We start from the raw sequence: 203,277 nt of genomic DNA on the forward strand, positions 1-203,277 counted from the left end.
TCAAAATCTTTTGTTATTGCTAACATCCACTGTCAAGTCTAATGTATTTTCATGTCGTTTGTCAATGGAGTTAGGGCTTTTAATGTTTATATGGTTTAGCGATAGCACTCTCACTACATACATACGTGTATGTTGTCATCGATTAGCCTAGCAATGATCTTAATTGTGGTTGTCAGCCCAAAACCCTCTAAATATATATTAAATGCATCTTACCAGATATAAAATGACTACTACATAATCTGTGGTAATCGTTTGGAGCCCAGTTTTCTCGTCGAATTGCAGCAGCCCATCTCGCTCTCCTCTCTCCGGGTCTCTCGGAATCCGGTAGAACTTCAAGTCTCTCCGTCTTCTCCGTCTATCTTCTCTGTTATTGCAACCGACCGCCACACACGCCTTCACCATTTTGATTATTAATGTTAACGAGCAGAAAAACACGTCGTAAATAGGAGGAATGTACGTAGCCGTAACAGGTAAACATGATGTGTTGACGGACAATTGGGCGGCACCAGTCAGGAGGAAGGAGTTGTGACGTCACGTGGGTAGGGTCTATAGTTACCGCTAATAGCATGTCTGGTTGGGTATGAGTGCAGAGTTGAGCTCAGAGTGTAATCCTTAAACAAACTGCCTGGTTTGCTCAATGTCATGGTGTTTTTCAGAAAAACAAGAAGAGATACTCGCAGCCTTGAATCAACTTTAAGCCAAGACAGTTTGTCATGCATATTGTCTGTGTTGGCTCTTTGGCTGCTTTTAAGCGCAAGCCTGGCTGCTCTGTTTTGTACTCGTTGGAGCCTCTGTAGGTTCGTCTTTGTTGTACCTGACCAGACCACCGAACAGTAGTCCAGGTGTGACAATACAAGGGTCTGCAAGACCTGTTTTGTCAAATGAGGTGTTAAAAAGGGTGAACATTTTTTTACTAGTGATATATTCCTACCCATATTTTGCACTAACAAATCAATGTGTGTTGACCATGATAAATTGCTGTCTAAAGTTATCCCTAGGAGCTTGGTTTTCTTGTACCTGCTCTACAACCACATTGTTTAGTACAAGGTTTAACTGAGGTTTGGATCTTAATGAATGTTTCGTTCCAAAAATAATACTCTTAGTTTTTGATATGTTCAGAACCATTTTGTTGTCCGTGATCCAAGTGAACACCAACTGTAGCTCTTGGTTAAGGGCTGAGGTGATTTCCTCCACTGTTTTGGCAGATTTATAGAGTGTTGAGTCATCAGCAAACATACACACCCTTGCATTTTTACAAACAAGTGGGAGGTCGTTTGTAAAAATAGAGAAGAGCAGCGGCCCCAGTGAAGAACCTTGCGGAATTCCGTAATGTATTTGTTGTGCATTTGAAAAGCACCCGTTGAACATAACTTTCTGAGTTCTACTGGTCAGATAACTTTCCATCCAAGCTACAGCAGATGGCGTAAAGCCATAGCACCTAAGTTTATTAAGTAATTATAAAATCGGAATTAAATATTTGCTTTAACCAATGAAGGCTCATAATAAAGTATTGATTGCTATAATAGGATGTTCTATGATCGATTGCAGTAAGAGACATTTTTGTGATTGATCACTAGAGACATGTTTAGCTCTTGATAGAACTGCCTCGTCATTCTGACCGGTTTAAACCGGCCCAGGTCCCACAGACCAACTTCAAGGACAAGCCACAGACATTGAGGAACTAAACTGTCTGGGACATTTAAGAAATCATATTGTTGCATTTTATTACTTGCCAAATGATATTCCTTCATGAAATGTATTTGATGAGATAGTTATTAAAGTGATCCTCTAACTTAAATACATGTAGGCTCTAATAAACCACAATTGTTCTCTTGTACTAAAATATGTTGTTAGAAACACATAAAATGTTAAATCAATGGCAATATTTTATAATATTTAGTCCATATTTTGACCGTTAGTTGGCGCCATGGTTTGCGGGCTCACAGTGATGACGTCATTGGTATCTTTCCGAATGTGTAGCGTGTTCAACATTTGCTTATTGCTGCCTAAACTCGTGAAGTAAAATGCCACAATGTGCTGCTGTTGGATGCAATTTCCAGTCAAATAGAAACAAGGGGAGTGGAGTGAGTGGTCAAGGTGGAATTATTATTTTTACTGAATAAATGTGCATAAGTGGAAGCTTCTCCCCCTTTTTGGTCCCTGTATGCACGTATCCTGCCCACCACGCGTTACAACTGGCGCCCGAACATTTTTCCTGGATCCTCAGTCAAGTAAGGGATCCGTCTATTTTCTGGATCCGACGGTCCGACCGCGTCTGCAATATTGTTTTCAGATCTGTCCATTTTTTTGATTCGTCGATCTCACAGCGGCTTTTCAGATCAATCTATTTTGTGGAATCGACGGCCTGACGCGGCTGCGACATTGCCGTGGAATCGGTCTAATTCCTGGATCTTCGAGTGATTAAAAAACGCGGATTTGGATTACTATTGCTACCTTTTATGTTGACTATTCTTCGTGGGAGTTTTCCCCAAATCATACTAAACAATTAAACCACTATGGCACGCTACAGTGACGACAGTGACTCTGACGTGGACCTCACAACAATGTTGGAGTTCGTCAGGGAACGCGTGTTTACGTACTGCTGAGCTCCCGAGTGAAGAGTGGTCAAGGTGGAAATATTATTTTTTTGTGAATAAATGTGCATAGTGGAAGCTTCTCCCCTTTTTGGTACTATTATACACATATCCTAGCTACCATGCGTTACAATGTACAAGACATGGATTACACAAGGTGTGCTCTTTGGCCTGTACCTTATGTAAAGCACACGACAGCTCTGGATGCTAACAATCTACATAATTATATTGGGATAAGTTTGAAAACGCAATATGCTTAACTTGAATGTCTGCTATAAAAACGGAGTTTCAAACTGCATACACTCTCGCTCCCAACCGGAGTTCCAAACAGCATACACTCTCGCATCAGCAGTTTTGCCCAACTTTTGTCTTATCAGGTATTTTTTCCCTACAGCTCGTCTTGTGAACGACCGACAGTGCTGTCCTGCTCTTCACTTTTCAGATCTGGTTCAAATAGGAGGGTAGAAGTGACGAAATGTTGGGAAAGCTAAGAGTGACACACTGAAAGTTTGGCAACGGGCCAAGTGACGTCATGCACTGTGACGTAACAAGAATGGCGACCTATCACTTCAAATAATTTTACAAACTTTATCAAAACAAAAACATTAAGAGGGGTTTTAATATCAAATTATTATAACTCATACTAACATTTATCTTTTAAGAATCACTTGTCTTAAAGATCGAGGCTCACTTTAAGAAAATACTTGAACATAGTCATATCCAATAAGGGTGGTTTATACACGCTACATGACTTATGTGGTCAACAGATCAACAATCTGCTTCAAAGCTACCACAAGAAAACAATGCTTAAAATTATGAGAGGGAACACACATGCAAAAAGTATTTGGAGGCAATGAAAAGGTAATAAAAGACTCAATAAAAACACAAATAGTAAGTACTCACCGCTTTTAACCTCTGTGCACATGTGTTAGACGTCTCGCGGCGTAAAAAAACAAGGCAAGGTAATATCTCGGCAACCTGCCCAGGATCAGTTTAAAGACACTGCTGATGAGCTGGAATTGGTTGCAGGTAGGACGTTGAGAACTCATCGCACAGCTCTGTAACAAAACAATCTGGCCAGCAGCAGAATGTGAAAAAAATCATGCCAGTTGTCATACTAGCTACGCTTACTAGCTAGCGCAGCTATTCTCCCAGGCCAACCCAACCGCGTCATCACCCCCAGCGTGCATTGCCCGCATAAAACATGGCGCCCTCCGTAGGTCAAAATATGTACTAAATATTATAGATTTTTAAATCATTGGCAATATGTTATGTGTTTCTAATAACATATTTAAAAGAACAATTATGGCTTATTAGGGCCTACAAGTCTTTAGGTCTGAGGTTCCCTTTAAACAAAATACAATACTTTTGGACTTTTTTAACAGTTATTTTGTAGGGGTACTCAATGGGTTAATTCCTGGGTTAACTCGTTCGTAACCTGGGTACTACCTGTACTCATCTGAAATTACAACCAGTGACATCAGCAACGAACAAATGCTACGCTAGGACGCGACGGCAAAAAGAACTTAAACGTTATGTCAATGTCAATATTAAGGTCGTTTTCACAGGCTTAAACCAGAATTACATTCATTTACCTGAAATACCTTTCTGTGGATTTTTCTCCTGATTTCCAACAAGCTTGCAACAGGAGAACCAATGTGATTTTCAAAATAAAGCGTGTAAAGGAGCTATTTGTATTTGATGTGCTAATTCAGACGACTTCTGGCAAATAGTGCATAAATGATAAGCTACAGACATTCATTCAACCATACTGTTAAACCCAACATATTATAAATTAGAATGTATCTTTAAAAAAAACAAACAAAAAAAAAAAAAAGTTATTTTGGTGTGGCGATGCGCCACAATCTTTTATATGGACAGGAAATTGACATTTTTCAACCAAGTTAGTTTCACGGTGCAATGTTAAAAAATTGGGGACAAAAATTTCATTTAGAAAAGCTTAGTCTTAACTATGAAAAAATTAATAACTCACAAGGTTACTTGAATCTTTAAAGTTCTAAAAAAGGTTCATGTATTCTTTGGTGTTCAAACGTCCATTTAGTCTGATCAATATGTAAATTTAGTAGATTAAATTATCAAAATTTGCCTAACAAAGGTCAACATATTTACAATTCTCATAGCAAATCGCTCACACGTGAGTCCACAAACTCTAAACTAAATTACAAAGGCAAACACGAACATTTATTAGCTGAAACAACTTACAACCTTATGTGGGCTAAACCAGAGTGCAGCTGTCCTTTATCCATGTCAGATATCCGAGTTTGCTCGTCAGTCACACAGTCCAGCCAGACCCAACGCTGCCACCAGAGGGCAGTGTATCCATCATTAAACAAAATACAATACTTTTGGACTGGGGTACTTAAAGGGTTAATTCCGACTTACGTGGAAATTTGGGTTGCGTCGCCAGCGTAGGAACGGAACGTAACCCGGGGACAACCTTTAATCATCAGCATGTAACCATAGTTCATGAGTAGTGAAGTTGCCCAAGCCGCACATTGCATTGGTCGTGGTCCTTATTTTCAGCACTAGGTGTTTAGTTTGGATCAGAAGTACAGCTCGGTGGTTAGGGGCTGCTTGATTTGTTACCTTACTTGTCCCACATGTATGGTCAGACGGCTGCTTTCCTCCCAACTTCTCCCTGTCTGCATGGGCACTGATGACTCTGCCAGACTGACACTAAATATACATGCTGTGGTGGTGCTGAATGAACATAATTAAACTACATTACCTAAATGAATGTTTCTTTTAAATGGTGAGGGCAAGCACTCTAATGGGCCACAAAATTAGGTAGAGCTGTACAAGGTAATTTAAAAGGGAATAATTGGTACCTAAAAATAACTAACATGGTTCGGTAATCGATTATTCTATTGATACAGTGCCTTGCAAAAGTATTCGGCCCCCTTGAATCTTGCAACCTTTCGCCACATTTCAGGCTTCAAACATAATGATATGAAATTTAATTTTTTGTCAAGAATCAACAACAAGTGGGACACAATCGTGAAGTGGAACAACATTTATTGAATAATTTCAACTTTTTTAACAAAAAACTGAAAAGTGGGGCGTGCAATATTATTCGGCCCCTTTACTTTCAGTGCAGCAAACTCACTCCAGAAGTTCAGTGAGGATCTCTGAATGATCCAATGTTGTCCTAAATGACCGATGATGATAAGTAGAATCCACCTGTGTGTAATCAAGTCTCCGTATAAATGCACCTGCTCTGTGATAGTCTCAGGGTTCTGTTTAAAATGCAGAGAGCATTATGAAAACCAAGGAACACACCTGGCAGGTCCGAGATACTGTTGTGGAGAAGTTTAAAGCCGGATTTGGATACAAAAAGATTTCCCAAGCTTTAAACATCTCAAGGAGCACTGTGCAAGCCATCATATTGAAATGGAAGGAGCATCAGACCACTGCAAATCTACCAAGACCCGGCCGTCCTTCCAAACTTTCTTCTCAAACAAGGAGAAAACTGATCAGAGATGCAGCCAAGAGGCCCATGATCACTCTGGATGAACTGCAGAGATCTACAGCTGAGGTGGGAGAGTCTGTCCATAGGACAACAATCAGTCCTACACTGCACAAATCTGGCCTTTATGGAAGAGTGGCAAGAAGAAAGCCATTTCTCAAAGATATCCATAAAAAGTCTCGTTTAAAGTTTGCCACAAGCCACCTGGGAGACACACCAAACATGTGGAAGAAGGTGCTCTGGTCAGATGAAACCAAAATTGAACTTTTTGGCCACAATGCAAAACGATATGTTTGGCGTAAAAGCAACACAGCTCATCACCCTGAACACACCATCCCCACTGTCAAACATGGTGGTGGCAGCATCGTGGTTTGGGCCTGCTTTTCTTCAGCAGGGACAGGGAAGATGGTTAAAATTGACGGGAAGATGGATGCAGCCAAATACAGGAACATTCTGGAAGAAAACCTGTTGGTATCTGCACAAGACCTGAGACTGGGACGGAGATTTATCTTCCAACAGGACAATGATCCAAAACATAAAGCCAAATCTACAATGGAATGGTTCAAAAATAAACGTATCCAGGTGTTAGAATGGCCAAGTCAAAGTCCAGACCTGAATCCAATCGAGAATCTGTGGAAAGAGCTGAAGACTGCTGTTCAAAAACACTCTCCATCCAACCTCACTGAGCTCGAGCTGTTTTGCAAGGAAGAATGGGCAAGAATGTCAGTCTCTCGATGTGCAAAACTGATAGAAACATACCCCAAGCGACTTGCAGCTGTAATTGGAGCAAAAGGTGGAGCTACAAAGTATTAACGCAAGGGGGCCGAATAATATTGCACGCCCCACTTTTCAGTTTTTTATTTGTTAAAAAAGTTTAAATTATCCAATAAATGTTGTTCCACTTCACGATTGTGTCCCACTTGTTGATGATTCTTGACAAAAAATTAAAATTTTATATCTTTATGTTTGAAGCCTGAAATGTGGCGAAAGGTTGCAAGTTCAAGGGGGCCAAATACTTTTGCAAGGCACTGTAAATCAATTGGTGCCACTACTCACAGTAATGGTTGCACTTCCCATCATCCATTTGGGCAGAACAGTTGAATGGCTACAGTATCATTTACTGAAAGCTCAACAAATACACTAGATGGCAATATTTAGTCACAATATACAAAGTCACATTTATCCTTTAAGAATTACAAGTCTTTCTATCCGTGGATCCCTCTCACTGAAAGAATGTTAATAATGTAAATGCCATCTTGAGGATTTATTGTCATAATAAACAAATACATTACTTATGTACTGTATGTTGAATGTATAAATTTATCTGAGTTTTATTCATTTTTTTGTTGTTGCATTGCCAAAATGCATATGATCGGGAAAAATTATCGGGAATGATTGGAATTGAATCGGGAGCAAAAAAAAAAAAAAAAAAAAAAACAATCGTATCGGGAAATATCGGGATCGGCAGATACTCAAACTCAAACGATCGGATTGGGAGCAAAAAAACATGATCGGAACAACCCTACTAATAAGTATTTTAGTCCAAAAGACTAAGACTAAAACGAAAAATTAAAATAGCGGCCAAAAAATAACACTGGTACCTTATTCTACAATTTAAGGGCCATATTGCACAATTTGTTATTTATCAAAATCGTATTGATTTCTAAATGTTTTTATTTACTTAATGTTGACCCTTTTGGGGCCATTGCCAACTAATGGAATTTAGAATCCAGCTCTTGTCGTGGATCTCATAAAGTGTACCTACATGAAGTGGCCACTGCTCTTGCCTTGAGCATGCATTGTCCTCTGAAAGAGAGACATAGAAACGGGGCAGGGTAAAAGGAGCAAGTAGGCTGTGCTTTAAAGAGAGCAGAGGAACCTATAAAAAGTGCTTTCATCCCCGCTGTTGTTCCAGCTCCATGTGCGCAGTCCCACCGAGGAGAACAATTAACGCACGCACGTTTACGTCAACATGTCCGCGCTGAGTGATTAAATCACCATGCCACAACGCTTTTAAGGCTTCTCAGCACACCAAAATAATCATTTATGCTCCTTATCTAGGATGCGCGCGTCTTCTTGAACCGCCTATTTTTGATACATTTCTCCTTTAATTTTTCCGAGCTGGCTTTCTCTGGCTCATTTAAGCGTTCGTGGCTTCTCTAGTGCGTTTGATGCCACGGCAATGGGACTTTGCCAAGGAGAGAACGTGTCCGCGCGTTGCCAAAAAAGTTTGCCGTGGATCGTGCTGGTGCTCTGGCTGTGCGCGCCCGCTGACGGGACCTGGAAGACTGGACTTTACAAAACCAGAGAGCAAGCTGCAGCCTCTCATACCTCCATCTATCAAAAGAGGTAGGTGGAAACATCTTTTATGAACTGTTCTCTTTCTGAGCGTTGGGAGATTCCCATTAGGCTATTTAAAGAACATTCTTTGTGTGTCGATGCTCCTTTGCCCTCCATCCATCTACGAGATTCATTGTGATCTTGACACTTGGTTTCCCTTTTCCTGCGCATGGGTGCGCTCATCCTAAAGTTGTCCCACCCTCGTGGGAGAAACCCCTAGTAGTTTTTAAGTCTTTATTTTAGGGCTGTCAAACGATAAAAAAATTTAATCGGGTTAATTACAGCTTAAAAATTAATTAATCGTAATAAATCGCAGTTCAAACCATCTATAAAATATGTCATATTTTTCTGTAAATTATTGTTGGAATGGAAAGATAAGACACACGATGGAAAATACGGTACATAAGTACTGTATTTGTTGATTATAACAATAAATCAACAAGATGGCATTAACATTATTAATATTCTGTTAAAGCGATCCATGGATAGAAAGACTTGTAGTTAGGGTTGTTCCGATCATGTTTTTTTGCTCCCGATCCGATCCTGATCGTTTTTCCGATCCCGATATTTCCCGATCCGATTGCTTTTTTTTTTGTTTTTTTTGCTCCCGATTCAATTCCAATCATTCCCGATAATTTTTCCCGATCATATACATTTTGGCAACGCATTAAGAAAAAAATGAATAAAACTTGGACGAATATATACATTCAACATACAGTACATATGTACTGTATTTGTTTATTATGACAATAAATCCTCAATATGGCATTTACATTATTAACATTCTTTCTGTGAGAGGGATCCACGGATAGAAAGACTTGTAATTCTTAAAGGATAAATGTGACTTTGTATATTGTGACTAAATATTGCCATCTAGTGTATTTGTTGAGCTTTCAGTAAATGATACTGTAGCCATTTAACTGTTCTGCCCAAATGGATGATGGGAAGTGCAACCATGACTGTGCGTAGGGCTACCAATTGATATATCTTCTCTGCGTTGGGAAAGAACATAGGGTGTTAAGGAAAAGATCAATCATTACACATTTCCCCACATTGCTTCCCACAATATTGCTAATTGTTAAGGGAGGGATTTGAAGGCTTTAGCCAATTAAAAAGAGGCTCCAAAGGTCTATCAAAATTCTCTCTACTCATTAGACGCTGCCTTTTAGCGCTAGCTATAGGTAAAACGGCGTCTTTATAGATTGAACGCTACAATATGGGTCGTGCAGCGCATGCGTTAATTACTTAACGTGATTAATTGAAAAAAAATTCATGACGGCCGTTAACGCAATAAATTTGATGGCCCTACTTTAAGCCAAAACTACTCTGGATGTGTGTAAGACATTTCGTCTGTAATGTTAAATACAATTAGAAAACGATTTAAATTTAAAAAAAAAAAAGTATTAAAAAAAGGCATGTCCAATATTTTTTGCCGATTCCGATACTTTGAAAATGACGTGATCGGCCGATCGATTGGGACATCTTTATTATATACTGTATAGGAAAGTAAATTACATGCAATGACACTTTGCGGCCACCGGGGGGGCCAGGCCCCCTCTGAAAATCCGCTTATGATTCAGAGTCAGTGGTCGCAACAATGGACCGTTAATAAAAAGTTGGCACTTCAGACTTTTAACCCTTAATGTATCATACAGGGGCGTCGCTAGAACTGCAATACTCGGGCACTGACGAGCAATTTTTTAAACAAGAAAACCGTAGAAAAATGCTTGTCTTTATTAAATGCTTCATTGAGTGAGTCCACTCAAATCCGCTCAAGCTGCTCATTGACAATGAGTTGCCACAGCATATGTTTAACAAGCTAAACGATGATTGACGCATGCGGCGCTTTGAAGTTTGGGCTTCCAAGCATCTCTGGCTAGATCAAATCTTAACGTCTGTCAATCATCGTTATTTATAATAAGCAACTCCATTGCACTGTCTGACCAAGAAAAGCCGCTTGAGTGAGAGTGAGACTACGTTATCGGATCGGGACAGCTCATCTGTATTTATTTATTTACTTTTTTAATTGAAAAAAATCCCCGATGGACTGAGGGCGCGAAGTTTGAAGCGCAAAGTCTCCTTCACCTCTTCCTGCACTTTGCTGTTTCTCTGTCTTGACAGAAATGGGGCTATGTCACTACATCATGATGTGATTATTGTTGTGACATCCTATTGGTCCAAAATATGGACTGGATATCTGCATCTGTCCCTGGCAGGCAATGAGTTCATGACAATTCCATTTTGAAAGGTTGGCTCCCCTGCCACTATGCTTTAGATTCAAAATCCTGATTGTTAATTCATTTCAGTACTCACTCATTATGTATTTATAAAACCTGGGGTTTGTTGGGAAGAGACTGGTTGCCTAAGGCTTCACATTGGTTTTTGCAAAGTCGTGCTCATTCATTCATTCATCTTCTGAACCGCATATCCTCACAAGGGTTGCTGGGGCGGTGCTTATTGTTTGTTCATTCAAAAAAAAACCTCCACACAAAGGTCAACTTTTACAACTGAATTCTCCTTCATACTTGAGTTCAGAACGGTCCCACATCAATTTTTATTTTATTGGTCTATTTAAGGAGAAACAGTCCTTTTTTCATTGTGATGCTTACGTTTGTTGTAATAAGCGTGAGTATTCATTTTCTTTTCCTTGTAGGGAGGTCATACAGGCACACGGAGGGCACACACACACTACTGAGGCTCATTTTGACTTGTTTAAAGGACATTACATCAAATTTGGATCAGCCTGTAGTGTGTTTTTCCACTTTCATTTTGAGTATAACTCAGAATCCAGAGCTACAGCGGGGCAAATAAGTATTTAGTCAACCACTAATTGTGCAAGTTCTCCCACTTGAAAATATTAGAGAGGCCTGTAATTGTCAACATGGGTAAACCTCAACCATGAGAGACAGAATGTGAAAAAAAAACAGAAAATCACATTGTTTGGTTTTTAAAGAATTTATTTGCAAATCATGGTGGAAAATAAGTATTTGGTCAATACCAAAAGTTCATCTCAATACTTTGTTATGTAACCTTATTGGCAACAACGGAGCCCAAACGTTTTCTCGAACTCTTCACAAGCTTTTCACACACTGTTGCTGGTATTTTGGCCCATTCCTCCGTGCAGATCTCCTCTAGAGCGGTGATGTTTTGGGGCTGTTGTTAGGCAACACTGACTTTCAACTTAAAGGGGAAAAGATATCGTCATCGCACACACCATATAATTGTCTGCATTAGTCTAACACATATATAGTCTAACACATACAAATGGTACAGGTTGGCACCGTCTAACTGTTTGCATTACTCTAACACACGTAATATAATTAATCAGGAAATAGTATCAGTTTCATATTTACGGTAGGACTACACTACTAATATAAAATAAATAGCACACCATAGTTTAATGAGAAGAAATAGAAGAGATACACAATGCTGTCTTATCACAAGATTGACGCACCAACTCGTGCAACCAGCTCTCCCAGCAAACTCCAAGGACAAAGCGCTTTTTCCTAAAACAAGTACAACCAGCCCGGACAGCAAAGTTGATAGCGGGCATCCCAATCCGCGCATGAACCTTAGCTGCCCAAAACCGGCCACAGAGGGGATGACCCAAAAGCAACGCCCAGAAACGCCTTCGACAAGGCCCGCCTCAGCAAAGACTTTAAAAAGACTGGACACTGAGATAAGACAGATTTTTTCTGCTCGGAAACATGTAGCGTTGTTTTGGATCCAGAATGGTCCCTCCGTCGTCTGTTTTTGCCTTGTTTTTACCATTGTTGACGAATAAATTGTCAACCTGTTTTCGGTGAGTGTTCTTCAAGCTTTTGAAACATGGAGTCAGTACAAAGGGTTAAAATAAGAGGACGCGCGAGATTCGGCCTTCCCGGCGGGCGCACGCAGGGCAGCGTCGGCCGAGCGGCACTTGTTTTGGTTGGTGCTGTCCGCGGGTGCGTCTGGGCCGGGGGGGACGAATTTCAACAAGCTCCCTCCACAGATTTTCTATGGGGTTAAGATCTGGAGACTGGCTAGGCCACTCCAGGACCTTGAAATGCTTCTTACGAAGCCACTCCTTTGTTGCCCTGGCTGTGTGTTTGGGATCATTGTCATGCTGAAAGACCCAGCCACGTCTCATCTTCAATGCCCTTGCTGATGGAAGGAGATTTTCACTCAAAATCTCTCGATACATGGCCCCATTCATTCTTTCCTTTACACCAGACATGTCCAAAGTCCGGTCCGGGGGCCAAATGCGGCCCGTGGTCAAATTTCATCCGGCCCCCAGCCTCTGTCCTAAAATCAATAACGTCTGGCCCGCGTACAGACTTAATAAATTGGTCAGCAGTACTGCTACCAGCATATGAAGTAGCTTACACATGAAATGCTGCTCCTCATTTACCCACTAAAAGGCAGCAGCACTTTAACCCTTTATTGCCAAATGTATCACATTTGATACACCTAAAATTTCATGATTTTCAGACTAATTTAGAATTTTGATATTTCTTTTTGGAAAAAAAATGATGGATGCAAGTCAACACATGCATCTGCAGGTTCCATAAGAAAAAAACATGATTTAGCATGGGTTATAGATATTAGAGCATTTATTACACATATTCATTTGGACTTTTCTATTCACAAATTTGAAAAAAAGGTTTCATTAGGACCTTATTTTTCAAATTTTGGAATTCTCTGATAATTGCTTCATGTTGCAGGTATTTAAGGGCTAAGCAACATTACTCCGTGTGACCCTCTACTTCCAATTTTCTAAAATAGCGACAATCAACAAAAATTAGTTGACTGTGACGGCCGACGCTTCAAGGATAGGTGGAAATTGGAATATTTCTTCACTAAAATACACAACAAATGTGTCTTGCCTCATTTGCAAGGAGACAGTCGCTGTTTTTAAAGAGTTCAATGTGAAATATTACCAAACAAGACACGCTGACATGTACGACAAGATTACAGGGAAGATACGCAGCGATAAATTTAAGCAACTTGAAGCTAGTTTAATTTCACAGCAGTAGTATTTCGCAAGAGCCCGAGAGTCGAAAGAGAACGCCGCAAAGGCTAGTTGCGAGATTGTTGAAATTATTCATTAAAAAATTAAGCAAATGTGACACACTGAATGGCTTGCTAAATTTTGCTTAAATATATTGTTCTACGTAACGGACGTCAGCCAAGGTCGGCCCCCCACATTTTTACCACGCCAAATCTGGCCCCCTTTGCAAAATGTTTGGACACCCCTGGTTTAGATACTTTTTCAGACTACTGTGATTAAAATATTTCATTTATTTCATATCTACAATGTGTTACTTAAGTGTTCCCTTTATTTTTTTTTTTTTGAACAGTATATATCAACAAGTTTTATTTCTCTTCTTGGACATTCACATAAGGTGGTCCAAATGCACCTGAACATGTGTGTGTTTAGTCAGATAAGGTTTGTAAACCCTGGGGGGCTTCAACGTTGTAGTATAACACTGAGGCCCACTCTTCTGGGCATGTCCAGGTGGCTTTCATGGTTCCCAGCCCCTGTTGAAATGGCCTTCTTCCCTACTTGGCTTCCTTGTCATTCATGGCCTCAGGTTTGTGGACATATTTACTAAACACAAGCATCTGGGACTTGCTTGCATCTGGGCTCACTTTCTTTCCCTGGAAGTTGAGAAGTTTACAGTTGCTCTATAAGTGGTAGATAGCTTTTGCTGGACGGGAGCCGCTGCAGCGTCTACAGAGGTCGGGGGGATTTAAGGCGTCATGGGATCAAGCTGAGAGTTGGAGCTTGGAAGGTTTATCATGTGTAAACAGTCACACACAATGACATTTTCAGGGGCTAATTCCTCTGTTGCATTTTTAGGGGAACAGGTAGTCATCGGGTTACGACGGAATTGTCTGCAGTCATTTTTTTGTTTGTTTTTAAGCTGTGTAAACAGTGCCTTATTGTATCACACACAGTGTTGTCAGTAACGCGTTAGTTAGTAACAGTGTATACAGTGGGGAGAACAAGTATTTGATACACTGCCAATGGGTTTTCCCATTGGCAGTGTATCAAATACCCACTGTATGCGTGTTGCACATTTATGCCGTGAGGTGATGTGTTCGTTTAGCATCTGTGGGATGTGTTGTAAATCCGATTGAGTGTAAAGTGCTTGGTTGCCGCCACGTTTTGTGGCCAAATTGACCGCGTGTGTGCAGGGCAATTTGGGGGCCCTATGCAAAATAATGCCAAGGGGCCCATATTTTTGGCACACCATTTCGTCACAGTGGACTGTGAAACCCATACATGCAATCCAACCCATACGTCCATATTTTGTATATTAATTAGATTTTGTTGCACTGCATACTTCAAACTTCTCACCCCAAATGATTGTCAGTACTTACAGTAGATAGCGCCAAACCTTTTTCTAAAAGAGGAAAAGAAAAAAGTTAAGGAAGAACTTTTATTTTTTTAAGCTTGAAATTAAGTATCAAAACTCACAAAAGTCAACTAAAGCAAACTGTAGTAAACAAAATAAAATATAAATTAAACAATTAACAGATTGGGGGCCCCCTAGTGGTCAGGGGTCCTAAGCAGCTGCATAGTCTGCGTATAGGCTGGGCCGGCCTTGCGTGTGTGTTGAGAGGAGTACATCCGGGTTGTGGACGCGCATCCGCGCCCGCCACCACCTTTGCAATTTTGTGCAGTCAGTTTGCATTGTTTTACATTGGCACTGATATGCTGTTAACCATAACCCGAAATTCAGAAGTTTTGACATTAGGCTTAATCTTAGAGTTAGCGGGGTTTAATTGGTCGGTGGAGTTGATTTCAACAAATTCCAAGCAGTTTGTCAGAAATTTGTTAGTTTCAGGACTCCGGAGTGGCTAAGCAAGCGCGAAATTCTGATATTCCCCTTTAAATTCAATCATCGGAAAGTCAATTACATGTGATGACATTTTTCTGTTGTCATTCTTATGTTGAGGCGGCAAAGGGAGAAAAATGGGTAAAAAGTAACTAATAGATTACTTTTAAAGTAACTTAGTTACTTTGATAATGAAGTAATCAGTAAAGTCACTAGATTACTTTTTTGAGGCGTAATCAGTTATTAAATTACTTTTTCAAGTAATCTGTGACAACACTGATCACACAGTATCTTATTTTTAACTTTATTATCATGACATGTTCTGTACTCACTAAATGTGAAGTTGTTCATCTTGACAGACAGCAAACAAGGCAATTGTGGTTTTCGAAGCTTTTTCCTTCCTTCACTTTTGACAATGTGTAAAGCTGTAGCACTTATGTTCAAAACGACACACATTTTAACAATAAAACACCTAACACTAAACAACTGGTGCTGAAACGTCCATCTCGTCTGATCGAAATGTAAATTTAGTAGACAGTGGCGGATTTGGCAATTTTGGGGCCTAAGGCGAACATATCCAGGGGCCCTCTTCATGGGTCAGGGATTAAAAAGGTGAGAAGAGTGTGGAGGAAATATGTTCCGGTACACTAGGGCTGTCCTAAACGACAAATTTTCTCCTGATTAGTCAGCCGACTAGTTTTACGATTAGTCGACTAATCTAATAATTTTCTTTCTTTTTTTTTTTTTTACTAATTTAGCAATGAAATTTTTGTTGACGCTTATTAATTCACAAAAGGCAGAAAACACAGACAAGACTGAAAAAGCAGTTTCTGCTCTTGCACTCCTCTTTAAAAGAAACTGCTGTATTTTAAGCCAAAACAACTGTTGCGTTTGATAGAACAATATGTCTATATGCTGCCATAGCAGATTCATGGCGAATGAAGCCCCCGAACTATTTATAATATGTCTGTTTTACCCTGAAAACCCCCGTTTACAGACGTTGCGCAACCGCTTTTGTTTCAACCCAGCCATAAAACGATGGTAGTTATTATATTTATTATTCAAAATGTCTGTCGTTTTTATCTTAGAATCATTAATTGATGTCTCATATTTCGTTTAAAACAAAAAATGACTTTAAAAAATTATTCACTCACATGTTTTAAACTTTTAAACAAATGATGTCATAATGAAAAAAAATGGCGTCTGTAAAAAAGTCACGGGTATCTACCCCATAACTATCGCTTAATTGTATTTTTTTTTGTTACTGTCGCATTTTGTCCGATATGTTAGATGATAAATAATCAATCGAAATAAAGAAAAATTGAAAAAAATGTTTAAAAGGGTAAATATATGAAAAAGAACATCTCAACCACTCCTTGATGTCTGCGATTTCTGCATCGCGACTCTTGTTGTATTACCATGCTCCACCCATAAAATTCCCCAAAAATCTAGCTGTGGCCATTCACAGCTGTATCTTGACACTCAGTGATACATGCTACATGGAATTTTTGGATCGAAACAATGTAAGTACGCGATAATATCTCGTTAAAGTCATGGCGTCTGTAATTCGGTTCTCGCGTGCTCTCACCTCCAGATAGGGTTTTGCTGTTTAAAAAACATATTAAAAAAAAAAAAATGCCCTGCTGTTCAAAAATTTTCTTCCCCCAGAAAATTGAGATTTTAAGCCTTCCATTGATGTATCACACATGCATATCGGACAATTTTGAAAGTTGGCCAAATTGGGGGTCTCAGAGCGGAACTTCAAGTTAGTCACCTGCGTGTTTTCTGCCAAAACTATTTTGGAACACTTAAATTCTTTATTAAAATACAAATAATCATGTAAATAACAATAATTAATCACAAATAAAAAATGAGGTTAAATGCTGATACCATTTACTAGTGCAAAAGAATGGAAAGTAAACATTCAGGACACTGACTTTGCCTTTCCAAAATTATTCAAAACAATTCTTAAAAAAAATATATATATAGCATTATCATTATAGTATACCACTATATATAATAGTAGTATAATAATTATAATAATTATTCATTACCAATCAGATTTGTCATAAAGAGTATCATTTGAAAGCTATTCTTAGTGTAGAATCTGTATTCTGTAGTATTTACTCTACATCTTATAATATTAATTCTGAAGTATGTGGGATTAACTCCGGAAATCGTTATTTATATGACGAACATGACGTGCTTTTATTATGAAATGTTCACCGGAGGTACGTTCGTTAAACCGCTAACCGAAAGCTTTACACGCCGTAAAAAACATTCGTCGTCATTGCTTGTGGTGTCACTAATAGATTGAAAGTTTTTTTTCGTTAGCAAATGCCGTTTACCAGCTGTTGAGTGTTATTGTATGACTGATTGGAACTGTACTGCATTGTTTCGCCACAGGGTGTGCTGTCGTGTATTTTATGTTCGGTGTGAAGAAGAAAGTTAAAAGAGGCATTAGCGGCCTGTTCTCAATGTCTCCCTCACTGAACTTTGGATCTCATGGAGAGCACGTTCGCTCATGTGTTTGAAATAAACGATAGCAAACGTGCAAAGTAGCGTGAAAAAGGCGGGAAAGCTAAGTGAAGCTAACGAACAGCTAAGCGGAGCTAAGCGATGCTAAACGGAGCTAAGCGAAGCTAAACGGCGCTAAATGAAGCTAAGTGACTGATACTCAGTTCGTCGTCATGGAACAGTCCATTGTACACAGTGTGTGTGTGGGGGAGAGATAATATAAATGCAGCATCCAAATGGCTTTCTTTTTTGTTTTGTGATTTGTTTGTTTGGTATGCTGACATAATTATACATGACGAATAGTTGGGGGTGCTGCTGGCTCTGGTGGCCCAAGCCCTTGCTCGTTGGGGCAAGGGCAGCTGGTTGTGGGCCCACTACTGGTTGAGGGCCTAAGGCGATTGCCTACTTCGCCTGAATAGTAGATCCGCCTATGGTTATACATGTATAGGTTTATTAATATCTATCCCCGCGTACACCGACCCCCCCTGTAGCCCTGACCCCCATTCACCCAATCCGTTTGGTTTTATTAATGTCCCATCCCCAGCAAAAACTGTACATGCAGGTTATGCTGTTATCGCATCCCAACCAATGCTGAGACCAAACCTACGCTGTTGCTTATACGGGTAAAACATTTGTCATTCAAAACTGAGGTTTTTTTCTTTTTTTACATGGAGCTCCTTTAAATTATATTATGTTATGTTTTGGTCTGGTTAGTCCATTGTCTGGACAATGAAATTCAAACATTCTCATTTTAGCCGAGGAATGCATTCCCACCCCAGCATTACTCAAATGAAAGAGGATTAACGCTACTTGAGTAATTTCTCAACTGGTGCGGTCGCTCTGTAGCTGAGCCGGTATAGCATTCATACACCCAACTACCAAGCTCAGTCCTCTGAAGGGGGGTGTAGAGGCTTTATTTGCTGCCTTGCCATTTCTTTATCTTCCCCTTGAGCAGTTGTCATGGTCTGACAGGCCGTCTGAGCCCTATGGCCGCCTCATCCATCTTAACCACGTCCACATCGCTTCAAGTATGGGAATACAGATGACTGGGATTCCAGTGGCTCAGATCCATGTGGGTTAAAAAAGGAGTTCACTCAATCAATTTCAGAGAGCATTCTCAGAAGAGTGTTGTTAATAATCCTGCCAAATTGGAATGATTAAAGTGAACTTCGGACTTAAAGACTTGTAGGCTCTAATAAGCCACAATTTTTCCCTTTTACTAAAATATATGATTAGAAACACATATATTATTGCCATTGATTTAAACATTTTAATATTTATTACATGTTTTGACCTACGGAGGGCGCCGTGTTTTACGCACGCAATGCACGCTGGAGGTGATGATGCGGTTGGGCTGGACTGGGAGAATAGCTGTGCTAGCTAGCAAGCTATGACCACTGCAATGTTTTTTGCACGTTCTGCTACTGGTCAAATTTTTTTGTTGCGGAGCTGTGGGATGACTTCCCAACGTTGTACCCGCATCCAATTCCAACTCATCAGCAGTGTCTTTAAACCAATCCTAGGCGGCTTGCCGACAATTGACTCGCTGCCATTTGACTGTTTGTATATCCTTTCGTTGCTCGTTGCATCATTGCCTTGTTTTTTTTTGTTTGTCTGCCTCTCACCGCGGTTTTCCTTTGATTTTTTAATTTTTTTATTTTATTGATCCCGACCTACAATGGGGCAAATAAGTATTTAGTCAACCACTTGGTGGTCGCTTGATGTAAAGAAATCAACTGTGGGAGCAATTATTGGAAAATGGAAGACATACAAGACCACTCATAATCTCCCTTGATCTGGGGCCCTATGCAAGATCTTACCCTGTAGCGTCAATATGTTAACAAGAACGGTGAGCAAAAATCCCAGAACCACACGGGGGGACCTAATGAATGACCTACAGAGAGCTGGGACCACAGTAACAAAGGCTACTATCAGTAACACAATGCGCCGCCAAGGACTCAAATCCTGCACTGCCAGACGTGTCCCCCTGCTGAAGCCATAACACGTCCAGGCCCGTCTGTGGTTCGCTAGAGAGCATTTGGATGATCCAGAAGAGGACTGGGAGAATGTGTTATGGTCAGATGAAACCAAAACAGAACTTTTTGGTAGAAACACAGGTTCTCGTGTTTGGAGGAGAAAGAATACTGAATTGGATCCGAAGAACACCATACACACTGTGAAACATGGGGGTGGAAACATCATGCTTTGGGGCTGTTTTTCTGCAAAGGAACCAGGACGACTGATCTGTGTAATGGAAAGTATGAATGGGGCCATGTATTGAGATATTTTGAGTGAAAATCTCCTTCCATCAGCAAGGGCATTGAAGATGAGACGTGGCTGGGTCTTCCAGCATGACAATGATCCCAAACACACAGCCAGGGCAACAAAGGAGTGGCTTTGTAAGAAGCATTTCAAGGTCTTGGAGTGGCCTAGCCAGTCTCCAGATCTCAACCCCATAGAAAATCTGTGGAGGGAGTTGAAAGTCCGTGTTGCCCAACGACAGCCCCAAAACATCACTGCTCTAGAGGAGATCTGCATGGAGGAATGGGCCAAAATACCAGCAACAGTGTGTGAAAAGCTTGTGAAGAGCACAAACGAGAAAAACGTTTGGCCTCTGTTATTGCCAACAAACGGTAAATAACAAAGTATTGAGATGAACTTTTGGTATTGACCAAATACTTATTTTCAACCAAAATACTTATTTTCCACCATGATTTGCAAATAAATTCTTTAAAAACCAAACAATGTGATTTTCAGTCCCCCCCCCCCCACACACACACACATTCCGTCTCTCATGGTTGAGGTTTATTCATTTTGACAATTACAGGCCTCTCTAATATTTTCAAGTGGGAGAACTTGCACAATTAGTGGTTGACTAAATACTTATTTGCCCCTCTGTATGTGCTTGATATGCTTCAAAACAGTTGCTCTGATAAAAAGTGAAAATGAAACGCCATTATGTTAAAGAGCACAGCTCTTTTGAAGATAAGTTTCCTCCTAAATCAGAATTGAAAGGGCAAGAAATTAACAGGTTGAAGCAGTCATATCAAGAGTCAAGCAAGATTATTGTTAATCTATGACACAACAACAAATTGCAACGGAGTACTCACTCAGAGTGTCGTGGGTGTTGGCCAAACATAAGAAGCCATTCTCTGATGGAGAAATAATAAAAGAGTGTATGACTGAAGGGATGGCAGCAACGTTAGAAGGAAAAGAAAAAGAGGAAATGACAACAAAAATCAAACAAATTTCACTCTCAGATTCATCAACCACAAGCCGGACTGAAGTAATGGCTGATGATGTGAGTAAAAAACTTTGTGACCCCCAAATGCCATTTCTCTCATTGAGCAGTGTTTGACAGCTAAAGTTACTGTCAATAATTATTATGTTTGCACCTTAATGACAGAGCTTGTCATTTATGGTCTGTACATTTGAACATGTACCGTACTACTATTTGAAAGATTTTCTTTTTGTCCAGCCGTTTGTTTTACAGTTACAAAATGTACTGTCAATAGTTATTGTTTGCACCTTAATGGCAGATCTTCAATTATTTAGTGTACATGTGTAAACATTGTACCTGCATGTTTTTTGTTTGTTTTATATTTTTTAAGTCAAGAAAATGTTTTGTTAATTCATTTTTATTTAAGTGTTAATTAAAGATCGGGATGCCGATCGATCGGGTCCGATCACGTCATTTTCAAAGTATCGGAATCGGCAAAAAAATATCGGACATGGCTTTTTTAAATATATATATATATATATATATATATATTTATGTATATTTTTTAATTAAATCGTTTTCTAATTGTATTTCACGTTACAGACAAAATGTCTTACACTCATCCAGAGTCTTTAGTTTTGGCTTAAAGTAGGACTGTCAAATTTATCACGTTAACGGCGGTAATTATTTTTTTTTAATTAATCACGTTAAAATATTTAATGCAATTAACGCATGCGCTGCACGACCCACTCACGCATTGTCGCGTTCAATCTATAAAGGCGCCGTTTTACCTATATATAGAGCTAAAAGGCAGTGTAAAATGAGTAGAGTGAATTTAGGCAGTCTTTGGAGCCTTTATTTAATTGGCTAACGCCTTAAAATCCCCCTCTCAACAATTAAAAATATCGTGGGAAGCAATGTGGGTAAGAAAGGTAGTAGTTGATCTTTTTCCTAACACCATATGTTGTTTCTCACCGCAGAGAAGATATATCAATTGGTGTCACTACGCACAGTCATGGTTGCACTTCCCATCATGCATTTGGGCAGAACAGTTGAATGGCTACAGTATCATTTACTGAAAGTTCAACAAATACACTAGATGGCAATATTTAGTCACAATCAGAGGTTGCGCTAGACATTTTCGTTGTCTGTCATTTTGACTGACAGGGTCATAAAAATCCGGTCATAATCTATTTTTACCCGTCACTTAAATTTTTAAAATGATAATGATGACATATTCAATAGTATTTAGTTTTCATTCATTTTTAATTAATATTGTAACGCTTGCTTGGCGGCGAAAAATTAGACACGGAAGTCGTGGTATTTTTCTCCCTCTTTTTACTCTGCTTACCGCCAACAACACCAACAAAACAACAACTCCGCCCCCAAAGAAAAAGAGGCAACTATATAGACCCCAATCACCAACGTCACACAATGATCTTAATTGTGGTTGTCAGCCCAAAATCTTCTAAATATATATTAAATGCATCTTACCAGATATAAAATGACTACTACATAGTCTGTGGTGATTGTTTGGTGCCCAGATTTCTTGTCGAATTACAGCAGTCCATCTCGCTCTCCTCTTCGGGTCTCTCAGAATACGGTAGAACAAGTCTCTCCGTCTATCTTCTCTGTTACTGCAACCAACCGCCACACACGCCTTCACCATTTTGATTATTAATGTTAACGAGCAGAAAAACACGCCGTAATAGGAGGCATGTACGTAGCGGTAATGTGGAAACACGACGAGCTGACACACAATATGGCGGCTCCAGTCAGGGGGGCGGAATTGTGACGTCATGTGATTAGGGGTCTATACACAGGCGGCAATCTAGTCCACCAATTGGATGACGCGCTGGCACACCGGGTGCACCAATAAGAACCTCGCGTTGATGTGTCAATCACGGTGCCGCCGCCAGACCACAGTGACGCTACAATATTCTGACAGAATAGCCAACGGCGTCATGCATTCAGAGAGACAATAGCTAATTAATATGCTCACTCGCCACCCTGTGGTCTAGGGTGTGAATTGCAACCTGTCAAAATAACGGACGGACTTCAGTTTTTTACGTCACCGTTTTAAAAAACCAGTCAACGACGGAAAATATTCGGTTAACGCGACCCCTGGTCACAATATACAAAGTCACATTTATCCTTTAAGAATTACAAGTCTTTCTATCCGTTGATCCCTTTCACAGAAAGAATGTTAATAATGTAAATGCTATCTTGAGGATTTATTGTCATAATAAACAAATACAGTACTTATGTACTGTATGTTGAATGTATATATTCGTCCGAGTTTTATTCATTTTTTTCTTAATGCATTGCCAAAATGTATATGACCGGGAAAAATTATTGGGAATGATTGGAATTGAATCGGGAGCAAAAAAAAAAAGCAATCATGAAATATTGGGATCGGCAGATACTCAAACTAAAACGATCGGGATCGGATCGGGTGCAAAAAAAGATGATCGGAACAACCCTAGTGTTAATTAAGGGTTGAGCCATTTTGACTTTATGAAAGTGGTCACCCTACCTACAACTATTAATTTGAGCCATCTACTGTAAAGCAAGTGTAAGTGTTTTTTCCAAACCACATGTGGCACTCCAGGTGAATCAGCTTTCTCACTTGGAAGTACTTTAAGGTGTAACAGCCGTGACGCTCTCAAAGGCTGCAGGTGTCCACACCTGAAAGGCCCGGACAGACGAAGACAAATGAGGGTTTTCCTTGTTTTTTACCGACTGCTGCGAGGAGACACTTCAACGTGACCTTTTGTGTTTTGACTTTTCTGCGTTTCATCTGCACAACCTTAACACACATGCTCACTTTGAACTTGGAAGCATTGAGAGCCCCCATCCCTCATGTGTGTTATCATCTATTGCTCGCTTCGTTTCTCCAATTTCTACAAGCCAATTTGTCTTTTCAAGCTACTGCAGATTCGAGTGACTTCATAAATGGCTTTGCAATGTGTCGTCAGCAAATTTTTCTCTTGTGCTTCTTCTATCCTTTAGGATTAGGTCTTTCTCATAATTGCCTTTCGCCTCTAACCAAGTTCCCATGGGAAGGGCCTTATGTGACCCCTGTGACAAAACTCTCCTATTTCTGCCGTGTTTGATTTGCTTTTCCCATCAATCAAAATTCCCTTAGGTTTTTTTGTTGCAGCCCATAAACATATCCTTAAAGTGCGTATGACAGGATAAAAAGTTTTAAATAGCATTATTATGTGAATTACAATCATATTTTGAGACGATTTGACTATATACAACAATTTAGCAAACGTCAGATGACGAGAAATTACTCTTTTAATCTGCCAGTTAGCCACGCCTACCATTATAGGGCTCTAGCGTCCCCAATAGACCCTACCCACCGACGTCACCAAATCACGTGCTCGCTGTATGGTTCCGCCCCCTTGTCCGTCATTTTGTGTCTGTATTATCAATGGTCTCAATTGATCGAGCAATTTATAATGCATTTCATGGAAGACCCGGTGCTTTCGGATGCCGTAAACTCACTTGATGCGTTGCATAAAAGGCGTTATGTGGAAAAGCTTCAGTTTATCCATTCGCCAGATCCATATTTGATGCCTAAAACGATGTTTTTCGACCCGCTGTCTCCGCCGTATTTGCCTGACATCTGCTAGCTACCCTGATATGTACAACTATCTTGTCCACACAAAATCAGCCTATTCTCACAAAAGTTTGAAAAACTTTAAGAGCTTGGAGGCTTATAAATACTTCGTTGCTGGTTGGGTGAAACAGGTCCTCGTCCACGAAAATTCGGCAGGAATCTATCTTGTGCTTGGAAAGGTGAGTTACGAAATTTTCAATTCAAAATCTTTTGTTATTGCTAACATCCACTGTCAAGTCTAATGTATTTCATGTCGTTTGTCAATGGAGTTAGGGCTTTTAATGTTTATATGGTTTAGCGATAGCACTCTCACTACATACATACGTGTATGTTGTCGGCGATTAGCCTAGCAATGATCTTAATTGTGGTTGTCAGCCCAAAACCCTCTAAATATATATTAAAATGCATCTTACCAGTTATAAAATGACTACTACATAATCTGTGGTAATCGTTTGGAGCCCAGTTTTCTTGTCGAATTGCAGCAGCCCATCTCGCTCTCTTCTCTCCGGGTCTCTCGGAATCCGGTAGAACTTCAAGTCTCTCCGTCTTCTCCGTCTATCTTCTCTGTTATTGCAACCGACCGCCACACACGCCTTCACCATTTTGATTATTAATGTTAACGAGCAGAAAAACACGTCGTAAATAGGAGGAATGTACGTAGCCGTAACAGGTAAACATGATGTGTTGACGGACAAATGGGCGGCACCAGTCAGGAGGAAGGAGTTGTGACGTCACGTGGGTAGGGTCTATAGGTGGATGACGTCAACGGGAGACTGGGCTCATCGGTTTTACTATTCAGCCCATTGAGGGGGAATTATTCAGAACGAGGAAAACACGACGAAGAGAGCCGCAAAATGTCATTGTTTCAGTCTCTCTACTCCAATATTTTTACAGGATATTCTTTTTATCCAAGTATTTTTCCCCAATAGCTAAATAAATGGCTTGAAAAGGACCAGTCAGCCCGTCGAGGGGGAACTATTCACAACGAGGAAAACGCGACGAAGAGAGCTGCAAAATGTCATTGTTTTTGTCTCTTTACTTCAATATTTTTACAGGATATTCTTTTTATCCAAGTATTTTCCCCAATTGCTAAATAAATGGCATGGTCATGACAAATAACAGTCTTGTGCTAAATGGAATATGAAATAATAAAAATGCACTATTCAGGACGACATGGCAAAATTAGTCCATAATGGTCAAAATGGTCGACTTCACCTTTATTATTGTACCTCCCGAACGATATTTTATGACACCTAAATCGGACATATGTCATTTCCCTTCCCCGGCTTCGGAGAAAGTAAACAAACCAAGAGGCGTGGCAGCTAGCCGACATGCTAACCCGAACCGAGTGATGTTTCAGAGTCTTCGAAGCGGAAAATAACGCATAACTAGCCCGGATTGTGTGACATGACGACTGGATTGTCGATTGTCTTCACGGATTGGCAAACCACCCGGCGGAGAGCAATTTACAGCTCGTTCCCCAGAGGAGGGCGGCTGCAGTTGTTGTGCAGCTAACGTGCAGCTAATGTGCATGAGGAGAGCTTTTTACATGCCTATCAATAATCAAATGTAAGTAGTCCTTTATTTAAAGAAAGTTTGTCGTGTTTACTTTGTAATCGCTGTATTCGTATTTGACATAATACAAAACAAGATGTTTACTCACTTCCTCGTAAGTCCAATGGTCCCACAGTAGTCGGGCTTGTTTTGGCCAATATCCACGGTGAATGGGAACCTTTTGAAACTCCAAAAAGGCGCACATGCCTCTGCCTCATACAGCAACATTTTTCTACAGCCGTTTAGCTGGTGTGATGCGAAAAATTAACGTATTAATCCGCAAAATCAGCTGAATCCTTAGTCCTCATACACAACAGTACAGCTGTATAGTGAAGAGGACGCCTTCACCCGTACACGTCACAACGCCCTCCTCCTCAATGCAAGACCGAAGCCGGAAGTCACTCATTTTCAAGGCGCGGGATTAAAAAAAAAAAAAAACTAAATAAATATAGCGATCGCTTCCACACACATCCAAGCGGTCCATATCATTCAGGAGCATAAAATACAGTGTGTATTATGAAATAAACATGCTTTTTCGTGTCACATGCACTTTAAAGTACGTATGACAGGATAAAAACTCTTAAATAGCATTATTATGTTAATTAGAAGCATACTTTGAGAGGATTTGACTATATACAACAATTTGGCAAAACGCAGATGACGAGATATTATTTTATTAATCTGCCGTTTAGCCACGCCTGCCATTATAGCGCTCTAGCGTCCCCAAATGGAGGATGACTTCAGCAGGGTCGTGAGTTCATCTGATTTAGAATTTGGCCCATTGAGGAGAAATTATTCAGAACGAGGGAAATGCGACGAATAGAGCAGCAAAATGTTATTGTTTCAATCTATCTACTACAATATTTTTACAGGATATTCTTTTTATCCAAGTATTTGCTAAATAAATGGTATGGTCATGAAAAATAACAGTTTTGTGCTAAATGGAATATGAAATATAAAAAATGCATTTATTCAGTAGGACATGGCAAAATGACTCCATAATGGTCAAAACTGTCGACGTCTTGGCACCTCCCCAAGATATTTTATGCCACCGGAGTTAGTCCGGCTTTTGTCATTTCTCTGCCCCGGCTTCGGAAAGAGTAAACAAACCAGGAGGCTTGACAGCTAGCCGACATGGTAACCCGAACCGAGTGATGTCTCAAAGTCTTATTTTCGCTTTTCAAAAAAATCACATAAAACTACCCCTGATCAATTCACACGGCAGCGGGGTTGTCGATTGTCTACGCTGATCGGCAACCTGCCCGGCGGTGAGCAAGTTACAGCTCGTCGTTCCCTGCTGCGGGCAGGAAAGCTCGTTTGCCGGGGAAGCAGATGGAGAATGACTGCCGGACAAACCGGCCGACAACGGAGGAGTGCGTAGCTGCCACATGGGCAACACGAATATGGCGTAAATTAATGCTTAAAAACACGGAGATGACGTAAACAGTGAGAGAGCAGCATGCAGTTGTTGTGTGCAGCTAACAAGGCAGGAAGTGTCTGAGGAGAACTTTTCTACATGTCCGTCAATGATCAAACTTAAATAAATATTCCTTTATTTAAATAAAGTTTGTAGTGTTTACTTTGTAATTGCTGTATTCGCTGCCATTTTGACCACAAAATTGCCATTTCTGATGGGGTGGAAAATTTGACAGAACACCAGCCACACAAAGAGGGCAATAAGCCGAGTATAGCGCTCTCCCTGGGGGGGGGGGGGGGGGGGGGGGGTTAACAAGCTGCCGGTCTTCGGCTGAGTGGCATTCTCAGTGGACAAGAAGCATTGTCAGCCACAAAATGCAAGCCACCTCCATATTAAAACGTGTTCCATGATCCCAGTATTTGACATAATACAAAACACAATGTTTACTCACTTCCTCGTAAGTCCAATGGTCCCACAATTGTCGCACACTTGTTTTGGCCGGTCTCGGGGTGAACGGGAACTTTCTGAAACCCAAAAAGGCTCACGCGCCTCTCCCTTGTGCAGCAACAAAACCCTGCAGCACATGTGGCTGGCGTGATGTGAAAAATAAATGGATTGATCCGCAAAATCAGCTGAACCCACAGTCCATCTGCATGCTATGAAGCAATGCTGTTTTGTGAGACGCCGACCCGGGTGACGTCACATTCGCATTCGTCCTAAACCCGAGACTGGGGTCGGAAGTCACTCATTTTCATGGCGCAGGATTCAAAAATTGAATATATGAAATGATGGCTTCCATACACATCCAAGCGGTCCATTTCATTCAGTAGCATAAAACACAGCGTGAAATATGAAATAAACATGCTTTTTGGTGTATACGCACTTTAAGCCTGTTTTAATCATGTATTTTCATACATAAACCCATTTTATCACATTAACATTGGGAAAAATGTATCTAATGGTGGTCCAAGGCCTTTTTACAGTAGTCAAGCATCTTGCCTTCCTTCTAAAAGTTGAGTTATAAGCAGGGGTGCACATAAGTGGTCCGCATGCGTACTGGACGTAGACAAATGCGCTGGCCCTCAACGGCTTCCATACGCTTTTGCGTACCGATGGCTGACCACTGTATTTGCGGCGGACACGAGAAAATAACTTCTCAAAATGTCGAAGAGGCAGGCCACACTGAGTAATTACTTCCGTGTTCCCCCACCCCCGTCAAAAGACAGACGACAGATACGTCACTGGAGCTACCGAAAAAAAGGACTTTTGCTGAAAAGTGGGTACAGGAGGTAGTACTATTGGTGTGCAAAATTTCCGATTCTTAGATTATTCGCGATTCGGCCGTGGAAGATTCGAGAACGATTCACAAACATCCAAATTCCGATTATTGAAATATACGAAGTAAAGCGGAAGTACACAACACTCAGCGCGCCGCGCGGTCTTCGGGAGGGAACGGAGCGAGAGTAGCTAAACATCATGCTTCCCATTACCCGGCCCCCCGGGTAATGCCAATGCTCAACTCACGGCTCTAGCTCAACTCTTGCAACGAGATAAAAAAAAACACAACAACATACCTGACTGCTGCCGAAAAGCTGCTCCAAAGTACATCCATATGTTACGGTGGATATCATTTATATAGGACTAGATGCAATATAGATTTGGTAGTGTTAGCAGCACATCTACAAAAAGCTAGATGCGGGCGTTATAAACGGCCGCCATCTTAGAGCAGTACACTTCGCTGCAAGGCTGTTGTAGCGAACCTTCCAAGCAAACCTAATTAACTTTTTATCTAAAATACTCCTAAATCGGTAAAATATTGACTTGAATCTATCTTTAAAATAGTTTTAAAACTTTCACATGTCGAAAGTAGACAAAAGAGAAATTCTGGAATAACGGGAGCAATTTTAACAAATTTAATGGTTGATTCACAACATTAAATTAATTGAATGTAGTTTAAAGCTGCTGATACAGAATGGGGACTGGAGTTTTATTATTATTATTATTTATTATTTAATTATTATTTTTGTATATTTTGTATATGATACTGAAATAGTAGTGTGGTTTAGCCTGACAGTATTTTTGAACAATTTTGGAACTAATGTACAAAACATAAAAAAAAAAAAAAGGAGGGGGTTGCATCAATAATCGTTTTATAATCGAATCGGGGCCTCTGAATCGTAATCGTAATCGAATCGTTAGGTGCCCAAAGATTCCCAGCTCTAGGAGGTACCATGGCTAGAAGCAAATGATGCTCGCACGGAAATGCGGTACAAAATGTGCCGTGAGAATCCCAATGTCGCCGATAAGAGCAGCGCATTTTATGTAGGGTCAAAGAATTTCAGCCATCCAAACTTTGAAAAGCACGAAAAAAACAGAGAGCATGTGGCAATTAAGCAAACTATCGATGTCAGACATGACCCCACTCGCCCTATGGACAAGTCGCGGAATAAAGGTAATGAACAGCGACATGCACTGACAAACGTGTTTTTGCTCGCATTTTACAAAGCTAAACATGCACGTTCAATGAGGTCTTATGAGGAGGACATCCCACTTTTAAAAAGGCTTGGCGTTAATGTGAGAGCCGCATAATGCCCTTTATTTTGAATTGGTGCTTTTATGTTTATTTCTTTACATTTCACTTCAAAGTAATGACAATTTTGTTGTGCCAGTTAATGTTAATCAAGCATTAATTGTTAATATAATTAATTAAAGTTAATTGGCTCTAAGTAAAGCTTGTCATAAATTTATCGCATCAGGCGGGTCGGCTCTCAAGCTCAATGAGGACCAAGTCACATCTCCAGGTCCTCCTCTGAGAACCTGGGCGAAAAAATTATGTGCACCCATGGTTATAAGTCACATTTTCCACTAGCATTTGTCATGTTACATTTTCTGCCTTTGCCACTCATTTAGCTTTGTCTGCCAGCTTGTTCATTTTCCAGTCTTCCATCCAAAGTGTACCAAGCAGTCTCATAAAGATGAAGGCTGTGTGAGCTGTAAGGCGACCAGATGGGCCAATGCTAAGGATTCACGAGAATGCCATTTTCAAATCGTTGGCTGCAAGAAATGACTGGTGATTTATATATTTTGTAGCAATGTCAGTGCGGGACAAACAATATTAAAGTGCCTATGACATCAAAAAGCATGTTTATTTCATATTTCACGCGGTGTTATATGCTCCTGCATGTGCGTTAATTGCGTCAAATATTTTAACGTGATTAATTTAAATAATTAATAATTTTGACAGGCCTATTCAAAATATGATTTTAATTCCAATAATAATGCTATTTAACTTTTTCAGTCATGTCATATGCACTTAAACTTTGGGGATTAAATATATACTGTATGTTGAAATATATATATATTTTTTGTTAATAACATGGTCACCACCTGACACCTTGCTTGCTACCACGTCATATTGGATAAACACGTGACAATTATTATCCAGGAAGACACCACAAAAAATATCAAAGAATCTTTGTATAATACTTACCGGATATTAATTAAGGGACTTGACTGCCTGTACGGTATTTTATAACCTCATTTATTTAAATCCCATGAGAGATAATCATCAGCACAATTACTTTTAAGCTTACAGGTACAAAGACGGAATGTATCCTCATATGATCCCATGCATGGAGAAATTATTTTTCTCTGTCTGGTCATACGTTATTGCTCTTTAAGGTAAGCTTGCTCGGAAATTGTAAAATACCAAGCGCTCTTGTTATTACAGTCACTAAAGTTGTTGTTTCCTCTGTGCTAATTAGTGAAAAGCAAAGGGCGCAGGAGGCCATAAAAGTCACCCCCGCTTGTGGCAATCTTTAGCTGTTCCCAGGTGTACCTCCATCTGCCCCCCTCAGAGCCTGGGAAATAGATCTTTATCTGTTGGTTGTGGTTGATAAATGAATGAGAAAAAACCCACCCCTCTATTTTACTGCTTGACTTGACTGGGTCACCTTTACAATCTTAACATTTTCCACTAATGATTAGAAGCTTTTTCCTCCAGCGAAGACAATGATGTCATACATCTTGCTGTAATCTTAAAGATACAGTATTTCATTATTTGATGCCTGTACAACAATCTAACACGCTGTACTTTGGACATCTTTTTTAAATTAGGTTTTTGATTGCTTTGTTCCTAATATTTTTTTGGCCTGACTTTTAGTACGTCTTGCTCAAATCTTTTCCACAACGTTTTATGATTGGACAATAGAGCCCTGATTGAAGTAGCAGTAACAATGTTATATTTGACAGATAAATAACGATGACTTCATTGTTTATGTTGTTTTATTTTGATTGCAGCTAAGGTGATACAATAAAAAATGTGGGTGCGCCTACATTTTGTGCTAAGAAAAAAGTTAGCGCACCAGTGCAACCAATTCAAAAAGTAAGTGTGGAGCCTTGGCAAGTTATATTAAAGTGCGTATGACACAGAAAAGCATGTTTATTTCATATTTCACACAGTGTTTTATGCTCCTGAATGTAATGGACCGCTTGAATGTGGGTGGAAGCGATCGTTTTAAATATTCAATTTTTGAAACCCGCACCATGAAAATGTGAATATGACGTCACCCGGGTCAGCATCTCACAATTAGGCATGTGCCGGTGACCGGTTTCAAGGTTTACCGTGGTATGAAAACGTCATGGTTTCCAGTGTTGTCAGTAACGCGTTACTGTAATCTGATTACTTTTTTCAATAACGAGTAATCTAACGCGTTCATTTTTCTACACCAGTAATCTGATTTAAGTTAGTTTCCTTAGTGTCTCTGCGTTACTATTTTTTCATTGCCTCATAACGTATGTAGAATGAAGAATATTGTAGTCATGTACGAAGAGCATTTTGAATAGAAAATGCGAAAATAAAAGGTTCCCGGTATGTGTTTCCATGACAACCTCTTAGCTATTTCCTGTTTTGGTCTCGCGTCACGTGTTGTGGGACTGAGGCGGGTGGACATTCGCGCCAACTCGCCAAGTGTTGAGACATTGCGAGAGAATGTTGATCTGTGGATATCCATGAATGAAGGTGAGTATTTTTCCTTCATTCTGGAGGGTATCAGCAAAAGGTTGGACCCCCCTACATGCGCGGCCGTTTCGTAGTTTTGCCGTAGCAACGACGGGCAGTCATCGCTCCAAGTTGGCAAGCTTTGTTTACATTATATGCGTGTTGCACATTTATGCCGTGAGGTGATGTGTTCGTTTAGCATCTGTGGGATGTGTTGTAAGTCCGATTGAGTGTAAAGTGCTTAGTTGCTGCCACGTTTTGTGGCCAAATTGACCGCGTGTGTGTTGAGAGGAGTACTTCCGGGTTGTTAATGTGCACGGCTGCACGCGCATCCGCGCTTGCCACCACCTTTGTGTTTATTGCATTGTACAATCCACTTGTGTGTTGTTGATTATTGTGCCGTCAGTTTGCATTGTTTTACATTGGCATTAGGCTTAATCTTAGAGTTAGCAGGGTTTAATTGGTCGGTGGAGTTGATTTCAACAAATTCCTGGCAGTTTGTCAGATATTTGTTAGTTTCAGGGCTCCGGAGTGGCTAAGCTAGCGCGAAATTCTGATATTCCCCTTTAAATTCAATCATTGGAAAGTCAATTAAATGTGATGACATTTTTCTGTTGTCATTCTTATGTTTTGGCGGCAAAGGGAGAAAAATGGGTAAAAAGTAACTGATGGATTACTTTTAAAGTAACTTAGTTACTTTGATAATGAAGTAATCAGTAAAGTAACTAGATTACTTTTTTGAGGCGTAATCAGTCATCAGTAATGAAATTACTTTTTCAAGTAATCTGTGACAACACCGACGGTTTCAAAACCACTAAAATTTTCCATCATACCGTTGTACGGTATTCGCTCTCCTGTGTGTGTCAGTGAAGCTATTCTGCTAGCAGCTAGACACTACAGCCCTACAGGTGTAGGTTCACTATCCTTTTCCCCTCACTATCCACTCGCTCTCGCTATATGATTGGCCGACGAGTCGAAATGCTCTCCCGTGAAATGCCTGTTTAAAAATGTTCCCGTTGTTACTTCTTGCGTTTGCTTAAAATAGGGTGACCATATTTTGATTTCTAAAAAAGAGGACACTCAGCCCAGCCTCAAGATACTTGAATTTTACTCGAAGTTCACTCAAAGATGCCTATATCACTTTAATATATTTAAAGTGTGCCCCCACACTCTGGATGGAAAAATGCAGTTTGAAAAAAAATAATGACTTAAACATTTTTATAAATTATTATCACGACAATTGTCCTTGACAAATTGTTATTCCCATTGAATTGATGTTCTCATTCAATGTTCTAGATTGCACACAAACAGAAACCGAAATAAACTGACAAACTATTCAATCAGCATGTTTCCAAACGTAGCAGTTCAAAACTACGTTTCCCATAATGCCTAGCGAGGTTTAGCTTACTGATTGCTAGCTGAGGCAAAAATCAAACTTTGCTATAAAAGTTTACAATCATCGGCAGCGCGCCGATGCGACACCAAATGGGATTTTACGGTCAAAGCTCCGACAGAAGTCAACAGTTGCCATTATATACGTATTTATCATTAAAAAAAAACAAAAAACTTCAGGCATTGTGGCCAAATCGTCAACCCAGTAGATGGCGGTAATACCTCATGATAGGGGTAAACTGCCAACAAAAACAAGAAGAACTACTACTTCCCTCCATTCTCGTAGGAGCCATGTCAACTGCTGCCACCCAGCTGTCGGAGGGATTCTCTTCAAATTGGTCCCGTGAATAAAACTAAAAAAATTCATAAAAAACAGACATTTTTATAAATTTATAAAATCCGCCCGGACCACGAGGACACTACGTGAAAGTAGGACTTGTCCGGGCAAAAGAGGACGTTTGGTCACCCTAGCTTAAAAGTGCACATTTAAAAAGGAAAAGCGATGGATGATACTACACACAGAGCGTATTATTAACAAATGTTAAAGTTGTATAATCATATAGCGAGAATAAGGAACGTCACTGACAAGTGCAGGCCCCTGCGAGTGGATAGTGAGGGGAATAGGATAGGAGGGGAATAGGATAGTGCGCCTACACCTGTGTATAAAACCGGCGAACCAAAAAGAAGCACTCAATACAAAAGGTGTACTTTTCTTGAATTTATGGATGTCTCAAATCATGGTAACTGAAATATACAAAAAGAATACATTTAAAACATTGTACAATAGTATTTTACACGTATTTTACAGCTTCATTAGCACAAACACAACAGAATGTGAACACCATGAAAAGGTTAGCCCAAAACAAAACACACATTTTCCTTTCAAATTTAAAATACAAACTAAAAACTTACAAAGACGAATATTAGCCTAGTCTTAGCTGGGAGAGCAACTTCACCGAGGTCATAAATCTCACGGCCACTAGGATCGAAGCTTGAATGAAGGAAAAAAAAAAAGGGGAGCGTCAAAGATTGCTAATTGCGACATATGATCTTACCCTAAGCACAAATGCACATTCGCAGGACAAGGACAGGTATCACTCCCAGTGTTTTTTAGATGAAACCATAACAATATTTACATTTTAACTAACTTATCAATTTTTAACTTATTAACTTATGATTTTTTTGTCTTTTTAACACAAAGGCATGACATGTAGACTAGAGTTGACACAGTGGCTGAAAATGGCGAAACTTCACTTGAGCTTTTGCCCCCTCAAAAAAAAAAAAAAAAAGTCATACAGTAAATATTTTTCAATTTTATTTACAAGTGTTTTTACTTTTTTATAGCAATTAATTTTGTTCTTGCTTTAATCTTGCTGTGGCTGGGGGTAGTCTGTAAGTTCTATTTATTTTTATTTTATTTAAAATATTTTTTATTTTATTTTAATATTATACTCATGTTCCAATTTGCAAAGATTTTCTGAACAATAAAAAAATCCCGGAAAAAAGTTTTTTTTTTTTTTTTAAAACCCATACCTCTCAACACATTTTGGAGCTATAAATGCAATACCGTGATACCGTGAAACCGCGGTATTTTTGCTCACGGTTATCGTACCGTCAAAATCTCATACCGGCACATGCCTACTCACAATACAGCATTGTTTTATAGCATGCAGATGGACTGCGGATTTAGCTGATTTTGCGGATTAATTTGTTTATTTTTCGCATCACGCCAGCCAAACAACTGCAGAAAATTGTTGCTGCACCAGGGAGAGGCGTGTGAGCCTTTTTGGGTTTCTAAAGGTTCCCGCTCATGGCGGATATTGGCCAAAACAATCCCTACTACTATGGGACCATTGGACTTACGAGGAAGTGAGTAAACATCGTATTTTGTATTATGTCAAATACTGGGATCATGCCACACGTTTTAATACGGAGGTGGCTTGCATTTTGTGGCCGATTGTACACCTAAAATGCCACTTGGCCGACAACCGGCGGCTTGCGGCACCCGCCCAACACCGGGAGAGTGCTGTACTCGACTTGGTGCCCTCTTCGTGTGTCCGGCGTTCTGTCAAATTTTTAACCCCATCAGAAATTGCAACTTTGTGTTAAAAATGGCCGCGAATACAGTAATTAGAAAGTAAACACTACAAACTTTCTTTAAATAAAGGACTATTTACTTACGTTTGATCATGGACGAACATGTAGAAAGGTTCTCAGACACATCCTGCCATGTTAGCTGCACAACAACTGCAGCCGCTCTCGTATGACTCTCTCACTGCTTATGTCCTCGCCATGTAGAAAAGCATTATTTTACTCCATATTCGTGTTGACCATGTAGCAGCTACGCGCTCCTCCGACGTCGGCCGGTTTGTCCGACGGTACTCTCCAGCTGCTTCCCCGGCGAGCTCTCCTGTCCGTAGCAGGGGAACGAGCTGTAACTTGCTCGCTGCCGGGCGGGTTGCCGATCGGCGAAGACAATTGACAACCCTGCCGCCGTGTGACATTATCTGGGCTAGTTTTGTGTGATTTTTCGATTTGAAAAGCAAAAATAAGACTTTGAGACGTCGCTCAGTTCGGGTTAGCATGTCGGCTAGCTGTCACGGCTCTTGGTTTGTTTACATTCTCCGAAGCTGGGGCCGGGAAATGACAAAAGCCCGACTAACTACGGTGGCATAAAATATCGTTCGGGAGGTGCAACAGTAAAGGTGACAGTTTTGACCATTATGGAGAATTTTGCCATGTCGTACTGAATAAATGCATTTTTATTATTTCATATTCCATTTAGCACAAGACTGTTATTTGTCATGACCATACCATTTACTTAGCAATTGGGGAAAAATACTTCGATAGAAGGAATATCCTGTAAAAATATTGGAGTAGAGAGACTGAAACAATGACATTTTGCGGCTCTCTTCGTTGCATTTTCCTCGTTCTGAATAATTCCCTCCTCAATGGGCTGAATTCTAAATCAGATGAAACTATGACCCTGCCGACGTCATCCTCCTGTTGGGGACACTAGAGCCCTATCATGGTAGGCGTGGCTAAACGGCAGATTAAAAGACTCATTTCTTGTCATCTGCGCTTTGCCAAATTGTTGTCTATAGTCAAATCGTCTCATAATATGATTCTAATTCACATAATAATTCTATTTAAGACTTTTTTTATCCTGTCGTACGCACTTTAAGTAAGTACATTTAAAAAAATATTTTTTTTCGGGGAGTGGGGGGGGGGGTGCCACAAGCTACCCACACTAGCGTTGCGATCGACTTGTCAATTGTGATTGATGTCATGAGCACCCCAGATTTAGCATGTCAATAATTAGGTTCGTATTTGCAAGAAATGTAGCCCTGCCCTCCGTTCACCTAATGTGTCTGGTCTTGTTAACGTCCCATCCCGAGCAAAAAGTGTACATGCAAGTTATGCTGTTGTATCGTCCCTACCAATGTTGAGACCGACGCCCTTGGTTCCTCATGCCATTCTTTAACAATAATGTTAAATGATTACGATGCCAAAATGTTAGGTGTTTTCATCATTTTGTCCAACCCATGTATAATAACTGAAACAACTTACAGGCGTATGTGGGCCAAACCAGAACGCAGCTACCCTTTATCCAAGAGTCTGCTCATCAGTTATACAAGGCAACAGTCCAGCCAGACCCAAAGCTGACACCAGGCGGCAGTGTATCCTCCATCATTAAAGAAAATGCAATATGTTTGGACTTTTTGCATAGTTATTTTGAGATGTAGGAGTTCTTAAAGGGTTAATTCCGACTTACGCGGATATTCGGGTTACGTCGCTAGCGTACGAACAGAACTCATTCGTAACCCGGGGACTACTTGTACAATAAAAAATGTGGGTGTACATTTTGTGCTGGCGCACCTTAGGAGAAAAGCGCAGCAGTGCACACAATGCAAAAAGTGTGGAGCATTGGCAATTTATACTGCAATGTACATTTTTTTCAACATTGATCAGGCCTAATTTATATATGGCGGAAAACACTGACAAGGCTGAAAAAGCAGTTTCTGCTCTTACACCCCTCTTTAAAATAAACTGCTGTATTTTAAGCCAAAAGAACTGTTGTGCATGATAGAACAATATGTCTATATGGTGCCATCGCATATTCATGGCGCATTAAACCCCCGAGCTATTTTTGTCCATTTTACCCTGAAAACCCCCATTTACAGACGTCGCGCAACCGCTTTTGTTTCAACCCAGCCATAAAAAGAAGGTAAAAAACTATATTTATCAATCAAAATGTCTGTCATTTTTAGCTTATAATCATTAATTGATGTCTAATATTTCATTTGAATAAAAATAAATAAATAAATAAATAAAACTTTAAAAAAATTATTCACTTGCATATTTTCAACTTTTAAACAAATTATGTCACAATGAAAAAATTGTTGTCTGTAAAAAAGTCACGGATACGTACCTCATAACTATCGATAAATTGTATTTTTTTGTTACTGTTGTATTTTCCCCAATATGTTAGATGATAAATAATCGATCCAAACAAAGAAAAATTGAAAAAAAAAAATCGTTTAAAAGGGTAAATATGCAAAAAAAGGACATCTCGACCACTCCTTGATGTCTGCGATTTCTGCATCACGACCCTTGTGATATTACCATGTTTCACCCATAAAATCCCCCAAAAATCCGGCTGTGGCCACTCACATCTGTGTCTTGACAGCCGATGATACATGCTACATGGAGTTTTTGAATTGAAACAAGGTAAGTACGCGATAATATGTCGTTAAAATCAGGGCGTCTTTAATTCTGCTCTCGCATGCTCTCGCCTCCTGTGAGAGTTTTGCTGTTTAAATGTTTTTTTAATTTTTATTTTTTTAAATGCCCTCCTGTTCAAAATTTTTCTTCCCCCAGAAAATTGACATTTTAAGCTTTTCACTGACGTATCACACATGCATATAGGACAATTTAGAAATTTGGCCAAATTGGGGGTCTCAGAGAAGAACTTCAAGTCACCTGAGTGTTTTCTGCCATATATATTTTTTTACTTTTAAAGGGCTAAAATGTAACAAAATGATCAAGAACACCCAATGGCCATATGACACAAAAATATATACGTTTTATACTACGCAGCACTCCCGAAAAAAAGTGGAAGAGGAAGCACTGTAAACAGTACAGTACTGTAACATTTCTGCAACTTTTATTCAAATTATTATTTATTATTTTTTGGGGGGTATTGGATCGGGACACTGTATTGGCAGATTCTCAAAATCAGGACACTCGGACTCGCGTGCAAAAATATGCGATCGGGACATCACTAATGAAGATAGTGTAGTGTAAAATTTTTTGAATCAGAGATTTTAAACAAGCTGCAGATGGTTCAACTATTAAGAAAAAAATGTTAGTGACAATGATTGACAGAAGAAACTAAGGTCAGCAGTTACCAAAATGATTGGAAAGAGGAAAATAGAAAAGGAACGGAACATACCTCATCATGTGTCAAACAAATCGCAGGCAGTGTTATGACAGGCACATACAATCTTGCTGATGCTGTGACAGAAGTAACAAAGTGTATATGGTTGTACTCAATCTTAACTCGATGTATACAAGCCCTAAAAAAGTTTTTCAAAGGAGTTGACTTCAGGTTACTGTCTAACCCTTTCTGCCATCACCGGTCATCTAATTACAGAGCGATAACATGTCACAACGCTCAAATCATAACCAAAATTCTCTGGGTTTGAGTTGCGGTCAAATTGCCTTCATAGGCATCACAGATCCACGCGATAGAAGAAGAGGGGATTTTCAGTGTACAGGTGCAGTCCTAAAAGCTACATCAACATCGCGATGTGATTCTGTGCATATCTATGTGGGATGTTTCCAATTCTAGGTCAAAAGGAAAAATGGGTCCAACCTAGTAATGACAAGCTCACCTCATGGGCGTCGCCAGACATATCTCAATGGGGCATATGCCCCAGTAATAGGCATGTGCCGGTATGTATGAGATATCTCGATTAAAATTTTTTTTTGAAGATTATTTCCATCGAACAGGATTTTTATTTTTCAAAACATATTAGCAAATTGGAACATAAGTATAATGTTAAGTTAAAATTAAAAAAAAAAAAAAAATGCATGGTAGGTGCTCGGGCGGCGGGGTGAGGGGTGGGCGGTTGATAGGGGCCCTGGCGCTTCTCCCGCCCTGCAGCCGGTGGTTCTGGTGGACGGGGCGACGCCCGCAGGAGCCTGCCTCTTAGCTCACGCACTCCTCACTTCGGCACTGGTGGTGGTGGTGGATTGGTGGTGCGTCCCCTCTTGCCATCCCTGAAGGCCGGTAGATTGGTGCACGGGTGGCCCATGGGACCACCCTGGATCCCGGGGGAGGGGACGATGGCTCCTTTGCTGGGCTGCGGGAGGAGGGATGGGCTGCGCTGCCCATACCCCCCTCCGCCCCGGGCTGGCTGGGTGGGGGCCGTGGTCCTGGGTTGCCGCCCGTGTGGTTCTCCGCTCGTCTGCAAGGCTGTCGCGTGCTTGGTGGGGCTCGCGTGCAGCTGGATGTGATTGGGCGCACTCGGGTGGGGGGTCCCGGTGCCGGAATTGGTGATGGGGCGGCGTAGGGTCAGTCGCCAACGGGCTTACACTCCCAAGGGATTCACACGATTACTGGGTTCTAGATCACAGAGCTGATTTGTGTACACTCTACCCCTTTCAATCACTTAGCTTATAGACTCCCCGACCCCCGTCCCCTTCTTTCCCTTGTCAACAGGCCCCCCACATGGTGTCAACAGGAAATACATCTAGCTGACAATAGACCCTACTCACCTACGTCACAAAATGACGTGTCGCTGTATCCGGCCGCCATATTGTACCTATTTTTTAGACCTATTCTCATTGTTTTCAATTAGTCATGCAAGTTATAGAGCAATTCATGGAAGCCCCGGTGTTATCTGACGCCGTAAACTCATTGGATGCATTGCATAAAAGGCGTTACGTGGAAAAGCTTCAGTTTATCCATTCGCCAGATCCATATTTGATGCCTAAATCGATGTTTTTCGACCCGCTGTCTTCGCCGTCTTTGCCTGACCCTGATATTTACAACTACAGTGATACCTCCGCTCACGAACATAATTGGTTCCCAGAAAGTGTGTGTAAGGCGAAAAGTTAGTCTTCCGAACATTTATTTCCCATAAGAAACCATTAAAATGAGAATAATCCGTTCCCAGGTCCCCATAAAACATAATTTTCTACTAAATAAGCCTTAAAACTACACAAAAATATACCTTATTTGATGTATAATAAATGTGCTATTGTATTATAATTAAAGAAATAAACTGTACTGTATAATAAAGTCGTTTTATTTACCTTTGTGATGGTAGTTGATGGCTTGATGGAATGGAGTTGGAGGAGGAGGGAGGGAGGGAGTTACTGTTTGGAAGGAGAGTGTTACCGGCAAAGTGCGCAGTTAGCGTAGACTCCAGTGCTGTGCCCCCCACATGCTTTTGGTTGTTAATAAAAGTGCCCAAAAAAAGCCATCCGACGCCTCTGGGTGTTTGTATGCACGCCGCCACCTTTCTGGAGAGGAAATCGGGCGAACCGAAGACAACCGACGACAACGAGCCAACGCGACTCGCCGGTCCACTTCTCACTACGGTGGGAAGCTGGAAGCACCGCCAATTACCAGTCGAGGGCGAATTGGTAACACGAGTCACCTTCCATAAGGACTGTAGGTAACTCTTTTTCGGTCCCATAATAGCAAAAGTACACTCAATATGGTCCAAAATGTCTATCAAACACAAACCACGTCCGCACTCAACGAAAGTGAGGGGACGAACTGGGACGCCGTGATCGTGCGTCAGCTTCTCGTGGCGCTTTTCGACCGCGTGAATTGGTTCGTCCGCCGAAAACTAGTTCGTCAGCAGAGACTATATGCTCGCGAATTTAATGTTCTTGAGGCGAAAAGTTCGTGAGCTTAAGCGTTCGTGAGCTTAGGTATCACTGTATCTTGTCCACACAAAATCAGCCTATTCTCACGAAAGTTTGAAAAACTTTAAGAGCTTGGAGGCTTATAAATGCTACGTTGCTGTTTGGGTGAAACAGGTCCTCATACACGAAAATTCAGCAGGAATCTTATGCTCGGGAAGGTGAGTTACGAAATTTTCAATTCAAAATCTTTTGTTCTTGCTAACATCCACTGTCAAGTCTAATGTATTTCATGTCATTTGTCAATGGAGCTAGGGCTTTTAATGTTTATATGGTTTAGCGATAGCACTCTCACTACATACATGTATAATATGTAATAAATATGAAGTGCGATAGCACTACTCCAGATTGTCCCTAGTTGAATTTATTTTTTGGCTTTTGACCTCAATAGTGAAATTGTAAATTAATTGTATGACAACGGTCTTATTATCCCCTTATAATTATATATTTTCAGGTAGTTCATTCACAACGTCTGAATGTATGTTGTCGGCGATTAGCCTAGCAATGATCTTAATTGTGGTTGTCAGCCCAAAACCCTCTAAATATATATTAAATGCCTCTTACCAGATATAAAATGACTACTACATAATATGTGGTAGTCGTTTGGAGCCCAGATTTCTCGTCGAATTGCAGCAGTCAATCTCGCTCTCCTCTCCGGGTCTCTCGGAATACGGTAAAACTTCAAGTCTCTCCGTCTATCTTCTCTGTTTTTGCAACCGACCGCCACACACGACTTCACCATTTTGATTATTAATGTTAACGAGCAGAAAAACACGCCATAATAGGAGGAATTTACGAAGCGCTAATGCATTAACATGACGAGTATACGGGCAACATGGCGCGGGGGCGTGGCTGTGACGTCGCGTGAGTAGGGTCTATAGCACCAGCATAATAATAGTTAGTGTAGGCGTTCAATGTATTTCTTGTTGTTGTGTTTCTTTTCTTTCTTTTCTTGTGCGTCTTCTCTTTTCTTCTGTTCCCCCATAACCCCTTTCTGTTCGCTGCTTTGTCATAATAAATGAGGTATGTTGAGTGATCACAATGGGAGTATGTCATACTCTCATGTGAAACATTAAAACTGTTTAGACCAACCGGACACTTAGACTTCCATTCTCTGTGTCAAACAGCGGAACAGGACAGGTTTATAATAAATAAAGAAAGAAAGAAAAGAAAAAAAAATATAATAACAAAAATTAAACTGAAATATTCTAAATAAAATTAAAATAAATGCAGTTCTTTAGATGAGCCTAAACCAACAGCTGGGCAGTGCAGGTTCAACCTTATTACCATCAGAACAAAAATAATTGAATTATTTTCCCCCCAAAAAAGCACGTGTGTATGACTCGTATCGTGTTTACATTATACACACATTCTCTTGCTCAACACAGACAGATGCCAGAGAGAAAAAAAAAAACTGTTTTACCATCGCTAGACACACTAAACACACTGGAGTTAACTCTCGTAGCTGGTGGGAAGCGTTCATGACAGTGTTTACTAACCTTTACCTTTGTATAAATGTGAAATATTGAATCTTAAACATATTGATCGTCATCTGACCAGAGAACAGTCTTCCAAAACGTTTTTGGCTTTCTCAGGTAAGTTTTGGCAAACTCCAGCCTGGCTTTTTTATGTCTCTGGGTCAGAAGTGGGGTCTTCCTAGGTATCCTACCATAGAGTACCTTTTCATTCAGACGTCGACGGATAGTACAGGTTGACACTGTTGTACCCTCGGACTACAGGACAGCTAAACTTGTTAGGATGTTAGTTGAGGTTCTTTATCCACCTTTCGTTGAAATTTCCCATCAATTTGTATTTACCGTCCACATCTAGGGAGGTTAGCCACAGTGCCATGGGCTTTACACTTATTGATGACATAGCGCACGGTAGACACAGTAACATTCAGGTCTTTGGAGATGGACTTGTAGCCTTTAGATTGCCCATGTTTCCTCACAACGTTGCTTCTCAAGTCCTCAGACAGTCCTTTGGTCTTCTTTCTTTTCTCCATGCTCAATGTGGTACACACATGGACAGAGGACAGAGGTTGAGTCAACTTTAATCCATTTTAACTGGCTGCACGTGTGATTTAGTTATTGCCACCACCTGTTATGTGCCAGAGGTAAGTAACAGGTGCTGTTAATTACACAAATTAGAGAAGAATCACATGACGGTTCAGTGAATGCACCTGTGAAACTCGTTGGGCTCGTTACCTTTAGCAAGGTTAAGAGTTGAGTGCATCATCTCTTCAAACTGTACAGTGTATCACAAAAGTGAGGACACCCCTCGCATTTCTTCAGATATTTAAGTATATCTTTTCATGTGACAACACTGACAAAATGACACTTTGACACAATGAAAAGTAGTCTGGTGAATCTTATAAAATTTTCCCCTCAAAATAACTCAAAATATAGCCATTAATAATCTAAACCCCTGGCAACAAAAATGAGTACACCACATGGAACTACGTACATCCCTAAATTGAGTACTGCTTGTCATTTTCCCTCCAAAATGTCATGTGACTCGTTACAGGAGTGTCAGCATTGCTGCAGAGATTGATGTGGTGGGGGGGGGGGGGGGTCAGCCTGTTAGTGCTCAGACCATACGCCACACTCTACATCAAATTGGTGTGCATGGCTGTCACCTCTTCTGAAGACTGTACACAAGAAAGCCCGCAAACAGTTTGCTGAAGATGTCAACAAAGCAGATGGATTACTGGAACCATGTCCTATGGTCTGATGAGACGAAAATTAATTAGTTTGCTTCCGATGGTCTTAAGCATGTGTGGCGGCGTCCATGTGAGGAATACAAAGAGAAGTGTGTCATGCCTACAGTCAAGCATGGTGGTGGGAAGGATACCCCCACCACCACCACCACCACCTCTTCAATCTCTGCAGCAATGCTGACAGCACTCCTGTAACGAGCCACATGAAATTATGGAGGGAAAATGACAAGCAGTACTCAATATGGCAATTGGGGATGTAGTTTCTAAGGGGTGTACTCACTTTTGTTGCCAGGGGTTTGGATACTAATGGCTATATTTTGAGTTATTTTGAGGGGAAAATAAATTAACTCTATAATATAAGCTGCACACAGACTACTTTTCATTGTTTTAAAGTTTCATTTTACCAGTGTTGTCCCATGAAAAGATTCTTAAATATCTGCAGAAATGAGCGGGGTGTACTCACTTTTGTGATACACTGTAGATCTTTGTGTGCGGCCACCACCACATGTGGAGATTGTTAATGGGAGCTGCTCAGCATCCTCTGCCTTTGGCGCTTTCTTTTACTCCCTCACCCACTAACATATGGTCGTGCGTATTGACAAACAGACGGTGGTGCCCCCCTCCCGCACTTGCCAACACATTGGCAGCAGAACACACAAAGTTCTGCGCTAAGTGGCCTGCAGTTTCCTTTGTGGGATTCTAAATGGAGCTGGCAGTTACAGAGCTGCAGTTATTGATTGTGTAAACACGCAGCATGGTAATAGTTTGCTGTCCTCCAGCTATCACCATGTGAATCTAATCGGAGGGATTTATACATGTCATTGTTCATAACTCATTGTGTTTTTAATGTTGTGATGTATAATTTTTTTTTGGGTGGGGGGGGGGGTCAAGATCAAGCCTACTAGCACATGTAGGGTGACCACTTTCATCAGGTCGAAGGAAGGATTTTTTTTTTTTTAATAATACATCTAACTTGCTGTGTATTTTCATCAATAAAGCTTTGCATGGTACAGTGGGGCAAATAAGTATTTAGTCAACCACTAATTGTGCAAGTTCTCCCACTTGAAAATATTAGAGAGGCCTGTAATTGTCAACATGGGTAAACCTCAACCATGAAAGACAGAAAAAAACCCAGAAAATCACATTGTTTGATTTTTAACGAATTTATTTGCAAATCATGGTGGAAAATAAGTATTTAGTCAATACCAAAAGTTCATCTCAGTACTTTGTTATGTACCCTTTGTTGGCAATAACGGTGGCCAAACGTTTTCTGTAACTCTTCACAAGTTTTTCACACACTGTTGCTGGTATTTTGGCCCATTCCTCCATGTAGATCTCCTCTAGAGCAGTGATGTTTCGGGGCTGTCGTTGGGCAACACGGACTTTCAACTCCCTCCACAGATTTTCTATGGGGTTGAGATCTGGAGACTGGCTAGGCCACTCCAGGACCTTGAAATGCTTCTTACGAAGCCACTCCTTTGTTGCCCTGGCTGTGTGTTTGGGATCATTGTCATGCTGAAAGACCCAGCCATGTCTCATCTTCAATGCCCTTGCTGATGGAAGATTTTCACTCAAAATCTCTCGATACATGGCTCCATTCATTCTTTCCTTTACACAGATCAGTCGTCCTGGTCCCTTTGCAGAAAAACAGCCCCAAAGCATGATGTTTCCGCCCCCCTGCTTCACAGTGGGTATGGTGTTCTTCGGATGCAATTCAGTATTCTTTCTCCTCCAAACACGAGAATCTGTGTTTCTACCAGAAAGTTTGGTTTGGTTTCATCTGATCATAACACATTCTCCCAGTCCTCTTCTGGATCATCCAAATGCTCTCTAGCGAACCGCAGATGGGCCTGGCCGTGTACTGGCTTCAGCAGTGGAACACGTCTGGCCACGCATTGTGTTACTGATAGTAGCCTTTGTTACTCTGGTCCCAGCTCTCTGTAGGTCATTCACTTAGGTCTGTGTGGTTCTGAGATTTTTGCTCACCGTTCTTGTTATCATTTTGACGCCACGGGGTGAGATCTTGCATGGAGCCCCAGATCGAGGGAGATTATCAGTGGTCTTGTATGTCTTCCATTTTCTAATAATTGCTCCCATAGTTGACTTCTTTACACCAAGCGTTTTACCTATTGCAGATTGAGTCTTCCCAGCCTGGTGCAGGTCTACAATTTTGTCTCTGGTGTCCTTCGACAGCTCTTTGGTCTTGGCCATAGTGGAGTTTGGAGTGTGACTGACTGAGGTTATGGACAGGTGTCTTTCATACCGAAAATGAGTTAAAACAGGTGCCATTAATACAGGTAACGAGTGGAGTGTCATTACACCTCGTTAGAAGAAGTTAGACACTTTTGACAGCCAGAAATCTTGCTTGTTTGTAGGTATATAAATACTTAATTTTTACTCTAATTTGGAAATAAATTCTGTAAAAATCAAACAATGTGATTTTCAGTTTTTTTTCCACATTCTGTCTCTCATGGTTGAGGTTTACCCATGTTGACAATTACAGGCCTCTTTAATCTTTTCAAGTAGGAGAACTTGCACAATTGGTGGTTGACTAAATACTTATGTGCCCCACTGTATATAGATCATATTAGTGTAAATAAATAGTAAAAAAAAAAAAAATAATAATAATAATAATTGTCAGTTTTTTTTGACAATTTATTTAGTTTAAAGTGCCTTCAAATTGCAACATGCACAAGAACAAGGGGTGGGTCGAGCGGTGTATGGGGCACAAGAACAGCACGTGTTAAATAAAGAGCCAATCTCCTGTCATTCTTCCCCACATCGCTCACCACAAAACTTTTGCAACATGAAAACGGCAAAAATAAATGCTTAACAGCACGGGGAAAACACGGTGAGAGAGAACTTTTCTTCGTGTGCGTCCACGACCAACACAAGCCCGTCAATGGGGGGGGGACTGTGTTTTTTTTTTGTCTCTTATACCCCTTTCCCACTGGCCAAAAAACCTGTGTCAACCCACTAACAATCGGCTTTTGCATACCTGTTAAGTTGTAGAAATTGCAAATTGGGAGATTTCTGTTTGCCAACCCTGATGACGCGCGCGCGCGACGATCACTAAGACAAAATGCAACCATTTTTTTCCAAGTTCATTTTGGTCACAACACTTGTGTAAAAATTAACTACACTGTCAAAGAACCTCTTTTTGGTGGCATCAGAGATAGTCTTCAACTTGCTCCATGTATTGTCTGGCATCATTTGATACTGCTATGTTGCCTGTGTCATGCCATTTCTCCTTGTTCCTGTAATCAACATCTAGGATATCCTCAGCTTTCCTGATCACATCCATTTGCACAAATATGGACATCAGCTTCCTCAGCAGCCTCTTCATCTCATCAACCATCACTCCAATTAGGGTTTCGTCAGACTAAATGAGCAAGTATCTTTGTCATGGCAGTTTTTTAATTGAATTGTAACCTAGAATTGAAACTTTATATTTTTTGTTTCAGCACAGTAATAATGATATAATGTAATAAAGTGTATAGTATACACTTTAGCTTTAGCATAATAGCGAATCTAAATGATTAAACTTCAAGTAAGTAACGATACGCTTTCTCACTTAAATTCATATATTGTGGGGGTAGGACCGCAGTGGTTTAATATTCCATGATGTTTGATCCACGAAAACACAGAGTAAAGCAGCGACTTCTTCCTCGTCATCGTTCTCCCATCATTAGCTCTAATGCTATTAGCATTAGGCTAGTTAGCTATCGCTGGCAGGTAAGACTTATGGCAATTACGTTGACGAACGTCGTTTTTCCCGAATACTGGAGGCCGACCAGGGTAAGCTCCATCTCTTCCTTCCAAAATAAAGACTTGAACCAGTCTAAAAGCCGGTTTATTAGTGCCAGCATCTTGGGAAGTCGGTGGTGCTTCGTCTCTTCCCTCCCTGTCAGATGTTTGGTTGGGCTTTTCCAGCTCTGAAGGAGAGGGAGGGCAGGGAAGTCGGAGACGGCCAGGCTATTCGTTGTTGGTCACTTTCCGAATCGGGCCGAATGGTATCGTTACAAAACGGTGACAAACAAAAACGTAAAAAAAAAAAAAAAAAAAAATTGACATTTTTGGAAAATCGGGAGATTTGGCTTTCTAATCGTGAGGCGTGAGCATTGGGGTCAAAATCGGGAGTCTCCCGACCAAATCGTGAAACTTAACAGGTCTGCTTTTGGTGGCAGTGGGAAAGGTGCAGCGACCCGCCTCGACTCGTGTCAATCAACCCGCCAAGCGACCCGCATTAAAATCACCTCGGCTCTGATCGTCTTGCAGTGTGAAAGCAAAACCCCGGGTCAACAGTCAACACCCTAATCTACGTGGTGACGTAGGCTCTTACGTGATGCATCATTACAACGTGCCAGTCGCCTCCCATTTAACACGCCCCACAACCGTAGTTTCGTCGATGCTAACAACAAAGCTAGTAGAAGAAGAAGAATTCACGTCGCCTACGTTGCCTCAGCACAAGCAGAGTGTTGATCCTTTGCTGCATTTCGATCATTTTGAGGGCAGTAAAAAGCATGCAAACGGAGAACACAAACGGGAAGGAAGCTTACATGTTGCTCTGCATTGTTTACTTCCTTGATCTGAATGAATTGTCGACGCGCATTTTAGCGTGATGTCACGTAACCTTACGCACAGCTGAGGAGGGGTGGGGGAAAAAAAAGACACGGCTTTTTTTTGTCAATGGGAAAGGTGCCAAATGTAGGGTGACCATATTTTGATTTCCAAAAAAGAGGACACTCGGCCCGGCCTCCAGATACTTGAATTTTACTCGAAGATCACTCAAAGATGCGTATATCTCCCACTTTTTTTTTACTCAACAGGCTTAATTCTTCCTAAAATTAATAATCAAACAATAAAAAATAAAAAAGAATAATTATTAAAAAAGTAATATAATGCAGACTCATGGAAATGTAGTCCAGTTAATACACACACACACAGTTGGCTATGTGCCAACTCAACATTTTTTAAAATTACGATCACGACAATTGTCGTTGACAAAATGTTATTCCCACTCAATTTTTATTCTCATACAATGTTCTAAATTGTACGCAAACAATAACTGAAATAAACTGACAAGCGATTCAACCAGCATGTTTCCAAACGCAGAAGTTCAAATTCAAAACTACATTGCCCATAATGCCTAGCGCAGCTGAGCTCACTGATTGCTACCCTATTAGCGAATACGGGAGCTGAGGCAAAATCAGACTTTTGCTACAAAAGTTTACTACCATCAGCAGCGCAAAGACGCGTCAACAAACGGGATTTTACAGATTACACCAGTACAAATCTCCGACAGAAGTCAACAGTTGCCATTATATACGTATTTATCGTAAAAAAAAAACTCATAAGCAACACAGCTATTTAGCTATACTAGCATTCAACCACTAACTAACGCAGAAAAATTACAAGACTCATACAATATACTGCATCTCTGTGTACACATATAACCCTATGTACAACAGAAAACACGTGATCAACATTAACAGGAGAAACTTACAGAAAGGTGTATGGAGCCACGTCTTATAGAACTTCTTATTGAACTCCTTACTGTAGTCTGAGCTCTCGCCAAACCGTCAGTAGATGGTGGTAATTCCCCATGAAACAAAGGGTGAACTGCCAACAAAAAAGAAGAAGAAGATCTACTCCTTCTCCCGCCCCTAGTAGTAGGAGCAACGTCAATGCAGGCAAGCGCTGCCCACTAGCGGCCGGAGGAATTCTCTTCAAGTTGGTCCCATAAAAAAAATCATAAAAACCGGACATTTTTGTGAATTTATAAAACCCGCCCAGACAACGAGGATACTGCGTGAAAGTAGGACTTGTCCAGGCAAAAGAGGACGTTTGGTCACCCTAGCCAAATGCCAATTGCTAGTAGGTTGCATCGGCTTGGAAAAAACGCGCGTTGACCCACTAGTTTCAGTGGGAAAGGGGCATAACACTTGAAATAATGCCTTCCAAAGCTTCTGTGGACACAGTGTGGACTTGTGACCTTGCGCTGGCATGTGCTGAAGCACTGTCGTCACAGAATGGGATCTTGTCTGCTCTCCAGGGTGACATTATCTGAAAGTAGTATGCAAATGAATAGACACGAGTGTAAATAGGGTTAACAATGCACCTCTGGATATCTCATGACTGATTAAAAATGAGTAAATGCCACAAAGGGGTTCTTTGACAAAGAAGCTGGGGGATGTGGTTGGGAGTGGGGGGGTTAAATCCAGTGGAGACCACAGAAAAGAAAATGTGACTGTGAGGCTAATTTCTTGCAAGCATGATGTTTTTTTTTCAAGTGATGTACTTGAATTATTTACATCCTTAAATGCTGTTTTTGTGTAACCAAAGGACGCGTATTCTGCACGATAGTCTTCAGCTTTCCTTTTTTTGTGTGTCCCTTTAGAAACTGGTGTCCTCATACAGTCACAAGGACAGTGACTTGCCAGGTGCAGAATGGAACAGTGGTGCAAAGAGTCTACCAGACGTGCCGCTGGCCACAGGGATGTACTGGCGGCAGGTGAGAAGAATAGTGAGAATACCTACCTTAAAGGGATCCTCTGTTTTTAAGACAAGTAATTCTTAAAAGATAAATGTTAGTATCAATTATAATAATTTGATATTACAACCCCTCTTAATGTTTTTGTTTTAATAAAGTTTGTAAAATTATTTTAAGTGATAGGTCGCCATTCTTGTTACGTCGCAGTGCGTGACGTCACTGGTCCCGTTGCCGAAATTCCAGCGTGTCACTCGTTAGCTTTCCCAGCATGTCGTCAGTTCCACCCTTCCTATTCGAACCAGATCTGAAAAGTGAAGAGCAGGACAGCACTGTTGGTCGTTCACAAGACGAGCTTCAGGGAAAAATGCGTGCAGCAAAATACCTGATAAGACAAAAGTTGGGCAAAACTGGTGATGCGAGAGAGTACTGTTGGGAAGTCCTGTTGGGAGCGAGGGGTGTATGCTGTCCGGTTTTATTAGCAGATATTCAAGGTAAGCATATTGCGTTTTCAAACTTATCTCAATATAATTATGTAGATTGTTAGCATCCAGAGCTGTCGTGTACTTTACATACAGTACAGGCCAAAGAACACACCTTGTGTAATCCATGTCTTGTACATTGTAACGCGTGGTAGCTAGGATACGTGTATAAAAGTACCAAAAAGGGGAGAAGCTTCCACTTATGCACATTTATTCACAAAAAGTAATATTTCCACCTTGACCACTCTTCACTCGGGAGCTCAGCAGTACGCACACACGCGTTCCCTGACGAACTCCCAACATTGTTGTAAGGTTCACATCAGAGTCACTGTCGTCACTGTAATGTGCCATAGTGCTTTAATTATTTAGTATGATTTGGGGAAAACTCCCACACAGAATAGTCAACAAAAAAGATGGCAATAGTAATCCAAATCCGCGTTTTTTACTCACTCGAAGATCCAGGAATTAGACCGATACCATGGCAATGTCGCAGCCGCGATTAGGCTGTCGATTCCACAAAATAGACTGATCCAAAAAGCCGCTGTGGGACCGACGAATCAAAAAAATGGACAGATCCGAAACCAATATTGCAGACGCGGTGGGACCGTCGGATCCAGAAAATAGACGGATCCCTTACTTGACTGAGGATCCAGGAAAAATGTTCGGACGCTAGTTGTAACGCGTGGTGGGTAGGATACGTGCATACAGGGACCAAAAAGGGGGAGATGCTTCCACTTATGCACATTTATTCACTAAAAATAATAATTCCAACTTGACCACTCACTTCACTCCCTTTGTTTCCATTTGACTGGAAATTGCATCCAAAAGCAGCACATCGTGGCTTTTTACTTCGCGAGTTTAGGCAGCAATAAGCAATTGTTGAACATGAAGGATACCAATGACGTCATCACTGCGAGCCCGCAAACCATGGCGCCAACTAATGGTCAAAATATGGACTAATTATTATAAAATATTGCCATTGATTTAACATTTTATGTGTTTCTAACAACATATTTTAGTACAAGAGAACAATTGTGATTTATTAGAGCCTACATGTATTTAAGTTAGAGGATCACTTTAACATTCATTTCACTGTTTTTTTTTTTGTTTTTGTTTTTTATTTGTCCTGCTCAGCTTCTTGACATGGAGAATGGGAATCTGAGTGTCCTATTGGTCTGAACAGTTTTAATGTATCACATGGGAGTATGATATACAGGTAGTCCCCAGGTTATGACCAGTGTTGTTAATAACGGCGTTACTAACAGCGTTATTTTCTTCAGTAGTGATTAATCTAATTAATTACTTTTCTCATCTTGGCAACGCCGTTACCGTTACTGAGGCGGGAAAGGCGTGCGTTACTATGTTGGTTGACTGACACGAGAAAAGTCTGAGAAAGACGGACTCACGGAGACGAGAGAGCAGAGCAGGTGTGTGGAGGAGGCAAGGGAGGGTGACGCCGTTGCAAACGTGATGCTACTATGCTAGGTGGCTCCAATAATACCTGACTGTAGCCGATAGCTTACAAACTACGCCCACATGATGCTTCGGTAGATATCACATATATACAGAACTAGATGCAAATGACAGACACGGCTGCATTAGCAACATGTATAATAAAGAACGAGATGCGTTAGTAAACAGCCACCATCTTAAAGCGGTAGACTTCTCAGGAAGGCTCTGTTGTAGAGAACCTTTCTAGCGAACCTATGTAACTTTTTACCTAAAATGCTCCTAAATCGGCAAAACCTTGACTTAAATCTATCTTTAAATGATGAAATAGTTTTAAAACGTACACATAGTCAAAAGTAGACAGAAGGGAACTAATGCAATAACGGGAGCAATTTTAACAACTTTAACGGTGGATTCACAACATTAAATGACTTCCACACATAGCAAAGGTTACTATCTAGTTATCGCAATGTCCGCAATACCTCTGTGTCTAGTTAAGTTTAGGGTAAAGAATTGGGCTAGGGCCAATTATTGTCCCAATAAACCCTTTACCCTTCACATTGTGTGACCATTTTTTTTTTTTTTTTTTTTTTTTTTTTTAAGAAAAAAAAAAAAAAAGATTAACAACACTGGTTACGACGTACCCGGCTTACGTGATTGCAACATTGTGACGCCAGAGTTTCGTCTGCCTTTTTGTCGCTAGTCGTTTAAAAAAAAAAAAAATATATATATATATATATATATATATACATATATATGTATATATATATATATATATATATATATATACACATATATATACATATATATGTATGTATATATATATATATATATATATACACATATGTATATAGATATATACACACATATATACATATATATGTATATATATATATATATATATTAGGGCTGTCAAAATTATCGCGTTAACGGGTGGTAATTAATTTTTTAAAATTAATCACGTTAAAATATTTGACGCAATTAACGCACAATCCCCGCTCAAACAGACTAAAATGACAGTACAGTGTAATGTCTGCTTGAGTAGGTGGATGGCGAAAAGCGCTATATAAGTATAACACCATTTACCATTACTTATTTTTGGTGTTTGGCGCCCTCTGCTGGCGTTTGGGTCCAACTGATTTTATGGGTTAGTACCATGAGTGAGCATTGTGTAATTATTGACATCAACAATGGCGAAATACTAGTTTATTTTTTGATTGAAAATTTTACACATTTTAATAAAACGAAAACATTAAGTGGGGTTTTAATATAAAATTTCTATAACTTGTACTAACATTTATCTTTTAAGAACTACAAGTCTTTCTATCCATGGATCGCTTTAAGAGGATGTTAATAATGTTAATGCCATCTTGTTGATTTGTTATAATAAACAAATACAGTACTTATGTACTGTATGTTGAATGTATATATCCGTCTTGTGTCTTATCTTTCCAACAATAATTTACAGAAAAATATGGCATATTTTATAGATGTTTGAATTGCGATTAATTACGATTAATTAATTTTTAACCTGTAATTAACTCGATTATATATATTACGATTAATTACGATTAATTAATTTTTAACCTGTAATTAACTCAATTATATATATTTCTGCCTGACTGTAAGCTGCCACCCACCAAATGTGACACAAAAACGGCATTTGTTCATAGATAAGCCGCACTGGACTATGAGCCGCAGCTGCCTCCGTTATTGCCAACAAAGGGTACATAACAAAGTATTGAGATGAACTTTTGGTATTGACCTAATACTTATTTTCCACCATGGTTTGCAAATAAATTCTTTAAAAATCAAACAATGTGATTTTCTGTTTTTTTTTCTCCACATTCTGTCTCTCATGGTTGAGGTTTACCCATGTTGACAATTACAGGCCTCTGTAATATTTTCAAGTGGGAGAAATTGCACAATTAGTGGTTGACTAAATACTTATTTGCCCCACTGTATTCTTTATCCATGTGAGACGTCTATGTGCTCCTGTATGGACTGAACCTAGCCTAATTGCATTTTTTTTATTCACTCATTACAACACATTGTAAATAAATCTTTTGAAAAAACAATATGTAGGATGGTTATAAAGCTTGAATAGTCAATCAAACTATCCCCACTACAATACAAAAAAAGCAGAATTGCAATAACAAAAAAGTGCATTTCTCAAACAAAGCATGTCTTCTTTTAGGAAACAGCCACGTTCCAAAAAGAAATGGGATAAATGTGTGGATATCCACTTTTTTTCCCTATGTTTACTTGGTCTCATTGCTCTTCCTCTTCCTTTTGTTAAATCTAGAGGCATTAAAGTGTCTAGTTAGTTGACCAAACCAATCCAAAAGCCTATAGAGATTGTATTATTCAAACTTGTGAAGTAATGTATTGATAACACATTGTTATTTCAATTTTTTTGTTTTGTTTTTCAGCTATAGGACAGTTGTTAGACCTTCCTACAAAACAGTGTACCGCACTGTGACCTCACTGGAGTGGAAATGCTGTCCAGGGTTTAGTGGGACTGCCTGTGAAGAAGGTAAGCCCAAACAGGAAGTCAGAGCTTCTTGACCCAGGAAATGGTTTTGAGAAGGAAGTTAGCGTGATTTATTACATGCTTCAATTCTTGTTTTTAGGCATAGGACTAATAAATCTGAACTGGTGCACTCGTTTTAACAATTATACACTTCAGCCTTGTTTCAAGTGGTAATTCATCAGGTTTTATTTTTGGGATTACAGTAGCTACTTAAAATGAAATGCATGCACGCACATGGCTTTTCCTGGCATAAGCATCTCTGCGCCGACTGTTTAGGTTTGTTTGGGCCAGCACTCGATTGGGCGTAACAAAAATGTTCATGCTTTGTGACGCACAGCATGATAAATATTTACAGTGGTTAAATAGGTCACTTTTTTGTGGTACTGAAAGCGGGGCCTGTTTTTCCAACAAGCGGCAGGTGAGCTCCAAGTGAAAGTCGCAATACAATCGCACCAGCAGACTAGACTTTACTTAACAAAAGCAGAGGAGAGAGGAAATCATCCAATTAAGTTTTAGCCAAAGGAGATTCCCTCAGGTTGTCATAGCAGCAGGGGGCTGTCGAGCCAGCAGGGATGCTAGGATTAGCCACTTAACTGAGCGCCATTTCGGGTGGCTCAGATCACAGACTGCTCTGAGTGGAAGTGACAGTTTCCATTCAAGCTGGCCTTACTCTCTGGCACCGCGGACGCCATCCAGGGCCACCGGCGCTTTGTTCTGTTCCCGTCATGTGAGCAGAACCACCGAGAGGCCCTCCGAACCTGAGAGCGCGCTGCCACCCGCCTCATTCATAGCTTGAAGCCAAAATAAAAGCTGGCCACACGGGCAAAGGCGGACCCCGGTGTGGGCTTAAATCTATTGCCGCTGAGTGAAATGAAAGCTACACACGCAGTTCAATGAGTGCAACTTTGAAAGGCAAGCTCTTAATATCTATGTGGGACTCTAACCAGTGTTGTTTTTGGCAGCCCTTTTAAATTTTGTCTTAGTCTTTTGGACGAAAATACTTATTAGTCTTAGTCATATTTTAAGTCATTTCAATATGTGTTTGTCTTCATTTAGTTTTAGTAGGGTCAGGGCTGTCAACAGACTTGCAGGGGCCCGGGGACAAGAGACCATTATAGGGCCCCCCAGAACCCACCCCACCCCTGTCACCGGCTTGTCACGACAACATACGCAATACTTTTAACGCTTTGCAAGCAATGACAGTGTAGATTTTCAAATTATTTAATTTGAGATGGACAGTTAAATTTAACAGACTGTAATGTGATGTGACACAATATAAACAAACAATTTCCATCTATTGTCCCATGTAGGCTACAATCCAATACAACTGAGAGTGCTATGCCTGCCTGCTAAGCAACAAAACAGTATAACCAAACACCCTGTGCCTGCCCCCTTTACATCCCTGGGGTTATCAAGCCCTCAAACAGTGATGCGCCTAGATTTTTTGACAGTTATTTATAACATCAGTGAAATCCAGTTTTTGAGCAAGCTCATGCTCAATGGAGAGCATGGCTATGTTGTAAAGCCTGCCCTCTGATATGGTGGAGCTTAGGTAGTTTTTTATGATTTTCATTTTACTGAAGGCTCGCTCTCCTCAGAGCTCGAATCGGGCGTTGGTCACGATGATCGAGAATGTAAACATTTAGTCTATGGTTCAGTGTTAGCGGCTGTTGTTCACTTACCAACATCGCCGTCCACAGCCGACTCTAGCCCTGATTCTCTAGCTTCTTGTCCCCCTTTTAAAACTCAATTTTTCCCCTTATTTTCTGCGTACCCGATTTATGTGTAAAAAAAAAGAAAAATATATATTTGAAATATTTCATATTTAATAAAAGTTTTTAAGTATACGTATATCGAGTCGAACATAACATTTAATCAGACAATGATTTAAATAGTTAGATTCTGCAGCTGGGGGTCGGACCGCCAAGGCCCCTGCCTTTGTCTGCTTCCCAACTCCCTACGCACCCGACCCCTTTGGCCTATTCCACAGGTGGTGACCCCATGGGAAAGGGAACCCACTTTGCTTTTTCGGGCTGTGCCCGGCCGGGCCCCCATGGGGACAGGCCTGGCCACCAGACGCTTGCCTTCACGCCCCACCTCCAGGCCTGGCTCCAGAGGGGGGCCCTGTTAACCCACGTCCGGGCAAGGGAAACTTTTTGTATTATTCATCATAAGGAGTCTTTTTGAGCCATGCTTTGTCTGGCCCCTCACCTAGGACCTTTTCGCCATGGGTGACCCTACCAGGGGCTTAAAGCCCCAGACAACGTAGATCCTAGGATCATTGGGACACGCAAACTCCTCCACCACAAATTTAAGGGCCTTTCGGTCCCTGTATGATCGGTGTCAGAGTTTGTTCCGTATTGCCAGCAGTAAGTCGAATTTGTTCCCAGTGAGGGTTGGACTCCGCCAAGGCTGCCCTTTGTCACCGATTCTGTTCATAATTTCTATGGACAGAATTCCTATGCGCAGCCGACGCATTGAGGGGATCCGGTTTGGTGACCTCAGCATTGAATCTCTGATTTCTGCAGATGATGTGGTGCTGTTGGCTTCATCAAGCCGTGACCTCCAACTCTCACTGGAGCGGTTCGCGGCCAAGTGTGAAGCGGTTGGGATGAAGATCAGCACCTCCAAATCCGAGACCATGGTCCTCAGTCAGAAAAGGGTGGAGTGCCCTCTCCGGGTCGGGGATGAGATCCTACCCCAAGTGGAGGAGTTCAAGTATCTTGGGGTCTTGTTCACGAGTGAGGGAGCGAGAGATCGACAGGCGGATCGGTGCAGCGTCTGCAGTAATGCGGACGCTGCACCGGTCCGTAGTGGCGAAGAAGGAGCTGAGCCGAAAGGCAAAGCTCTCGATTTATTAGTCGATCTACGTTCCGACCCTAACCTATGGTCACGAGCTGTGGGTCGTGACCGAAAGAACAAGATCCCGGATACAGGCGGCCGAAATGAGTTACCTCCACAGGGTGTCCGAAGCTCGGTCATCCGGGAGGCCCTCGACATTGAGCCGCTACTCCTCCGCGTTGAGAGGAGCCAGCTGAGGTGGCTCGGGCATCTGGTTCGGATGCCTCCTGGACACCTCCCCGGAGAGCATGTCCCACCGGCGGGAGGCCCCAGGGACGACCCAGACATGTTGGAGAGACTATGTCTCTCGGCTGGCCCGGGAACGCCTTGGGATCCCGTGGCTAGGGAGAGGGAAATCTGGGCTTAAAGCTGCTGCCCCCGCGACCCGACCCCGGAGCAAGCGGTGGGTGGGTGGGTGGATGGACGGACAGACGGATGGTCCTGAGGCTCGGGACTACATTACCAGTTGGATGGTTGATCGTTCGTGGACAAAATTATAACAACCTGCCAGCCTGTGTTGACGTGAGGTATAGACTGATAAGTTGGCCACTTGAGTGACCAAAATGAGGTGAAATTACAAATTATATTACATTTGCTGAATGCTGAAGGGCCGACACAGATTTTTTTGTTCCAAGGAGATACTACGAGGTATGTACATAAAAACAGTTGTCATTCATTATTGCAGACATTGATCGCAATAAAACAGTTAGACAACATGATTCCAGTTCTTGCTTTATTTAAGGTGCAAAGTGAGGCTTGACTGTGCATATGCTGACTGTACACTCAGTGATGTGGTTAAATGGAGATGAGAGTTTTCTTTTGTGTCCGACCATTCTCACCACCCTCTGCCTCCCATCAGTCGACAAACATAAATCAGCCGGTCCAGTGGAGGCGAAGTCAAGATAACATGTCTCTGTTTTAGTTTTGCATTTCCCAAAACCACGCTGAGATAAATGAGGGTGGATAATATGGAATGATGGTGCCATACTGTCATCCAGGATTTCAGGCCTATCACATTCATACTACGAAAGCAAAACATTACATCACATCAGGGTTCATAATCAAGCATGCACTCCTTCAGAGTCAATGCAGGGTAAGATAACACTACATCCGACAGGCACCGGTCACATGTGCTCTTTTTCTGACTGTCTTTACTCTGGCTTTGGCTGAAATTCCAGGCCAGTGCTGTAATTACTGAGTTCTAATTGTTTTCTATGAGGTTTGGGAGATATTGTCTTACCTCTGGACCGGGAACATAATGGTCTTTATCGCTGATTGAGTCCAATAGGAAAAAAAAGTTTGTAGTAAGTAAGTTAAGTATTTGCAGATGGAGGAAATTTCATAGCCTGCCAGGAACAAGGATTTAATGTATGCTCGGTTAGCTTTGGCATTCCACGGAAATAAATGTGTCTTTTCAGATGGCGTATCAGCCAACATACAGTTGGGCAAATAAGTATTTAGTCAACCACTAATTGTGCAAGTTCTCCCACTTGAAAGTATTAGAGAGGCCTGTAATTGTCAACATGGTTAAACCTCAACCATGAGAGACAGAATGTGGAAAAAAAAAAATAGAAAATCCCATTGTTTGATTTTTAAAGAATTTATTGGCAAATCATGGTGGAAAATAAGTATTTGGTCAATACCAAACGTTCATCTCGATACTTTGTTATGTACCCTTTGTTGGCAATAACGGAGGCCAAACGTTTTCTGTAACTCTTCACAAGCTTTTCACACACTGTTGCTGGTATTTTGGCCCATTCCTCCACGCAAATCTCCTCTAGAGCAGTGATGTTTTGGGGCTGTCGTTGGGCGACACGGACTTTCAACTCCCTCTGCAGATTTTCTATTGCCTGGCACGGCCAGACTGTTCTCCCTGTGTTTTTCAAACACTGAGAGTATAGTCTGGGACCCAGCCCATTAACGGCCTCTCGAGCAAGTACAAAATCAATCGACAGATCAGATTCGTTTATTTGCGTGACGTGTTCTTAACGAGCAATGTCACTCTTCCGCGTCGGAAGTCGTCTCCACAACAACACAGATGGCGAACAGAAGAGCCGAGAATATGTTCCAATCCACGGTAAAATCAGTTTTAAATTACCAAAAAAGCATCGACACAAGTCACTGACAACAGTCTGTCTCGCGCTAGCCATGTTGAATAAACTCCGCTCTCCTCGTATGTTTACTTCCGCGCGCAAGTCCCTCGTCCCGCCCGTCGCTGATTGGTCCACTGCGCTGTCTGTTTGCTGTGGCTTGCTCCACCCTGGAAATTTTATCCGCTTAATGGTGGCCAGACTAAATAGCTGGAACAGCGGTGAGTCTGGAGTACCAGGCTAGATTTTCGATGGGGTTAAGACCTGGAGACTGGCTAGGCCACTCCAGGACCTTGAAATGCTTCTTACTAAGCCACTCCTTTGTTGCCCTGGCTGTGTGTTTGGGATCATTGGCATGCTGAAAGACCTAGCCACGTCTCATCTTCAATGCCCTTGCTGATGGAAGGAGATTTTCACTCAAAATCTCTTGATACATGGCCCCATTCATTGTTTCCTTTACGCAGATCAGTCGTCCTGGTCCCTATGGAGAAAAACAGCCCCAAAGCATGATGTTTCCACCCCCATGCTTCACAGTGGGTATGGTGCAATTCAGTATTCTTTTTCCTCCAAAAAAGAGAACCTGTGTTTCTACCAAAAAGTTCTATTTTGGTTTTATCTGACCATAACACATTCTCCCAGTCCTCTTCTGGATCATCCAAATGCGCTATAGCAAACCGCAGACAGGCCTGGACGTGTACTTTCTTCAGCAGGGGGACACGTCTGGCAGTGCATGATTTGAGTCCTTGGCGGCGCATTGTGTTACTGATAGTAGCCTTTGTTACTGTGATCCCAGCTCTCTGTAGGTCATTCACTAGGTCCCCCCGTGTGGTTTTGGGATTTTTGCTCCCCGGTCTTGTTATCATTTTGACGCTACGGGGTGCGGAGGGAGTTGAAAGTCCGTGTTGCCCAACGACAGCCCCAAAACATCACTGCTCTAGAGGAGATCTGTGTGGAGGAATGGGCCAAAATACCAGCAACAGTGTGTGAAAAGCTTGTGAAGAGAAAACGTTTGGCCTCCGTTATTGCCAACAAAGGGTACATAACAAAGTATCGAGATGAACGTTTGGTATTGACCAAATACTTATTTTCCACCATGATTTGCAAATAAATTCTTTAAAAATCAAACAATGTGATTTTCTGGGTTTTTTACCACATTCTGTCTCTCATGGTTGAGGTTTACCAATGTTGACAATTACAGGCCTCTCTAATATTTTTAAGTGGGAGAACTTGCACAATTATTTGCCCCACTGTAAATACCAAAATTAGTCCTCATTAGCAGAGAAAATTGTGTTGGTAAATAAAATGAACTTTTGAAGTTTTTAAGTGTAGACACCATTAGCAATAGCCATGCTGCTTGCCAATATTCAAATTTATCTGAACATTTATTTTCTCTTGAGACCATGACTATCAGTGACACTTGATATCTTGGTCGTGATTTGTCATATTGACGGGAGCAGTGTTGTTTTTGTTAGCCCTTTTAATTTTTGTCTTAGTCTTTTGGACAATAATACCTATTAGTCGTATTTTAGCCATCTCAAAATGTTTATGTCTTTATCTATGTTGCTGTTCGTTGACGAAGTATTTTCGTTTTCGTCATCTTTGACGAAAACAACACTGGACGGGAGCCATCAGAGAAACCAATGAACCTTATATCACAGGAGGGGGGCTACCATGATGCACAAGGCATATGGGGAAATGTAGGCTTGAATTAACACGGCTGTCAAAGCTCAACCGCGGGGGGTGGGGTGGTGGGGGTACCCATCAAGACATATCTCGCAGCCAATGCGGAGGCGGCGGTTTTTGAGATGCAATTTGCGGTGTGGCCGGGAGGCTGAGGCGCGTTGTCTTTAATAAGCCGCGGAAACTTAATCTCTATTTTCACAGCTCAGCCCGGCCTTATCGCGCTCCTACACGCTAAACCAAGTGCTTTAAACATAATTCAGCCACACTTAGCGAGGGAATAGTGGGAGTGAGCAAGGATGTTATTATATGCGAGTGTCTTGTCTGCCAAAGTGGGCATGCGGGTTTGGATACTGGAAGTTTTGCCTATGAGGATTTGTTCAGTGAAAGATGCAGCTGTTCAGAAGGATTAGCTTCGGCGAGGTGTCAGACAGGAGATGCAGCCTGAGGTAAACAAGAGCGGGTGATCTCCTTTCTAACTCCTCGTGCAAACATTTTAAATTTGTAGCAAACTACTGACAGATGTGGCTGCCAGAATTTTACTATTGCTGAGCTTTGCTGTGGTTAATACAGACCGAAGACCCGCACAGTGGATTTTGGGAGAAGGCCCTGACTGACACTGGAGCCTGTTCGTATGGTGCCGCAAAGAATTCGTCTACTGTACGATGTGAATTTCAAAGTGTTTTTGGTACAATAAACTAGTCCGATCATGTCTTTTTGCTCCCGATCCGATCCCAATCGTTTTAGCTTGAGTATCTGCCGATCCCGATATTTCCCGATCCGATTGCTTTTTTTTTTGCTCCCGATTCAATTCTAATTATTCCCGATAATTTTTCCCGATCATATACATTTTGGCAATGCATTAAGAAAAAAATGAATAAAACTCGGACGAATATATGCATTCAACATACAGTACATAAGTACTGTATTTGTTTATTATGACAATAAATCCTCAAGATGGCATTTACATTATTAACATTCTTTCTGTGAGAGGGATCCACGGATAGAAAGACTTGTAACTTTAAATATTGTGACTAAATATTGCCATCTAGTGTATTTGTTGAGCTTTCAGTAAATGATACTGAAGGCCATGCCCAAATGCATGATGGGAAGTGGAACCATGACTGTGCGTTATGCTACCAATTGATATATCTTCTCTGCGTTGGGAAATAATGTTAAGAAAAAGATTAATTGCTACCTTGCTTCCCCACATTGCTTCCCATGATATTTCTAATCATAGGGAGAGGGATTGTAAGGCCTTAGCCAATTAAAATAAGGCTCCAAAGTCTGCCAAAATTCACTCTACTCATTTTACGCTGCCTTTTAGCTCTCTATATAGGCAAAACGGCGCCATTACAGATGGAGCGCGACAATGCGTGATTGGGTTGTGCAGCGCATGCATTAATTGCGTTAAATATTTTAACGTGATACATTAAAAAAAAAAAAATTAATTACCGCCGTTATTGGGATAAATTTGATAACCCTACCCTAAGCCTAAACTATAGACTCTGGATAAGTGTAACATATTATGTCTGTAACGTTAAATACAATTAGAAAACGATTCAATTAAAAAAAAATATATATATATATATATATATATATATATATATATTAAAAAAAGGCATGGCCGATATTTTTTTGCCGATTCCGATACTTTGAAAATGACGTGATCGGGACATCTCTACAATAAACCCTTTATTAATTATTCGAAGTTGGTCGCAGCGACACATGCAGCCATCCAACACCGGATTTAGGTTGAATTGAAATTAGCCACTACAGCATTGGCGCCATAGTTCACAATATTTACGTAAAATAAATGCTAACTGCACGTTTTTTTTTGCTTCTAACCAAGAATCAAGACGGTTTTACGTCCATATCTATTGAGAGATTGGGGATTTAAGCATTTATTCACAAGATTTTTGAACTGAAAAAGCTCTTTGTTTAATAAGGCCGCCACTACATTTGTTTACTGACTAGCATCATAGTAGTTCGCAATGTTTACGTAAAATGAATGCACGTTTATTTTACTTTTAACCAAGAATTGAGACTGTTTTACGTCTATATCTAAAGAGAATTCGGGGTTTTAAGCATTTATTCACAAGAACTTTCAACGGAAAGAGCTCTTTGTTTACATAAGGCCGCCGCTACATTTGCACGTGCATGGCCGTCAATGGCATCGAATTAGAAATTAATGGGCAACTTTTTCGCCCCTTGTCGTCATGAAATTTTTGATGTGTAAATGTGATTTGGTCAAAATCGTAGGACTAGATACATTTAAAAAAAAAAAAAAAAAAAATCCAAAGTCAGCGTTTTGACGGGAAAGGTAATTTGTTGAGGGACATTCGAAAGATTCACTGTGTCACGAGAGAATTCCGGACATTTCGGCATTTGGACGGTGTCGCTAGGCCAAACGGTTTGTGCTGTACGGCATGCCCAAAAAACGGGGAGAATATGATTAATATACAAATAAATCATAAAGCTGAGGAATTGTATATGATAGAAATTGGGTTGATCGCTCCGTTTTTCAGAGGATTGGAATCAAGTGAAAAGGATTGGGTTTTTAATGTAAAAAATATACTTGTTTTTCTGCTTCTTGCTCATACAGCCTCTCACCCTCCTGAAAAGCAGTGTGACTAAAGTTTTTTTGTTGGTCACCAGTGCAGCTGGCGTTTGTGCCGTAAAGTTTGTTAAATAATGGAGAATACAGTGCCCTCTGGTGGCAGTTTTGGGTCTGTCTGGACTGTTGCCTTGTATGATGCCTTGTATGATTGAGAAGCAAACTCAAACGTCTGACATGGATAAAGGATAGCTGCGCTCTGGTTTGTCTTACATAAGGCTGTAAGTTGTTTCAGCTAATATGTTTGTGTATGCATTTGTAATTAAGTTTACAGCTACAGTTGGTGGAGTTACGTGTGAGCGATTTGCTATGAGAATAGTAAATACCTTAGCATTCGTAGCATTTAAACCAGCAGACTTTTGTTAGGCTAATTAGGCTAAATTAATCTACTAAAACGATCTATAATAAAGTAAAAAAAAAATAAGATACTGTGAGGTACAACTGTGCGACAAAAAAAAAAAAAATGACTGGACACAAAATAGCGGACGAGACTTGGGCGTCATGAAGTCAAAATCGCGAATATGTTGTAACCCGGGGACTAACTGTATTAAGAAGCAAATCATCAAAATGCTAGACAGTCACTTAAAATGGCTGTGACAGCATAAAAAAATCTTAAATTGCATTATTATATGAATTAGAATCATATTTTGAGACGATTCGACTATATACAACAATTTGGCAAAGCGCAGATGACGAGAAATTTGTCTTTTAATCTGCCGGTTTGCCCCGCCTGTCATCATAGCGCTCTAGCGTCCTCAGCTGGATGATGACGTCGGTAGTGTAATGATTTCAGCTGATTTAGAATCCAGCCCATTGAGGGGGAAGATTCAGAATGGGGAAAATGCGCCAGAGAGCAGCAAAATGTCATCATTGTTTCAATCTCTCTACTCCAGTCTCTACGTCTATTTTTACAGGATATTGTTTTTATCTAAGTATTTTTCCCCAATGGCTGAATAAATAGTATTGTCATGACAAATAACAGTCTTGTGCTAAATGGACTATCAAATATAAAAATGCATTTATATTCAGTACAACAGAACAAAATTACTGCATAATGGTCAAAACTGCCCACTTCATAATCCTCCCAAACGGTATTTTATGCCACCGGAGTTAGTCCGGTTTTGTCATTTCCCTGCCCCAGGTTCGTAGAGCATAGACAAACCAGGAGGCGTGACAGCTAGCTGAAATGCTAACCCGAACCGAGTGATGTTTCAAAGTCTATTCTCAGCTTTTGAAAACGAAAAATCACACAAAACCACCCTGGATCATGTCACATGGCAGCGTAAGCCGAGTATAGCGCTCTCTCAGTGGGCACGCGAAGAGGACCAAGCGGGTTTGCGACAAGCCGCCGGTCGAGTGGCCTTCTCGGTGGACATGCAGCATTGTCAGCCACAAAATGCAAGCCACCTCCTTATTAAAACGTGTGCCATGATCCCAGTATTTGACATAATACAAAACACGTAGTTTACTCACAATGGTCCCACAGTTGCCGGACTTTTTTTGGCCAATCTCAGTGGTGAACGGGAACTTTTTGAAGCCCTCAAAGGCACACACGCCTCTCCCTGGTGCAGCAACAAAAACCTGCAGCACATTTGGCTGGTGTGATGTGAAAAATAAACTAATTAATCCGCAAAATCAGCTGTATCTGCAGTCCATCTGTATGCTATAAAGCAATGCTGTAATGTGAGATGCTGACCCGGGTGACGTCACATTCGCATTCTTGCTCAATCCAGGAAGTCACTCATTTTCATGGCACGGAATTAAAAAAATTGAGTATATAAATCGCTCGCTTCCACACACATCCATTTCATTCAGGAGCATAAAATACCGCGTGAAATATAAAATAAACATGCTTTTTGCTGTCATAGGCATTTGGATTTGAACATTTTGCCCTGCATTTTATGATAAAGCTCATATGATAGAATGGTTGTACAATACAAGCATTCCAGGTCAGTTCTTCTTGAATCTGAGTTATGTTTTATGTATCTGGCTCCTGGGCTGGAAACGGCAATTCCGCTCACTGATTTATTCATTATTTCCCTACCTTTCTCTCGGGAGCTCATTCAAATTTGTTCTTTCCGACAATTAGAAAAAAAGCAGGCCTTGTCAGCAGTGCTTGAAACGCAAAACACTTTCCGGCTTGAACCATAGACTTCAAAACCTATTGACATGACACGGGAAACGGGGCCGATTCATAGGGGACCTATTTTTAAGATCAGTATAACACAACTTAAAATGGCTTTAAAAGTCTCAGATTTTACGCTAGATGCACAAAAATCACCAAATGCAGAGATAATCACCTATATTTTGAGGATCAATAGCAATATTTAACATATCATTTAAGTTTTTGACCAAAGTAGCAATTTTTAGCAAGTTTTCAACAGCTTATAAATCACTCAATTTAACATCAAAAACTTAATACTTGAGGAAAACATGCAGAATCAATTATAAATAATATGTAAACAGATTATTAATAAATTATATATGCAATCACAACTTATTATAGGATAGAATAGCCCTTTATGATCATTATACACTATATACTGTTAGCGACTGAGGCTAGCGGTCCCCTGACGTAAACAGAGCTTTTCTGGCAAAAATTCTTGTGAATAAATGCTTAAATCCCCCAATTCTTCATAGATATGGATGTAAAACAGTCTCGATTCTTGGTTAAAAGCAAAGAAACCGCACAGTTAGCGTTTATTTTACATATATTGTTGAAGTACAATGCTACTCTGTAAGCGAAAAAGGCTAGCGGCCGCCTGGCGTAAACAGAGCTTTTCTGGGGAAAATTCTTGTGAATGAATGCTTAAATGGACATAAAACAGTCTCGATTCTTGGTTAAAACTAGGGCTGTTCCGATCATGTTTTTTTGCTCCCGATCCGATCCCGATCGTTTTAGTTTGAGTATCTGCCGATCCCGATATTTCCCGGTCCGATTGCTTTTTTTTTTGCTCCCGATTCAATTCCAATCATTCCTGATAATTTGTCCCGATCATATACATTTTGGCAATGCATTAAGAAAAAAATGAATAAAACTTGGACAAATATATACATTCAACATAAAGTACATAAGTACTGTATTTGTTTATTATGACAATAAATCGTCAAGATGGCATTTACATTATTGACATTCTTTCTGTGAGAGGAATCCACGGATAGAAAGACTTGTAATTCTTAAAGGATAAATGTGACTTTGTATATTGTGACTAAATATTGCCATCAAGTGTATTTGTTGAGCTTTTCAGTAAATGATACTGTTTAAAAAAAATTAATTACCGCCGTTAACGCGATAAATTTGATAGCCCTACTTTAAGCCAAAACAAAAGACTCTGGATGAGTTTAAGACATTTTGTATGTAACGTTAAACACAATTAAAAAACGATTCAATTAAAAAATATATTATGTATATATCAAAAAGGGCATGTCTGATATTTTTTTGCCGATTCCGAAACTTTGAAAATGACGTATGACGTAACTACCGTAATTTTCGGACTATAAGCTGCTACTTTTTTCCTTCATTTTGATACCTGTGGCTTATAGTCGAGTGCGGCTTTTCTGTTGATTTTTTTAGGTGACACTTTATTTGACAGCGGTGTCATAAGACTGTCTTAAGATCATCAAATTATGACATGACACTATCATGGACATTACTGAATGCGTCATTTGGCAAATTATGTCACTAACTCAATTTTTGTCCATCTTGGATCTTTTGCATCCATTCAAAAGTGAGATCATTTGCCAGATAACACTTAATGACATCTGTTATAAGCATTCATGAATGCTCAGGACAGAGACATGTCATAATTATGATTGTGTAATGACAGTCTTATGGCACCACTGTCAAATAAAGTGTTAGCAAATACCATAACTAACAATTGATGAAACAACTGGAACAGCAACTGAAGAAATATTTAGCACAGAACATGATTTTTGATTGTTATTTACATCTGTAGCGCTGCAATGCATGCTAAGAGGCATGTTGGATGACAACAGTGTTGACAGCAGATGGCAGCAGAGGTTGACTGTCTCCTCCAAGGGAGCAGTGATGGCCAAATGAAGCTTCTTGAAGCAATAAAGCTTTGCAGCAAATTGGTTTAAAGCTTCATGGTGCTTCATTGGGTCTTTTGACAGTCGTATGATGCCGCTGTCAAATAAAGTTTTACCGGTTAATATCTTTTGGTGTAAATATCCCATGATACAGTGAGGACAGCTGCGGCCTATATACCCTACCCACCAACGTCAGAAAACCACGTGCTCGCTGTATGGTTCCGCCCACTTGTCCGTCATTTTGTCTCTGGATTAGCATTGGTTTCAATTGATCGAGGAATTTAAAATGCATTTCATGGAAGACCCGGTGCTTTCTGATGCCGTAAACTCACTGGATGTGTTGCATAAAAGGCGTTATGTGGAAAAGCTTCGTTCTATACAGTCGCCAGATCCATATTAGATGCCTAAATCGATGATTTTTGACCGGCTGCTTTCGCCGTCTCTGCCTGACACTGATATTTACAACTATCTTGTCCACACAAAATCAGCCTATTCTCACGAAAGTTTGAAAAACTTTTAAGAGCTTGGAGGCTTATAAATGCTACGTTGCTGGTTGGGTGAAACAGGTCCTCGTACACGAAAATTCGGCAGGAATCTTGTGCTCGGAAGGTGAGTTACGAAATTTTCAATTCAAAATCTTTTGTTCTTGCTAACATCCACTGTCAAGTCTAATGTATTTCATGTCATTTGTCAATGGAGCTAGGCTTTTAATGTTTATATGGATTAGCGATAGCACTCTCACTACATACATACGTGTATGTTGTCGGCGATTAGCCTAGCAATGATCTTAATTGTGGTTGTCAGCCCAAAACCCTCTAAGTATATATTAAATGCATCTTACCAGATATAAAATGACTACTACATAATCTGTGGTAATCGTTTGGAGCCCAGTTTTCTCGTCGAATTGCAGCAGCCCATCTCGCTCTCTCCTCTCCGTGTCTCTCGGAATCCGGTAGAACTTCAAGTCTCTCCGTCTATCTTCTCTGTTATTGCAACCGACCGCCACACACACCTTCACCATTTTGATTATTAATGTTAACGAGCAGAAAAACACGCCGTAAATAGGAGGAATGTACGTAGCCGTAACAGGTCAACACGATGTGTTGACGGACAAGTGGGCGGCACCAGTCAGGAGAGCGGAGTTGTGACGTCACGTGGGTAGGGTCTATAGTCCAGTGCAGCTTATCTATGAACAAATGCCGTTTTCGTGCCAAATTTGGTGGGCTGCGGCTTACAGTCAGGTGCGCCTTATAGTGCGAAAATTAGGGTATGAGGCTAGTCAGGTACGAAAATTAGCCGCCTCCATGTGTACACGAAGAAGAAAATTCCTGCGAATAAATGCTTCAATCACGCATACATGGTACGAAAAATATAATATTTACCTTGAATCCTCGAACAAATCACTCCTGATACAATCCTTCCTGTTTGTATGCAGTACAGCTTTCGTAGTTCTTCAAAAATCCAAACTTAAATCCGACATGAACGTGAGCTGTCTTCGGCTTTTACTAAATGAAGCTCGGCCCCCTCTGATAAGGCGTTACGCAAAGAATGACGAAGTGTCACGTCAAAAGGTAATGAAGTCTATGCTTGAACATACAGTAGACACAAACACACGTTCTGGTATTAGCAGTAAAGCTGCAACTAATACACTGCATGAAGCATGTTCAAAATTGAGGTCAGTTTTACAACCACTCATTATTTGCCAGAATATCACACTACTTCGGGCTCTAATGATTTGTTAAAATTATTCTTTTTCCTGAACAGATGGACAATGTACATCATGAATGTTATTTATCTATTTATTTATATATGGTATTACATAGACTAAAATATACACCACCAATGGAAATGCATTTAAATGTCCCTTGGAAAGTATTGTTGGCGCTACAGTAGCTGGATATTTAAACGGTCTTTTGGCAGACTTGCTTGAGTCCAATTTAAATGGGTTGGTTTCCTGGAACCGACCCGGCTTTTAAGCGTACTTCACGACTTTTCAACAGGGTTGCGGTCTTTAAGGCAATTCCAGAAGCTTAATGTTAGCCTGGTTTATCCATTTGAGAACAAGTTTTAATGTGCGTTTGAAATCAAAGTCCTACCCTGTCTACAAGTTTCAGCCGTCTGTTTATTTGAGGTTATTAAGTAGTCCGGCTCCTTCTTTATTGTTGTATCCCCTTTGCGCGTTCATCAGTACCACTGTCAGCCCCAGCATGACATAATACTTGACAGCTGGCACAATGTTGCTGGGTTTGAAAGCCTCTAACATGATATTTTTAAAGGCTATTACTCCACTGTTTACTTGAGGCTTTGAATACCCAGCTGTTATATTATATATAAAAGTAAAACCGTGTTGCCCACAATAGGCATGACGTAACTGTGTGACGTGCGAAGAGCTTATTGCATAAGTTGATCTACAGAAGACATTTGACCAAATTGAGCTCTTTCACTAATATGACACTTTTGGACATTCTTACTAAACTTATTTTCCTAAACATCATTAACCACAACACGAGGGAAGGTATAGTATTATATCTACTTCCATTCTCAATCTGCTAGCATCAGAAATGAGTGGAGTAGCCAAAAATTTTACTCAAGTAAGAGTAGAATCACTTCAAAATAATATTACTTACGTGATGGGCCGCTGGGGGTCCCGCGGCATGCTGTGCCGGTTGGGGGGCTGTGGCTCGTGGGCCGGGTGGGTGGACTAGGGTGGGGGCGGGTGTGGGGTGGGAGGTACGTCCCCTCTTCCCATCCCTGAGGGCCGGTTGATGGGAGCGCGGGTGGCCCGGGGGACCACCCTGGATCCCGGTGGGGGTTACAATGTGCAGCGTAGGGTCGGTTTCCAACGGGCTTACACTCACAAGGGATTCACACGATTACTGGGTTCTAGATCACAGAGCTGATTTGTGCACACTCTACCCCTCCCAATCACTTAGCTTATAAACTTCCCCAACCCCCTCCCCTTCTTTCCCTGGTCAACAGGCCCCTCACATGTTGTCAACCGGAAATACATTTAGCTAACGATAGCACCAACATATAGTGTAGGTGTTCAATGTATTTCTTGTTGTTGTTTGTGTTTCTTTTCTTCCTTTTATTGTGTTTCTTTTCTTCTGTCCCCCCATAACCCCGTCCTGTTTGCTGCTTTGTCATTATAAATGAGATATGTTGAATGATCACAATGGGAGTAAGTCATACTCTAAATTAGGCCTGCACCTATCGATTATTTTAGTAGTAGATTAATCGATGAACTAGTTAGTTTGAATAATCGAGTAATCGGATAAAGAACATGAAAAAAAAAAAAAAACCTGACCTGAGCCTCAAACAGTATGAAAATAAATAAATGAGGATATATGTACAACAAAAGAACAATTGGCTAACTTACATAGGAAAAGTTCGCTAGTTTAAATGCTATAAAATGCCAACGTTGTGTTATAATGCTCTTAACAAATACTAGTAGTTCAAACACATATTTCCACAAAAAATGGCTAGATATACCTTTAAATTAAATTACGAATGCATTAAAAAAAAACATTAGCTCAAACAAAAACTTAGCTTATGTTGGTCTTAACAGGGAGCAGCTGGATTCAGCCATGTGAAATGAGGCGGACTAGAGGGCAGTGTATCCACCCAAATCAATAAAACTAAATGCAAACACTTCCAAAACAAACCATTACAACGCCACTTTAATTAAACGAATACTCGAGGCAGCAAACTTTAATTCGAATATTTTTTTTGTAATCGAATACTTGAGTTAATCGATTAATCGTTGCAGAACTACTCTCATTGTGAAATATTAAAACTGTTCAGTATTATTACTCAAGTAAAAGTAGTCATGCAATACATTGCACTACACCACCCACACAATCCCATCACTGTGCTGTGACAGTAATAGTGTGGTAGGTGGGTCCCACACTTTTTCTCTATGGCTTGGCTCCTGGGGCTCTGCCTGGGCTGCCGGCTGCGGGAGTGGGGGGAGGTCAGGGCTCCGATCTCGCGTCGCCGTTCGGCGGCTCTTCGGTGTTCTCCTGCTTCCGCGTTTCCCTCTTCCCCTTCTCTGCCTGGGTATCCGCCCTGCGCTCTGTCGCGGGTTGCTGGCTGGACGCCGGTGTGTCGGTTAGGTGTCACCTGCTCTGGCAGGGGACCCTGTCCTGGCCTTGGTGGGCTGTTGGGGGTCCCGTGGTGTGCCGTGCCGGTTGGGGGCTGCTGCTGTGGCTCGTGTGCTGGGTGGGCAGACGGGGGTGGGTGTGGGGTTGGTGGTGCATGCCCTCTTCCCATCCCTGAAGGACAGTTGATGGGGGCGCGGGTGGCCCAGGGGACCACCCTGGATCCCTGGGGGGTGACGATGGCCCCTTTTGGGCTGCGGGAGGAGGGATGGGCTGCACTGGCACACACCCCTGCCCTCTCTCCCTACCCGGGCTGACTGGGTGGGGTCCTTCGCCCTGGGGTGGCGCCTGCGCGGCGTCTCCGCTCATCTATGTGGCTGTCGCGTGTTTCATGGGGCTCGCACGCGGCTGGATGTGATTGGGCGTGCTCGGGCGGGGGACCTCGGTGCCGGGATTGGCGATGTGGCAGCGTAGGGTCGGGTACTAACGGGCTTACACTCACAAGGGACTCACATGATAACTGATTTCTTAGATCACAGAGCAGATTTGTGCACACACCACCACTCCCAATCACTTATCTTATAGACCCCCCCTTCTTTCCCTGGTCAACGGGCCCCCTACATGGTGTCAACCGGAAATACATCTAGCTGATGATAGCACCAACATATTCATAGTTAGTGTAGGCATTCATTGTATTGTATTGTAAAAACAGACTCCTAATATTGCAAGCAATCCCACAGTAATTACACTGAATGAGCCATTTGTTTTCGTGTGAAATATTTACTTACTAGAATTAAGTTCAGCTATTTAACACTTCTTTGTATTAGTGGTTTTATACACGCCACTGGTTTTCATGATGTTGCTGCTTATTTGAATGTGTTCATAGCTTTTAAACACACATTGTACGACAAGGCTTGACTTTTGCTTCTAAGTGGGTGGGATATAATGAAGGCAACCTTGAAGCCTCCACTCCCATGTACTCTCAACCGCAAACAAGCCACATCACACAGATTATGCTGCAGTTTGGAGGGGTGACATCATTTATGAGCGCTCAATCGCTGACCTCCCAAACAAACGCGGCCCCCCTTTGGGTTTAGACACCTCTTCACAGCCAAGTTTTGGATATTGGATTTGCCTCTGCTGGTGTGCGTGTTTAAATTGCTGCTTCGCTCCAAGTTTTGTTTCCATCTGTTCACGTGGCGCTGAGCAGGGGGCAGGGATGAGATGAGCAGTGCTGATGGTTGCGATTAGTTCTGGACAAATTTGAATGAAGATGATCTGCGGCCACGTTCTTGCCAGCTTGGATTTGAATAGTCTTCAGTAAAGATAAATGAACTTGGAGGGCCAAAAGCGAGAAGAGTGATGTGCAAATAGGACATTTATCTTAAGCTCAAATGACTGATAGACTGTATGAAGCTAAAGGGGATTTACAAAGAAGTGTGAGAAACAAATGACTACAGGGATTTGAGATTTTTCATCGTTTGCGTGGTGCCAAAGTATCAAATCATTCAACAAATTTATCAATGAATCTTTGCCCAAGGTCTGTTGCGTAATTCTGGCTCCATAGACAGCAATGCGCGCAGCTTTTCTTACCAATGAAACTGAGGATCTATCAATGTAATGAAACTAGGGTTGTTCCGATCATGTTTTTTTGCTCCCGATCCGATCCCGATCGTTTTAGTTTGAGTATCTGCCGATCCCGATATTTCCCGATCCGATTGCTATTTTTTGCTCTCGATTCAATTCCAATCATTCCCGATAATTTTTCCCGATCATATACATTTTGGCAATGTATGAATATATACAGTGCCTTGCAAAAGTATTCGGCCCCCTTGAATCTTGCAACCTTTCGCCACATTTCAGGCTTCAAACATAAAGATATGAAATTTAATTTTTTTGTCAAGAATCAACAACAAGTGGGACACAATCGTGAAGTGGAACAACATTTATTGGATAATTTAAACGTTTTTAACAAATAAAAAACTGAAAAGTGGGGCGTGCAATATTATTCGGCCCCTTTACTTTCAGTGCAGCAAACTCCAGAAGTTCAGTGAGGATCTCTGAATGATCCAATGTTGTCCTAAATGACCGATGACGATAAATAGAATCCAAATGTGTGTAATCAAGTCTCTGTATAAATGCACCTGCTCTGTGATAGTCTCAGGGTTCTGTTTAAAGTGCAGAGAGCATTATGAAAACCAAGGAAAACACCAGGCAGGTCCGAGATACTGTTGTGGAGAAGTTTAAAGCCGGATTTGGATACAAAAAGATTTCCCAAGCTTTAAACATCTCAAGGAGCACTGTGCAAGCCATCATATTGAAATGGAAGGAGCATCAGACCACTGCAAATCTACCAAGACCCGGCCGTCCTTCCAAACTTTCTTCTCAAACAAGGAGAAAACTGATCAGAGATGCAGCCAAGAGGCCCATGATCACTCTGGATGAACTGCATAGATCTACAGCTGAGGTGGGAGGGTCTGGCCATAGGACAACAATCAGTCATACACTGCACAAATCTGGCCTTTATGGAAGAGTGGCAAGAAGAAAGCCATTTCTCAAAAATATCCATAAAAAGTCTCATTTAAAGTTTGCCACAAGCCACCTGGGAAACACACCAAACATGTGGAAGAAGGTGCTCTGGTCAGATGAAACCAAAATTGAAGTTTTTGGCCACAATGCAAAACGATATGTTTGGCGTAAAAGCAACACAGCTCATCACCCTGAACACACCATCCCCACTGTCAAACATGGTGGTGGCAGCATCATGGTTTGGGCCTGCTTTTCTTCAGCAGGGACAGGGAAGATGGTTAAAATTGACGGGAAGATGGATGCAGCCAAATACAGGAACATTCTGGAAGAAAACCTGTTGGTATCTGCACAAGACCTGAGACTGGGACGGAGATTTATCTTCCAACAGGACAATGATCCAAAACATAAAGCCAAATCTACAATGGAATGGTTCAAAAATAAACGTATCCAGGTGTTAGAATGGCCAAGTCAAAGTCCAGACCTGAATCCAATCAAGAATCTGTGGAAAGAGCCGAAGACTGCTGTTCACAAACACTCTCCATCCAACCTCACTGAGCTCGAGCTGTTTTGCAAGGAAGAATAGACAAGAATGTCAGTCTCTCGATGTGCAAAACTGATAGAAACATACCCCAAGCGACTTGCAGCTGTAATTGGAGCAAAAGGTGGCGCTACAAAGTATTAACGCAAGGGGGCCGAATAATATTGCACGCCCCACTTTTCAGATTTTTATTTGTTAAAAAAGTTTAAATTATCCAATAAATTTTGTTCCACTTCACGATTGTGTCCCACTTGTTGATTCTTGATAAAAAATTAAAATTTTATATCTTTATGTTTGAAGCCTGAAATGTGGCGAAAGGTTGCAAGGTTCAAAGGGGCCGAATACTTTTGCAAGTCACTGTACATGCAACATACAGTACATAAGTACTGTATTTGTTTATTATGACAATAAAACCTCAAGATGGCATTTACATTATTAACATTCTTTCTGTGAGAGGGATCCACGGATAGAAAGACTTGTAATTCTTAAAGGACAAATGTGACTTTGTATATTGTGACTAAATATTGCCATCTAGTGTATTTGTTGAGCTTTCAGTAAATGATACTATAGCCATGCCCAAATGCATGATGGAAATGCAACCATGACTGTGCGTAGTGCTACCAATTGATATATCTTCTCTGCGTTGGGAAATAACATAGGGTGTTAAGAAAAAGATCAATTACTACCTTGCTTCCCCACATTGCTTCCCACGATATTTCTAATCGTAGGGAGAGGGATTGTAAGGCGTTAGCCAATTAAAAAAAGGCTCCAAAGGCTTCCAAAATTCACTCTACTCATTTTACGCTGCCTTTTAGCTCTTTATATAGGTAAAACGGCGCCATTACAGATTGAGCGCGACAATGCGTGAGTGGGTCGTGCAGCGCATGCATTAATTGCGTTAAATATTTCAACGTGATATATTTTTTTAAAAAATTAATTACCGCCATTATCGGGATAAATTTGATAACCCTACCTTAAGCCAAAACTAAAGACTCTGGATGAGTGTAACATATTTTGTCTGTAACGTTAAATACAATTAGAAAACGATTTAATTAAAAAAGATATTCCGATTCTGATACTTTGAAAATGACGTGATCGGGACATCTCTAAATGAAACTGATAATTTTTTAGGGATTAAAACGTTTCATCATACACCGCTGGCCAAAAGTATTGGCACCCATGCAATTATATCAGATAATGCTCAATTTCTCCCAGAAAATGATTTCAATTACAGATGCTGTGGTAGTAATATCTTCATTTATTTTGCATGCAATGAAAAAACACAAAAGAGATGGGGGCGGGGCGCGGGGGGGTGAAGTCATTATAATTTTACGCAAAATTCCAAAAATGGGCCGGACAAAAGTATTGGCACCCTTTGAAAAATCATGTAATGCTTCTCTAATTTGTTAAATTAACAGCACTTGTTACTTACCTGTGGCACATTGTTAGGGCTATGTACATACAGGTGGTGGCAAAAACTAAATCACACTTGCAGCCAGTTAAAATTGATTAAAATTGACTCAACCTCTGTCCTGTGTCCTTGTGTGTACCACATTGAGCTTGGAGAAAAGTAAGAAGACCAAAGGACTTGAGAAACAAAATTGTGAGGAATCATGGGCAATCTCAAGGCTAGTCCATTTCTAAAGACCTGAACGTTCCTGTGTCTACCGTGCGCAGTGTCATCACAAGACTCCAAAAATGTGCCGGACAAAAGTATTGGCACCCTCATCCTAATAATTGGTAGCACAACCTTTAGACAAAATAACAGTGAACAACCCTTCCGATATCCATCAGTGAGTTTCCTACAATACTCAGCTGGAATCTTAGACCATTCTTCTTTGGCCAACTGCTACAGGTCTCTGAGATTTGAAGGGACAAAGGTAGAACTTTTTGGAAAAAAGGCATCAACATAGAGTTTACAGGAAAAAAATGAGGCCTTCAAAGAAAAGAACACGGTCCCCACAGTCAAACATAGCGGAAGTTCCCTGATGTTTTGTGGTTGCTTTGCTGCCTCTGGCACTGGACCTGTTCGCTGTGTGCATGGCATTATGAATTCTGAAGACTACCAACAAATTTTGCAGCATAATGTAGGGCCCAGTGTGAGAAAGCTGGGTCTCCCTCAGAGGTCATGGGTCTTCCAGCAGGACAATGACCCAAAACACACTTCAAAAAAGTGGCCAGCAATGAGTCCAGACCTGAATCCCATAGAACACCTGTGGAGAAATCTGAAAATGGCACCCATCTGACCAGAGAACATTTTTGGCTTTCTCGGGTAAGTTCTGGCAAACTCCAGCCTGGCTTTTTTATGTCTCTGGGTCAGAAGCGGGGTCTTTCTGGGTATCCTGCCATAGAGTCCCTTTTCATTCAGACGCCGATGGATACTACGGGTTGACACGGTTGTACCCTCAGACTGCAGGACAGCTTGAAATTGTTTGGATGTTAGTCGAGGTTCTGTATCCACCACCCGCACAATCTTTCGTTGAAATCTCTCGTGAATTTCTCTTTTCCATCCACATCTAGGGAGGTTAGCCATAGTGCCAGGGGCTTTACACTTATTGATGACACAGCGTACGGTAGACACAGGAACATTCAGGTCTTTGTTGATGGACTTGTAGCCTTGATATTGCCCATGCTTCCTCATAATTTTGTTTCTCAAGTCCTCAGACAGTTCTTTGGTCTTCTTTCTTTTCTCCATGCTCAATGTGGTACACACAAGGACACAGGACAGAGGTTGAGTCAACTTTAATCCATTTTAACTGGCTGCACATGTGATTTAGTTATTGCCACCACCTGTTATGTGCCAGAGGTAAGTAACAGGTGCTGTTAATTATACAAATTAGAGAAGCATCACATGATTTTTCAAAGGGTGCCAATAGTTTTGTCCGGCTTAATTTTGGAGTTTTGTGTAAAACGATGATGATTTGTTTTTCCCATTCTCTTATGTGTTTTTTCATTGCAAGCAAAATAAATGAAGCTATTACTACCAAAGCATTTGTAATTGCAAACATTTTCTGGAAGAAATTGAGCATTATCTGACAGAATTACGGGTGTGACAATACTTTTGGCCAGCAGTGTATATTTTAAAGTGCTACTTCTGACTTTTTATGATAGATACAGTGGGGCAAATAAGTATTTAGTCAACCACCAATTGTGCAAGTTCTCCTACTTGAAAAGATTAGAGAGGCCTGTAATTGTCAAGAAGGGTAAACCTCAACCATGAGAGACAGAATGTGGGGAAAAAAACAGAAAATTACATTGTTTGATTTTTAAAGAATTTATTTCCAAATTAGAGTGGAAAATAAGTATTTGGTCACCTACAAACAAGCAAGATTTCTGGCTGTCAAAAAGGTCTAACTTCTTCTAACGAGGTCTAATGAGGCTCCACTCGTTACCTGTATTAATGGCACCTGTTTTAACTCATTATCGGTATAAAAGACACCTGTCCAACGTCTCAGTCAGTCACACTCCAAACTCCACTGTGGCCAAGACCAAAGAGCTGTCAAAGGACACCAGAGACAAAATTGTAGACCTGCACCAGACTGAGAAGACTGAATCTGCAATAGGTAAAACGCTTGGTGTAAAGAAATCAACTGTGGGAGCAATTATTAGAAAATGGAAGACATACAAGACCACTGATAATCTCCCTCGATCTGGGGCTCCATGTAAGATCTCACCCCGTGGCGTCAAAATGATAACAAGAACGGTGAGCAAAAATCCCAGAACCACACGGGGGGACCTAGTGAAAGACCTACAGAGAGCTGGGACTACAGTAACAAAGGCTACTATCAGTAACGCAATGCGCCGCCAGGGACTCAAATTCTGCACTGCCAGACGTGTCCCCCTGCTGAAGAAAGTACACATCCAGGCCCGTCCGCGGTTCGCTAGAGAGCCTTGGGATGATCCAGAAGAGGACTGGGAGAATATGTTATGGTCAGATGAAACCAAAATAGAACTTTTTGGTAGAAACACAGGTTCTTGTGTTTGAAGGAGAAAGAATATTGAATTGCATCGGAAGAACACCATACCCACTGTGAAGCATGGGGGTGGAAACATCATGCTTTGGGGTTTTTTTTCTGCAAAGGCACCAGGACGACTGATCTATGTAAAGGAAAGAATGAATGGGGCCATGTATCGAGAGATTTTGAGTGAAAATCTCCTTCCATCAGCAAGGGCTTTGAAGATGAGATGTGGCTGGGTCTTTCAGCATGACAATGATCCCAAACACACAGCCAAGGCAACAAAGGAGTGGCTTCATGAGAAGCATTTCAAGGTCCTGAAGTGGCCTAGCAAGTCTCCAGATCTCAACCCCATAGAAAATCTGTGCAGGGAGTTGAAAGTCCGTGTTGCCCAACAACAGCCCTAAAACATCACTGCTCTAGAGGAGATCTGCATGGAGGAATGGGCCAAAATACCAACGACAGTGTGTGAAAAGCTTGTGAAGAGTTGCAGAAAATGTTTGGCCTCCGTTATTGCCAACAAAGGGTACATAACAAAGTATTGAGATGAACTTTTGGTATTGACCAAATACTTATTTTCCACCATGATTTACAAATAAATTCTTTGAAAAGTCAAACAATGTGATTTTCATGTTTTTTTCCCCACATTCTGTCTCTCATGGTTGAGGTTTACCCATGTTGACAATTAGAGGCCTCTCTCATATTTTCAAGTAGGAGAACTTGTACAATTGTGGTTGACTAAATACCTATTTGCCCCACTGTAAGTGCTAAAAAAAATTGCTCGCTCACTAGTTCCCCACACTGCCCCAGTATTGTATTAGGTCTAGTGACACCCTTGCTTTCCTGTAATGCTCAATGACTTCATGAATTATTTTAACAATGCAGTCCATTGGACTATCATACCCGAAATCTCAGCACTGTGTTACGTTTCATAACAAGTGAAGTACCATTTGAATTAATAGACCATGTAAGTCATGCCCCATTAGGAATAGTGTTTGTTTCTGCTTTGCCCCTCGGCATTTCCTTGGGTCAAGTCCTAATAATTTGTCGGAATTACTTCGTACCAGGCTTGCATGTGCGAGTTGGTAGAGCAGCATCTACATTGACATTGCAGATTATGGCACTTTCTGCCACCTTCCTCCTTCGATCGACATATTGTTCCGATTACCTCAGGGGAGCCTTGTGCGTTTTGCGCTTTAGTGGTCTACGTTGTTGAAGTGCCGCTAAGACAATGTTGGGGGGCCCAGCAGGGTGATCTCATTAACTGCAGGACGTACCCTTGAACCTCTAAACCCAGGCCTGCATTCCATCTTTTCCACTGCCCCCATGGGACTCATACAGGGAGGCTGCAACAGGACTATTGTTTTGGTTGAACTCATGCCACGTCCACAACGTGCAGCCAGTATTGTGCATGATGACCTCCCCCCACCGCTATCAGCACCATAAATAAAGTCCAGTCTGTCATTCCTCGGGTGTTCCTCACAATACAAAACCTGGCAGAAAACACAGTCCAAAATTATACCTGTTCTTCCTAGCACATAACATACAAAAACACAAAGAAATGATGATTTGGTTACTAAGTCACAGTTTAAAAAACATTATAATACAAGACACAAGCACATATTTTGCTGTCTTTTGTCACAAACACCAGCTGCAATTGGTCTCAGTGACAGATTGGCAGTAAATCGCAGTTTATGTCCCAGATTTGGAGGGCTGTGCTGTGGATGAAACTGTGATGGACAATAATTATGTCATGCACTATTATTTCTTTTGGCTTCACACACTCTTCGGAGACACCGCGTAGCACGCACATCACCTCACTTGATCCCGATCTATGGCTGGGATGTTCTGTCGCGGTGCGTCATTGGAGGTAAATGCGGATAAAAACTTTACGTCAAATTTGGCCGGCCTCAGTTAGGGTTTTTTTTTTCCAGTTATTACAGTGCCTTGCAAAAGTATTCGGCCCCCTTGAATCTTGCAACCTTTCGCCACATTTCAGGCTTCAAACATAAAGATATGAAATTTAATTTTTTTGTCAAGAATCAACAACAAGTGGGAGACAATCGTGAAGTGGAACAACATTTATTGGATAATTTAAACTTTTTTAACAAATAAAAAACTGAAAAGTGGGGCGTGCAATATTATTCGGCCCCTTTACTTTCAGTGCAGCAAACTCACTCCAGAAGTTCAGTGAGGATCTCTGAATGATCCAATGTTGTCCTAAATGACCGATGATGATAAATAGAATCCACCTGTGTGTAATCAAGTCTCCGTATAAATGCACCTGCTCTGTGATAGTCTCAGGGTTCTGTTTAAAGTGCAGAGAGCATTATGAAAACCAAGGAACACACCAGGCAGGTCCGAGATACTGTTGTGGAGAAGTTTAAAGCCGGATTTGGATACAAAAAGATTTCCCAAGCTTTAAAGATCTCAAGGAGCACTGTGCAAGCCATCATATTGAAATGGAAGGAGCATCAGACCACTGCAAATCTACCAAGACCCGGCCGTCCTTCCAAACTTTCTTGTCAAACAAGGAGAAAACTGATCAGAGATGCAGCCAAGAGGCCCATGATCACTCTGGATCAACTGCAGAGATCTACACTGAGGTGGGAGAGTCTGTCCATAGCACAACAATCAGTCGTACACTGCACAAATCTGGCCTTTATGGAAGAGTGGCAAGAAGAAAGCCATTTCTCAAAGATATCCCTAAAAAGTCTCGTTTAAAGTTTGCCACAAGCCACCTGGGAGACACACCAAACATGTGGAAGAAGGTGCTCTGGTCAGATGAAACCAAAATTGAACTTTTTGGCCACAGTGCAAAACGATATGTTTGGCGTAAAAGCAACACAGCTCATCACCCTGAACACACCATCCCCACTGTCAAACATGGTGGTGGCAGCATCATGGTTTGGGCCTGCTTTTCTTCAGCAGAGACAGGGAAGATGGTTAAAATTGACGGGAAGATGGATGCAGCCAAATACAGGAACATTCTGGAAGAAAACCTGTTGGTATCTGCACAAGACCTGAGACTGGGACGGAGATTTATGTTCCAACAGGACAATGATCCAAAACATAAAGCCAAATCTACAGTGGAATGGTTCAAAAATAAACGTATCCAGGTGTTAGAATGGCCAAGTCAAAGTCCAGACCTGAATCCAATCGAGAATCTGTGGAAAGAGCTGAAGACTGCTGTTCACAAACACTCTCCATCCAACCTCACTGAGCTCGAGCTGTTTTGCAAGGAAGAATGGGCAAGAATGTCAGTCTCTCGATGTGCAAAACTGATAGAAACATACCACAAGCGACTTGCAGCTGTAATTGGAGCAAAAGGTGGCGCTACAAAGTATTAATGCAAAGGGGCCGAATAATATTGCACGCCCCACTTTTCAGTTTTTTATTTGTTAAAAAAGTTTAAATTATCCAATAAATTTTGTTCCACTTCACGATTGTGTCCCACTTGTTGTTGATTCTTGACAAAAAATTAAAATTTTATATCTTTATGTTTGAAGCCTGAAATGTGGCGAAAGGTTGCAAGGTTCAAGGGGGCCGAATACTTTTGCAAGGCACTGTATTTCAGCAAGATACTCAAAACTGCTGTATATCCTGCTGCTGTGACTTGGGTCAAAATTAAAAAAAAAAAAAAAAAAAAAGGCTCAATTGTTACATGCCTGAGTCCACCGAGAATGCCACTCTGCCAAAGACCGGCGGCACCAAATATTAAATGTGATGGTTCACCTACTTATTTTTCACCCTTCTGTCATTGTTTGCATGCTATCCTCATTAAAATATGAAAACCTTTAAATGTTTGGGTGGTTTTATTTAAAGCAGACGCTGTTTTTACATCGGTGTGATTTTGACAAAAATCAGATCACAATTGCTGGTGATTTTATCCAGAAGTGTGAGAAATTTTCAAAAGGTTTTTCATACCACTGTATCTAAGCTATAAAACTAATAATTAAGCAAATTCTTCTTCAGAGTTTGTCACATTTTGAAAGCATGTTTAAAAGTGATCCTCTAACTTAAATATATGTAGGCTGTAATAAACCACAATTGTTCTCTTGTACTAAAATATATTGTTAGAAACACATAAAATGTTAAATCAATGGCAATATTTTATAATATTTAGTCCATATTTTGACCGTTAGTTGGCGCCATGGTTTGCGGGCTCGCAGTGATGACGTCATTGGGATCTTTCCAAATGTGTGGCGTGTTCAACAATTGCTTATTGCTGCCTAAACTCGCAAAGTAAAATGCCACGATGTGCTGCTTTTTGATGCAATTTCCAATCAAATGGAAACAAGGGGAGTGAAAAGAGTGGTCAAGGTGGAATTATGATTTTTAGTGAATAAATGTGCATAAGTTGAAGCTTCTCCGCCTTTTTGGTCCCTGTATGCACATATCCTACCCACCAGCGTTACAACTGGCGCCCGAACATTTTTCCTGGATCCTCAATCAAGTAAGGGATCCGTCTATTTTCTGGATCCGACGGTCCCACCACAGCTGCGATATTGGTTTGGTATCTGTCCATTTTTTTGATTCGTCGGTCCCACAGCGTCTTTTCGGATCAGTCTATTTTGCGGAATTGACGGCCTGATTGCGGCTGTGACATTGCCATGGGATCGAACTAATTCCTGGATCTTCGAGTGAGTAAAAAACGCGGATTTGGATTACTATTGCTATCTTTTATGTTGCTATTCTTCATGGGAGTTTTCCCCAAATCATACTAAATAATTAAAGCTAGGGTGACCAAACGTCCTCTTTTTTCCGGACAATTCCTACTTTCACGTAGTATCCTCATCGTCCGGGCGGGTTTTATAAATTCATAAAAATGCCCGGTTTTTATGATTTTTCACGGGACCAATTTGAAGAGAATCCCTCCGGCCGCTGGGTGGCAGCAGTTGACATGGCTCCTACTAGAAGGAAGGGAAGGAGTAGTTCTTCTTCTTTTTGTTGGCAGTTTACCCCTATCATGAGGCATTACCGCCATCTACTGGGTTGACAATTTGGCCACAACGCCTGCCCAGTTGTTACGTTTTTAACGATAAATACGTAAATAATGGCAACTGTTGACTTCTGTCGGAGCTTTGACTGTAAAATTTGGTGTCACATCGTTGCGCTGCCGATGATTGTAAACTTTTCTAGCAAAGTTTGATTTTTGCCTCAGCTAGCTATCAGTAAGCTAAACTGCGCTAGGCATTATGGGAAACGTAGTTTTGAACTGCTACGTTTGGAAACATGCTGGTTGAATAGTTTGTCAGTTTACTTCGGTTATTGTTTGTGTTCAATCTAGAACATTGAGGATATCAATTGAATGGGAATAACAATTTGTCAAGGACAATTGTCGTGATAGTCATTTATAAAAAATGTTTAATTGGCACATAGCCTACTGTGTGTATGTGTATTGACTGGATTACATTTCCAGGGGTCTGCATTATATGTATATACTAAGGGTGTCAAACGATTAAAATTTTTAATCGAGTTAATTACAGCTTAAAAATTAATTAATCGTAATTAATCGCAATTCAAACCATCTATAAAATATGCTATATTTTTCTGTAAATTATTGTTGGAATGGAAAGATAAGACACAAGATGGATATATACATTCAACATACGGTACATAAGTACTGTATTTCTTTATTATAACAATAAATCAACAAGATATCATTACTATTATTAACATTCTGTTAAAGCGATCCATGGATAGAAAGACTTCTTAAAAGACAAGTTATAGAAATTTTATATCAAAACCCCTCTTCATGTTTTCGTTTTAATAAAATTTGTAAAATTTTCAATCAAAAAATAAACTAGTAGCCCGCCATTGTTGATGTCAATAATTACTTACACAATGCTCATGGGTGCTGAAGCCTATAAATTAAGTTGCACCCAAGCGCCAGCAGAGGGTGGCAAAACTCTGAAAAACACAACAAGTACACCTTTCACTGTGCCCTCATTTTAATCTGTTTGAGCGGGGCATTTGTGCGTTAATTGCGTCAAATATTTTAACGGGATTAATTTTTAAAAATTAATTACCGCTCGTTAACGTGATAATTTTGACAGCCCTAGTATATATAGTATATATAATACTTTCCTGCCTTTTATTTACTATGTGCCATGTTTGTCTTTGTTGTAAAGCACTTTGGGGACCTTTCGGGTTTTGTAAAGGGCTATATAAATAAATTTGATTTGATTTGATTTTGATTTATATATTATATTTTAGTCATTATTATTTATTTTTTTATTTTCAAACTGCATTTTCCCATCCAGAGTGAGGGGGCACGCTTTGAATTTATTAAAGTGATATAGACATCTTTGAGTGAGTAAAATTCAAGTATCTTGAGGCCGGGCTGAGTGTCCTCTTTTTTGGAAATCAAAATATGGTCACCCTATTAAAGCACTATGGCACGCTACAGTGACGTCAGTGACTCTGATGTGGACCTTACAACAATGTTGGAGTTCGTCAGGGAACGCGTGTTTGCGTACTGCTGAGCTACCGAGTGAAGAGTGGTCAAGGTGGAAATATTATATTTTGTGAATAAATGTACATAAGTGGAAACTTCTCCCCTTTTTGGTACTTTTATACACGTATCCTAGCTACCCTGTGTTACAATGTACAACACATGGATTACACAAGGTGTGCTCTTTGGCCTGTACTGTATGTAAAGCACACGACAGCTCTGGATGCTAACAATCTACATAATTATATGGGGATAAGTTTGAAAACGCAATATGCTTACCTTGAATATCTGCTAATAAAACCGGAGTTCCAAACAGCATACAGTCTCGCTCCCAACCGGAGTTCCCAACGGGATTCTTTCGCGCCATCAGTTTTGCCCAACTTTTGTCTTATCAGGTTTTTGCTGCACACATTTTTCCCTGAGGCTCGTCTTGTGAACGACAGACAGTGCTGTCCTGCTCTTTACTTTTCAGATCTGGTTCAAATAGGAAGGGTAGAGCTGACGACATGTTGGGAAAGCTAACGAGTGACACGCCGGATTTTCGTCAACGGGACCGGTGACGTCACGCACTGCGACGGAACAAGAATGGCGACCTATCACTTAAAATAATTATACAAGCTTTATTAAAACAAAAACATTAAGAGGCATTTTAATATCAAATTATTATAACTCAAACTAACATTTATCTTTTAAGAATTACTTGTCTTAAAAACAGAGGATCCCCTTCAAATAGGTTAAAATTTGAGTCCACATTGACCGTAGGTGTGCTGTACTTCCTCATACACAGTGCGAGTCAACCTTCCACTGAGCAAACCAGTTTCTCATCTCATTAGCGCTAATAGTTGAAAGAAATGGAATACAGCTTGTAAATTGGAGGCACCAAGGCTGTTGAGTTAATTATCGAGGGTTGATTGAATATTTGCTTGATTGACTGAATATTTGCTTGTGCTCATATATACCTAATACATACATAATACATATTGCCATATTTTTTCATATTTGATATAACCAGTAAATGATTATTGCTTGCTATACTAGGCTGAGTATAATGTTTAAGTGTTACAAAGTGTTAAAAAGGGTCGGGGTGACAACTGCCTTGCTTCATGGCCGCAACATTGCGTAACTAGACCTTCTAGGACATCTTCAGCATCTTACGTCTGGACTTTCGTCTAGACTTTCGACAATCTTCCATTCGAGGACATCTTCCATGGCCGCAGCATTGCATAACTGAAGTGTCTGGGTCATTCTGACCACTTTACCTAAGTGCCCTTGCTTACACACGTGTATTTAGTTAGTTCCACCTACATGCTCACACATAGACAACCAAAATCACATGGGTCTCTCCAGCTTGCATTCCCCCTCCCTTTAGGGCGGCACCCTTCTGTGTTAGGACAAACCCCTAATAAAAGAAAGAGCAAGGGAGGTTTTTTTAGATCAATTTTGGTGACTGTACAGCGTAATCTAGCATTTCTCTGTCTAGTCCCTCCTTGCTCTCCTTGGCCAAGAAAACTGAGCGTCTTCTCTCCTTATTTTTGGGTAATTTTACAAATGTCTACCTAAGGGTCTATTTTTGAACTTGACAAAGGCCAAAACTTGTTCTAAAACACCACTTTTCATCGCATTATTCAGTGTACAGAAATATGGCCCTTCGCCAAACCCCTTAAACTTAGTCACAGAAGTGTCTGATGCTGGCGGTTGTGTGAGAAGACTCAAAAATGAAAACATAAAAAGCAAAGAAAAGAACTCTTCTGATGCGCACGCATCATGCTTGGATGTGGCATTTATGACGCTGGTACGAAACCAACAAAGGGACTAACAAACCGCATTATCGGATAATCAGATTTAGTTGGTTTTAAATTAATCACACTTGTCAAATGGGAACACACCCCTCGTCCCAGGCCTAAGGTTTTAACAACATGATGTAAGTGAAGTAAGTAAGAAACTAAAATTACAGAGGAGGATCTGGAACTGAGGGCAAAAGTGGTCCTCAGTTGATTTGAGCATTAACTATCATTATATTCAATTTAGACTGAGATTTAGATTCCATTTAGTCTTTCAATATGAACCCTTCTCTTTACTGTATAAAGAACTTGAGTCACTTGAATAAACAATGACCTGTTAAAGTGGAGTCACTAGATATCTGGCCAGATGGTTTCTGGCTCCAGGACAAAGTAAAGGATTAGAGTCTGGTCTAAAGGTTTGATCTCTGTCTTTATCCTTTCCCTGCCTGTGTTTGGGATCTAGTTCTTCTTTATTCTGGATGGACAATATCATCCCACTAATGGCACCAATTTCCTCAAAAAAATAAAACAAATGGCATTGTTACCCTGTGACTACGAAGGAAAAGGAACACAGGGAGGGAGGTTTTAAAGTGCCTATGACAGCATGTGGTATTTTATGCATCTGAATGAAATGAACAGCTTGGATGTGTGTGGAAGCGATCGATATATTTATTCTATTTTTTGAATCCCGCGCCATGAAAATGAGTGACATCCAGGATTGACGAAGAATGCGAATGTGATGTCAGCGCAGAGGTTGCGCTAGACTTTTCCGTTGTCTGTCATTTTGACTGACAGGGTCATAAAAATCCGGTCGTAATCTATTTTTACCCGTCACTTAAATTTTTAAAATGATGATAATGACGTTGTGGTGACCCTTTGTTTACCATAATTCATCTTCCGTACTTGTGTGTCCATTTGGCCGAGCGCGTTAGCGGCTACGACACAGTCACGTGACAGAGACACTTCAGAGCCGCGCGCGTTCCGGCTTGAATAGACAGTTCACAGAGAGCAGCAGAGCTACAGCGGCCGGACACAGCAATTCGAGCTAACAAGACTCTTAACATTGCATACCGCTTCAACATATTCAATAGTATTTAGTTTTCATTCGTTTTAAATTAATTAGGGCTGCAGCTATCGAATATTTTAGTAATCGAGTAATCGACTGAAAATTCTATCGATTAATCGAGTAATCAGATAAAACAAATATATTTTCAGGTGAAGAGCAATTATAGATATACATGAGAAAACAAGACATTTTATCATTTTCAGTCAATCAATGTCTTTATTTTTGATGTATATTGTTGAAAACAGCCAACAATTGCATCTCAGATGTAACTAGAATTTTAAAAAATGACTAATTCACTGCTTTCACTCAAAAAACCTTTAGATCTTATTTTTAAAAAGTATATACATATATATATATTATATATATATATATATATATATATATAAACACACCTAAAAAATGCATTTACGCTTGATAACACACATCACTTAAAAGTTAGGATTTTTTCCCCACGTTTTTCAATTGAATTTCTATTTGTGTCAAGCCATTTTTAAGTTCTAGTTAAGTTTTAAGTTAGTCTAAACTGTAAGTCCTGATAGGATTTTGAGTTTTTCACTGTTCAAAATAAATGTATGATACAGGCTGTATTGGAGCACATTAGGGACTAGTGCTACTTGGTGTTTTATCCAGCAATGACTACTGAGCTAAAATTGATAGTTAGCATTATTGAGTTTTTATTTGACACCCTCATCACTCCACAACGCTATGTTATGTTAAAGCTTGTATGTAAGACACGTTAGCCATGCATCGAAAGTGGTCTTAATTAATTGAAACCTAGCCCTTCGCAGGGCTAACGTAAGGTGAGCTAGTAGTGACAGTAACATTAATCTTATATATTAGCGCTTAGCGCTCTACTGCTTTAAGATGGCGGCTGTTTGCTAACGCAGCCCAGACGCGGCCTAGTCTGTCAATGTGCATCTAGTTCAACATACATGTCATCTCTATGAGACTCATTGGACACTACCTGCAACTAACGTAGCATGTGCGGGCTAGTATTTAGCAACGTCGGCGTCGTTTGTAGCGGTTGTCGGCTGCAGTAAGTTTTTTTTTTTTTGCTTCTTCCTCTACGCACGTGACATCAGCGCGTTGTTAAAAGTAGTCCGAGCAAAACGTGATGCTTAGAGCTGTCAAAATAAACGATTACTCGAGGTGAATAAAATTACTCGGATCAGTTTTTAAACTCGAGTTACTCGAGTTGCTCGAGTATTCGTTTCAGCTCTAAAATTAATATTCTGTCCGAACAAGCTTAACAGAGAATCCACACCGTGCCATCACACATCAAGCAGATGAATATGTAACTTTTTCTTCGCAGTGACAAAAACAGCTGACTGTGGCCCCAGTAGGTAGGCTAAATTAACAGTTCACCTGCTGTGGCCTGAACGCAGTCTGACACCTTCCTCCTGGTGTGCATGGACTTGAATTGCGTGCCCGCTTTTGCAGTCCCTGTTTTTTCACCTCTTTTATCAACACCATCGTCGTTTTGGGGCTTTTTGAAGAAACTTCGGACACTCAGTTGTCTTGAAATTTTTCCAAGTAAGGCCAACGATGTCATGCATCAAGATAGACAATAGCTAATTAACATGCTCACTGGCCACCCTGTGGTCTGGGGTGTGAATTGCAACCTGTCAAAATGACAGATAGACTTCAGTTTTTTCCGTCACCGTTTTAAAAAATCGGTCAACGACGGAAAATATTCGGTTAACGCGACCCCTGCGTCAGCGGGATAATCATCTTCAGTATGCAGCTAATACTACAGTATGCAGCACGCCTGCGGATTCAGCTGATTTTGCACATTATTATCTGGGTCTTTGAATAAAGACCCAAATAGTGTTATTCTGTTTTTTTTGTTTTTTTGTTTTTTTTTTAACGGGATTTTTCAGCACGCTGCACAGCCTAAACCACTTGACCGATCGGCACCATTCAAGTATCGACACGTCCGTAATTTTTGTGCAACGCAGGGAATTTTTCATACAGCTCCAAAAAAATTTCCGTTGCGCCACAAACGCCAATTTTCCCCCCCCAAAAAAATTTTTTTAAAAATCAATTTTCAAAATGTAGGCCTATCTAGTCTTACAATTACATAATTTAGGTATCAAAAATTCCGGGATGGTGAGGGGCATAAACATTGTATACAGAATTTGGAAAAAAATTAAGGTTCCCCGGAAATTTGACAAAAAGCTGCCATTCATTTTTAATGACAAAAAAAAAGTTTAAAAGTGTATCATGTCCGACAATTTTTGACCAGATCACACAATTTGGGCATCAAAAATTCCAGGACGGTGAGGGGCATAAAAGTTATACACAGAATTTGGAAAAAATTTACGTTTCAACAGAAATTTGCCAAAAACTTGCCCATTCATTTTTAAAGGGAAAAAAAGAAAAGTTTTAAAATGTATCTAGTTTTGTTTATTTTTCGCATTACGCCAGCCCAATGTGCTGCAGGCTTTTGTTGCTGCACCAGGGAGAGGCGTGTGAGCCTTTTTGGGTTAGAATGGCCAAAACAAGTCCAACAACTGTGGGACCATTGGACCGACAAGGAAGTGAATAAGCTACGTGTTTTATATCATGTCAAATACTGGGATCATGGCAGACTATTTTGTGGGTTACAATGCTCCTTGTCCATCAAGAAGGCCACTCGGCCGATGACCGGCGGCTCGTCACACACACCATTGTGACTTCCACCTCATTGGTCCTATTCACGTGCCCGCCGAGACTGCGCCGTCCTCGGCTTGGCCACGAGCAGCCTCCCGTCCCGACGTCAGCCGGTTTGTTCACAGAGAATGGACTATTTTTGGTGTTCATTCCAGGCAACGAGCACTGCCAGCCCGCCGTGGCCGCAGCAGAACGACGAGGTTTTACGCTCTCCCCACAGGGGGCTGGCTGATCGGTGAAGACAATCATCCCCGCCGCCGTGTGTGACATGAGTTGGGGTAGTTTTGTGTGTTTTTTCGTTTTCGAAGGCGAGAATAAGACTTAGTAAAGCTGCTCGGTTCGGGTTAGCATGTCACGCCTCCTGTTTTGTTTACGCTCTTTCCTCCTTCTCTGAAGCCGGGGCAGGGAAATGACAAAAGCCTGACTAACTCCGGTGGCATAAAAACCCTTTCGGGAGAGGAAGAAGTCGGCAGTTTTGACCGTTATGCAGTAATTTTGCCCTGTCGTACTGGATAAATGCATTTTTAATATTTCATATTCCATTTAGCACAAGCACAATATCCTGTAAAAATATTGGAGCAAAGAGATTGAAACAATCATGACATTTTGCTGCTCTCTGTCGTATTTTCTTCGTTCTGAATCTTCCCCTTCAATGGGCTGAATTCTAAATCAGATGAAATTGTGACTCTGCCAACGTTATCCTCCAGCTGGGGACGCTAGAGCGCTATAATGACAGGCGGGTGTAAACGGCAGATTAAAAGACTAATTTCTCGCCATCTGCGCTTTGCCAAATAGTTGTATATAGACGAATCGTCTCAAAATATTGATTCCAATTCACATAATAATGCTATTTAAGATTTTTTTTATGCTGCCGTAGACACTTTAAACATGTTATACATTACAAGGAACAAATGAAACTAATATTAATAACCAGCATCATTCATAGTGTGCTGACTTTATGAGCCAGAACTTCAGTGATCTGTTGAAATCATCATTCGTTACTAATTAAAATGCAAGACCATTGCAGTCTTTACAGTCCTAAACACAATTGGCTCACTCCAAGTAAGAAACAGTTGAGTGTGAGCATTTGTCTTGAGTTATAGAAAGTACAGATTACAGAACTGTACTGTGAGTACAATTCTGACCTTAATTAGTTACGGAGTATCTGCAAATCAAAGGGTCAACGTCTCAGAAAATGTCAAAAAATAACAGGAAACAAGAGTACTTGTGTATTGAATAAAATGTTTACCGTTAACATGACTTCCCAGACTTTGTTTTCAGTGTCCCTCCTATTTTGGCTCCTAAAATAATCTCAGAGGCCAGAGTGGATCCTGTTGAGATTTAGATACTCCAGTGGTTGCTGAAAGATAGACTGATGAGTCCAACCAATGTTGTGATTTCAGATTTGCTCTCAGGATAGGGCAAAGTTTGTCATTGTACTCCCTTGGCCACACCTGACACAATTATCCCGATCTGTTGTAGCACTAGTTCTGATTTTAATTCCGAAAATGTGGACCTGTATTTATACCCTTTGTTCTTACGACACAATGAGTGATTTGCATGTTTTAATCAGGCAACCAGTGAGTTGCATATACAGTGGGGCAAATAAGTATTTAGTCAACCACTAATTGTGCAAGTTCTCCCACTTGAAAATATTAGAGAGGCCTGTAATTGTCAAACATGGGTAAACCTCAACCATGAGAGACAGAATGTGGAGAAAAAACCCCAGAAAATCACATTGTTTGATTTTTAAAGAATGTATTTGCAAATCATGGTGGAAAATAAGTATTTGGTCAATACCAAAAGTTCATCTTAATACTTTGTTATGTACCCTTTGTTGGCAATAACGGAGGCCAAACGTTTCCTGTAACTCTTCACAAGCTTTTCACACATTGTTGCTGGTATTTTGGCCCATTCCTCTATGTAGATTTCCTCTAGAGCAGTGATGTTTTGGGGCTGTCGTTGGGCAACACGGACTTTCAATTCCCTCCACAGATTTTCTATGGGGTTGAGATCTGGAGACTGCTAGGCCACTCCACGACCTTGAAATGCTAGAGCTGTCGGGTCCGATCACGTCATTTTCAAAGTATCGGAATCTGCAAAAAAATATCGGCCATGCCTTTTTTTAATATATATATATTTTTTAATTAAATCGTTTTCTAATTGTATGTAACGTTACAGACATAATATGTTACACTCATCCAGAGTCTTTAGTTTAGGCTTAAGGTAAGGTTATCAAATTTATCCCGATAACGGCAGTAATTAATTTCTTTAAAAATGTATCACGTTAATATATTTAACGCAATTAATGCATGCGCTGCAAGACCCACTCACGCATTGTCGCGCTCAATCTGTAATGGTGCTGTTTTGCCTGTATAGAGAGATAAAAGGCAGCGTAAAAAGAGTGGAGTGATTTTGACAGCCTTTGGAGCCTTTTTTTAATTGGCTAGAGCCTTACAATCCCTTTCCCTATGATTAGAAATATCATGGGAGGCAATGTGGGGAAGCAAGGTAGCAATTAATCTTTTTCTTAACACCTTATGTTGTTTCCCAAACGGAGGCCAAACGTGTTCTGTAACTCTTCACAAGCTTTTCACACATTGTTGCTGGTATTTTGGCCCATTCCTCCATGCAGATCTCCTCTAGAGCAGTGATGTTTTTCAGGCTGTCGTTGGGCAACACGGACTTTCAACTCTCTCCACAGATTTTCTATGGGCTGGAGACCTGGAGACTGGCTAGGCCACTCCAGGACCTGGAAATGCTTCTTACGAAGCCACTCCTTTATTGCCCTGGCTGTGCGTTTGGGATCAGTTGCCACGTTTACATGGAGCCAAATATTCCAATTACAATCGGAATATTTGTTCAAACCGAATAAATGTGTTCCATATAAACACCTCATTCGGAATGAACAGGCCCAAACCGAATGGAATTTCATTCCGATTCACAGGGGTGGAATATTCCTTTTCCCAAACCGATTAGAAGTAAAATTATATCATGTAAACAGGGAAGCGGAATGGTGTCTGGTTGCGTTCTTTCTGCGCATGCTCCGTACTGACGTGGTGACGTCACTCGGTGACGTAAGTAACGTCACTTGCAACATGGCTTCCAAGCACACGCACAGCGCACCCACACAACTTTTTAAATGAACGGCGTGTCATTCTGAAATTTTGTTTCCACTCGAAAAGTTAAAACAGCAGCTGATCTGACGATCGATCTCCATGTTTTGCAACGTGACGCTTTGTTTTGATTAATCTGCGCATGTCAGACGGCAGTTGTCAAACGTCCTTTCGGAATAAAGGCAGACACATACATGTAAACGCTGGATCGGAAGAGATGAAGTGACATGTAAACAGCTGATGTGAAATTTCCATTCGGAATGATTTGAATCGGTATGAATAAAAGTCCGCATGTAAACGTGGCTATTGTCATGCTGAAAGACCCAGCCACGTCTCATCTTCAATGCCCTTGCTGATGGAAGGAGATTTTCACTCAAAATCTCTCGGTACATGGCCCCATTCATTCTTTCCTTTACACAGATCAGTCGTCCTGGTCCCTTTGCAGAAAAACAGCCCCAAAGCATGATGTTTCCACCACATGCTTCACAGTGGGTTTGGTGTTCTTCGGATGCAACTCAGTATTCCTTCTCCTCCAAACACGAGAACCTGTGTTTCTACCAAAAAGTTTGGTTTGGTTTCATCTGACCATAACACATTCTCCCAGTCCTCTTCTGGATCATCCAAATGCTCTCTAGCGAACCGCAGACGGGCCTGGCCGTGTACTGGCTTCAGCAGTGGGACACGTCTGGCGGCGCATTGTGTTACTGATAGTAGCCTTCCGAAAATGTGGAACTGTATTTTCACCCTTTGTTCTTACGATACAATGAGTGATTTGCATGTTTTAATCAGGAAACCAGTGAGTTGCATATACAGTGGGGCAAATAAGTATTTAGTCAACCACTAATTGTGCAAGTTCTCCCACTTGAAAATATTAGAGAGGCCTGTAATTGTCAAACATGGGTAAACCTTGTTTCAAATGGAAGAATGGACATTTTCTGCAGTGTTCACAATATGATATTGTTACTTATGTATTGAAAAACATAATTCAAGTGGTTTTGTATTGTCGAATTTGACCCGAATTGCTGGGATTTTAAATCCACTGGTTGGATCTGAGTAAAACATCTTGTACACATGCAAGTTTTCAACGTTACACAAGTGTCTCCTGTGGAGTTTTTCTTGGATTTTCTGTCTGCCTCTATCAGCATTTTCTCACACTTTGGGTGTGAAGGAGTGTAGGGAAGACTTCATTCTTGTGAAACATTGTGGATACCAGTATGGGGGGTGTTTGAAGAATTTCATCTTTTGGAAGCAACCCACACCATACCCAAATGAAGACCCGCGAAGTCAGCGGACCCTAATAGACCTGCACCCATCACATGCTGGCTTTTTTTTAAGCTGATGCGAGCAGCATGATTGATTGTGTAGTTGTTAGCTTGTCATCTGGCCTGTTGTTTGTCTACGGTGAGGAGGCGCTGACGGCTCGGCTAAATTTTCATCTGTTTCCTCGCTCCGCTGCTCTTCTTGTAATCCGTTTCCAGTCCTCGAAATGGCACCCTCCCCCCTACCCTTTGTATGTGTGTGTTCTTTCATCATGTGCATGTCTTCACACCGTCAAATGTGGGCATGTTGTACTGATAAAAAACCAACATTCTGGTTTGATGGCCAAAGGGAAAAGAGGATGAAGGGAGTAAGAACGCTTCCTTCCTCTATCTCTACTCGTGTTTGTAATCGTAACGCCTCGCCCGGTGATAAAAAGGACAAGGATTTGTTGCGCTCTTAAAGTGGAAGAATTTTTTACCTTAGGCTTAATCTTCAAGTTAGCGGGGCTTTAAAAAGTTGATTTCAACAAATTCTGTGCAGTTTGTTAGTTATTTATTCATTTCAGGGCTCCGGAGTGGCTAAGCTAGCGCGAGTCAATGGTCCCTTCCTAGCATGCCAATATATAAACGATATTAAGAGATCTAACATAGTCAAATAAATTGTACCTGAAGATCGTTGTTCAAAATTCACATGCGGCCAAAACAATGTCCCACCAAACTGCAACACAAATGCAAATGGATCGCAACACATTTGCAAATAGCCACAACACGAACCCCACTTGCCACGACACGAACCCCAATTGTCCCCAACACAAATGCAAACGGCTTGCAATGCGAATGCAAGTAGCCACAACTATGAAGCCCAATTGTCCCCAACACGAATGCAAATAGATATCAACAAGGGCTGTCAAAAAAATTTTTAATCGAGTTAATCACAGCTTAAAATGTAATTGATCGTAATTGATCGCAATTCAAACCATCTCTAAAATATGCCATATTTTTCTGTAAATTATTGTTGGAATGGAAAGGTAAGACAAGACGGATGTATACATTCAACATACTTTACATGAGTACTGTATTTGTTTATCATAACAATAAATCCACAAGATGGCATTAACATTATTAACATTCTTTCTGTTAAAGGGATCCACGGATAAAACGACATGTACTTCTTAAAAGATACATGTTAGTACAAGTTATACTAATTTTATATTAAAACCCATCTTAATGTTTTCGTTTTAATAAAATTTGCAAAATTTTCCATCAAAAAAGTAAACTAGTAGCTCGCCATTGTTGACGTCGCAGAGTGGGACGTCACATGGGCTCCCTGCCGTTCTTCCACATTGTCTTTAACTACGTAAGGTAGTGATTGAAATACACCTCAAGGTGTCAATGGCGAGTTTGAAATTAACTTAGAAATCAAGCCAAATAGTGTGTTTTGTCCCTTGACTGACGCCGTAGTTCCCTGTTTACTGGTCCATCCATTGTAATTCATGTCATTTGAGTGCTGGCTTCACAACGTACGAGACCTCTGATAGTTTGTATATTGTGACTAAATATTGCCATCCAGTGTATTTGTTGAACTAAACGAAATGTTTGAATAGAGTTTGACCAAAGTCTGAGTAAGTTCTACAGTGCCCTCCATAATTATTGGCACCCCTGAAAAAGATGTGTTTTTTAGCTTCTAATATTTTTTTTTAATTCAAATAATATGGGACCTTAATGGAAAAAAAGAGAAAAATCCAACCTTCAATACAAGTGCATTCATTCAGTGGGGAAAAAAATCCCCCATAAAGAAAAAATTATTTGACATCAAATAATGTGTGTCACAATTATTAGCACCCTTGGTGTTAATACTTTGTACAACCCCCTTTTGCCAACAAAACAAGGTCTGGGGACTGAGATGGCCATGGGAGGAGCTTGATTTTGTGTCTGGTGAACCATTTCTGTGTAGATTTGGCCATATGTTTAGGGTCACTGTCTTGCTGAAAGACCCAATGAGGACCCATCTTCAGCTTTCGGGCAGAGGGCAACAGATTTTGATTTAAAATGTCAAAAATGTCAAAGGATTCATGATGCCATGCACCTTAACAAGGTTCCATGGGGCCTTTGGAAGCGAAACAGCCCCACAGCATCACTGACCCACCCCCATACTTCACAGTGGGTATGAGGTGCTTTTCAGCATGCGCATCTTTCATGGCACGCCAGACCCACTTAGAGTGTTCACACAAGAAGAGTTTCACACAAAAATACACACGGTCCCAGGCTTCAACTGGGACCGTGTACTTTGGTCAGATGAGACCAAGATTGAGCTTTTTGGCAACAAACACCCTAAGTGGGTCTGGCGTGCCACGAAAGATGCGCATGCTGAAAAGCACCTCATATCCTACCTTGCGGTTTTTCACTTATCGCGGCAGGTTCTGGTCCCTATTTACCGCGAAAAACAATGGAATACTGTACACTGTGGTCATGATGAGTCATCCAAAGTCTTTCCAAACAGCTATTCAAGTCATCTACTGTAGTAAAAATGTCTTGAAAAAATATATATATATATTTTTTTAATATCGGAATATAATATCGCAATATATCGCAAACCCCAAAAAATCGCAGCAATAGTTTTTTCCAATATCGTTCAGGCCTACTCTGATCCAACATTCTGCCATATTTGCTGTTTTTAATGTTTAGTAGTACTGCTGCTGTGACGTGTACGAGCGCTGACGTTATCGGCGCGGTCTCGCGCCGCGGGAGCTTTTGATATGCATGCGGAGCAAGCCCCCCTCAAGCACCCGTAATTGAATTCTTCCACTTTGGAGGCAGTATTCCAAGGTTTGCGTCTTTGCCTTCCTTCTTCGCCGACACCATACGAACGCGAGGCCACTCCGCAACACAGTCATTGCATCTTCATGTCGCAGAGTTGCCATGTAAACTGCCCCTCATTCACTGCCAGCCCAGGTAAATGTATAGTATTTCCAGAGGATGAGTTGCGCCAGTCAATAAAATAAGAATATATTAAAAACACCCATTCGCGGCAAGAGATGTCCAATCTATTTTGACAGGAGGGGCTGACACCGATCGACCACCTGCTGCCAGGTCTCCCGGTAAGAATGAATTGAATTAAACATAAAGAGGCCCACCAGTTTGTTGTCCGTTGCATTTGTGATTCACCCTTGTCTTTTCATTGCGTTGAGACACTGCCACATAATTGCCAGTACAATGACGCTCATCTAGTGCTGTAAAGGAAAGCTTTTATACTTTATCATCCCTTTGTTGAGCTCAGAGAGCATGCGTACTTATCTCCACTGGTGCAAAACACAAACACACCAAGCCCCTGCATGCATGAAGGCCCACTTTCTTCTCAGAGGATGTGGACACGAGACAGAACTTCATACTGGAGAAACATTTGCCAGACTTGCAGTGTCGTCATTTTGGGTTCGGAGGGCTTACTTGTTTGTGTGTGCGCGTGTCCAGAAACGGCAGACATAGACCATGTGGATTTAAAAGGACATGTGCGCAAAGGGTATATGAGGCACACAATTGCTTGTCAAGGATAATAGCCTTCCACATGTTCACAAAATAGGACGAGGAAGATAATCCAGACCCAAAAGCAAGCCCAAGCCTGTTATCATGATGTTTATCTACAGGTTGCTGTGGTTAAATCCCCTGGACATCATTGTGCTTATTTCCTGAGGGAAAATGTGAAGTTACACCAGTTAGGTTAAGTACTAGTCATCAACACAAAGATGTCTCAGATAGCGTCCCAAATTCCTCTATTTGAGTAGATAGTGTCATCCCTTCCTCGCACGCACTCCTTTCAGCTGGATTAAAGAAGGCTAAAGGTCAGATGTTATACTAGAGCTGAAACGATTAAATCGAGTAACTCGATTTAAAAAAATTGATCGAGGAATTTTCTCCGCCTCAAGGAACCGTTTAATTTTGCCAGCTCTCAGCATAATGTTTTGCCTGGACTACCGTAATTTCCAGAATATAACGTGCACTTTTTTCCCCCAAAATCAACTTTTAAAATCATGGTGAGCATTATAAACGGGTGCATGGATGGAGACAGAAATATATATATATTATATATATATAAAAACCGATTTTTTTTTTTTATTGACACAGCCACGTTGTGTTGAAGAAACGTATGCGGCGATCCGTTGTCGACCATTACGGTACGTGACGTCACTATTTTGTTTCGGTAATACTTCACTCTGATCGGCCGAATGATTTAGTCTGTGTTAAATTCTGCTTTTTTCACTCTTTATAAAGCACAGAATTTAGTTTCTTGAACTCATTTGAGTCAACGTTTATTGCAGCTGTGCAACTCGGACCATAACAAACATAACAACACAGACTTCCTGTGTCCGTCAACTATATCTGTCCCTCGGGAAACCCAAACCCAAATAATAATAGTTCCTATTGTTACTGTCGTGTCGACAGTGTTTTTTCGGGCTGTTTAGGTCCGTGCGTGGATGGGATGTGGTTACCACAGCGACCGATGCTGGTCTTGACGTCACAAGCGCCTGCTATCAACTTTGTTATCCGGGCTGGCGCTACTTGTTTTAGGACAAAGCGCGCTGGTCTTTGTCCTTGTTCGTTTGTCGGGAGAACTGATTGACAGAGTTGGTGCGTCAATCTTGCTCGTTGGGCTTCTGTGATAAGATGGCGTTGTGTATCTATTCTGTTTCTTTAAACGATGGTGTGCTATTTATTTTACATTAGGTGTTTTAGAGTAGTGCAGTCCTACAGTGAATATGAGAAATGATACTATTCTCTGATTGATTATATTACGTGTGTTCGAGTAATGCAAACAGTTAGACGGTGCCTACGAGAAACGGTACCATTTTTCCTTTTCCCCCTCATGAGCGCCGATAAGGGGATTCACTTTACTGTGTTCAAGGCCACTGAGTGAAGTCTGCCTAAACTATAGTTAAATGAATGTGTTATACTAATGCAAACAATTATATGGTGTGTGCGAGAACGGTACCTTTTCCCTTCAGTCCTCAGTCAGTTGTGCACATCAAGGCAAAGGGCAGACCTCAATTCCAGCAAGTCTCTCCCAACATTCACAGTCAGCCTCGACAGTTCCGCCAGTTGGAACGCGATGTTGTCCATATGTCTAACGGACTAACGTTCCAATTCGGGCTTCCAGCCTGCCCTCCGAAACCTTGAATAAATCATCAAGGCATAGTCCGGATTGCAGGTCTCCCAGGTCCCTACCAACATTGGAGGTCCAATGAGATAGCTCCGTCAGCTGGTTCGGGATGGAATCCTCCTCTCTCCTGCCATCCATGGGCCGGACCGTGCAAGGACGGAATAAGGTCCTGATTCGGGCTTCCAACCGGTCCTCCGAAGCCTTGAATAGCGTCGTTAGATCAGTGGTCAATTTGCCAATATCCTTGAAAGCTGCCGTCTTGGAACCTTTGTGGTACAGTAGGACACATCCAAGTCAAGCAGGAGAACCTCCGCGACCATCATGCCAATCAGCCAAATTTCCTCGACGTCTTCCACGGATAGGACTGTGAGACAGGCGGGCTTCCAGTGGTCCCATGAATCCCGCACGTAGCCCACTGCAAAGGTCCCCACCTTGAAAAAAATCTTGTCAATAGTGTTGAGGTACCAACTAATAAAATCCATATTTCAAGTTGAAAGTCATCAGCAGCTGGTCCACAGAGGAAAAAAATACAAAAAAAGCTGACAGACTAGACTGACAAAGATAGCAGATAACAGAGCACAGGAGAAGAGGTGAAACACGTCCGCTCCCGTTGAAAGCAGGAAGAAGGTTTACTCCAAGAGCGGAGGAGCGATACTCGGGATAAGGTAAAATTAAGTTAAAATAGGGCTAATAAATAAGATTAACATTACTGTTCCTTGCGAACGTAACGTTAGCCCTGCGTAGGGCTAGGTGTTAAGGGGCAAAGTTGGCAAAGTTGATGTGGACCAAAATGCGAACCGGAAACAGATGAAGTATGAAGTGATATTTATTGTACAAGGGCAAGGTGTTGAGCGGCTGGTGGGTTGAATGGTCAATGGCTGTGGCTGTGGTGGTGGCTGCGAGGACTTTGATGGGTGGGTGTCCTGATGGCAAAAGACAGAATTAGTTAAGAGTTCAAAGACAAGAGTCACAAACTACAGGCTTAGTTGGCCAATGTACCAATGGTGACTGGCAGAATCATTTGGCACCTGCTTGCTGCCCAGGTCGATCCTTATGAGCAGTGTTGATTGTTGATTAGCTGCAGGTGCGCTCCCAGGTGAGCCAAGATTGAATTGATTCCATACATCAAAAACAGGAAGTGTTATACCAATAAAAGCCAGCAGAGTGGAGTGTGGGAAAGGACCACCACACTAGGTTTCTATTAATTATGACTACTGTCGATGTGTGGCTAATGTGTCTTTCATACAGCAAACTTCCTTATTCAGGAACATTATGCGTACGTAATAATACAACTTTATTCTCGTACTGACAGTAATCCTTTCACCTCGTACTAATAGTCTCACTTTAATTCTCGTAGTCCCATTTTTGTCCTTTTTTCTTTGGCCCTGATACGCCGTCGTACTCTGTCGTGCGTTCGAACAGATATTCCTCAGGAAATGAAAGTCTGTCTAATCTGTGTCAGAAGGTTCTGATTTTGAATTATTTGCATTTCGATGACAGAGGGAGAGATTGTTGCAATGGTGGATTAGTTGGTCAACGTACATACAGGGTTCCCTTCATCTCACAGGTAATTCACCCAGTTTTCCACATTACCCGCTGTATGGAATACCCACCAGAGGTGATTTGTTAGTACCGTAATTTTCAGACTATAAGGCGCACCTGATTATAAGCCGCCCCCCCCCCAACAAATTTGATACGAAAAAGGCATTTGTTCATAGATAAGCCACACTGGACTGTAAAACGCAGCTGTCCTCACTGTGTTATGGGATATTTACACCAAAAGATATTGAACAATAGCACTTTATTTGACAGCGGCATCATAAGACCAAATTAACTACCATCTACTACTTCAAGAAGCTTGATTTGGCCATTACTGCTCCCTTTGCCATAAGCGGATTTTAAGGGCCCCCCCTGGTGTCCGAAAAGTGTCATTGCATGTAATTGACTTTCCCATATATATAAAAGTTGTAAAGCAATAAAACTGCAAGAAAAATGAATGAAATGAACAAAATAAAATGGGTCAAAATTATTTTTGGAGCACCTTGGACGGTCATCTGCTGAGCATATAATTTTCCAAAAAGACAAAAAAAATATTGAAAAAAAATATTTTAAAAAATTATTTTTTTCTCTGATCGAAAATATATTTTTTGATTGAAGCACCTTTTTTGGGGGGATTGATTTAGACACAAATGACTTTATCATCATATGGCCCAAACACAAAAAGGATGGCTTCAATCAAACAAAACTTTTCAATGAAAAATTAAGTGTTCAAATGCAAATATTTTTTCGCACTCAAAAACTTTTTCTATGATTGAAATTTTTCTCTTTTTTTTTTTTTGATTGAAGTCATTTTCTTTTAGAAAATCTCTATTTTTTTAAGCAACTTATTTTTTGATTGAATAATAATAATAAAAAATAAATGTCCTTGCCAAAATGTTGCCCAAAAACAAATCAAAATTACTTCAATCAAAAAAGTTGCTTCAATCAAAAAAAAAAAAAAAAAAAAATCAATTAATGGAAAAAAACCTTCACATGTATTTTTTTGTTTTTTGAGTTTTTTGAGTTTCAAATTCATTTTTTTCATTCACACACATTTTTTTAAAAAATTGAAGCAACATTTTTTCGGTTGAATAATAAAGACACAAATCTACCTCTATATGGCTCCGCCCAGGGGATACAATTTTTGGCTGGGGTAACTACATTGGCACGACACCAACGGGTGTACCATACTCAATGGATGAGCATCTTGGCAAAAAGTATTGCCGAAGCAGCCTGATTTAGAATTCCCCTCAAGAATGATGGGAAAAAACCCGTTCATTGTCAACTTATTATTATAAATATTTTTGTAAGTTAATTTTATTGCTGACACTGCGTTTCGGGGTCATCAACATGTTGTGCCCCCCCCGCCCCAAAAGTCAAACTCCGCCTATGATTTGGGGAGACAGTCAACCTCTGCTGCCACCTGCTGTCAACACTGTTGTCGTCCAACATGCCTCCTAGCATGCATTGCAGCGTTACAGATGTAAATAACAATCGAAATTCATGTTCTTTGCTAATTATTTCTTCACTTACTGTCCCAGTTGTTTCATTTATTGCTAATTATAGTATTTGGTAACACTTTATTTGACAGTGGCGCCATAACTCTGTCATAAGATCATCATAATTATGATATGATACCTCGATGAACATTAATGAATGCTCTTGACAGATGTCATTTAGTGTCATCCGGCAAATTATCTCACTTTTGAATGGATGTAAAAGATCTGAGATGGACATAAATGGAGTTAGTGACATAATTTGCCGGAAGACACTTAATGACATCTGCCCGTGATAGTTCATGTCATAATTATGACGGTCTTATGGCAGTGTTTTGATGCCGCTGTCAAATAAAGTGTTGGCTATTAACTCAAATTAATCAACAAATAAGCCACACTGGACTATAAGCCACACGATTCAAAATGAGGGGAAAATAGTTGCGTCTTGTAGTCTGAAAATTACGGTAGTTTGTTTTCCTGGGAGTAAATTTAGCCCCTCTTTAGATCCATCATACCTGTGTTATTGCCACGACAGGTAGTTCTGTGCCGGGTTACAGCAAGCTTGACCCACACCAGGTGCGTACGACCTCTGTCAGCATCTGGCATTTTGGCTACGGTGTTCTTTTCCACATTGCCACCTGATTGTTCCACAAACTGAGCCTGAAAAAGTCAAGTCAGCTTTGATCCCCCCCTGCGGTCCTGGAAGTAAGTGGGGTCTAATCCTCAAAAAAGCCTTAAAAAGACACAGTGGAATGCTTGGCACACAGCACACCATTCACCCAGGGATTAGACTAAGCTCAGCATCACACTCGCATTTACTTCCCTCCCTCTTGCTACATATATGTACTTACTCGTGGGGCTTTGTGGAGTCTGCAATTGTACATATATACTTGTGTGTTTTCCCTGTATGTTGAAATTTGACTTGAATGTGTAAAAGGCCATATTGTAAACTGTACAGGGAAGAAAATAAGTACCGTAATTTCTAGGGTTGTTCCGATCATGTTTTTATGCTCCCGATCCGATCCCGATCGTTTTAGTTTGAGTATCTGCCGATCCCGATATTTCACGATCCGATTGCTTTTTTTTTAGCTCCCGATTCAATTCCAATCATTCCCGATAATTTTACCCGATCATATACATTTTGGCAATGCATTAAGAAAAAAATGGGTAAAACTCGGACGAATATATACATTCAACATACAGTACATAAGTACCGTATTTGTTTATTATGACAATAAATCCCCAAGATGGCATTTACATTATTAACATTCTTTCTGTGAGAGGGATCCACGTATAGAAAGACTTATGACTTTGTATATCGTGACTAAATATTGCCATCTAGTGTATTTGTTGAGCTTTCAGTAAATGATACTGGAGCCATGCCCAAAGGCGTGATGGGAAGTGGAACCATGACTCTGCGTAGTGCTAACAATTGATATATCTTCTCTGCATTGGGAAATAACATAAGGTGTTAAGAAAAAGATCAATTGCTACCTGGCCTTCCCACATTGCTTCCCATGATATTTCTAATCGAAGGGAGAGGGATTGTAAGGCTTTAGCCAATTAAAAAAAGGCTCCAAAGGCTGCCAAAATTCACTCTACTCATTTTACACTGCCTTTTATCTTTCTATATAGGTATAACAGCGCCATTACTGATTGAGCTCGACAATGCGTGAGTGGGTCGTGCAGCGCATGCATTAATTGCGTTAAATATTGTAACGTGATACATTTTTTAAAAAATTAATTACCGCCGTTATCGGGATAAATTTGATTACCCTACCTTAAGCCTAAACTAAAGACTCTGGATGAGTGTAACATATTATGTCTGTAACGTCAAATACAAATAGAAAACAATTTAATTAAAAAATATATATATATTTAAAAAAGGCATGGCCGATTTTTTTTTTTGCCGCTTCCGATACTTTGAAAATGACGTGATCGGACCCGATCGATCGGCATCCCGGCATCTCTAGTTTTACCTATTGCAGATTCAGTCTTCCCAGCCTGGTGCAGGTCTACAATTTTGTCTCTGGTGTCGTTCGACAGCTCTTTGGTCTTGGCCATAGTGGAGTTTGGAGTGTGACTGACTGAGTTGTGGACAGGTGTCTTTTATACCGATAATGAGTTAAAACAGGTGCCATTAATACAGGTAACGAGTGGAGCCTCGTTAGACCTCGTCAGAAGAAGTTAGACCTCTTTGACAGCCAGAAATCTTGCTTGTTTGTAGGTGACCAAATACTTATTTTCCACTCTAATTTGGAAATAAATTCTTTAAAAATCAAACAATGTGATTTTCAGTTTTTTTCCCACATTATGTCTCTCATGTTTGAGGTTTACCCATGTTAATTACAGGTCTCTCTAATCTTTTCAAGTAGGAGAACTTGCATAATTGGTGGTTGACTAAATACTTATTTGCCCCACTGTATGTGTGTATTATCACCAAGTTGGCGTTGTCCTTGTAAATAGATGCTACAATATGTGTTTGTCTGTCAATGTTCATTCGAAATAGTTGGAAAACTTATTTATTTTTGGAGTAATTTTTGAAAAATGTTTACAGACAAAAACATTTTAAGCAAATGTTGACCAAAACTAGATAAAATTAGTCTTAGTCTTAGTTTTCGTCAACTAAAACTAGACGAAGACATTTTGAGATGACTAAAATATGACTAATACTAAATAAGTATTATCGTCCAAACGACTAAGACTAAGAAGAAAATTCAAACAGCTGCGAAAAACAACAGTGGTTTCAGTATAATCAAAATGTTGCAAGTAATCCCTGATTTTTCATACCGTAGCAGTGCTTACTATTTATACAACTGGTCTTTCAAAGTCTCACATTATCATTCTTTCTGCTACTTTTATAACAAGCACGTATTATTTTTAGCCCATTTTATACCAGGTCTCAGAGGGAGATATCGTGTGTTTTACAGCACCACATTTATTTGACAGCTGTAGTGTAGTTGGAGATTGCTTGAAATGCCAACATATAGCAAACCACAACCACTTATTTACTCCTGGGGTTTCAGATCATATTTTACCATCTGTACAAGAAACTCCTAAAGCACAACATGTGAAAACCAAAGCGTAAAATAACGAAATAAAAAGAAATCATTTTGGTGGTTTGCATTAGGTGTAGTTTCAGCCAAAACCATGGAACTTAGGTCATTGATTTTATTTCATGGGTCATAAATGACCCCTTTATCATGCCTTAAAGTGCCTATGACAGCAAAAAGCATGTTTATTTCAGATTTCACACAGTATTTTATGCTCCTGAATGAAATGGACGGCTTGGATGTGTATGGAAGCGATCGATTAATTTTTTTCAATTTTTTGAGTCAGGTTCATGAAAATGAGTAACTTCCTGGATTGAGGAAGAATGCGAATGTGACGTCACCCGGGTCACCATCTCACATTACAGCCATTGCTTTATAGCATGCAGATAGACTGCGGATTCAGCTGATTTTGCGGATTAATTTGATTATTTTTCGCATCACGCCAACCCAATGTGCTGCAGGCTTTTGTTGCTGCACCAGGGAGAGGCGTGTGAGCCTTTTTGGGTTTCAGAACGTTCCCGTTCACCGGGGAGAATTGCCAAAACAAGTCCGACACTAGTGGGACTATTGGATCGACGAGGAAGTGAGTAAACTATGTGTTTCGTATTATGTCAACTACTGGGATCATGGCACACGTTTTAATAAGGAGGTGGCTTGCATTTTGTGGGTGACAATGGTCCTTGTCCGAGAAGGCCATTCATCTGACAATCGGCGGCTTGTCACACACCATGGTCACTTCCACCCCGTCGGTCTTCTTCGTGTGGCCGCCAATAGACCACTATCCTCGGCTTGGGCTCGGGCAGCCCCCCCGCTCTAACGTCGGCCGGTTTGTCCACTGAGCGTGTGTTATTTTTGACGTTCATTCCCCTCTTTCCCCTCTGATTGCCCGCCGGAGCCGCAACAGGACGACGAGCTGTAACTTGCTCGCCGCAGGGGCTGGCCGATCGGGGAAGCAATTAACGGCATCGGTGTGCATGACATGATTCAGAGTAGTTTTGTGTGATTTTTCGTTTTTGAAAGGCGCGAATAAGGAAAAGCTGCTCGGTTCGGGTTAGCATGTGGGCTAGCTGTTACTCCTCCTGTTTTGTTCATGCTCTTTCCTCGGTCTCCGAAGCGGGGGGCAGGGAAATGACAAAAGCCGGACTAACTCCGGTGGCATAAAATACTGTTCGTGAGAGGAAGAAGCCGTCAGTTTTGACTATTATGCAGTAATTTTGCCCTGTCGTACTGAATAAATGCAGTTTTAATATTGCATATTCCATTTAGCGCAAGACTGTTATTTGTCATGACCATACCATTTATTTAACAATTGGGGAAAAATAAAAAGGCGAGAATAAGGAAAAGCTGCTCGGTTCGGGTTAGCATGTCGGCTAGCTGTTACGCCTCCTGTTTTGTTTACGCTCTTTCCTAGGTCTCCGAAGCGGGGGCAGGGAAATGACAAAAGCCGGACTAACTCCGGTGGCATAAAATACTGTTCGTGAGAGGAAGAAGCCGTCAGTTTTGACTATTATGCAGTAATTTTGCCCTGTCGTACTGAATAAATGCAGTTTTAATATTGCATATTCCATTTAGCACAAGACTGTTATTTGTCATGACCATACCATTTATTTAGCAATTGGGGGGAAAAAAATACTTGGATAAACAGAATATCCTGTAAAAAATTGAAGTAGAGAGACTGAAACAATCATGACATTTTGCTGCTCGTCGTATTTTCCTCATTCTGAATCTTCCCCCTCAATGGGCTGACTACTAAATCAGATGATACCGTGACCCTGCTGAAGTCATCATCAAGCTGGAGAAGCTAGAGCCCTATAATGACAGGGGGTGCTAAATGGCAGATTAAAAGACTAATTTCTTATCCTCTGCGCTTTGCCAAATTGTTGTATTCTAATTCACATAATAAATCAAATCAAATCAAATCAAATCAAATTTATTTATATAGCCCTTTACAAAACCCGAAAGGTCCCCAAAGTGCTTTACAACAAAGACAAACATGGCACATAGTAAATAAAAGGCAGGAAAGTATTATACAATGACATTAGGAAGAAAAGAAAAGAAAAAAAGAAACGAAACATCGCATCACGATTAGTCAGACAGCAAACAAAACAATAAAACAGATAAAATCCGAAAACATTAAAAACCCTAAGGAAATAAAACCAGGCTAAACTAATCTTGGGGAAAGGCGAGTCTAAAAAGGTGTGTCTTTAAACGAGATTTAAAAATATATAATAAATAATGCTATTTAATATTTTTTAATGCTGTCACAGGCACTTTAAAACGATCTAGAAAATGGTCATGACATTGCAACCGGCCAAAAAAGCTAGTATGTCAAGTAGATGTGACCGAAAATTAGGGCGACCACTTCCAAAGGTCCAAATGGAGGACAATTTACAAAATAAATAAATAAATAAAACAAACATTGTTTTTTCAACAACAATAAGGTTTTACGCGGTTTATATATCATATTTGTGTATCGTCACTTCCAGACCTCACAGTTCATATTGACTGGATGTCCATTATTGGCAACAAATGAGTTAAATGCCTGTCCACTAGATGCGCATAAGTTACATAATCAACCCATCTATCCACTTTTTGTAACATTTTTGTTTGGAGGTTTGCCATGAAATTGCCTGGCTAGCAAACCTCCTCCTCTGACCCTAATTACTTGGCAGGTGCTCAAGTTCTGTCCTCCACCGAATCCACAAAGCCTCGGCTGAGCACGGCTCATGTCCTCTGCTGTAAGTGGCCGAGGGAATCCTTGGCCTTCTGTGCTTGAAGGAGACTTCCACTGGAACCTGGTTTATTTTCTCTGAACACTTACAGTGGTATGAAAAAGTATCTGAACCTTTTGGAATTTCTAACATTTCTGCATGAAATCACCATCAAATGTGATCTGATCTTTGTCAAAATCATACAGATGAAAAAACACTGTCTGCTTTAACTAAAACCATCCAAACATTTATAGGTTTTCATATTTTAATGACAATAGTATGCAAACAATGACAGAGGGGGGAAAAATAAGAACCATCAACATTTAATATTTTGTGCCCCCCCTTTGGCAGCAATATCTTTAATCAGACGCTTCCTGTCGCTGCAGATCAGTCTGGCACATTGACCAGGACTAATCTTGGCCCCTTCTTCTCTACAAAACTGCTGTAGTTCAGTCAGATTCCTGGGATGTCTGGCATGAATTGCTGTCTTTAGGTCATGCCACAGCATCACAATGGGGTTCAAGTCTGGGCTTTGAATTGGCCACTCAAGAACATGTGTTTTGTTCTTCTGAAACCATTCTGAAGTTGATTTACTTCTGTGTTTTGGATCATTGTATTGTTGCAGCATCCATCCTCTTTTTAGCTTTAACTGTCTGACAGAAGTCCTCAGGTTTTCCTGCAGCACATCTTGATAAACCTTTGAATTCATCCTTCCCTTACTGATTGCAAGTTGTCCAGGCCCTGAGTCAGCAAAACAGCCCCAAATCATGTTGCTCCCTCCACCATGCTTCGCGGTGAGGATGAGGTGTTGATGTTGGTGAGCTGGTCCATTTTTCCTCCACACATGACATTGTTTGTTACTCCCAAACAATTCAACTTTGGTTTCATCAGTCCACAAAATATTTTGCCAAAACTTCTGTGGAGTGTCCAAGTGCCTTTTTGCAAACATTAAACGAGCAACAATATTTTTTTAGACGGCAGTGGCTTCCTCCGTGGAGTCCTGCCATGAACATCATTCTTTGCCATTGTTTTATAAATAGTTGATGTGTGCACAGAAATATTGGACTGAGACACTGATTTCTGTAAGTCTTTAGCAGACACTCTAGGGTTCTTTTTTACCTCTCTTAGTATGCTGCGCTGAACTTTTGGCATCATCTTTGGTGGACGGCAACTCCTTAGGAGAGTAGCAACAGTGCCAAACTCTCTCCATTGTAGACAACTTTTCTTACTGTCGATTAATGAACATCCAGGCTTTTTAGAGATGGTTTTGTATCCTTTCCCAGCTTTATACAAATAAACAACCCTTGATCGCAGGTCTTCAGACAGCTCTTTTGACCAAACCATGATGCACATCAGACAATGCTTCTCATCAAGACATTTCTTACCAGGTGTGTGTTTTATAGTGGGCAGGGCAGCTTTAAACCACTCATCAGTGATTGTGCACAACCTGACTTAAAATGTTTGGTAAAAATTGGTTTCAATTACTCTTTAAGTCTCCATAAGCAAAGGGTTCACTTACTTACTTTTGCCCTTCTGTCTTTGCATGCTATCCTCATGAAAAATATGAAAGCCTATAAATGTTTGGGTGGTTTTAGTTCAAGCAGACACTGTATTTTCATCTGTGTGATTTTGACAAGGATCAGCTCACATTTGATAGTGATTTTATGCAAAATGTTAGAAATTCCAAAAAGTTCAGATACTTTTTCATACCACTGTATATGACTGTCTCCTTTTGGCAAAAGAAGCCATATGCAATTTATTCCAGGTAATGCAATATAAGTGCTTGTCCACATTAGAGTGGGGTTTCAATAAACTGCATTTTGCCATACACCCCAATATAAAAAGTTGAGGTCTCTGTCTGACAAATTGGCAGACACATCCATGGCAACCGGTCACAAAACTGCTTGTTGAGCACATCCACTATGTGATAGTGACTGCAAGCGCCCTTTTCAGAGCCAAGACACGATTGCCAAAGTGCAGTCATTTGGACCGTGTAATGAATGATTAATTATGCTTTCATAGCAAATCCAAAAAACCGATTCCCTCACATGGCTCCAAATGAACTCAGAGGAGCACATTTGTCATGTTTTTGTTTTTCTCATGGTTTAACTTGTCTTGGACAGCATTGACCAATTCCACCACAATTGGATCTGTCATACAACTGCAGAACATCTCATATAACACCCAAATTCTTGATTTTTTTTCTCCCCTTGGATCTTGAAAGGGGCATTATTGGGGCCTGCTGTGGGAAATATTAATGACACCATCTGACACTGCTGTCAAAATGCAGATGTGTGTTTATGAAGGGTAGATTTCATAGGCATTAATGAATGCTAATGACAGATGTCATTAAATGTCATCCGTCAAATTATGCCACTACCTCCATTTATGTCCAGCTCAGATCTTTTACATCCATTCAAAAGTAAGATAATTTGACGGATAACACTCAATGACATCTGTTATATGCATTCATTAATGCTCATGGCAGTCATATGATGCCACTGTCAAATTCAGTGTTACCAAAAAACCATAACTAGCAATTAATGAAACACCTGGAACAGTAACTGAAGAAATAATTAGCACGGAACATGAATTTTGATTGTTATTTCTATCTGTTGTGCTGCAATGCATGCTAGGAGGCATGTTGGTCGGCAACACTGTTTACAGCGTGTGACAGCAGAAGACTGTCTCCTCCAATGGAACAGTGGTGGCCAAATGAAGCTTCTTGAAGCACTGAAGCTTTGTAGGTCATTGGTTCAAAGCTTCATGGTGGTTCATTTGGTCTTATGACAGTTTTATGCCGGTTAATATCTTTTGGTGTAAATATCCCATAATTCAGTGAGGACAGCTGCGGTTTATAGTCCAGTGTGGCTTATCTATGAACATATGCCGTTTTCATGTCAAATTTGCTCTTATAGTCAGGCGCACCTTATTATTGGGGAAAACTCCCACGAAGAATAGTCAACAAAAAAGATAGCAATAGTAATCCAAATCCGCGTTTTTTCACTCACTCGAAGATCCAGGAATTAGACCGATCTCATGGCAATGTTGCAACCGCGATCAGCCTGTCGAATCCACAAAATAGACTGATCCCAAAAGCCGCTGTGGGACCGACGAATCCAGAAACTAGACGGATCCGAAACCAATATTGCAGCCGCGGTGGGACCGTCGGATCCAGAAATTAGACGGATCCTTTACTTGACTGAGGATCCAGGAAAAATGTTCGGGCGCCAGTTGTAACCCGTGGTAGGTAGGATACGAGCATAAAGGGACCATAAAGGGGAGAAGCTTCCACTTATGCACATTTATTCACAAAAAATAATAATTCCACCTTGACCACTCACGTCACTCCACTTGTTACCATTTGACTGGAAATTGCATCCAAAAGCAGCACATCGTGGCATTTTACTAATTGAGTTTAGGCAGCAATACGCAATTGTTGTACACGCTACACATTTGGAAACATCCCATTTACGTCATCAATGCGAGCCCGCAAAACATGGCGCCAACTATCGGTCAAAATATGTCCTAAATGTGATAAAATGCTGACATTGAGTCAACATTTTATGTGTTTCTAACAACATATTTTAGTACAAGAGAACAATTGTGGTTTATTAGAGCCTACATGAATTTAAGGTAGATGATCACTTTAAATACTTTGAGCTATCATCTTTCATATTTAAATCATTTTATATTAGGTGTTGTCTGTCCCTTCAAACTTTAAATGAAGTGTATGTGCATGCATCTCCTGGATGGTTTAAAGTGAGAAGCTAATTTGTAAATCTGTGTGTGGATAGTGTAGAAAAGATTTGCATTCAACACTTTTATAAGACTAGATCATGCATAAACATCGACGCATTCATTAAGCGGAATGGAAATCCTGCTGATCAAAGAACAGGTCCGTCATTCTGCGAGTGAGTGTGGAGAATCGTTTGTGGTGGGCTCGTTTAAACCACCAAACAGCTATTGTTGCACATTGAAGCTTGGCACACTCACAGGGTCTTTGATTTCAACGGCGCCTCTTCTTTCCCCAAAATAGAGAGCTCACTTTAAGAGTGTCAAACAACATGTAAGACCACCACAACGAAGAGCATTTGCTAAGAATAGTTGTGGTTTACGAGATTACACGAAACGCAGTAGAGATGCGTTCTTTTAACCGAATAACATTAAATCAACTGAATGCCTCTTTTACATATGAATGCAATGTCAGTATTAATATTTCTCAATGCTATCCTACTGTTTGTGGTACTGCAATTTATCTTGATGAGTGGACCGCATCTTTATTTTACATTAATTTATTTTACAATACGTATTTGAACACCACCTTCTCCCACTTAGAAATGATGGGCGCGTTTGAAATTTTCATGGTAGCTGAAAGACAATCTAAAAAAAATGCAGAAATCACAGTGTATGATTTTTTTTAAACAATTTATTTGGATTATACTGGTGCAAATAAGTATTTGCAAACCTGAGAAAATCATTGTTAATATTTGGTACTGAAGGAATCTGATCATTTAGCCAGATTGCCGGAATCACGGCAGCCGAACCGCAGGACCCGCGCTGGTGAGACCCTGACAACCCGGCCAAAAGACTAAACTCCGTGCGTTCACCTTAGTCTTAACCAGTGTTGTTAATCTTACTGAAAAAAAGTAATTAATTATAGTTACAAATTACTTCTCCCAAAAAGTAATTGCGTTAGTAACTCAATTACCTGAATGTAAGAGTAATTAGTTACTTGGCAAAGTAATTGATGATAATTACTTTTTTTTTTCCCCTCAAAAAAAACAAAGAAAACAACAACAAAAAAAACCATTGGCCACACTATGTGAAGTTTTTTGTGAAGGTTTTTCGTACAATTGGCCTGAGCCCAATTCTTTACCCTAATTTACCTTTTACCCTGAATCAACTGTTAAAAGTTGTTAAAATTGCTCCCATTATTGCATTAGTTCCCTTCTCTCTACTTTCGACATATGAAAGTTTTAAAACTGTTTCATCATTTAAAGATAGATTCAATTCAAGATTTTGCCGATTTAGAAGTATTTTATACAAAAAGTTACTTAGGTTCGCTAGGAAGGTTCTCTACAACAGAGCCGTCCTAAAAAGTCTACTGCTTGAAGATAGCGGCTGTTTACTAACGCATCTAGTGTCGTGCCTGTCATTTTGCATCTAGTTATATCTATATACAGTATATGTGATATCTACCATGTCTACCATATCTACCATAACATGCGGGCGTAGTTTGTAGGCTATCGGCTACAACATGTATTATTGGAGCTACCTAGCATCGCGTTTGCTCGGCGTCACAACTTTCTTGCCTGCTCTGCTCTGTCGTCTCGGTGAGTCCGTCTCCCTCAGACATTTCGACCAATATAATAACGCATAGTAACGCATGCCTTTCCGTCCTAAGTAACGGTAACGGCGTTGCCAAGATGAGAAAAGTAATTAATTAGATTACCCACTACTAAAAAAAATAACGCTGTTAGTAACGCCGTTATATTGTAACGCCGTTATTAACAACACTGGTCTTAACCCCTTGTACTGACTCCAATTTCAAAGCTGGAAAAAGCTTTGAAACATACAGTGCCCTCCATAATTATTGGCACCCTGGAAAAAGATGTGTTTTTTAGCTTCTAATATATATATATTTTTTATTCAAATAATATGGAACCTTAATGGGAAAAAAAAGAGAAAAATCCAACCTTCAATACAAGTGCATTCATTCAGTGGGGAAAAAATCCCACATAAAGAAAAAAAATATTTGACATCAAATAATGTGTGTCACAATTATTAGCACCCCAGGTGTTAATACTTTGTACAACCCCCTTTTGCCGACAAAACAAGGTCTGGGGACTGAGATGGCCATTGGAGGAGCTTGATTTTGTGTCTGGTGAACCATTTCTGTTTAGATTTGGCTATACGTTTAGTGTCATTGTCTCGCTGAAAGACCCAATGACCTTCAGCTTTCGGGCAGAGGGCAACAGATTTTGATTTATTTCAAAGCATTCATGATGCCATGCACCCTAACAAGGTTCCCAGGGCATTTGGAAGCGAAACAGCCCCACAGCATCACTGACCCACCCCCATACTTCACAGTGGGTATGAGGTGCTTTTCAGCATGCACATCTTTCGTGGCACGCCAGACCCACTTAGAGTGTTTGTTGCCAAAAAGCTTGTTAGCATTAGGCTATTGCTAACGGCGAGCATCCCCCTAAACTCTTGGACAATTTGTTTAAATACAGTTTGTGGCGTCCAGGCGTGTATAACTAATTGAAAATAATGTCGCCTGCTGTTTTCCTGCTGAGTGTGTATTATCTGATAGATTTGTAGATGCTACTATACGTGCTCGTCTGTCAATGTTCATTGGAAATCTTAATTATTTTAGAGTGAAAGTTCTGAATTTTACAGACGAAAATATTGAGTTAACGTCGACTAAAACTAGATGAAATCAGTCTGAGTTTTTGTCAACAAAAACTAGACAAAGACACATTTTGAAATGACTAAAATATGATTAAGACTAATACGTATTATCGTCCTAAAGACGAAAACTGACACGGAAATTAAAATGGATGCCAAAACAACACTGCTACCAGGTAGATCTTGCATGGAGCCCCAGTCCGAGGGAGATTGACAGTCATGTTTAGCTTCTTCCATTTTCTAATAATTGCTCCAACAGTGGATCTTATAACACCAAGCTGCTTGGCAATTGCCCCGTAACCCTGTCCAGCCTTGTTTAAATGTCTATAATTCTGTCTCTAGTTTGGACAGCTCTTTGGTCTTGAACATGTTAGGAATTGGAGTCTTCCTCGTTGTATGGGGTGGACAGGTGTTTATCTGCAGCTAACTGCCTTAAACAGGTCAAAAAGTCAGACTCAAAAAGTCCACCTTCAGTCCACTTATTCGTTGGACCTTTTAAAAGCGAATAACAGAACGTTGAGGCTCACAATTCTAGCTAATAGACAGGTGTTCAAATACAGTACTTATTTGCAGCAGTGTAATGCAAATAAAATGTCAAAAAATCGTTCCCAGTGATTTCTGGATTTTTCTTTCTTTAGATTGTTTCTCGCAGTGGACAAGCATCTCTAGTGGGGCAAATAAGTATTTAGTCAACCACCAATTGTGCAAATTCTACTTGAAAAGATTAGAGAGGCCTGTTATGGTCAACATGGGTAAACCTCAACCATGAGAGACAGAATGAGGGAAAAAAACTGAAAATCACATTGTTTGATTTTTAAAGAATTTATTTCCAAATTAGAGTGGAAAATAAGTATTTGGTCACCTACAAACAAGCAAGATTTCTGGCTGTCAAAAAGGTCTAACTTCTTCTAACGAGGTCTAACGAGGCTCTACTCGTTACCTGTATTAATGGTACCTGTTTTAACTCATTATCGGTATAAAAGACACCTGTCCACAACTCAGTCAGTCACACTCCAAACTCCACTATGGCCAAGACCAAAGAGCTGTCGAACGACACCAGAGACAAAATTGTAGACCTGCACCAGGCTGGGAAGACTGAATCTGCAATAGGTAAAACTAGAGAGGTCCCGATCGATCGGCATCCAAATCGGCATCCCGATCGATCAGGTCCGATCACGTCATTTTCAAAGTATCGGAAGCGGAAAAAAAAAAAAAATCGGCCATGCCTTTTTTTAATACATATATATTTTTTAATTAAATCGTTTTCTATTTGTATTTAACGTTACAGACATAATATGTTACACTCATCTAGAGTCTTTAGTTTAGGTTTAAGGTAGGGTAATCAAATTTATCCCGATAACGGCGGTAATTAATTTTTTTTAAAATGTATCACGTTACAATATTTAACGCAGTTAATGCATGCGCTGCATGTCCCACTCACGCATTGTCGCGCTCCATCTGTAATGGCGCTGTTTTACCGATATAGAGAGATAAAAGGCAGCATAAAATGAGTAGAGTGAATTTTGGCAGCCTTTGGAGCCTTTTTTTAATTGGCTAAAGCCTTACAATCCCTCTCCCTTCGATTAGAAATATCATGGGAAGCAATGTGGGAAGGCCAGGTAGCAATTGATCTTTTTCTTAACACCTTATATTATTTCGCAACGCAGCGAAGATATATCAATTATTAGCACTACGCAGAGTCATGGTTCCACTTCCCATCATGCGTTTGGCCATGGCTCCTGTATCATTTACTGAAAGCTCAACAAATACACTAGATGGCAATATTTAGTCACAATATACAAAGTCACAAGTCTTTCTATCCGTGGATCCCTCTCACAGAAAAAATGTTATTAATGTAAATGCCATCTTGAGGATTTATTGTCATAATAAACAAATACAGTACTTATGTACTGTATGTTGAATGTATATATTCGTCCGAGTTTTATCCATTTTTTTCTTAATGCATTGCCAAAATGTATATGATCGAGAAAAATTATCGGGAATGATTGGAATTGAATCGGGAATTGAATTTTTTTAAAATTAAATCGTTTCCTAATTGTATTTAACGTTACAGACAAAATGTCTTACACTCATCCAGAGTCTTTAGTTTTGGCCTAAACTAGGGCTATCAAATTTATCGCGTTAACGGCGGTAATAACTTTTAAATATTTAGCGCAATTAATGCATGCGCTGCACTACCCACTCATGCATTGTCGCGTTCAATCTATAATGGTTCCGTTTTACATATACATAGAGTTAAAGGCAATGTTAAATGAGTAGAGAGAATTTTGGCAGCCTTTGAAGCGTTTTTTTAATTGGCTAACGCCTTACAATCCCTCTCTCAACAATTAGAAATATCATGGGAATGTGGGGAAGGAAGGTAGTAGTTGATCTTTTTCTTAACCCTATTTTATTTCCCAACGCAGAGAAGATATATCAATTGGTACCACTACGCACAGTCATGGTTGCACTTCCCATCATGCATTAGGGCAGAAGTTAAATGGCTACAGTATCATTTACTGACAGCTCAACAAATACACTAGATGGCAATATTTAGTCACAATATACAAGGTCACATTTGTCCTCTAAGAATTACAAGTCTTTCCATCCGTGGATCCCTCTCACAGAAAGAATGTTGATAATGTAAATGCCATCTTGAGGATTTATTGTCATAATAAACAAATACAGTACTTATGTACTGTATGTTGAATGTATATATTTGTCCGAGTTTTATTCATTTTTTTCTTAATGCATTGCCAAAATGTATATGATCGGGAAAAATTATCGGGAATGATTGGAATTGAATCGGGAGCAAAAAAAAAAAAAAAAGCAATCGGATCCGGAAATATCGGGATCGGCAGATACTCAGACTAAAATGATCGGGATAGGATCGGGAGCAAAAAAACATGATCGGAACAACCCTAATTTTTGTTGTTGTCTTCGTTGACGAAAACAACACTGACTAAAACTTTTTTTTTTTTTCAACTTTTCGCCTGGTTATTCCCTGCCAGATTTCCAGACTGTTTGCGTTCCTTTCACCACTGAATTTCACAGCCAAATTTATGTCTGTGGTTCCATATGGCAGGACTAACGATGAATGATGAAATTATGGACCACTGTGAAAACAAGAACAGTTACAGTAAAACACAACCAGCTACAGAAACATTAATTTATATAGTTCATTATTTTAGTCCCATAGTGCAGCCCCTCTAATATTTCAACAGCAAGGATATATTGTTTTTATACGTTTATGTTGGATGTCTTTTTCTGGCCGGTGTTGTTTTTCGAGCTCTTGCGTGTTGGCCAGCTGTGGCGGCGTGTTGAGGACGAACAATTCAAGGCTGCGGTGTGTCGGGAGTGTTTTTTATAGAGGTCACCCACACTTACAGCTCCACCCTGCCACACCAAAACAGCGGCTGAGTGTGTGGTTTCTTGTTTTTGCTAGTGGGGAATGGTGTCTCGCATCATTAAACAAGACACGAAGCTATGGAGGAAGATTTGTGTCTTTATTATTCAATTAAAAAAAAAGTTGCTTCAATCTAAATATGTATTTTCAATCGCAGAAAAAGTCACTTCAATCAAAAAAAAATGTGTTTGAATACAAAAATAAATTTAAAACTCCAAAAAATATATTTGAAAACTATTTTTCTTTGATTTATTTTTTTATTTTTTTTAATTTAAGTCAGTTTTTTTTTTTTTTTTTTTTTATTGAAACAACATTTTTGATTGAAGTCATGTAATTTTGCGTTTGGACCACATTTTGGCTGAACATTGGTGTCTTTATTATTCAATCAAAAAAAAAGTTGCTTCAAACAAAAAAAAAATATATTTTCAAAAGAAAAATCACTTCAATCAAAAATTTTAAAAATTCAATCATAGAAAAAAAGGTTTGAATGTGAAAAAATATTTGAGACTCAGAAATTCGCATTCGAACACTTTATTTTTCATTCAAACTGTTTTCTTTGATTGAAGCGATCCTGTTTGTGTTTGAGCCATATTAGGGGTATGACATTTGTGTCTAATCATTCAATCACAATAAAAGTTGCTTTAATAAAAAAAAAAAAAAAAAAAAAAACTATTTTTAATCAAAGAAAAAAATCATTTGCAAAAATATAATTTAAAAATATATATATATATATATTTTAAAAAAAAATTATTGAAGTGTCACTTTTTTGAAAAGCAAAAAGTTTTAAACTTTTTTTTTTTTTTTTTTTTTTAGTGGAAAAAGTTTTGAACGCACTTTGTTTTTTTGAAGTGGAAAAAGTTTTGAAGGCACTTTTTTTCGATTGAATCATATTGACACAAAGATTCAACTTCAACGCTAGTTCCGGTGTGTTTGAGTGGCAGGTGACTACGCCAATGGCATAAAAGTATGAAGCAAGAATAATGGCCACCAGGGCTCCATCGAGCCGCTGGAGTCCAAGCCGAATATAGGGCTACCGGTACGGGGGTGTGACATTGGCATTTTGTTGAATCTTTGTGTCAAAATGATTCAATCGAAAAAAGTGCCTTTAAAAGTTTTTCCACTTCAAAAAAAATAAGTGTGTTCAAAACTTTTTCCACTTTAAAAAAGAAAAGTTTAAAACTTTTTGCTTTTCAAAAAAAGTGACACTTCAATAAAAAATATATATATTTCAAATAAAAAAAAATGTTTTCAAAAAATATATATATTTGCAAATGATTTTTTTTCTTTGATTAAAAATAGTTTTTGATTAAAGCAACTTTTTTTGCGATTGAATGATTTAGACACAAATGTCCTACCCTTAATATGGCTCAAACACAAAAAGGATTGCTTGAATCAAAGAAAACAGTTTGAATGAAAAATAAAGTAGTCAAATGCGACTTTCTGAGTCTCAAATATTTTTTCACATCCAAACCCTTTTTTCTACGATTTAATTTTTTAAAAATTTTGATTGAAGTGATTTTTCTTTTGAAAATATATTTTTTTGTTATTTGAAGCAACTTATTTTTTGATTGAATAATAAAGACACATGTCCTAGCCAAAATGTGGTCCAAACGCAAAATTACATGACTTCAATCAAAAATGTTGTCTTAATAAAAAAAAAAAAAAAAAAAAAAAAAAAAATTCAATCAAAGAAAAATAGTTTTCAAATTATATTATATATTACAAATTAATTATATATTTTTCTGAGTTTCAAATTTATTTTTGCATTCACATTTTTTTTTTTGATTGAAGTGACTTTTTCTTCATTTGAAAATATATATTTGGATTGAAGCAACTTTTTATTTGATTGTAGCAACTTTTTTTTTTGATTGAATAATAAAGACACAAATCTACCTCCATACGAAGCATGCTTCTTGAAAAAGTGACTGAAGTAATAGGGAACTTGTAAAGTCCGTCAGGTTTACCAGGGAGGGATACATCAAGTGTTTGTTTCTTCTTAACTGTGTATGCCGTGTCGTCGGCTCGTCACAAGTTTTTATTGGACATCTGCTGCTTTCAAGTGCATGAAATATTTAAAGACTACTGGATGGGTTGGTGAAGCCACTCTACCACATTTGAAACTAACTGCACTTGTACAGATGTGCCCACTGCTAACCTTAGGCACTTTACCGAAACCACATTTTTGTTTTCTTGAATCGCATTAAGAAAATGTTTTCTGTTCCAATGTTGTAAAAAGGGATGTGACAGCAGCAAGTGCAAGTAAAAATAGAAAATCCAATTGAGATTCTTGGGTTTGATGTAAACACCAGAGTCACTGCTGTGGCTATTTAGTGCTTTGATTTGCATTCAGTCATTAACGTGTTACCATAGACTTCATAACCGATTGACATGACACGGGAAACGGGGCCGGGCCAACTGATGAGTTCGGTTGGGGGTGAAGAATTCTGACCTTTTAGCCAGGAATCATGCCAGCCGAACCGCCCTAGTGTAATTCCACAGACCCGGGCTGGCGGAGCTCCAACAACCCGGCCAAACTGCCAAACTCTGCGCGTTCACCTTAATCTTAACCCCCTTGTACTGACTCCATTTTAAAAGCAACAAAAGAGTGGCTTCGTAAGAAGCATTTCAAGGTCCTGGAGTGGCCTAGCCAGTCTCCAGATCTCAACCCCATAGAAAATCTGTGGAGGGAGTTGAAAGTCCGTGTTGCCCAACGACAGCCCCAAAACATCACTGCTGTAGAGGAGATCTGCATGGAGGAATGGGCCAAAATACCAGCAACAGTGTGTGAAAAGCTTGTGAAGAGTTACAGAAAACGTTTGGTCTCCGTTATTGTCAAAAAAGGGTACATAACAAAGTATTGAGATGAACTTTTGGTATTGACCAAATACTTATTTTCCACCATGACTTGCATATAAATTCTTTAAAAATCAAACAATGTGATTTTCTGGGTTTTTTTCCCACATTTTGTCTCTCATGGTTGAGGTTTACCTATGTTGACAATTACATGCCTCTCTAATATTTTCAAGTGGGAGAACTTGCACAATTAGTGGTTGACTAAATACTTATTTGTCCCACTGTATTAAAAAGTCCTATGAGTGCAAAATATTATGGTGAAAATATAATGGGGAGTTGTCACAAATAAGTTAATACACAGTGGATACGTTTTTATAAAGGACCTCATAAGATTGTAGTGTGCCATTTATTAAAATATCGAAGTATTACAAGCAAATAATAGCCCGCACTCTTTCGGATGACTTTCAGCAAGATGTCAGCGTAAGTCTCTGGACATTTTAGTTACCTCATCTTGTGAGGTCAATGGTGTTGGATCTGACAGACTCATGAAAGGGTTGAGGTTGAGTCTTCACCACCAAATGCCTCCTAGCATGCATTTATGGACCTTGCACTGAGGCACAATTGTGCTAGAAGAGAAAATGATTCCCAAACCTTGGCTGTCAAATGTCTAGCTTAGACAATGACTAAAGGGCTTTAGAGTAACCACTGTTTGTTTCAAGGCTTTGGCCCATATGGTCAGCAACAAGTAAATGTTATGCTATTACTCTTTAACAAATGAGTCCGACTCCTGGGACAATTCTCCAGCCATGCAGATGTGCGCAAACACACAACCTGTAATCTCTTACAGGAAAGAGGCGGTTTAACACCTAAGCCCAGACACAACTGCCTTTACCTCACCTTCCCTCTCACTGTCTCTTTCCTCATCGCTTGCTGTTTTTCCAACATGCATTTAGCGATGCTGACGGCACCGACAGGGTCTGCCCCCTCTCCCGGCAGCAGGCTGTGGTGTGTAATTACAGAGCAGCACCAAGCCCGGTGGTCAGACTGGTGGGGTGACTGCTGACAGGCGTGCTTGTTTGCCCTACAGGTTTGAGTTCCCATTGGCACTCACAGACAGGAGCTGCGGGTTAGCTAGTTGCTCTCTGCACTGGATACCTTCCATAAATATCCCCCTTTCTCCACTAATTCTCCCACTTCCTCAGCAGGGGAAATGCCTCATAGAGCTTGAGGCCAGAAGGGCAAGAATACCTAAAGGACACTAATCATGGGAACATTGAGCACCTCAAACATTTCAGGGAAGACATCTACAAGCCCATGTATGCATCACCAAATCCCGCAATCAGCTCTTGTCTTGATCATCTTGTCTTGCCACAAGGAACATCTGATACGGAGGAACCCGCGATCGAGAAGTGAAGACTCAGCACTCGGGTGGCCCTGAAGATGGCAAAATCCTTGACTCTCGTTGCCCTGACAACAGTAATGCCCAAATCCTCCTGTCCAATCCACAAACAGACAATAATACTAAACAACGCCCAAACACACCCTTCTTCAGGACCACAGCATTAACCCAACAGCAGCTGGAACGAGCGGTACCACAACAGGCGGTGGTGGAATCGTCGTCACCACTGGCCGCCCTAATGACCCCTAAGTCCACCGCTCCTTGGCCATTCCAACAGGTCGTCCTCCTTCCAGGCGGAGATCAAATCATGCAAATGCAAATCATCAAGGCTAAAGGAACAGTCCGGAAAGCCAGGGTTGTCAGTAACAGCCTCTCTCATGCATCCTCCATGTTCGGTCAACATACTTGTCGAACACGCTCAAAAGCAACGACGAAAGATAAATCCTCCTACTCCTGTCGGAGCTCACGGAGCAAGGGTGCCAGGTAACCTTCACCTGGTACCCTAGTCACTGCGCTATCGTCGGCGACAAGCTAGCAGATGCTCAAGCAAAAGCTGGAGTTGACTACCACCACGACACAGCGAAAGCAACAATCCACAGGACGACAAGGGGCATGCCATGAGAGAACGCAGAGGATCTACGGCGACCGAGACAGCCGGATCGACCTTCTTGTAGAGAAGCGCTTCGATCGAAAGGACCAAGTGACCTTGGGTCGCCTACGCTGTGGCGCTGTGGCCACCACTCTGACCTGAAATACTGGTTGTCAAAGATCAGCAAGGCAAAAGACACCATCTGCAAGAAATGCGGCCTGAGGGGAGAGACCACGGAACATTTAATCTACGATTGTCCCCGCATCCACAGGCCGCCTGCGCAACCCCTGCACCGGACACAATAACGCGAGACCCCGCTTTGACACTGACCATCTGGGAGAAATGGACGCCCGACCTACCAGATGTCTCCCAATCTACCGCCAGACACTAAATACCCTCATCTCTCATTGCTCTACAACATGGGTTCCCAAGTCCGGTCCTCGAGAGCCCCTGTCCAGCTTGTTTTCCATGTCTCCCTCCTGTAACACACATGAATCAAATGATCAGCTCATCAGCAAGCTCTGTAGGCGCCTGATAACAATCCTGATTATTTAATTCAGGTGTGTTGGAGGAGGGAGACATGGAAAACAGGCTGGATAGGGGCTCTTGAGGACTGGACTTGGGCACCCTTGCTTTACAACAACAGCAGCAGCAGTAGTTGCAGTAGTGAACTCTCTCTCTCTTGCTATAATCCCTTGCACGCACGCTCAGCCTCACATTACACACAAACAAGGACGCAAACAGGGCAAAAATCGGTTATCAAATCTGTTGGCAACTAATTTATAAATAGATTTTTATTGATTAGTTGTTGCAACCTTCATAAATAACATGAAATGGTAATTGTTTAAAGTATATATGAATAAAAAAGGTTTTTCATATGCATAGAAATGTTCTACCCTGTACATTGAAAATAATAATAACGTAATGTCTGTGTGCCTGTGTGGGTTCTTTTTGGTGTGTGTGATGCTGGTGAATCTGCATCTGAGTGTCTAAGCATGAGCTGATGCCAACAGCAACAGCAAATTTTGTGTTTCTATCAATTATTGTAGCGGTAAGACTGTTTTTACGAAGACAGAGTTCACATGAATGTCATTATGCAGGTGTACCTAATTTGGAGGTATTATTTCTCTCCTCGAGCATCCTTTTTTACCAGACGTTGCTTTGGCGCAAGTGTTTGTGCTGATTGATGAGGTGTGCCTTGGCGGTGACCTCGCTGACCCTCCATGCTCTCACCTTAAGGTCCTGTAGGCTTCCTTTGCAACACCTCCTCTACACTTGTTAAGCAGAGTAAACGCAGACATGGCTGCCTTCACGTGCACTTGTTTTCAAACACAGCTTAAACATAAGGTATCAGTTTAGTCCAACTTGTATTTTCCTAGGGGATCAATTATGTGACCACACTTGCCCCCTCTTCTATAATTACAGTGAAGCCATCCAGTGTGTGGGCTTGCACCTTTTCCACTAAGAGGAGGTAGAGTTGCACTTTTTGAGGAAAACTGATGACGACGTGTGTCGATCACCTAATTAACAAAAGGTGTTTCCATGGGAAAACATAATAAACTCTCCAGTTCAGAGAAAAGTTTGCAGTTCGTGGAGCAGTACTACAATGATTGACATGCCATTTTAATAATGAGCATTTTGGCAAATAGAGAAATTTGAACACTTATACACTGTTATAGCTTTGTGCATCATCATAGTTTTTTTGAGGACTTACCCTGACCTGATCTTGCCAGCTTTATGCCTGAAAACAGGGTCCCCAAGAGCCCCGGGCCTGGGTAAAGCCGCAGTGCCAGCCCCCCACTGAGTTCTGCCCCTTGGTGACCTATAATTTATCACACCCTTACAGTAAAAACATAATCGTTCACCATTTAATATATCGGATGATAAGTCGATAGAGTAATACTGTAACTATCGAAGACCAATTTATATAAATGGCGATTGATATACAGTGGTACCTCGACATACGATCTCATCGACATACGATCCTCTCGACATCCGACGTAAAATTTGACTCGTCATTTGTCTCGACATATGACGACATGCTCGAAGCACGATGATTTATGATGGCGTCGCAAGGTCGTGTTTCTCCACAAAACGGACACACAACGGATTTTTTTTGTGAGAGAAATTAACATGTATCTCGTTTAATGCTCTTCATGGGCATCTGTGGCACCACTCTATCTATACATCCATCCATCATCTACCGTTTAATCTGGGGTCGGGTCGCAGGGGCAGCAGTTATTGCAGGGAAGCCCAGACTTCCCTCTTCCCAGCCATTTTAACCAGTTCCTCTGGCGGGATCCCAAGGTATTTCCAGGCCATCCAGGAGAAATAGTCTCTCCAACATGTCCTGGGTCTTCCCCGGGGCCTCCCGCCAGTGGGACATGCCTAGAACATCTCTGCGGGGAGGCATCCAGGAGGCATCCGAATCAGATGCCGGAGCCACCTCAACTGGCTCCTCTCAACGCAGAAGAGTAGTGGCTCAACACAGAGTAGTTCCCAGATGACTGAGCTTCTCACCCTATCTCTACCCGGACACCCTGCGGAGGACACTCATTTCGACCACTTACATCTGGGATCTTGTTCTTTCGGTCATGACCCATAGCTTGTGACCATAGGTGAGGTTAGGAACGTAGCTCGACGGATAAATCGACAGCTTCGCCTTTCAGCTCAGCTCCTTCTTCACCGCTACGGACCAGTGCAGAGTCTGTCAATCTACTGCTCCCTCCTACTCTCACTCGTGAACAAGACCCCAAGATACTTGAACTCCTCCACTTGAGGAAGGATCTCATCCCCGACATGGAGAGGGCACGCCACTCTTTTCCGACTGAAGTGAGGGGCCAGACAAAGCATGGCTCAAAAGGACCCCTTATGATGAAAAAAATGAATGGACTCAGCTTTCCCTTGCCCGGACGTGGGTCAACGCCCCCCACCCCTGGAGCCAGGCCTAGAGGTGGGGCTCGAAAGTGAGCGTCTGGTGGCCGGGGCTGTACCCACGCGGCCTGGCCAGGCACAGCCCGAAAAGGCAATGTGGGTCCCTCTTCCCATGGGCTCACCACCTGTGGGATGGGCCAAAGGGGTCAGGTGCATAGGGAGTTGGGCGGCAGCCTTGGCAGTCCAGCCACCAGCTACAGACGCTAACTCTTGGGCACCGCTCTGCAATGGTTTAAATTGTACCTGGAACGTAGGACCTTCTCGGTAATGATTGGAGAATTTTCCTCCTCACAAACTGTCTTGCGGGGTGCCACAAAGCTCTATTTTAGGGTCTGTTCTGGTTGCACTTTATCTGTTAACATAACATACACATAATATCTCTTTTCATTTTAGACCGATGACTTGCCGTATTTGCCCCTGAGACCCAACGAACGAACTGTTCTCACCAAATTGATAGACTGCATTTCCGATGTGAAGTTGTGGCTATCACAAAACTTTTGCATCTGAACGAGAGATAATTCGACATGTATCTCGTTGTAATAGTAATAGTTGTAATAGTGCTACTGTTTTTCTCGTACTATTACTACGAGAATAAAAGTCGTATTATTACATAGGGCTAATATAGATGAATAAGCAGCTACAGTACGTACTTTACCTAGCGTGTTGCTATTCAACTATCTCGAGGCCGGACCGAGTGTCCTCTTTTTTGGAAATCAAAACATGGTCGCCCTAATGTACAGGTACCACTGTAATGACAAGAGTTATAGTTACAAAGTGCCTCCTAAGCTTACACTGTAGTGTAGCCACCTTTTTCAGCCTGGCTCGTCCCAGTGTGACAAGCTCTCTGTCATTAGTCTGTGGGTGTGGTTGTGCTCGCCGCAGCAATGCTATTCATTCTGTCCGAGGCTGTGCAGACAGAGACAAACACCCACAACGCCCGCTAATGATGCTGCAGCGCTGAGCTCAGCTAATTGACCAGACAGAGATGGATCAGGAACTTTACACTCTGTTGTGTCTGCGAGCTGCAGTGTGTGCGTGTGCATATGTGTGGAGACAGCTGCTGAGTGTGACGTGTTCAAGTAACTTGAAACGAAACGGTGCATCTATTTTAATGTGTCTGTATATTCAGCGGTTTTGGAGAAAAATACCACAGACAAAACCCAGAAAACATTAAGCAACACATCCATCAAATTCATCTGCTTAAGCATATCTGCAAAATTACCAACAGTGTCCTCCGTTCATTGGACTTCCCCTCTTTTTTCTGCCCAGGTGTCCTCTTTGGGCTCCAGTTCGGGTCGCTGGCCGAGTGCCAGTGGGTCGACAGGGTGTCACCCACTCCGGGTGGGGGCCCTGTCCTGCCCCGGGCCTAGTGGGCCGTGGGGGTCCCGCGGTGTGCCATGTCGGTTGGGGGGTTGCAGCGGTGGCAGCTGGTTCGGGTGGGCGGGCGATGATGGGGGTCCGGCGTATTCACGCATGAGACAATTAGACACACTCAAGTAAAGAACATAACAGTAAGCCTGTCGTAATATGCAATAATTTTATTGAACGCATGATAAATAAAGATGAAGGCGGTAATTTTTCCGCTGCCATTTATCGCCTCGCGTGCACGTGCGCGCGCGCGTGCGGCACACGTGCTGTTAAAAGTTCGGAGTCTTTGTCATCAACTACACAAAATGCATCTTCGTTCCAGGTCCGGCAAAAAATAGCGCCGGAGCCAATCCGTTCCCATTATATCTTATTGTTCAACGTATACCGGCGGCGTCAGTGCTCCGGATTGACTGCGGACCATCTCCGGCGCGCCGGTGTTGTTGACGTGTGGGCGCTCCCGTCAGCGGTGACATTTCACGCGGGGCGGCTATTTTTCGGCACAACGCCGGATATTTACAACGAAGTCCGCCAAAATATTGTTACCGACTTGGCTGCTACGAACAACCTCGCTTTGACAACGGCCAGCTGAATGGACATGATGAACATTGAGTGGCAAATTAGGAGCGCTATGCTTCAAACTCGTCCCGTTTATGAAAGTCGATTGTCATATGCTAGGGCTGTGCAGTAATGAGCAGACGTGACTTCAGGAGCGTTTGCTAACTTTTTTAATGCGCGCGCACACACTAGATATCATGAAATAGCAAACTAGATGTGCTACGTCCCATGCCATTGGCTACGTGAGCCCAAAGTTATTATGGGACACGTAGTCCATATACTACATCGATGAATTCTAAACTGTCATGACTGAATGGAAGTTAAGAAGGCCAAATCAATCCACACCAGTGACTATAGACCCTACCCACGTGACGTCACAACTCCTTCCTCCTGACTGGTGCCGCCCAGTTGTCCGTCAACACATCATGTTTCCCTGTTACGGCTACGTACATTCCTCCTATTTACGACGTGTTTTTCTGCTCGTTAACATTAATAATCAAAATGGTGAAGGCGTGTTTGGCGGTCGGTTGCGATAACAGAGAAGATAGACGGAGAAGACGGAGAGACTTGAAGTTCTACCGGATTCCGAGAGACCCGGAGAGAAGAGAGCGAGATGGTCTGCTGCAATTCGACGAGAAAACTGGGCTCCAAACGATTACCACAGATTATGTCATTTTATATCTGGTAAGATGCATTTAATATATATTTAGAGGGTTTTGGACTGACAACCACAATTAAGATCATTGCGAGGCTAATCGCCGACAACATACACGTATGTATGTAGTGAGAGTGCTATCGCTAAACCATATAAACATTAAAAGCCCTAACTCCATTGACAAACGACATGAAATACATTAGACTTGACAGTGGATGTTAGCAATAACAAAAGATTTTGAATTGAAAATTTCGTAACTCACCTTTCCAAGCACAAGATAGATTCCTGCCGAATTTTCGTGGACAAGGACCTGTTTCACCCAACCAGCAACGAAGTATTTATAAGCCTCCAAGCTCTTAAAGTTTTTCAAACTTTCGTGAGAATAGGCTGATTTTGTGTGGACAAGATAGTTGTAAATATCAGGGTAGCAGATGTCAGGCAAATACGGCGGAGACAGCGGGTCGAAAAACATCGATTTAGGCATCAAATATGGATCTGGCCAATGGATAAACTGAAGCTTTTCCACATAACGCCTTTTATGCAACGCATCAAGTGAGTTTACGGCATCCAAAAGCACCGGGTCTTCCATGAAATGCATTATAAATTGCTCGATCAATTGAGACCATTGATAATACAGACACAAAATGACGGACAAGTGGGCGGAACCATACAGCGACCACGTGATTTTGTGACGTCGGTGGGTAGGGTCTATAGATAATATTGCAAATATTGCTAATTAGGGACGTGACACAGATGGGTTCGGACCACAAATAGGATGTCTTGCTCATGTAGTAAACCTAACTGCTAAGAGAGCTGTAGCAATCAACAGTGTGCCCCGCCTTACTTTACAAACACTAAAGATTTTTCTCAGCACTTTTATACAATTTTTTTTTCAGATCAGTAAGAAGTAAGCACATAAATATTATGCACTAAAATGCATGTTTATATGATGGCAATTTAATTTTTGCTTGTTAGCAAAAAAAAAAAAAAAATATATATATATATATATATATATATTTTTTTTTTTTTTTTAGAGCATTAAATGTATTGAATCGAATCAAAAATCGTGTCCCCAATATCAAAAATCGTACCGAACCGTGACTTAACTGTATCGTTGCATCCCTATGGAACACCATTGCTTTGAGGGGAACAGTTTTCATTTGCCTCAATGCTTAAGTTATTAAGTGCAATTTTTTTTTTTTTCCCTTGAAAAACACATTTTATTTATTCTGTGTTTCTGTGCGGTATTAATATTGTTGTCTTTTACGTAAGAGGCATGGTCTATTGTTTTCAGTTGTGATTTCTTAGAAAGTATTTTTGAATTTAAGAGTAAATATTTTTCGCGTTTAAATACGTGCACTTGATCTATTAATTTATACTGTATTCTCAGTGTGTTATTGTGAATTGGTTTAAAAAAAAATGCAGATGTACACACAATAATATCGCATATCGCCCGTTAACGCGAAAATTTTTTATTTTGCGATAGGCCTACCTATCAGTGCCAGGATTAGCGATCAGGCAGCATAGGATGTTAACATTTGCATAATACTGGGTTCTACACCTCACATTGCTAATATGTGTACGCTCCACCCCACCTGATCACCCCCCCCCCTTTTTCTCCTCTGTCATAAGCCCCCCCCACACACACACACACATTGTGTTAACCGGAAATACAATTAACTATTGATTGCACAATTAGCGTAGGTGTTGAATGTATTTCTTGCTGTTGTTTGTTCTTCTCCTCCGTCTCTTTTTTTATTTTCCTTTCTGTCGTCCCCATAACCCCTTCCTGCTGAATAATCACAATGGGAGCAGTGGCGCCTCCAGAAATTTTTCATAGGGGTGGCCAGATGGGGCCACTTAAAATTTTGGGGTGGCCAAAACTATAAGCCATAATTTCAGGTTTTCCTTATATTATTGCAGTAAAAAGGTCAGGGGAAAACTATCAGAAAGACTTAAGGACACGGCTACTGGTATACTTTGGTGTATTGTGTAATATTTGATGTTACTAATGATTTAATGTGTATAGTCCATAACTGTCCAGTCAACATTTTGATTTCCACAACAATTCTGTTTTGTTGCGTTATGTATATATTAGGCATAAGGTGTACATTTAACTAGGGCTGTCAAACGATTAAAATTTTTAATCGAGTTAATCACAGCTTAAAAAGTAATTAATCGTAATTAATCGCAATTCAAACCGTCTCTAAAATATGCCATATTTTTCTGTAAATTATTGTTGGAATGGAAAGATAAGACAAGACGGATATATACATTCAACATACTTTACATGAGTACTGTATTTGTTTATTATAACAATAAATCCACAAAATGGCATTAACATTATTAACATTCTTTCTGTGTAAGGGATCCACGGATAGAAAGACTTGTAATTCTTAAAGGATAAATGCGAGTTTGTATATCGTGACTAAATATTGCCATTTGTTGAGCTTTCAGTAAATGATACTGTAGCGACTTAACTGTTCTGCGCGAATGCATGATGGGAAGTGGTGCAACCATGACTGTGTGTGGTGGCTGCAAATGCTATATCTTCTCTGCGTTGGGTACACTACATGGTGTTAAGAAAAAGATCAACTCCTGTCATTCTTCCCCACGTCGCTTCCCACAATGTTTATAGTTGCTGTGGGAGAAATGCCAAAGCTTTTGCCAATTATAAGCACGGCCCCAATGAATGCTTGTATTTACTCCACTCTGCCTCTTACCTCTGTATATAAGTGAAACGGCGCCATTGTAGGCTGTTTGCGGCAATGCGTGAATGAATCGTACTGCAAATGCGTTAGTGGCGATAAATATTTTCACGTGATTAATTTAAAAAATTAATTACCGCCCGTTAACGCGATAAATTTGACAGCCCTACATTTAACAAAACAAAATAAATGCATTCATTTGGGATGAAATGCATAACTGATGCTACAACAATCTAACGATATACTGGCAAGCGGGGTGGCTAGTGGGGTGGCCAACCAATTTATAGGGGTGGCCTTGGCCACCCCTGGCCACCACCTGGTGGCGCCACTGAATGGGAGTACAGTGTATATCCTACTCACATGTGACACATTATAACTGTTCAGACCAACAGGACACTGATTCCCATTTTCTGTGTCAAGCAGCTGAACAGGACAGGTTTTTTTACAAAATAAATAAATAAATGTTAAGACTATCTCAGTGCTCAATGAACAATGAAGCAGTAATGTAAAGAAGAGAAAGTAATCTGAATCTTACAATCCTGCTAGCGTGGCTTGGCAAGCCAATTAGGTAGATTCTGGCTACTCTTTCTAACCTACACCCCCAACTACACGCATGACGTATTATTTGACATTATTTGCTGAAATTCGGAACTATATTATATAACACTCCTTAATTACAGGACATCATACAGGTTGTATTGAATACACTGTGATTTCACTAGTATCCATCTGTAGATTACAGAAGAAGAAGAAATGATTCAAAGAGTGTTTACTAACAAATGACAAAGATACCATGTGCAGAAGAGGAGGCAATGGCAGGGCGGCCTCTGGCCCACTGAACTCACAGCAGGGGGATTTCTCTAATGAATAGCCTTAACTGGCTCACTCGTTAGGGCCTGGTGCACCATGAGGGCAATAGGCCAAATATATTCACACGTTTATTTGACACCCACCCCCTGTTGGGGCAATTAGCCCGCTGGGAAGCAAAGAGCGAATACAATGAATGTCAGTGAAGAGGCATCCTAACAATGATGACGTTACGGGTGTTGGGTCCCGTGTGAAGCCTTCCTGCCTTTCATTTAACCGCACAGGAATTGACTCAGAGATTTATTTCACCTTTGAAGATAACAAGACTGAGACTAATCGTGTAAAAAGGAATGTGTAGGAAACAGTTGTCTCTGTGCCAAATCCAGTTTATGGCTCGTACAATAAACCGTTTGTGAGTGAGGAATTGAGAAGAAGAGGGGCTTGCAAGGGTGACGTCTACATTTCCTGTCCAAAGCCCAATTTTGGTCATTAAAACCAGCCATGGCGAATACACGACGAACTCTTTGACTGCTATGGGGTTGTCATCTAAACAGGGAAGAGGTTGCTGCATTTTAGACAAATATTATGCTCTTCGGAATCAGTGTTGTTTTTGGCTGCCCTTTTCATTTCTATCTTAGTCTTTTGGACAAAAATACATATTAGTCATATTTTAGCTATTTAAAATGTGTTAGTCTTCGTCTCGTTTTAGTTGACAACTCTGAAAATGTTCTTGTCTATAAACTAAAAGTTTTATATGTGGTGTGCACTAGAAACTATTTGGTACCGCACCAGAAACAATCTGGTAAACATTAGCATTATATAGCATTTAAGCTAGTGGACTTTTGCTATGCAAGTTAGCTAATTGTTCTTTTGTAAGATCCTCATTTACAGTAATTTTCGGACGATAAGGCGCACCTGACTATAAGCCGCCGCCTGTATTATGGGATATCTACACCAAAGATATTAACCGGTACACTTTATTTGATGGCGGCATCATACGACTGTCGTAAGAACAAATGAACCACCATGAAGCGTTGAACCAATTGGCTGCAAAGCTTTATTGCTTCAAGAAGCTTCATTTGGCCATCGCTGCTCCCTTGGAGGAGACAGTCAACCTCTGCTGCCACCTGCTGTCAACACTGTTGTTGTCCAACATGCCTCCTAGCATGCATTGCAGCGCTACAGATGTAAATAACAATCAAAATTCATGTTCTCTGCTAATTATTTCTTCAGTTACTGTTCCAGTTGTTTCATTAATTGCTAGCTATGGTATTTGGTAACACTTTATTTGGCAGTGGCACCATAAGACTTTCATTAGACAAACATAATTATGACATGCCACTGTCATGAGCATTAATGAATGCTTATAACAGATGTCATTTTGTGTTATCCGGCAAATTATCTAACTCTTAAATGGATGTAAAAGATCCGAGCTGGACATAAATGGAGTAAGTGACATAATTTGCGGGATGACATGCCATGCTTATGACAGATCTCATTGTGTAATGCGCATGATAGTGTCATGTCATAATTATGATGGTCTTATGACAGTCTTATGACGCCGCTGTCAATTAAAGTGTTACCAAATACCATAACTAGTCATTAATGAAACAACTGTAACTTTAACTGAATAAAAAATGAACATAGAACATGTATTTTGATTGTTATTTACATCTGTAGCACTGCAATACATGCTAGGAGGCATGTGTTACATATCAACCCAAAAAAATCAACAAATAAGCCGCAATGGACTATAAACCACAGGATTCAAAATGAAGGAAAAAAGTAACGGCTTATAGTCTGAAAATTATGGTACGTATTTTTTTCCTATCCTTTGAGGCTAAACTCAGGTGCGCATCTGACAGTTCAGCAGTTGAGTAGTTGAGCTTTAATTCAATCTTTGAGTCAACTAGAGCCTGAGCTTAGCCTCAAATGATAAAAACTAAATAAATAAATTAGGGCTGTCAAAATTACTGCGTTAACGGGCAGTAATGAATTATTTTAATTAATCACATAAAATATTTGACGCAATTAACGCACATGCCCCGCTCAAACAGACTAAAATGACAGTACAATGTAATGTCCGCTTGTTACTTGTTTTTGGTGTTTGGCGCCCTCTGCTGGCGTTTGGGTCCAACTGATTTATGGGTTAGTACCATGAGTGAGCATGGTGTAATTATTGACATCAACAATGGCGAGCTACTAGTTTATTTTTTTATTGAAAATTTTACAAATTTTAACAAAATGAAAACATTAAGAGGGGTTTTAATATAAAATTTCTATAACTTGTACTAACATTTATCTTTTAAGAACTACAAGTCTTTCTATCCATGGATCGCTTTAAGAGAATGTTAATAATGTTAATGCCATCTTCTTAATTATTGTTATAATAAACAAATACAGTACTTATGTACCGTATGTTGAAGGTATATATCTGTCTTGTGTCTTATCTTTCAATTCCAACAATAATTTAAAGAAAAATAAGGCATATATTATAGATGGTTTGATTGCGATTAATTACGATTAATTAATTTTTAAGCTGAAATTAACTCGATTAAAAATTTTAATTGTTTGACAGCCCTAAAATAAATAAATAAATGAGGATCTAAGTACAACAAAAGAACAATTGGCTAACTTGCTAGCTTAAATGCTATATAATGCTAATGTTTACCTGATCGTTTCTGGTACGCACTAGAAACAATCCAGTGCTCATCAGATCGTTCAAATTTATTTTATTTGTTTTGTGTAGTTTTAATCTATGTTTGCTAAAAACGTTTTTGTCTGTAAATTTGGCAAAAATAAATAAAGCTTTCCAACTATTTTGAATGACAACGAGCACATGTTGTAGCGTCAACAACGCAAACTTGGTGATAATACACACTGAGCAGGAAAACAGTACATTCATTTCAATGAATTATACCCACTTGGACGCCACGAACTGTAAGAAATGAAAGTTGTTCTAGAGTTTAGAAGGACGCTTGCCGTTAGCATTAGCCTAATGCTAACGCGAACGCTATGCTAATGCTAACGCGAACGCTATGCTAATGCTATATGCTACTTGCTTGATGATAGAATAGAAATAGAATAGAACTTTCACTCAGCACAGACCTTTGAAGGCTAAAGCAACATTGAATATTCTCTCTTGCCACGATAAGACAACAAATCTTACCGTCTGTGACTCAAAATAAGCAATGGGGACACTGGAGAGGGCACTGGCACCGGAACGTCACACACAACCAGACACTGCTACGATACAGGCTAACTACACATAAAATGTCACACATTGTCAACATGTGACAGAAACTATTGCGCATTTGTCACGTTCTTGTCACGTCAGACGAAAGCTGGCATTCATCTCGTTATGTTTTAGTCTCCCAAAACACGTTTTTATCTCATTGCCTCGTCATCGTCAAATAAAAAAATGTTTGTTGGCGAAATCTTTTCGTTGCCGTCATCGACGTAAACCACATATATGTACGTACATGTAAACCACATATGAGAGTTGTAATTGTTAACCAACAAACCATGTACTCTAACTTTCATACCAATGTTCACTTTTTGGGGTTGTCATTCAAGATTTGGTGCTGTGTCATCTTAAATTCACATTTTTGTTCCCTGTGAGACAGTAAGCCCTCATTTTTATCTCTTGGCTTTGCACTATAGAGAGATACAATAGATTGTTAAAAGACAACATTGGAGTCATACAGTGATTAACTTGACTTTTGCAACTTGTAGCTTCAGGAGTTTTTACACGTCTTTAGTGTAGACTGCTGCTGGCGACAGAATGCAAGGAAGTACTACTTCCTGGTTGCTAATAAGGTGCTGAGCCCAACTACTTGTTTGTAGCAGGAGCACCTGGGTTGAGAAGGTCCAGACCAAAGCAAACAAAAGAGTTCGGCAATACCACAAAGGCTATTGAAAACATCCAGAACCCACAGACAGCAACTCCCACACTTCATAAAAGAAGGCAGAATAGAATGCAAGTTCATTCTCTTGGTACAAGCAAGCTATTGTTTACACTCGCTCTCTCCCATGCCGTCCTGATATTCTGCTGACTTCTTTACACAAGGAACAATACGAAAAGGACGCACGGCACACACAGTTGTCCCTTTCAAAATTGGGAGGGAGCAAATTTTAACAGCAGTGTTGGCGAGTAATCTGTTTATCCAAGATATAAGCAGTGTTGTCAATCTTACTGAAAAAAAGTAATTAATTATAGTTACAAATTACTTCTCCCAAAAAGTAATTGCGTTAGTAACTCAATTACCTAAATCTAAGAGTAATTAGTTACTTGGCAAAGTAATTGGTGATAATTACTTTTTTTTTTTTTCCTCAAAAAAAAAAAAAAAAAAAAAAAAAAAACATTGGCCACACTATGTGAAGTTTTTTGTGAAGGTTTTTGGTACAATTGGCCCGAGCCCAATTCTTTATTTCTTAATTTACCCTTTACCCTGAATCAACTGTTAAAAGTTGTTAAAATTGCTCCCATTATTGCATTAGTTCCCTTCTCTCTACTTTCGACATATGAAAGTTTTAAAACTGTTTCATCATTTAAAGATAGATTCAAGTCAAGATTTTGCCGATTTAGAAGTATTTTAGATAAAAAGTTACTTAGGTTCGCTAGGAAGGTTCTCTACAACAGAGCCGTCCTAAAAAGTCTACTGCTTTAAGATGGCGGCTGTCTACTAACTCATGTAGTGCCATGTCTGTCATTTTGCATCTAGTTATATCTATGTACAGTATATGTGATATCTACCATGTCTACCATATCTACCATAACATGCGGGCGTAGTTTGTAGGCTATCGGCTACAACATGTATTATTGGAGCTACCTAGCATCGCGTTTGCTCGGCGTCACAACTTTCTTGCCTCCTCCCTACTCCTGCTCTGCTCTGTCGTCTCGGTGAGTCCGTCTCCCTCAGACTTTTTGACCAATACAGTAACGCATGCCTTTCCGTCCTCAGTAACAATAACGGCGTTGCCAAGATGAAAAAAGTAATTAATTAGGTTACCCACTACTGAAAAAAATAACGCTGTTAGTAACGCCGTTATATTGTAACGCCGTTATTAACAACACTGGATATAAGCAAGAACAAGTTGAATGAATGAATGAACGAATGAATGATTTATTGTCATCATCGGTGTCATTGACAATCATTGGCAATTACAAATGCGATATGATTTGCCCGAAGGAAGGAACCGAAGAAGAAGACAAAGGCAGACGGGAGGAAGTATATGCTTATCAGTTTCCAGTCCCCCCATACACCTAAAGATGCACAATCAGACATGGTACAGTTACATACATCATATGGCACAAACTGTACAATAACACTATCAACAATCTGGCTTTACAATAACTCAGCGTCCAGTCAAGCAGTCAGCAGACAGCAGTCTCTTGCACAAGATTTGAGGTCTGAAGTTCAGGGCGTACAAGGTTATGGCTTTGTCATGTCCCTGACAATCTAGCATCTATTTGCTGTGGGAACATTTTGTTGTGGCTATGTGTTTGGCAAAAGTGATTGTGTGTTATCACAGCTGGTGTGAGTAGCGACTTATTTCCACCCATTTCCAATACTCTGAAAAAAGGCCAGATCGGCCCATTTTTGATCGCGTGATCGAATCAGGAAAATTCCTTACCTTGAGTCTACTGACATGAAGTGACATCATATTGTTTCTTCTACAGGGTTGTGTTCGAACAGATCCAGACTTTCATGATGCAAAACAATCTTTTTGACTCATTTCAGTCCGGACCGAGACCGTGCTTCTCAAAGTCCTAAATGATATTCGTCGGAATACCGATGCAGGCAAATCATCTGTTCTGTTACTATTGGATCTCAGCGCCGCATTCGACACGGTTGATCACAACATAGTACTCAGCAGATTGGAACAGTGGGTAGGGCTTACTGACACTATACTTCAGTGGTTCACATCCTATTTACATGATAGGGATTTCTTTGTGTCAATCGGAAACCATCAGTCAGAACGAACCAAATTCACATGTGGAGTCCCTCAAGGGTCAATTCTTGGACCACTCTTATTCAACATCTATATGCTTCCCTTTGCTCAGATAATGGAACTGTATGACATCTCCTGTCACGCCTATGCAGATGACACACAACTGTACATTTCTGTGTCCCCACATGATTATAGTCCCTTAGTCTCCCTGAGTAAATGCATTCATCAAATCAATGAATGGATGTGCCAGAATTTTCTCCAGTTAAATGTGGAGAAGACAGAGGTGATCATTTTTGGGCCAAAAAAAGGAAAGGTCAAAAATAAGCAGGCAACTTAGCTCAATATCACTTACAGCTACAAATCAAGTCAGAAACCTTGGCGTAATTATTGACTCAGACCTAAAATTTGATTGCCATCTGAAGTCCGTCACTAAATCCGCTTATTACCACCTAAAAAATATAACCAGAATTAAGGGGCATCTAACTCAACAAGACATGGAAAAACTTATGCATGCATTCATTTTCAGCAGATTGGACTATTGCAACGGTATATTTACGGGTTTTGATAAAAAAATCAGTCAGGAAGCTGCAGCTAGTACAGAATGCTGCATCCAGAGTCCTCACAAATACAAGGAAGCTGGACCACATTACACCGGTTTTGAAATCGCTACACTGGCTTCCAGTGAGTCAAAGGATGGACTATAAAATACTACTGCTCGTCTACAAAACACTTAATGGCCTTGGACCAAAATACATGTTTGATTTGTTAGATTCCTATGAGACATCTAGACCCCTAAGGTCGTCTGGAACCGGTCTCCTGCATGTTCCAAGAACAAGAACCAAGCAGGGTGAGGCAGCATTTAGTTATTATGCTCCTCACCTCGGGAACAAGTTACCCGAACGTCTGAAGTATGCTCAAACTGTTAGCTCTTTTAAATCAGGGCTAAAAACGCTTTTGTTTAGCACTGCATATCCATAACTGTCTATATATTTCAATCTATTTACTTTCTATTCCTCTTGTGCTTATCTCCATTGCTGATTTCAATTATTATTAGTAGTAGTAGTAGTTTTTGTTTTATTTTTATTTATTTATTTTTGTTCTATTTGTTATTAAATGCGATTTTTATGTATAATTTTGTTTCCGATTTTGATTGTTGATTGGTTTTTACGTTGTACTGATTTAAATGTGATTTTTATGATCTTCATGTGATGTAAAGCACTTTGAATTGCCTTGTGTTGAATTGTGCTATATAAATACTTGGGCTGTCAAAATTATCGCGTTAACGCGCGGTAATTAATTTTTTAAATTAATCACGTTAAAATATTTGACGCAATTAACGCACATGTCCCCCTCAGACAGTATTCTGCCTTTTGGTAAGTTTACAGCAAGGGTTTTTGTGCTGTCTAACAGCGAACTCTTGTGGTCGCTTTGCGACATGGTTTATTTTTTTCTTGCCAGTTTAATATGGCTGCACGACGTCTTGGGATGACGCCTACGTTGTAATGTTGTGCTTATATGATCCTTGGACAAGATTTGTCCGTTAAGTATGGTTGTTGTAAAGAATGTAAATATTATGTTAGTAAGCGAAATGTTCTATTTTTTATTTTTATGAGACGCTTTTTTGTTTATATTTAGTGAACCTGTATAGCGTGCTAAGCTAACGTTGTTGCTAATGCAATGCTTGTGTACTTTTATTTTTGTAGTTTTATGACGGTCTAAAGAGGACAATGGTTTGAGGCCATTTTATTGATAAATCAGATGAAAAAGGAAGAAGTCTAATTATTAAGGCGTCGTTCACTACCTGTCTAGCTTTGGAAAAAGTAGACGCTTCGGAGTGAGGACAGCATAGACAGATTTAAATGTAGAGTGAAATGCCCACTACAGTCCTTATGTACCGTATGTTGAATGTATATATCCATCTTGTGTCTTATCTTTCCATTCCAACAATTTATTTTACAGAATATATATATAATTTACAGAAAAATATGGCATATTTTATAGATGGTTTGAATTGCGATTAATTGCGATTAATTACGATTAATTAATTTTTAAGCTGTAATTAACTCGATTAGAAATTTTAATCGTTTGACAGCCCTAATTTATTTTTATTCTATTTGTTATTAAATGCGATTTTTATGTATAGTTTTATTTCCGATTTTGATTGTTGATTGGTTTTTACGTTGCATTGATTTAAATGTGATTTTTATGATCTTCATGGATGTAAAGCACTTTGAATTTCCTTGTGTTGAATTGTGCTATATAAATAAATTTGCCTTGCCTTACAGATACTGGAAAACACAAGGTGGCTCAGGAGGCAATAAGAAAACCATCCACACTGCGTCGCCCATCTGCACACGGTGGGGAGCCCAATTCATGTAAGAGCTACAATGTGTTCCAGTTTGACTCATAAAAAAGACTGGCATTTGCCTACCGTGGATGTAAATAGGTATTTTGTGTTTTCTAGACTGCCTCAACTGCAGTCGGATCACTGCAATGAATGATAGGCTGAATTCGCTGGAGACTAAGGTTTGTACACTAATGCAACATAGATTAGGATGTACTGTGTGTGAGTTAACATGTTTCATCACTAGGTCCAAGTACTCACTGCCTTGCCGTCCGTATCTCAACGCCAACCTCTGTCCAGAGGAAAAGGTACACCTGAGGCTGCCTTATTGTTGGGCGCAGCTCCTGCTAAAGGGGCTCCGGGTGAACAGGGACCTGCTGGTGGGTATAAGTTACTGTCAAGAAAGGTTTAATGATTATACTCTACTTGAAATAAGTGGGAGTCCACACTTTAAATAATCTTTCACCATTACCAACCACTCTTGCCCTTTCTACCTGCACACGTATGCACTTATATATATCCTATTTCCTACTGTCCACATACACTCATTTCCTGCTGTCTGAGTAAGGGAGTCATTTGAGGTGGTCGTTTACGGAGCTCAAGGCAAGCACTTCACTTTTTCTTTCCTGAACTTGAGCCCAGATTTGGCTGCAGCAATAACGGAACGAATGGAACCTGCTGAAATTGAACGTTCATTTAGCTTGGTGCAAAGAAACAATTGCCGCATTTAAATATAAACGATTAAGAAAAAAAAAAACTAAGACTGGGAAACTCAAGGGCGTACGTTTGGTCTCAACATTGGTAGGGACGCTATTACAGCATAACCTGCAAGTATTTTTTGCTGGGGACGGGACATAAATAATAGGGTTGGGAATCTCTGGCATGAATCCGATTCGATATGTATCTAGATACACAGGTTACGATTCGATTAAAAAAACGATACATTTTTAAGGCCGAGCGATTCGATACGATTCGACACAGTGTAAGAACGATACGGTTCGATAGAGTGAAAACGATACGATAGTAAATATTTGTTGTGTGTGTTTGTACAGTATTTTGAACATAAGACCACATTTCTAATATAGCAAAATTAAACAAAATGTCATACCAATGTTATGTTTTATTTTTTATGAAAAAAAAAATAAGGCTTTATATATGACCGTCATTTTGTTGGATGGGATTGATAATAAAATAAAACTCCAGTGACAGACAACAATAAAGTGCAGTAATTCAATTACTGTATTTCCTGGTGTTCTTAACACAAGAGATAAGTAATTTAAGTGCAAACTTTCAACATAAACATCTTACAGACAAAAAATATTAATTAGATGCAGCAGCTCTAGAAAAAAAACAATTAAACCAGCTAGTGTTATCATAAATAAATAATAAATTATCCTTTACGACTGGTATAATTGGGGGAATAAAAACATGGCATTTTAGACGGACAGGTCAATAATCATTACTTTAACCTAATACACAGCAAAGTCATTCACTTATGCCTGTGCTTCCTCATTTTTTATTCATCACTGTCCATATCTTTTTTGAAGGGCAGATTTTTCTTGAGGAAGATCAACTAATCCACATGTTCATGTTTAAGTAGACTGCGTTTCGTGGAAACAATATACCGCCCTTTCCACCATTGTATTGGGTTATTTTTCAGGGTTACAAACTCACGATCTCTGTACCGCTCCACACTTCACACAAGCTCTGTCCCATGCAAACAGACCTGGCTGCCTTCATCACTTCAAAGTCCGACTTGTTTTCCTGGGTGCGTTGAAAATCAATCGCTGCACGTCGCTGGCGTGGTGCGCAAACTGTCCATTGTTTTAGCATGTTGCTTCGTTGCCAATACTAGTTTCGTTTTTGGCTGTGAAAAAATGCTACGCAGCGTGCGTTAGTTGTTTCGTTAGCTCTCGCGTTGTTATGACACGCCCGTGACGATCGGGTAATGACGGCGACTAGTAGAGGTTCTGCCGAAATGCATGGGAAGTTGAGGCAACCACGACTGTGAGTAGTGCTTGTCCATATTATATCATGCGTGCGGTCTCGATCTAAGTGTGCTGTGTGATGAATGACACAAGCGCAGCATGTGAAGTAAAAGCTAAATTATTATCATATTACGCAATGCATTGAACTAGGCATTAGAAGCCGATTCTTGTGCTCGCGATAGCCGAATTCTATCTGTACTATCGGTTCATTGACTATTTAATGGCTAATTACTGTCGAATGGTAACTTTACTATCGATACATCTGTATCTCTCCCCTGTAAAACCGGATATCCGGGCGTATCGGTTTATTGTTCTCAAGCTTAATTAATAAGACCAAACAGATTGGGTACATTTCTAAAAAATAGCTGCTTACTACATGAAAATGAAAAAAAAGTTAAAATTATTTTCATAGTGAGAAAGTCATTTTTCAAAATGCTTGCTTCATTTGAAGGAAATTAACAGTGGTTGTGTGTTTTGTGTAGTTTTTTGGGGGGGGAGGGTTCAAAATGTGCATAGGCTGCAAATATACTTTCTTTTAAAAATTATGTCGAAAATAAATACATTTTTAATAACTAAATGCACAAAATGCACAGTTAAATTAAAGTTGACAGTAGAAAACATACAGGAAGACACATCTAAGCAGCTTTCTACTCGAGTTTTACAGGTTAGCAAGTTCACACAGCTTAATGTTATGCTAACTCGGATGCAGGTCGGACTTTTAGTAGCAAAATTAGTCGCTTAAAAGTTGGTGGGGACAATTTGAGCATTCTGAAAAGTTGGTAGTGTTATGTCCCTACCGTCCCTATGAAAACCTACGTCCTTGGGGAAATTTAACTAGTTAACTTTGAGTTAACTCAGGCCATAGATTTCACTATCAGTTGACGAGCCAGCTCGTATGGGGTGGACAAGTGTCTTTATGCTGCCTTCGACCTCAAACAAGTTCATCTGATTCAGGATAATGGAGTGGAGGTGGACTTTTACCGTATTGGCCCGAATATAAGACGGTGTTTTTTTTTGCATTGAAATAAGACTGAAAAAGTCGGGGTCATCTTACATTCGCGGTCTAGACATTATACTCATTCACAACGCTAGATGGCACCAGATATCTTTGAAGCGATGTTCTGTCATGACAGATCTCAGCTACTCTCAAGTTTAACCAGTTTGCATTATTTTATTGTAATTTTTCCTTATTCAGATTTGTTTCAAGACTACAGTTGCAGTTAGACTTTGATGGTTAATGCAGTTATTGCAATTTTGTTGTTTTATCACAATAGATTGGTTTATTTACATTTCAAAAACCAGAAGCCATTCATTTACGAATGTGATTGCACTTTAGTTTACATATTTAAATGTTCAGATATTAAGATTTGAATGAGGCAAAATAACATGCTTTTTCTCTCAAAAATATTATAATCATTTGTTGCAGATGTCCTGTAATTATTTTCTGCATAAAAATTAATTTGGTATTAGAAAAGTCTTTTTTTCAAACTTGAGTCTTGAAAAAGAGGGGGTCGTCATATAATCAGGCCCGTCTTATATTCGGGCCAATACAGTAAGTCATTTGTACTTATTTTTCTGAATGTATGTTACTTATAATTATTTATAAAAGCACAACAAAAAGTAAATGTTTACATTATTTCCAATTATATAATTTACATCCTATGTTCTTAGTAGAGTTAAGTAGTTAAAATTGAGATTTGGCATTTAGTATGTGAGGAAATTAGGGAAAATAAAATTAGGAGATGGAGGTTGGGGTAATAGCTGTTTTTGTAACTTTTATTTTGCAAATCATTGAAATTTTTTGAATGAAAATCAGTTTTTGTATGTGAAATAACTGACCAAAACAGTTTTCCGTAGTTTTGCCCCCCCCCATAAATAAATAAATAATACAATTTCTGGCTCCGTGGCGACCTTCACGTCTGGGAGTTCCGGCAAAAAATTCTAACCACTGTCACCCCTGCTCACAGCGGATGAAAATTTGAGACTCATCCACGATTTCTAAGTGGGAGAACTTGTAAAATAGCAGAGTGTTCAAATACTTATTTTTTTGCACGTTATGTATTATAGTCTGAGTGTATAGCACACCTGTCAAGTTATACGGTTTAGGTATAATTTGTACAAGTGAGCACCGATTTTTAAATGTGTACGCCGTACGTTCAAATCTGTACGTTTTTCGTGCATTACGTTTTTTTTCCCCCTTCGGATTTTGTCACCGTTTTGGCAACGAGACAATGTGCATTACTATGCATTACTACGTTGGTTGAATGACGCGAGAAAAGTCAGAGACACGGAGAAAGAAGAGTGGGAGTGGGAAAGCGGCAGTTGTGACGCCGTTACAAACGCGATGCTAGGCTAGGTGGCTCCAATAATACCTGACTGTAGCCGACAGCCCACAAACTACGCCCACATGATGCTACGCTAGATATCACATGTATATGAACTAGGGCTGTCAAGGGCGTTAACGGGCAGTAATTAATTTTTTAGATTAATCACGTTAAAATATTTGACGCAATTAATGCACATGCCCCGCTCAAACAGATTAAAATGACTGCACAGTGCAATGTCCAAGTGTCCATATGAAATGTTTTTTTAGTTTTGGCACCCTCTGCTGGCGCTTGTGTGCGACTGATTTTATGGGGTTAAGCACCCATGAGCATTGTGTAATTATTGACATCAACAATGGCGTGCTACTAGTTTATTTTTTGATTGAAAATTTTACTAATTTTATTAAAACGAAAACATTAAGAGGGGTTTTAATATAAAATTTCTATAACTTGTACTAACATTTTTCTTTTAAGAACTACAAGTCTTTCTATCCATGGATCGCTTTAACAAAATGTTAATAATGTTAATAACAAATAAACAAATACAGTACTTATGTACCGTATGTTGAATGTATATATCCGTCTTGTCTTATCTTTCCATTCCAAGAATAATTTACAGAAAAATATGGCATATTTTATAGATGGTTTGAATTGCGATTAATTACGATTAATGAATTTTTAAGCTGTAATTAACGCGATTAAAAATTTTAATCGTTTGACAGCCCTAATATGAACTAGATGCGAAATGATACACTTGCTTTTCTGAGAAGTCGACTTAAAGCAGTCGACTTCTCAGAAAGGCTCTGTTGTAGTGAAACTTCCTAGCGAACCTAAGTAAGTTTTTTTTATCTAAAATACTCCTAAATTGGCAAAATCTTGACTTGAATCTATCTTTAAATGATGAAACAGTTTTAAAACTTTCACATGTTGAAAGTAGACAGAAGGGAACTAATGCTAAAATGGGTGCAATTTTAACAACTTTAACAGTTGATTCACATCATTAAATGACTTCCAAACATAGCAAAGGTTACTATGTTGTTTTTTGAAAGATACTGGAACACGAGTTACTTTGCCAAGTAACTAATTACTCTTAAGTTCAGGTAACTGAGTTACTAGCTCAATTACTTTTTGGGCAGAAGTTATTTGTAACTGTAATTAATTACTTTTTTAAAGTAAGATTAACAACACTGGTCATAAAGATGCAGTCTGCAGAATGAAAAGTGACGAAAGTGAAGATTTTATTCTTCCAATTTGTTGCCAAACACAATTTGCCCGCAACTATTCCTGATCACTTCTCAGAATTAGCAAAAGAAATGTTCCCTGACTCAAAGATTACATCGGTAAATTCATTCTATTGATTGACCTTTTTAATTTATATTTGGACACACAAACAAACTACCTTCAAGTCAAACTGAATTGCGAGCTGAAGTGCAGCCATCAAAAGTAGGGCTATCAAACGATTAAAATTTTTAATCGAGTTAATCACAGCTTAAAAATTAATTAATCGTAATTAATCGCAATTCAAACCATCTATAAAATATGCCATATTTTTCTGTAAATTATTGTTGGAATGGAAAGATAAGACACAAGACGGATATATACATTCAACATATCGTACATAAGTACTGTATTTGTTTATTATAACAATAAATCAACATGATGGCATTAACATTAACATTCTGTTAAAGCGATCCATGGATAGAAAGACTCGTAGTTCTTAAAAGATAAATGTTAGTACAAGTTATAGAAATTAAAACCCCTCTTAATGTTTTCGTTTTGATTAAATTTGTAAAAATTTCAATCAAAAAATAAATTAGTAGCTCGCCATTGTTGATGTCAATAATTACATTACGTTATGGTGCTTAAACCCATAAATTCAGTCGCACCAAAGCACCAGCAGAGGGAGACAAAAAACACAAATAACAAGTGGACATTCTGTCATTTTAATCTGTTTGAGCGGGGCATGTGCGTTAATTGCGTCAAATATTTGAACATGATTAATTTAAAAAATTAATTACCGCTCGTTAACGCGATAATTTTGACAGCCCTAATCAAAAGACATGATAGAAATTGCCAAAAGTGCTACATACAATTATAACCAAAGTCACTGTTAAATTTTAGTAATCATGATGTAGCTGAAGATATTGATTGTTCTTTGATTGCACCAGGTTATATGTGACAATATTACCAATAAATTCATAGTATTATTTTAAAAATTGAGTTTTATTTTTGTTTCATATTGCATGCTATATAAAACGTTGTAAGTAGGGCTGTCAAAATTATCGCTTTAACGGGCGTTAATTAATTTTTTAATTAATCACGTTAAAATAATTGAGGCAATTAATGCACATGCCCCGCTCAAACAGATTAAAATGACAGCACAGAGACATGTCCACTTGTTACTTGTGTTTCTTGTCTCCCTCTGCTGGCGCTTTGGTGCGACTGAATTTATGGGTTTAAGCACAATGAGCATTGTGTAATTATTGACATCAACAATAGCAAGCTACTAGTTTATTTTTTGATTGAAATTTTTACAAATTTTATTAAAACGAAAACATTAAGAGGGGTTTTAATAAAAAATTTCTATAACTTGTACTAATATTTATCCTTTAAGAACTACAAGTCTTTGTATCCATGGATCGCTTTAACAGAATGTTAATAATGTTAATGCCATCTTGCTGATTTATTTTTATAATAAACAAATACAGTACTTATGTACAGTATGTTGAATGTATATATCCGTTTTGTGCCTTATCTTTCCGTTCCAACAATAATTTACAGAAAAATATGGCATATTTTATACATGGTTTGAATTTTGATTAATTACGATTAATTAATTTTTAAGCTGTGATTAACTCGATTAAGAATTTTAATCGTTTGACAGCCCTAGTTGTAAGATTAGTCGCCAATTTGTGAGGGCATACCCCACTATTTGTACGATTGCCAATGGCCTCGGGTTGACAGGTACGGTATAGCAATGCAAATAATTGCAGTCAATAGAAATAATCTCATGTTATTAATTGTAATGAAGAATTCAAATTGTTGTCCAGCCTAAAAAAAAAAAAACACATTACCGATACAGATCAAATGCTTTTGGATGATAAGAATAATTCCATTTACACCAACAATCAATCTTTAGTTTGACTATTTGCTTTTGCCCTTTGGGTTTTGTAGCTCAGTGGAGGTAATTAGCAGCAGCGCAATTATGTCCATCTATTACAGGTCCTCAGGGTGAAAGAGGCAACGATGGTCTTCCAGGCAGAGATGGTAAATTATTCTTACAGTTGAAAATCAAATCAAAATCCTTGTGTATGGGTAGTGATGATTATATTCACCTCCATTAGGGAAAGCAGGATCTCGAGGCTTGCCAGGTCCCAGTGGACCCCGGGGTGACGCGGGTGCAAGGGGCCCACCTGGAAGTCCTGGTTTGAAGGGAATCTCAGGACCTGTAGGTAAGACCATCACCAGAGGTGGACTGGCCATCGGGCGTACCGGGCACTTCTCTGTTTTTTTTAAAAAAATTTTATCTAGTGCAATTTTCACATAAGTTTTCAACAGCCAATGAATCACTCAATTTTCACATAGGGCTGGGCGATATGGCCTTAAGTACGTATCACGATAAATTGAGCAGATTTACCTCGATAACGATAAATTCTCGTTAAATTTATTTACCAGCTTTCAATTTAACAATTGCACATGCAGTCTAAACATTAAGTATAAAAAAAAAAAATCTTGTAAACAATCAGAATTCTTGTGTGAACATTTATAACACCTTGTATGACTTGAAAAATATCATCACTTGAATTTCATTAAATTCATTCCGCATTGTTATACACTAGATAGTGGCATACGTTTAGATATTTAGAGTAGATACAAATACGACACATCCACCCGCCCCCCAGAAATGATACTTAATTAAAAAATAAAATGTTTCTCAAACCTTTCCTTTCTTTTATTCGGCTCAAGGCCATGTCATGTGGATATTAAGTGAATGTCTTTTCAAATTAAAAAAAAAAAAAAATTACTTACATCTTATAATCCTTACAGTATGCAATAAATAATATTCCTGTTCCCAAGCACTGTGCTTACTGTACTGTAATTTTTACAAAAAATAAACAATACATAGTTACTCCCCGTCATCTAGGACGAGCCACTTACAAGACTAGCACTGTCGTGTATTACAAATACTGCTTTGAACATATCTTCACAGACAAAAGCAATGACACAGGCTTAAAGAGGTCAACTTTAATTGTGTAAATCACACTTAATGACGACACGATCTCCTGGTTGAAATAGACGACATCCACTTAATTCTATTGAAGATATGTAATGCTGAGTGAGGCAATTTGTCAACTTTACTTTTAAAAAGAAACGTGCACTGTTTATCCAGTAGATGGGGCTCTTGCAGTGTGTCAAACAGTGTTTCAATTTAGGGCAATTGTCTTAAAAGTGGTTCATTGTTTCAGAAAGCCTCGGTTTTTCCATCCCTATCTGGAACCCGTCAAGAGTTTACTTAATGTCGGGTGAAAGTTTGGCGAAGCTAACTTAAGCCCGACTTCATCCCGTTTACTTGTAGCGTTAGCCGCTAGCGTTAGCAGCTATCGTTAGCCTACCGGGCTTCTGTTTGATTGGCTTCCTGAAAACCATGTGACTCCAAACGTAAGCACACTGTCTGCTTTCTTAAAGGGGAATGAACATAGCCGAACAACACAGAGTCAAAGCGGGATGAAAAGACTATATTTTTCTTCTTTTATTAAACTACCGAATTTGCCGACATGGTCAAAATTACGTCGGTCATCGTGAAGAATTTCGGTAACGGTAAATTTTCGGTTTACCGCCCTGCTCTATTTTCACATCAGAAAAAACTGTAGTGCATGGCTAATCAATTGAATACAGTAAGAAGAGAAGATCTGAAATCCCTTATATTATTGCACTATGGTCCTCGTCGCAATATTTTCCCTCCAGCTGGTATTTTGTACGGAATTTTCACAATCTTTTGCACGGAAACAGGCAGGCGTACAGTAAATGCCATACGGGAAAAGACTCCACAAGCTACGCTAAGCTAGCTCTAGGTACGGTACAGTAAAGTCACGATACAGTAAAGTCAAGGTTCGGTACGATTTTCGATACAAGGGACACACATTTCGATTTGATTCCAATACATTTAGTGCTCTGAAACAAAAAATACAAGTGTTTTTTTTTTTTTTTTTTTTTAATTTTACTAACAAGCAAAAATAACACCATCATATAAACATGCATTATAGTGCATAATATTTATGTGCTTATTTCTTACTGATCTGAAGAAGTTATGTATAAAATTACTCAGTACAATCTTTACGGTTTGTAAAGTGAGGCGGGGCACACTGTTGATTGCTACTCCTCTCTTAGCAGGTATGTTTACCACATGAGCAAAACATTCTATTTGTTGTCGGAGTCCATCTGTGTCACGTACTGAATTAACAATATTTGCAGCTTACAGCATTATCTATAGTCACTGCCTCACTGGTATGGATTGATTTGGCCTGCATAACTTCCATTCAGTCATGGCGGTTTTTAATTCATTGATGTAGTATATGGACTACGCATCCCATGATCACTCTAGGCTCACGCAGCCAATGGCATGGGACTTGGGGGATCTAACGTAGCACATCTAGGTTGCTATTTGATGATATCCAGTGTGTGCGCGCGAGTGTTTTCGGGCATTAATAAAGTTAACAAACGCCACAGAAGTCACATCTGCTCATTACTGCACAACACCAGCATTTGACAATTGACTTTCATAAACAGGACGAGTTTGAAGTACAGCGCTCTTAATTTGACACTCATTGCTCATTATGTAATCGTGAGTTAGCGCTTTGTGTCCCAGGATCTTAAGCTGCCTGTTGTGGAAGTGCGCCTATTCGTTGCAGCCTAGTCAGCCACAATATATTGGCGGACGTTGTTATACGTATCCGTAAAGACGGTCTTTGTTAAAAATGTACCAGTGGGGATGGCATATTAGCGCACCCAAAATGCTGCCAAACAACAGATCTGTGCGACATTAAAGCTGGCAAGCCGCCTCCTTAAGATTCTGTCTTACCTCACGAGCAATGATGCTCGTCCGCCACAGCTCCCACTTATCAGGCAGTTTGGAGTAGGAGGCGAGCTGCTAGCGGCAGAGTTTGTTGTGTCAAGGCAAAGCTGCGCCGGACATTTTAGCGAGAGAGACGACAAAAATAAATTTGGAAAATACATTTCGGAAGCTTTTCATTTGGATCGAATATTTTTGCTATTGAGTCGAAGAGGACGTATTGAACGTTTCAATATAAAACCGAGTACTGTTGCATCCTTAGCTAGCACCACCCGCGCTTGGGTTTTACAGGAAAATACGATGTTTCATAAGGGCTACCTTGGCCCAAAGTTGACAGGTATTTTATACATGAGGCTAGAGTTGCTTCAGTTACAAGAATTCTTTTTACAAAAGGTAAAAATTAGGGCTGTCAAATGATTAAAATTTTTAATTGAGTTAATTAAAGCTTAAAAATTAATTCATCGTAATTAATTGCAATTCAAACCATCTATAAAATATGCCATATTTTTCTGTAAATTATTGTTGGAATGGAAAGATAAGACACAAGACGGACACAAATGACACTGTGCTGTCATTTTAATCTGTTTGAGCGGGGCATGTGCGCTAAATGCGTCAAATATTTTAACGTGATTAATTTAAAAAATTAATTACTGCTCGTCAACACAATAATTTTGACAGCCCTAGTAAAAATCATCATTTATTCATTAATTAGTGATCCAGCAAGGGTGGATACCAGGGCAATTTTTGGTTCCGGTCCACCCCTGGCCATCACAGAACCTTGCCACAACCGACTGAATATTTTGACATGAGACAAACCATTTCAAAACTTTATCTTAAATTTGTGTTTCTTGGAACGGCAGAGAGGACTTTACTTGAATCTCAACTTTTAAGGAATTTGATTGACCAAACATTGGAGGAAACAAGACTGAGCCACGATATCCGGCTTTAGAGTGTTAGTATTCCACTTGAACAACTTGGTCAATCCAAAAAGGAGCTCCAGCTGTAGTCCGACAGACATTTTGCCTGCTAACTTGCTGAATTTGGGCCATTTGTTTCATTTCATTTGGATGTTTGGAATAGTTCTTTTTCACAAGGCATTAAAACTCTCAACTACTTCAAGTCTACTTTTGCACCGACACGTGCGGCTGTAGCTCATGGTCACCAATCAGAGTATAAACAGAGGAATAAACCTGCTCCGTGTATTCAGCCCTCGAATAAATCAACTGTAGGAAAAAGTAAATCCACAGGCAGCTGTGACTTGAATGATAATAAAGCAAATAGTGGTGCATGTGTGTCATAACATCTGCTCTCGACGCACGCTGTTATTTCTCCGTTCTGGATCGCGAAGGCCTTTTAAAATTTGTATGACCTGTGTTCTGAACCTGCTGCTGGGAATCGACTAGACATTGACCGTTTTTTTTTAACAAACGTATTCTCCGAGGAACATTCGACTTCAACCTAAGTGAATATGAGCTATATATACACAAATCGGAGACCCTTATGCTTTCCATGTGCTTGTGATGTTATTGTTTTTCTTCCTACATTACTTCATAACCGCCCTAAATCAGTGCTACATAAGGTATCCAAAAAGTATGATTTCCTCATTGTACTTATTTCTATAAAGAGATAAACATGGGATTGGACTGTGTCCAATATAATGCAAAACTAATTTTGACTTTAAAGACAGGTTCATGGGAAAATGGAAATACAGGTAGTCCTCGGGTTACGAGATACTCAACTTAAGCAATTTTGACTTGTTTTTTGTTTTGTTTTGTTTATTTTTTGTCACGTAAACCATACCCATATACAGTGCCTTGCAAAAGTATTCGGCCCCCTTGAATCTTGCAACCTTTCGCCACATTTCAGGCTTCAAACATAAAGATATGAAATTGAATTTTTTTGTCAAGAATCAACAACAAGTGGGACACAATCGTGAAGTGGAACAACATTTATTGGATAATTTAAACTTTTTTAACAAATAAAAAACTGAAAGGAGGGGCGTGCAATATTATTCGGCCCCCTTGCGTTAATACTTTGTAGCGCCACCTTTTGCTCCAATTACAGCTGCAAGTCGCTTGGGGTATGTTTCTATCAGTTTTGCACATTGAGAGACTGACATTCTTGCCCATTCTTCCTTGCAAAACAGCTCGAGCTCAGTGAGGTTGGATGGAGAGTGTTTGTGAACAGCAGTCTTCAGCTCTTTCCACAGATTCTCGATTGGATTCAGGTCTGGACTTTGACTTGGCCATTCTAACACCTGGATACGTTTATTTTTTAACCATTCCATGCTATATAAATAAATTTGCCTTGCCTTGCCTTGCCTTGTAGATTTGGCTTTATGTTTTGGATCATTGTCCTGTTTGGAAGATAAATCTCCGTCCCAGTCTCAGGTCTTGTGCAGATACCAACAGGTTTTCTTCCAGAATGTTCCTGTATTTGGCTGCATCCATCTTCCCGTCAATTTTAACCATCTTCCCTGTCCCTGCTGAAGAAAAGCAGGCCCAAACCATGATGCTGCCACCACCATGTTTGACAGTGGGGATGGTGTGTTCAGGGTGATGAGCTGTGTTGCTTTTACGCCAAACATATCGTTTTGCATTGTGGCCAAAAAGTTCAATTTTGGTTTCATCTGACCAGAGCACCTTCTTCCACATGTTTGGTGTGTCTCCCAGGTGGCTTGTGGCAAACTTTAAACGAGACTTTTTATGGATATCTTTGAGAAATGGCGTTCTTCTTGCCACTCTTCCATAAAGGCCAGATTTGTGCAGTGTACGACTGATTGTTGTCCTATGGACAGACTCTCCCACCTCAGCTGTAGATCGTTGCAGTTTATCCAGAGTGATCATGGGCCTCTTGGCTGCATCTCTGATCAGTTTTCTCCTTGTTTGAGAAGAAAGTTTGGAAGGACGGCCGGGTCTTGGTAGATTTGCAGTGGTCTGATGTTCCTTCCATTTCAACATGATGGCTTGCACAGTGCTCCTTGAGATGTTTAAAGCTTGGGAAATCTTTTTGTATCCAAATCCGGCTTTAAACTTCTCCACAACAGTATCTCGGACCTGCCTGGTGTGTTCCTTGGTTTTCATAATGCTCTCTGCACTTTAAACAGAACCCTGAGACTATCACAGAGCAGGTGCATTTATACGGAGACTTGATTACACACAGGTGGATTCTATTTATCATCATCAGTCATTTAGGACAACATTGGATCATTCAGAGATCCTCACTGAACTTCTGGAGTGAGTTTGCTGCACTGAAAGTAAAGGGGCCGAATAATATTGCACGCCCCACTTTTCAGTTTTTTATTTGTTAAAAAAGTTGAAATTATCCAATAAATGTTCTTCCACTTCACGATTGTGTCCCACTTGTTGTTGATTCTTGACAAAAAAATTAAATTTCATATCTTTATGTCTGAAGCCTGAAATGTTGCGAAAGGTTGCAAGATTCAAGGGGGCCGAATACTTTTGCAAGGCACTGTACATGCTATTTATTTTATAATGGGTGTGTTAGAGTAATACAAACAGTAAAAATGGGAAAGGACGCTATTCCCTTCAGGCAATTGTGCTTTTTGAAGCTTTTTACTTCCTTCACTTTTGACAATTTGTAAAGCTCTAACACGCATATGTACACTTATGTTCAAAACAAAACGCACTTTAACAATAAAACACTTGACAGAAAACAATTGGTGTTCAAACATCCATGTAGTCTAATCGATATGTAAATTTAGTAGATTAGATTAGCCGAATTTGCCTAACAAAAGTCCGCTTGCTTAAATGCTATGAATGCTAACGTATTTACAATTCTCATTGAAAATCGCTCACATGTAACACCACAAACTGTAGCTGTAAAATCAATTAAAAATGCATATGTAAACATATATTAGCAGAAACAACTTACAGTTATCTTTTTTATCTATTTCAGACATCGGACTCTGCTTCTCAGTCATGTAAGGCAACAGTCAAGCCAGACCCAATGTTGCCACCAGAGGGCAGTGTATCCTCCATCAGTACACAAAATACAATACGTTTGGACTTTCTGGATAGTTATTTATAAGGCTCATTCCAATTGACGTGGAAATTCAGGTTACGTCACCAGCGTAGGAACTCGTTCGTAACCCAGGGACTACCTGTAAATTGAACTTTGTGTCATAGATGACAAATGCAAAGCTGGTTGAATATGTTTTGACATTATTTGGGCTAGGTAAGCGGGTCATTTGAAATGGTTGTATGTAGCTCAGACTATGCTCCCAATCATCCCGACTGCTTATGCTGCAACTTTAAGTGAAAATGACCAATATGTGTGTCAAACCAGGGTTGTAATAACATCACCTCACAAAGTAATAATTGTCAGACTACGCCTGTCAGTTCTAGTACAGTGAGGTGCCACAGTAAAAGGAAGTGGCTATATTACCTTTAAGTCTAAACAATGATGTCAGATGTTGTTATAGCGTTGCCTTGTTTCCACTATTGAAAATCTGCAATGAGGGGGCCGCACTTCCTCTGACTGGCCCATGCAAGCTTGTCAATGAATTTCTGCCAGTAATACTTTGTTGCACATATAATTTTGCTTATGCAGATTGAATTACCTTGTGTTGAATTGTGCTATACAAATGAATTTGCCTTGCCTTATTCGAGTTTCATTAGAGACATTCCACCTCTTAATTACAGACAAACAACATCAGTCATATACACCACGAAAAGACATTGGCACAACCGTGCACCAACCAGAATTTTATAATTGGTCCTCCTCTTTCATTGGTGTTTTTGTAAAAATGACTGATGACATATGAAGGTAGGCTTCATACCAGGTAAATTAAATGTTACACGTACAGTGGGGCAAATAGGTATTTGGTCAACCACCAATTGTGCAAGTTCTCTTACTTGAAAAGATTAGAGAGGCCTGTAATTGTCAACATGGTTAAACCTCAACCATCAGACAGAAAATCACATTGTTTGATTTTTAAAGAATTCATTTCCAAATTAGAGTGGAAAATAAGTATTTGGTCACCTACAAACAAGCAAGATTTCTGGTTGTCAAAGAGGCCTAACTTCTTCTAACAAGGTCTAACGAGGCTCCACTTGTTACCTGTATTTATGGCACCCGTTTAAACTCATTATCGGTATAAAAGACACCTGTCCACAACATCAGTCAGTCACACTCCAAACTCCACTATGGCCAAGACCAAAGAGCTGTCAAAGGACACCAGAGACAAAATTGTAGACCTGCACCAGGCTGGGAAGACTGAATCTGCAATACGTAAAATGCTTTGTGTAAAGAAATCAACTGTGGGAGCAATTATTACAAAGTAGAAGACGTGCAAGACCACTGATAATCTCCCTCGATCTGGGGCTCCATGCAAGATCTCACCTCGTGGTGTCAAAATGATAACAAGAACGGTGAGCAAAAATCCCAGAACCACACGGGGGCACCTAGTGAATGATCTACATAGAGCTGGGACCAAAGTAACAAAGGCTACTGTCAGTAACACAATGCGCCGCCAGGGACTCAAATCCTGCACTGCCAGATGTGTCCCTCTGCTGAAGCCAGTACACGTCCAGGCCCGTCTGCGGTTCGCTAGAGAGCATTTGGATGATCCAGAAGAGGACTGGGAGAATGTCTTATGGTCAGATGAAACCAAAATAGAACTTTTTGGTAGAAACGCAGGTTCTCGTATTTGGAGGAGAAAGAATACTGAATTGCATCCGAAGAACACCATACCCACTGTGAAGCATGGGGGTGGAAACATCATGCTTTGGGGCTGTTTTTCTGCAAAGGAACCAGGACGACTGATCTGTGTAAAGGAAAGAATGAATGGGGTCATGTATCGAGAGATTTTGAGTGAAAATATCCTTCCATCAGCAAGGGCATTGAAGATGAGACGTGGCTGGATCTTTCAGCATGACAGTGATTCCAAACACACAGCCAGGGCAACAAAGGAGTGGCTTCGTAAGAAGCATTTAAAAGTCCTGGAGTGGCCTAGCCAGTCTCCAGATCTCAAGCCCATGGAAAATCTGTGGAGGGAGTTGAAAGTCCGTGTTGCCCAACGACAGCCCCAAAACATCACTGCTCTAGAGGAGATCTGCATGGAGGAATGGGTCAAAATACCAGCAACAGTGTGTGAAAAGCTTGTGAAGAGTTACAGAAAATGTTTGGCCTCCGTTATTGCCAACAAACGGTAAATAACAAAGTATTGATTATTAGTATTAGTATTGATAGCAAGCGCTAATACGAATCCATCGAGCAGCAGCTACGCATTTTCTTGTCTTTGCCAATGACTGTACCTGGAGGAGACCGAGCCTTAAGTAAAATGAAAATAATAAAAAGACTACCTACGCTACACCAAATCACAGGGCAGGCTTAACAAACTAGCCATGCTGTCCATTGTGTGTGAGCTTGCTCAAAAACTGGATTTCACTGATGTTATGAATGACTTTGCTGTCAAAAAATCTAAGCGCATCACTGTTTGTTGGCTTGATAACCCCAGGGATGTGGAGGGGGCAGGCACAGGATGTTTAGTTATACTGTTTTGTTGCTTAGCAGACAGGCATAGCACTCTCAGTTGTATTGTACTGTAGCCTATATGTGACAATAGATGGAAATTGTTTGTTTATATTGTGTCACATCACATAACGGTCTGTTAAATTTAACTTTCCATCCAAAATAATTTAAAAATTTACACTTTCATTGCTTGCAAAGCATTAAAGGTGCTGCGTATGTTGTCGTGACAAACCGGTGGCAGGGGTGGAGTTTACTTTATTGGTCTCTTGTCCCCTGGCCCCTGCAAGGCTGTTGGCAGCACTGGTAATAAGTAATTAAAATAACATTTTCAAGTAATCTGTGACAACAGTGGTAACAACCTAAAATTTATGTTAATGGGTTGACAGTTAGACACGTGTGGTTGTCAGACGCACTTCGTTCACTCACAAATATGCCAAAAGCTGGTACCAAACACTTTAAAACGTGAGGGGTGTGATGTGAAATGTCCTCAAATTCTAGAATGACCCTTTGTATTATCTTATTTAGCAAACAATGGACCATACAAATTGCGAAGGACATCTAGTAAATCCAAAAATAGCATAATAGGGATTTATTTTTACATACTTGATGCCGTAAAAAGTGAGAGAAGCCCATTGTGACAATCTTGTGTACAACAGCGCCATCCTTGGGCATGGTGGAGCACTGTCAAATTTCCCTGTAATACAGAATCGCCACCGCTTCCTTCTGTTCTTTTGACACTGTAGCTGTCTTTATTCTCATCTTTTTTTTCTTGTCCGTTTTCCCTTATCAGGTCCCCGGGGACCCCCGGGCCTCCCAGGAGAGAGAGGTCTTCCAGGTCCTCCCGGGCCTCCAGGACCACCTGCTCCTTCTAGTGCCCGCATCCCTGCACCAGACAGTAAGAAACCATCCTTAACATACAGTAAATGTATCAAAATACCTTTAAAAAATAAAGCCTCCAAACAGAAATTCAGTCTGTGATGCTACTAGATTCCCAAGAAAATAACTAAAAAGTAGAGACGTCCCGATCGATCGGGATCGGGTTCGATCACGTCGTTTTCAAAGTATCGGAATCGGCAAAAAAAAAAAAAAACGGCCATGCCTTTTTTTAATATATATATATATTTTGTTTATTAAATTGTTATCTAATTGTATGTAACGTTACAGACATAATATGTTACACTCATCCAGAGTCTTTAATTCAGGCTGAAGGTGGGTTATCGAAAATTTCCCGATAACGGCGGCAATTAATTTATTAATTAATGTGTCACGTTAATATATTTAATGCTAATAATATATGCGCTGTACAACTCTCTCATTCATTGTCGCGCTCAATCTATAATGATGCCACTTTACCTTTGTAGAGAGATAAAAGACGGCACAAAACGAGCAGAGTGAATTTTGGCAGCCTTTGGAGCCTTCCTTCAATTGGTTATAACCTTGCAATCCCTCTCGATATGATTAGAAATACCATGGGAAGCAATGCGGGAAGCAAGGTGGCAAATAATCATTGTCTTAACACCTTGAGTTATTTCCCAAAGCAGAGAAGATATATCCATTGGTAGCACGACGCACAGTCATGGTTGCACTTCCCATCATGGTTCCACTTCCCATCATGCATTGGGGCATGGCTGCAATATCGTTTACTGAAAGTTCAACAAATACACTAGATGGCAATATTTAGTCACAATAGACAAAGTCACAAGTCTTTCTATCCGTGGATCCCTCTCACAGAAAGAATGTTAATAATGTAAATGCCATCTTGAGGATTCGTCATAATAAACAAATACAGTACTTATGTACTGTATGTTGAATGTATAGACCCTACCCACGTGACGTCACAACTCCTTCCTCCTGACTGGTGCCGCCCAATTGTCCGTCAACACATCATGTTTCCCTGTTACGGCTACGTACATTCCTCCTATTTACGACGTGTTTTTCTGCTCGTTAACATTAATAATCAAAATGGTGAAGGCGTGTGTGGCGGTCGGTTGCAATAACAGAGAAGATAGACGGAGAAGACGGAGAGACTTGAAGTTCTACCGGATTCCGAGAGACCCGGAGAGAAGAGAGCGAGATGGGCTGCTGCAATTCGACGAGAAAACTGGGCTCCAAACGATTACCACAGATTATGTAGTAGTCATTTTATATCTGGTAAGATGCATTTAATATATATTTAGAGGGTTTTGGGCTGACAACCACAATTAAGATCATTGCTAGGCTAATCGCTGACAACATACACGTATGTATGTAGTGAGAGTGCTATCGCTAAACCATATAAACATTAAAAGCCCTAACTCCATTGACAAACGACATGAAATACATTAGACTTGACAGTGGATGTTAGCAAGAACAAAAGATTTTGAATTGAAAATTTCGTAACTCACCTTTCCAAGCACAAGATAGATTCCTGCCGAATTTTCTTGGACGAGGACCTGTTTCACCCAACCAGCAACGAAGTATTTATAAGCCTCCAAGCTCTTAAAGTTTTTCAAACTTTCGTGAGAATAGGCTGATTTTGTGTGGACAAGATAGTTGTACAGTTCAGGGTAGCTAGCAGATGTCAGGCAAATACGGCGGAGACAGCGGGTCGAAAAACATCGATTTAGGCATCAAATATGGATCTGGCGAATGGATAAACTGAAGCTTTTCCACATAACGCCTTATATGCAACGCATCAAGTGAGTTTACGGCATCCGAAAGCACCGGGTCTTCCATGAAATGCATTATAAATTGCTCGATCAATTGAGACCATTGATAATACAGACACAAAATGACGGACAAGTGGGCGGAACCATACAGCGAGCACGTGATTTTGTGACGTCGGTGGGTAGGGTCTATATATTCGTCCGAGTTTTATTCATTTTTTTCTTAATGCATTGCCAAAATGTATATGATCGGGAAAAATTATCGGGAATGATTGGAATTGAATCGGGAGCAAAAAAAAGCAATCGGATCGGGAAATATCGGGATCGGCAGATACTCAAACTAAAACGATCGGGATCGGATCGGGAGCAAAAAAACATGATTGGAACAACCCTACTAAAAAGGATGCTTTATTTGTCTTTTATCCATGAAAAACTTGAAGGCTCGATGCTAAACAAACAGGAGATAACTCAGAGCTTTAAGACTGTTAACATGCTACTTGGACCATTTTGCTTTTGTGCCAAGTACACAATCAAAGGCGGTAAGATTGGGAGACAGCGTGAGACTGACATAGACATAACATGCTGTGATGAGAACCTGTCAACCTCTGATGTCATTCAACTGCTTCCAGATGTAGGCTCCTCACTTCTCTCAAGGTCAAAGCATCAGCACCTTTTATTTGTTGATTCAGTTTTTTCTTTAAGTATTTAAAGCACAGATTTGTCAGCGGGAGTTTCCTGTGGAGGTATTAGGATTGGCATGATGAGACTGGGAGCCATTTCTTTCACATCAAAGCAACAGCAGGGAATGTCGGGAGGAAGCGAAGGCGGGCGGGGCGCTCTGTGCTGACCTTACTTGGGAAAACACTGCTTTATTTGGCTTCTATGTATCAATGGAGGAGGTTAAATGTCCATTGGTGCTTAGAACTTGCCCTCAGAATGTTAAGAATGAAGACCAAGCTCTGTTAACTTAGAGTTGGAGTCGTTCTAATTCAGTTACGAAAGACATGGAGGGACAACGAGCCCAGTTTGTATTTCGAACTTAATTGAAGGATCAATGATTTCTCAGCTGGATGGGTTTTCTTGTCATCCTTCCTCTTTATGTCTCTTCCTTACATCAAAAAAGCGAAGGTTACCAAAGGTTGACAAATGCATGGTCAAGTTATCAGCCTAACCAAAGGATTCAAAACATTCGCCATGAAACAATTCTCTTATATGGTCTACTGGCGTACCCAACACCGGCGCCCCACACTGTCAGGACTCACGAGTAGTCAAGTGTCCCGCAGAGTAAAAAGTTTGGCGACCCATCAGTGTAAATGTTGATTACAGTGGTTATTTGTGACACAGCGTCATCGTGTGGTTAAAAGAGGTACAGCATATTTTTCAACTTTTGTTTCTTTCTTTTATTTATTCTAGGGCTGTCAAAATTAACGATTAATTTTTTAAATTAATCACGTCAAAATATTTGACGCAATTAACGCACATGTCCCATTCAGACAGTATTCTGCCTTTTGGTAAGGTTTACAGCAAGGCTTTTTATGCTGTGTAACAGCGAACTCTTGTGGTCGCTTTGCGACATGGTTTATTTTTTTTCTTGCCAGTTCTATATGGCTGCACGACGTCTCTGTTGTGCTTATATGATCCTTGGACAAGATTTGTCCGTAAGAATGGTTGTTGTAAAGAATGTACATATTATGTTAATAAGCGAAATGTTATATTTTTTGTATGAGACGCTTTTTGTTTATGTTTAGTTAACCTGTATAGCGTGCTAAGCTAACGTTGTTGCTAATGCAATGCTTGTGTACTTTTTTTTTGTAGCTTTACGACGGTCTAAAGAGGACAATGGTTTGAGGCCATTTCATTAATAAATCAGATGAAAAAGGAAGAAGTCTGATTATTAGGGCGTCGTTCACTAGCTGTCTAGCTTTGGAAAAAGTAGACGCTTCGGCGTGAGGACAGCATAGACAGATTTAAATGACAGTAGAGTGAAATGCCCACTACAGTCCTTATGTACCGTATGTTGAATGTATATATCCATCTTGTGTCTTATCTTTCCATTCCAACAGTTTATTTTACAGAATATATATATAATTCACAGAAAAATATGGCATATTTTATAGATGGTTTGAATTGCGATTAATTGCGATTAATTACGATTAATTAATTTTTAAGCTGTAATTAACTCGATTAAAAATTTTAATCGTTTGACAGCGCCTAATTTATTCCTTTATTAATTATAACAAGGACAGTTTTTCTGCATACCACTGACTATGTTTTAATCATTATTGGACGTGGGGATAATGCTTACACAGTTTGTTATTGTAAAATTGAAACTCATACAAAACTGCAATATGTAACGGGTACACAGAAAGTGTATCCGTTGTAGCCCGTGGAAACCTCCCCGCCGATTCCTTCATGTAACGACGCTAACGGCTGCGTCGTTGGCTCGAGCTTATTGGCGCAGTGGTTACCCAACTTGCCTGCCGACTAGAATCGTCGCGGCGCGTCGGGTTACAAATATATTTACTAGGGTTGTTCTGATCATGTTTTTTTGCTCCCGATCGTTTTAGTTTGAGTATCTGCCGATCCCGATATTTCCCAATCCGATTGCTTTTTTTTGCTCCTGATTCAATTCCAATCATTCCCGATAATTTTTCCCGATCATATACATTTTGGCAATGCGTTAAGAAAAAAATGAATACAACTCGGACGAATATGTACATTCAACATACAGTACATAAGTAATAGAGGTGTGCAAAATTTCCGATTCTTAGATTATTCACGATTCGGCCGTGGAAGATTCGAGAACGATTCACAAACATCCAAATTCCGATTATCGGAGTATGCCAAGTAAAGCGGAAGTACAACACACTCAGCGCGCCGCGCGGTCTTCGGAACAGAGCGAGAGTAGCTAAACATCATGCTTGTCATTACCCGGCCCCTCGGATAATGCCGATGCTCAACTCACGGCTCTAGCTCAACTCATGCCACGAGATAAAAAAACACAACAACATACCTGACTGCTGCCAAAAAGCTGCTACAAAGTACATCCACATAATGTTATGGTAGATATCATTCATATAGGACTAGATGCAATATAGATTCGGTAGCGTTAGCAGCACATCTACAAAAAGCTAGATGCGGGCGTTAGTAAACGGCCTCCATCTTAAAGCAGTACACTTCCCTGCAAGGCTGTTGTAGCGAACCTTCCAAGCGAACCTAATTAACTTTTTATCTAAATACACCTAAATCGGTAAAATATTGACTTGAATCTATCTCATCTAAAAATAGTTTTAAAACTTTCACATGTCGAAAGTAGACAAAAGGGAAATTATGGGATAACGGGAGCAATTTTAACAACTTTAACGGTTGATTCACAACATTAAATTAATTCAATGTAGTTTAAAGCTGCTGATACAGAATGGGGACTGGAGTTTTTTTATTTACTGTTATTTTTGTATATTTGTTTACTGTTATATGTTAGCTTGATACTGAAATAGTAGTTTAGTTTAGCCTGAGAGTATTTTTGAACAATTTTGGAACTAATCTACAAAACATTAAAAAAAAAAAAAAAAAAAAAGGAGGGGGGTGCATCAATAATCGTTTTATAATCAAATCGGAGCCTCTGAATCATAATCGTAATCGAATCGTTAGGTGTCCAAAGATTCCCAGCTCTAATAAGTACTGTATTTGTTTATTAGGACAATAAATCCTCAAGATGGCATTTACATTATTAACATTCTTTCTGTGAGAGGGATCCGCGGATAGAAAGACTTGTGACTTTGTATATTGTGACTAAATATTGACATCTATTGTATTTGTTGAGCTTTCAGTAAATGATACTGCAGCCATGCCCCAATGCATGATGGGAAGTGGAACCATGATGCAAAGTGGAACCATGACTGTGCGTCGTGCTAGCAATTCATATATCTTCTCTGCGTTGGGAAATAATTTAAGGTGATAAGACAAAGATCAATTGCTACCTTGCTTCCCCACATTGCTTCCGATGATATATCTAATTATAGGGAGAGGGATTGCAAGGCTTTAGCCAATTGAAGAAAGGCTCCAAAGGCTGCCAAAATTCACACTACTCATTTTGTGCTGCCTTTTATCTCTCTATATAGGTAAAACAGTGTCATTACAGATTGAGCGCGACAATAAGTGAGAGGGTCGTGCAGCGCATACATTAATAGCGTTAAATATTTTAACGTGACACATTTTTTATTAAATTTATTGCTGCCGTTATCGGGATATTTTTGATAGCCCTACCTTAAGTTTAAACTAAAGACTCTGGATGAGTGTAACATATTATGTCTGTAATGTTAAATACAATTAGAAAACGATTTAACTAAAAAATATATATATTAAAAAAGGCATGGCCGATGGGTTTTTGCAGATTCCAATACATTGAAAATGAAGTGATCGGAGATGTCCCGATCGATCGGGATGCCGATCGATCGGGACATCTCTAATATTTACCATAAACATTGAAACTAGGGCTGTACAAATTATCACGTTAACGAGCGGTAATTAATTTTTTTAATTAATCCCCTTAAAATATTTGACGCAGTTAACGCACAAATGCTCCGCTCAAACAGATTAAAATGACAGCATAGTGAAATGTGTACTTGTGTTTTTCGGAGTTTTGCCGCCCTCTGCTGGCGCTTGGGTGCGACTGATTTGATAGGCTTCAGCACCAATGAGCATTGTGTAAGTAATTATTGACATCAACAATGGCGGGCTATTAGTTTATTTTTTGATTGAAAATTTTACAAATTTCATTAAAACGAAAATTTCTATAATTATAATTGCTATAACTTGTTCTAACATTTATCTTTTAAGAACTAGAAGTCTTTCTATCCATGGATCGCTTTCACAGAATGTTAATAATGGTAATGCCATCTTGTTGATTTATTGTTATAATAAAGTAATACAGTACTTATGTACCGTATGTTGAATGTATATATCCATCTCGTGTCTTATCTTTGCATTCCAACAATAATTTACAGAAAAATATGGCATATTTTATAGATGGTTTGAATTGCGATTAATTACGATTAATTAATTTTTAAGTCGAATTAACTCGATTAAAAATTTTAATCGTTTGACACCCCTAATTTAAACATTTTGTGAAATTATTTTTAAAAAAATAAAATAATGTGAATCAACAACACAATATTTGGCAAGCAAAGTCAGTGAAGTGCAAAATCTAAGTCACTACAACATTTTTTGCCATGACGAGATACTGATAATAATAGCTTTCATTAACATCAATTTGATTCAATTTCCAGATCAAGGAAAGGACCACTTCTTCACCAACACTTTCCATGATTCAAGACCAGGACCTCAGGGTCCCCCTGGACCAATTGGTTAGTGTCTATGTGTTTTATGTTGCATATAAAGAACAGAACCGGACATCAGATTGCACACTTTTGAACACAGTACAGTACATGCTCTACAGTGAATAAAATAAGTATTTGAACACCCTGCTTTTTTGCCACTTAGAAATCATGGAGGAGTCGGTCAAATTTATTGGCCGGTAATTAATTTTTTAAATTAATCACAATAAAATATTTAACGCAATTAACGCATGCGCGGAACGATCCACTCACGCACTGCCGCACACAGCCTACAATGACGCTGTTTTACTTATACACAGAGCTAAGAGGCAGCGTCAAGTGAGTGGAGTAACTACAAGCATTAATTGAGGCCGTGCTTTTAATTGGCATAAGCTTTGACATCTTTCCCACAACAACTATAATTATAGAGTGAAGCGACGTGGGGAAGAATAATAGGAGTTGATCTTTTTCTTAACGCCCTGTATTGTACCCAACGCAGAGAAGATATAGCATTTGCAGCCACCACACACAGTCATGGTTGCACCACTTCCCATCATGCATTTGGGCAGAACAGTTAAGTCGCTACAGTATCATTTACTGAAAGCTCAACAAATACACTAGATGGCAATATTTAGTCACAATTTACAAACTCACATTTATCCTTTAAGAATTACAAGTGTTACTATCCATGGATCCCTTTCACAGAAAGAATGTTAATAATGTTAATGCCATCTTGTGGATTTATTGTTATAATAAACAAATACAGTACATATGTACAGTATGTTGAATGTATACAGTGGGGAGAACAAGTATTTGATACACTGCCAATTTTGCTGGTTTTCCCACGTGCAAGCCATGTAGAGGTCTGTAATTTGTATCAATTCTCTTCCACTGTGAGGGATGGAATCTAATACAAAAATCCAAAAAATCACATTTTATCATTTTTAGATAATAAATTTGTATTTAACTGCGCGAAATAAGTATTTGATATATTACCAATTAGTAAATATTTCGGCTCATAGTTCTTTTTTAGGAACCCCTCCTGTTCTCCACTCCTTACCGGAAGTAACTGCACCTGTTTGAACTTGTTACCTGTATAAAAGACACCTGTTCACATGCTCAAACAAACAAACTCCAACCTCTCCACAATGGCCAAGACCAAAGAGCTGTGTAAGGACATCAGGGATAAAATAATAGACCTGCACAAGGCTGGGATGGGATACAGGAAAATAAGCAAGCAGCTTGGTGAGAAGGTAACAACTGTTGGAGCGATTATTAGAAAATGGAAGAAGTTCAAGTTGACGGTCAATCTGCCTCGTTCTGGGGCTCCATGCAAGATCTGATCACTGATCATGAGGAAGAAAAGGGATCAGCCCAGAACTACACGGCAGGACCTGGTCAATGACCTGAAGAGAGCTGGAACTACAGTCTCGAAGAAAACCATCGGAAACACATTACGCCGTCATGGATTAAAATCCTACAGCGCACGCAAGGTCCCGCTGCTGAAGCCAGTGCATGTCCAGACACGTCTGAAGTTCGCCACTGACCATCTGGATGATCCAGAGGAGCAATGGTAGAAGGTCATGTGGTCGGATGAGACCAAAATTGAGCTTTTTGGTCTAAACTCGGCTCGTCGTGTTTGGAGGAAAAAGAAGGATGAGTACAACCCCAGGAACACCATCCCAACTGTGAAACATGGAGGAGGAAACATCATTTTTTGGGGCTGCTTCTCTGCCAAGGGTACTGGACGACTGCATCGTCTTGAGGGGAGGATGGATGAGGCTATGTATCGCCAGATCTTGACTGACAACCTCCTTCCTTCAGTGAGAGCCCTGAAGATGGGTCGTGGCTGGGTCTTCCAGCATGACAACGGCCCAAAGCACACAGCCAATTAAGGCAACTAAAGAGTGGCTCCGTAAGAAGCATCTTAAGGTCCTGGAGTGGCCTAGCCAGTCACCAGATCTGAACCCGATAGAAAATCTATGGAGGGAGCTGAAAGTCCGTGTTGCCCGGCAGCAGCCCCGAAACCTGAAGGCTCTGGAGAAGATCTGCGTGGAGGAGTGGTCCAAAATCCCTGCTGCAGTGTGTGCAGACCTTGTCAAGGACTACAGGAAACGTTTGGTATCTGTAATAGCAAACAAAGGTTTCTGTTCCAAATATTAAGTTCGATTTTTGTGACGTATCAAATACTTATTTCCTGCAATTAAATGCAAATTTATTATTTAAAAATCATACGTGATTTTTTTGTTTTTTTTTGCATTAGATTCCGTCCCTCACAGTTGAAGAGAACTTAGGATACAAATTACAGACCTCTACATGCTTTCCAAGTGGGAAAACCAGCAAAATCGGTCGCGCTGATAACGGCTCTAATTCATCATAAGAACCTAATGGCATGAAGAGGAAATACTTACATTCGTTCATGGATGCACAAAAATTAATAATTCAGCTAACAGATGGCCGTCTGCTCGAAATGCGCACCTTACGCCTATTCTCGGTCGCTGTTTGAATCATTGTTTGAAGGGCTTTGTATGGTGGCCGTATGTATGGAGCTGCCATCGCTGTTCCCGGTGTGATGTATCACTTCCGGGTTCGTCCCCTTTCAGGCTCGAACTTCGGAAACGCGGTCATTTTGTCAAATATACAACATATAAATGATTTTTTCATGCTTTATTTGTTGGACAATGTTTAATTACTTTAATTGTGACCCTATTTGGCATGTTATGAAATTACTTCACATTACTGCTTTAATAGACTTTTTGGGAAAAATCACCATTTCTTTAAGAAGTCTCATCAATAATGACTTGGCCTGTGAATAACACTGTTTTATACCTCAACGGCGACACCTCCTGATACCTTTGGTAGGTGGTTCCACTGTGAGCACTCATGTTGTGATACTTGTGTAGTGGGAAGGGCGCTAGGGCATTGGGGAAAACCTTGTGGCAGGAAGCACCCCAGGGGAACAGTTAAAAAGAGAGCTACCAGCAAGGGGCGCTGACTCACTTTCCTAGAGGCAAGCCCATGATCAGGAACAATTCACCTCAGGTGCGCTAGCTCGGATGCCAAAGACTGCTGCGTGTGGCGCTCAGTGGATCTATGCTCACTATAGACCAGGGGTGGGCAAACAGGTCGTCGAGGGCCGCAGTGGGTCCTGGTCTTTGTTCCAACTGATTCAGCACAGACAGTTTAACCCAGGGGTCCCCAACCTTTTTTGCACCACGGACCGGTGTTATTTTGGTCTTTTTTTTCACGGACCGGTGTTCTGACAAATTTTGCAACCCATCAAAAATTGCAACGATGCGGGTCTGCGCATGCGCGTAACGTTAAACATAGCCGCAAAATGCGCAAATGCAGCGATTCCAAAGTAAACACTACAAACTTTCTTGAAAGAAAGGAATATTAACTTACGTTTGATCATGGAGGGACTTGTAGAAAAGTTCTCCTCAGATTCATCCTGCCATGTAAGCTTCACACAACAGCTGCACACGGCGCTCACCATTAGCGACTTCGCCTTGTCGTTAAACATTAATTAAGAAGCCCGCTTCACAAAGATACGATGTTGGAAATTGGAGCAAGGTTTTCAACGCTCTTGTCGCGATGTCAGGATAGTCCAGGATGACTTTAATCCAGAACCTCGGTAGAGTTGTTGTCTCAAATGTACGTTTAATAAGGTCGCCGTCATTTGCGATCTCTCTGTTTATTCACAAACGGGTCACGAATCCACTCATTCGCAATTCGTGGGTCTTCGAGGTTGTAGGCTCGTCAGGTGCCCTTTTCGCCTTAAAAATATTTCCAAAGACGTCTGTTTTCCTGTTATCTTCGCTCGTGTGGGGGCTAATTATTTCCGGGAACAAATGTGCTGCGCCGCGGCCTAGTAATACACTATTATCGAGGACAAGCGCACATAGATATATTATATACACAAACAAGATGTACTGCTAGCAGTCCAATCAATGTACTTCTATGACAACAATGTAATCTGTCCCGTAGTGTTATATCTAGAGCAGACATATTGGTGTGTTAAGCAGGGGCACAGGGTTAATTCGGCCAGAATGCGGTCGTTATTAAATTATTTTTTTCTTTGCGGCCCGGTCGCAAATGCGCCACGGACCGGTACCGGTCCGCGGCCCGGCAGATGGGGAACCCTGGTTTAACCAATGAGGTTTCAGTGGAAACAAGAAGCACCTGACTGCCATCAACTGATTGCACTTGTAAGAAACCAGATTGGTGAAAGGCTGTCCTCATGATGGGTATGAACAAAAACCCGCACCCACTGTGGCCCTTTGTGGAATAGTTTGCCCACCCCTGCTATAGACCCTACTCACATGACGTCACAGCCACGCCCCCACGCCATGTTGTCCGTATATATGTTAATGCATTAGCGCTTCGTAAATTCCTCTTTTTATGGCGTGTTTTTCTGCTCGTTAACATTAATAATCAAAATGGTGAAGTCGTGTGTGGCGGTCGGTTGCAAAAACAGAGAAGATAGACGGAGAGACTTGAAGTTTTACCGTATTCCGAGAGACCCGGAGAGGAGACCGAGATTGACTGCTGCAACTCGACGAGAAAACTGGGCTCCAAACGACTACCACAGATTATGTAGTAGTCATTTTATATCTGGTAAGATGCATTTAATATATATTTAGAGGGTTTTGGGCTGACAACCACAATTAAGATCATTGCTAGGCTAATCGCCGACAACATACACTCAGACGTTGTGAATGAACTACCTGAAAATATATAATTATAAGGGGATAATCAGACAGTTGTCATACAATTAATTTACAATTTCACTATTGAGGTCAAAAGCCAAAAACTACTAGGGACAATCTGGAGTAGTGCTATCGCACTCCATATTTATTACATATTATATATTTTGTAGTGAGAGTGCCATCGCGAAACCATATAAACATTAAAAGCCCTAGCTCCATTGACAAATGACATGAAATACATTAGACTTGACAGTGGATGTTAGCAAGAACAAAAGATTTTGAATTGAAAATTTCGTAACTCACCTTACCGAGCACAAGATAGATTCCTGCCGAATTTTCGTGGACGAGGACCTGTTTCACCCAACCAGCAACGAAGTATTTATAAGCCTCCAAGGTCTTAAAGTTTTTCAAACTTTCGTGAGAATAGGCTGATTTTGTGTGGACAAGATAGTTGTAAATATCAGGGTAGCTAGCAGATGTCAGGCAAAGACGGCGAAGACAGCGGGTCGAAAAACATCGATTTAGGCATCAAATATGGATCTGGCGAATGGATAAACTGAAGCTTTTCCACATAACGCCTTTTATGCAACGCATCCAATGAGTTTACAGCGTCAGATAACACCGGGGCTTCCATGAATTGCTCTATAACTTGCATGACTAATTGAAAACAATGAGAATAAGTCTAAAAAATACGGACAATATGGCGGCCGGATACAGCGACACGTCATTTTGTGACGTAGGTGAGTAGGGTCTATAGACATAGCAGAAGCATCCAGGCACCTGTTTGGCCTCATCAGTAAAGTGTGTGTCCTCGATTCTTCAAGGAGGACCCTGGCATGTGTCAGTTTTTTCCCCTTTCTAATTAGTGTTTTAGGAGTTTATAGTTTTTATTTAATTTTTTATGAAGTTAATGGGATTGTGTAATTTGTGGGGCTGGCGTTTGCTGTGATTTTAACCAAAGTGGCTTGTAGTGTTGCCGTGTTTCCAGTGTTCTTTTAAGCAGGCCACTGATTATTTAAATTGTTTGTTTTTAAATTATACCAGCCCCACTAACTAGGATTTCTTGCACATGCACTTTCCCGTTTCTGTCTTTTGTTTCTTTTATTCAAAATAAATACATTGTTTTGATCAGTCTTAGCCTCTTGTTCAGTTTATTCGGAACATACCTGCATGTATTAAATTATTATGTTGTTGTGCCATTTCCGGCCACTACACTTGCTTGCTTGTCGGTGATGCGTCAGTTCCGTAAAATTGATTGTACTGTTAGGAATCTATAAGAGAATCGTTAAATAATCTGCCAAACGATTCCATGGAATTGAGACACGCTGAACCGGTTCTCTATAGACCCTACCCACGTGACGTCACAACTCCTTCCTCCTGACTGGTGCCGCCCAATTGTCCGTCAACATATCATGTTTACCTGTTACGGCTACGTACATTCCTCCTATTTACGACGTGTTTTTTTGCTCGTTAACATTAATAATCAAAATGGTGAAGGCGTGTGTGGGGGTCGGTTGCAATAACAGAGAAGATAGACGGAGAAGACGGAGAGACTTGAAGTTCTACCGGATGCCGAGAGACCCGGAGAGAAGAGAGCGAGATGGGCTGCTGCAATTCGACGAGAAAACTGGGCTCCAAACGATTACCACAGATTATGTAGTAGTCATTTTATATCTGGTAAGATGCATTTAATATATATTTAGAGGGTTTTGGGCTGACAACCACAATTAAGATCATTGCTAGGCTAATCGCCGACAACATACACGTATGTATGTAGTGAGAGTGCTATCGCTAAACCATATAAACATTAAAAGCCCTAACTCCATTGACAAACGACATGAAATACATTAGACTTGACAGTGGACGTTAGCAATAACAAAAGATTTTGAATTGAACATTTCGTAACTCACCTTTCCAAGCATAAGATAGATTCCTGCCGAATTTTCGTGGACGAGGACCTGTTTCACCCAACCAGCAACGAAGTATTTATAGGCCTCCAAGCTCTTAAAGTTTTTCAAACTTTCGTGAGAATAGGCTGATTTTTTGTGGACAAGATAGTTGTACATATCAGGGTAGCTAGCAGATGTCAGGCAAATACGGCGGAGACAGCGGGTCGAAAAACATCGATTTAGGCATCAAATATGGATCTGGCGAATGGATAAAATGAAGCTTTTCCACATAACGCCTTTTATGCAAGGCATCAAGTGAGTTTACGGCATCCGAAAGCACCGGGTCTTCCATGAAATGCATTATAAATTGCTCGATCAATTGAGACCATTGATAATACAGACACAAAATGACGGACAAGGGGGCGGAACCATACAGCGAGCACGTGATTTTGTGACGTCGGTGGGTAGGGTCTAACCGGTTCTCGATTCCCATCCCTAGTAATAAGTGTCATTTTCAGAGACACTGACAGACTGTATAAAATATTAATGTGGGTGACATTTGCAGTTTTGTAAAAATGATCTGTCCAACCCAATCGCTCATGTCCGTGTGCTATGATATTGATTAAAGGAAAGGTCTAATAAAATATCTTTCAACTTGTCTGTGCAGGTCCCACCGGTCCAAAAGGACCAGCAGGACCTCCTGGCCCACAGGGGCAGAATGTAAGCAATTTAGACAAAGAGTTGTCTCTAGATTAAGTTATTTATCATTTTAAATGTCTTTTTTACAGGGTAAACCTGGGATTCCTGGCGCACAAGGTCCTATGGGGCCAAAGGGTGAGCGTGGAGAAAGAGTGAGTGCTATTGATTTTTTTAAAGCAATTTTTCTGTTTGTTTATGCTTCATGGTGTGATACACTTTTGGTTCAGGGGCCCTCAGGTTACCCGGGAGACAGGGGCTTCAGGGGTGAGCCGGTAAGCTAACCCCAAGCTCTGTTTTTAGCATCATAACGCTCACGATAATCATTTCACTAAAATATAGTAAAGCTAATAAATTGTCTATACATCACATTATGTTGTGTATTTCTCTTTTAGGGATCACCAGGTCCGAAAGGAGAGCCTGGAGAGAAAGGTTTACCGGTGAGGAACTAGCTAATTTGGTAGTAGTGTACAAGCACATTTGTTTGAACAAAAATCTTGCTTTTGTTTGAAAAACTTGTTGAATATTCCCTTGTGAAGTATTAGATTTCCTCTGTCTGTCTAATCCTTCCTTTTCTTTGACCTCTTTTTCATTTTAGAGCAATCTAAATGTAAGATATTTTTTTTAGGATATATGTTTAGGCTACGTGTTTTCTTGTCCTCTCATGTCTTCTCACCCACCATGTTTTTTGTACATGTGATTTCAGCTGGTGAACCGTATGCATTTGTGTGTGGAAAACTTCAGTTCTTCTTTATGCGTTTTTGTGTTGTTGGTCCTCGGGGTGCGCTCCGGACTGCAGCCCACCCACCCGTCATGATACTGTCCTCTTGACCCTGAAGCTGTCTGACTCCCTCTGCAAGCTATGGCTACCTTTCACAGTCACTTTGGCAGAGTCTGAGTTTGGCATATATGTCAAAATGCCGTTGCCCACCATCAGTCCTGTTGCAACAAAACAACAACAAAGACAAAGAGGAAAAAGCTAAATCCTTAAAGGGAACCACGAATAGAAAGACTTGTAGTTCTTAAAACATAAATGTTAGTATGAGTTATAATGATTTGATATTAAAACCCCTCTTGATGTTTTCGGTTTTATGAAATTTGTAAAATTAGTTTAACTTGTAGGTCGTCATTGTTGTTGACGACGCAATGCACTATGGGTGGTGACCAGTGTTGTCACAGATTACTTAAAAAAGTAATTTGATTACTGATTACACCTAAAAAAAGTAATTTAGTTGCTTTACTGATTACTTAATCATCAAAGTAACTAAGTTACTTTAAAAGTAACTTATCAGTTACTTTTTACCAATTTTTCTCCTTTTGCTGCCTCAACATAAAAATGACAACAAAAAATGTAATCGCATGTAATTGAATTTTTCACATAAGGCTTAATCTTTGAGTTAGCGGAGGTTTAATTAGTCGATGGAGTTTATATCAACCACCATTGACTCGCGCTAGCTTAGCCACCCCGGAGCCCTGAAACTAACAAATAACTGACAAACTGCACAGAATTTGTCCAAATCAACTCCAACGACTAAATAAACCCCCGCTAACTCCAAGTTAAAGCCTAATGTCAAAAATTCTGAACTTCCCCTTCAAAATAAAGACCCAGCTGTTAAAATATTGTCTATGAAAGTTGTAGAGCAATAAAACAAACAACAAAAATTATTGAAATGAACAAGAATCCTACAACGTATTTCATAATGGGTCAAAATCATTTTTCGAGCAGATTTTTCTAGCACCTAAGACACTAGCTTTTGCTTTGCTAAGCCAAAACTACACCTGTGGAGGCAAGATGGGTATTTAGAATTTCTGTAAACCTAAGCTTTCAAACGCAACCAACAAGAACTGAGCTTGAACAGTTTTATATATACGTATATATACAGTGTTGGCCAAAAGTTTGGGGACACCTCAATGGTGGACACTTTGAAGAATGTAGAATATAAAACCTGTTTTCAGTTATTTCACTTTTTTTTGCCATTCAACATGTTCGTTCATAGTTTTGATGTATTCAGAGAGGATTTACAATAGTAGAGAAAATATATAAAACGTAAAAATGTTTAGGTGTGTCCAAACTTTTGACTTTTGTTTCAGTCATCAACATGCTTTGCCCCCAGCCCCACAAAAGTAAAACTCCGCCTATGGTTACAAACACTGACAATAAAATGTGCATAAAGGCTGGTTACAAACAGTAGAAGTGCGTGCTGTCTTGTTACCTCTGGGCTTTTTCGAGTTTTGTCGCGTTTTCCTGTATTCCTTGTTGAATTGGATGTAGAGTTTTTAGCGGCCGACAGTCTTTTTCAGCCAGCGTAAAGTTTGCAACGCACATATTTTTGTCATCTTTACTGGACAGAAATGTGAAGTAATGGCTGTATTTCCAGTGAGCAAATGCATCCATTTGCGGCATATAACCTGCCTTTCACTGTTAGCCTCGCTGCCTCGTCAGAATGCTATGTTGTTGACCGCCGTGGCAGACAGCCTCAAACAGCATCGTAAAACACGTGATCCGTTTTTTTCTTTCCCAGCGAAGAGAAATGCTCTTCGTACATGACTACAGTATTCTTCATTCTACATACATTGTGAGGCAAAAACAAAATAGTAACGCACAGGCACTAGGGAAACTAACTTTAATCGGATTACTGGCTTGGAAAAATGAACGCGTTAGATTACTCGTACTGAAGAAAGTAATCAGATTATAGAAAGGCGTTACCATGTAACGCCTTACTGACAACACTGGTGGTGACGTCATTGAGTTGCGCTGCCAGGCTTCTAGAATATGACTCTAGCCATATAAACATGTCATTTGTTCAGCCCTTTCAATTTGAACCCGAGAGGAACATCAATGACCAGGACAGCACTGTCGATACATCACAAAACGAGCAGCAGAATCAAAATGAACAGGAAAGACAGGATGAGACGAGAGTAGGACATGGACAAGTTCATCTAGTGACGGTGACATCTGTCAAGAACTATTGTGTGATAATACTTCATTCCAATAGGCCTGTACACTGCTGGCCAAAAGTACTGGCACCCCTGCAATTGTGTCAGAAAATGATTGCAATTACAAATGTTTTGGTTGTAATGTCTTCATTTATTTTGCTTGCAATGAAAAAACACAAAATAGGATGGGAAAAAAATTAAATCATTATAATTTTACACAAAACTCCAAAAATGGGCCGGACAAAAGTATTGGTACCCTTTGAAAAATCATGTGATGCTTTTCTAATTTGTGTAATTAACAGCACCTGTAACTTACCTGTGGCACATAACAGGTGGTGGCAATGACTAAATCACACTTGCAGACAGTTAAAATGGATTAAAGTTGACTCAACCTCTGTCCTGTGTCCTTGTGTGTACCACATTGAGCATGGAGAAAAGAAAGAAGACTGTCTGAGGACCTGAGAAGCAAAATTGTGAGGAAGCATGGGCAATCTCAAGGCTACAAGTCCATCTCCAAAGACCTGAATGTTCCTGTGTCAACCATGTGCAGTGTCATCAATAAGTGTAAAGCCCACAGCACTAGCTAACCTCCCTAGATGTGGACGGAAAAGAAAAATTGACGAGGGATTTCAACGAAAGAGTATGCGGACGGTGGATAAAGAAGTTCAAGCTGTCCTGCAGTCCGAGGGTACAACAGTGTCAACCCGTACTTTCCGTCGGTGTCTGAATGAAAAGGGACTCTATGGTAGGATACCCAGGAATCCCCCACTTCTGACCCTGAGACATAAAAAAGCCAGGTTGGAGTTTGCCAAAACTTACCTGAGAAAACCATATACGTTTTGGAAGAATGTTTACAGGGGAAAAAACGAGGCCTTTAAAGAAAAGAACACGGCCCCCACAGTCAAACATGGCGGAGGTCCCCTGATCTTTTGGGGTTGCTTTGCTACCTCTGGCACTGGACTGCTTGACCGTGTGCATGGCATTATGAAGTCTGAAGACTACCAACAAATTTTGCAGCATAATATAGGGCCCAGTGTGAGAAAGCTGGGTCTCCCTCAGAGGTCATGGGTCTTCCAGGAGGACAATGACCCAAAACTCCCTTCAAAAAGCACTAGAAAATGGTTTGAGAATATGGCCAGACCTGAATCCCATAGAACACCTATGGAGAGATCTCAAAATGGCAGTTTGGAGAGGGCATCCTTCAAATCTCAGAGACCTGGAGCAGTTGGCCAAAGAAGAATGGTCTAAAATTCCAGCAGAGCATTGAAAGAGACTCACTGATGGATACCGGAAGCGGTTGTTCACAGTTATTTTGTCTAAAGGTTGTGCTACCAAGTATTTGGCTGAAGGAGCCAGTACTTTTGTCCGGCCCAGTGTAGTGTAAAATTATGATAATTAATTTTTTTTTCATTCTCTTATGTGTTTTTAATTGAAAGTTAAGATATTACTACCAAAGCATTTGTAATTGCAATTGCAATTATTTTCTGGGAGAAATTGAGCATTATCTGACAGAATTGCAGGGGTGCCAATACTGTATGTACAATATTTGGCCAGCAGTGTAATTGTGGCGATTGTTCACATGCAGAGCTGTCACGTGTTTTACATATGATTAGGATATACAGTGAAACTACAATGAATATTTTTGCAGATAGTCCGTACATCACAGCTCACAAAAACTTTGAGAAATCTAATAAGACTCTGCCTCCTTGACCGAGAGAGTGCTACATCAGCCATCATATTTTTTTTACGTTAAAAATGTACATAAAAGCGCTGTCCGCAGGGGCGGACTGGTAATCTGTAGCTTCTGGAGGATCACAGAACGGCCGGTGTTCTGGACGGCCGGCGGCCACCTTACATACAGTGCCTTGCAAAAGTATTCGGCCCCCTTGAATCTTGCAACCTTTCGCCACATTTCAGGCTTCAAACATAAAGATGGGAAATGTAATTTTTTTGTCAAGAATCAACAAGTGGGACACAATCGTGAAGTGGAACAACATTTTTTGGATAATTTAAACTTTTTTAACAAATAAAAAACTGAAAAGTGGGGCGTGCAATATTATTCGGCCCCTTTACTTTCGGTGCAGCAAACTCACTCCAGAAGTTCAGTGACATCTCTGAATGATCCAATGTTGTCCTAAATGACCGACGATGATAAATAGAATCCACCTGTGTGTAATCAAGTCTCCGTATAAATGCACCTGCTCTGTGATAGTCTCAGGGTTCTGTTTAAAGTGCACAGAGCATTATGAAAACCAAGGAACACACCAGGCAGGTCCGAGATACTGTTGTGGAGAAGTTTAAAGCCGGATTTGGATACAAAAGGATTTCCCAAGCTTTAAACATCTCAAGGAGCGCTGTGCAAGCCATCATATTGAAATGGAAGGAGCATCAGACCAATGCAAATCTACCAAGACCCGGCCGTCCTTCCAAACTTTCTTCTCAAACAAGGAGAAAACTGATCAGAGATGCAGCCAAGAGGCCCATGATCACTCTGGATGAACTGCAGAGATCTACAGCTGAGGTGGGAGAGTCTGTCCATAGGACAACAATCAGTCGTACACTGCACAAATCTGGCCTTTATGGAAGAGTGGCAAGAAGAAAGCCATTTCTCAAAGATATCCATAAAAGGTCTCGTTTAAAGTTTGCCACAAGCCACCTAGGAGTCACACCAAACACGTGGAAGAAGGTGCTCTGGTCAGATGAAACCAAAATTGAACTTTTTGGCCACAATGCAAAACGATATGTTTGGCGTAAAAGCAACACAGCTCATCACCCTGAACACACCATCCCCACTGTCAAACATGGTGGTGGCAGCATCATGGTTTGGGCCTGCTTTTCTTCAGCAGGGACAGGGAAGATGGTTAAAATTGACGGGAAGATGGATGCAGCCAAATACAAGAACATTCTGGAAGAAAACCTGTTGGTATCTGCACAAGACGTAGACTGGGACGGAGATTTATCTTCCAACAGGACAATGATCACAAACATAATGCCAAATCTACAATGGAATGGTTAAAAAATAAACGTACCCAGGTGTTAGAATGGCCAAGTCAAAGTCCAGACCTGAATCCAATTGAGAATCTGTGGAAAGAGCTGAAGACTGCTGTTCACAAACACTCTCCATCCAACCTCACTGAGCTCGAGCTGTTTTGCAAGGAAGAATGGGCAAGAATGTCAGTCTCTCGATGTGCAAAACTGATAGAAACATACCCCAAGCGACTTGCAGCTGTAATTGGAGCAAAAGGTGGCGCTACAAAGTATTAACGCAAGGGGGCCGAATAATATCGCACGCCCCACTTTTCAGTTTTTTATTTGTTAAAAAAGTTTAAATTATCCAATAAATTTTGTTCCACTTCACGATTGTGCCCCACTTGTTGTTGATTCTTGACAAAAAAATTAAAATTTTATATCTTTATGTTTGAAGCCTGAAATGTGGCGAAAGGTTGCAAGGTTCAAGGGGGCTGAATACTTTTGCAAGGCACTGTACATAACTGTTTTTATCCCCTCTATACTCTGTGATTATCTACAGTTCGCATCCAATCCGACAGGTGGTAGCAAGGCACCTGGCTGAAAGACTTGTTGTGGCCCACGAAGGAGCGGTATAGAGCGATAAGAGCTTTGGCGGACTTTGCAGTTGCCACCGGGTTGAGATGGAGAGGATTACTTGCTAGGTATATTAGCAATTGGCAAACATTTTAGCTGTAAAACAACGTATGCACACGCAGCAGCAATATTAATTCAGAAGAAATATAACAAAATATTAATAAAATGGATGGTTTTACTTTAAAGTTTAGGTAGTTAAATTGATATGATATATATTTTTAATAGGGCTGTCAAACGATTAAAATTTTTAATCGAGTTAATTACAGCTTAAAAATTAATTAATCGTAATTAATCGCAATTAATCGCAATTCAAACCATCTATAAAATATGCCATATTTTTCTGTAAATTATATATATATTCTGTAAAATTAATTGTTGGAATGGAAAGACAAGACACAAGATGGATATATACATTCAACATACGGTACATAAAGACTGTAGTGGGAATTTCACTCTACTGTCATTTAAATCTGTCTATGCTGTCCTCACTCCGAAGCGTCTACTTTTTCCAAAGCTAGACAGCTAGTGAACGACGCCTTAATAATTAGACTTCTTCCTTTTTCATCCGATTTATTAATAAAATGGCCTCAAACCATTGTCCTCTTTAGACCGTCGTAAAACTACAAAAAGTACACAAGCATTGCATTAGCAACAACGTTAGCTTAGCACGCTATACAGGTTCACTAAACATAAACAAAAAGCGTCTCATACAAAAAATATAACATTTCGCTTAGTAACATAATATGTACATTCTTTACAACAACCATACTTACGGACAAATCTTGTCCAAGGATCATATAAGCACAACATTATCAGCCCGAGACGTCGTGCAGCCATAATGAACTGGCAAGAAAACAATAAACCATGTCGCAAAGCGACCACAAGAGTTCGCTGTTGGACAGCACAAAAACCCTTGCTGTAAAACTTACCAAAAGGCAGAATACTTTCTGAGCGGGACATGCGCGTTAATTGCGTCAAATATTTTAACGTGATTAATTTGAAAAATTAATTACCGCGCGTTAACGCGATAATTTTGACAGCCCTAATTTTTAATCATTTATATATCGTTTTGTTTTCTGGTTAACACTTTCCAATGAAGGTTACAGGATTTGTCTTGAAATGTTTATTGTATTTTCATTGAAATTTATTATTTGTGTGGCAAGATTAATTATGGCATAAACAATGAAGTTATTTTATAGACACGGGATAGGTGTTATTATAATAAATTGGATACATAAAACTTGCTTTAAAAAATATATTATTTGTTTATTCAGGTTGATTATAGAGCTAGGGCAGATGAATCCAACTACAGTTCATCCTTGCAGTACTTTGAGCGCCCCAAGTCAGACAGTCACAGTCTAGACCAGGGGTGTCCAAACTTTTTGCAAAGGGGGCCAGATTTGGTGTGTTAAAAATGTGGTTGGGGTGACCTTGGCCGACGTCCTTTACGTAGAACAATATATTTAAGCAAATTTTAGCAAGCCATTGTATGTGTCACATTTTCTTTATTATTTTTTTTAAATTAATAATTTCAACAATCTCGCAACCAGCCTTTGTGGCTTACTCTTTCAAATCTCGGGCTCTTGCGAAATACTGCTGCTGTGAAATTAAACTAGCTTCAAGTTGCTTCAGTTTCTCGCTATGTATCTTCCCTGTAATCTTGTCATACATGTCAGCCTGTCTTGCTTGGTAATATCGCATCACATTGAACTCTTTAAAAGCAGCGACTGTCTCTTTGCAAATGAGGCAGACACAGTTGTTGCGTATTTTAGAGAAGAAATAGTCCAATTTCCACCTATCCTTGAAGCGTCGGCCATCGCAATCAACTTTCTTTTTTTTTGTTGATTGTCGCCATTTTAGAAAATTGGGAGTAAAGGGTCACACAGGCTAATGTTGCGTGGAGTGCCGCTGCCTTTTAGTGGGTAAATGAGGAGCAACATTTAGTGTGTAAGCTACTTCATATGCTGGTAGCAGTGCTGCGGACCAATTTATTAAGTCTGTGTGCGGGCCAGACATTATTGATTTTATGTCAGAGGGTGGGGGCCAGGTGAAATTTGTCCATGGGCCACATTTGGCCCCCGGGCCTGACTTTGGACATGTCTGGTCTAGACACATTCTCTTCATTTTTCTCTCAAAGTGAACGAAATTGATACATTTTACAATAAAATATATTTTTTTAATTTTCCCGGGGGGGGGGGCACACCCCTGGCCTCCCCTAGAGGGTCTCTGTACAGCAATTCTTGTGGGCTGGGCTGAGTCAAACTCCAGGGCTGCTTTTTAGTCCCAGTCCGCCCCTGGCTGTCTGGATTGATGATCATTCTGCTGGTGTTCTCAGATTTTGCGCCCTTATCAGATGTTGCTCCCAAAGCTTTTTTGGCAGTAAATAAGCACTATTTTACATTCAGTTGGACTGTCATTATCCAAAAGGTGCCACATCAACAAGCTACATCATAAACATACATATGCAATATGAATACGGCGTGAATAAATGCTAAAGACGGATAAGCAACACTGAAAACGAATGAATGTATTAAATTTAGTTTGATTATTCATATAATTTTCTGCCCAACAGATTATAATGACGCCTTATTTTGCATATTGAGATACTGTATAAGAGGACTCATGGACTTTATTTGTATTTAAAGCACGTTAGCTGCATTTAGCGTTCAAGACCACTCTTGTTTAGTAACATTAACTACCACCACAAGGACCATGTTATTTTCTTTCTACAGCGATAGTAAGTGTATTGTTTATCACTCCATTAGCTGCAATTAGTAACTCAAGTCCTCAGATAAAAACCAACAAATCTGTTACGGTCCACGAATGCGGAATCAAAGGGAGATGGGCAGAGGTATGGCATACAAGGGTTTATTTAACACACAAAAAAACACATGATCGCGAAAAGGGAGACAAAAACAAGGGTCTGTGACAGTAGGGATCGAGAAGACACACTGTCAAATGGCAGCAATTCAATATCTCGGCAACCCGCCTAGGATCGGTTTAAAGACGCTGCTGATGAGCTGGAATTGGATGCAGGTACGACGTCGGGAACTCATCCCACAGCTTTGTAACGAAACAATCTGACCAGCAGCAAAATGTGACAAAATCATGCCAGTCATCATACTAGCTTCGCTTGCTAGCTAATTGTCCCACTCCAACCCAGCTGAGTCATCACCCCAAGCGTGCATTGCGCACGTAAAACATGTCAAAACATATCCTAAATATTATAGATTTTTAAATCAATAGCAATGTTTTATGTGTTTCTAATCACGTATTTTAGGCTTATTATTAGAGCCTACAAGTCTTTTAGTCTGTGGTACCCTTTAAATTCATGTTCTTATAATTGATTTTCTCCTCTTATGAGTAAATTGTTTTGTATAACAAGTAAAGCGCACGAGACGCATATGCCAAATCATTCCATTTATGCGTCAGTAGTCGGTCATTCTGTTGGGTTCAGAGGTGTTGTGGAGTGGATACAGCTACTCTTTTTTTTTTTTATCCCTTCTGACAAAAAGACTCATTTTTTTGCATGTGGATATTAACAAGTAGAAAACAATGCAGATACATTGAAGTAAGGCAAAGTTGCCCCCGATTGCAAAACATTTTCTCTCGCTGCGTGAACTAAATATTGTGTCGGCAAAAAAGATTTTGACTTTGCTTTTTTTCTACAAACCATTGCCTTTTCTGTCATACTAATCAGAAAGGTTTAACCCCCTTATTTGCATGCCTTTATTTGTTATGGTGGATTGTGGCCTTTCAAGTTTGGAAAAACTGTACTGTAACTCATTCATCCATGGCTTACCATTTAAGTGTCCAACAGGGTTTGAATGTTCACTCACTGGAAACTCTCTTAGGTGGCTTTTCACATTTCTCACACAATCAATCAAGGGCGCAGATTTGGTCTAGACTATGTTAGATCTGTTAATATGCTAAGCAGGCACCATTGACTCGCACTAGCTTAGCCACTCCGGAGACCTGAAACTAAGCAATAACTGACAAACAGCATGGAATGTGTTGAAATCAACTCCACCGATCAATTAAACCCCACTAAATCGTAGACTAAGCCTGTAAAAAATTCTGAACTTCCTCTTTAGTATAACTGGAAAAACTTAGTCAGGGTATAACAAAAATAAATAAATATGGAGCCCTTCCTTCAGTTAAAACACTACTGCTTTTGTCCACAAGCGCAACCAAACGCAACGAAAAATGAAAACTTTTTACCGCCGTTATGATTAATGTACAGAGCCCCTTAAGGGACATCGACAGAAATAAAATAAATTTTGTTTAGATTGTTTCTAGTGTGCACCAGATTAAACAATCTGGTAAACGTTAGCATTATAAAGCATTTAAACCAGCAGACTTTTGCTATGCAAGTTAGCCAATTGCAACAATTGGCTAACTTCCCGATCAAAAGTCCTCTAGCTTAAATGCTATGTAATACAAATGTTTACAACAATTGGCTAACTACCATAGCAAACGTCCTCTAGCTTAAATGCTATATAATACTAATGTTTACAACAATTGGCTAACTAGTATAGCAAATGTCCGTTAGCTTAAATGCTATATAATACTAATGTTTACAACAATTGGCTAACTAGTATAGCAAATGTCCGTTAGCGTAAATGCTATATAACACTAATGTTTACAACACTTGGCTAACTTGCATAGCAAAAGTCCGCTAGCCTAAATGCTATATAATGCTAATGTTTACGACCATTTGCTAATTTGCATAGCAAAAGTCAGTTAACGTAACTGCTATGTATATAATGCTAATGTTTACAACAATTGGCTAACTTGCATAGCAAAAGGCCATTAGCGTAAATGCTATATCATGCTAATGTTTACGACAATTGGCTAATTTGCGTAGCAAAAGTCTGTTAGCTTAAATGCTATATAATGCTAATGTTTATGCCAATTGGCTAACTAGCATAGCAAAATTCCGCTACCCTTAATGCAAAATAATGCTAATGTTTACAACAATTGGCTAACTTGCACAGCAAAAGTCCGTTATTGTAAATGCTATAACATGCTAATGTTTGCAACAATTAGCTAACTTGCATAGCAAAAGGCCATTAGCGTAAATGCTTCATCATGCTAATGTTTACAACAATTGACTAACTTGTGTATCAAAAGTCTGCTATCTTAAATGCTATATAATGCTAATTTTTACAACAATTGGTTAAGTTGCATAGCAAAAGGCCATTAGCGTAAATGCTATATCATGCTAATGTTTAAAACAATTGTAACTTGTGTATCAAAAGTCTGCTAGGTTAAATGCTATATAATGCTAATGTTTATGACAATTGGCTAACTTGCATAGCAAAATTCCGCTAGCCTTAATGCAAAATAATGCTAATGTTTACAACAATTGGCTAACTTGCATAGCAAAAGTCCATTAGCGTAAATGCTATATCATGCTAATGTTTACAGCAATTGGCTAACTTGCGTATCAAAAGTCTGCTAGCTTAAATGCCATATAATGCTAATGTTATGACAACTGGCTAACTTGCATAGCAAATTCCGCTAGCCTTAATGCAAAATAATGCTAATGTTTACAACAATCGGCTAACTTGCATAGCAAAAGTTCTTTAGCGTGAATGCTATATAATGCTAATGTTTACAACAATTGACTTACTTCCATAGCAAAAGTCATTTAGCTTAAATGCTATATAATGCCAATGTTTACAACATTTGGCTTTTGCATAGCAAAAGTCCGTTAGCGTAAATGCAATAAAATGCTCATGTTTACAACAATTGGCTAACTTGCGTAGCAAAAGTCTGGTCTCTTAAATGCTATATAATGCTAATGTTTACAAAAATTTGGCTAACTCGCATATCAAAAGTCAGCTAGCCTAAATGCAAAATAATACGGAGCCCCCCGGGTGCCACGGTAGAAAAAATTAAAAAATCATAGCTAATCTGTACCCACAGATTACTAATCTGTACCCACAGTTTACTAAACTGTACGCACAGTTTACTAATCTGTACCCACAGATTACTAAACTGTACCCACAGTTTAGCACGTGTGGGTACAGATTAGTAAACTGTGGGTACAGATTAGCTATTATTTTTTATTTTTTTCTATCCTGGCACCCGGGGGGCTCCGTAAAAATAATGCTAATGTGTACCTTAAATTTATTTTCTTTCGATGTCCCTTATTAATGTATGATTATCTGAAAGAAAATGTCTGCATGGGCTGCAAATAAAAATATTTTGAAATAAAATAATGTCGGAAATAATAAATACATTTTAATTAAATGCAAGTAGGCTAATTAGCCAATCTGAGTTCGTTTGAGGGGAAAAAATGGACACACATTCAGCAAGTGAAAAGGGGTAAATGTAAGTCCTAACATTATGACAATAAATCGCTTAATAATGATAGGGTCTATTCTATCGTTACAACATATGGAAAGACAGTTTGAATGACCTATATAACTGAACTCATTATATAGTGCAAATAAGGTTACTTTAAAGTTGGTGGTGAGTATTTGAGCATCCTGAAAAGTTGCTAGTGTAATGTCCCTATGCAAACCTGTGCCCTTGGTAAACACTACTTATGGACAGACCACTTAATATGATGCTGTGACTGCAAATACCCAAGTCGCAATCAAAGCTAAATATGATCATGTCTATGTCCAAATAAACCTAATAAAGTGTTCAGTGAGTGCATATGAACCTCTCTCGGGAAGATAGTTTTTTTTTACAATACAGAAAGAATCAAGAATGCATATGTAGCATGCTCAACATCTTTATCCTGCAAGAGTTTGGTTCAGGTGTGTCAAACCCGTGCATGCTGCTGTTGTCCAGTCCAGCATGGCCGTGACTGGCATCAGAGCGTATAGCAGCATGGCCGGAGAATGAGGGAGATGGAGATCAATCCGTAGGAAGCATACAATGCTAGTCAGATGTGTGGACAGTTTAACCTTCTAACTGCTCAACTGTATTGCGAAATAAAGCAAATGACCTGCATCTTGGCCAGCTTGCGCTCCTAACCATGACGGCTGTATCTATCTTCACAGGGGGACGGAATACATCAGATCAGAGAGGCGCTGAAGATCTTAGCTGAGAGGGTTTTAATCCTCGAGACTATGATCGGTATTCATGGTGAGTAGGAGGCCTGAGGCAGGATTAGTTTAAGGCAGGGGTCAAAGTAGGGGGGGCTCAAACTCCCACTGCACCTCACCAACTGGGACAGGGAGTGGGAACAGTCACGAGCAGACCCCAAGGACTCAGGCTGGTTTTTCCACACCCCCTCACGAGGCACCCCCTGTCACTGCTCTCTGATAGGACTTTAGCTTGCAGATGTTCCGCGACTTGCAGGCTGAGCTCGAGCTTCTGGCTCGTAGGGTGACGCTGCTGGAAGCTATCGTCTGGCCAGGTAATGATGAGACATCCTCACCCACAGCTTTGCCGGCCCTCAAATAGAAACACACGCAAACGATTCAATCGAGAAGGTTTAGGGAAATGTCAAGTGACAGATTGTCAAATTCTCCTTAGCACCGGATTGATGTAATTATTTTTCAAGTAGCAGTAGATGTTTTGTAGAGTTGAAGTTTTTTGTTCATTTTTTTGTGGAGACTTTTATAATTAAGAAATGATTGATTCATACATCCATTCTCTGTATTTCTTTCGATTTACGAAAATCAGTGTGTACTAATGTGTGTATATTTAACGTGATAGTCTGGAGAGTTGTGCTGCAACTTTGAAAAACAACAAACACTTTATAATCACGATTGTTGAAGTCAGTTTACAAGAATTTTTGTTCAAAGAAAAATATTCTGTACAGCTAGAGATGATTATTTTCCCATTGAATTGCCACTGTTGAGGGCATGTAAATCGATTAAATGATTCTTCATAGACAGCTACAGGTAGTCCCCGAGTTACGAACTAGTTCCGTTCCTATGCCGGCGACGTAACCAGGGGTGAAAACGGGCCGAAAAACTGTTCCGGTATAAGATTTGGGGCCGGAACAGGGCGGAACGGTGCTTTGATCCCGAAAATATGATGGCAACTGTCAAATCCCCATGACCTCCAAGAAGAAAACCATCTACCAACGTCAGATTTACAGTGCTGGCCAAAAGTAGGCTACGTTCATACTACAGGTCTTAATGCACGAATCCGTTTTTTGTCATATCCGTTTTTTTGGCGTGCCCGTTCAGACTGCCTTTATCCATTGAGATCGTTCAAGTATTACGCATGCGCACTAATTCGCGGTCCGACACGCGCTGAGCAAGACGACCCGCATGCTCAGAAGCATCAAAACAAATGACACACGTCATCCGTCATTCCAGGGATATCATATTTTGCCTTTCAAAAGGAGGACACAAATAACAGACATAAATAATCCCCGTTTAGGCTTAGATTCAAAGTTTATATGGATCGATAGCATGCACGCACGGTCCGTGCACGTCACACACACATACGGGCAGTTTGCCCCGACCTCGGCCGTGTAGGCGATGTTGAAATATTGCTCACTTGGAGCAGAGAGAAAACTGAGCATTCTCAGGCTTATCCTCAACCCATTTTTATTTTTTATGACTGTTGTCAAGCTCAGCCCTTCCCCAAAAGCCATGTTCACTGCAAGCTAGGCGCTAATAACGCACAGTGGCACCGCTACGGTAAGCGTCTCTCTCGCTATTTGATGACGTAATTGCTGCATGAAATCCGATTTGGGAGAGTGGACAGTACAGACCGCCGCGACAGTCTGGAAAAATGTGGCCCAGATCCGATTTGAACCACATACGAAAGTGACCCAGATCGGATTTGAAATGGTCCAGTACTATGCGACTTGTCACGTTCAGACCGTCAAGTTAATGCCTGACTCGAGTCGGAAAAACGCGAAAAAATCGGATTCGTGCATTAAGACCTGTAGTATGAACGTAGCCGTATTGGCACCCCTGCAATTCTGTCAGATAATGCTCAATTTCTTCCAGAAAATGATTGCAATTACAAATGCTTTGGTAGCAATATCTTCATTTATTTTGCTTGCAATGAAAAAACACAAAATAGGATGGGAAAAAAATTAGATCATTATCATTTTACACAAAACTCCAAAAATGAGCCGGACAATAGTATTAGCACTAGGGTTGTTCCGATCATGTTTTTTTGCTCCCGATCCGATCCCAATCGTTTTAGTTTGAGTATCTGACGATCCCGATATTTCCCGATCCGATTGCTTTTTTTTTTTTTTGCTCCCGATTCAATTCCAATCATTCCCGATAATTTTTCCCGATCATATACATTTTGGCAATGCATTAAGAAAAAAATGAATAAAACTCGGACGAATATATACATTCAACATATAGTACATAAGTACTGTATTTGTTTATTCTGACAATAAGTCCTCAAGATGGCATTTACATTATTAACATTCTTTCTTTGAGAGGGATCCACAGATAGAAATACTTGTGACTTTGTATATTGTGACTAAATATTGCCATCTAGTGTATTTGTTGAGCTTTCAGTAAATGATACTGTAGTCATGCCCAAATGCATGATGGGAAGTGGAACCAAGACTGTGCGTAGTGATACCAATTGATATATCTTCTCTGCGTTGGCAAATAACATAAGGTGTTAAGCTTAAGATCAATTGCTACCTTGCTTCCCCGTATTGCTTCACATGATCTTTCCAATCGTAGGGAGAGGGATTGTAAGGTTTTAGCCAATTTAAAAAAGGCTTCAAGAACTGTTCCTGTTCGCTGCTTTGTCATAATAAAAAGGTATTTTGAATGATCACAATGGGAGTATGTCAGACTCTCCATGTGAAACATTAAAACTGTTCAGAATCCGGGCACTTAGACTTCCATTCTCTGTGTCAAACAGCTGAACAGGACAGGTTTAAAAAAATAAATAAATAAATAAAAATTTAAAAAAAATTTTTTTAAAAAGGCTTCAAAGGCTGGCAAAATTCACTCTACTCATTTTACGCTGCCTTTTATCTCTCTATATGGGTAAAACGGCGCCATTACAGATTGAGAGCAACAATGCGTGAGTGGGTCGTGCAGCGCATGCATTAATTGCGTTAAATATTTTAACATGATACATTTTTTTTTAAATTAATTACCGTCGTTATTAGGATAAATTTGATAACCCTACCTTAAGCCTAAACTAAAGACTCTGGAAGAGTGAAACATGTTATGTCTGTAACGTTAAATACAATTAGAAAACGATTTAATAAAAAAAAAAAAAAAAAAATATATATATATATATATATATATATATTAAAAAAAGGCATGGCTGATATTTTTTGCCGATTCCGATACTTTGAAAATGACGTGATCGGATCGATCGGGATGCCGATCGATCGGGACATCTCTTAATTTTCTAACATAATCTATATATTATATTATATTATAGATATATATTATCTAATCTAATTTTCTGTATAAAAATTAATTTGGTGTGCAAAAGTCATTTTTCAAACTTGAGTCCTGAGAAAAAAGGGGTTGTCTTATAATCAGGGCTGTCTTATATTCGGGCTAATACGGAAGTACCAAAGCATTTGTAATTGCAATCATTTTCTGGGAGAAGTTGAGCTGACAGAATTGCAGGGCTCCAATACTTTTGGCCAGCGGTGTAATTAAGAAAAACACATAGGATAATAACAAAACCATTATCATGCCTGAATGATGGTGATGAAACAGCTGAGTAATTACTGTATTTGGGTTGTGTGGTTAATATTGTGTTGTTGCAGCCCTACTCGCCTGACACATTTCATGGCAGAATCTAATAGCAACGACAAATTATAGGCCTGTTGTATTAAGAAAATAGATCATAATATGGTCATTTGAGTTTTAAAAACAAGATAAAGACAACAGCGTGCACATGGCCAAACAGTGCTGGACAGGGAGGCCCTGTTCCAACTGCTGTCTTTCTTCAACAGAACCTGATCTAGGCTCTGGGGATGGACCATTTGGCACAGTCTCCCCTAGTTTCTACAGAGATAAGCGAGCAGGTGCGCTTCCATATCGACTTGCTTCTCCTCTGTCCTCCGACACCAAGGTTCGAGGGAAGTAGCCCTAACCCCAACCCTTTGAGGACTGCAGGCTGGGTTGGCTTACCTTCCTAAAAGTCACATCGGCACAAAACACTTGAGCGATAAGCCTTTCTGTGGGGGCATTCCTGTTAGATTTAGGTTGTGGGACACCTCAGGGAAACACCAATGATACCCCAGCATGTACTTCAGACAACTTGCTTGACACCCCCTATCATCATAAACACTTCCAGCTGCAGCTCACTGGGCCTGACACGTTTGAAAAAAAGGAAGCTTTTTCACTTGTGGTGCTCCACGGTGCCACACGTCTGGGCAATAAGGGTTATTTAGCTTAAGGAATTTGTAGAGCTGTAACATAAGAGACTGGATTTTTTGTTATTCTTTCTCAATGTAACAGCAATGCCTTGAGAACTCATTATTTAAGTATATTGAGCATGCACAATTTTCTGAATTAAACAGAAAACCTCTTTTATTGGTTTTATGATATCGCTTATATTGTTCAAATCAGTGTTATGTAGTGCACTAAAAAGCAGTTGTCACTACTTTAACCAAGACGTGTTACTATATGTGTGTTTGAAGTGTTTTACAGGTAAAATACACAATGAAAAAGTGATATAAGTATACAACGTATTTACATTTGTTGCATATCCTATGATGCTTGGATTGTATTTAAATTCAACACACAGGAAATGGCAAAACTGGAACCACTGTTACAGTATGTTGGTGCTGTCCTAATAGACGACTTTTTTTTTTTTTTTAATCATTGTAAATCAAACATTGTGAACGTATTTAATATTGTAATTGGTAGTTTGTGTTTTTATGCTGTCATATAACCATTTGCTATTTTTTTTTTTTTTTTTTTGCAAATGTTTGTTAATATAATCCTATCTCCTGATGATCGCTGTAATAAATGTTCAGGTTTTTTTAAAAACGTGTTATGTCTCTTTTATGTCATCAAAGAATGCGTACGTCAATATACAGGTAGTCCCCGGGTTACGACGTACTCGACTGACGTGATTTCGACTTTCCGACACCATCTCGTCCGCCATTTTGTCTCCAGTCTTTTTTTCTTCTTTTAGTCGCACAAACAATACCTAATTGTACCTAACAGTATGTTGTTGTTTTTTTACTTTACCTTAATAACATGACTTGTGCTGCCCTCACTAAACGTGAAGTTGTTCAGCTTGACAGACAGCAATCAAAGCAATTGTGCTTTTTAAAGCTTTTTATTTCCTTCACTTCGGACAATTTGTAAAGCTGTAACACACAGATGTACACTTTTGTTCAAAACGTCACGCAATTTAACAATAAAACACTCGAGACTAAAACATTGGCGTTCAAACGTCCATCTAGTCCAGACATGTCCAAAGTCCGGCCCGGGGGCCAAATTCGGCCCGTGGTCAAATTTCATCCGGCCCCCAGCCTCTGTCATAAAATCAATAACATCCGGCCCACACACAGACTTAATAAATTGGTCAGCAGTACTGCAACCAGCAAATAAAGTAGCTTACACACGAATTGCTGCTCCTCATTTACCCACTAAAAGGCAGCAGCACTTTTACCCTTTATTGCAAAATGTATTACATTTGATACACCTAAAATTGTATGATTTTCAGACTAATTTAGAATTTTTGACATTTCTTTTTGAAAAAAAAATTATGGATGCGAGTCGACAAATGCATCTGCAGGTTCCATGAGAAAAAAAACATAGAGGTGTGCGAAATTTGCGATTCTTAGATTATTCGCGATTCGACCATGGAAGATTCGAGAACGATTCACAAACATCTGAATTCCGATTATTGAAATATGCCAAGTAAAGCGGAAGTACAACACACTCATGGTGCCGCGCGGTCAATGAGGAACGGCGCGAGAGTAGCTAAACATCATGCTTCTCATTACCCGGCCCCTCGGGTAATGCCAATGCTCAACTCACGGCTCTAGCTCAACTCATGCCACGAGATAAAAAATACACAACAACATACCTGACTGCTGCCGAAAAGCTGCTACAAAGTACATCCACATAATGTTACAGTAGATATCATTTATATAGGACTAGATGCATTAGAGATTCGTTAGCGTTAGCAGCACACCTACAAAAAGCTAGATGCGGGCGTTAGTAAACGGCTGCCATCTTAAAGCAGTACACTTCCCTGCAAGGCTGTTGTAGCGAACCTTCCAAGCAAACCTAATTAACTTTTTATCTAAAATACTCCTAAATCGGTAAAATATTGACTTGAATCTATCTTTAAAAGAGTTTTAAAACTTTCACATGTTGAAAGTAGACAAAAGGGAAATTATGGAATAACGGGAGCAATTTTAACAACTTTAACGGTTGATTCACAACATTAAATTAATTGAATGTAGTTTAAAGCTGCTGACACAGAATGGGGACTGGAGGTTTTTTTAATTTACCGTTATTTTTGTATATTTGTTTACTGCTATATGTTAACTTGATACTGAAATAGTAGTTTGGTTTAGCCTGAGAGGATTTTTGAACAATTTTAGAACTAATGTACAAAACATTAAAAAAAATAAAAATAAAAAAAGGGGGTGAATCAATAATCGTTTTATAATCGAATCGGAGCCTCTGAATCGTAATCGAATCGTTAGGTGCCCAAAGATTCCCAGCTCTATTTAGAGATGTTAGAGCGCTTATTACACATTTTCATTTTGACTTTTCTTTTCACAAATTGGAAAAAAAAGGTTTCATTAGGACCTTATTTTTCAAATTTTGGGATTCTCTGATAATTGCTTCATGTTGCAGGTATTTCAGGGCTAAGCAACATTACTCCGTGTGACCCTCTACTTCCAATTTTCTAAAATGGCGACAATCAACAAAAAAAAGTTGACTGTGACGGCCAACGCTTCAAGAATAGGTGGAAATTGGACTAGTTCTTCACTAAAATACGCAACAACTGTGTCTTGCCTCATTTGCAAAGAGACAGTCGCTGTTTTAAAGATTTCAATGTGAGGCGATATGACCAAACAAGACACGCTGACATGTACGACAAGAATACTGGGAAGATACGCAGCAAGAAATTGAAGCAACTTGAAGCTAGTTTAATTTCACAGCAGAAGTATTTCGCAAGAGCCTGAGAGTCGAAAGAGAACGCCGTAAAGGCTAGTTGCGAGATTGTTGAAATTATTCATTAAGAAAATAATAAAGCAAATGTGACACACTGAATGGCTTGCTAAATTTTGCTTAAATATATTGTTCTACGTAAAGGAGGTCAGCCAAGGTCGGCCCCCCACATTTTTACCACGGCAAATCTGGCCCCCTTTGCATAAAGTTTGGACACCCCTGATCTAGTCTGATCAATGTGTAAATTTAGTGATTAAATTAGTCCAATTTGCCTAAAAAAAAAAAAGTCCACTAGCTAAATGGTACGAATGCTAATGTACAGTATTTACAATTCTCATAGCAAATCGCTCGCATGAAACTTAATTACAAGTGCAAACATATATTAGCTGAAACAACTTACAGCCTTATGTGGGCCAAACCAGAGCGCAGCTATCCTTTATCCAGGTCAGACATCTGTGTCTGCACCTCAGTCATACAAGGCCACAATCCAGCCAGACCCAATGCTGCCACCAGAGGGCAGTGTATCCTCCATCATTAAACAAAATACAATACATTTGGATAGTTACTTTGTATGGGTACTTAAACGGTTTATTCCAACTTACACGCAAATAGCATACTGCACGCAACACATGACTTTTGCTCATTAATATTCATGACGTTAGCAACTGTTGCTAGGGGGGGTGTCAAGCTCGCGTTTGTTCCTCATGCTAGATGCATCTAAATAGTGTATGAACGAGATGTCCACTGAGCTAAACCTACCAATTCTGTCCAAAAATTATGTTCCTGGAGCCAAATTCACTGGTAAAGATGTGGAAGAACATACAAATGTCCAGTGAAAGGGATGGTTTCAGTGTCGAGGGCTGAAAAAGACAGAAAAACACATAGCCTTAGCTTTTTTATCGACACCTTTTTCTTGTGTGCATTACCTTGCGCCACTGACAATGACATTCTCCTGTTTCAACAAGCTATCCTTGACCACCAAATGCCCTGTCTTTCTTATATGTCTGTTTGTCTTATGTCTCTGACCGTTCTTGGGGGGGTCATTTATATTGCTATTTTTGTGTAGCGATAGCAAATGCTACTCAGTGACAGCAAACGAACACTTTTTTCATAATAACTAATTCTTATCTTAATCTTAATTCTATTAATTTATTTACACTTCCCCCTTACTACGGTTGTTTCTTTACAACAGAAAAGGTAAAGCTGTTAAATCTAGAGCCGAACTGTAGGCATGAACAGGCCTACTATACAAAAAGACCAAGGCCAAATATGGCTAATTTATTTAAACATCGGTATTTTAGAAAAATAGGCCTACACGAATGTTGTGATATATAAATAAAATTCTAATTTTTTTCAGGTCACTCATTGTCAGACAGAAATAGCACGGCAGAATGCCACACTAAAAAATAAAAATATCAAAATGGCTTGCCTCTTTAGGGCAGGATTGTCGATCTGTGGGACCATGGACCCAACAAAATATGTACTGCATATGAAGGTGAATGGCCTCAACTTCCTGGCATTAAATTGGTCTTGTGGACGTCCGCGCAAGTTAATCCATTGTTCACAATTTTTCCCTCCGAGTTTTCGGCTTCGGGAAATGTATGAAGAAAACATGCTTCAATTGTGGACGAGGATCGTAATGTCTAGAGTTGTTTCTACAAGTTCCATAACAGTGGTGTTTAATCAGCAAGTTCTTTTTTGAAAGATTACTGGCAGAAAACAAGCAGTAATAGAATTAGTTGTATGCGAGCACGCTTAGTTTACAATCGTGTCGTTACGCAGCGTTGCGGTCTAAAAATAGCATTCGTGTAGTACGCTGCAGTACGTCGCCAGCGTGGGAACAGAACTCGTTATATTACCATATTGATCAGACTAGATGGATGTTTGAACACCAATGTTTTGTGTCAAGTGTTTTATTTAGGGTGGTTCCGAACGTTTTTTTGCTCCCGATCCGATCGTTTTAGTTTGAGTGTCTGCCGATCCTGATATTTCCTGATCCGATTGCCTTTTTTTTGCTCCCGATTCAATTCCAATAATTCCCCATAATTTTTCCCGATCATATCAAAAAATGTATATATTTTTAAAAAATGGCATGTCTGACATTTTTTTTGCCGATTCCGATACTTTGAAAATGACGTGATCGGACCCGACATCGCTAATGCTAACTGCCCGTTTTTTTTTTTTTTTTTTTTTTTTGCTTTTAACCAAGAATGGAGACTGTTTTACGTTCACATCTAGAAAGAATTCAGGGATTCAAGCATTTATTCCCAAAAATTTCAGCCACAGTAGCTTAAAGACTAGCAGCACATTCGACATATGTAAGTAAAATAAATGCTAACTGCCCGTTTTTTTTTTTTTGCTTTTAACCTAGAAACAAGACTGTTTTACGTCCATATTTGTAAATAATTCAGGTATTTAAGCATTTATTCACAAGAACTTTCAACGTATAACGCTCTTTGTCTGTGTTTCCACTCGGTCAGCTTTGACGGAGATAGGCCCCCTATTAATCGGCCCCGCACCCCGTGTCCCGTCAATATATTATGAAGTCTATGACGATAGCTAAATTGCTTTTCAACTCTTATAAGCGCCACGATATGTTTTAATTAGGGCTGTCAAAATTATCGCGTTAACGGGCGGTAATGAATTTTTTAAATTCATCACGTTAAAATATTTGATGCAATTAACGCACATGTCCCGCTCAGACAGGTTTAAATGTCAGTAGAGTGAAATGCCCACTTGTTAATTGTGTTTTATGGAGTTTTGCCACCCTCTGCTGGCGCTTGGGTGCGACTGATTTTATAGGCTTCAGCACCAATGAGCATTGTGTAAGTAATTATTGACATCAACAATGGCGGGCTACTAGTTTATTTTTTGATTGAAAATTTTACAAATTTTATTAAAACGAAAACATTGAGAGGGGTTTTAATATAAAATTTCTATAACTTGTACTAATATTTATCTTTTAAGAACTACAAGTCTTTCTATCCATGGATCGCTTTAACAGAATGTTAATAATGTTAATGCCATCTTGTTGATTTAATGTTATAATAAACAAATACAGTCCTCATGTACCGTATGTTGAATGTATATATCCATCTTGTGTCTTATCTTTCCATTCCAACAATTCATTTTACAGAATATATATATAATTTACTGAAAAATTTGGCATATTTTATAGATGGTTTGAATTGTGATTAATTGCGATTAATTACGATTAATTAATTTTTAAGCTGTAAAAACTTCAGATGGATCAAAAGAGCCTCTTCCGGCTCCGGAGCCGCGGGTTGCTGACCCCTGCTCTGGTCAATGTGGTGCTGGCATTGAAACAGCATTTCAGATCAGTTACATTCTCCCATTGTAAATAATATTTACAAAACACGTCATTGATTAACATAGCATTAATTTCCCTAATTGTGTATCTTGCGGTAGAAATAATTTTCTATGAAGATTTATTACACAATATGAATGAAATTTTATGTTCAACATCAGCAAGAAAAATGGAAGCACGAGTCTAACTTGCTTCATAAAGGGCAACATTACTCGGAGTCCTTAGGTGGAGGGGTCTTCCCCTTGGCTATAACCACAGCCTGCTCGCCAACACGATCATCTATAAGCAGGGAGATAGCGCCATCTAGCTGTTTTGAGGCTGCCAGCGCCACTACAGCTTTTTCTGTGGGGAAGCCCATCTTCTCCAACTGCTGGAGTCTAGTGGAAAAATGGTACAAGCTCAACATCCCGCCAAATCATACAAAGTGGGGATTCTCGGATTAACAAACCTCAGTGCAGACACCGATGATTTGGGCACTTCCACTTTTCGACTCACTTCATCTGGGACATCCTGTAAAGAGGCAAGTATTCCAGCCCTCAGCATCTGTTCCTCCAACGCTTCTGCATCAGACCCTTGGTTCCATGGAGACAGTGGCTCCTCCCAGAAAAGGTGGTTCAATGTTGAGCGCTCCCTGGTGGCAGGTGAAGTCGCATGATCTCTTTGTACAAACCGAGACGTTATAAGATATGTTAAAAAAGGCCTAAACATGGTTAAGGTGTGTGATTATTTAAAGGATTAAATAAGACGTCATACATCTGTGAGGAGCTGTAGGTTGGCAGTCTCAGTCTAGACAGAGTGGGAATATACAACCAAGTGGGAATGAAAGTCAGGACAGTGGCTTCCTCCAGCTCCTGTAGCATCCCAATAAAGCTGTGACTATCTGAAAGGTTTATTAAGTATCGCAAGAAACTACTCATATGAACATTTCAAACTTTCTGGGAGTCATTCACTTCCAAGGCAGATTGAAAATGCTGTTTCCCCTCCACACTCTGATTGAGCAGTAGTTTTCTATTTTACAGTGGTATGATAAAGTATCTGAAACTTTTGGAATTTCTCACATTTCTGCATAAAATCACCATCAAATCTGATCTTTGTCAAAGTATATTGATGGCACCTGTTTTAACTCATTATCGTTATAAAAGACATCTGTCCACAACCTCTGTCAGTCACACTCCAAACTCCACTATGGCCAAGACCAAAGAGCTGTCGAAGGACACCAGAGACAAAATTGTAGACCTGCACCAGGCTGGGAAGACTGAATCTGCAATAGGTAAAACGCTTGGTGTAAAGAAATCAACTGTGGGAGCAATTATTAGAAAATGGAAGACATACAAGACCACTGATAATCTCCCTCGATCTGGGGCTCCATGCAAGATCGCACCCCGTGGCGTCAAAATGATAACAAGAACGGTGAGCAAAAATCCCAGAACCACACGGGGGGACTTAGTGAATGACCTACAGAGAGCTGGGACCACAGTAACAAAGGCTACTCTCAGTAGCACAATGCGCCGCCAGGGACTCAAATCCTGCACTGCCAAATGTGTTCCCCCTGCTAAAGCCAGTACACGTCCAGGCCCGTCTGCGGTTCGCTAGAGAGCATTTGGATGATCCAGAAGAGGACTGGGAGAATGGTTTATGGTCAGATGAAACCAAAATAGAACTTTTTGGTAGAAATACAAATTCTCGTGTTTGGAGGAGAAAGAATACTGAATTGCATCCGAAGAACACCATACCCACTGTGAAGCATGGGGGTGGAAACATCATGCTTTGGGGCTGTTTTTCTGCAAAGGGACCAGGACGACTGATCTGTGTAAAGCAGTACTTCTCAAATAGTGGGGCGCGCCCCCCCAGGGGGGGCGCAGAGCGATGCCAGGGGGGGCGCATGTGACCTCGGGGAACATGTTTTTTTTTGTTTTGTTTTTTGCCGTACTGAAATAAAGTGTACTTGCACATCCACTCAGTAGGTGGCAGTGGCGCTCTCATTTTCGGAGTGCGCGCAGTATTTTTGAACTAAGGAAGCGCACTCAGCACACACAGACAACAGATATGAAGAGCAGTGTGCCGCCGCCGTTTTCGAAAGCCGTTTTCCGACCGGACTCACTCACGCAGCGACCCACTGTCTTGTCCGGGTCTCACGTCGTCGCCCGAGAAGTGCCATTTTTGGCTTGGGATTGTCACGACGACCGCCTTCACCTACGGTTCTACCTCGGCCGCCGTGAATGCGCTTTTTTCGTGCCGTTTGCCCTTTAGCTTTGACTTTTAATACAGTGGGTGATGATGAAAGACCACTGTTTGCTGTGTCTAAAAATAATTATAGCAGACAGCCAGAAGCCAAATCAATTAAGACACCACTTAAAGACATTAGACCCCAATCTCATTGTTAAGCCGCTTGATTTTTTCAGTGAAAACGTGTCGAATATTGCCAACAATCGTCCTGCTTTGTCAATGTTGTATCAGTAAACCAGTTAGCATTGTTAGCATGCTCATTGCAAAATAACTCCACACCACTGCAAAGGAGGTAAATACAGTGAGCAGCAAAAATAAAAACTGTCCTGTCCAAGGACACTTTTTTTTTTCTTTTATTCAGTTTTGTTTTTTCGGTCAAATTTTTTGGCATATTGTCCTCATGAGTGAATGTTTCTAATCAATTTAAATTTGTTATTATTTACTGATTTTATTACATTTTATTTTTCTGTATCAAATGGTCAAAAATGTACCTTGAGTCTATTTTTTTAGTTTGGATGTGAATTTTTTTTTTTTTTAATTCAGGCAAATTGATGCACGTCAAGTCTTCTCTGTTACAAACAAAACAATGTTAATAAAGTTATACTTTATTATAAGTTGATCTATGTTACTTTTTTTCTTTATTAGAATAAAAGGACACAATGTTAGCCAGATGCGTATTTATAATAGTAATTTTATAGAGAAATGATACTATTTACAGTGGCGGCAGAGAGTTTGGCGGGGCGCGAAACATTTACGTCTTACTTGGGGGGGCGTGACAGAAAATAATTGAGAAGCACTGGTGTAAAGGAATGAATGAATGGGGCCATGTATCGAGAGATTTTGAGTGAAAATCTCCTTCCATCAGCAAGGGCATTGAAGATGAGACATGGCTGGGTCTTTCAGCATGTTAATGATCCCAAACACACAGCCAGGGCAACAAATGAGTGGCTTCGTAAGAAGCATTTCAAGGTCCTGGAGTGGCCTAGCCAGTCTCCAGATCTCAACCCCATAGAAAATCTGTGGAGGGAGTTGAAAGTCCGTGTTGCCTTAATGACAGCCCCAAAACATTACTGATCTAGAGGAGATCTGCATGGAGGAATGGGCCAAAGTACCAGCAACAGTGTGTGAAAAGCTTGTGAAGAGTTACAAACAACGTTTGGCCTTCGTTATTGCCAACAAAGGGTACATAACAAAGTAATGAGATGAACTTTTGGTGTTGACCAAATACTTATTTTCCACCATGATTTGCAAATAAATTCTTTAAAAATCAAACAATGTGATTTTCTGTTTTTTTTTCTTCCACATTCTGTCTCTCATGGTTGAGGTTTACCCATGTTGACAATTACAGGCCTCTCTAATATTTTCAAGTGGGAGAACATGCACAATTAGTGGTTGACTAAATACTTATTTGCCCCACTGTAACTGATGATCATGCCTAGCTTTCTAGTGCTGCGCCAGTTAATACATGTTGACAGAATGACAGACGGTCACAAAGCAACAACAGAATAGAAATCATATGGATCGGATGCTAGCAGACTGCAAAATCTGCAGCTCATTCTGGTTGTTGCATCAACTTCTGAGATTTTTTTTTGTGTTTGGGCAAAGGTAGCTGAGAAAGGAAGACTAAATTGGATCAACTTGTATTAGTCACTTTTTGATGGATTTGTGTCAAAAAATCGCTTGCTGTAGTAGTATTTCATACCACCTTTAAGGACAAACTGACATCTGCTAGAAGAAGTTGAGCTACTTCCATGTAGACTCCAAAAAGGATACAGTTGTGACCGATGCATATTGCACAGAAATTAAGCAGTGCGGGAGTCCCTGGCAGCACGACCAGCAAAAGCAGCAGCAGCAACCAGGGCAGAACCCAAACTGGCACGCAACCTTGCACCCGCCTCTTCGTCAAGTGACGGCACTGGGCTGTAAACAATGCCAGCTGAATGGCAGCGTAGCCACAGATCCGACTGGCTTGAAGACGAAATGCAAAGATGACCAAAGTGTAAATGAAAGGTAATACAATCATTGTCAGGTTGGAGAGCACAAGGTAGGCGACAGTTCCCCATCGACGCTCCTGATATGGGCTGAACAGCAGCAGCAGAGAAATGCTGACTAGCAAAGCAGGCAAATCATCATGATTGAGAGCAAACAGGAACACATCTGGAAGACAAAAGGAGTTGGATTAATTAGGACTTTTGTTTCCAAAGCATAATGACAGTACATGAATGGATACCTCTGAAACGTGGTAAATTTCCACCTCGACCTATACTGAGACTGGCTTGAAGCCCTGCAGCATAAACAAAGGAGATGAGTCCCACCAGCAGTGTTGTTCCTAGAAAGAATCCTGGACGATCCGATCCGCACCATAACGAAAATACACGATAACGCATGTCCTCTTAGATTATTTGTCTTATGTATTCTTTTATATAAATATTCATTTGATCTTTTATAGCCTCCATACGTCTATGTCAAAAAAATAATGTCGCAAAACATCCACGACCGGTAGGAACGCGTTTATGAATGAAAATGCTTCGTCCAGTATTGTTTTGATGATTACTTCCGCGTTACGTCACACAAGCCTCTTCTTCTTCACTTAACAGCTGACGGTAGGAGTTTAATCCTGCCACCTAGTGGACGTACTGAAACTACCAGTGGTTCTGAACCTTGCTAAAGTTACTGAAGTAATTTCACGTGTGTATTCGACGAACCCTTCGAAAGTTAACAAAAGGAACAACGTCGTCACTTCTTGAACATTTTGGATCA

The 203,277-nt window shown here is 40.1% G+C and overlaps 2 protein-coding genes across 10 annotated transcripts; one reads left to right on the plus strand and one right to left on the minus strand.

The window, feature by feature from the left end:
- Nucleotides 1-8,001: 8,001 nt before the first annotated feature.
- Nucleotides 8,002-192,794, plus strand: emid1 (EMI domain containing 1). 4 transcript variants are annotated; one of them, XM_057831311.1, is made up of 17 exons: nt 8,002-8,430; nt 51,033-51,146; nt 55,486-55,589; nt 142,138-142,227; nt 142,317-142,378; nt 142,444-142,576; nt 149,731-149,775; nt 149,853-149,960; nt 159,864-159,968; nt 167,007-167,084; nt 174,320-174,372; nt 174,441-174,503; nt 174,579-174,623; nt 174,744-174,788; nt 174,947-174,958; nt 187,908-187,992; nt 191,771-192,794. In XM_057831311.1, exons 1-17 carry the CDS (start codon nt 8,264-8,266, stop codon nt 191,902-191,904), a joined length of 1,443 nt encoding a protein of 480 aa, XP_057687294.1. In that variant the 5' UTR covers nt 8,002-8,263; the 3' UTR covers nt 191,905-192,794. The 4 variants fall into 4 exon arrangements, with proteins under 4 accessions (XP_057687294.1, XP_057687295.1, XP_057687296.1 ...); XM_057831312.1 differs by lacking the exon at nt 174,947-174,958; XM_057831313.1 differs by lacking the exon at nt 51,033-51,146.
- On the minus strand, nt 175,269-203,070 carry rhbdd3 (rhomboid domain containing 3). Of its 6 annotated transcripts, none has more exons than XR_009062697.1 (7): nt 202,748-203,070; nt 202,291-202,674; nt 199,045-199,171; nt 198,740-198,949; nt 198,504-198,668; nt 195,723-195,823; nt 175,269-175,287 (listed from the first exon to the last, which is right to left on the minus strand). XR_009062697.1 is itself a non-coding variant. In XM_057831317.1 (6 exons), the coding sequence occupies exons 1-6, from the start codon at nt 202,902-202,904 to the stop codon at nt 188,142-188,144; spliced, it is 1,179 nt and encodes a 392-aa protein (XP_057687300.1). In that variant the 5' UTR covers nt 202,905-203,070; the 3' UTR covers nt 187,013-188,141. The 6 variants fall into 6 exon arrangements, 4 of the variants coding, with proteins under 4 accessions (XP_057687300.1, XP_057687298.1, XP_057687302.1 ...); XR_009062696.1 differs by lacking the exon at nt 175,269-175,287 and adding an exon at nt 188,158-188,304; XM_057831317.1 differs by lacking the exons at nt 175,269-175,287; nt 195,723-195,823 and adding an exon at nt 187,013-188,304 and having other exon boundaries at nt 198,740-198,922.
- Between the last annotated feature and the right edge of the window lie 207 nt (nt 203,071-203,277).

Source organism: Corythoichthys intestinalis, chromosome 3 (genome assembly GCF_030265065.1).
Source record: "Corythoichthys intestinalis isolate RoL2023-P3 chromosome 3, ASM3026506v1, whole genome shotgun sequence".
NCBI classification, from domain to species: Eukaryota; Metazoa; Chordata; class Actinopteri; order Syngnathiformes; family Syngnathidae; genus Corythoichthys; species Corythoichthys intestinalis.

Bases quoted from the DNA above. Each gene is read 5' to 3' on its own strand.
- emid1 (XM_057831311.1), top strand. From the start codon at position 8,264: ATGGGACTTTGCCAAGGAGAGAACGTGTCCGCGCGTTGCCAAAAAAGT. The intron at 8,431-51,032 runs GTAGGTGGAAAC...GTGTCCCTTTAG, and splicing joins ACCTCCATCTATCAAAAGAG to AAACTGGTGTCCTCATACAG. The intron at 167,085-174,319 runs GTTAGTGTCTAT...TTGTCTGTGCAG, and splicing joins GGGTCCCCCTGGACCAATTG to GTCCCACCGGTCCAAAAGGA.
- rhbdd3 (XM_057831315.1), bottom strand. From the start codon at position 202,904: ATGCGTTATCGTGTATTTTCGTTATGGTGCGGATCGGATCGTCCAGGA. The intron at 202,675-202,747 runs GTATCCATTCAT...TTTGTCTTCCAG, and splicing joins AAATTTACCACGTTTCAGAG to ATGTGTTCCTGTTTGCTCTC. The intron at 199,172-202,290 runs GTATCCTTTTTG...TAAACCTTTCAG, and splicing joins AATATGCATCGGTCACAACT to ATAGTCACAGCTTTATTGGG.